At 40.4% G+C, this 204325-nt stretch overlaps 2 protein-coding genes across 3 annotated transcripts; one reads left to right on the forward strand and one right to left on the reverse strand.

Moving 5' to 3' along the window:
• The first annotated feature begins 29304 nt into the window (after positions 1-29304).
• Positions 29305-170677, forward strand: zmp:0000000755 (phosphofurin acidic cluster sorting protein 2). 2 transcript variants are annotated; one of them, XM_034184556.1, is made up of 25 exons: positions 29305-29622; positions 94218-94305; positions 109479-109568; positions 115737-115862; positions 120811-120973; positions 129594-129685; positions 130049-130129; positions 130476-130535; positions 133430-133581; positions 137982-138075; positions 139152-139235; positions 139903-140030; positions 140744-140876; positions 140974-141078; positions 143446-143552; positions 144772-144926; positions 145039-145149; positions 156013-156115; positions 159798-159830; positions 161240-161282; positions 163214-163256; positions 163362-163500; positions 164678-164901; positions 167010-167123; positions 167826-170677. In XM_034184556.1, exons 1-25 carry the CDS (start codon positions 29414-29416, stop codon positions 167939-167941), a joined length of 2793 nt encoding a protein of 930 aa, XP_034040447.1. In that variant the 5' UTR covers positions 29305-29413; the 3' UTR covers positions 167942-170677. The 2 variants fall into 2 exon arrangements, with proteins under 2 accessions (XP_034040447.1, XP_034040448.1); XM_034184557.1 differs by lacking the exon at positions 159798-159830 and having other exon boundaries at positions 29306-29622.
• Positions 170678-178589: 7912 nt separating this feature from the next.
• mrpl2 (mitochondrial ribosomal protein L2) lies at positions 178590-199014 on the reverse strand. The gene is made up of 8 exons (XM_034184563.1): positions 198939-199014; positions 196648-196740; positions 186042-186231; positions 185801-185942; positions 185580-185695; positions 182052-182162; positions 179769-179842; positions 178590-178977 (listed from the first exon to the last, which is right to left on the reverse strand). Exons 2-8 carry the CDS (start codon positions 196717-196719, stop codon positions 178765-178767), a joined length of 918 nt encoding a protein of 305 aa, XP_034040454.1. The 5' UTR covers positions 196720-196740; positions 198939-199014; the 3' UTR covers positions 178590-178764.
• Between the last annotated feature and the right edge of the window lie 5311 nt (positions 199015-204325).

A 204325-nucleotide genomic window follows, 5' to 3' on the forward strand; every position in this document is an offset into this window, starting at 1 on the left:
ATCCTTCTGTCTCTCTTGTCTTTCTCGGCCGCATTATTCTGAGTCAAAGCACAGTGAGTGTCAAGAGAATCCACTGGTACATTCTTGCCAGATGAATGAACCAAACTACTGCCAATGAATAGATGAGAATTCTGAATGTGTTTTAAGTAGAGTCCATGTACTGTGAGATCAGGATGACATTTTAAAGCCGAACATGATGTGTATTGTGTGTTCTAACAGACTTTCTTTTCGCTTTGAATTTATTTTCTTTCTGCTACCTCAGTGTGCTGATGTTATAGAGCAAATCCGCAGGTGTCTGGAGAGATGGGGTGACATTTTAACATACAAAAAACATGTATTACTAGCAGTAACCCAGTGCACAGGAAGAAATCTTCAGTAAGTCCAAGAAATCACTAATTGATATAATAAATCCAGTGGCAGCTGCTCGAACTATGACCAAGCAGTAAACTTCAATGGCATCATTTGAAACCTTCCTGGAAGTGAAAAATCTTGCAGTTCCTTCACTGGCCACTTGAGGCTTTCTCCAAAACAGAGTACATTTCCATAGGACACCATGTGAAAATGGCCAACTTTAGAGTACAAATAAATATGTGTACAGCCTCATACAAAAAATGGTTTTGCTGTCTATAGATAGTTTCCTCCTCCATGACAACTGTGTGGGGGTGAATACGAGGGCTGTCCGTAAAGTATAGGTCCTTTTTATTTTTTTCAAAAACTACATGGATTTCATTCATATGTTTTTACGTCAGACATGCTTGAACCCTCGTGCGCATGCGTGAGTTTTTCCATGCTTGTCGGTGACGTCATTCGCCTGTGAGCACTCCTTGTGGGAGGAGTCATCCAACCCCTCGTCGGAATTCCTTTGTCTGAGAAGTTGCTGAGAGACTGGCGCTTTGTTTGATCAAAATTTTTTCTAAACCTGTGAGACACATCGAAGTGGACACGGTTCGAAAAATTAAGCTGGTTTTCAGTGAAAATTTTAACAGCTGATGAGAGATTTTGAGGTGATTCTGTCGCTTTAAGGACTTTTCACGGTGCGAGACGTCGTGCAGCGCTCTCAGGCAGCGTCATCAGCCTGTTTCAAGCTTAAAACCTCCACATTTCAGGCTCTATTGATCCAGGACGTCGTGAGAGAACAGAGAAGTTTCAGAAGAAGTCGGTTTCAGCATTTTATCCGGATATTCCACTGTTAAAGGAGATTTTTTTAATGAAAGACGTGCGGACGGGTCCGCGCGTCGGGACGCAGCCGACGCGGCGCAGCGGCACAGGAAAAACACTTCCGTGTTGATAACCATTTGTTAAAATCCAGTTGGCTTTTGATGGCTTTCAGTGGAGTGAGTATATGAGAAATTGTTTATCAGCTGGAGATGTTCCAACTTGTCCTCAAGGCTTCCAACAGAGGTGTTTTTCCTGTGGCGGAGCATCGCGGCGGCTGCGAGCCGACGCTGTAATCCGCCCGCACGTCTTTCATTAAAAAAATCTCCTTTAACAGTGGAATATCCGGATAAAATGCTGAAACCGACTTCTTCTGAAACTTCTCTGTTCTCTCACGACGTCCTGGATCAACAGAGCCTGAAATGTGGAGGTTTTAAGCTTGAAACAGGCTGATGACGCTGCCTGAGAGCGCTGCGCAACATCTCGCACCGTGAAAACTCACGCATGCGCACGAGGGTTCAAGCATATCTGACGTAAAAACATATGAATGAAATCCATATAGTTTTTGAAAAAAATAAAAAGGACCTATACTTTACGGACAGCCCTCGTATTGTTATAACTTCTTAAGGCACCTTGACACTTATATGCATTTAACCCCTGCACTGCCACACAGTTCATTGTGCCAGTGTAACCCACTTTGTTCCACTGGATGCTGCATTTTATAAAATAATTATTTCATAGCAGATTAATCATTTCCTCTCAGAACTTAGCTGATGAAACCACCACTAATCGCTCCAGAATCACAGAGGAATTTTCTACAGCTGCAGCTGTTCTCGTGTGCTTCATGACATGGAGAACACATTTGGGATAGTCTCAAAGATAATTATTTGTAATATTTATATTGTCATGGCTTGGTAAAACAGTTGCATTTTCATTCCTTCTTATGAGTATCTGTCAAATGATGTTTATTATAGATTTAACATCTGGTCATAATCGTTCAGATGAGCTGTGCTGTGAGGCGCTGCACTGACGCATTAACTCGCAGTGACACAGTGTTTTGCTAATTGTTTGTGCAATGTTCACATGTAGTTTGCAAAATGAATGCGTACCAGAGATTTTGAACATTTCAAAATTTTCTTTGCACACTTGCACGCAGCCGCGTACAGTTTACAACGAGTTTACTCTCTGGTACGCCAGATTGTGTACCAATGCAGGAATCAGATTCATGCAAGGTACCTTTAGTTTAAAATGTTTGAAGTCATAAAGTTCTGTAAATATGGAGTTGTGGATTCTTTGTGTGATGAAGGCTGAGTCCAGCGACTCCACCTCTCATATTGTCCGACCTTAACCCTTCAGAAAACCTTAACCTTTTCTTCAGGGTGTATAAAGCCATATTCATTGTGAACAACTTGATAACTGATAATATTGGCTGTTCCAAGTCTCCATGTATACCTTATTACATGTCTGTTTATGTGTCACGCCCTGTATCATGCCCCGATGTATCTGTATCAGACCGAATCCAAAGGACAAGGGCTCATACAGATGCAGGGCTTGATACATAAACAGACAAATAATAAGATACTGAGCACATATTACAACAAAAATAAAGAACAATAATTATACACATGAATCATGTAGAATGAATAATGGAGGTAAATCATGAAAATATGTAAATTGTGGAATGTTCTTATGTGTCTCTATAAAGTTAGCTATGTGTGTCTTCTTCACTGATGTCTCACAACTTCAGTATGAGACTCAAGTTGTAGAATTCTCCCTGCTAGGGAAGCTAAAAATCTCTCACCTTGATCAGACATCTTGGTTGAATGAAATGATCTGGATCCTGCATCAGGATCCTGCACTTGTCACCAGGGTAACACAAAATGGGCATGTGTCATTGTTGGGGCAGAGAAATGGGGGCTCCTGATTGGATGAAAAGCAGGGCAATACAAAAAAAGACATTGAAAATACCAGACTTTGTTGCCACAGTCTCCAGTGAAGTAAGATTGATAGAAAAAGTGTATGATTTATCAGTCCTATTTTTTCTTGTATCTCATGAGGGCTGGTTTGCAAGTAGAGGGCAGATATTTATTGTAATATGTGATAAAGAAAAATTATAGGTATACTGTACCATTTGTACAGTATACGAGGGCTGTCAATAAAGTATAGGTCCTTTTTATTTTTTTCAAAAACTATATGGATTTCATTCATATGTTTTTACGTCAGACATGCTTGAACCCTGGTGCGCATGCGTGAGTTTTTCCACGCCTGTCGGTGACGTCATTCGCCTGTGAGCACTCCTTGTGGGAGGAGTCGTCCAGCCCCTCGTCGGAATTCCTTTGTCTGAGAAGTTGCTGAGAGACTGGCGCTTTGTTTGATCAAAATTTTTTCTAAACCTGTGAGACACGTCGAAGTGGACACGGTTCGAAAAATTAAGCTGGTTTTCAGTGAAAATTTTAACGGCTGATGAGAGATTTTGAGGTGATACTGTCGCTTTAAGGACTTCCCACGGAGCGAGACGTCGTGCAGCGCTCTCAGGCGCCGTCGTCAGCCTGTTCAAGCTGAAAACCTCCACATTTCAGGCTCTATTGATCCAGGACGTCGTGAGAGAACAGAGAAGTTTCAGAAGAAGTCGGTTTCAGCATTTTATCCGGATATTCCACTGTTAAAGGAGATTTTTTTAATGAAAGACGGGCGGCACAGGAAAAACACCTCCGTGTTGATAACCATTTGTAAAATCCAGGCGGCTTTTGATGGCTTTCAGTGGAGTGAGTATATGAGAAATTGTTTAACAGCTGGACATGTTCCAACTTGTCCTTAAGGCTTCCAACGGAGGTGTTTTTCCTGTGGCGGAGCGTTGCGGCGGCTGCGAGCCGACGCTGCAATCCGTCCGCACGTCTTTCATTAAAAAAATCTCCTTTAACAGTGGAATATCCGGATAAAATGCTGAAACTGACTTCTTCTGAAACTTCTCTGTTCTCTCACGACATCCTGGATCAACAGAGCCTGAAATGTGGAGGTTTTCAGCTTGAAACAGGCTGACGATGGCGCCTGGGAGCGCTGCACGACGTCCCGCTCCGTGAGAAGTCCTTAAAGCGACAGTATCACCTCAGAATCTCTCATCAGCCATTAAAATTTTCACGGAAAACCAGCTTAATTTTTCGAACCGTGTCCACTTCGATGTGTCTCACAGGTTTAGAAAAAATTTTGATCAAACAAAGCGCCAGTCTCTCAGCAACTTCTCAGACAAAGGAATTCCGACGAGGGGCTGGATGACTCCTCCCACAAGGAGTGCTCACAGGCGAATGACGTCACCGACAGGCGTGGAAAAACTCACGCATGCGCACGAGGGTTCAAGCATGTCTGACGTAAAAACATGAATGAAATCCATATAGTTTTTGAAAAAAATAAAAAGGACCTATACTTTATTGACAGCCCTCGTATATTCACCCTATTGAGGTTTCAAATCAAAATCTCAGAGAGGTCACTGCTCTGCAAGATGCCAGTAACATTGAGAAATGCATTGAAACACTCAGATAACAGTGCCATTTAACCGCTGCGCACAGACAACAGCATTAACATTGCAAGGTAAAACTCTTTGTATATTGTGCCTAAAACTCTTGTGAATATATTGCTTAGGTTTTTACAAATGAGTAATATTTTGCAGTTACAAAGTTTAAATAAATCAAAACACTGGTGCAGTGATGCATTTTACTTTTTTCCCAACCAAAAATGTTTTGCACTGGTTAGGGGGTACTTGGCTGACAATATTTCACGAGGGGCTACATCACTGAAAAAGGTTGAGAGCCACTGCTGTCGACCGTATGCCATAGGTCAACAAGATAGGGCCCACACATTCTAAAACACTACACCATTGCATGTGAAGTTTCATTTACATAAACATTTGCCCTAAATTTGCAGGCTGAAAGACATGAAATCAAAGGAGACAAAGACAAACAGATGTTGGATGCAGAAACAGAAGCTTTGATGAGCAAAGTCGAATCAAAGCAAGCTCTACTTTTAGGAAAACTCACCAATGGTTTAAAAAAACAAGAGGAAAAAATGTGTGGGAGTAGATTAGACCTGTGGTAAAAACCTGTCTGATTCAAATACAGAAGAGTTAATGAAATTAAAATGCAAAACACAAAATATGTCATTTGCACAAGGAAAAAAACCTTATGAAGCGATTAGTGCAACAGGAAGACAGAGTGACTCTTCACTGTCTGAAATGACAACAAGGCGAGACACCAGTGTTGCCTGTGTTAAACAATTTTTTCTACTATAAATTACTGTTTCTAAAACAACAACTGCTTCACTATATTATAACAATATATGTTACATATATAAAACTATTTATAACAATGCTGCACTATATTCCTCCTATCCATTCATCTGTTCTCCTCAGTGTTATGCCATGTCACTGGTGATCCAGTCTTGACTTGGGTTTCAGATTGTGTGCAAGATAGAAGTTTCTATCCTGCAATCGAGGCTCTAATGAAACACTCAGCGAAATTGAAGCATTAGCATAGTAACAGGCCAGAACCACTAAATTCAGCCACTACACATCCACTGAGACTAAACTGCACATATTGTGTTTAAATTACTCAGACACAGAATGTTTCTCTTCACTCAGATTGAACCATTTTCCTGCACAAGGCCAGAATTCTTGTTTTGACCTCTGATCCAAAGCAAATGACTTCTCACTGTATCTTAGTAACCACTGAGTCTAGAGAGATGATTATTTCTCAAAAAACCCCTAAGTTTCTATTTCATCCAACAAAACGTTACTCCTCAAAATGAGTGAAAATTCCAATTCTGATCTTCAGATGAAATGTGAAAAGCTGCATCTATTTGTCTCCTGATGGAATGTCTTTGAGACTGCTGGCTTCCATTATCTGCATCAGTGTGATGGGCAGGATAGAGGAATCTGGAGATATGAAAAATTGTCAACGATCACAAGTCAAAGATGGCATTTCAGAATAAACTTTCCTATGAGGGGACTTCACGGAATGCATTTACAGGAACCGTACCTCTTTGAGTTTCATGGCATAAACGAGTGGAGGTTTGAGGTAAATGACTGATGAGTGGAGTTCAAAGGATTGGGGGAAGAGCAATCAAACATGCCCTGGGGTCAACATTTTAGATATGTGGGTTAAAGCGAAGAAGTAAGTCCTCCATAGGTCCATTGGTGCCTGTGCTTATGCCCAGAATCTGTCGCATGAAGCAGGTCCATGTCTCCGTCTGGATGAGGGAGACACAGATGCCAGCCCATACAGTTTACAGCTGGGTGGACTAAGACAATGCAGATAAACAGGACTGAAACAATACAACACATTTCATGATAATCGTATTGTGGGGCCTGTATGTTCAAAAAGCTGATGCATTGGATGAACTCAGTTCACTTATGAGCAGGATTTCCAAATACATGTAGCCCCAACTCAAATAAAGTGCATCCATGCAAGATAATTTAATTTAGTTGGGACCACCTATATTTATTAAATGGAAATCCTGCCCATAATTGAATTGAGTTCATGCAATGAGTCATTAGTTCGTGATACACTCAAAAAACTGACTCATTGGATTATATTCCACCTAATAAATATATGTAGACCCAACCAAATTAAATTACATCATCTTGCATGGATGTGTTTTATTTGATTTGGGGCTACATATATTTATTAGATGGAGGTCCTGCACATAATTGAATTGAGTTCATCCAAAGAACCATTTTTGAGTGTATGGAATCATTTTGGGGTTTTGTGATACCACGAAACGTCAAGTACTGCATGGAAGAATTACAACCTTTTAATGAAATTATTTATAAAATGTACAAATAGGAAATGGACATCAAGGATTGCAATTTATACTTTAGAATAATTTGTTTCTTTAAGGTTAAACCATCATAGATTTTTTTCAACATAATTAGCGCTAACAGCGATGTAATTATGGCTCGAATCGCGATAGGTATCATATCATGGATAGGTAGATACCATGGAGCGCATGTATCATTCCATCCCTGCAGATGAGGTGTCTTGTCCAAGGGCAAGTACAGGTAGCATGATTGGGATTTGAACCCAGGTCTATATATTATCCCACTGATCTACCTACTCTGCTTAACAGGATCAAAAAACACATACAAATCCAGCGATAAGTACTGCTCACCTACCATAAGACTAAAATGGCTCGTTAGAAAGAGTTCTCTGTATGAGAAACATCACCAAACCCTGAGATTTGCCTTGCCTTTTATCTCTGGGAAATTTCAATGCAAAATTATTCTTTTCAACAAAGATTCCCATCTGGGCCACACTGAACAGGGAAGGGGAGTGCGAGTGGGCAAGTGCATTTAACATTGGCCCTGGTCCATAATTGTGCATTGTAAGGTATACAGGGCCTTTTTTCCATGCTGTCAGACAGTGATGAGACCTAATTCCTCCCCACAGGACGCACCCCAGGTATTTAGGACGACTGTGTCTGGCTTTTGTCTTGTCTGTTCGTCCCTCCTCGACAGGCATGCTAAAGGTTTTCATCCTTCTGTCTCTCTTGTCTTTCTCGGCCGCATTATTCTGAGTCAAAGCACAGTGAGTGTCAAGAGAATCCACTGGTACATTCTTGCCAGATGAATGAACCAAACTACTGCCAATGAATAGATGAGAATTCTGAATGTGTTTTAAGTAGAGTCCATGTACTGTGAGATCAGGATGACATTTTAAAGCCGAACATGATGTGTATTGTGTGTTCTAACAGACTTTCTTTTCGCTTTGAATTTATTTTCTTTCTGCTACCTCAGTGTGCTGATGTTATAGAGCAAATCCGCAGGTGTCTGGAGAGATGGGGTGACATTTTAACATACAAAAAACATGTATTACTAGCAGTAACCCAGTGCACAGGAAGAAATCTTCAGTAAGTCCAAGAAATCACTAATTGATATAATAAATCCAGTGGCAGCTGCTCGAACTATGACCAAGCAGTAAACTTCAATGGCATCATTTGAAACCTTCCTGGAAGTGAAAAATCTTGCAGTTCCTTGACTGGCCACTTGAGGCTTTCTCCAAAACAGAGCACATTTCCATAGGACACCATGTGAAAATGGCCAACTTTAGAGTACAAATAAACATGTGTACAGCCTCATACAAAAAATGGTTTTGCTGTCTATAGATAGTTTCCTCCTCCATGACAACTGTGTGGGGGTGAATACGAGGGCTGTCCGTAAAGTATAGGTCCTTTTTATTTTTTTCAAAAACTATATGGATTTCATTCATATGTTTTTACGTCAGACATGCTTGAACCCTCGTGCGCATGCGTGAGTTTTTCCATGCTTGTCGGTGACGTCATTCGCCTGTGAGCACTCCTTGTGGGAGGAGTCATCCAGCCCCTCGTCGGAATTCCTTTGTCTGAGAAGTTGCTGAGAGACTGGCGCTTTGTTTGATCAAAATTTTTTCTAAACCTGTGAGACACATCGAAGTGGACACGGTTCGAAAAATTAAGCTGGTTTTCAGTGAAAATTTTAACAGCTGATGAGAGATTTTGAGGTGATTCTGTCGCTTTAAGGACTTTTCACGGTGCGAGACGTCGTGCAGCGCTCTCAGGCAGCATCATCAGCCTGTTTCAAGCTTAAAACCTCCACATTTCAGGCTCTATTGATCCAGGACGTCGTGAGAGAACAGAGAAGTTTCAGAAGAAGTCGGTTTCAGCATTTTATCCGGATATTCCACTGTTAAAGGAGATTTTTTTAATGAAAGACGTGCGGACGGGTCCGCGCGTCGGGACGCAGCCGACGCGGCGCAGTGGCACAGGAAAAACACCTCCGTGTTGATAACCATGATGATGAGATGAGATGATGAGAAACCTGATTTACTTTTTGTATTTGAAATGGCATAAACAAATTAAAATGTGTGAAATACCAAGGGGCCAAATTCTTTTGCAAGCCACTGTATTTACACTTGACACCCATCTAATTTAATCATCTGCCTGTCTATTTATTCACTCACTGAATTTGATAGGATACACACCTAGTCTTTTCCAAACGCAGGCAATGAAAACAATAACAAGAGTCAATGTGATTTAACTTCACATCTTTCATGTATTTAATCAGTATCATATCCAAAACCATGCAATGACATAATATCTGAAACAAGAAACTGTACATTGATACTGCAGTTTTAAAAAAAGAGGATAATTCATGAGACATAATAGCTTTAATTTGCCAGGCTTGCAAATCCTTAATTAGATCAGCAGCCCTCAGTGTTTTGAAGTGTGATTACTAGTGAGAAGTGGATGAAGGATCTTATGAAGGCAAAAAGAGATGTTCCTTAGATTGAGCTGATCTACTGTGTCAGGGCATGTGGCAATTTTTCCAGCATAATACAAATAGACTGACTGACTGACTGCTCACCAGAGGATGTTCTCTCTAGGCTGAGCCTGGAGCCGGGTGTAATATGTGTGTGAAATGAGAAACATAACAGTGACGCTCTGCACACTTTGCCTGATGAATGAGACCGCCTTTAAACTCATGGTAAACCGACCGGCTTTATTGCATCGTGAAGCTAAGCCCTTCTCTACATCTCAGAAACTATTTACAGTTGTTTTCAGAAATATTTTCACACTTCTTTTTTTGTTTTTTTGCAAACAGAATATTGAATTTTAAAGTAAACAATGAATATGACAATAAGTGCAAATGTTTGTCCTTAATTTTAGGGAAATGACAACCAAATCAGATAAATTATGTAGAATTCTGAAAGGCTTGCATGTGTAAAAATGTGCAAACACTATAGCACTCTCAAAAAAAACCTGCATTGTGCTGCAGTGCACCATGGGAGTTCAGGGTTTTGAGGCTTTAATTGTTGTTATTGTGGTTCATGTTAGTTTATCAGTGTTGTTAGTGTTATTATTTTATTGTGTTTTTGTAGTTCAGTTGGTTTAGTCAGTTTAGTTAAGTGCAGGGTTGGGTAGGATTACTTTGAAATGTAATCCAAAAGTAATCAGATTACAAGTAATCCAAATGTATGTACATACATACATGTAATCCACATGTATTCTTTCAAAGTAATCCTACACAACCTTGGTTAAGTGTTATGTTGCTCTTACCACAATCCGGTGCCTGTGGACCAACTCCAGATGTAGTGACACTGCCTTGGTCAGGGGCAGACAAAGGAGCAGACCCTAAACAAGCATGTTTTTGATTGAGGGAGGAAACCGGAGTGCCCAGAGGAAAACCACACAGACACGGGGAGAAGATGCAAACTCCACACATAAAGGGAGGGAAGCAATCCCACGAACTTCTTGCTGTAAGGCATTGGTGCCAGTGGTGGGCACAGTTCCGCTAACCGCTAATTATCGAAGATAATGTTTTCATTATCGGATTAGCGTTTTAGATAACTTTGAAAACCATCATTGGACCAATTATCTTCTGATAAGTTTTGGTCCGATAATTTTTAGACCACTAACATTTTTGTGGACGTAGCTTTTTGTAGTAGATGCGTAGTTCTATCCTCTGCAAACAGAGAAGAGCTGGTTCTAGAAGAAACTGCTCTATCCTCTAGAGGCAAAGGAGAGCTGGTCACAGAAAAGAAAAAAGCTCATTTATTTTGACCCCATACTAACACACTGGCAATATCACCCAAGATTGTCGAGGCATCCTTATGATTGTCGGAAGGGGAAGATCAGGTCCGATATTAGCCTAATTATCTTGCCATGTGAACCAGACTTGATGTCATGATGCCTCACGGAGTGACTGATTGATCTGTTATAACACCGCACCGAGCCGCTAACTGATCAGATGTTATAACGCCTCACGGAGCGACTGATCTGTTATGACACCGCACCGAGCCGCTAACCGATCGGATGTTATAACGCCTCACGGAGCGACTGATCTGTTATGACACCGCACCGAGCCGCTAACCGATCGGATGTTATAACGCCTCACGGAGCGACTGATCTGTTATGACACCGCACCGAGCCGCTAACCGATCGGATGTTATAACGCCTCACGGAGCGACTGATCTGTTATGACACCGCACCGAGCCGCTAACCGATCGGATGTTATAACGCCTCACGGAGCGACTGATCTGTTATGACACCGCACCGAGCCGCTAACCGATCGGATGTTATAACGCCTCACGGAGCGACTGATCTGTTATGACACCGCACCGAGCCGCTAACCGATCGGATGTTATAACGCCTCACGGAGCGACTGATCTGTTATGACACCGCACCGAGCCGCTAACCGATCGGATGTTATAACGCCTCACGGAGCGACTGATCTGTTATGACACCGCACCGAGCCGCTAACCGATCGGATGTTATGACGCCTCACGGAGCGACTGATCTGTTATGACACCGCACCGAGCCGCTAACCGATCGGATGTTATGACGCCTCACGGAGCGACTGATCTGTTATGACACCGCACCGAGCCGCTAACTGATCGGATGTTATGACGCCGCACGCAGCGACTGATTGATCTGTTATAACACCGCACCGAGCGGCTAACCGATCGGATCTTTTGATGCCGCACAGAGCGACAGATTGATGCGTTATGACACCACACCGAACATTTCACTCTTATTTGATTTCTTTGTGCGACTGACATTGTTATTCAAGCATTCAAAAAGCGATTCCTATATTGCCACACAACTCCAACCACACATGAGAAAGTTTTTTGACAGTTCTTGTTATTGAAAGAAACCTTTCTCCCTAACCGTATAGAGTTGTGATGTCATCACACATGCGCTTAGGCGCTGTCTAGCGGGATCTTGAAAATTTCTTTCTTTTTTATATACAAATGAAAAAAATGGCATATTTTACAAAAGCACTTTTATTTGTAAACACCATCACATGTTACATTGATTCACTTGTGTTGGTTTTGACATACACTCAACAAAAATATACACGCAACACTTTTGGTTTTGCTCCCATTTTGTATGAGATCAACTCAAAGATGTAAAACTTTTCCACATACACAATATCACCATTTCCCTCAAATATTGTTCACAAACCAGTCTAAATCTGTGATAGTGAGCACTTCTGCTTTGCTGAGATAATCCATCCCACCTCACAGGTGTGCCATATCAAGATGCTGATTAGACACCATGATTAGTGCACAGGTGTGCCTTAGACTGCCCACAATATAAGGCCACTCTGAAAGGTACAGTTTTGTTTTATTGGGGGGGATACCAGTCAGTATCTGGTGTGACCACCATTTGCCTCATGCAGTGCAACACATCTCCTTCACATAAAGTTGATCAGGTTGTCAATTGTGGCCTGTGGAATGTTGGTCCACTCCTCTTCAATGGCTGTGCGAAGTTGCTGGATATTGGCAGGAACTGGTACACGCTGTTGTATACGCCGGTCCAGAGCATCCCAAACATGCTCAATGGGTGACATGTCCGGTGAGTATGCCAGCCATGCAAGAACTGGGACATTTTCAGCTTCCAAGAATTGTGTACAGATCCTTGCAACATGGGGCCGTGCATTATCCTGCTGCAACATGAGGTGATGTTCTTGGATGTATGGCACAACAATGGGCCTCAGGATCTCGTCACGGTATCTCTGTGCATTCAAAATGCCATCAATAAAATGCACCTGTGTTCTTCGTCCATAACAGACGCCTGCCCATACCATAACCCCACCGTCACCATGGGCCACTCGATCCACAACATTGACATCAGAAAACCGCTCACCCACACGACGCCACACACACTGTCTGCCATCTGCCCTGGACAGTGTGAACCGGGATTCATCCGTGAAGAGAACACCTCTCCAACATGCCAAATGCCAGCGAATGTGAGCATTTGCCCACTCAAGTCGGTTACGACGACGAACTGGAGTCAGCTCAAGACCCCCGATGAGGACAACGAGCATGCAGATGAGCTTCCCTGAGACAGTTTCTGACAGTTTGTGCAGAAATTCTTTGGTTATGCAAACCGATTGTTTCAGCAGCTGTCCGAATGGCTGGTCTCAGACAATCTTGGAGGTGAACATGCTGGATGTGGAGGTCCTGGTCTGGTGTGGTTACACGTGGTCTGCGGTTGTGAGGCTGGTTGGATGTACTGCCAAATTCTCTGAAACGCCTTTGGAGACGGCTTATGGTAGAGAAATGAACATTCAATACACGAGCAACAGCTCTGGTTGACATTCCTACTGTGAGCATGCCAATTGCACGCTCCCTCAAATCTTGCGACATCTGTGGCATTGTGCTGTGTGATAAAACTGCACCTTTCAGAGTGGCCTTTTATTGTGGGCAGTCTAAGGCACACCTGTGCACTAATCATGGTGTCTAATCAGCATCTTGATATGGCACACCTATGAGGTGGGATGGATTATCTCAGCAAAGGAGAAGTGCTCACTATCACAGATTTAGACTGGTTTGTGAACAATATTTGAGGGAAATGGTGATATTGTGAATGTGGAAAAAATTTTAGATCTTTGAGTTCACCTCATACAAAATGGGAGCAAAACCAAAAGTGTTGCGTTTATATTTTTGTTGAGTGTAGATTGAATGAATCAACCAATCAGTATGAGGCTTAGTTTACCCATAATCCCTTTGGGCTTCTGTGTGGTAATGTTCAAATCTTCAGAATTACAGCATTATTTTAAAATTAACAGATATGTGTTATATATCACTTTGTACTTTTTACATTAATGTAGTTATTCTATCCGGAATAATTTGATTTATAAAGCAAAACCATCACTCAAACCTGCTTTCCATTTCAAGACGTCTGCCTCATCGCTGGACCACTGTATCCTGTCAGGGTAAATGATGCTTTCCTATAGCAGGGGGCAGAGTGCACAAAGACATAAGCACTGGCTCATTGGCTGTTTGGGTTTGTGATCGCCGTTGGATCTATTAGAAGCTTTGGCGGTGTTTAAACTAAAAATCAGCTTCTTAGTAGCTGAGAGCGTATTTGAGGCAAAATTTAAACTTATTGGTTATCTGTCGCTTCCGACAACTTTTTAGGCAGTTTATTGGTTTAGCGTTAAAAAAGATAACTTTTCAGTTAGCTGATTACCAGTTATCGAAGCTAACTTTTTGGTTAGCTGTTCACGCCACTGATTGGTGCTAACCGCGAGACCACTGTGCCATCGAATAACAATACAAGTATAACAAGTAAACAGCAGCAGTGGAAGCCAAGAAGAACATCACCAGCAAAGAAACTCAGTGTGGGGTGATCTCTATATAAGTAAAAAATAAATACAACATCAATAAAGGATTTGTAACCACTGATTTAAAATGATTGTTGAATTTGTGATTGCACTAGTTTGTCCATTTATTTTCAAACCTTTGTAAATGGGGTATATAAAATGTGTCATAATTCCAGCACTCTTCAGTCGAGTTTGGTATTTAAGTCGTCATTATTACAGTATCTTCATTATTTGCTTTGAGCTCAGGCATGCTTTGACAGACAGCTACCGCAGTGTCATAAAAGCTCAAATAAACAAAAACTCTTTTTCCTGAACATGAACCAATGAAGCTTCATGCAGAGAGCACCCAACAGGACTGTCAAAGCTGAGCAAAGCACTGATAACAGATGGAAGATGAGTCATAATATAAAAAAACACACAGTGTTCTCTCACTTTCATTATTTTGTCCAGTTGTTATCATCAACGTGTGAATTCGGTGGGAAGGCAGATGTTGACACTGCCTCCAGAGGCAGCAACTCAGATAAGCACAGACTGTCTCATTTGTGCTGCAGGTATCATGTAACTCCCACACGTAATATTCACATTCATCTGCAGCACAATGCGGGGGTCCGCACGGAGCTGTACTTAATTTCTGCAGTGCCTCTGACGTGGTCCAGACAAATTTTAGTTAATGAGTCATACGGTACAAATATGGCTGCAAAATAGCACCTATTGCATTTTAATTCGGCAGATAAGAGGGACAAAATGGAATGGCTGTTTCTTGAATGCAGAATGATTAACATATTGTCAGATGTGATTCATTAGTGCTGTTTTGCGTGGAAAATTCTGAAGACACTTAACCTACTTTATTATTTTTCCTCCATTGCAGTGGTGGAAACACACAATTAATGCACATGAAAACACTGTGAGAGAGTTGCAAAGCCCAAATCTTCTCTGAAAATGTTAAAAAGGCCTGATGCCCTTGTACGAGGGCTGTCAATAAAGTTACGGTCCTTTTTATTTTTTTCAAAAACTATATGAATTTCATTCATATGTTTTTACGTCAGACATGTTTGAACCCTCGTGCGCATGCGTGAGTTTTTCCACGCCTGTCGGTGACGTCATTCGCCTGTGAGCACTCCTTGTGGGAGGAGTCGTCCAGCCCCTCGTCGGAATTCCTTTGTCTGAGAAGTTTCTGAGAGACTGGCGCGTTGTTTGATCAAAATTTTTTCTAAACCTGTGAGACACATCGAAGTGGACACGGTTCGAAAAATTAAGCTGGTTTTCAGTGAAAATTTTAACGGCTGATGAGAGATTTTGAGGTGATTCTGTCGCTTTAAGGACTTCCCACGGTGCGAGACGTCACGCAGCGCTCTCAGGCGCCGTCGTCAGCCTGTTCAAGCTGAAAACCTCCACATTTCAGGCTCTATTGATCCAGGACATCGTGAGAGAACAGAGAAGTTTCAGAAGAAGTCGGTTTCAGCATTTTATCCGGATATTCCACTGTTAAAGGAGATTTTTTTAATGAAAGACGTGCGGACGGGTCCGCGCGTCGGCTCGCAGCCGCCGCAACGCTCCGCCACAGGAAAAACACCTCTGCTGGAAGCCTTAAGGACAAGTTGGAACATGTCCTGCTGTTAAACAATTTCTCATATACTCACTCCACTGAAAGCCATCAAAAGCCGCCTGGATTTTACAAATGGTTATCAACACGGAGGTGTTTTTCCTGTGCCGCCGCACCGCGTCGGCTGCGTCCCGATGCGCGGACCCATCCGCACGTCTTTCATTAAAAAAATCTCCTTTAACAGTGGAATATCCGGATAAAATGCTGAAACCGACTTCTTCTGAAACTTCTCTGTTCTCTCACGACGTCCTGGATCAATAGAGCCTGAAATGTGGAGGTTTTCAACTTGAATAGGCTGACACCGTGGGAAGTCCTTAAAGCAACAGAATCACCTCAAAATCTCTCATCAGCCGTTAAAATTTTCACTGAAAACCAGCTTAATTTTTCGAACCGTGTCCACTTCGATGTGTCTCACAGGTTTAGAAAAAATTTTGATCAAACAACGCACCAGTCTCTCAGCAACTTCTCAGACAAAGGAATTCCGACGAGGGGCTGGACAACTCCTCCCACAAGGAGTGCTCACAGGCGAATGACGTCACCGACAGGCGTGGAAAAACTCACGCATGCGCACGAGGGTTCAAGCATGTCTGACGTAAAAACATATGAATGAAATCCATATAGTTTTTGAAAAAAATAAAAAGGACCATTACTTTATTGACAGCCCTCGTATGGCAAAATTAAACTAGACTGTGCCTGCAAACCTTGTGAAGTGTTTCAAAATCATAGGCTGTATGTATACTGGGCAAACCCTTTGTGATGTCACTCGGGTTTTTGAAGAGCTGGTTTGACACTAAAATGTGGCAGTTCCAAATTTGCAATGCTTGACTCCGTATGACACCCAGCCAACCCGTACCTGGGTAAAGAGGTGGCACATGTGAAAGATCAGCATGATCTGGGCAGGATGTATGACGCTAGCAGGCTAATCTTGGTTCGCATGTTTTATTAACGCATATTTTTGGCAGAATCTGGTTTTCATAATGGGTGGTTGGGGTGCATGTATTAAAATCTGTGATTGGAGTATTGCCTCAGTCATAGCGGTGTAACAGTGGTGATAAAATCACCAAGGTCTTGATTCCTGCTAATTAGTACTTATGGTGCCAATATACAAATTAAATAATTCTAAAATCTCACTCAACAGAAATACTGCAGCACAGACTTCTTAGATCATCCGTGGGTACAATTAACTGCACAGTAAGCCATATTATATGGCTGCAAAGCTACGCACACTCTGACTGGCTGATTACCGGTCGGATATTTTCCCATATCGGACCAGTTTCCATGACAATCAGTCCAAAACGCGTATTTTCTTTACAAACCTAAAATCACTAAAAACATGATTAGAAAAAGCAAGTCGGACATGAACGTACTCCATTAAAATCCAAACAGCATCTGAAAAAACACACACAATGAAAGCTTACCAGCTAACGACCGGACCATCTCTTAGCAAGTTCTTCATGGAGGTGAAGCGAACAGGTCTGACTACGAGCCATCAGCAACTTTCATAGTCGGTTAATAATCCTTAAATATCTCTGATTTTTTCTCAAAATGCTAGAAGGAACACTGTCGAGTCTAAAGCAGCTAGCAACCACTGCTAGCATATAGGATTTTCTGGAAAAATCTTTTTTTTTTTAATTCAGTTTGTCCAGTCTTCACAAAACCTGGAGCAACTAGTCTTGAGACTGAGCCATATAATTCGATCTATGTGACTGTCTGATTTTTTTCAAAACATTCATTGATCACAGACAAGTCATACTCATTACTCATCTTCAACCACTTATCTGGGATCGGGTTGCGGGGGCAACAGCTCCAGCAGGGGACCCCAGACTTCCTGTTCCCAGGCCACATTGACCACCTCTGACTGGGGGATCCAGAGGCATTCCCAGGCCAGTGCGGAGATATAATCTCTCCACCTAGTCATGGGTCTTCCCTGGGGTCTTCTCCCAGATGGATGTGCCTGGAACACCTCCCTAGGGAGGCACCTGAAGAAGCATCCTTACCAAATGCTTGAACCACCTCAGCTGGCTCCTTTCAACGTGAAGGAGCAGCAGCTCTACTCCGAGCTCCCCATGAATGACCAAACTTCTCACCCTATCTCTAAGGGAGACACCAGCCACCCTCCTAAGGAAGTCCATTTTGGCTGCTTGTACCCGTGATCGAGTTCTTTCAGTCAGGACCCAACCTTCATGACCATTGGTCAGAGTAGGAACGAAGATTGACCAGTAAATCGAGAGCTTCATCTTTTGGCTCAGCTCTCTTTTTGTTTCACAGACAAGTGAAGTGGTCAAAAAGGAAATGAGGCTGTATCTCTGCAGCACTTTGATGTCTCAAAACCAAACCTGGTATGTGGGCTCAGGGGCCCATTGTAGGGCAGCACAAAAACACTGCTTGCATTTGTTTTCATATTATTGCTTCAGCTCATGTGAAAGACAAGCCAAAGGCATTAATTCCCTGAACCTTCCTCATTAAAGAACAAATTTCACACATTCATTCATTAAGATTAAAAACTTTCGGCTTACATGAATCAGACACCCAAAGTTTCTACTCAATGCAAATAAATACTTTCCTGAAAATTCTACGAAAAAAAAATGTTTTCACCTTTGTCCCAAGTGACATCACCTCTCACTATATCTTAATAGCCACTGAAGCTAGTGAACAGATTTTGGGACTGAACTCCTCAGAAACCCCAAGTGCTGTTTAAACTTCTGACTGTGAGGTAATCGTCTTTCTGTGTATACCTCAGTGACCACGAGCTCGAAAGGAGAGTCAGAGAGATGAGATTTTGGTCTGAAATTGGTCAGCAACTCTTTTCTGTCTGCTCCCATTCATTATTTTTGTTGAAAATGAACAGAAATGCAAGTTTTTACCTTTGACACCAAGGAAATGACTCCTCTCTCTTTCAGCTTGTGCTGATTTAATGCAGAAGGGAAATTCTTTTGTGAGTTAGGAATAATTTGACACCAAAATCAAGACCACAAAACAGTATAAAATTGGCCGTGGTCCAACTGCTGTCATGCACACCCATTTCTACCACTGGACTCATCAGGTTTAACTAAATGATTTATTACATTGAAGAGTGTAGAGTTATTAATTTGGTTTGACCTCAGTCCCCATCACAGCAGTGGGATGAGCAGAGACTCTTGTATCCTGCAAATGGAGGAGGAAGTGGGGGCAGAGCCCATCCCTTGTAGCACACAGGGACCAACTGGTTGGCCGTGGGGCAGTAAAGGGAGCGTCAGGCGGAGAACCGATAAGCAACGAGAGGTCAGTGAGATATTGAAGCTTTTAAAGGATGTGCCTGCATCCTATTGGTTTGTGGTGATGATTAATAGTAACACCTGTTAGGATTATATTTGCGGTTTAAGTCAGTTAGCTGATTGTGAGACACTCTGAATCATGAGTCCCCTGGTAGAACTTGCGCTGCGCTGCATTTCTTGAAGTAGTACAACCAAAAGTACAGCAATAACAGCCCAAACTGTACATAACACTAAACTTAACCAAAGTGGAGCCGAGTTTCATTGTGACTCTGCCAAAGTGGGTCTTCCCTGTAGGAGATGTGTTATGTAGTACTGCAAGACTGCAGTTAAACCTAATTCCACTTGGAAGCTTGTATACTGCAGGAGAAATATTCTGTATACATGCTGTTATAAGGCCTGTTTTACCGTACACTTTGATTTTTCTGTTGTCTTTGCCGTCTGGCACTAAAGTCAAAAAATGCAATGCAGCCTTTATAAAACATCAGCACAGCCCAATGATCTGTCTTCATTCTAAACCTTTCTGGTCTTGATGTCAGGATGCAAACAGATTTGTTTTTTTGTTTTTTGTTTTTTTTAGTTTTGTGGGAGGATGCTTCCAACTGAACAGGTGTTGTGTGACAAATTTATGCTTGATGGTTTCTACAGAATTCAATAAAGGTGAGAGGCTGGCTTCGAAAGTGTCAGACCGCTGTGTTTTGAAATCAGCAATGATGTCACAGTTTCTCAGTGTCTGCAATCACCCACTCCCACTTACAGGACCAAGAGAAGGCTCACTGTAAAAGAGAGTGGGGGCTCTTCACAGAATTTTATCATATAGATGCACTCAGTCTGCCATCTATTGGCCAGATCACAGCATGGAAACATGACGTTTGATACCCCACATTTTAGGCTGGTGTCATATTCAAACACTAGGTGGCACTGTGCTCCACACATCCATTCATTAATCACTGTGGGGCTCAGTAGCTTTTCATTATTCCAAGTCAACATTTACTGAGGATTCATGCTGGAAATACTGATGGTTTCAGATTTTTTTTTTCTCCAAGCAGCTTAACAGTGAATAATCACAGTCAAATTCACAAAAAATGCATTCTCTCTCTCTCTGTATATATATATATATATATATATATATATATATATATATATATATATATATATATATATATATATATATATATACAGAGAGAGATATATATATATACGTGTATGAAGAGTTCAGATACAAAACCGAGTATCTCCAAAGTTGAGGCCAACATGTACTTGGCTGTCAAGGGGACCATCAGTCTGCAGAATATTAAAAAATTTGAACAAACTGTTTTCATTTTATTGATGAAGGTCTGTGCATTTCCGCATATGGTTTCATTTAAATCTCCATTTTCAATTGCATTTTTCTCCATTTAAAAAAAAAAGTGCTTACTGGGTTTTGCATCTGAACTCTTCATATATATATATATATATATATATATATATATATATATATATATATATATATATATATATATATATATATATATATATATATATATATATATATATATATATATATATATATATATATATATATATATATGCTATATACGGTATATAAAGGTGATCTTAGATCACTCTGTTGATTTCAAAACCCAATAATTGTCAAAGTAAAGAAAAACCCTCCCTGACAGTTTAATCATGCTATTACATGTTACTCAACCGGATTTGAAAACGTGGGAAATTCTGTAGTACTGTATTAAAATTCCAAATACAAAACATTTAAAATGACGTACAGGTCTGAGATCACTCTGTTGATTTCAAAACACAGTATCTGACAAAGTAATGAAATACCTACCTTACTGTTTGAACATGCTGTTACATGTTACCCACTCCCTCTGAGCTTATAAAGTCAGCAGTGTTGTAGGTCTTAGTCACAGCGACAGACTCAAAGGGTTTCACAACACCTGCTCTATGAGAACAATGAGGACACACTACAACAATTAACAGGTGTTGTTACTGGATGTACTCATAGTCTGATGACAAATAATGAATAAGATGGAGATTTTGTGAAAGCAGATTCCTTCCCAGGTCACGTCAGTGAAAGTATATTCTTGCATATTCTGAGTATCTACTGTTCACAGAGGCCAGAAAGAGATGTCAGATTGAATACCTGCTGCTTTAAGAACTCGCCACGTAAATAAAATGAGGTATCTTTTTGATATTATATGTACAAACCAGGCAATCAACACATTCCAGAAATACTAAGATAGTTTTGTTTCCTTAATTGGACTAGAACATTTTTAAATTCAAGTTAAGACCCCCGTCACACATAGGCCGACTGAGGCCGAATGGTGTCAGAACGACACATCCACCCACAGTCAGGGAGTGTGGAGGTGCGGTCTGAAGACAGATGGACAGCAGTCTCTGAGCAGTCTACATATTTGGTCCCATTTGCTCGGCTGTCACTAGTGTGTTGCACAGTTCAAAACAATCTTGGTGCCGTCGAGATGGGACCCCTATCTAACCGTGGTCTATGTGCAGTTTGTGCACCATCTGATCACAATCTAAATATTCTGACGGCGACATAACGGCATTTGAAACGATCTGATCGTGGTTGATTGAGCTCTGAGATAGATCGGCCACGGCAAAGCCTGCCAGCATGTCCTGCTTGTGCCACGTATATGTTTACCTCCACTGGACCCCGGCCAGGGAGCACAAAGTTAATGTTGATATGTAATAGCATATCCCATAATTCCCTGCATCAATAAAATAGTCAAATTCTGTACAGACTTTCAAGTCCAGACTTAAGATGCACTTATTTTCCTTTTCGTATGGCTAGCATACTGGCATAGTATGGTACTATGCTTTCTACCCTTTTAAATTCATTTTATTATTAAACTGAGTGTGCTGCGGCCTCAACTTTATCTAAGGGCCCTGTCCCACTGGTGTTTAGGAGGATTTGCGTATGGATTGCACACAAAATTGGCCCATATTCACCAAACATCCGCAATATCCGTATAACATGCCTGTATGAGTCGGCCGTCATCCGAACACACCTGTGATCATCCGCAGATGCACGCATGTCCGCAGTCAGGATTTTTGAGCTGTTCAAAAATCTGGATGTGGATAATATCCGCCTTACATACTCCATATATACTCAATTCATAAACAATACATACTCACTCTATGCGCTGTATTATCTGCCATTGACCGCTGATATCCGCAGCTGATGGGGATTTGCGGCTTGGCAGCGGACCGGGACAGTGTGTAAAACAGATATATTGCATGCCCATCATGTCCACATCACAAACTAAAATATGTTGTAGCGAATGCATACAAATTGGCCACGAATAAAGCGTTTTTATTACATCTGCTTTGCAGCTGATTTGCGGACTATCTGTGAATGCATAACAAACATGTCACTTAAACCCAAAGTACTATATGTGGCAGAAAGCGACATACCTGTCAGTCAGTGCGGGTCCAGGTGTGTAAATCCACAAAGACGTAGCTGCTGCAATCGGGTCTCCTCCAGGACTTTTATTTAACACCAACAAAAGGAAGAGTTGCTGTTTAGCCACAACTCACGCTGAAGTCTGTTTTCTGTGACACTTGTTGTGTGGGCCGCTGAAGAGGAGGTACTGCTGGCCCACTACCACCAGAGGGCGCCCTGCTTGGAGTGCGGGCTCCAAGCACGAGAGGGCGCCAGACCCAGAGGAAGTGACAGCTGTCACTCATTACTCCAGCTGTCACTCATCTACACCACCATATAAGCCGGACTGCAACTCCACCTCCCCGCCGAGAAATCGACTACCAGTACTAAGGTAATTTCTCTGCTGAATTTAAACTGTGACTTACGTCTGATCTGTTTGCAGCCGTTGTCCTGTGGTGCCCTTTCAACTGGGTTGGCGGTCAGTGAGAGAAGCGACGTCTTCGCCTCTCACTCCATCCAGATAAGTGGTTCCAGGAGCTGCTAGTGTGTTCCTAGGTTGGAGGTGGAGGTGCTTCCTCCCAACTGTGTTTGGACTGTTAATTACTGAGTGTGCGGACTCACACTCACACATCATCTTTCTGTTTTCTGCCAGCAGTACCAGGGTCGACAGCCGAAGACAGAGGCCACCTGGGGACTCGGGACTTGGCGGCTCCGGTGTTCTTCAGGCCGTTGGTGGTGGAGGCCGTGTGGGACGCGGCTTCTCTCTCGTCGGGCGTCTTCTATCTTCGAGCCTGCCCACACGTCACCTGGTGTTTATTGACTGTGAATATTAAGACACGTTTCGTTGTGTAATATCACAACATTAAATTGTTACCTTTTGGCTTACTCATTGTCCGTTCATTTGCGCCCCCTGTTGTGGGTCCGTGTTACGACACCTTCCCAACAACACTCAAAAAAACAAAAAACAAAAACAGTCTCACACCCTGAGCGGCTTCCCCCCTCCCGCTCCCCAAACTCATGAACAGTTAACCCTCGCATGACAACATGAACATTAACTCTGTGATCAACTTGTCAAAGTCCAGCAAATGCTCCAGAGCCTGTATTGTTGATGTTAATAGTGATGCCGACGGCCCGAGTGAGCTTATTTTATGACCGCAATGCAGATGCCGTGCACGTGCAAAACGTGCAACACGTGCGCGATGCATTCATAATACACCCGTAATACTGCCGTGATAATCTCAATGTGTCGGATCAGTTTCCTCACTACATGCGTTATATAACCGTGATTGTTCATCATATATTCGCTATATATTATTAATAAATCTCTAATTCATACTGGGACATCTGTCATTTTTGGCCATTTTTGTTGCGGACAACAACGAACGCCCGTAATTTGTGTACTCAATTCATGCGCAATTGATCCTCTCCCCAGTGGGACAGGGCCCTAAAGTCTGGGTCTTTTAGTGAAGCTTAGGGCCAGTGGCCAGCGATCACCTTTGTATTTCTTCTGTTTTTCTTGTTGCTAAATGCTGATAAATTATACTGTATTTGTATACTGTATTTGATCAGCTAGCACTTAGCTTAGGTTTGTGTGTTATACATCATACGGATAAAGTGAGGAACCTTGGAGTCATTTTTGATCCTACGTTGTCCTTTGATCTCCACATTAGAGACATTACGAGGACTGCTTTCTTCCATTTGCGAAATATAGCGAAGATTCATCCCATCCTGTCAATGGCTGATGCTGAGACTTTGATTCATGCATTTGTCTCTTCTAGATTGGACTACTGTAATGGTCTATTTTCTGGTTTACCGCAGTCCAGGATTAGGGGTCTTCAGCTGGTTCAAAATGCTGCTGCCAATCTTTTGACACAAAGCAGAAAGTTTGACCACATTACGCCCGTTTTGGTGTCCCTGCACTGGCTTCCAGTTGCTGCAAGATCGGATTTTAAAGTACTGTTATTAGTTTATAAAATTGTTCATGGACTTGCACCTCCCTATCTGGCTGACCTGGTAAGCCCCTGTGTACCGGCTCGGGCCCTGCGTTCTCAGGGTGCAGGACTTCTGTGTGTTCCCAGGGTGAATAAAAAGTCTACTGGTCACAGAGCTTTCTCCTACCGTGCTCCAGCTCTGTGGATAGATCTCCCGGGACACATTCGGCAGTCTGATACTGTGGAGACTTTTAAGTCACGTTTAAAGACTCATTTGTTTTCCCTGTTTTATCATTAGTGTTATCATGTGTTTTTATTCTTGTATTCTTTTATGGTCATCTTTTTATTGTGTTTTAAATTTTTAATTCAGTTTTTTTTTTTTTTATGTTGTGTGAAGCGCCTTGAGACGAGTTCGTCGTGAATTGGCGCTATATAAATTAATAAATTTGAATTTGAATTTTGTTGTGTTTCTGCCACCTGATTGTTTTTTCACTCTGTTTAAAGTGCAGCTCCATCCAGAGATGGGAGTGGGTGTTATGGTTCTGCAGGCCTCCCGTCTTGTGCACCAGCATGGAATCCCAAAATCTCCCAAAATTTCCTGTATAATTTCCTGGATTGTCTATTGTGTTAGTAGCATCATCCAAGAAGAAGGTCACCCATGAGTCTGGTCTGCTTGAGGTTTCTTCCTCAAATCATCAGAGGGAGATTTTCCTTACCACTGTTGCCTGTGTGCTTGCTCTGGAGGTTGGTAAGGTTTGACCTTACTTGTGTGAAGTGGCATGAGGCAACTTTGTTGTGATTTGGAGCTATGTAAATGAAAATAAGTTAAATTAAATCAAATTAACTGTTGTCTAAATACGCTTTGGCTGCGATCTTGCAGGTATGGACAAGGCAGTCTGGACAGGATCCACCCACAGTCTACACTGTGGGTGGTAACTCTGTTCCGTAGCATGACGCTGATAAGAATCTGGACTTAATGCAAGTCCAATGCAGGTTACTTCCTAAGCAAAGGCCAGTCTCGCAGACTGACTCTTTATCCACTGAGCTACCAGCTCTACATTCACAGTGACATAAAACCACAAGAAAAAGGTGAACAAAGTTGGCAATACTTCAAGAAAATTTTTTTAATACAATTTTACTCTAACTTTCTTTGGAAAAATGTTGGCATTTACCCTCTAGAATAGAGGAAATCAGTGAATGAGTCCATCCAACTGCTCATTGAAATTAATTTTTTATACCCACTGGCTCCAATCAAGTGACATGGCTGCTGAAGCCTACCAATCATAGGGTGAGAGGCAAGTACATCTTGGACAGGATACCAGGCTATCACAGCGCCACATGATGAAGGACAAAGTTGGTCACACCTATAGTCAATTTAAAGATTCCAATTCATCTAACCTGTGTGACTTTGTCTGCATGGGAGGAAGCCGAAGCACCCGGAGGGAATCCACGCGAACACGGGGAGAACATGTAAAATCCACACAGAAAGGACTAGGTGGGAGGTGATCCCATGACCTTCTTGCTGTGAGGCAACAGTGCTAACCACTAAGACACCATGCCAATTGACTTATTAACATAAGTCTAAAACAATCTGACCGCACCAGATTTAAAAATAAACACACTGCATTATAAGGACAAACCCTTTCACATCTGTGAACTTGATGCATCAAACCATTCATAAAATACACCTTTGTTTTGCCTATGCAATGTCCAAAAAATGTGTCTACCCCCTGCTGGATGTTTAGTGGATGCTGAAGTGATGATGGATTAGAAATAGGTGTGGCTGACGGTGAGAAAGACGGACACTCACAGAGTGCACCTTCAAGTTCTCTTATCTTGTCTTTCAGTAGTGGATACTTTAGATTTTAAGTCTTTCCTGTTTGAGTAATTGTTAAAATGTTGGTGTATTTTAGTTTATCTTGGATCAGTGTAACTCTAAAGTGATAAAGATATGGTGCTGAGGGCATTCTGGGTTTTGTGATTTAATGGGGCCCAGTAAGGGCGTTTTAGTTATAGCAGTTTGTAGTTGTACCACTACCACTCTCATACCGATCTGTTAGATCTCCTGTTGTTGCAGGTTCCATGAAAAATGAATTATATTGGACACGTTTAATTCCATCTCTTTTCTCTCAGTAAACGTAGACCCCCCAAAAAATAACACAATAGTGTATATGTATCACTGAAGTTGAACTCCGTTTACTTTGTACCAGTTATACCAGCTAATGTGAATGTGTTTGTCTGTCTATATGTGGCCCTGAAACAGACTGGCATCTTATCCAGGATGTACCCCGCCTCACGCCCTATGCCTGCTGGGATAGACTCCACGCTAGGCATGCTATGGTTGTTTTATTGCAAACGTCACTTGGTACCAGTCTGGTGCGTCACATCATCGTGGCCATCTGTGATGAATACACACCAGTTTGTCAAGGTTATAGATGGTAGTCTTCTGAGATGCATATCCATGAAAGCGAGGGCTTTAACTTCTGTAAAAGTACCACTGATGCCTACAGCCTGAGCTGTGCTAGTTAAATAGGATCTAAACAACATTGAAACCAATACATTTTAACTTCTACAACAAATGTTATTGATTGGTGATATGAAAAGCTTTTAGTAAGTATTGTATTACCATTCCACTATAATGACCACTGTCACCTTCCTATTTATTATAAAAAATAAATAAATAAACTGAACATGTATTTGAAAAAGCTGAACAAAAAAAAGATTGAAACTCATAAAACAGTTTATGGTTTCATAAATGTTCATTAACCCGTTTATAAGTGGAAAAAGTTGCATTAGTACCTTTGAGATTTTTTATTGTGAGTAGAAAATGACAGTGATACACTTCGGCAACAATAGTTGCCAGTGGGGCAAAATGGGTTAATTTGACTGTAAACTGCTTTTGCAAAATCCTGTACACACAATATTAAGAACAGAAACCAACAGAAACTGGTTTATAGCTGCTAGCAGTTGTTTTGCATATTTTTTAAACAGAATATGAACCCTGACCCTCCTTAAGCCATAACCATTATTGACAAATTGATAAGAAGGCACTCAGCATAGTTCCCCCAAAGCCAAATATTCCTCACCGCCAAAATACCCACTTTCACTTGCATTTATCATCAAGCAACAAGCCGTGTTTCCAATTTATCTACATACTGAGAAAATTGACTCAAACTTAAAAACCCTCATTTTGTGGGACATTATGTGTCTGCTCACCAAATTTCATGAACATCCTCTCACAAGTTTTAGAGCTGAATGTTGCTTGGTGCCAAACATTCTTCTGGATCTCAGATTCCACAGTATGTTCCAGATCACCTACAAAATGGAATCACTTATTTCCCAGAACATATCTATCTGCTCACCAGATTTCATTGATATCAGCTTGCTACTTTCTGAGTTATCCTGCCAACATGCAAACAAACAAACAAACAGAAAAACTCTGGTGCAAACATTACCTCCTTAGCTGAGGGAAAAAGCACGAGGCATGCTGGAATAATCTGTGAGCTGCCCTTTACCGTCCTTGTAATGTTTGATCCAGTTATCCAGAACAGTTTTTTTTTACCAATGTGATACTGAATAGAGGTTCTCTGTTACAGTTGGCGGTGGGGGACCCTGACCAAAGGTGTGATAAATTAAGGGGAAGGTCTCTTGCACGAACAAAGGTGGGTTGATGAACGCTGTTGCTAGTAGAGCAGATAACTGTAACAATCATTTATTTCTGGAAACGAGCACCAAAATTGGTACACATACCCCTTAGACATTACTCTTTTGGAAAAAGAAAAAAAAAAAAATTGGCCACTTGAAATTTCAGTAGGTGGCTTGGTTGGGGTCAATTGAAGAATTACACAGGGGTCAAAATTTTAAAAAGCTCCAATCATATTGAAAACTATACCATGCTATTTGACTGGTCATAAAGATTCCAAAAACGTATAGTTTGGACTATCTATGACTGCATGTTATGGAGTTATGGGGCAAAAACAGAAAGAATGGTGACAAAGGTCAATTTCAATTTGTACAGGGGTCAAAAGTTAAAGTTGCTCTAATTTTGGTAAAACGTTATTGGTTGAGTTAATAGGGTTTTAAAAAGGAATAGTTTACATCATGTGTCATGCTTAGTTATCACGTTACAGGGTAACGTGTCACCTAGAATCCAATGGACACCGACATTGTTTGACCTTTACTTTGCAGACCAAGCACTCAGCACAGTCAAAACTATTCAATTTATTAATCCTATTATCTTAACCTATAATTTGCACCGCTTTTGTCACCATTCTTGCTGTTTTACCCCATAACTCCATAGCATTCAGTCATAGATAGTCCAAACTATACCTTTTTGGAATATTTATGATCAGACTGGCTGCCTATTGACAATTCAAGTGGCCAGTTGTTTTTTTTTTTCAAACTGTCTAAAGAATATTTGTGCTGTATTTTGTGCTTTACTCACCATTTGAAATATCCCTCTGTAAATATTCTACTGCACTATGCAGAATTAGATTTACAGTTTTTAAAATAAAAATTATATATTAAAATAATGACTCAAGACTCAGTATTTAGGTTCCAAAGTGAACCCCCAACCAACACCAACATCAACACACACACACACACACACACACACACACACACACACACACACACACACACACACACACACACACACACACACACACACACACACACACACACACACACGTGTTGATTTCTGCAAAGAATAAAAATATAGACGTTCACTGTGACTCAATTCTTATGACATGGGTTCTGCCCTGGAAGCGGAGCTCTGCTGCCCCCTAGCAGTAATGACATGTGCCCCGCCCCGCCGATCAGCATCTCCAGTTCGCCCGTCAGTGGGAGCGAGTAGTCTGGAGGAGCACCAGTGGCGCACAGTTCGGCGGTGTCGCGTAGTCCCATACAGCTAGAGCTGCTCTCCAGGCAGTGGAGGTGATGATGGCGGCGGCTGTAGAGAGAGGAGGCGTCCGGGCCGCTTTCCTGAACCCGAGCGGTGGCGGACCAGCGCCTACAATCCTCCCGAGCGGGGTGCTAACCGGGGCTGTGGTGCTGGGCTCGGGCTCCGGCTCCGGCAGCATGCCCGTACCCATGAACCTCTTTGCGACCTGGGAGATAGACCGCTCGTCCCCCAGCTGCGTGCCGAGGTAACGTTAACGCTGCCCACAAAAAATGGGAGTGTTTGTGAGCCACCTTGTGCTTAAGAAAAGAAAAGAAACGAAATGTCTAATGTTGACAAACAACGCCCTGTTTGTGTGTAAGCGTTTGACACGGACGAGCTGCCACACATTTCCAAAACACTTAGCTAACCAGCAAGCTAGCTGAGTAGCATTGTGGCTAATGCTAAAGCTGCTCACAGAGCTGCTGCTGCTGTGCATCATGATCAAAACAAGTATTTACTCGCTTTACTGGCTTATTATTGAGAGTAAACACTTATCTAACTGTTACGTGTTAGTGCTGAAATCATATCTAAAAGGATGTTTACACCATGGATTCTATGCATTATGATAATTGGCTAACAAAAGTTCAGCTAGGTGAAGCACTTTGTCAGAGTGGTTGCTGCTCTTCATCTCCTGTTTTGTGGCTAAACCAGTGATCATAAAGCTTTGGGGACATTTAATGATGCCAGTCTGTGCTTGAACTGATTTACGGAATGCATGCCATCCAGTGGCAACTGAGCAGTCTCATATCAACAGCCATCCATTTCATCCTACTGTTATACTCTGCAACGAGCTGCTTCAGCAAGTGTGCAGCTCAACAGCTGAGCATGCTGGGCAGCTATATTTTTAACATGCATGTGGTTTAGGTGCTTTTTTTGTTGCTGTTCAGTCACCCGGTGTTCCTCATCTTTGACCAATACACACACACACACACATGGCTGTAAATCAACAGTAAGCACAACCACAAGTAAATGTTGGCACAGCAGCTGGCACAAGAACAGAGTAAACAGTTTTGTCATTTTTGTCTATGCAAATTTACTCACATCCCTTTGTGTTGTCATAGTGGCATTTTGATAGGGGGTGTTCATCATCAGAAAGCAGGCATTGCTGCCACCTGACCAGAAACCTCTCGGGAACTGTGGGCACATTAATCAGCTTTGACCTAGATCTGTTCCACTCACTGGGAGAGAAGTGGGCATGCAAAGGGAAGGTTTCCACCGCAGTCAAGTGTGTGTTTTCCCCCCCATTCCTTTTCAGTGCTGGCATCAGTATAGAAGTGTAAATAAAAATCATAGCATGATGAAAACTTGTATAAATACCAGTGAAGGTGGTCTTTCATATCACTAAGCATTATGGCATTTTGCAGAGGAGTGTTTTGCCGCCCAGGTTGGATAAATAGTGCTCATAGACAGCGTTCCTTTTTAGTTTGACAGCTGAATTTTTGCTTCTAAAAATATGATTCAGTTGTTTCATTTATTTTATTTATTGTTTTATGAGCCATTGAAAGGGCTTATTTTAGGCTGTTCTAAAACACTTTTCCACAAGACGCACCTTGATGTTTGGCTGTACCTGGCTTGATGATAACGGTCTTGGTCAAATGATAAAAGGTACTTACAGGCTGGCATTGTTTCATGTCAAGACAAGTGATTGAGCATGCTTTATTTATGTGTGTACTAAACGAGGGACCACTGTATATGATAATTGTTATCAAGTTGTTCACCAATGAATATGGCTTTTTACACCCTTCAGAAAACCATACAACATTTATCATTTATAGGTACATGATAAAATCATTATCAAGTTGTTTTACCAATGAATATGGCTTTTTACACCCTTCAGAAAACCATACGGTCTTCGGCCTCAGGGTGTATGGTTTTCTTCAGGGTGTATAAAGCCATATTCATTGGTGAACAACTTGATAACTGATAATATCCAGGTCTATTTTGTGGGGATGTCTCAATCAGTTTTTCTCCCACGATCATTTAATGTTGAGTATTTGCCAATACAGAGTTCTGATGCAAAACTCGTATTTTCCTAGATAATATACTTGTACAGGGCATACTTCAATCACATTAAAGTCAATTCAGTGTCTATTAGGGCTGAATGATTTTGCAATTTGATTTGCGATATAATTTTTTGAAAGTCAAGCTTCAGTTAACCATTCACTATGTACGTGTAAAACGTGATGGAACATTACCCCTTAAGCGAGCACTGAAATATTACTTGCTTATATTAATATTAATCACTTCTGATTGTGAGCATGCCTAGGACGTGAGGAGTGAACAGAACTATCTGTCACACAGTGATTCATGCTTCAAAAGTGTGATAGGGGCTAGTAGCCCAGTGCCGTGATGGGCCATTTTCTCCATATGATGGGCTCTTGTCAGACATCAGTGGGCCAATGCGAAGTAGAATAAAATAAATTATTCAAGATGTGTAATTTTTTATCTATTGTAACAACTGCAACAGAGATCACCGATGTTCATCTTAGGCTTGCGCCCTTACCCTTTAGGTACTGAAATTCCTCCGTATTTCTTGAATTGTTTAATGACATAATGGACTGTAGAGGGAGAAATAATAATAAGTTAAGACCTTTTGCCAAGTTCAAACATTTTGTAAGTCGTGAGGGCCATGAGAAATGGTGATTACAATTACCAAATTAAATGAAGTCACAGTAGTTAATGAACTGCTGAGAACACAGTGTAGTACAGATGTGCAGCTGTTTGTACACTGGCTTGGTTTTCTGAGTTTACAGAGCAGCTGGTGGAATCATTTTTTACTACTTGTTCACCTGCCTTCAATCATACAATAAAATAAAATTGAAGCAGGGTTTTCTAGGTCTGGCTACTGCTGCTTACTGTTTGTTTTTTGCCCTGGATGTATGTAGGGGAATCTGGGGCACAGTGAATCAGTAGCTATATCTACAAAACTATATTGCAGCAGTTATGCCATATTTTTATGCATAAAGACATCCCCCTTATAAATTAGTGGTTTTTTTTTTTTTGATACATTAAGGGTAAAACTAAGTGGCAGGTGAAGTCAGTTTTTCCTGTTAAAAGTAAATTTTGTGGATGTCAATGTCTTTGTATTTCTTTCACAACAGAGGAAAGGTGGACCAAAAAATTGTTATTAGTTAGACTACCCCGTTCAACTGATGAGCATGTGTTATGTCTTCTCCGGACTATCAGCTATTTGATAACATGACTCGTGTGTCACATGCACCCGGGGCACAGTGAATCAGTCTAGAAAGTGATTTACTAAGCCCCAGTATCAAGTGGATGACAAATATTACTTGTTGAAGCTTATACATTTATTTTTCCATGAAGTATGTCTAGAATTTGTGTATATAAACTGTTGTCAGGTTTGAACAGAAATTATGACAGTTGTATTTATAATAGTTTTTAAAGGACTTATATCACTGTATGACACTCACACAGAGCTGGTTTGCTGGATTGTAGTTTGTATATGCATCAGCATATATTTAATAATTTTGAAGAAGTCTTTATAATCATGTGTTTTTTCATTATATTCCAAGTTGATTCACTGTGCCCCGACACTAATTCACTGTGCCCTGTGAATTAGGGTCTGGGGCATAGTGAATCAAAAATTTTAAAATCGATTTTAAACACCTGTAAGTTACACTTGGGGAGACATAAATAACACAGCCTTATAAATAAGAACTTGCTGTATTAAATCCACAACAGAATCACCTAAATCTATGCATAATGTGTTTATGCTGCCACGAAACAACATGTCTGATCCACTGTGCCCCGGTTTCCCCTAACTATAAAATAATGTCAAACATGATGACATATTCTAAAATGTTATAATTTTGTTTTGGACATGCGCTTTACCTGTGGACCTCAGAGATGATGTCTAAGTCAATATTTAAAAAGGGTTGAATTTATTTTCTCAAGTATGGTGCCATCTCTTATTTTTCACTTTTATAATTCATGATTATTCTCTTAATGGCGTTACATATTATATTTCTATTGTATTTTTTGTTTGTTTGTTTGTTTTTTGAGGACCACAGTCTAAATTAGTCTTGACGTTCTTGTTATCCACTGTTTTATGTCACGTGTCAATATTTTGTTGGTTTTGTCAGCAATATTTTACTGTCTACCTTTTGAATGTGAGAGAAATCAAAAAGATGCAGTTCTTTAAAAAGCCTGTGTGTAGTATTTACAGTTGAAGACACTTTGATGTTGCACATCCCATCCCCATGGGCGCAGTTTGGTGGGGGATAGGGGGGACATGTCCTCCCCCACCTTTTCAACCGGGGTGACAGCATATATGTGTGTACTTGAAACATGCTATGCCAGACTTATGTGCAAACCATGTCAATCTTATTTGCAAACCATGTCAGAATAGTATCTTTGTTTCTGCAAGTTTGTATTTTTATCAGCATTGACTTGTTTACAACACCTATTTCTTGTTTGTCACAGTCAGAATTTTCTGGGACTGCATTTGCCCAGATTTGAAAGCAAAAATAGTTGCCTGTAGGGACTAGTGTCTACACATAAGTATCAATGGACTATATGCTGATTTAGTAAATTCTCAAAGTTAGAAAAGGAAATCAGAAAAGCTATCTGGGACCTCAGAAAGCTCATCTGCAATTACTGCTTGATCTCCAAAATCAGTCTATGCAAGTGAAATTATGTTCAGTATGAGTGTTGTCATTAGTGCCACTTTGAAAATTAAATTCATGATAAGTAATTTATCCTAAACTTATGATCTGTTGTTTTTTCAAACTTATGCAAAAACAAATCTTGAGGAAAAAAAATACAGTATGCGATAGTTAATAATTATTAAGAGCCTGTTCTTTCATATTTATGAATACATTTTACCACATTGCAGTTGTTTTTCTAATGAAAACTCAACCTATCATTCTTTTTGAGTTCTACACATGTGGTGATACCTTATTTACACCAGGATGTTAATAAAATCAATGCTGGCTATTCTCAGAATAAAGTACTTATAGCCACAGTTTCAAATTGCATAAGTCAAATGGTGTCCACTTTATGGTCTTCTCAAAACATTAAAATTACTGTTCTGGATGCTCAGAATGCATCTGAGCTTATCCAGAAACCGTTGGCTTCTGGGGGCCTAAAGCAACCCCCAGACCCCCGGCCTATGAGCTTCGGCCCTGCGGGCCTCGCACTTTGTCCCCCCCAATTTCTAGTTCTAAATTGCGCCCTTGCCCATCCCTGATTTGTCTTGTCAGTTATTGCACTGTTCAGTAGTTTATTGGTTATTGAAAATGTTCTCTAAAACTGCGGGATGTATTGCTTCATCATCATCGTGAGGTGCACATGTGCAATAGTCACATAACGACATGTGCAATATTGGGGGGTTTAATTAAATGTGTCACCCAACAACTTTTTTTTCTTGCTTGACTTAAAATAACCATATGGTTCTTATCTTCTGTGACTCATCTAAAAGTGAAGTCCATGTGAGATCACATGATTTACTCCTATTTAAGGATTCTTGGAGTCATGTAGGGTTTTTGTTGTAAGAGGCGTGAATTGTAGGGAAGGAGGTTCCTGTATATGTCACCTTGTATTTTGAACTTATATTGAGAAATGTCACAAGACAGCTCTGTGTTTCTTCTGTGTTGTATTTGACTGACAGAAGCACAGGTTTGGCCAAGCTGAGCTTTTTCTTCTTCTGTGCATTCACCTAGGAAATCACTCAAGTCATTCTGCTTTTCCAAATAAAATTATATGTATGAAAATCCCTGTAATATATGTGTGTGTGTGTGTGTGTGTGTGTATATATGTATATATATATATATATATATATATATATATATATATATATATATATATATATATATATATATATACACACACACACACTCAACAAAAATATAAATGCAACACTTTTGGTTTTGCTCCCATTTTGTATGAGATGAACTCAAAGATCTAAAACTTTTTCCACATACACAATATCACCATTTCCCTCAAATATTGTTCACAAACCAGTCTAAATCTGTGATAGTGAGCACTTCTCCTTTGCTGAGATAATCCATCCCACCTCACAGGTGTGCCATATCAAGATGCTGATTAGACACCATGATTAGTGCACAGGTGTGCCTTGGACTGCCCACAATAAAAGGCCACTTTGAAAGGTGCAGTTTTGTTTTACTGGGGGGGGGATACCAGTCAGTATCTGGTGTGACCACCATTTGCCTCATGCAGTGCAACACATCTCCTTCGCATAGAGTTGATCAGGTTGTCAATTGTGGCCTGTGGAATGTTGGTCCACTCCTCTTCAATGGCTGTGCGAAGTTGCTGGATATTGGCAGGAACTGGTACACGCTGTCGTATACGCCGGTCCAGAGCATCCCAAACATGCTCAATGGGTGACATGTCCGGGTAGTATGCCAGCCATGCAAGAACTGGGACATTTTCAGCTTCCAAGAATTGTGTACAGATCCTTGCATCATGGGGCCGTGCATTATCCTGCTGCAACATGAGGTGATGTTCTTGGATGTATGGCACAACAATGGGCCTCAGGATATCGTCACGGTATCTCTGTGCATTCAAAATGCCATCAATAAAATGCACCTGTGTTCTTCGTCCATAACAGATGCCTGCCCATACCATAACCCCACTGCCACCATGGGCCACTCGAGCCACAACATTGACATCAGAAAACCGCTCACCCACACGACGCCACACACGCTGTCTGCCATCTGCCCTGAAAAGTGTGAACCGGGATTCATCCGTGAAGAGAACACCTCTCCAACGTGCCAAACGCCAGCGAATGTGAGCATTTGCCCACTCAAGTCGGTTACGACAACGAACTGGAGTCAGGTCGAGACCCCGATGAGGACAACGAGCATGCAGATGAGCTTCTCTGAGACGGTTTCTGACAGTTTGTGCAGAAATTCTTTGGTTATGCAAACCGATTGTTTCAGCAGCTGTCCGAGTGGCTGGTCTCAGATGATCTTGGAGGTGAACATGCTGGATGTGGAGGTCCTGGGCTGGTGTGGTTACACGTGGTCTGCGGTTGTGAGGCTGGTTGGATGTACTGCCAAATTCTCTGAAACGCCTTTGGAGACGGCTTATGGTAGAGAAATGAACATTCAATACACGAGCAACAGCTCTGGTTGACATTCCTGCTGTCAGCATGCCAATTGCACGCTCCCTCAAATCTTGCGACATCTGTGGCATTGTGCTGTGTGATAAAACTGCACCTTTCAGAGTGGCCTTTTATTGTGGGCAGTCTAAGGCACACCTGTGCACTAATCATGGTGTCTAATCAGCATCTTGATATGGCACACCTGTGAGGTGGGATGGATTATCTCAGCAAAGGAGAAGTGCTCACTATCACAGATTTAGACTGGTTTGTGAACAATATTTGAGGGAAATGGTGATATTCTGTATGTGGAAAAAGTTTTAGATCTTTGAGTTCATCTCATACAAAATGGGAGCAAAACCAAAAGTGTTGCGTTTATATTTTTGTTGAGTGTATGTATGTGTGTGTGTATGTATTGCAGTATAGCAATTTTATACATTTTTTTTATTTAGGTTTATTTGAATAGGGACAAGTATGTTCCATGAGTCATGTAACATACTACAACATTTTAGCAAGCGCTAATTCACAATGTCCGTCCCCAGATGGGTCTTGCATAAAAAAAAAAAACAAACACAATAAAAGACATTACAACATAAAGTTAATAAGTGGTCAGTGATGGTCACACTTATGACCTCTGATTAAAAAGTCCTGGAGTTTATGTTTGAAGAGGACCCAGTTCGTCTCTCCCTTCAGATCAGTGGGTAGAGAGTTCCAGGTTTTAGCAGCCGGCACACTGAAAGCAGACTGACCAAATGATGTTTTCCGTCTTGGTATTTGACAGTTCCCGCTCTGCGCTCCTCTGGTCCTAGAGCCCACAGACCTCAGAGGAACTATACAGTCACTGAGGACCACTGGGGCCTGTTGGTGCACACATTTAAACATTAATTTTAACTGACCATATTTCATAAAATTTTCAAACGTTAACATTTTTACATTCTTAATACTAACACAATGATGCGATCTGATGGGCTTTTTATCCAAGATTTTCACAGCTCTGTTGTACTATTGCAAAGGCCTGACTGTAGTGAGTGTGGCCTGTGACCATGAGCTGATGCAGTAACTATGTGGGAAAGAATCATGCAATGCATAAAAGTGCGTGCAGCAGAGAATGGCAGGTGGTCCCTGATCATTCTAAATGTAAAAAGGTTTGCTTTGACAACTCTGCAGACTTTTTTGATGTGACTCTCAAATTTAAGCTGAGAGTCTAAAACCAGGCCCAGATACGTGGTGTGTCCATAAAGTAACGGTCCTTTTTATTTTTTTAAAAACTATATGGATTTCATTCATATGTTTTTACATCAGACATGCTTGAACCCTCGTGCGCATGCGTGAGTTTTTCCACACCTGTCGGTGACGTCATTCGCCTGTGAGCACGCCTTGTGGAAGGAGTGGTCCCGCCCCCTCGTCGGATTTTCATTGTCTGGAAATGGCGGAATGAAAAGGACTTTTTTTCCATCAGAATTTTTTCAGAAGCTGTTAGAGACTGGCACCTGGAAACCATTTGAAAAAGTTATCTGGCTTTTGGTGAAAATTTTACGGGCTTCACAGAGAATAAGGACTTTATCTACAGCTTTAAGGACCCCTTTAAGGACGGTCGGTGCGCCGCGCTCCGAGCTCCGACATCGCGGCACAAACCACTGGATCATTTCTAAGCTGATGGCTCTGTGGATACGAGACCGTCGTGTGCTCTTTCTCTGGTTATCACAAGAGCTGGACATCAGCCATTTTCCGGCAGATTTCACTTTTAACAAGAGATTTTGTCATGGAAAGCTGCGCGGAGGCTTCGCGCGTCACGACCGATTCGCTGATGAAGCGAGACAAAGGAACACCTCCGTTTCGGAGTGTTAGAGGACAAGTTTGGACATGCCTATCTCGGCTTTCAGTGCTTACCAGTCAAGTGAGTATAAGAGAACTTGTGGAGAGCTGTACATGTCCAAACTTGTCCTCTAACACGCCGAAACGGAGGTGTTCCTTATCTCTTGTCATGAATCAGTCTATGTATGTTTATTGTAACCCTGTGATAATCACTTAAATCAGGTAATAAAAATAACCAAGGCCAGCATACCAGGTAATTTGTTTTTACTTTACCATTTCAACTTGTAGATGCTCCATCTGCCTCAAGGCTAGGGTATTGTTTGTTCTGACAGGAGCGCTGCAGTAATCTGATTTCATAACAGGAAAAGATGAGGTAGTAAACTAATGCTGTGGAAAGACACTGTCTACTTAATCTGCTGCTTCCTGTTACAGTCATAAACATGGTATCAGCAGTCACAGCCAGTGCCCTTCATGATTGTGGGGTATTACTCTGTGCTAGTCTATGCCACATTTAAAGCTCTGATTCAACACAGTTGGTGCAGAATGTTTATGCTATTGAACAGTGGTACTACAACCCCTGGCAAAAATTATGGAATCACCGGCCTCAGAGGATGTTCATTCAGTTGTTTAATTTTGTAGAAAAAAAGCAGATCACAGACATGACACAAAACTAAAGTCATTTCAAATGGCAACTTTCTGGCTTTAAGAAACACTATAAGAAATCAAGAAAAAAAGATTGTGGCAGTCAGTAACGGTTACTTTTTTAGACCAAGCAGAGGAAAAAAAATATGGAATCACTCAATTCTGAGGAAAAAATTATGGAATCACCCTATAAATTTTCATCCCCCAAATTAACACCTGCATCAAATCAGATCTGCTCATTGACATTGACCCTATGCCATGACATTGACCCTATGTGTCTTTTTGCAAGAAATGTTTTTGCAGTTTTTGCTCTATGGCAAGATGCATTATCATCTTGAAAAATGATTTCGTCATCCCCAAACATCCTTTCAGTTGTCCAAAATATCAACATAAACTTGTGCATTTATTGATTATGTAATGACAGCCATCTCCCCAGTGCCTTTACCTGACATGCAGCCCCATATCATCAATGACTGTGAAAATTTACATGTTCTCTTCAGGCAGTCATCTTTATAAATCTCATTGGAAAGGCACCAAACAAAAGTTCCAGCATCATCACCTTGCCCAATGCAGATTCGAGATTCATCACTGAATATGACTTTCATCTAGTCATCCACAGTCCACAATTGTTTTTCCTTAGCCCATTGTAACCTTGGTTTTTTTTCTGTTTAGGTGTTAATGATGCCTTTTGTTTAGCTTTTCTGTATGTAAATCCCATTTCCTTTAGACGGTTTCTTACAGTTCTGTCACAGACGTTGACTCCAGTTTCCTCCCATTCGTTCCTCATTTGTTTTGTTGTACATTTTTCGATTTTTGAGACATATTGCTTTAAGTTTTCTGTCTTGACGCTTTGTCTTCCTTGGTCTACCAGTATGTTTGCCTTTAACAACCTTCCCATGTTGTTTGTATTTGGTCCAGAGTTTAGACACAGCTGACTGTGAACAACCAACATCTTTTGCAACATTGCGTGATGATTTACTCTCTTTTAAGAGTTTGATAATCCTCTCCTTTGTTTCAATTGACATCTCTCGTGTTGGAGCCATGATTCATGTCAGTCCACTTGGTGCAACAGCTCTCCAAGGTGTGTTCACTCCTTTTTAGATGCAGACTAACGAGCAGATCTGATATGATGCAGGTGTTAGTTTTGGGGATGAAAATTTACAGGGTGATTCCATAATTTTTTCCTCAGAATTGAGTGATTCCATATTTTTTTCCTCTGCTTGGTCTAAAAAAGTAACCGTTACTGACTGCCACAATCTTTTTTTCTTGATTTCTTATAGTGTTTCTTAAAGCCAGAAAGTTGCCATTTGAAATGACTTTAGTTTTGTGTCATGTCTGTGATCTGCTTTTTTTCTACAAAATTAAACAACTGAATGAACATCCTCCGAGGCCGGTGATTCCATAATTTTTGCCAGGGGTTGTAAAAATGGCTTAATTCGCTTTATTGTACTTTATTGCATGACACTTGGGCATACTTAAGATCAACCTAGTGTTAAATTTGAAGTTTAAAATGTAATCTATTAGGGATGTAGTCTTTTAAATAATGGTTAAAATTAGGAAAGAAGTCGGTGGCATGTGACAAAGTCATAGAAATGCAATGATGTCGATTGATGATGCTTTGCAAGATTGTATTGTAAAAAAAGGGGCAGAATATATAAGACTTGTTCTTCCAAACTCCTCCTTTTCATTCAATGGTTTGTAACGTTTTGTTAATTTTTCTTTTGCTTTTCTGTTTTTTCTTTTAAATGAATGAAATAAATCCTCAAAAAAAAAAAAAAAATTATCCAGCCCCTGAAATTTGATCATAGGAGTAATTTCTAGTCCCATTTGAAGACACTTTTTTGGTTTTGGTTAGTTTAATTTTTGTTATCAACAAAAAAGCAGTTTTTTTTGTTTTTGTTTTTTTTTGTTTTTTTGTAGCCAACACAGGTCATTCAAGTCAGATTTGAGCCTACACAGTTGCAGACAGTAACATTTGTTGAAATTCTGGTTAAAAGTGCACATATCTTCACCATGGACATGAATGTAGCTATATTGCCTTTCAAATTCTTCAAACTATCTGCCTTTTTTTTATGATGATGATGATGGTTGTACATCCCCCCCCCCCCCCCCCCCCCGTGAACCTAGATTGGAGTAAGCAGGCATAGGAAATGAATGAATGAATAAATGTACACCACAGAAATCAACACAGGGTCATAGGGTCAGCTGCAAACATTTGTTGAGCTTGAAAAGGTCAACTCTGTAATCTTTCTCAGATGGGAGCCTCTCAGTCAATGGCACTGGGCTGCAGTTCTGCCGTCCTTTTCCACATGATTCACTCAAACATAAAGCAGTGATCTCTCATATTTACCCATTCACACTCATGCATTCACAAACCACTGTCAGGGTGCTGCCATGAATTTGCTCAAGTGCACGCTAAGACCAACTTGGGGATTTAGGGCCATGTGCAAGCAGCACCCGCGATATGGAAAACTCGCTTGACTGCAAATTCATGGCTGACGTGTGCCTGCCATGAATTAGTTTCTTGATTGTTCCTCACCATGTGAACCAGTTTACAAAATAATCTAAGTGGTTGAATGCATACTTTTGTTCCTGTGTGTATGAAGTTGAGTCCTGTGTTCATGTCAGAAAGCCAAAAACAAGTTAAGAATTTGTTCACCAAATTCTTGGTGACATTGATGTCCATGATGAGTCAGTGATGGGAGTTTTCGAGGAATTCACAGAAATCCAGGTATTTATTTCCGTGGTGAATGTTTCCAGTTTATTTTTATTTTCCTGGTGCACATTTGATTTAGTCTGTGGTCCGATTTGTAAAATAGTTTGGAAAGGTCTCTGAGATGCCACAGCGGGTATTAAGTCTCACGTTTTCACGTCGTCCTCAGAGACTGAAGGACAATACGGCATCGCAGTCTCGTTTGAACCCTGCGTGATATTGCGTCATTTGATCACTTAGGACCTCTGCCCCCATTGTGTAGTGTATATACACAGAATAACTTCACATGGAAAAATGCTGTACTGTTTTGTTTTTGGCTGCAATCACCGAAACAGTTTTTTTTTCAGTTCCCAGTGGAGGAGGGAAAAAGAGGCGAATGAGAGACGTTGTGTCGGTAAGTGTAAAGGGGCTGTCACACCGGAAGTGCCAGCCACAGCGGAAGTGTCAGCCGCGGCAGAAGCGTTGCGGATCCGTATAAAAAGCATTATTTTCAATGAGACACTTTGCTTTTTTTTGTCAACTGAGCTAAAAGCAACGCTTCACCGGGAGCATGCGTTGCCGCTTGTCGTCAAGCTGCCGTGGTCGACGTTCAACCCAACCCAACTTTCGCTGTTGTGACCTGTGACGTAGCTGTGTGTGTGTGTGTGTGTGTGTGTCTGCGTGTGTGTGTGTCTGCGTGTGTGTGTGTGTGTGTGTGTCTGCGTGTGTGTGTGTGTGTGTGTGTGTCTGCGTGTGTGTGTGTGTGTGTATGCGTGTGTGTGTGTATGCGTGTGTGTGTATGCGTGTGTGTGTGTGTATGCGTGTGTGTGTCTGCGTGTGTGTGTGTGTATGCGTGTGTGTGTCTGCGTGTGTGTGTGTGTCTGCGTGTGTGTGTGTGTGTGTGTGTGTATGCGTGTGTGTGTGTATGCGTGTGTGTGTGTGTGTATGTGTGTGTGTGTGTGTGTATGTGTGTGTGTGTGTGTGTATGCGTGTGTGTGTGTGTGTGCGTGTGTGTGTGTGTGTGTGTGTATGCGTGTGTGTATGCGTGTGTGTGTATGCGTGTATGCGTGTGTATGCGCGCGTGTGTATGCGCGCGTGTGTATGCGCGCGTGTGTGTATGCGCGTGTGTGTATGCGCGCGTGTGTGTATGCGCGTGTGTGTGTATGTGTGTGCGCGCGTGTGTGTGTATGCGTGTGCGCGCGTGTGTGTGTATGCGTGTGCGCGCGTGTGTGTATGCGTGTGTGTGTGTATGCGTATGCGTGTGTGTGTGTGTGTATGCGTATGCGTGTGTGTGTGTGTGTAGAGGTGGGGCAGTGTTAGAGCTGTGATTTGCCCACTATTGAAATAGTTTTGCTGAGCTGACTTGGAGCTTTTTAGGGAATGGACATTACTGAATACTCTGGATGAATTCCCCAGAAAGGAAATAAAACCCCCTCCTTCCCCAGCCTGGACCTCCTAAATGGGAGAAAAGCCAGATTCTTGAGTGGGTGGGTGATTGTTTCTTCTGAAGAACTGCAACTTCCCAAGCTAACAAGTGAGGCAAACTGTTCTGCGGCACGGGGAGGATCCTGTGAAAATTAGCACAGCTCATTCTCTTCTCTCTTGTTCTTGCTTTCCTTATTTCCCACCTCTCCCATTCAGGCATTTCCTGAACTGCATGTGCCAGCAGCAACACAGAGACAGTTATTCAGACACCAAACATTGTAGTGCAAAATAAGATTTAATGTGACAGACAGTTTAAAACCTACTGATCTCGTGCAGTCCTGTAACCCTTTAGTGACAGCATTGCCATTTTGTAAAGCAAGAGACGCCGGATGTCACTCAGTGCATAACTAGGCCTATCAGTAAATGACTGCAAAGCACACACACAAATCTGCCCCTCTTTAAATACGTTGAATTGTTGAGTTGATAAGGCTCAGGAACAATATTTGGCAAAATGTTGGCCAGTTGTGCTACAGGATCCATACGTTCCATCTGAATTATTTAATATGCTGCTTTTTCTTCCACAAACTACTCAACAACCAAGTACAGCTGGTTCAACTGTTTAGCAGATAACACTTGATAACGGAATCAAGAATCCATGGAATTGACACTGGCTTGAATTTAAAGTCAGCAATGAATATCTTCATGAACACATCCAAAAGATAAAAGAACCAGGAAAAGCATACTGCATCTTGTGCCATCAGGATGTTAAGCACGGTAAGACTTTTCTCTCACTGGAAAATAGTCATTGTGGCTATTTAAACAGGAAACACACACACAAATATAAATGACTTTTTATTAATGTAGACTTTCTTTCATTGGAAAACAAGACATTGTGGCTTTTAATGGGTTTACAGAATATATGTGACTTTTACTATAAAGTATGTTATATAATGGTCTCATTTGATTGGTGGCTTGTTTGTCATGTGACATGGATTATTCATACAGTTGTTTCATTTACCATGCAATAGTTCTTTTTAGCATGCAATTTTGGTACTACATGAAATGTGCTATTGCACGCTCCGACCACTGTGCATGCTCACACTAGTGGGGGTGGCGTTTAGGTAAACATGGTGGAGTTTGTTTTCCTGGCGGATGATGATTTGAAGGAGCTAATTGACAGTGATAATTCTTCTTTCACAAAAAACAAAACCACCACGCCGTAAGCCATCTGGGGGCATGAAGAGCTGCTAGGATGAAGAGGATGACATTAGAATGAAAAGCTGAACAAATTTCTGACGCGATTTTTCACTGGAGTGAGGAAAGCAGACGACAGTCTGTATACGAAGTCAGTGCACAGCATCATGGACTATGTCATCAGAATTGTTTTTTGCAAGTTGACTGAGAACAATTTTGGACTCCTATTTAAAGTTTGTGTGAGACTGTTGACGTCAAAGCACCATTGATGAACACCAAAATGTAAGTCCCTTTTCTGTTTGTAAATTAATAAAATATCAAATGACAAGGATCCATTTTCGCTGTTATATAAAACAAATAAATGTTTTTTAATTCGTTGAATGGTACGTTCCATCCTTCACAGAAAGTACCATTCAACTCGGCTTTGCCTTGTTGAATGGTACTTTCCATCTTTCACCTCATGAAATATTTGTAACATTGAACCCATAAACATTCATTATTTGTATGCTATTGATATTTTACCTTGATTTTCAAAATATTCTACAAGCTTTAGCTGTGGTTTTTGAAATGCCTCAACAGTCTTTTCAGTCGTCATGAATTTTATGTAGTTTAACTGTTCTGAGTTAATGCACAATTTGGTTTACAGTTAAAAGGAGAATCATTCCAGGTCCTACTTCCATGTCATATTCTGTTATTTCAACATTATCATTGATAGTTCAAATGAAAGGTTGACTCTGGTCTCATTTAAATATGTGCTTTTGAGAATTTTTTCCTTCCAGGATATGCAGAAAATGTATCATTGGATACAAAATTAATTTGGCTTCTGGGGCCCATGGGGCCCCCGATCCCCAGCTCCTTGAGAGCTGTGCTCACCAAATCCCCCTGCAAATTTTCCTTGGATTTTGCAGTTGTCACTTCACAGCCCTGTCAGATAAATGTAGTGATAGAACAGTAACAGTCCAATGCAAATATGTGGTTTTCTGAAAAGTAATAACACTGTGTTCTAGTCCATGTGACAGACTGTGGATTATCCTTCTGTCATCTTGACAATATGGGAAATATTCTTGTTATGACTAAAATGGACACGAAAATGGGACTGACAAATAGCTCTCATTTAGTTTATTAATTGCACCAGATTACATCAAATTGCATATAATATTTTAAAATTTTCAGGGGTAGATCTCCAGTCCCCCCACTAGGTGCAGCAGCCCTGACGTTATGAAAAGAAAATTTCAGGGTTTTTTCCAAGGCCAACTCACATCACAGCAGTTATCACTTTAAAAACAATTCACCATGACACAAAATCACACTAATGTAAACTTTGCAATTATCTATGGATCAGCCATGATTTGTTACAGCACTGTTAAATGGTAATACACATCTCTGGAGAAAATAAGCACATTTTCTTGTGCTGTCTTGTTAAACAAAATGACAGTCCGTGCATAATTAAACTGGATGCCCTTGTGCATTGTCTAATCAGATTCAGTAGTCTGAACTTTATGGGAGTCTCTCTCTATTCATGCAACACTCTTTGAAAAAACTCATAGGGGTTGTTGTATAGACGGGAACTGAGCCCAAACAGTTTCAAAGGACATATCCATTGGGAAAGCATCTTTTAGTTCAAAGCCAGGCTTAATGTCTATCCAAGAAACCAGGCTTAGTTGTACAGTAAAGACTTGAGTTAATTTATCAGCTTCATATGATATATAGGGCTGTCACGATTAGGAATTTCTGGAGACGATTAATTGTCAGGCAAATAATTGCGATTGACGATTATATTGTCTATTTTTTTCTTTTTTCCCTTCTTTATATTCTACTATCATAGTATGATTACACAACTCTGGAAGAACATTTGGCTTTTGTGAGTGGAGAAACTGGGAATAGTGCAACATTTTTATTTTTATCTTTATTTTACATACAGTCCCAACTTTTTATGATTTGTGGTTATGTTGGGAAAGTGTAAGTACACGGACCCACAACAGGGGGCGCAAATGAACGGACAATGGAATAGGTCAAATAACAACACTTTACTGTTGCGAACGTGCACAACGAATACAACAGATTACAACAATGGTCAAAATTCAATTCACAAAGGTGTCGTGTGGGCAGGCTCGAAGATAGGAGACGCCTCTCCGAAGTAGAACCGGAACCACACGGTTTCCACCGCCACAGGACCCCGGGAATACTGGAGCCGCCAAGTCCCGAACTCCCAGGTGGCCACTGCCTCCGCGTGTCGGACCTGGTACTGCTGGCGAGGAACAAAGTACAGTTAAATGAGGGCGCGTTTGCACCCAGCAATCCGCACGGCAGGAAAACTACCTCCACCTCTCGTTGGAAAAGGAGTCTGTTATATAACGCACAAAGTCACAAAAGATTACTGTCACACAGTGAGCTGAGAATATTACCTTCCAGGTAGAACGATATCTCGGCAAAGAGGTGGAGACGTCGTCCTGCTGATATACTCCTGCCATCAGATGATTGGTAACAGCTGTTGCAGGTGATGCGTGACAGCTGTCACCCTGGCTGCTCCTGTGAGGCGGCTGCGCCCTCTGGTGCCTGGAGCCCGCACTCCAGACAGGGCACCCTCTGGTGGTGGGCCAGCAGTACCTCCTCTTCTGGCGGCCCATACAACAGGTTATTTCTGTTGAATTTCTGAGATTACAGAACTGTTATAAAGAACAGTGTGAACATTTATTGTGTTTTAAAACTTTGTGGAACAAATGCAAACCCCAAACTCTTACAAAGAAGGAAAAACACCTGGACATGTTCAGGAAAACTGATATAAACTTAACAGAACATTGCAGGCTGATTACACTCCCCATGTTTTTTTTTTTTTTGTATAAATAAATCAGAATACAATAAGAGGCAACTCACTTTGAAATAATTAAAACATATAGCTACAGCTTAATAACTTTGAAAAATAACAGGAATCAGCAGCTTGCATTTTTATTCTGACTCCATTTTAGTGTGATGAAGTCATCCTTTTTTCCTCATCAGTCACGTTTTGTGCTTGAACACTACATTAAGCTCAAGATTGAGCAAATACATACCTTTGGAAAAATAAACAGCTGTTAAAGTTCAGCTTTTTGTGATCTGTGCCTCTGCACAGCTTCTCCACAGCAGGGTTTTTTTTAAACCCGTGTGTAATTTTTGCTCATTTCATTTATATATTCTCATTTTTTAAGGATGTTTTAAGGATATTTGACCGTTTATTTCATCTCGTGATCTCATAAATTCAGTGTACGACGCGAACATGGTACAGAGAGTAAAGGCAGCCCCAAGGTTTGTTTTTTTTGTTTGTTTTTTTTAAACATGTTCACTCGGGTTAAAATCCTCTCTCTGCTCCGCGCTTGCTGTCTTAAGTGCACTGATGGTTCACAGCAGAACGTAACGTCTTGTGCCTCCGTTCAGGAATCTCACTCCTTCACCTGCTCCCTCCCTCGCAGTCTGTAGCGAGTTGACTCCGCGCGTATGCACATACACACAGCTCCTTCGGTAAATTACCCATTTTAAACGGCTTTAAATGGCCGTCTTATTCAAAATTTGAACGTCCAAATGATGGCAGGACGGCTGCCTAAAACTATGAATTGAGAGGAAAAACAAAGACTTAAATAAAATAAATGGCCCGTCAACTACTAAATTAGTTGTTAATGATTTCAGTCGTCAACGTAGTCGTGACTAGTCGACTAGTTGTGGCAGCCCTACTTAAAACCGAAATGCATCCATAGTGGTGCCGTGGTACGTGGCTTTGGAACCAGAACCTCCTCACGCTCCGTGTTATTATCCGAGCCTCGCTAACCATCCGACCAAGATGAAAGGGAACCAGAGTGAATGACAGCGAGGCTGCATGTGGCTGCTGCAGCACGATGACATCAGATTCTGAGTCATTTTATGCAACTTTGTGGATGCCTGGACATGCCAGAACATGTCCCGTGAGGCTTCATCACGGCGTTGCTGTGCACCATGCGGCACTGCCGCGACGCGCGAAGCCTCTGCTCCTCTTTCCATGACAAAAACTCCTGTAACAGTGGAATATGCCGTTCATTTCCAAACTGGACGCTGTGTTTTATCCGGGACGTCATCTGACTAGCACAGGAATTGTGAAAAGATGTGGACATCAGCACTTTTTCGGCACATTGAGACAGACGTGCGGAGGAATTCCGCGCGTCACGGCGGTGCCGCATGGCGCAAAGCAACGGCGTGATGAAGCCTCACAGGACATGTTCTGGCATGTCCAGGCACATCCACAATTTCTCAGATAATCACGCGATGGAAAACCACCGACAGCTGTCTGAACGCCATCTCAAAGCCGTCCTGTGAGACCAAAACGGAGGTGTTCCTTTGTCTCGCTCCATCAGCAAATCGGTCGTGATGCGCGAAGCCTCCGCTCGGCTTTCCATGACAAAATCTCTTGTTAAAAGTGACATCTGCCGGAAAATGGTTGATGTCCAGCTCTTGTAATAACCAGAGAAAGTGCACACGACGGTCCGGCTCCACAGAGCCATCCATTTAGAAATGATCCAGTGGTTTGTGGCTCTTGATGGCGGCACGGAGCGCAGCGCGCTGAGTGTCCTTAAAGCCGTCCTTAAAGCTGTAGTAACAGTCCTTATTCTCTGTGAAGCCCGTAAAATTTTCACCGAAAGCCAGATAAATTTTTCTAATGGTTTCCAGCTGCCAGTCTCTAACAGTTTCTGAAAAAATTCTGATGGAAAAAAAGCCAAAATCATTCCGCCATTTCCTGACAGTGAAAATCCGCCGAGGGGGTGGACCACTCCTCACTCAAAGCCTGCTCACAGGCGAATGACGCAACCGACAGGCGTGGAAAAACTCACGTATGCGCACGAGGGTTCAAGCTTGTCTGACGTAATCACACGTGATTCAAATCCATATGGGTTTTGAAAAAAATAATAAGGTCGGATACTTTTCTAATAGACCTTGTAATTCACGGTAATCATGATTATGAAAAATATTCGCGAATATGAAAAATAATCGCGATTGGCAAATATTGTAATAATTGTGACTGCCCTAATGATATGTTTTGGTCTAATGTCTACAAGCACTGTACACTGTTGCTAAGGAATATTACATGGCAACTGGTCAGGAATCATGTTGTTGTAGAGGGTGGGGTCTATCTATCATTGAGACTAAGCACGGGAAACTGCAACCTTTTCTTTTTGGATGTATTGCACACCCCGACTTTTGCCTCTCCTAGTCACCACCTTCCTTTCTTCCTTTTCCTTTTTATCTAATAAGAAGAATAAGTAATTCCCGTGTTGTCCCTGAGCCCCATCAGCTGGGTGTTCATCCCTGGATACTGCAACGTGAAGTGGATGAGTCCCTGACTTCCTTTTGTATGTGATACCAGTTTATAGCACATTACGTCCTCAGCTGATGGTGCTACCCATGTACAGGTGGGTGAATGGGTACAATGCAGGAGAGCTGTCTTGTCCAAGACTCAGAGGGACAGCCTGGGGTATACATTCAGCCTCAAACCCCAGTCTATACACTGGTAGTCCATCTTCTATCCCACAGAGCCACCTGCTCTACCTTTATAGATACATTATTAAAAACGGATTCTGTGCAGGAGCCTTTGGCACACTTTTTATTCATGCAAATTTTTTTTTGGCTGTGGGGGGGTCAAGACTAGCTTTGCCATGCCTCTTGCGCGTGTACGTGTGTGTATGTGTCTGCATGTGTGTTTTCACAACATTGGTAGTAAGTTATTAAAGATATTCAGAAATGTTTGTGTAAAAAAAACTTTTGGGAGACTGTCTTTAGTTCATTTTAAGAAGGGTGTTAATGTTGTTGTGGTTGTTGTCATTCGGGGTCGCCACAGCGGATACAGCCAGATCCACATTGGTATTTGGCACAAGTTTTACACTGGATGCCCTTCCTGACGCAATTCCAGTTTTACCTGGAGAAACACAGCTGCTGGTGTTCCAAAGAGGTCTCCCATCCAAGTACTGACCAGGCCCCACACTGCTTGGCTTCTGAGATCTAATGGGATCAGGCTTACACAGAGCAGGTCAGCTGCTTAAGAAGGGTGTTAATGGATTGGTCAAAATGTTTTTGTGATATCTTGGTTCTTTTTAAAATTTTTAAATCTGTTGAACAGTTTTGGTCAAGGGGCTTTCACAGCGTTGTGTTTCGTTTAAATACGGCCGAAATACGCGCGTACTCAGCCTTTAACAGTGTTCGTTCATACTTGCAGCTGCGTGTGTTCGCATTTTAATGCGTGCACACAGTCGCGTGTGCCATGCTGCACCAGTTTCAGTGCTATTTTCTACCTCTGTGGAAGTGCGCTCTGTTCTCTACTGCATGGTGTGGTGCGGCTCAAAAACAGTCATTTAACATTATTATTATTTTATTTTATTTTTTTTTATGCAGCGAGTGTGCATTTATTTTACAGTCACAGCTCTTTTCAGCTTTGATCAGACTGATCGATCAGGGCGTTTGATGAGTGCACCGACATGTATGCGCGTGCGCGTTTATTTTAAAGAGTCGCAGCTCTGAACACAGAGAGAGAGAGGGAGAGCGCGCGCGCGAGAGAGCGGTTTTATTTTATTTTAAAGAGTCTGATAGAGGAGAGAGAGCGGGTTTAACTCCTCAAAATAAAACCGTTCTCTCTCTCTCTCTCGCTCTCTCTCTCACTGCGTGGACTCGCATGAAGGCTCCATGCTGTGCTGTACACCGAAAAAAATTAAACAGGTTTAATTTCTTCCGTCCTACACGCGTAGCCCTCAACATACTGCTGCGTATTGAGAAAAAAAACTCCTCATGAAGTGGGCGGAGAGCTGCTCATTACAGTACAGTCTATAATTCCAGGGCTCACTGAAACATTTTATAAACTGAGTCACTTGACTTAGTAATGTGTAATAATCACGTGTCAAATTAAAAAGTGGTTGAGTCAAAAAATGTGGCACAGCATATGGACCTAGTAGAGATTTGCTTGACCACACTGCCTATAGCTGCCTGTATCGTAGGCCATTGTAAAACATTTTTTTGCACCTACTGAGGTAAAATGCATGTGGATCTCCTTTAGGATCATCTCTGTACTACCAGATACTTGAAATGCCATTTTCAACATGAAGTGCTTTACTTAAGGTTTTTAGCTTTCGCAATGGATTTAAATTGCATGCTTATCGATGCGCCTTGCACCTGACTTTCTACCTCAATACTGGATTGATTGAAATCTTGTCTTCCCAAGTGAAAAGTTGCTACTCAGTACCACACTTGGAACCACTTTGGGTTGAAGGCCTTTTCCAGGGGACCTTTGCAATTTTCCTGTCTGACAGGAAATCAGACAGAGGATCCTCTGGTCACTCTCTGCTCTCTAACCTCCAGGCCAGTGGTTCTCAGAACCTGTCCTCAAGTACCACCACAATACAGACTTTCCATCTCTCCCTGCTTGTCCACAAGATGATTACCTTATTCAGATTTCTGTTAATACTTGTTTGGCTGCACACCTGAATGAGCTGATCATCTTGTGACAGAGCAGGGAGAGGTGGATAATCTGTAAATTATATGGTACTTGTGGGCCGGGTTGAGAACCATTGTTCTAGATTATTCTCCTATTTCCCCAACTTTACTGATAGTATTGGGGGAAAAAAGAAACTCCAAATGTACCCACTCCTACAAAAACCCTTTAAAATATGTATGTAAAAGTATGAAAATACCCCTTAAAATGACAAAATAAAGGTAAGCACACCCTTAAAATAATCAGAAAGAGGGCCTCCGTAATCCTGCCATGACATTGTGCCAAATGAGTAGTTACTTAAAGCAGACCCTCATGAGATGTACTGCTTGCATCTTGAAGGATTGTCAACATGATAGAGATGTTGCATGTTATCCTGAGCCTGCACATGCTCTCATTGCTGATGACCCCAAATTTACGCGTGAGGTTCTGGGAAGTCCTACATTATGCCCGCTCTTGTGGCATGTTCTTGGTCTGTAGTGGTCAGTACTTACCAAAACTGGTCAAAGGAAGGAAACCCGGTGAACCCAAAAATGGGAATCACTGTGCCAATAATGTGTCGACTGTGTCAACATAATATTGCATTACAGTGGCTTTACAACTGTTTATTTGAATCAATAGCATACGTTCTAACAATAGCCAAAGTTCTAACAGTCACAAAAAGTTTCAGTTTGTCTTTGACATTCACTCTCTTTTAGATTTATTTAGTTTCTTTGTCAGTACTTGAGAGAAATATTGTGCAGTTTTTCCCTTTAACTCGTTCTCAGCAATAGACCGCTGTACAAAAGCTCACTTGGGTCTGGCAATACATCAACTTTTTTTTTTTTTTTTTTTTACAGGACATGAAACCACAAACATATCCTTGAAGGAGGCTGTGGTTCTAAAGGGAGTTGCCTGTATTTGTAGGATTGTTTACTCCAAACTTATACTAATCTGTTGGAATGGGAGAGATGTAGTGTTGTAGGCCTACGTACAGTAAGTTGTGCAGGTACACTCTAGATAAACCAATGTTCTGATGTTGCTGTGCTACAACCCCAATTCCAGTGAAGTTGGGACGTTGTGTGAAATGTAAATAAAACAGAATACAATGATTTGCAAATCCTCTTCAACCTATATTCAATTGAATACACCACAAACACAAGATATTTAACGTTCAAACTGTAAACTTTATTGTTTTTGTGCGAATATTTGCTCATTTTGAAATGGATGCCTGCAACACGTTTCAAAAAAGCTGGGAGAGTGGTATGTTAATACTGTGTTACATCACCTTTCCTTCTAACAACATTCAGTAAGCATTTTGGAACTGAGGACACTAACTGTGAGTGTCATGATCGTGTATAAAAGGAGCATCCCGAAAAGGCTCATCCGTTCACAAGCAAAGATGGGGCGAGGATCACCACTTTGTGAACAACTCTGAAAAAAATAGTCCAACACTTTAAGAACAATGTTTCTCAACGTTCAATTGCAAGGAATTTAGGGATTCCATCATCTACAGTCCATAATATAATCAGAAGATTCAGAGAATCTGGAGAACTTTCTACACATAAGCAGCAAGGCAGAAAACCAACATTGAATGCCCATAACCTTGGATCCCTCAGGCAGCACTGCATTAAAAACCAACACCATTGTGTAAAGGATCTTACCGCGTGGGCTCAGGAACACTTCAGAAAACCATTGTCAGTTAACAGTCTGTCGCTATATCTACAAGTGCAAGTTAAAACTCTACCATGCAAGGCGAAAGCCATATATCAACAACATCCAGAAACACCGCCGCCATCTCTGGGCCCGAGCTCATTTGAAATTGACAGACGCAAAGTGGAAAAGTGTGCTGTGGTCTGATGAGTCCACATTTCATTTATTTTTAGAAATCATGGACATCGTGTCCTCTGGACAAAAGAGGAAAAAGACCATCCAGATTGTTACCAGTGCTAAGTTCAAAAGCCACCATCTGTGATGGTATGGGGGTGTGTTAGTGCCCATGGCATGGGCAACTTACACATCTGTGATGGCACCATCAATACTGAAAGGTACATCCAGGTTTTGGAGCAACACATGCTGCCATCCAAGCAACGTCTTTTTCAGGGACGTCCCTGCTTATTTCAGCAAGACCATGCAAAGCCACGTTCTGCACGTGTTACAACAGCATGGTTTTGTAGTAAAAGAGTGCAGGTACTAGACTGGCCTGCCTGCAGTCCAGACCTGTTGCCCATTGAAAATGTGTGACATGAAGCGCAAAATACGACAACGGAGACCCTAGACTGTTGAACAACTGGAGTCGTACATCAAGCAAGAATGGGAAAGAATTCCACCTACAAACCTTCAACAATTAGTGTCCTCAGTTCCCAAACATTTATTGAGTGTTGTTAAAAGGAAAGGTGATGTAACACAGTGGTAAACATACCACTCTCCCAGCTTTTTGATACGTGTTGCAGTCATCCATTTCAAAATTACCAAATATTTGCACAAAACAATAAAGTTTATCAGTTTGAACATTAAATATCTTGTCTTTGTGGTGTATTCAATTGAATATAGGTTGAAGAGGATTTGCAAATCATTGTATTCAGTTTTTATTTACATTTTGCACAACGTCCCAACTTCATTGCAATTGGGGTTGTACTTTCAGCATGTCACGGAGACGTGTGTGTGACCCCTGTTGTGACATACTGTTGCTCACCAGGTCAGTTTTGCCTGTCAACATGTTATGATTTGTAGCTCTGGCAAACAATGAGGAGAGGTAAATAAGGGAACTGATGATCACAGCAAAAAGTACGCATAACATCAGTGTATATCTTTCATGAAAATCAGATCTCTTTCCTTGAGAGAAGTTTTTGAAAGAGTCTACCAAGCTGTCATAGCCCATTTTGTTAAGTTTGTAGACTGGAATTTCATCCTTTTCCATGGTCCACTCATTAACTACATTGTTGATGCATTGTAATTCAAGCATAGCATTAAGTTGCCAAATGAAAATAATACCTGGCACTGGGCTCATATTTGCTATCCCTATCCAGAGTTGTATAGAATGTGCTGATAATCCTGATTAAAATACAGATTTGACCACAGTTCTGAGTTCCAAACCACGAGTTTACAAAAACTGCAGTAAAGCATATTACATTATTATTATTATTATTATTATAATATTATTATTATATTGCAGCTGTTACAGCTTTGGGCAGCATGGTGGCTTGGTGGGTAGCACTGTTGCCTCACAACAAGATGGTCCTGAGATCGCTTCCTACTTGTTCCTTTCTGTTTATGTTGGGGCTACAGCTATGGAATATTTTTGGAGTAGAGTATTCTATCGATTTTATTTTATAGATTAATTGGATAAACAGTACTTTTGTTTTTAATCAGTATCAATAGTGGCAGGGCTCTCCCTAAGGGCCCCTTCACACATAGTTCGAATTTGGCCGATTTACGCATAAAGTGTGCATGAAGCAGGAATCGTATGCAAAACATGTAGAATCGTAGCTGCTTCTAACGCCTCGTACACCTGTTGCTATAACTATTTGCGCACACCAGCAGCTGAAAGATAGAGTGTGCACTGTGCAAACCAATCTAACCCTCTTGCGGCAGGTGTCTGCCAAATTCCAACTGCCACGCATGAACATCATCATAAAAATGGTCTGCAGACAGTCACTGTCAAGGTGGATGTGAAATTTGTCTAAGTGCCCTACGACTGAAGTTGCCGAGTGCACATGTGGCGTGCCAGAGTGTTGGTCCCCTCACAACACGTGTGCGTGTGTTTTGTGCCCCCCCCCACACACACACACACACATCTGTACGTGTACTATCATGCAGATTTGTAAGTTTAGGGTCTTCCTTCACTCTGTTTTCCCCGGTAATTATTTATTTTTTCAGCCCTGATGTATGTTCTTACCATGTTTGCGTGGACTCCATCCTGGTGCTTGTACTTTCACTTCCAAAGACATACAGTTTAGTTGAATTGGAAACTTTAAATTGGCCATAGTTATGGATGTGTTTGTCTGTCTGTGTGTGTCCCGTCCAAGGTGCGCCATGCCTCATGCTCTGTGACCGCTAGGATAGCCTCCAGCTCCCCCGGGACCCTTAATTGGAATAAAGTGGGTTTAGAAAATCAGTGAATTACATCCTCTTCCCAGAAATAACTGGATTATCTGCTCCTGGTTCCGGGTGTCATTTCTTTTCGTCTGGGTGATGTAATAACTGAGGAATGACACTGTTGTATGAAATACTCCACTGCCATTATCATCTCTGTACCATTTGACCCAACAAACCTCAAATGCTTCCCAGAACAAATGCTTAACAAAACTCTACTGAAAATTAATTGGGTTTTTTTTTTTGTTTTTTTTCTTCTGTCTTGATTTAGTTCTGTGTGGCATTTACTTGTTCTCACTATTTTGCCTGCTATGAGCAAACGCCAGATGATAATAGTGTGGATGAGTGTGCAAGCAATCGAGCTAAAATTCAGCGCCCCTTAACCGATTTTCGCCAAGCAGCTTTCACCTGTAAGCATTCAGCACAAATTCTTCTCGAGAATGCACACTACTCAGAAAAGTAGGGGTGGCACAGATGGTACCTTCCACTTATGAAGGTCAAGGTTACAATGTTGGACTGAAAAACATTGTCTGTCAAAGAGGAGAAAAAAAATCGCCAAGTGAGGCACAAAGACATTGAAATAGTACAGATGAATGAAAGCAAAGACGATGTTTAAAAAAACAGACTATGGAAGAGAAGAGACTAATAAAACAATATCTAGGGATCGTCCACAGGTATGTAAAATTCTAACTCGAATAGTCAAAGAATTTTGGTACTATCTGTATTTGTAAAGATGTTTTGGAATTCAGTATCTGCCTCAATTTGCAGTATTGTACTGAGTGTGCTCCTTTGGAGGAAGGGTCAGCAAAGTGTTCACATTTCAGGCAACATTTAAATCAATTTAACATCATATATGGCCATATCTGCTATTTGTCTGCAGCATTTACTAAGGTTGACAAGTTGACTAGGCTTTATTTTTTAATTTTGATGCAGAGAATTGTTGCCCCATTTTCCTTTTTTTCCCAATAGTTCAAGGGGTGATGTACAAATAACCATGAGACAAACGTGACAATGACAATAATGGTGACAAATGCTGACAACAAGAAGGATGCCAACTAGGACAGGCAAGGAAGAGGAAAAAAAAAATATACAAAATGAGAACAAACCATATTTAGTAGAGGGTGGGTGTTACAGTGATACTACTAATGGTAGAAATATGCAGCCTTTTGCATGTGATACAGGATATAATGAGTTACATGAATGTACGTGTGCATTTGTGTTCAGGAAAGCTTTAAATCTGTATGCAGTGTGTGAAATGTTTGATAATGTGAATGATTGTGAAAAGCTGCATCAGTGCCACACAGCCCCCAAGCTGCTGGTACGGTCTCACACCCACATATTGGACCTGCAGCCATGGAAGACATTGACAGCAATACATCATGAGACACTGGACCAGATCTCTGTTTTTAAGGTTATTTACATGTCCAGGTTTTGATAACCGTTCCATGGGACTGCTTCAGCTCACCTCAAAACATTCAGACTCAGAAAGACCCCTGTACAACAATAAGTAGTCCGGTAAGGTGATACTTGTGCATCCCGGCAACCACATTTCTTTCTGAAAAATGTTTTTTGTGCAGTATCACTCAACACTATTCTCAAGATCACCTGTCCTTACTGTAAGCGTTTTACCTGTTTACTTGCCAATGGGGGAAAAAAAATGAGGGAGCAATGATTGGCTATGAAACAGCCAAATAGCCAATTGTCCATTTATTGCTGATGTGGAAATGAACACAGAAGGTACAGAGTTTGGCTTATTTGACTGTAATTACTCTTTCTTTAAAGGGATAAATCTGCACTAATTTGACTTTAAGCTAATTTGACTTTCTTTTGATATTCTATGGTTGACAGCTAAAATAACTCAACCTTGTCAGTATGCTAATGTTTATCAACTATAAATATTTGATTATGTCAAGTAGAGTGTTTGATATATCCTTCTGAATCAATATAAATAAAATATGGTAAATGATTTGCTTCTTGTTTTTTCTCTTTGTGTACTCTTGGGCCAACCTCTTCCTCCCCTTTCACTGTGGCTTTGAGAAGATTTCATTGAGGGAATTAAAGCCCACCTAGCATATGGCCATCTGGCACACAGAACCAGATATTTGGGAGCTAAAATAGCTTTTGCATGCAACCCTAAATGCAGACTAAGTTCTCAGGGTACATCCTGCTGTGTACACAAACTGACCCCTTTGCTATCCTGGATTCATTATTTGTAGAGTGAATTTCTAAATTAGTAGACCAGCTTCTAAACTGCCTTGGTTTTGCTACTACTAATTCAGTTCTGTGACCACAGAGCTTCAGAATTGGGCAGCGCAGTCTCGTTTGAGGGCAGGCCCTAAAGGGTTAAAATATGACGCAATTTTTTTTTTTACATCCGGGAACAAACAAGGGCAGAAACATGGCACTTTCTCTAAGTTTTTTAGTAAATTACATGCAAACAAAGTGAAAATGCAAAGAAAAAGTAATGATGTGATGGAAAGTGGACATGTGTTGCTGTTTGCTTATGACTCAGAGCTCAAATGTGTCAAGGCAGTTATGCAGATGAGAGAATGCAGCTACTCTGGCTAGCTGTGTCGTCCTCTTAGCAATGAAATTGAATATTATGTTTCTGAAATATATTACCGAGGGGGAGAAGATAGATAATGAAATGGATGGGACCAAGGACAGAGCCTTGGGGAACACCAGAGGAGAGGGGAGATGGCTGTGATGTGAATGTTTTTAACTGAATATACTGAGTGTGCAGCTAGAGAGATAAGATAAAAAACAGTCTAAAGGATTGCATGATAAACCAATAGCTGCCAGTCTATGAAGGAGGATGGAATGAGAAATGATATCAAAAGCTGCACTCAGGTCAAGGAGGATGAGGCTGGATAGGAGTCCAGAGTCTGCTGCCATCAGGAGGTCGATTATTTTAACTAGAGCCGTTTCTGCGCTGTGGTGTGGACAGAAACCAGACTGGAACTGATAGGCACTTGCATACTCTGACTCTGAGCAAACCATATACTTATTTATTGTTGTCTATTATGTTTCCTTTTCTCAATATTTTGAGGGGGTGGCACCCTCTAGTGATCAGCCATCCCTGTTTGTAAGTCTCCCAATTGTAAATCAGTCTCATCTTAAAGAATTTCACACAGAACTTAAGTCCCTTCTAGAGCCCGACCGATATATTGGCCGGCCGATGTTATCGGCCGATATAAGCCCTTTTCAAAGTACTCACTATCGGCCGAAATTTTGCCAATAGAATGCCAATAATTTCTCAAACAGAACAGTTACTGAAATAATGTTTGTCGGCAATGTAAAATGTCCTTGCACTGTTTGTCCAGTAGATGGAGCTCTGACTCCATTCAACTGAGAGCTGCTTATACCCCTGCTTAAATGTATCCATCACCGGCCCCCGTAGTTTGCCGTCACACTGCACTGATTGGCTGACAAAAGCATACAAGTAAGTTTATAAGGATGTTGTTTGTAATAACTTAGCAATTACATTCACCCCACATTTCTCCCGTTTCAGTTCAACTCAGTTTGATGAACTCGGTTTATGTAGTAATGTGTCAAATGTGCTTCATTGTGTCGGTCACGCTTTTTATTAAGCCCACGTTGTGTAGACCTTATTTCTAGCATGAAAAACTTTTGTTTACTGCTAAGAGGTTGAAACATTCAGATTCACTGGTTGTCCAGAAGGGTTCTGGGAATTACTGCCATTCGCCATTAACCCTCTGGGGCCAACGTCGTCGTATAAGACAGCTGGGACCAAGCTTACTAAAATGTAAATAACTTTTTAATAATATGAGATAGAAACATACTCTTTTTTTTTTTTTTTTTTTTTTTTTTTTTACTGAAAAGTTAACTCCACGGACTTTCAATCCACCGTCGGCCGCCTTGGTACTCCTGTGTGAAGATGTGTGATGACCACGACGGTCCGATACAGCGACCGCATCACTGCAGACGCTGCACCGATCCGTCTATCGATCTCACTCCATTAACCCTCTGGGGCCGACGCCGTAGTATACGACGGCTGGGATCAAGCTTTACAAAATTGTAAATAACTTTTTAATGATATGAGATAGAAACTTACTCTCTTTTTTTTTTGCTGAAAAATTAACTCCGTGGACTTTCGATCCACCATCGGCCATCTTGGTACTCCTCATAGAAGATGTGTGATGACGTGCGCAATGTGAGTGTCCAATCGGAATTGGTTCTCCATCACATGGTTTTCCAAAATCCAATCTTAGGGCAAATTTATCTCACGTGATACGGCAAAGATCGTTTTCAGGAGTGATATCTTACTAGTTGGCTGGTTTGAATAGCCCCCTAACTGCTCCACTTGCATTTTTGCATTTTTTGAACTTAAAAATTCTTCTCTGTTATAAAGTTAATCAATATGAGGACAAAGCTTCAGCTTTTAGCTCATACCTTTTTTGTTAAGGGTCCAAAAAAGAACATTTTATTCATTTAAAAAAAAAAAAATAATATCAGCCGATTTATCGATTATCGGCATGTTTTTCATCCAAATATTATCGGCATCGGTCTCAAAAAATCCATATCGGTCGGGCTCTAGTCCCTTCGGCTGCTCACTTGTTGTCACTCAGGGATGCCACAGCAAATCAGAGGTGGATCTGCATGTTAATTTGGCACAGGTTTTACACCGGATGTCCTTCCTGACACAACACATGGAGAAATGTGGTAGGGGTGGGGTTTGAACCGCGGACCTCCCGCACTGAAACAAAGTACACTAACCAACCATTATTCTTGAATAATTATATTCAATCATTATGATGTTTTTGTTAAGGGTTCATATCTTGAGTGAAAGCACTGAAGCATGACTATAGAAATCCTTTTTTCCCTCAGTCCATGCCAGACATAGGCAGTCTCATTTCATTCAGCTCTTAGTTACATCACTCTCCGTTCTCCATGTCCCTGTGCTTTGTTCCTCTGACAATTGCTGTGCAGTGATGCGAGGACATGGAACTGGCAAACATCAACCAGCATGCTGACCAGGGGAAAATCATTACAAAAGTGTGTTTTTGTTTAAGCAGCACCAGTGTTCAATTTAAATGGTTTTGCTGGCTTTTCTGTTGATGCAAAGCTTGCCATTGTGTAATGAACCAGAACCTTTATTGTACTGCAGTTTCAGGAACTCAGTTTTATTGTGAATAGAAAACTGTGCAACAGTTTCAGGTGCCAAGATTTAAGATTTGTGTATCAGTGGAAAAAAAAAATCTTCATTAAAGAAACTGCTCAGTTATCAGTTCTGATTTTTTATTTTTTTTTGTGGGTGCACTGTTTAGGACATGACATCACACAAATAGCTGCCTATGATTCATTAATGGGTCTACATAAAAACCTGCTTTGTTTATATGAATTGTGGGACGGATAAAAAAAAAAGCAGATATTTTTATTACCTAAAAGAAATGGCATATTTTTGAAATGAAGTGTGACTCGATTTACTTGTTTATATTTGTAAGTCACTGATAATAACAGCTTATTTTAAAAAGCGCTAAGCACATACTGAATGACTTAATTTATTATGAAAAGTTTTTGAATATTTACTGTGCTTAGAACCTGTGCAAACTACTATATTTTATTAATGTGTTGCCTTCATTGAATTGGATATTGGCAATTGACAGAAAATCCATGAGAACAATGATTGGGATCTGAGATGACATGCTTTGAAGGTCTATGACAGGTCCTGTGTCATTGTAATTACATGTTCTGATTTGTTAAAACTCCTAGTCCACGAGGATGCCATGGCCCTTATTGATATAATATTTTGACTCTAGGACCGTTTCACTTCTTTTAACAACTACAAAATGACCATATTGTAATTCTTACAAATTCAGTGTTATCCTTACTGACAAATGCAAATGAACAACAACTTGGTCACACATGACTGACATTCACTGTGCATGAATATAAGGTGTTTTTCGTTCTTTGGTGGATGTTGTCTTTGGTCAAGAAAATGCTGTTGCTTTTGTAGGATCAAAACTCTAAAATGTGTTTATCACCAGGTCATCTGAGGTTGTGCCTTCACTGAAGCTATCCAGAAATAGCTTTGCTATATGAATTACATGTGCTGCTGCACACCAACATAGCTTGTACTAATGGATTTTAAGAATAGTTTATATAAAGAGGATTTTTCTTTCCTTTTTTGCATCATTCATTCCCTCTGGCCATACAAGAAATATTCTTGAGTGTTTTTGTGGTGTCCTTGTGATGAGTGAAGCATAGTGAGCTATATTTTTCAAATCCAACCCAATATTTTTGACACTTGCTCTTCAGTGCAGGTATAAATGTTATAATAATAATAATATTAATACTGTTCAGACTTACAGTTATAATTAAAGCATTACTTTGATTGGAAGAGCTATGTTTCACCTGCCTGTTGCACTTTTTTAAATTCCTCCAATAACGAGAAAACCATAGTATCAACACTGTATTTTGTCAAGGGTTACGTCTTCAACATATTCTAATCAGGGTGATGGACCCAAGTTGGGTCCTGAGGGATGTAATCTGTAAAATGCAGTGCATGAATAAGTGGATGGGTGAGTCTGTATACTACTAGACAAAGGTTTGGACACACTTTTTCATTCAGTTTAAGCAGGTGTGGTTGTCATTGAAAGAGACAGACTGTTTCTACAAACAAAGTACCAAATTGAGAAATAAGGCGTCACCGGTAAAACTCAATTTGTGACTGTAAAATCCAGCAAATCATTAGACACAACAGGGTTATTCCCATTCTAATCCAGTTCCATCATTTTCACGGTTTATGTTTCTGTAAGTAATTCGGTCGGCGAATTGTTGTGAAAGGGTGTGGTCAGCTCGTCAAAGCTTACCGTAGCAACAGCGTGTTGATGCCAAACTGGAAATTCTGTCAGCAGACCCACAGATTTCTCCGTCTCGTCAGCTGAATTGAGTTAAATCCATGAATCAGTCCAGTTAAAGCCATTAAATCCACGCAGTTCTGCATCATCGTTCCTGCACTAGTTTCTGTTGCTCTCAGCTGACAGCGCCATTAGTGACACCTACACAGCAACGCGGGCAGGGGCCAGAGTAACACATCAAATGTGAAACTGTTTTAGTATTTTGCCACTGTCCACGCGATATTTTATGATCTGAAATCTCACATGATTAATGATTATATCTCACATTTATTTACAACATAAATACACAGTGCTGCATAATATTAAAATCAATAAAAGAACAGAAAATAAAGAAACATTAGCACAGTAATTAAAACAAAAGCAAAACTCCACAAGGGGAGGTGATGGTCTAGTTGAGCTTCAGACCAGAGGATCCTCAGTTCAAATCCCAGACTGACTGGAAAATCACTAAGGGCCCTTGCGCAAGGTCCTTAATCCCCTAGTTGCTCCTGGTGTGCAGTGGGCGCCTTGTATGGCAGCAGCCTGATATCGGGTTGAATGTGAGGCATTTGTTGTGTAAAGCACTTTGAGCATCTGATGCAGATGGAAAAGCGCTATATAAATGCAGTCCATTTACCATTTATTTAACATTCACAGAAATAGAAAAAAAAAGGTAAGATACAAATTACATACTCATGCCATTCAAAACTTGATTGCTTGGTTCATTGTAACACAGAGAGGTGTAGGCAGTAAACAAGTATGGCATATGGGCATATGTGTGGAGAGGGTGTCAGGCCATGTTCAGCAGTTCGATAGCTTTGGGGATGAAGCTGTTTTTCAGTCTTGTTGTGCATGAATGAATTGTCCTGTGCGGGCTGCTAAAGGTGAGTAGTTAGAAGAGGGTGGTAGGGTGGGTGGGTTGAGTCTTACATGATGCTGGAAGTTCTGCTTCAATAACGTGACAGGTAGATGTCTGCAACTGTGCTCTAGTGATTTTATTTTAAACCCCCCAGCCCCACCCTCCCAATCTGCAGAGCTTTGTGGTCCTTCTGGTGCAACTGACATACCACATTGTGATGCAAAATGTCAGGATAAACTGCACTCTCACTCTGCACTGGTAGAAGTTCACAAGGAGGCTGTGTGGCAGCCTGACTCTCGACAACTTCCTTAAAAAGCAGAAGTGGTGTTGTGCTTTACTGATGACATCAGAGGTGTTTGCGGCTCAGGAGAAATTCTCAGTGATGTGCACAACCCAAGAATTTAAAACTGGAGATGGTCTTCACTGCTTTGCTGTTAAATAAACACTGGATCAGGATCAGTTCTCTTTGTCTTCCATAATCTCTTTGATTTTTGTGTGTATGTTTAGAATTAATTTGTTGGCAGAACACCAGGCTTTCAGGTTTTACACCTTGTGTCTGCATAAGACATAAGACTGTGGAATTTTTCCAAGTTTAGTGGAGAGAAGTTAGTGAGGTTTGTTGCAGCTTTAGCAGTATCGGCTGCTTTACCTTTGAAACATGGATCCTGTCGCTCACCAGAGCAGCTCCTTCAAAGATGTGTAACGAGATAGACAATACTCTACACTGGCGATTACAGACAGAGAGGGGGGACTGCATTACAGCCAATGTAGTACATTTTTCAATTAATCTGCAATTTGATGTTTTAAGTTACCAATAAACATGAAAATGTTGAATCTCTGATCCTATAGTCAACATGGGTGAAATAGTCGACCCTGAGCCTCAGTTTAAAACAAATGAGCTTCTGTTGTCAAGCGCTTTGGCAACTAAAACATGCAAAAAGGAATCCTGATGTTAAAGACGGCTGAGTCTGAAAAAGACACCAGTGTCTTTTTGTGCTATTAGGGTCTTTGATTAAACAAACAAACAAGAAAATATAAAGGAGTGAATGAAGTCAGGCCTGAATTGTTTTTTTTGTGACTTGCTCCGCAAGGGTGGTGGCCAAGTGGTTAATGCGCTTGGTTTCAGTGCAGAAGGTTCCGGGTTCAAATCCCACCCCTGCCACATTTCTCCATGTAATGTGGAGTTGCGTCAGGAAGGGCATCTGGTGTAAAACCTGTGCCAATTCAACATGCAGATCCACCTCGGATTTGCTGTGGAAGGGACTTACTTTTTACTTGTGAGAAATCTATGTGAGGCCCCATATGAGTTATCTTTAGTCAGAGTGGGGAGAGTTCAGGAAGAGGCTAATGTAATGGATTATTTGATGTGTGCCCTTCTGGACATTTGTATCTGACTGCCACAGTGATCTTCACCTTTTGTCTGAAAAACCACAATTCATTTTGTTTCCTTTGAGGTTGAAGCATCATTTTTCTACAGGTTGGTCAAGTTATTCACACGGCACTGGCAGAGAAAGAAGTCTAGTGTAGTTGAGACATGCCAACCTGTCTGACTCCACGTTATGTTGGCAGTTTTTTAAAACGCCATGATAGGTTTATTAATTGCAGTTAATCAATTAAAGTTTCTCTCCCCCCCTTTGTCCCAAATAGTTTAGTTGTGATTCAGTTGTGAGAAATCTTGAAAATCTCCTTATCGACAGTGATAAAATGTTACATTTGTGCATCTCTGACTAACCAGGACTTTGATTCATACATTTTTATATGAAGTCTTGTTATTGTTATTGAGTGAATGTTTGAAGACCATGAAGATAAGATAAAGTACTACGATGCCATGCTCCCTGCAGTTACAGGTCTCTTATCTAAAACCAAATATTTGCCCATGGCTGTTTGAGTACACTACTTGATAAGCCATTTTGTTTGTCCAGCACAGATAAACGTGAAATGATTTGAGTGTAGCTGACGACAGGCAATCTTTTATAAGAACAAATTCGAAGTAGCTCTGTGGTCCATTTTCCCCCAGTATAGCGGTTTGGATGTGGATGACTGCGGAGGAAAAATATAAAGTCAATTCCAATTATGGTGATATTTTTGTTAATCCCATGAATTAAAGCTAAACATCTACATCACAAGCACATGTCCATTGTAGGGCTGCAGCAAACGATTATTTGGATCATCGATGAATCTGATGGGGTTTCGACACGATTAATCGGATTAGCGGGGAATTTTTTAAAAATGTGCCAGGGAAACAATTTTTCTCTCCTTCCATCACTTTATTTAACAATAGAACATTATTTGAAAACTTAAAATACTTGAAAATCAACAAATCGTCAGATGTCCCTTGGCTGTTGAAATATAAAATAATAAAGAATAAAACAGTTTATAATAAAGAACAAAAATAATTATTTCAAATGACATTGCTTTATCAAAGTGCTGAGTTGCCATAAAACAACATTGAAACATATAAATGTTATAAAATAGATGGTGAAAAAAGAGGTATTTTTGTTGCTGCAAATGAGCAATTAGCATAACCAGTTAACCATAAAACCTAAATCAAAAACTGTAGCCTGACTCATTGTATGTCCAACATTCTCTGTATAACTTGTAAACTGTGGTCATTTCACAATTACACTTTTGACTCATGTCTCTTTTTCTAAAATTGTATTGTAGCATTATTAGTTATTATTACTATTATTGTTGCTATTATTATTAATATATAAATAAAAATAAATTAAAAAATATTTTAATTTGTAATACATTTGACTCTTTTACGACAACAAACGCTGAGTCATTAATTATTATACATAAAACAAATGCACAAACATGCTGAAATGCCAGCAGCTTAATGCTATTTTTAATATTGAAAACGCCATAGACATGCTAACGCATTTGCATTTGCATTAGCATAAAATACATCTATCAACTGTTTCAGAAGACCATAACAGGCCAGTTTAACATAAAAAAAGGTAAATATTCCTCACAGACGTATGCTCTTTAAGGTTTTAGTGGGGGAAAATTAAGATGAACTGAAATAGAACAAATTAAACCAACAAAGCAGCAGCTCGAAGCACTTCTTCATTAGTTCAAGATTCAAAGCAAAGCTCGGTTGATTATGTGGAAGAAACGAAACATTTGCGGTAAAACAAAGTTATTTAGCAACTAATCGATGACTAGATTAGTTGACAACTATTTTAATAATCAATTTTAATCGATTAAATCAATTAGTTGTTTCAGCTCTAATCCATTGTTTCATTTTAACTTTGTGGTGAAGTACAGAAACAGAATTCAAGGATTGTGTCCAATCCAGTTATGTTGGCCCAAATACTTATGGACCTGACTGCATTGTTGCAGGATCATATATTTACTATATTGCAATTACAATGTTTCACACAATAATCGTAGTATGATCTTAAAATCATGCAACCCTAACCTGAACTGGTTTTATTTTTAAATCTTCTTAACAGTTACACCTGAATGTTTTGAATAGTAGTGTTTCACACAGGTTTGTATAATAAACATGGCTGTGTGTTGAAGCTTGTTTACCTAAGTTTGATAAGGTGGTCTGTGATTAAACAAGTGTTTCATGCAAAGGTCCACTGTTCACACATGACTCACCTTTTAGATAATATTTCCTTGAAAACTAATTTCATATAAACATTTGTTTATACTCTGTTACAAGGGGTGATTGAGGGGTTTTAAGCCTGAACCAGAAAAAGTAGGGTGTGGTTCTCTGTTTTTTGCACCCTGAGAATCCAACATTTCTCAACATTGTACTCATGAGAAATGTTGATTTCTCAGAATGTAGATGGAGAAACACTCCCTACTTTTTCTGCATCATTTAATGTTTGCAGATAAGGGGGGGACAAAAAGCAGAAAAGTGAGTGATCTCTGCACTGAGACATTTACCATTCCAGACCACAGTGTGACACATACTCTGTAGTGTGCAAAGGTGACTTATTTATTTAAATTGCACCTTTTTAACAATTATATAATCACAAGCCAATGTTGCAGTTACAATTGTGATGCAATTAAACAATATCATTTATGACTGTATTATATTAATAAGTATGTATTCTACCAGCCTTCAGCAGTGACCCATCTACAGACATTTGTTAGTGAAATGTGACACTGTGTTGACATCATGGACAGTATTGACAGCGGTGGTGTTGCACTTGCCCATTCCTGGATGAACCTTCAGGCTTTCCTTGCACACCTGGTGCAACAAAATGCATCCAAGGGCTTCATCGTGATTCACCACTTTCATTAGCCATTTCTACCTTTATCAAATAGGAATCGATGCTGGATTTTATTTATTTTTTTTAAATTGTAGCTTTTGCCTAGAGTCAGTCTGCATGGCACTAGTTTATATGCTGTGGCAGCTTGTGAGCATTTTACAGTATTGCGTTTCTACTACTACTTCTGTTGTGACCATATCAATTTACAGATTTATATCAAATTAATCAGCCCTACATTGTGCTCTGTCCTATACGTATACGTTGATGTATGTATGCATTTTCTGTATAGGATTTTGCTTGTTTTTTTCTTGGTGTTCTAAGAACACTTGTACTCCTGTTTCAGTCATGAAGTATGAACATATCTCATCTCCATACTTTTGATTTCTTTGGTAATACTGGTATATTACTTGACGCAGTCTGCATGATCTAGAACAGGGAGGTAGCTTTGTAAATTAATGAACTTGCTTCACTTTAGAGGGGAAAAAAGGTCAACAGGATGCACTGATGGGTTTAGATAGAGCTGCACCACTTGTGGTGGTGATGTGAGCAATGCTAGATAAACCAAAGCCATTGCCTCTATCTATAGTGTTCAGGACCTGAGTGATGACCATCCACTTGTTGTTCTGAATGTCTCAGTAACAAGATGTGTGGATCATGATGTGTAGGGCTGAAACGATGAATCGAGTAATCTGATTACAAAAAATGTTTGAGCAAATTCTTTGCCCCATGCTTTGTTTAAAGCTGTAGTACATATGCCAGGCCTGTAGGTGGCATTGTAACGCTCCCACAAAAACAGAGAAGAAGACAGTAAAGCATGCCCATAACTAAGTGCTAATCGTCAAAGCAGGCGACACTACAAGTTTACAAAGCCACACATTGAGTAAAAGTAAAATAAAGCCTTTTACGCTGATTGTCTGAAATTGACTTATTATGCGTTTAAAGTTAAGCAGTGTGGTTTTTTTTTTTTTTTTTTTTTTTTTTACGCAGTTTGTTCCACTGGCTGCTCTCCACCTCCGCAAATGAAGCGAAATGATGCACACTTTAAATGAATCATGTTTAACTATTCCAAAAATAAATAAATAAATAAATAAATGCCCAAATATTCAGATTTGATAAGAGTTTTTATCAACAGGCTGTACAGTTAATTTATCAGTCCAGCTGTTGTGGAAATGCTGAACTCCATAGCCGTTTTTCAAAGGCTTTGTTATTCTCCAAGTATCCACAGAAAACAAGGAATTTGACTTTGGTTTGAGCTGCACTCTCTCTGTACGGTATGTATAAATATACACTAAACACTGAATAAATCACAGTAATAAAAAGTGCAAATGAAATGTGCAATAAGGGAGAAAAAAAGAAGAATGTCCTGTCCACAGACTGAAGATTTCATAGACCGCTTGGTCTTATGGTTTGGCAAAGCTCCAGAGCTCTTAATAATGCAAAGAAGTAAATAATTACCTGGGAAAACAGAGAAAGAGAGAAAGAACACTCTGAACTTAAAAATATACATGATGGCACAGCAGCATTGTGCCACTGCATAGGTAGAGCCCTGCCACTACTAATATTGTTTAAAAACACAAAAGTACTTTTTATCTGATTACCCGATTAATCGATAAAATATTTGATAGAATACTCGATTCCAAAAATATTCGATAGCTGCAGCCCTAATGATGTGTTTATGGTAAACGTTTGGTTAATTTGAGGAAGTGCGAGCAATGAGACTGCTTTCAAACTGGTGAAGATTATGGTCTACGTTATAAGGTGGGACTCTGTCTGGTTACAGATGGACCACCATGTGTCTCACATATGGTGAGAACACAAACCAAACTAACCAATATCTGACTTAACAATGAATTACACATGTTGTATAGTTAACTTTGCTGTGAAAATGTACTACAATGAGTTGTTTATGGGGAGTACAAATGAGGTGTAGCACCTCCATTTAAATTCGTTCAGATGCTCACAACTCTACACCCCTTTAAAAAACAATGATGTATAAAAAGTCCAATGAACTACTTACAGAAATTTTTTTTCTTCCAGTTTATAGAGGATTTACATCACTCGTTGCACTCTTGCTTAATTGCCATTTAAATTTATGGCATACTTGTGCATCTGACTGGACGTGTACATGTGTTTACATATGTTATTCAAACGAATCGGATTGGCTATTTTTGCATGCGTACAAAGCAGTTCCAGTTGGCCACACCAATCTGATTTATAAAACAAAATAGTCCCACATTGCTCTATTTTTGCTGCTAAAACTGAGAGCTTTCCCCCTGAATAAAGAAAGACTGAACCAGAATCATACATCATTGTAGTGCACTTTTAATTCCTCAGTATTACCACTATGACCAGACTCCATAACAGCATTTGGTGATTCATGCGCATTTCAGCAACTCATGCAGTTTTTTGTTTGTCACTCCCCACTGGCCATTAAAATAAGTAGACAATTTTTTTTTTATCTCATTTAAAATCTGCGTAGTTACATCTCTTGTCCCTTCATGGTAATATCTCAGTTCTTTTTTTTGCATGTTTAATTTTCACAGTATGTCATCGTGCTTAATTAGAATGCACAGAAAGTTAAGCCTGTGGAGAACAATTTCATCAGGTATTTACATGGCTAAAATTTTCTAATCTAAAAGATTGCAAAATGATTGAACCACCGTCATCGATCTGATTGATTTCTGATCAGATTAACCCATTTCGTTCTGATTGAAAAGTTTGAGATATTTCCATTCAAATTAAAAATGGAGTATTAGGATCCATGTAAACAGAGCTACTGTAAAATGAACTGTCATAGCAACATGCAGCATTTTCAGCCTCTCTCTGCTGATTCCACACTTCCACAAAGATTAGCTTATTTATATGTGTTCAAAGTGCCCTTGTCGTTTGCACCAGTATTTCCTGTCACTTAAATAGCACTGTACATGCCTCAGATGGATTTGTGCCCTCTGTATCACTCATTTTTGCACCCGCTGTCAAGACAGAACCTTTTAACAGAGTTGTAAACCTGACAGATGTTTGAATTACTTGAACAGGAACATTAATAAGTTGCCCTCTAAATAACCTGTGTGTGTGTGTGTGTGTGTGTGTGTGTGTGTGTGTGTGTGTGTGTGTGTGTGTGTGTGTGTGTGTGTGTGTGCGTGCGTGCGTGCGTGCGTGCGTGTGTGTGCGTGTGTGTGTGTTGTAAAGGATATAGTAACATTCTCTGAACATTTGCTCTTGAGCAAGCATAGAATGGTAATGAGTCTCCAGCAGGTCAGTACAAGTACAGCTTGTGGGGAGGAACTTGAGATGTGTCTCCATTTTTTTTTTTTTTTGGGCCAGTGTCCAGCATGCGGTACACTGAGGCAGAGGTTTTTGGGTTTCTTTATCTTGGAACCCGACCAGATTAGGAAACTGAAGATAAGAAACCTGGCATCCTTTATCAAACCAAAAGGTTCCAGAAAGAAGGTTTATTTTGGGGGGGGATTGTGGCTTCTGCTCTGCTGGACTGATAGTTCACCCCCACTTTCCTAACCTAACCTAACGTTCTCTGAAAGGATCAGTGGACTTCATCTTTATCAGTGATATAATAACCCGATCCAAAGCGCACGGCAAGTGATCTGTTGTCCCAACCAGCACAAGCACTGATGCTGAAAGAGGGATTTCTCCTGTTAACTTTTGTCAACTGGGGAACAGATAGAAAATGTACTTATCTTTTTGTGTGTGGTCAGAGAAATATTTAACTAGTGACTGCTCTATAGATTCCCCACCTACTCAGTCTTCTCTGTGGGTTGGGACTAGTGTTTTGTGTTTGTCTTGTTTGGCACAGAAGTACAATGATCTTACCTCACTCTCTCTCTCTCTGGGAATATGGTAGCTTCATGCCAGAATGAAGGATTATTACTGGTTTTGATTGCCTGCTGGCTGCAAGCCACCATTTTAATCTCAAGTGTGTGCCAGTGTGTGGTTAGTTGAGGAACCACACAAAAACATGGCGTATTTGTGCCGTCATTGCTTTGTAAACGTTTATTGGATTATTCTTGACCTGTGGTGTTGCTGCCAGATACTTAAACAGTATTAGTATTTTTATGTGTCACCTGGTTTGTCACCATACTGAACATTTAGCAAAGTGAGCTGGCACTGGCCAGGAACACAGGGGCAGACTGGCACCAGGCCAGAACAGATGGCTGAGTTTCACTTACAGCACAACATAGTGGCAGGCAGGAGTGGAGATAGCACCTCTATCTAATAATAAAAGTCCCTCCTTCCCTTGGTGACCTCTTCTGTGCCTGTAGTCTTTTTAATTACATGTGAATCCTCACACACACACACACACACACACACACACACACACACACACACACACACACACACACACACACACACACACACACACACACACACACACACACACACACACACACAGAGAAAGAGAGAGAGAGAAACCATCACGCCTGCTTTTTCTCAGTCTCTCCTGACAGAGCTGTCTGTGGCTGAGTGATGAGTCATCCTCACCATAAGGCATGAGAGCCATGCTTTACCTCCAGTACATGTTTTAAAATGTAGTTGCTTTAGCCTCAAAACATTTGCATTTGATATTTTAATATATGCAAGGTAATATGAATAATCATATTGTGGATTGGATACTTCCCTTACTTCTGTGACTGACCTGGCATTGATTGCCGGCTTGCCATTTGTGGTCTGTTTGCTCAGATTCTACAACCCCTGGCAAAAATTATGGAATCACCGGCCTCAGAGGATGTTCATTCAGTTGTTTAATTTTGTAGAAAAAAAGCAGATCACAGACATAACACAAAACTAAAGTCATTTCAAATGGCAACTTTCTGGCTTTAAGAAACACTATAAGAAATCAAGAAAAAAAGATTGTGGCAGTCAGTAACGGTTACTTTTTTAGACCAAGCAGAGGAAAAAAATATGGAATCACTCAATTCTGAGGAAAAAAATATGGAATCACCCTGTAAATTTTCATCCCCGAAATTAACACCTGCATCAAATCAGATCTGCTCATTGACATTGACCCTATGCCATGACATTGACCCTATGTGTCTTTTTGCAAGGAATGTTTTTGCAGTTTTTGCTCTATGGCAAGATGCATTATCATCTTGAAAAATGATTTCATCATTCCCAAACATCCTTTCAATTGTCCAAAATATCAACATAAACTTGTGCATTTATTGATGATGTAATGACAGCCATCTCCCCAGTGCCTTTACCTGACATGCAGCCCCATATCATCAATGACTGTGAAAATTTACATGTTCTCTTCAGGCAGTCATCTTTATAAATCTCATTGGAAAGGCACCAAACAAAAGTTCCAGCATCATCACCTTGCCCAATGCAGATTCGAGATTCATCACTGAATATGACTTTCATCCAGTCATCCACAGTCCACAATTGGTTTTCCTTAGCCCATTGTAACCTTGTTTTTTTCTGTTTAGGTGTTAATGATGCCTTTCGTTTAGCTTTTCTGTATGTAAATCCCATTTCCTTTAGCCGGTTTCTTACAGTTCGGTCACAGACGTTGACTCCAGTTTCCTCCCATTCGTTCATTTGTTTTGTTGTACATTTTTCGATTTTTGAGACATATTGCTTTAAGTTTTCTGTCTTGACGCTTTGATGTCTTCCTTGGTCTACCAGTATGTTTGCCTTTAACAACCTTCCCATGTTGTTTGTATTTGGTCCAGAGTTTAGACACAGCTGACTGTGAACAACCAACATCTTTTGCAACATTGCGTGATGATTTACTCTCTTTTAAGAGTTTGATAATCCTTTCCTTTGTTTCAATTGACATCTCTCATGTTGGAGCCATGATTCATGTCAGTCCACTTGGTGCAACAGCTCTCCAAGGTGTGTTCACTCCTTTTTAGATGCAGACTAACGAGCAGATCTGATATGATGCAGGTGTTAGTTTTGGGGATGAAAATTTACAGGGTGATTCCATAATTTTTTCCTCAGAATTGAGTGATTCCATATTTTTTTCCTCTGCTTGGTCTAAAAAAGTAACCGTTACTGACTGCCACAATCTTTTTTTCTTGATTTCTTATAGTGTTTCTTAAAGCCAGAAAGTTGCCATTTGAAATGACTTTAGTTTTGTGTCATGTCTGTGATCTGCTTTTTTTCTACAAAATTAAACAACTGAACATCCTCCAAGGCCGGTGATTCCATAATTTTTGCCAGGGGTTGTATTCTTCACCATTTGGATGTCTTATAAGCTGTCGGTCCTTTGGACCACTGGACACGTTTTTTTTTTAAACACCTTTTTATTGATTTTACAAATAGCCGTCTCATGAAGAGTCGGCGTGGTGTGTCCAGTGCACAGTGTTCCGCTGGTGACCGCGTTGTAAATGTGATATGTGTTTCAGTTATTACAATATGGGGAAAAATCCCCCAGTGACACACACCTCACAGTGATTCTCAGCATTGCATGATATTCACCAGTGTTGGCAGGTGCCATATGTCCACAGAAAAGCGTATGAGCAATGTGATTACACATCATTGAGTTCATGCCTTTACCCTTATTTGTTTTATTTAATCTCCACTCTTTCTGTCTGTCATGTAAACTACAATTTTACCCACCCACCAATTTTAAAAACAAAAAAAGAAATTGTACATAAATAGGCCGCACTTATCTATAAGCTGTGGGTCTCCACGTTGTAACGAGATATTTACACAGAAAGATGTTGGAGAGATTTTTAACTTTTAATTAAATATGTAAAGTAAATGATTTTTCCCTGAAGTGTTACACGTAAATATTGGCGCACATCATCCAGCACGTGTAATTTATCTTTTTCTTGATATTTCATCGCATGCAGCCATGATTGGATGGAGTCTGTGGTAAATGATACGTTAATTAGGGGCTGTGAGTTTTCAAGTTGTTGCGCCAAGACAGAGAACCGGTGGGGAAGAGTGGGGGAGAAGACTCCATTCCGCTGACTGATCTGATGGCTCAACTCTGATGCAAAGTGCCGGAGAGGGACTTTTCTTCACAAAAACGAATACGTAAGACCCTATAATTTACAGTGTGTGAATTTACACCGCATGAGGAGCGCAGCTTTCAGGAAATCAGTTGACATCATCACGTATTTTGACTTATGAAAAAGCCTGTAAAAATCCATAAATTAGCTCCATCATAAAAGCCGCAGAGTTCAAAGCCTATGAAAAAAGTAGCGGCATATAGTCCGAAAATTATGGTGTGGATATATATATTAAATTGCTGCAAAAAAGTTTGTATCCATGTGAGCGTTTACATGTTTAATTTATATATATATATATATATATATATATATATATATATATATATATATATATATATATATATATATAATATAGGCTGCCACAAATGATGACTTTGAATTGAATAGTCACAGATTATTTTTGCGATTAGTTGACCAATTGGATCATACGTAAATTGCGGCTTATCTCTCCAGCATGCAGCTGCTTTTATATAACCATCATGAGCTTCAAGGTTGAAGTGTTTAAGGTATGTGATAACAAAAAAATAAAGACAATTGAAACCTTGATCGCCAACCATGGACAGGGGTCTCGTGTCAGTCACCATCATGTTCAAGATTGCTTCAGTCACAATATTTGCTGGCCGAGGTGTGCATGTTGTTTGCTTGGTAACAAAGTCGTCCATTGAAGAGGAACGTATTTTTTAGCACTGTAACATAGCGTTATAAAACATTAGTGATATCACTTTTCTTATTCAAACATGACAGTGCTGTTAGAACATTACAGCAAACACATAACATATGTGTACTAAGGCTAATGAAATCGTCATTCTTAATGTTACTGTTTACAGCTATCAATATAAGTAAGTAGCTCACTATAGATGTTCATGTTAGCGCCCAACTAGCCAATTAGCTTACCAAGATGACTGTCCCTGTTTGTCAGCATCTGAATCAGAGCTAGTATGCTTCCTTCTCAGATGCTCCTGCATTGCCGTTGTACTGCCATGGAAGGGAAGTTCTGCCTTGCAGATTTTGTATTGAATATTTTTCTCTTTGATTTGATTAAAATGCTCCCAAACGTTTGAGCTGCATTGCCAGCTAGCCATGATATTGTTTGGGCAACACTGATTACCACTACTGCGGATGTGCGTCAAGGACAGAGAAGGAGTGGAAGGTAGAGCGGCAGTTTTGAGAGAAAAATAATGTAAAAAAAATTAGAGCCCAACCGATATATCGGCTGATATAAGCCCTTTTCAAATTACTCACTATCGGCCGAAATTTTGCAGATAGAACGCCGATAATTTCTCATAAACAGAACAGATACTGAAATAATGTTTGTGTCGGCAATGTAAAATGTCCTTGCACCATTTGTCCAGTAGATGGAGCTCTGACTCCATTCAACTGAGAGCTGCTTACACCCCTGCTTAAATGTGTCCATCACCGGCTCCCGTAGTTTGCCGTCACACTGCACTGATCGGCTGACAAAAGCATGCAAGTAAGTTTATAAGGATGTTGTTTATAATTACTTTGCGATTCCATTCACCCCACATTTCTCCCGTTTCAGTTCAACTCAGTTTGATTAACTCAGTTTATGTAGTAATGTGTCAAATGTGCTTCATTGCGTCGGTCACGCTTTTTATTAAGTCCACGTTGTGTAGACCTTATTTCTAGCATGAAAAACTTTCGTTTACTACTAAGAGGTTGAAACATTCAGATTCATTGGTTACCCGGAAGGGTTCTGGGAATTACTGCCATTCGCCATTAAACCTCTGGGGCCAACGTCGTCGTATAAGACAGCTGGGACCAAGCTTACTAAAATGTAAATAACTTTTTAATAATATGAGATAGAAACATACTCTTTTTTTTTTTTTTTTTTTTTTTTTTTACTGAAAAGTTAACTCCACGGACTTTCAATCCACCGTCGGCCGCCTTGGTACTCCTGTGTGAAGATGTGTGATGACCACGACGGTCCGATACAGCGACCGCATCACTGCAGACGCTGCACCGATCCGTCTATCGATCTCACGCTCCATCCGTCCCTCACTCGTCAGTAAGACCCCGAGATACTTAAACTCTTCCACTTGAGGCAAGGACACTCCACCGACCTGAAGAGGGCAAAGCACCTTTTTCCGGTCGAGAACCATGGCCTCGGATTTGGAGGTGCTGATTTTCATCCCGGACACCTCACACTCGGCTGCAAACCGCCCCAGTGCACGCTGAAGGTCCTGATTTGACGAAGCGAACAGAACCACATCGTCCGCAAACAGCAGAGACGAGATTCTGTGGTTCCCAAACCAGACCCCCTCTACACCCTGGCTGCGCCTAGAAATTCTGTCCATAAAAATAATGAACAGAACCGGTGACAAAGGGCAGCCCTGGCGGAGGCCAACGTGCACTGGAAACAGGTTTGACTTACTACCGGCAGTGTGAACCAAGCTCCTGCTGCAGTCGTACAGGGACCGGATAGCCCTTAGCAAAGGACCCCGGACCCCGTACTCCCGAAGCACTCCCCACAGGGTGCCCCGAGGGACACGGTCGAACGCCTTCTCCAGATCCACAAAACACATGTGGACTGGTTGGGTGAACTCCCATGAACCCTCGAGCACCCGATGGAGCATGTAGAGCTGGTCCAGTGTGCTGCAACCAGTATGTCGCCGCCCGGTATGGCGGAGCCGGGGTCCCACCCTGGGGCCAGGCCTGGGGTTGGGGCTCGCTCGCGCGCGAGCGCCTGGTGGTCGGGCCTTAGCCCATGGGGCCCGGCCGGGCTCAGCCCGAAGGAGCAACGTGGGCCCGCCCTCCTGTGGGTTCACCACCTGCAGAGGGGGCCATGGGTGTCGGGTGCAGAGAGGATTGGGTGGCGGTCGAGGGCAGGTGGCCCGACGGGCCGGTCCATGCTCACAGCCCCTGGCTGTTGGGACGTGGAATGTCAACAATAATTCAGACTTCTTCATATTAAAATTTTGAAAATGGTGCTCTTTAAACTGTGAAAACTAAACTCTGCTACATCATGTTGTGGAGATACATTTTGGTCACTGCACTGTAACACTGTGGCGCTGCCTGTGCTTTCCTTTTGTTCACCCCTGGAGTAGCAATCAAATACAGTAGAAAGTGCACTGTACAAGCCAGCTGTTGTTAGCATAGCATAACTTTGTCATTCTGAAACGGTATGATAGTATTAACAAATTGTTAATCAAATGTAAAGTTCAAATAGGTTCATTTAACTGTTATACTGCTTGGTTTTGTTTTTTTGTTTTTTTTTAAACATGTTGCAAAATTAAAGCTCATTTTCACAAAGAGGACATATTTTTCTGGAGGGAATTCCTTGGCGAATACTGTCTCTTCCTTCAAACACTATCATGCAGAAAAACTGCAGGTGGAAGTGCCACGGCACATGCCTGATATTTTGCCTCCAAATATCAACTGATCAACACAACTCACACAGTCTGTAATTTCTAGTAAAACCGGCATTTTATTGTCAACAAAACTGATGGACCTAGAGGTAAGTTTGATATTTAATCTTACATGTTGCATGGTATATGTTTCTCGCCTAAACCGTCATCATGCAAACCAGATATTCGCACTCACCGGATAAAAGTAAAAGTCCGAATGAATTTGAATGGTTATCCATGTAATAAACACAGTATATAACAGATTTTATAAAATGGATTTTCGTCCACATCAGACAAAATGTCCTGTCCAATTGCAATGCATTTTCATTAAAAACTCCTCACATGGAGTTTTGTAGCTTCTACTGGGCACTGCTTTTTTCTGAACGTGCTCAGTAACTGAGATACTGCAAGGGCTGTGATTTGTCACTTTTATGTTTTCAGTCCTTCCTCTCCTGTGATTTTTTAAAAATACATTTTGCAGTGCATCCGCCGACTACATTTTAATCATGGATCACATGCGTTTGGCAGAAAAGTCCGCAAATATGACCAACTTTACAACAAGGAGTCAGAAAATGACACTCAAATGACCCGTAATTCGTGGAGGAAAATTGTACGTACCATATCTTTCGTTTGGAGGTTGACGATTGTATAAAGAAGTGGAACTTGTTGAGGGGCAAATTAATCCAGACAAAACCACTGTTCCTGTGATAAATTGCATAAAGACGTGACAGAGAACTTTAAAAGGGTCACGTGCATGTCAACCACGTTGTATGGCCATGGAATTACAGAGTCCATTATATTGAGTTTAACTGTAAACTGTAAATCTTTGTTCTCTGCTAACAGATACTACTTATTAGGTGACAATTTTATCATATCCATATTGCCAATATAATATTATAAATCCCTTATTTAAATACTAAGGAATAAAACTGTAGTGGTGCCAAAGAAAATTCTTTTTATGACTTAAATCTAAAAAAAAAACCCACAACAACAAAGAAAAAAGGCTATACAGCCTTAATTTGTTTATAATAGAAAATTTATGACCATGGTCAAAAATGGGATATAGTTGGCAACTTGACATTCTTTAACATGCCAACAATCTTCAGTGTTTTTATAGCTTCATAAATCATATATCTTAGAATTTTTAATTATTAGTCAGCCCAAAATAGTTTGTAATGGGCATTTCTAAATTCTTTTTCTGCACGTTACAAGATATTACACTATTAGATTACAGTTGATCCATTAATCATTAAAAAATGTCAGTTGATAAAAAAGAGTTATAATTTTGGGCAGCCTTTTTTGCATTTGCAAAAACAGTTTTTTACTCCACATACCCTGATTCACAATATTCAGTTCTGAACCGAAGACTTGTTCTCTGATATTTATGTCATGCTTGAATTTCAGCTGTTATGAATCATTTCTCAGGGAATGGCTGAGTCAAGTCAGTGTTGTACAGGAAACTGACTTAAACAGCATCTGTTTGTTTTGTTTCCCTATCTTTGAATTCTAATTTAATGCAAAGGGATTTGTGAGGAAAAATTATTCCAACTGAAGTGCTGCAACCTCAGTGTGTGAACTGCAGACACAGACCCAGTCCTAATACAACCCCTGGCAAAAATTATGGAATCACCAGCCTCGGAGGATGTTCATTCAGTTGTTTAATTTTGTAGAAAAAAAGCAGATCACAGACATGACACAAAACTAAAGTCATTTCAAATGATAACTTCCTGGCTTTAAGAAACACTAAGAAATCAGGAAAAATAATTGTGGCAGTCAGTAACGGTTACTTTTTTAGACCAAGCAGAGGGAAAAAAATATGGACTCACTCAATTCTGAGGAATAAATTATGGAATCACCCTGTAAATTTTCATCCCCAAAACTAACACCTGCATCAAATCAGATCTGCTCATTAGTCTGCATCTAAAAAGGAATGATCACACCTTGGAGAGCTGTTGCACCAAGTGGACTGACATGAATCATGGCTCCAACACGAGAAATGTCAATTGAAACAAAGGAGAGGATTATCAAACTCTTAAAAGAGGGTAAATCATCACGCAATGTTGCAAAAGATGTTGGTTGTTCACAGTCAGCTGTGTCTAAACTCTGGACCAAATACAAACAACATGGGAAGGTTGTTAAAGGCAAACATACTGGTAGACCAAGGAAGACATCAAAGCGTCAAGACAGAAAACTTAAAGCAATATGTCTCAAAAATTGAAATGCACAACAAAACAAATGAGGAACGAATGGGAGGAAACTGGAGTCAACGTCTGTGACCGAACTGTAAGAAACCGCCTAAAGGAAATGTGATTTACATACAGAAAAGCTAAACGAAAGCCATCATTAACACCTAAACAGAAAAAACAAGGTTACAGTGGGCTAAGGAAAAGCAATCGTGGACTGTGGATGACTGGATGAAAGTCATATTCAGCGATGAATCTCGAATCTGCATTGGGCAAGGTGATGATGCTGGAACTTTTGTTTGGTGCCGTTCCAGTGAGATTTATAAAGATGACTGCCTGAAGACAACATGTAAATGCCCACAGTCATTGATGATATGGGGCTGTATGTCAGGTAAAGGCACTGGGGAGATGGCTATCATTACATCATCAATAAATGCACAAGTTTATGTTGATATTTTGGACAATTGAAAGGATGTTTGGGGATGATGAAATCATTTTTCAAGATGATAATGCATCTTGCCATAGAGCAAAAACTCTGAAAACATTCCTTGCAAAAAGACACATAGGGTCAATGTCATGGCCTGCAAATAGTCCAGATCTTAATCCAATTGAAAATCTTTGGTGGAAGTTGAAGAAAATGGTCCATGACAAGGCTCCAACCTGCAAAGCTGATCTGGCAACAGCAATCAGAGAAAGTTGGAGCCAGATTGACGAAGAGTACTGTTTGTCACTCATTAAGTCCATGCCTCAGAGACTGCAAGCTGTTATAAAAGCCAGATGTGGTGCAACAAAATACTAGTGATGTGTTGGAGCGTTCTTTTGTTTTTCATGATTCCATAATTTTTCCCTCAGAATTGAGTGATTCCATATTTTTTTCCCCTCTGCTTGGTCTAAAAAAGTAACTGTGTCTGACTGCCACAATTTTTTTCCTGATTTCTTATAGTGTTTCTTAAAGCCAGAAAGTTGCCATTTGAAATGACTTTAGTTTTGTGTCATGTCTGTGATCTGCTTTTTTTCTACAAAATTAAACAACTGAATGAACATCCTCCGAGGCCGGTGATTCCACAATTTTTGCCAGGGGTTGTAAATGTGCTTTTGTAAAATATGCCATTTTTTTATTTGTAAAAAAAAAAAAAAAAGCAAGCAAAACAGGCATTGACATTAAGCTTTTTAGTGTACTTGTCCATACGACAAGTAACCCTGGCAGTTTACTTGTTCTATAGGAAAAGTGGTTGTCTGGACAAGCGAGCGCCGTAGGCGTGAGCCGCGTGAAGCGTCCAAAGGCACGCGATAGGGGTGTCTGGGGGCATGCTACTGTGGAAGTACTGAAATTACACTTTCATAAATTGTTTCTGTCCTGTGTGGGTGGTAAAATTCAAATTTCAATGGTTTTAGATGCATTGAAAGCAAGAATAATAGATAAAAAATTACACTTATGTTGTAATGTCAAAGTTCTTTTTTGTATTTTTCTGTCTATGTTAAGAAAATAAATAACATTGAAAAGTTTAAAAACACATTAATATTTGATGGATATAGCATTTGCTCTCTTCTTTAAAAATGACACACTGTACCTTTTAGTCCAGTAAGAGTCCAGGCAGAGTTTTTCTGTCATGTTGACAGTTAGTTGTTTTTTTTCTCAACAGTTTTGAATGGAATTGCATACTTATTTTAAAAAACATAACTGTCTTGTTTGAACAAGAGCTAAGTCTGGACTGATTTGATTGTCAAATCAGAATCAAATTTATTGCTAAGTAAGTTCTCACATACAAGTAATTTGATCGGGTGTCATTAGTGCATAAACAACAATAATAAAAAGAAAATGAAAAAAATAATTCTGGAAGAAGTAAAAGAGTAAATTTGCTCTTTTAATGATGAAATCATGGATGAAAAACTTTCTGAATCAGTTTTTTTCACACTTTACTGTTTCACTGAGGCTGTGTGGTGAAGATGATCATTTATTATAATTGGTTCGCTGCTTTTTACAGCGTGTAGCGTCTAGTGGTGGGCACAGATAACCAAAAAATTAACTTCGATAACAGATAGATAACTGAAAAGTTATCTTTGATAAAGATAAAACGATAAACCACCCAAAAATGTATTGGAAGTTACAGATAACCGATAAATTCCAGTATTGTCTCCGGTACACTTGCAAGCACTAACAAGCTGATTTTGAGTTTTAACCCCACAATCGCTTCAGGAAGCATCAAAAGCGACGACAGACCCAAACAATGAGTCAGCACTTCTGTCTTTGAGCATCCTGCCCCCTGCTGGAAGCTTCAGTTTACTACAACCCCTGGCAAAAAGTATGGAATCACCGGCCTCGGAGGATGTTCATTCAGTTGTTTAATTTTGTAGAAAAAAAGCAGATCACAGACATGACACAAAACTAAAGTCATTTCAAATGGCAACTTTCTGGCTTTAAGAAACACTATAAGAAATCAGGAAAAAAATTGTGGCAGTCAGACACAGTTACTTTTTTAGACCAAGCAGAGGGGAAAAAAATATGGAATCACTCAATTCTGAGGGAAAAATTATGGAATCATGAAAAACAAAAGAACGCTCCAACACATCACTAGTATTTTGTTGCACCACATCTGGCTTTTATAACAGCTTGCAGTCTCTGAGGCATGGACTTAATGAGTGACAAACAGTACTCTTCGTCAATCTGGCTCCAACTTTCTCTGATTGCTGTTGCCAGATCAGCTTTGCAGGTTGGAGCCTTGTCATGGACCATTTTCTTCAACTTCCACCAAAGATTTTCAATTGGATTAAGATCTGGACTATTTGCAGGCCATGACATTGACCCTATGTGTCTTTTTGCAAGGAATGTTTTCAGAGTTTTTGCTCTATGGCAAGATGCATTATCATCTTGAAAAATGATTTCATCATCCCCAAACATCCTTTCAATTGTCCAAAATATCAACATAAACTTGTGCATTTATTGATGATGTAATGACAGCCATCTCCCCAGTGCCTTTACCTGACATGCAGCCCCATATCATCAATGACTGTGGAAATTTGCATGTTCTCTTCAGGCAGTCATCTTTATAAATCTCATTGGAACGGCACCAAACAAAAGTTCCAGCATCATTACCTTGCCCAATGCAGATTCGAGATTCATCACTGAATATGACATTCATCCAGTCATTCACAGTCCACTATTGCTTTTCCTTAGCCCATTGTAACCTTGTTTTTTTCTGTTTAGGTGTTAATGATGGCTTTCGTTTAGCTTTTCTGTATGTAAATCCCATTTCCTTTAGCCGGTTTCTTACAGTTCGGTCACAGACGTTGACTCCAGTTTCCTCCCATTCGTTCCTCATTTGTTTCGTTGTGCATTTTCGATTTTTGAGACATATTGCTTTAAGTTTTCTGTCTTGACGCTTTGATGTCTTCCTTGGTCTACCAGTATGTTTGCCTTTAACAACCTTCCCATGTTGTTTGTATTTGGTCCAGAGTTTAGACACAGCTGACTGTGAACAACCAACATCTTTTGCAACATTGCGTGATGATTTACCCTCTTTTAAGAGTTTGATAATCCTCTCCTTTGTTTCAATTGACATCTCTCATGTTGGAGCCATGATTCATGTCAGTCCACTTGGTGCAACAGCTCTCCAAGGTGTGATCACTCCTTTTTAGATGCAGACTAACGAGCAGATCTGATTTGATGCAGGTGTTAGTTTTGGGGATGAAAATTTACAGGGTGATTCCATAATTTATTCCTCAGAATTGAGTGATTCCATTTTTTTCCCCTCTGCTTGGTCTAAAAAAGTAACCGTTACTGACTGCCACAATTTTTTTTCCTGATTTCTTATCGTGTTTGTTAAAGCCAGAAAGTTGCCATTTGAAATGACTTTAGTTTTGTGTCATGTCTGTGATCTGCTTTTTTTCTACAAAATTAAACAACTGAATGAACATCCTCCGAGGCCGGTGATTCCATAATTATTGCCAGGGGTTGTACATGGCTTCCAGCACAAATGCAGCTGAGAGGAGCCATGAAGCTCAACTCTGTACTCAGTCACAATGCTGCCGTCAGGGGGTGGTCTTGGAAAATAAAGCAATGCTGACTTATGGTTTGGTGTAAATAAAATTAATATTGTTTTGTAACAAACACAGACAGATGGCATTCTGGGTAAAATGTGCCTCTGCTAACACTGACTACATTTACATGCAGCCAATAACCCTTTTATAACCGGAATATTAGCAATAACCCAGTTGCACACGGCCATGTAAACACCTGCAAAAAAACGAATATGCTCATATTCCGTTTTTTAAAAACCCGAATAAGACCCCTGGGTTACTCCTTTTCTAACCTGAATATCAGGTCATATAAACGCGCATCGGGATATCCCCATAGAAAGGAACATTATTTTGTGTTCTGCGCATGTCCTATCCGCAAGGAATCTTGGTCTTTTGGGTACAGCAACTACTTGTATGCGGCGTGCGCAACCCACCGGACACCACAGAAGCAGATCTAAACAGTGCATTGTGTTCTGCGTCCTTATCAGGTGGGCCGGTCGCGGCACCGGTCGGCATAACCGCGATTGCTCTGCCTCCGATGCGCTTACTGAGTCTGCGGGCTCGGTAAATGCCGCAGCGGGCCACTCACACCGCTCCCCTCTCTGCTGTGCAGAGCTGTGCAAACTCTGGCAACAGGTCCAGAGACTACGCTCGCATTTGATGCAGAAAAATCCACAACGCCCGCTACATGGTCTTGATAACCGCAGCCGCAGAGCTCCATGGCCATGTGCATTCTCTGCAGGTCCTGCATCCGTACCCCCGGAGGCAGTGAGTGAAGGGAGAGCATGCGCATTGTGTTCTGTGTGTAATTGTAAAAACTAACGCTGACTACTTCCCGGATTTCACCTATTGCAGGTTATTTTTAGAACGTAACTCCCGCAATAAACAAGGGATTACTGTACTTCATTGGTATCATGAAAGACATGAATATAATGTTTTTGTTGACGGTAGAAAGTACCAAGATAGCGACATTTACAAGAAGGTGGCCGAAAAGTTACTCGAAGCAGGATTTGCACGAACGCCAGACCAAATCAAGCATGGGTGGAAGACATTGTCGCTGTTTAGATGGGGATATTCCAAATGATACCAATGACCATGTATACAGGAGTAGCTCTGTCTGCTTAAGCATGTAAATGGGTTATTCCTAATGATTCAGAAACCGGAATATTGACCTTAACCCGAATATTAACGGCATGTAAACGTAGTTACTGATTGGTTGACTGTAAACCATCATGTTAATGTGAGGTGTGTCGTGTCTTGGTGTTTACAGATAAATGTGCTTTTGTAAAATATGCCATTTTTTTATTTGTAAAAAAAAGAAGCCATTTTTCAAAAAAAAAAAAAAAAATTAAATAGGGCTGGGCAACTTTAACACGCTAACGTTGCGTTAATTATTGAGGTCATTATCGCCGACAATTTTGTTCCTCCCCTTAACGCTGCGGGTTAACGACAGGAGGATCGAGAAAAGTACAGGCTATGCAATGCACAACAAAACAAAATGCAGAAAGACGCTGAACTTTTGAATAGACATTTTCGGTACAAAGTTCTACAGGATCAGGCCTGGATCCAGACCGGTTTGGACTGATGCACCTGCATTGGTCCAATTTTTTTTTACGCATCGTTCGTCATTGGTAAAAAAAAAAAAAAAAAATCTTGAATAATCTCGAATAGCCGAACGTGTCCCCGCGGTGAACACAGCTTTTTGGTGGTTTTCTTGTCAACCTATAGTCCGTAAATTATACGGATTTTTCGAGGTTCAGTCATACGGACGTACAAATAAAGTCCGATATTCAGTGTTTGGTCTATAATAAACTGTTTCTGCAGCGCGGCTCCACTTTGAAACCATGAACCATTGAAGCAATGCTTCGATCCAGTAGCTCGTTGGTTCTTTGATTCACTGCTCTTCAGAAACGGCAAGCCGCTTCTTAACCCCTCGCAAAGCCATTAAAATATCGTCAGTCACTTTTGTGTGGATTAAAGTCACTAACTGGGACTCTTGTCTTGTTGCTGTCAAGAAACGAGAATCGTCCTCTGTTCCGTTCACACAGCTCGAAACGCTGCACGGCTGAGACAGAGTCCGGTCGGAATTAATAACTTCAAAATGAATCGCCGCTTTAAAAAAAATGACACGTCTTTCCAAATGTAATACAGACAAGAAACTACAATCGACTAAAAGGTTTTTTTTTCCTCCCAAAATGAAACATGCTGTATTTTCTTTTCAAATTACATCCTGAAGTGAAGCACAGCAGCTGTAAGCTCAGCTCAGATATATGGAAACACATTCATGCCAATGTCTGAAAGGAAATGCTTTTGACAAAAACTACAGATTTTGTTTATTCCTATTTATGTCCAGAGATCAAGGATTCACCATGTAGAGTTCATTATGTACAAAGTTTAAGGATCCAGTGACCAAATTCATATTTATTTACTTTAAGACTCAATAAAATGTTCAATTTCAATTCAGTTTAATCGGCTTATAAAGTGCCAAATCACAACAAAATCTAAATATACTAAAACAAAAACATCACAATTGTACACATATCAAATTGTGGTATGTGTACAATTGTGATGTATTTGTTTTAGTACATTTAGTCATGGACATGAATATTGTTATTTTGATATGAAACAGGATAACAGATGACCTGCCAGTGGTTTTATATTTGATTTCATTAGTGTGTTTCAGTTGAAATTTACATTTTCAAATTTATGCAGTGTTTATTTACATTTTCAAATAAAACTGTGCTTTTAAGCAGCTTTTGAATTCATTTTTGGGTTTCACATATACCATGCAATTAATCATGATTAATCACAGAAAGTCATTGAGTTAATGTGATTAAGATTTTTTTATGTTTGCCCACCCCTAATATTAAAAAAACCCAAGTTGTAATTAGATAACCGTCTGATATAACCAGTGTCAAAATAAATAGAACACTGCCATGATCTACTGGTGCCAGTGCGAGTTTTGCCCCTTTTTCAGCTGATTTTTCATTCGTGCATGAATTTTTTGGATCACACTGAGTTTCAGGTTAATCGCACGTCCTGCATCATTTAGTATACATGGAATAATGAGCTGCGTTTAACATCACACGACCACCTCCTGATCGCCGATCGTATGGTCAGATGAAAATCAAACCTGTTTGATATTCTGGTCGGCCTTCGTGAGGGTATCCTGCTGCTGAAGCGCTACAAGCATCCAACCTCTCACACTGTGCATGTGCAAACACCACAGACCTGTCTTGTAATTTTTTTTGTTTTGCTGCTGTTGTTTTTTTTTTTTTAACTTTGATGTCTCCCATCGAGAGTTTTTGTAAATTAAATTTGAAAACAAACTTCTGTTTATGTTTTGCTTCTGGAAACACAAGTCCGACCTGTGGTTTTTGAACATACAATGTGTGTGAGAACGTAAATTGTGCGCTCTGAACTTTAACACCGTGCGGTTCTGTGATACAGTTTGAGCTGGAACTGAGTACAGTGATTGAAAATATCAGCCCAGCTTCAGGGCCAATACTGCCATGAACACTACTGGCCAGTAGATGGCAGTAGAGACCTTGAAAACTTGCCAAAACAAAATTCCAGATAATCTGTGTCTGCTACATTTAAGATGTGTGGAATTTAATAAACGCAAACACAATAACAATGTCTATAAACCCAGAGAATATATTCACGAGAGTTGTAGGCACTAGAGTTTAATGCTGTTGTCCGTGGAGCCTGATCAGAGTGTCTGAAATGCATTTCTCATGTCGTGAATGTACTCAGATACCCATAATGCACCTGGACACAGCATGTCCACACTAAAACCTTAAAAATTAGCGCATTACTTTAAAACTAAAACATATATCTGATATTTTCACTTTATAAAACTTCAGACGTGACGCTAATTTAAATAACTTGTCCAAAATTAGTTTGGTTAAAATTTGAACCATAAGTTAATATGCCTCTGGATGACTTGGGTGATATTGCCCACGTATTAGTATGGGGTTAAAAGAAATTAGGGTTTTTTTTTTTTTTGGCCAGTTCTCCTTTGCCTGCAGAGGATAGGGCGGTTTCTTCTAGAAGCAGCTCTCGTCTGTTTTTGCAGAGGATAGAACTACACATCTGCCACAAAACATTTAACAGGTAGGTGCTCAACTGATTTAAAATTTTATACATAAGTGTTTGTAGCTGTTCAGCTTTGTTTACCACGTTAACGGTTTAAACATTATCGGACAAAAATTTATCGGAAGATAATTAGTCTGATAATGGTTTTCAAAGTTATCTGAAATGATTGGAACTGTGCCCACCACTGGTAGCGTCTGATGTTCACACTTTTTCCTCCTCTCTCTCTCTCTCTCTCTCTCTCTCTCTCTCTCTCTCTCTCTCTCTCTCTCTCTCTCTCTCTCTCTCTCTCTCTCTCTCTCTCTCTCTCTCTCTCTCTCTCTCTCTCTCTGGCTTCTCCTCTGTGAGGGAACAAGAGACTTCACTCTCACACCGAATTTGAGCAAACTTTGGAAACATTAAGGCTTTCAGCTGTAAAATAAAGCGTATAAATGAATTTCAGGAGCTGTGCAAGCAGAAGGAGCTCTTTTTATCTGAAGACTTTGACTGAGGGAAATCATGTTTTTTGATTGTCCGCTGCGTGGAGAGTGGCGGGAAAAACCGAAGACGCTTTCTTGCGAGGTGCGAGACAAGACGTGATGTAAATAAGAAAACAAAAAGGCAGCGGTCAGGTATTTTGGTTCCAAGCGATGAAAATAAAGAATTTGAACGTTTTAAAACCCAAAAAAAATGCCACTTGTCCGGTCGGACAACAATTTAGAGCTATTGCTTGTCCGATCACATTTTACACTTGTTCCAGACAATCGGACAAGTGTTAACGTCGATGGTAGCAAACAACAAAACCAAGTTGTGATTATATTACCGGTGTCAAAATAAATAGAACACTGCCATCTACTGGTGCCCAGAAGCTTAGTACTTAGGGCGAATACTGCCATGAACACTACTGGCCATTAGATGGCAGTGGAGACCGTGAAAACTTTCCAAAACAAAATTTCAGACAATCCGTGTCTGCTACAGATGCGTGGAATTTAATAAACGCAAACTAAATTTCAGACATCTTATATACGAGGTCTGTCCATAAAGTAAGACCTTTTTATTTTTTTCAAAAACTATATGGATTTGAAGCACGTGTGATTGCATGAGCCAAGCTTGAACCTTCGTGCACATGCGTGAGTTTTTTCACGCCTGTCGGTTGCGTCATTCGCTTGTGGGCAGGCTTTGAGTGAGCACTGGTCCACCCCTCCCGTTGGATTTCTTTTGTCTGAGAACTTGCTGAGAGACTGCCGCTTTGCTCCCTGAAATTGTTTTCAGAAACTGTTAAAGACAGGCAGTTGGAAACCATTCGATAGATTCAGTTGGATATCGGTGAAGATTCTGTCGGTGTCACGCGGATTATGGACTGTTAAAACCTTTTTAAAAACGGCCCACAGCGGCGGAGGGCGCGCCGAGCGGCCATCGACAGACTGGATCGACCAGATCATTTCTAAACTGAACGCTGTGTTGATCCGGGACATCATGTGACTACCACAGAAATGGCAGGAGAGCTGGACATAGCACTTTTGCGGCACATTCCACTGTTACAGGAGATTTTGTAATGAAAGACATGCGGAGGATTTCGCGCGTCAGCACGAAGCAGCTCAGAACGCGCAGCAAAAAAACACCTCCGTGTTGGAAGTCTCACAGGACATGTTGGGGCATGTCCAGCTGTTACACAATTTCTCGGATACTCACTCGACTGAAAGCCATCGAAAGCTGTCTGAATCTTCTGAATGGTTTCCAACACGGAGGTGTTTTTTTTTTTTTGCTGCGCGTCCTGAGCTTCTTCGTGCCGACACGCAAAATCCTCCGCACGTCTTTCATTACAAAATCTCCTGTAACAGTGGAATGTGCCGCAAAAGTGCTATGTCCAGCTCTCCTGCCATTTCTGTGGTAGTCACATGATGTCCCTCATCATCACAGCGTTCAGTTTAGAAATTATCTGGTCGATCCAGCCTGTCGATGGCCGCTCGGCGCGCCGCGCGCCCTCCGCCGCTGTAGGGCTTCTTTAAAAAGGTTTCAACAGTCCATAATCCGCGTGACGCCGACAGAATCTTCACCGACATCTAACTGAATCTATCCAATGGTTTCCAACTGCCTGTCTCTAACAGTTTCTGAAAAAAAATTCATGGAGCAAAGCGGCAGTCTCTCAGCAAGTTCTCAGACAAAAGAAATCTGACGGGAGGGGTGGACCAGTGCTCACTCAAAGCCTGCCCACAGGCGAATGACGCAACCGACAGCCGTGGAAAAACTCACGCATGCGCACGAAGGTTCAAGCTTGGCTCATGCAGTCACACGTGATTCAAATCCATATAGTTTTTGAAAAAAATAAAAAGGTCCGTTACTTTATGGACAGACCTCGTATATATTACTCCGGAACAAAGACGATAGACAGTGTTTGACATAAGCAGGATTCTAAAGCGCAAACAGGCCTCAATTGCAATGATTCCAATTGAAAATAATGGAGAAGCACCCTGGGCTTCTTTTGGCATTTTTACATAAAACAAGCACAGTAACAGTCTATATAAACCCAGAGAATATATTCATGAGAGTTTTAGGCACAATATACAAAGAGTTTAATGCTGTTGTCCATGTAGAGCCTGATCAGAGCATCTCAGATGCATTTCTTCTGTCGTGAATGTACTGAGATATCCATAATGCTTCTGGACACAGCATGTCCACGCTAAAACCTTCAAAATTAGTGCATTACTTTAAAACTAAAACATATATTTGATATTTTCACTTTCTAAAACTTCGGCTGTGACGTTAATTTAAATGTCATCTCATCTTCAACTGCTTTTCCGGGTTGGGGTCGCAGGGGCAACAGCTCCAGCAGGGGACCCCAGACTTCCCTTTCCCATGCCACATTGACCACCTCTGACTGGGGCATCCTGAGGCGTTCCCAGGCCAGTGTGGAGATATAATCTCTCCACCTAGTCCTGGGTCTTCCCCGGGGTCTCCTCCCAGATGGACGTGCCTGGAACACCTCCCTTGGGAGGCACCCAGGAGGCATCCTTACCAGATGCCCGAACCACCTCAGCTGGCTCCTTTCAACGCGAAGGAGTAGTGACTCTACTCCGAGCCTCCCACGGATGACCGAACGTCTCACCCTATCTCTAAGGGAGACACCAGCCACCCTCCTGAGGAAGCCCATTTCGGCCGCTTGTACCCGCGATCTAGTTTTTTTGGTCATGACCATAGGTGAGAGTAGGAATGAAGACTGACCAGTAGATCGAGAGCTTCGGGAGAGCGAATGCAGTACTGCCCCTGCTGCGCCAGTTCTCCGGCCAATCTCACACTCCATCGTCCCCTCACTCGTGAACAAGACCCCGGGGTACTTGAACTCCTTCACTTGAGGCAAGGCCGTATTCCCTACCCGGAGTAGGCAATCCATTGGTTTCCTGCTGAGAACCATGGCGTCAGATTGAGAGGTGCTGATCCTCATCCCAGCCACTTCACACTTGGCTGCGAACCGATCCAGTGAGTCTTGGAGGTCAAGACTCACTGGATCCACTCACTGGTGATGGGTCCCCTCTCCAGGAACCATCACCTTATCTTGGTGGTAAGGTTTGTGTGCCGCTATGAACCTGAGAGCTGTGTTGTCTGGAGCCTTGTGCTCCTGGACGAGTCTCCCATGGCAAATTTGTCTCAGGCGAGAGGCCAGATTAAGAATGGTCCACAAGACACCATGAAAGAACGAGGCAGAGGAAACGTGACCCGGCCTGGAGAAACGTGGCCCTCATCTGGAGCCAGGCCTGGATGTAGGGCCCGTCAGCGAGTGCCTGGTGGCTGGACTTGCCACGGAGCCCAGTCGGGCACAGCCCGAAAAAGCAACATGGACTTTCCATCTCCACCCTGTGGGCTCACCACCTGCAGAGGGAACCGCAGGTGTCGGGTGCACTGTCCTTTGGGAGCATTGGAAGTCGAGGGCCTCGACGGACCAGACCCGGGCGGCAGGGACTAGCTCTGGGGGTGTGGAACGTCACCTTGCTGTGGGGGAAGGAGCTGGAGCTTGTGCGGGAGGTGGAGCGTTACCAGTTAGATCTAGTGGGTCTCGCCTCCACGCACAGCCTCGGCTCCAGAACCACTCTCCTTGATAAGGGGTTAATTTAAATAACGTTTGAAATTACTTTGGTTACAGTTTTAACCATAAGTTAAAACTGTATGCCTCTGGATGACTTGGGTGATATTGCCAGCGTATCAGTATGGGGTCAAAAGAAGTGAGTTTTTTTTTTTTTTTTTCTTTTTTGTGACCAGTTCTCCTTTGCCTGCAGAGGACAGAGCGGTTTCTTCAGGAACCAGCTCTCCTGTGTTTGTAGAGGATAGAACTGCGCATCTACTATAAAACATTTAACAGGTAGGTACTCAATTAATTTTAGACTTAATAAATGTTTGTAACTGTTAAACTTTGTTCACCATGCCTGCAAAACTACATTAACCGTCTGAAAATTATCAGACCAAAACTTTTTGGAAGATAATTGGTCCGATGACGGTTTTCAAAGTTCTAATCCGATAATGAAAACATTAGCTTCGATAATTGGCGGTTAGCGGATTAGCGGAACTGTGCCCACCACTGATATTGTGACATATATAACTTGTTAAAGGCTTATCATTTTAATTTTCAAAGAGAAATGAATGGACATTACATGTGTTTCTTTAGCATTTTGTGAAAATATCAAGCTGCAGATTCTGATAAATGTATATTTGCATAATATTCCTATCTTTCAAAACGGCCACTTGCTGAATATTTTACGTGTAGCTCTTTTTGTGAGTTTAAAGCTGTTCAAATATGATTTGTCTGTTTGTCTGATGAATAGCCAGTTGATGATTGTCACACAAGTAGATTCATGCAGATGTATAGGGGAAATGACTTGATAACACCAAACATTTACAGACATTAACATGATAATCATAATTAGTTATGTTTATCACCACACAGATGATCTTATTCTATTCCAGCATATTATTATTGGCAGTAACACCTTTTTTGTTACTTCTTTTAAGCGTGCTTAGCATACAAATGTAACAAATGACCAAACGTAAATTTTGGTTATTGATGCCATTGCATATGATTTGCCATTGCATATGATTATATAAAATTTGTTCAGTTTTTACTGTTACAATTGCCTGCCACGCCTATTTAATTTGCATATTTCAGTGGTGTCCACCTCTTACATTGTTAATTATAACATAAAGATTGAGTGAGAGAAGTTTCAACATTTTTCAGAATGTGAACAATTGGTCCATTTGTGGCACCGTAAAACCCATGCTAGTCTGTCTCTGTGGTCACCATAAGTCCAGTCCTATTACTGCCAGGGTCTACAAATTCACAGGGAGCATTCTTGGGACACAGACCTTGGACAAGTTCAAAGATGACTAAACGTGACCTATTTTAAGAGGTCAAAAGGTCGCATTCTGTTTTCTGTTTTGATGCTCATATGGCTGAGGGCATTTTAGCATTGTGTTATATTTAATTGTAGCAACCCTACTCAGCTCTTACAAAAGTCAAACCACAAACTGATGTGTGCTTTTTCCCCACACTTACAATTAACTTCGGTTCACAAGTTGAGTTGCCACACATTCATTCACCAAAATCAAGATTTTGTTCAGGGAACAGTACCACTCATATACCAAGAGAAATATAATTACTCATTTTGCTGCTTGATGATTCTTAGCTCTGACTTAAAATTATGTAAACTACAGTTCACAGGAAGACTATTGTAGAAGCAAGCATTACGCTTTATATCCCCAGTTGTGCAGGTGTGCTCCCATTGTTAGTTTTAGCACAAATTTGTTATTCCTTCCTAATTTTTCTTTTGTATCTTATTTCTCTCTCATACAGACTGTGTAGCCTCACTTTGAAAAAGCTGGTTGTCCTTAAAGAACTGGATAAAGAACTGAACTCTCTGTCCATAGCTGTCAAAATACAGGTAGGTGGTCATCTTTCATAGGAGCTAATAATATTTGGTTTCTTATCGTTTGCTGAAGATGTTCCGTGTTACATGTAATCATAATAAGAATACATAGAGTCCTCATCTTGTGGATTGATTAAAAACCTTCCATAACTATACTGGAGACTCTCATGAGTCACATCCAACCCAGTGCTTTAAATGGCACCCTATCCTTATGCCTCAAAGTAGGGAGATTGGCACTTAAAAATAGATTGAGCATCTTGCATTGAATACTAAAGAATGTTTTGACTATGGATGCATAGTGCTCATGTGTTAGTTGATCTTCTGTGCCTGTAATTTTTCAAAATATTTCTTTATAGCTTATACACCCACCTACAACTCAATGAGTTTGTTTCCAAATTTAGAATATGACACACCTAATGCTGGTTCGTCCACTGAGAGTAGTGACCAAGAAGAAACATCAATTTGCCATATTTTTCTCAAGCAAGTGGGAAAACATAATGGGGATGTGTTGAACACCGTGAATGGACCAAAAAATTAAAAAAAACTTTGCTTGGGTGCAGTGTATGCTGTTCGTTGTAGGGTAGTCTGCTCATCTGCAATAATGATAATGGGGCCGTGTCTTGACAGTGAGCGTGTAACATGTGGTGGAAATGTTTTGGGGGTATTGCCATCATATTGTTACTATGTAGCACTAAATCTCACCACAATCTGGGACAGGGTACACAAAGGGGCTGTATTATATGTCCCCATTCATAGGACTGTTGTGCCCATGTTATGGATATGTCAGAAATTCAACAATCAGAATGACACCTGTTGTCATTGCCTTTCAGCCAAAGTATTCCAAGTTCTAGTTTATTGTTATTAAGAGGGTGCACTGAGAAGTGCAGGTTTTCTGGTGGGGGAACAATATTGCTTGCAAAAGGCAAAATTCCAACCCTCCCTTCCCCCCCCAAAAATCTAGCAAGAACTGTGACTGTTTCGACAGTTGTATCAATTGTAGCATCCACTGTTATGTATTAAAATTGTTTTTGGCCAAGGTGTGGCTTTGCTGTGTGCTGGATGAAAGCTAGAGCTCTGAGGTTGACACTTTTGCCTATCCTCTCTGGACATTGTTAGATCTCTGCCTTTAATCTGCAGTCACCACATTTTTTTTAGCACAGCATCAGCTGTCGGCCTAGTGGTTTTAAATGTGATGTTCTGTTGCGTCTTTTAAGAAGAAAAAATAATTGGCTGCTGGGAAAGAAGTAGGCCAGTGATATGTTCATGTACAAAAGTAAAATGACTGAAGATTAATTTAAGCTTTCCAGAAAAACTAAGCAGAGATTGCTGGATGCGTAGGCGCGTCCAACTCTGTTTTTCATCACGTTTCTATTAATAGATCAGCGAGGGAATGTCACAGAAATTTTATGTGGCCACTTCCTGAAACTTCAGAGGGTCACCTCACATTTCAGTCTCTGTTGTAAACTATCTTTGCCTCACAGCCAAGCCTAGAGGCTGCAGAAGGTAACATGGCTCTCTCACTCTCACTTCAACTGGCTCATTGAGAGCGCACCATCGCTCTGTGCAAGAATCATTGATTCATGCTGCCACTAAAACCTCATAAATGAAAAATCTCCCAAATCTTATCACCAGCATATTTAAGTTTTGTACACTTTCAACAGCTGAAAAGTATAATGAAGCCAAGGAGGAGTGTCAGGTTGCAAAGTTTCATTGATTCATTCATTTTCTGTTGCTCATCTGTGTCCCAGTCGCAATGGTAGTAGACCAAGCAGCTCATCCCACACTTACCTGTCCTCTGTCAAGTTCTTTTACTCTTCCTGGGGGATCCTGAGGCATTCCCAAACCAGCTGGAAGATATTATCCCTCCCAAGTGTTGTGGGTCTTCCCAGTGCCTCCTCTCAGTTGGACGTGCCTGGAAAACTGTCCGATACAGCGTCTGAAAAATAGTCGATTAATCTTGCGCTTCACTGTACCCCCACTCGTGAACCAGACCCTGAGATACTTAAACTCCTCCCCTTGGGGCAGTAACTCTCCTCTGATCCATCAGGGACAATCTACCCTTTTTGACAGAGGACCATTGTCTTGCATTTGGAAGTGCTGATCTTCATTCCAATTACTTCAGTCTCTGCTGCAGACTGTGACCTCCGATGTACATTTGGCAGGCTTGAGGCCAACAACTATATCATCTGCAAAAAGCATAGATCTAATTCTGATGTCACGAAACTGGATGCCCTTTAGTCTTGGAGTCCAACACCCACTGGGAACAGGTGTGATGTGATACAGAAAATGCGGACACACCTCCTCTTTAGTACCTTGACGTAGGGTTTCCCATGGAGGCTGAGAAGTGTGATTCCTCTATAATCGGGACACCCTGTCCGGCTCCCTTTTTTAATGTTGGGGACCACCAAACCAGTTTGCCAATCCAGAAGTACTGCTCCAGTCTTCTACACAACATTGTTCAGCCATGACAGCCAAAGAACATCCAGAGACTGCAGCATCTCGAGGTCGAATCTCGTCTGCTCCCGGGGACTTGCCATTGAGGATTTTTTTTTTTTTTTACTACCTCAGTGACGCACACTAGAGAGATGGCACCAAATCTGCATAAGTCTTCCCTTCCTGCCTCCTCAAAGGAGGACATGTCAGTGGGGTTGAAGAGATCATCGACGTGTTCTTTCCACTGCCTGACTAAATCCTCAGTCCAGGTTAGCAGCTCTCCACCTTTACTGAACACAGCCTGGGCTAGGAACTGCTTCTTTTTCCTGAGTCACCTCACAGTTTGCCAGAACCATTTTGAGGCTGACCAAAAGTTATTCTCCATAGCGTTTCCAAACTCCTCCCATGCCTGCATTTTTGCCTCAGCAACCACTGAGGCTGCAGTCCCTCTGGCCTGGTTGCAAAGATGTCATTTTGAATATAGAGCCGTTCATAATTTCCCTCTCAAGTCATCTTTGCTTGCATTCACCGTGACATTCCCAGTGGAACGTTGCCTCTTGCTGCTACATCCTGCTTAGTCTGCATTTTTGGTTCCGTTTATGCCAGCTCTTAATTTCTTTTACCAATAATGGTGAAACTAGGCTTTTTCCACACCCATCACATTGGCACTGATGCTGATACCAAAGTCCTATTTACTTTTACTGAGCATTGCTACAGAAACAAGTAAAGAGAACCTCGAAGGCAGATGAAATGCAAACAAAATTTTCATTGGGAGGTAGAAAACATTTTCAGGGTTCCCACAAAGATTTGTAATGAACAGGTTTAAGTAAAGGTGAGCGTGAGCCGCCTACCAAGCACGAAGTGTGAAGCATTAAGTAATGTAGCATAATGAATGATGTATTCATACAGGAACTCTTGACTGCGGAGAGAAAAATAAAACTACTGGTAGACAAACAAAATTTGTCTTAAGGTGATTTCATTCTGTAAAAATACTGAGGGTCCTCAGTGAATACTGCCGATGTCACTGACCAAACGGTCCCCCTTAAAAATAGGTCCGGCCTGCCTTCATTGCGCATGTGGCATTTCAGAGCTCATTGGCGTCAGTTCTGAGTGTCACTAGCGATTCACTGATTATCACCTCGTTTCTGCTTAAAACTGCACTCCAGTCATCATCTATCTCAGTGACAGACATCTGAAGCTTTTGTACATAAAGCATTATTTCATCATAAAAGATGTCTGATCTATCAGGGCACGCAGCAGCTGCTGCTGCGCCTACGTCATTTCAGAACAACAGTAACGGCTCGCCAATTATTGCCTCGTTTCTGCTTAAAACTGACTTTAAATGATTTAAGAGGTTTTACCTTGTCATCTGTTGGTTAATAATCCCATTAATCCATTTGATGGCAAATGACACATGCACAGTGAACGCAGGGTGGACCAATTTTTTTGGGGGGGTGGGGTTTGGTCTGCGACAACGGAGCAACAAAGATTAGATGATGTTATTTAGCAGTAACAAGACACGGGCACTAATCAGGGCAACCACAGTGACAAGAAGGACATGTCCTCTTGTGGATTTTTAGAGACAACCCTGCAGTCAGTCCAGAAATCCAATATTCTTTTTTCTGTGGTTCTGTCAATTGACACTTTGGCTTCACATGCTCAAGACTTCAATCCCATAATTAGGAAATATAATTAAAATGATGTCCAATAATGGCCAATTTTGTTTTATGGTAAACTAACCATTCCCTTTCATTAATACCATGAATGGGTATGCAGCTGAAGAAGTATATGCTTATTGCTTAAACGATAAACTGTTTTCTCCAGTGCATGAAATCTCCATTTATGCTGAACAACTTGGAGAGCTGTGTTCACCATAGATTTGAGACTGTAGCATTAAATACACTTTGTTCTATGTTTACTTATGGTGAACAGAGATACTGAGGAAGACAGAAGAATAATACAGCTCTTTGACACATGCTCTGCAACCATGAGCTTATAGACATTACCTGGAGCAGCTGTATGTGGGAACACAGATGTCTTAACTTTAGCCTCACAGTTCCTTTATTACAATGTCTGTGTGATGTCAAATTCAGCCCGTGTGTATGAAGATCGTTGTAAGGAGGATTCACAGCGAGACAGTAGCTGTGTTTGTATCCTGTGACTTGTGCAAAACCAGAAGAGTACAAATATCTGAGGGTGAAGAAGTGCCATTTACACAAAGATGCCAATGAAAATAATTTCAAGGAATAGCAAGAACATTTTCCAAAGCTTACTTTTTGTCTCATCACATGTCACATGAATGCCACACCTGCCCAGGAACCACCCCTCACCTAATCCAAAATAAGTATTTCACGTTTGTAAGTATGTGTTTGACAAGGACAATCTCCTGATGTGTGCTACATGTGTGAAAGGGTTTAGGTTCCAGATAGTGAATGGCAAAGCCTCATGACCGCATGTCATCCATTCTTTCAGTATACACTGGCCATCTTTTTCTATCTGGGTCTCATCAGGTTAAGTGGCTTGCTTGCACTCACAATGACTAACCATTTGGATAGTCTTCCAAAGCCACAGCGGTAGGGTTGATGAGATTGCAGTTTGATGTCCAGGACGCTCTGTGCTCCCTGAGAGCTTTTCTTCTATCTCACAATGAAGCCACCAAGCAGCTTAGCCCTTCTCAAAAACCAGTCCTACATTTTTTTTCTTTTTTTTTTTTTTTTTGCACATTGGATTATAAAGGGAATTGGTGCTTGGGAGAACATGCCTATGCATTTAATGTTCTGGTTTCCTTTCTCAGCCATTGCTTGGGGCTGTAGTCAGATATTGTCAGATGGATTATGATCAGAAATGCTTACAGTCCTCAATTATGTTCAACATGCTGTGCAATGTATTTACATTTTCAGAACATGTGGACCCACATGCACAACCCCTTGACCAGCCTGTTGCCTAGCAACTATAACCGCGGCATCCCCCTCCTACACACACACAAATAACACACACACACACGCTTGAAGAGCAACACTCTGCACACCCAGTACTGCTGCTGTGCATTATAAAAATGTACACATGCCACATACTCCATTAACCCTCATCAGTACATGTTGGGAAATGCATTCATCTATGCACTTGAGGTCCATCTGGACTAGGGCTGCAGCTATAGAATACTTTTGAAATCGAGTATTCTAGCAATTATTCAATCGATTAATCAACTAATTGGATAAAAAGCACTTTTGCGTTTTAAAACAACATCAACAGTCCAGGGCTCTTCTTAAGCAGTGGCACAATGTCACTGTGCCACTACGCAAATTGTCAAATTTATTGTATCCCTTTATGTTTTCCTGGGTAATTATTTATTTTCACGTCTTTACAAGTTTTGGATCTTTCCCAGTGTCAGGAGCTCAGCACTCCCCTGACACTGGACTGTAAGCGCAGGTGGTCGGTGTAATCTAGTCAGTCAGGGTGAACGTGAGCACATACTGTAAAAAACTGGGCTCTGGAGTGCAGCTTTTCCACAAAAGTCGCATTGATAAAGCCACTCTGAACCCTGTCAATGAAAACTCTGATCAAATCCAAATAAAGGCAAGTTTTTGAATAAACTTGATTGACTTAAAGCATGGGTTAAAGTTCTCCGTCACCATGACGGATTTCTGTCATTTGGCAAATTTAATCACACATACGTGTGCTTACGTGGTGTCATGCGTGTTTTGGGGCCGGAATATGATACTCTCACTGTCAAAACATCATCTCATTCTGTGCTAATCAAAGCAGCAGCAATGTCAGCGTGGATGGCACTGCGGAGGAAGGGACTGTGTGAATTTTCACTCCTCTCCGCTCTGTTTACTGCTTGCCATGATCCATGGTCCTTCTCCTCCCTGTCTTCATGGGAACATTAGAGTGGTGTGTGGCTTTGCTTTGAACCAATGAAGCAGTGCTTTGTTGGTTCTTTGTTTTATTTCGCTTTATCTTAATTTTTCCCCACTAAAACCCTAAAGTGCATATGTCTGTGAGTAATATTTACCTTTTTTATGTTAAAGTGACCTGTTATGGTCTTCTGGAACAGTTGATAGATATATTTTATAACTTAAAAACGGGACTGATGCTAACGCGTTAGCATGTTTATGGTGCTTTCAATGTTAAAGTTAGCATTAAGCTATTCACGTCTCAGCACGTTTGTGTGCATTTGTTTTCTGTATAATTAATGGCTCAGCGTTTGCTGTCGGAAAAGTCAAATGTATTACAAATTGTAATTTTTTTTTATTTTTTTTTTATTTATGTATTAATAATAACAATAGCAACAACAACAATAATAGTAATAGCTATTAATGCTACAATACAGTTTTAAAGAAACAGACAAAAAGAACCTGATAAAACAAAACAACAGAAAAGATCAAACCAACTAACAATGAACAAAATAAATTATTATAGAAATAAATAACTGTTTCCTGTGAACACCTAGTGACTCTTACACCTCCACTTCATCCCTGTTTTATTTAAGTTTAATGACAATTTGTTTCGGTCAAACCACATCTAAGCTGTGTTTTTATACAAGAAAAAAAATAAAATGCAGTAAACTGCACATTTGAGTCTTTTTCTCATAAAAATATCTTATTAAAGATCACATATTACACTTTAGTCGAGCCTTAAAGCCCCTTTCACACCGGGGCTGTTCCCAGTTGCTTCCTGTGGTGGCATGACTGCGTTAGGTACGCACAGCAGGGGGCAGAGAGGAGGTGAGAACACAGCCTGTGGGTTCTCTGCACAGAGAAGTCAGAGGGCACAGTTGGACTGCAGACAGACTGTGCACTCTGACTTCTCTTCTACTTTATATTTGTTCTTGTGCAGAGCTGCAGGGCTGCGCTCTGAGCTCTGTTATAGTTTATCTTTCCTCCTTTGACCGCGAGATGCGTGCACGAGTGAACCATCCTTAAGCAAATGTGGAGATGTCTGGAGTTCTACTTGATGTTGACATGTCCTGTCTCAGGACCTATATCCTTTTTTGTCTTTTTTTTTAACTGTGATGTGAGAGTTTGAGCAGAGAACAAGGAACTAATGCCTGCAGCCAGTTTTTTTTTTTTTTTTTTTCCATTTAATTGTTCACATGTGCGTGCGTGAACGAACGTCCATGAGTGGACTAGAGATGTCCGGACTTTTTACTGGATATTTCTGGCAATCTGTCTGTGAGGAGGACTTTTATGGATTTTATTTAAACACATTTGTGAGAGAAGAAGCTGCAGCTGCTTCTCAGTGCCTCTCTTCACCAGACAGCTCCACACAGAGAGGAGCTGAGCTGCAATCAGCATTTTTTTTCTGTGGTCTTTTTTCTTCAGCGTGTAGTTTTTACTGCATTAAGTACACAGTATAAAACAATCCTGCGTGATTTATACTGCAGGAACAATGGAACACACCAGGAATCATAAATTGGCTTCCGAGTCACGCCGGGTAACACGCCGGATGTATGTGTGTGCAAAATAAAACAAAACACTACTCCAGGTATGTTTTTGACAAGAATATAACATCAAAACTTTGTTACAAGGTCAAACGATGTTGCGTGATAAAGGCCTTTTAATAATAACTCACTTAAAGAATTAATGGAAAAACCCACATGTAAGTAAAAACAAAAACGATTAATCAAAAAAATAATTGACCAATTTATCGATTACTAAAATAATGGTTAGTTGCAGCCCTAGTTTGTCTTACGAGTGAGAGCATTTTACTGATTAAATGTGAATAAGCCAGTTTTGAGTTTCTCAGTGCGCATGCGTTTTCAAAACGGTGACAGTGTTACTTTGTGCACAGCAGAACAACGTTGGCAATGGCTTTAGGCCCTAATTTTGTATTTTATTAACTGTACAGCCAGCGACACAGCACCCTTTTGGCACATTTACCGGATTAGAACCAATCAAAATACTGCAGAAGACAAAGAATTTTTACTTGACAGTTTGAAGTGAGTTTTCTTTGTTTCAGAAGGCTTCATACCCATTAAAATTCACCACAATACACAAAATTTGACTTGCTCTTTTAAAAATGTTCTGGGGAGCACCCCCAGACCCCCAGAATCAAGACTACATGCCGCCCCCCACTACCCTTTTATGTACCTTTATGTTCAGGTTTTGCATTCTTTTTATGCTTTCTCTGTCTCTCCTTAGAGGCTATTTAGAATAGATTTGTATACTGTATAATGTGTTTATTGTATTTATTGAGAAAAAAGAGTGTGTGCCCCCACTACACCACATGATGATCAGTGTGGACCCTCTTTCTTAAAAGGATTTATTTTACTCTGTCACGTTGGAAACTTGTAGCTTCTGGTGCTAAATGATTAGCTCTTACATGGCTTATCTGCATGCTCTAGTCTTCTGTTTTTTTTCTAGGGACATTGCAGCGCCACCACATTTTGTGTAATTGAATTATTCAAGTAACTTGACTAATCGTTTCAGCTCTAATCTGGACCCCACCAGTACTTATTGTTTTTAATTCAGATTACATTTTTAGAGCTTTAATTTCAATAGATAGGGTTACTTTGCAAATGTTTTGGAAAAAAAACCTGTGTATATGGCTAATATGTATGGTTTATCACATGTCTGTTTATGTATCACACTCCAATGTATCTGTCAATGTATCCTTTGGATTCGGGCTGATACAGATACGAGGGCCATGATACAGGGCGTGATACATAAACAGACATGTAGTAAGATAGTTATCACATATTACAACAAAAATAAAGAACAACAAACAGACAGTATAAACATAGCCAGATATTTGTCAAGTTTCACCGGAGAAAGAACAAGGAGCCCTCTCTTCTCCTTCTTGGTTCCAATCAGCCATTCAGTGAACAAGTTCACATCACTCTGCATTTTCTTTGTGGTGTTCGTGTTCTTATGTCTCTCTATAAAGTTAGGAGTGTCCTCTTCACTTACTTCTTGATGTCTCACAACTTCAGTATGAGACTCAAGTTGTAGAATTCTCCCTGCTAGGGAGACTAAAACTCTCTCACCTTAATCAGACATCTTGGTTGAATAAAATGATCTGGATTCTGTATCAGGATCCTGCACTTGTCACCAGGGTAACACAAAATAGGCGTGTGTCATTGGTGGGGCTGAGAAATGGGTGCTTCTGATTGTATGAAAAGCAGGGTGATACAAAGTCTGGTATTTTCAATGTCTTTTTTGTATCGCCCAATTTTAAGATTTGTATTGCCTTGATTTTACTGCCACAGTTTCCAGGGCAGTAAAATTGACAGGACAAGTATATGATTTATCATCCCTATTTTTTTTTCTTGTATCTCATGAGGCCTGGTTTATGAGTATAGGGCAGATTTTTGTTGTAATATGTGATAAACCAAATTTAATTTTGAAAGAACTTTGAGAATTTTGTCTTTTTTCAAACACAACTTAATCCACAGTTAACATGATTACATTTATTCTAACTACAAAAACAATTTAAAGGTTTTCATTAAGTGATTAAACGAAGATTTGCGTTAAAGTTGTAACTTTCAAGAAACCAATTTGGAATTGAAAATATATTTTTTAAAAACCTTGATCAAAACTAACCTGTCAGGATGTTTAATTAAGTTGCCCTTAAATATGAACGGCACCCTTGCATGTAAGATTGTAGTCTCACTAGGATCTAGTCCCTGCATTGGAAAAGGACCTTGTAATATTTGCAGTGTAGAGAGAGGAAGACAAACTGGGGCCAAAGGACATTCAGTCTAAGCCTGCCTTGCCAAAGCTTTGTGCTATTAATGCATGTCAGACAGTTTGAGTGGCTCACATTTGTGTCTTGATTTATTGTACCAGCCAATGAGGATCCCGAAGAAGTACATACAAGGCCTCTTTGTGGGTTTCAGGAAAAAGACAAGGACAGGCTAAAATAACTGCGATCCTCCCCCCCCCCCCCCCCCCCCCATTTGAGGTAAAACAACTTCTGTAGTTACTGTGAAGACACTGCCAGCATGTCCATTGTGACATAGTGAATCATGATTTTGGCAAGAAATCTGCAAATGTCATTTGAATAATTTGGAAATTTTGTTGTTTGTTTTAGTCTAGATGTTATTACCTGAGGAACCATCGCCTCATTCATGCAAATAGCGTGAACAGATGTGTAATTAATCTGGATTTGAATGTTTCCAGAGAATCAGACTCTTTTATCTCAGCAGGCAGATTGTTTCATAGAACAAACGCATGGTAAAACCCCCATTACACAGGGACGTAGTCTGTTCAGCTGTTTTTCTGCAGTCATGAAATTGTAGAGAATGCTGTAGGATGTCGAAGATCGGTACATGTGCCACCAGGACCTTACAAGGCCCAGCTGGTATCTGCTCACATCCCACCATGGTTGCCACGGCTGCCATGAAATATGAAGCTTCAAGGCCGCACTGCATCGACCACTCCATGACTGCCCAACTGTGTTCCATGATTTTTATGAATAAAGTTAAATATATAAAGTAGTTAAACACACAGTAATCCTGCCACTTAAGAATGCAGAATACAGGCTGGTACATAAGGTTTAATTATCATCCATATAGGTAGGCAGTAATCCCTGGAGGATTTTGTATGTTTGTAACAATACCATAACATCTGCCCTCACACAGAAAGGAAACCAGTGAAGGGAGGCCAAAGTAGGGTAATATGGTCAAACTTTCTTCTCCTAATCAGATCTCTAGCAGCAGTATTCTGAACCAATTGGAGAATTCTGATGCTGGACTGCAGTAAGCCAAAAAGTACGATATTGCAGTAATCCAATCTGGAAGAGATAGAGATGTGCATCAGTGTCTCTCTGTCAGCCATAGATGGAACAAGTTACATCTTTACAGTGTAACGGGGGTGATAGAAAGCATTCTGAGTTACTTTTCAAATGTGTAGACCAAAGGATAGTGTGGGATCAAAGGTCACCCTGAGATTTTTTTACTTTATTACTGTGATGATTAACACACCAGTCTAAGGTTAGATGGTCAGACTGATGCCTGTCTCTCACAGGACCAGTAATCCATATTCTCGGTCTTGTCAGAGTTTAAAAGAAGTTGTTTGGCATGCATCTAGTTTTTCACTGAAGCCAGGCAGTCCTCTAAAGTCCTTGTATGGGTGAAATTATTTGCAGTTATTAACATGTACAACTGGTGTCATAGCAAATAAAAGTAAGTCCAAATTGTCACAATATCTGACCCAAACATGCTATATAGAGAGATATTAGCAGAGGGCCTAATGCAGACCTCTGCAGTACCCCATATTTTACTGGAATGAGATTTGATGTAACACTGTTATACAAGACACACTGAGAGTGACTAGATAAGTGAGAGATCATTTAAATGACAACAGTATACGATGATCGACTGTCAAATGCAGCACAGTGGTGGTATCAGAGTCCATTGCAAGCAAAAGATCATTAACCACTTTAGTAAGTGCTGTCTCTGTGGAGAGATGCATTCTAAATGTCTCAAAGAGGCTATTTTCAGCAAGATAATCCCCAAGTTGCTTTGAAACCACATTTTCAAGCGTTTCAGAGCAAAAGGGGAGCAATATCTGTAATTTTTCAATGAACAAATATCTAATTATGTTTAAGAATAAGTTTGATCACAGCAGATTTCAAACTTGAACCTGAGGTTAGTGACAGGTTAATAATTGTCAGCATAGTGGGCCCAAGTGTTGCCCCCAAGACCTTAAACAGTTTAATTGATATTGGGCCAAAAACACAGCTCATGCTTTTAGCAGAGGTCAGGAGTTGCAACCGCATACCAAGTGAAATAGGATCTAATTTGGTAGGTATTGGCATACTAGTAGAGATGGCACATACATCAACAATAGGATCTAGTAGTGAGACGAGAGCATGCTGAGGTGTTCTTTACCTAATGTCCTCTGTTTCTCTTCAAAATAATGTAAGAATTCCTGAGCAGTAAATGGTGAGTGACTTACAGGTCATGGAAATCAGCCTTTGAATAACTGTAGCTACAGTGTCAAACAAGAACTTTGTATTATGCTTAACCCCCCCCCCCCCAGTATAGGCTTTGCCATAAAATATTCACACCTTGTCACAGTTTGACATATAACCATGAGCCCAGAGACTTTCCAACCTGTTTCTCTTCACGTTCTCGCCCTGCTGGGATGTTCCAGAATTACAAGAGGTAGAAAAAGAAGGTTGGCGAAAGGCTGTAACATGATAAGGAACGTAACAATCTTTAATCCAGAGGCATGCAAGAGAAACATGCTTGCAGCTGAGGAGAGGTTTCCTGAGGACATGCTGTATGTTGTACATGGAACAACACTGCCAGAAGTCTTGGTGTTTAAAACCTTTGCTTGTTTGCTTGTTTTTGCAATGTGTTTAATTCACAGGACACCCACCAAGTTGCTGGACATAAGAATAAGATGAACTTTAGTATCCTGAAGGAAATTGTTTTGCCAGAGTACCGAACAGTAAACGGTGAACATTTTTTTATACAATAGGTATAATAAATTTATGCAAAATGACTGAAGACATTTTCACAATATGTTCGCCAATATTGCTCATAACGTAGTAACACTTACTCAGTTGTGTGTTCCTAGAGTGGAAGTAGAAAAAAGAAAGAAGTAAGTCCTTATAGGCCCTTAGTCCCATCAAGCCAGTGCTTATCTCCAGTTTCCATGGTGTGAAAGGCAGAAGAGTCCACCACACACCGTGGACAGAATGGTAGTCCACTGCAGATTGCTTCCCAGCCAAGGCTGGTACCCATTTTACAGCTGGTGAACTGAGAAAGTACAGATTAAATGGCTTGTTCAAGGACACAGATGAGTAGTACAAGTGGGATTCAAACCCAGCTCTACATATTGGCAGGGCAGCTCTTTATCCACTGAGCTATCTACTCTGCAGAGTGGGAAGCAGAGTCTTTGACTTTTTCCCCTGTGAATTCTTTGGTCCATTTTGAATGTCAGTGCTTGGTAAGGTTGTGGTGTCTAATGGCTTGAGTGCATATACTGTTGAGGAAAGGTTCACTGACCTTTAAACACTAACGAACGGTGTGATCTTTGTTGAATCAATAGTTAATTTGATTGCAGCACATGAAAAACTGAGTGAGGAGCCTGAGTGTCTTGGTTTCTTTTTCTTGAGAGAGACAAATACCTTGTTGATGACAGTCATATCTCTGGAAATATTTCTAGAGACATCTCTCAACAGCTTATGGTGTCAGAAGGTCACTGGACCTATGTGGCCTTATTTAGCAATCATTCACACACAGAGATTTGTCCTTAAACCCTGCATGCAGACATTTCTATGCAAAGTATGGAATTTACCTACTTGTATTTGGAAACACAGCTCTGATCATGTGTGCGCACAGCATCTAGTGGTGGAATAGGGAAAATGCAATTAGAACACATTGCTGCTGTCACAGCATGTTTAGTTCCTCAAATTAATAAATACGCAATTACAGGTGGTTAGAAACAGACATGTAGCCTCATTGTGTCAAAACCTACAAAAGACACATGTGAACTAAACAGTAGCTTTTGACATCACCAACAAGCACATCAGTCTCAGCCTGTGACTTCTGTAACTGTTAGAATGGCCTAAACAGTGGGTCACCCCTTTGAGTCTGGTCTGCTTGAGGTTTCTTCCTCAATATCATCGCAGGGAGTTTTTCCTTACCAGTCGCCTGTATGCTTGCTCTAGGGCAGGTGTATTCAACTCCAGTCCAGAAATTTACAGTGTCGCTTGGCGCATTCCAATACAGGGACGCTCTACGGAGACACAAGTGACCTGAGGTGATGTCACCAAAATTCATATTTCTTACAGCTTGAGGTTTCTGAGCATTTATCAGGCAGGTGAATTGTTTATCAGGCAGCCATGTTTATGACTTAATTTCTCTGGGCATATAGCACCAAAAATAAAACAAAATATGTCAATATTTACATAATTCTTTATTTATTCTTTATTTTCTTTATCAGATCATTTAACATTTTATTTACTAGTGATATGTACTTTGAGTTTAACCCAAGTAAATCATCACTTTTACAGTTGGTTTTCTTTAGACAAGTCAGGTTGATGGATACATTAACATTTTCAAGTCACTGAATATTTGCTGAACTTCATTTACATCAGTCTTTAAGAAATACAAACAGTATGGTACTGTAAGGTAAATCTGTCTGGAGATAGCCATTCTCCAAAACTACAAGAAGGAGATCAATGATGAAAGCCAACAAGACACCCGTGACAACCCTGTAGGACTTATCAGCTTCTGTTGCTGTGATTGGAGAAATTGTGCACAATGTAGCTTTGTCTGTTGCATCGTCACTCACAGGTTCATACCGTAGTGGAGCAGAGATGGATTTTCATACAACAGAATGGATCGAATCTAGGCTTCACCTCCCTTGCAATATCTGGTAAACAGTAGCTGAAATTTCACATCTTTTTGCTTGCTTTTTTTTTTTAAATAAAGAAAATCCTTCCCTGGGCCAGTTCACCGTGAAGCGATTTAACTGGTGATGCAACAGTTAAGCTCCAGTTTTTTGTCTTACCTCACTTTCATCAGTGGTTTTGTATTCCCTTGATCTGTGTTGACTTCTCACAGTCACAGTTATCTCATAAGAATTAAAAAATTCTAAGACAAGATCATGATTGATAATCACTTGTCAAATTAATGACAGCACTTAATATTCTAGATTGGAAAGTTTAAGGTGATCTGTGGATCACCTGTTTTTTTCCTTAACAGCACAAATTCCAACAAACATCTTCTGTCCTCTTGACCAAAACTGAAAGAACCTTTTTTGTCCTTAAAAATGAAAACTTCCTTGGTCTTCCAGGGTTCGAAGCGTCTTCTGAGATCGAATGAATACCTCCTCCCACCCAGTGGCCTGATGGAGACAGATTTGGAGCTCACATTCTCACTGCAGGCAAGAGTTCTGTGATTACGCTGTGAAATATCACACTGTTATGGCAGGTACTTGACAGGCAGGGTTGTGTTAAAGTCATGTGAAATGCATTTGTACTCCCTCTTAAGGTACTGTGGTTTTTGGAATTTTAATGAGTGAAAAAAGAAAAAAAAAACAGAAAATGTTCAGAATATTATGCATTTGAACAATTTTTTGTGGTTATCTTTTCAGAAGATGCAATTGCCTGACAAAGTTAATTAAATAATGCACACTCCAGATACTTTCTGTGATGAGAAGAATGAATGATTTGGATCTGACATAAGGCATACAGTAGTGTTCAGAATAATAGTAGTGCTATGTGACTAAAAAGATTAATCCAGGTTTTGAGTATATTTGTTATTGTTACATGGGAAACAAGGTACCAGTAGATTCTCATAAATCCAACAAGACCAAGCATTCATGATATGCACACTCTTATGCCGCGTTCACACCGGGCGCGATCAGACGCTACAAATTCGCGGGGGTCGTGTGGCGACGGACGCGCCTCCTTTGCCCGGTGTGTCGCTCTGCTTGGGTGGACTTTTGCTGCGAAAATTCGCCCCGGTGCGTCATCAAATAGGAGGAGCTTCCATTCCGCTCGGCGTCAAGTCATCATGACGGACCTTGATCACACGGAGCGAGTTGTTGTGAAAAGCTCCCAATACAGAGAGTATCATTATTTGCTGCAGGAGCTGCGTCTGGATGACGGCCGCTTTCAGTGGTCCTTCCGCCTCTGCAGGACCCAATTTGAGGACCAACTGTCCCGTTCACACGCGCACATGTAAACAATAAAAAAAAGAAACTCTGCTGCTTGCTGCAGCTCGCTCTTCCCCCCAAAAAACTGTCATAACTGTGTTTAGAAACCAGTCACCATTTGTTTTATTATACATCTGTGTAGTTAATTAATAAAATATTCTCTACACACACGATTCGCTCCCGCGCGCATGTAGAAAAAAAAAAGAAAGAAAGAACGAAACTCCACTGCTTGCTATGGGGCTGCTCCTCGCTCTTTCCCAAAAAAAACTGTCATAATTGTCTTTAGAAACCAGTCACCATTTGCTTTATTATACATCTGTGTAGTTAATAAGTAAAATAATCTCCATGGACGATTCCCTTGCGCACGCACGTAAAAAAAAAGAAAAAAGAAAAAGAAACTCCGCTTCCGCTGCTGTGGGGCTGCTGCTCGCTCCAAAATCTGTCATGATTGTGAAATAAAGGACAAAAGAGAGATAAGTCCTGCTCACAGGCTGCTACCAGATACAGGACATGTTCACATCCTCAGTCAAACTCCAGACATCTCCACGTCACTACATATTCAGTCCCTGATTGGTCATTGTGGCGCGTCGAGACGAAAAAGTTCAGATTTTTCAACTTGGGGAGGAGGGCAACACGACGTGAGGCGACGCAATATTGCGCCACAAACGCGCAAAACGCTCAAAATCACTTCACTCGCGACACGCTGCGCGGTTTGGCGCCAAAACGCATCCTTACATAGGGATTACATGGAAACCTGTGGCTGCAGTCACTCGCGTCGCGCCCAGTGTGAACGCGGCATTAAGGCTATGAAATTGGGCTATTAGTAAAAAAAAAAAAAAAAAAAAAAGTAGAAAAGGGGGTGTTCACAATAATAGTAGCATCTGCTGTTGGTGCTACAAACTCAAAACTATTATGTTCAAACTGCTTTTTTAGCAATCCTGTGAATCACTAAACTTATATTTAGTTGTATAACCACAGTTTTTCATGATTTCTTCACATCTGCGAGGCATTCATTTTGTGATTTGGAACCAAGATTTTGCTCGTTTACTAGTGTGCTTGGGGTCATTGTCTTGTTGAAACACCCATTTCAAGGGCATGTCCTCTTCAGCATAAGGCAACATGACCTCTTCAAGTATTGTGACATATCCAAACTGATCCATGATACCTGGTATGCAATATATAGGCCCAACACCATAGTAGGAGAAACATGCTCATATCATGATGCTTGCACCACCATGCTTCACTGTCTTCACTGTGAACTGTGGCTTGAATTCAGAGTTTGGGTGTTGTCTCACAAACCTTCTGCGGCCCTTGGACCCAAAAAGAACAATTTTACTCTCATCAGACCACAAAATATTCCTCCATTTCTCTTTAGGCCAGTTGATGTGTTCTTTGGCAGATTGTAACCTCTTCTGCACATGTCTTTTATTTAACAGAGGGACTTTGCGGGGGATTCTTGCAAATCAATTAGCTTCACACAGGCGTCTTCTAACTGTCACAGCACTTACAGGTAACTCCAGACTGTCTTTGATCATCCTGGAGCTAATCAATGGGTGAGCCTTTGCCATTCTGGTTATTCTTCTATCCATTTTGATGGTTGGTTTCCGTTTTCTTCCACGCGTCTTTTGTTTTTTTTTTTTTCTGTCCATTTTAAAGCATTGGAGATCATTGTAGATGGACAGCCCGTAATTTTTTGCACCTGCATATAAGTTTTTCCCTCTCCAATCAACTTTTTAATCAAACTACGCTGTTCTTCTGAACAATGTCTTGAATGTCCCATTTTCCTCAGGTTTTCAAAGAGAAAAGCATGTTCAACAGGTGCTGGCTTCAGCCTTAAATAGGGGACACCTGATTCACACCTGTTTGTTCCACAAAATTGACACACTCACTGACTGAATGCCACACTACTATTATTGTGAACACCCCCTTTTCTACTTTTTTTTACTAAAAGCCCAATTTCATAGCCTTAAGAGTGTGCATATCATGAATGCTTGGTCTTGTTGGATTTGTAAGAATCTACTGAATCTACTGGTACCTTGTATCCCATGTAACAATAAGAAATATCCTCAAAACCTGGATTAATGTTTTTAGTCACATAGCACTAGTATTTTTCTGAACACTACTGTATGTGTGCACTTAGTTTGTGAGAGCTACAGAGCCAAAACATTATATTTTCTCAAAGAAATCCAAAATCGAACAGTTTTGCCATCTGTTACCTTGTATGCAAGTGACAGTAGAGTTTTGAACTACTTTGGTATGATAAGCAACAGAAGAGGGATATTCAACCAACCTGTGACACATGATCTTGCCAGTTCTAGCTATTATGGTGTGAACATTGTAGGGCTTTTTCCAACATAAAAGTCTGAAACAAGGTTCATGTTTGTACGAGGTCTGTCCATAAAGTATTGTACCTTTTTATTTTTTTTTAAACTATATGGATTTGATTCATATGTTTTCGCGTCAGACAAGCTTGAACCCTTGTGCGCATGCATGAGTTTTTCCACGCCTGTCGGTGACGTCATTCGCCTGTGAGCACGCCTTGTGGAAGGAGTGGTCCCGCCCCGTCGTCGGATTTTCATTGTCTGGAAATGGCGGAATGATTTGGGGTTTTTTCCATCAGAATTTTTTCAGAAGCTGTTAGAGACTGGCACCTGGAAACCATTCGAAAAATTTATCTGGCTTTCGGTGAAAATTTTACAGGCTTCACAGAGAATAAGGTCTGGTAGTACAGCTTTAAGGACCCCTTTAAGGGCCCCTTTAAGGACGCTCAGCGCGCCGCGCTCCGAGCTGCGACGACACAGCACAAGCCACCGTACCATGGAGAGCTGGACATGTCCAGCTCTCCACAATTTCACTGATACTTACTGGACTGGTAAGCATTGAAAGCCGAGATAGACATGTCCAAACTTGTCCTCTGACACGCCGAAACGGAGGTGTTCCTTTGTCTCGCTTCCAAAGCGAATTGGTCGTGACGCGCGAAGCCTCCACGCAGCTTTCCATGACAAAATCTCTTGTTAAAAGTGAAATCTGCTGGAAATGGCTGATGTCCAGCTCTTGTGATAAAGAAAGAGCACACGACGGTCTCGTATCCACAGAGCCATCAGCTCAGAAATGGTCCGGTGGCTTGTGCCGTGTCGTCGCAGCTCGGAGCGCGGCACGCTGAGCGTCCTTAAAGGGGTCCATAAAGCTGTACTGACAGACCTTATTCTCTGTGAAGCCCGTAAAATTTTCACCGAAAGCCAGATAAATTTTTCGAATAGTTTCCAGGTGCCAGTCTCTAACAGCTTCTAAAAAACATTCTGATGGGAAAAAAAAACAAATTATTCCGCCATTTCCAGACAATGAAAATCCGACGACGGGGCGGGAGCACTCCTTCCACAAGGCGTGCTCACAGGCGAATGACGTCACCGACAGGCGTGGAAAAACTCACGCATGTGCACAAGGGTTCAAGCTTGTCTGACGTGAAAACATATGAATCAAATCCATATAGTTTAAAAAAAAAATAAATAAAAAGGTACGATGCTTTATGGACAGACCTCGTATAAGTTTGGTCCGATTGGTTTCATGTTGCAATATTGCACTCAAACTAAAGAAATTTCCATGACGTACTTTCATCCTGACATTTTAATCTGTGTAGACTGCGTCTCTCCAAACTTGATTAACGTTGACTGGCTTGTAGTCCTGTGTGCATCTGACGTTTGCTTGTTAGTTTGGTGTGTAGTTCCATTTGAGAAAAAAAATGAACGAAGAGTTTCTTTCATTGCAGCTACACTGTTATTGTTAAGGTATTTTTTTTGACCAGCACCACTTCAGTGGCACTTGCTGTCAACAGAAAAGACAGTGCAGACAGTCACCCAGTTTTAATTAGCAAATTAATACAGTTATTAATAGTTTCTTTTTCTACTGTTTGTTGAGTGGGGTTGACCTGCGCCAACTTCCTGTAATTTTTCAGAATCATACAAAAAGTGTTTTCTTAATGCAGATACACCCAACTATGGTTCAGTTTAGTTAGACCAAATTCTGGTCCTTTAGGCTGGACCGTGGTACGAACCAGTTTTCACTTCTGCCTTTATTTATTCATATATTTTTTTTCCCCTCGGACCAAAGTGAAAAGTCCGAAGGTCCGGACCAAAAGAGGTACACTAAAACTCACAAATAAAAAAAAAAAAAAAAAATGGATTGAGGTGGCCCAGCACATTTTGCCAATTATAATTTAAATCCATTATATGTGTAAAATGGATAAAATCTGTTACATGTGTAAAACGAACAAAATCCATTATATGTCTAAAATGGACAAAATCCATTATATTTATGTAATAGGATTATTTACAGTCAGGAGGTGCCAAACATTCTATGGGGAATCCTGAATCGGTACCTGCTTAATTTAATGACTGGGTCAAAAATTCCTCTGAAAAAAATAAAGGCCTGCCTTAATGGCAGGCATTATGTACCTTAAAATCCTGTGCAGCTCTGTAACTCTGTGCCATGCGATGACGTTGACATGTGTGACAGTTTTAAAGTTCTCCGTCGTGTCTTTATGCAATTTTTCTGGATTGTGCTTTTTCTGGATTTGTCCCTCAATGAGCTCTTTGCTCTACAATCATCTACTCTGCCGCCAAATCAAAGGTAAGGTGTACAATTTCCTCCATTTATTGCAGGTCATTTGTGCGTCATTTCTTGACTTCATGTTGTCTTATTTGCGGACTTTTTCAAATGTGTTTGATCCAAACCGTCGTACTGCGCACTGCACAACCTTTTAAAATATGACTGGAGATGAGGGAGTAAAAAGTGACAAATCACTGCCTTTGCGTCTCTAATTTAGCTGGTGCCCATCAGGCTGCGGGTCCCAGGTCTTAACACGGTTTGAAAAAAAATAAGCAGCCGGTCTTTTAATCACGGAAATACGGTACCCACTTTCCTCTATTCGGTGAATGTCAGTGTTGAACTTAATTTCGTACCTCTGTTACTAGGCAATCCAGATGGCTTTGTCTGTTACATGTGAGGGGTTTTCATTGAAAATGCATTCTGGTCAGACAGGATGTGTTTATTACATGAAAAACCATACAAAACATTTTGTCCAGTGAGTGGGGTTTAGAGGATGACAGTTTAGATGAGTTTTACTGTATATGTAAAACCACCCATTTAACTACACAGGTGTGAAAATGATATAGAGTTGCAAACTATGAAGTATTTGTGGCACATTAAGTAATTCAAGTGCTTGCAGTTTTTCTTTCTGTCTTTGTTTATTTGACAGGTACCTATCTTGCCACTTTCTGTTGTTTGTAAATGCAGTTTGTTTTCCCTGAATGCTGTTAGTCTGTGTTTTTTCAGTGAAGCGTGAATGCCTAATGTTGAATCTGCATTATTTGTATAACATAGTCTTTTATCTTTTAGTACCCCCATTTTCTGAAGAGGGATGCCAACAGACTCCAGATTATGCTACAAAGGAGGAAACGCTACAAGAATCGAACCATTCTGGGATATAAAACTTTGGCTGTTGGAGTTATTAATATGGCCGAGGTGAAGTATAGTGCCTCAGTATTTTTTTTATTTTTTTTTTTTATTTTTTATAATTTATTGTGTTGTTGTATTTTAGTGTTCCGCCATCTCATTTTTCGAACATTATTTTGCCATAAGCCCATGATTGTAATGGGTTCTTCTGACAGTGATTGACCTGTTTATTAGTGTCTGTATATCAAAATTGTCTTGCTAGAAAGAGGCTCCCCTGTGCCTCTCCATTTTAGATGATTCATATTCATCACATACTGTGCTGGAGCTAGTTTGTATTGTCTCTGAAAAATGTACATTAAGCAATACTACACAAATGGATTACAGGCTGATATAATTCCCATTTTGGATGTTTGAATGTAGAAATGTGCACTCTAGTTTTGTTTTTTGTTCTTTTTTTTGGGGGGGGGGGGGGGGGGGGCATTGATCCTGATAGATTTAATATTGAATATCTGTCAGTGGAGATATGATGCAATGTGAATATGTGTGTACATACAGTATTGCAGCTGCACAATAGAAACAGTGACATGTAAAACAGAATGGAAAAACACCCCACATAAATTTCTAAATAAGCAGCTCTGCTTAATGACAGATGCTGTCAGTGTGGGTATCACTGCTTGAAATTGTAGGCTGGTGTAATTGTGCCGCGTGTGGTTTATTTGCTCACAGTGCTGTGCAGAACAAATGGATTCCACTGTTGAAATGTAGTGTAATGATTTAGTTATATGTAGTGTCAGGCAGGGAAGGCCGGTCACCAGACTGTGCCAAGGTGCTGCCCCCTCAAAATATTGAAAAAGGAAAATATACTATAACATAATTAAGAAGTATGATTTGCTCAGTCAGAGTATGCAAGTGTCTGTCAGTGTCAGCATGCATTTAAATGTGCTCCAATACTTCATTTCAGTATTTTCATTTTATTTAATTTCATTCTGGGTAGTGAGAGTAAAGGTCACTTCCTGGTTAGGTCACTGGTCATAGGAAAGTCTCTGGAAGGTTGTAAGCATTTTACCATCATATGAGCTGAGGCTGTTTTAATTTGATCATCAAACTTTCCCCAGTGGACACAGCTCAGTTTATTCATCTTATTTAATTGGACAATGGACAAATCACTCACACTCAGTGCAGGAGTTTCACTCACCTGCTGTCACTCTGGCCGTAATACCCTAAAACATTATTGGTATGCCAACAACTCCCATGGTCTTTGTGTTCCAAGTTTAGGGCCCTGTCCCACTGGCGTTTAGGAGGATTTGCGCATGAAATGAGGAGACAAAAGCTGAGCGTCCGCAACAAAGGTGGGCGGAAATGACAAATGTCCCCGGGGTGGATCAGCGAATACATGAGAAAGAAAAGCGGATACAACCCCTGGCAAAAATTATGGAATCACCGGCCTCAGAGGATGTTCATTCAGTTGTTTAATTTTGTGGAAAAAAAGCAGATCACAGACATGACACAAAACTAAAGTCATTTCAAATGGCAACTTTCTGGCTTTAAGAAACACTATAAGAAATCAAGAAAAAAGATTGTGACAGTCAGTAACGGTTACTTTTTTAGACCAAGCAGAGGAAAAAAATATGGAATCACTCAATTCTGAGGAATAAGTTATGGAATTACCCTGTAAATTTCCATCCCCCAAACTAAAACCTGCATCAAATCAGATCTGCTAGTTGACATTGACCCTATGCCATGACATTGATCCTATGTGTCTTTTTGCAAGGAACGTTTTCACAGTTTTTGCTCTATGGCAAGATGCATTATCATCTTGAAAAATGATTTCATCATCCCCAAACATCCTTTCAATTGTCCAAAATATCAACGTAAACTTGTGCATTTATTGATGATGTAATGACAGCCATCTCCCCAGTGCCTTTACCTGACATGCAGCCCCATATCATCAATGACTGTGGAAATTTACATGTTCTCTTCAGGCAGTCATCTTTATAAATCTCATTGGAATGGCACCAAACAAAACTTCCAGCATCATCACCTTCCCCAATGCAGATTTGAGATTCATCACTGAATATCACTTTCATCCAGTCATCCACAGTCCACGATTGCTTTTCCTTAGCCCATTGTAACCTTGTTTATTCTGTTTAGGTGTTAATGATGGCTTTCGTTTAGCTTTTCTGTATGTAAATCCCATTTCCTTTAGGCGGTTTCTTACAGTTCAGTCATAGACGTTGACTCCAGTTTCCTCCCATTCGTTCCTCATTTGTTTTGTTGTGCATTTTTGGATTTTTGAGACATATTGCTTTAAGTTTTCTGTCTTGACGCTTTGATGTCTTCCTTGGTCTACCAGTATGTTTGCCTTTAACAACCTTCCCATGTTTTTTGTATTTGGTCCTGAGTTTAGACACAGCTGACTGTGAACAACCAACATCTTTTGCAACATTGCATGATGATTTACTCTCTTTTAAGAGTTTGATAATCCTCTCCTTTGTTTCAACTGACATCTCTTGTGTTGGAGCCATGATTCATGTCAGTCCACTTGGTGCAACAGCTCTCCAAGGTGTGATCACTCCTTTTTAGATGCAGACTAATGAGCAGATCTGATATGATGCAGGTGTTAGTTTTGGGAATGAAAATTTACAGGGTGATTCCATAATTTCTTCCTCAGAATTGAGTGATTCCATATTTTTTTCCTCTGCTTGGTCTAAAAAAGTAACCGTTACTGACTGCCACAATCTTTTTTTCTTGATTTCTTATAGTGTTTCTTAAAGCCAGAAAGTTGCCATTTGAAATGACTTTAGTTTTGTGTCATGTGTGTGATCTGCTTTTTTTCTACAAAATTAAACAACTGAATGAACATCCTCCGAGGCCGGTGATTCCATAATTTTTGCCAGGGGTTGTATAACAGGGAACAGAAGCGAAGGCGACCGCGGAGGCGCCCCCATGAGGGGCACAGCGGCCGTGATGCACTTGCTTCATCCGTGCCCACTCTGTCTGCATTAGAGGATGACATTTTTTGGGAATTCCCGTGGGTCACGTGATTCCTGCGGGATGGGAGTCAAAATTTAATCAATCCTGTGATTGGGATGGGACGGGAATAAAAATGAACGGGAGCGGGCAGGAGCGGGAATGCCACAAATCGATGATGATTTTCATCTATTTAATGCCGCGTTCACACCGGGTGCGATCAGACGCTACAAATTTGCGGGGGTCGCGTGGCGACGAACGCGCCTTCTTCGCCCCCGGTGTGTCGCTCTGCTTTTGCTGCGAAAATTCACCCCAGTGCGTCATCGAATAGGAGGAGCTTCCATTCCGCTCGCTGGCTCTGGTTGTCAGTCAAGTTAACATGACGGACCTTGATCACACAGAGCGAGTTGTTATGAAAAGCTCCCAATACAGAGTATCATTATTTGCTGCAGGAGCTGAGTCTGGATGACGGCTGCTTTCAGCGGTCCTTCCGCCTCTGCAGGACCCAGTTTGAGGACCAACTGTCCCGTTCACGCGCGCACATGTAAACAATTAAAAAAAAAAAAAAAAAGAAAGAAACTCCGCTGCTTGCTGCAGCTCGCTCTTCCACCAAAAACTCTGTCATAATTGTGTTTAGAAACCAGTCACCATTTGTTCTGTTATACATCTGTGTAGTTAATAAGTAAAATAATCTCCATTCGCTTGCGCGCGCACGTAACATAAAAAGAAACTCCGCTCCTGCTGCTGCGGGGCTGCTGCTTGCTCCAAAAACTCTGTCATAATTGTGAAATAAAGGACAAAAGAGACATAAGTCCTGCTCACAGGCTGCTACCAGCGACAGGACATGTTCACATCTTCAGTCAAACTCCAGACATCTCCACGTCACTACATGTTCAGTCCCTGATTGATCATCACGGCGCGAGACATACGGGAGTGGGATGGGAGAGGGACTGATTTTGAGTGGGAGCGGGATGGGGTTGGGAGTCATCTTTACAGGAGTGGTACAGGATGGGATTTATTTTTTTACTCCAGTCCAGGATTGGGACAGGATGGGATTTTTTTTTCTGGGAGCGGGATGGGACGGGAGTGAAAATCCACTCCCGTGTCATGCTCTAGTCTGCATGCGCGACATACCATTTACGACCGTGATGTGGCCGTGCTGGGCACGCGTCATATCGGTTTTGCACGCTGTCCCGGTCCGCCGCCAAGCCGCACCAACCCGTCGGTTGCGGATATCAGCGGATGACAGAGGATATGCGGCGCATTGGTTGTGTGTGTCCTGCGTATGTCTTCAGTATGTGTTCAGGCAGTGATGCGGATCTCATCCGCAGCAGTATTTATGAGCCACTCAAAAATCCTGGCTGCGGACATGCGTGCCTCTGAGGATGATCACGTCTGTTTTAGTCTTGTATGTTTTTCTCTTTTATTTGTGACATTATGTCTAAGAAAAGTACTGTACTATATAAGTGAACTTTATTTACTTTAATACTTCATTACATTCAAGTACCCCCTTACCAGTGTTTAGGAAAAATGAGCCCTTTCCCTTTGTAACTGTTCATCAAGTACATCGAAGATATCCCCAAATGGGGCTTACATTGATCTTTTCTCATCAGATTCGGAACCGTTTAGTATATTGTTGGACTTGATGGGCACATTGTTGTGGCTCTTGACATTCAGAATGGAAAACGGCATTGAGCTGATGATTTATTTGCAAATAAAAAGCAGGGAGTCTCTGCTGCATTTGTATCTTTTGATGTGTTTTTCCCCCCTATTGAAAGAAATTTGTGCTCTGTTCTGCTTTAGCATGTCTGCTCAACGACTGATAAACACAAGAATGGCCGACAACCTGACAAATTCTATGTTCTAAATAGCCTGTTGATAAAACACATTCAGTTTGTGTATAAAAGCATGGGGTGTATTTATTCAAGAAGGTTAGTGTTGTTGACTTTTTGCAGAAGAATGTTGCAATAAAACAAAATCTGATTTTTATTTGAATTAACTCATTAAATCTTTAGTGAGCTTTAAATGCTGATCTTTCTATGACCAGGTGATGCAACACCCAACAGACGGAGGACAGATTCTAGGTCTCCATAGCAACGTGAAGGAGGCGCCAGTGCGTGTGGCGGAGATCACCGTGTACTCTCTGTCCAGTCAGCCCATTGACCACGAGGATGGTAGTGGTCAGGCTGGCCGCAAGACTAAAACCTCAGGTGGGCACAGCTTTCTCCTGTTGCCCTACATGGATCTGTTAGTCTGGCCGGTACCCATGTGGCCACCCACATTTTATCTGTAATTTCAGACTCTGACATTGAGCCAGCAGTGCCTACCCAGGCCCCTCTCTTCCCTGTTTTCATATGGCTCCTATTTCCCTACCACAGACCGAATAAACTCTATTAATCCCAGACCAGCTGATGGCCAAGGATATATTATTCTCTTCAGCTATGGGTGTAATGTGAGTTGAACAGATATAGCCCCTATTACCTTACACCACTCTAATTCTGGACACGGGAAATATTGGGCCCTGATCGGACCGACCCATTGCCTTCGTCAAGCTATGCTGATCCCTTGCTGTTCTGGATGTTATTAAGAAGGCCGCTCAAACATAACAGATGAGCTCATGCACCAAGTATTAAACTAGTGTCCCTCTGAGAAAACAGAAAATGTTTCTTTCTCCTCTGTGCAGCACTCCATAACATCCACCCCATCTACAACCCCTGGCAAAAATTATGGAATCACCGGGCTCAGAGGATGTTCATTCAGTTGTTTAATTTTGTAGAAAAAAAGCAGATCACAGACATGACACAAAACTAAAGTCATTTCAAATGGCAACTTTCTGGCTTTAAGAAACACTATAAGAAATCAAGAAAAAAAGATTGTGGCAGTCAGTAACAGTTACTTTTTTAGACCAAGCAGAGGAACAAAATATCGAATCACTCAATTCTGAGGAAAAAAATATGGTATCACCCTGTAAATTTTCATCCCCCAAATTAGCACCTGCATCAAATCAGATCTGCTCATTGACATTGACCCTATGCCATGACATTGACACTATGTGTCTTTTTGCAAGGAATGTTTTTGCAGTTTTTGCTCTATGGCACAATGCATTATCATCTTGAAAAATGATTTCATCATCCCCAAACATCCTTTCAATTGTCCAAAATATCAACATAAACTTGTGCATTTATTGATGATGTAATGACAGCCATCTCCCCAGTGCCTTTATCTGACATGCAGCCCCATATCATCAATGACTGTGGAAATTTACATGTTCTCTTCAGGCAGTCATCTTTATAAATCTCATTGGAAAGGCACCAAACAAAAGTTCCAGCATCATCACCTTGCCCAATGCAGATTCGAGATTCATCACTGAATATGACTTTCATCCAGTCATCCACAGTCCACAATTGCTTTTCCTTAGCCCATTGTAACCTTGTTTTTTTCTGTTTAGGTGTTAATGATGCCTTTCGTTTAGCTTTTCTGTATGTAAATCCCATTTCCTTTAGGCGGTTTCTTACAGTTCAGTCATAGACGTTGACTCCAGTTTCCTCCCATTCGTTCCTCATTTGTTTTGTTGTACATTTTTCGATTTTTGAGACATATTGCTTTAAGTTTTCTGTCTTGACGCTTTGTCTTCCTTGGTCTACCAGTATGTTTGCCTTTAACAACCTTCCCATGTTGTTTGTATTTGGTCCAGAGTTTAGACACAGCCAGTGGTGTCAAAAGTATACACATTTGTTACTTAAGTAGAAGTATAGATACTGCAGTTTAAAAACACTGGTAAAAGTTGAAGTATCAACTTGACTTCTTTACTCAAGTAAAAGTGAAAAAGTATGTGCTCCAAAACCTACTTAAAGTATAAAAATATAAAGTAACCTTTAAAAAAAAAAAAAAAATAGATGCCACTGTATGAATTGAAAGCTTAATTTAAAAACTGATTCGTTCTACATGTGGCCCAAGACCCAAAACCCAAAATTGCCCCCCAACACCACCCGCATGAAAATGTTTCAATTCTAGAAGCTCTGAAATGCAATCTGGGACTATTCCAGACGATAAACTGCAGTGAGTGCAGCATCCATTTAGTGAAGGAAAAAAAAAAACAAAAAAAAAACACAACTTTCCTTATTCAAATTCATTCCAGTAGTATTCTGCTCTTACTAGGATGCACCATTTGTCTAATTTGGCAGATAGTTCTGGAAGAAATCACTGAAGAAATTAACAAATTGAAAATATGGTTTGGTAACAAACTGTCATTAAATAAGACAAGGATGAAGTGGAGGTGTAAGAGTCACTAGGTGTTCACAGGAAACACTTATTTATTTATGTATGTATGTATTTATTTGTTTATGTTCATTGTTAGTTGCTTTTATATTTTCTGTTGTGTTTCTATTCAGGTTCTTTTTGCCTCTTTATCTAAAATTGTATATAATAATCATTAGATTATTAATATATAAACAAAAATAAATTTAAGAAATATTACAATTTGAAAACAAATGCACCCGAACGTGATGAGAGCTGCAATTGCTTAATGCTAAGTTTTAACATTGAAAATGCCATAGACATGCTATGTTAGCGTCGCTCCCGTTTTTAAGTTATAAAATACATCTATCAACTCTTTCAGAAGACCATAACAGGTCGGTTTAACATAGAAAAGGTAAATAATACTCACAGAAGTATGCTCTTTAGGGTTTTAGCGGGGGAAAATTAAGCGAAAGAAAGAAAATAAACAAAGCAATAGGTCGAAGCATTGCTTCAGTCTGCGAACCACTGCTTCGATTGGTTCACGGTTCAAAGCAAAGCCGTGCTGCAGAAAAGTTGATTACAGGCGCACATGACGTGAAATATATATATATATATGAACATTAAACTGAATCCAAGAGTAACGAGGCTGTTTGTTTTAAAAATGTAAGGAATAGAAAGTACAGATACTTGTGTGAAAATGTAATGAGTAGAAGTCAGAAGTAGGCAGAAAAATAAGTAATGGAGTAAAGTATAGATACCTAAAAAGTGTACTTAAGTACAGTAACGAAGTATTTGTACTTCGTTACTTGACACCTCTGGACACAGCTGACTGTGAACAACCAACACCTTTTGCAACATTGCGTGATGATTTACTCTCTTTTAAGAGTTTGATAATCCTTTCCTTTGTTTCAATTGACGTCTCTCGTGTTGGAGCCATGATTCATGTCAGTCCACTTGGTGCAACAGCTCTCCAAGGTGTGTTCACTCCTTTTTAGATGCAGACTAACGAGCAGATCTGATTTGATGCAGGTGTTAGTTTTGGGGATGAAAATTTACAGGGTGATTCCATAATTGTTTCCTCAGAATTGAGTGATTCCATATTTTTTTCCTCTGCTTGGTCTAAAAAAGTAACCGTTACTGACTGCCACAATCTTTTTTTTTCTTGATTTCCTATAGTGTTTCTTTTTTCCTTTTTTTTCTTTTTTTATACTTTATTTTTATTTTTGGATGTTGAACCATTTTCCTATATATTTAACAAATGCAAATGGAACAATGGTAATAACAAGCAGACCTCTTGGAAGAAAAAAAAAAAAAAGAAGAGAGAAAGAAAATAAAATTGGGCATCAACTATATGAACATATAGTGATAATGTATAACACACTATATAGTACGTCATCTTTTAAAGATTCAGTGAACGAGTGAATCGTTCCCATTTCTCCCAATATCTGTTACATTTCTCGACAGACAATCTCAGTGAAAAAGTCATCCTCTCCATTTCTTGAATTTCGTTAACCACATTAACCCAATCGTGGAGTGAAGGTACATCTTTACTCAGCCATTTCCTAGTAATCGCTTTTTTTGCTCCAGCCAGCAAGATAGACAAAAGATATTTTTGTGATTTAGGCAATTCACAAGAGATATATCCCAAAAATATTTCAATAAATCCATTTGACACAGTTAATCCAATAATGTTTTGAATTGTTGTTATCACCGTTGTCCAATAGGGCGCGATCTTCACACAGTCCCAGAGTATGTGAAAATGTCCTGCTTTGGTATGTCCACATTCTCTCCAACAATAGGCTTTTACGGGGTCGTTACACTGCTTACTTTTGATATGTGGTGTGACAAAAAAACGTGTTACAGTCTTCCATGCAAATTCCCTCCAAAAACCAGAACAGGTAGTAATCATAACAGTTTTGCATATACCAAGCCACTCTTTCTCTGTTATTATGATATTGGCTTCATTTTCCCATGCTTCTTTAATATACATAGTAGAAATATTCTTAAGTGCTTGTACACCTTTATATATTGTTGTTATTTGTTTCTTTGGTGCGTTACCTTTACAAGCCGCAAGGAAATGTTTCACCAAATACTCCTCTTCTCCTTCATATTTAATTTTCTTATTAAAGTAATGTCTTAGTTGAAAATATCTAAAAAGGTCATGTCTATTCAGATTATGTTTATCTAAAAGCTCCGAGAAACCTTTCAGTGTACCTTTTGTTGTTATGACCCAATAGCTCGTTATGCCCTCTTGTGGCCATTGTTGAAACCTGCTATCAATTTTGGCTGGCAAAAATTCGGAATCATAAGCTGGCCAGCGTAATATCTTAGCTTTGAATTCAACGTTCTTATTTTTAAGTATTTTAATCCATTCGTTCATTGGAGATTTTATCCAAGGAGGGATCAAACAAGATTTTGAATATGTTTTCAATAGTGGTTTGTCACCAACCATAGCTTGTAGTGGTATATCAAAATATATTTGATCTATCTTTTTCCATTTAGCTTCATATCTAAGGTCACACCAGTTCAACAATATTCGTATTTGCGCAGCTTTATTGTAACTTTCTAAACATGGTAAGGCTAAACCACCCTGTTCTTTCTGTAATTGTAAAGTCTGCAGTCGTATTCTTGGTTTTTTGTTTCCCCATATGAAGTTTGATAACATTTTGTTCCACTCCTTAAATTGTGTGAAAGTTATTTCAATTGGCAACGCTTGAAATAGGTAAAGGAACCTTGGTAATAAATTCATTTTAACTGTCTCAATCCTATCGTACATATTCATTGGTTTTAATGCCCATCGTTGTAGGTCTACTTTAATATTAGCTGTGTATTTTCTATAATTTTCATCATAAAGTGAAGATATATCCTTTGGTATCGATATTCCAAGGTATTTAATAATGTTGCCTTTCCAGTTGATATTTATCTCTTTAGAAATTTCTATGGGTGGTTGATAATTAAAGGTAATAATTTGTGTTTTCTGTAAATTTAATTTATACCCAGAGTATGAACCGTATTCAGACAATAGTGTCAACAGATTGGATAAACTAGTCGTCGGATTGGTTAATGTCAAGAGGATGTCATCTGCATATAAACAAATTTTGTATGTAGTGTCTCCTATTTTGATACCTGAGATGTCTTTATGTTCTCTGATAGCCTGAGCCAGGGGTTCAATAAAAAGTGCAAATAGACTAGCGCTAAGGGGGCAACCTTGACAACAGCCCCTTTCCAAATATACAGTATCTGAAAGGTCCCCATTTATCTTAATTCTGGCCGAAGGTAGTTCATATAATGATTTTAAACAGTTAATTATATTTGTATTGAAACCAAATCTGTTAAGGGTTAGGTAAAGATATTCCCAACTGACAGAGTCAAATGCTTTTTCAGCGTCGAAACTAACTGCAACAGATTCTAATCTTTTCATGTTATAAATGAGGTGAAGAGCCCGTCTAATATTATCGTGTGTTTGTCTGCCATGTACAAAACCACATTGATCAGCGTCTGTCAGTTCTGGAATCAGAACTTCAAGTCTTTTAGCCATTATTGTCGCAAATATGCGGTAATCAATGTTTAAAACGGATATTGGTCGATAAGAACCGCATTGTGTTTTGTCTTTACCAGGTTTGTGAATTACAGATATAACTGCTCTTCTCCAAGAAGGTGGAATCTTTCCACCTTTTAGAATATAATTAAAACATTTTTTGAGACAAGGGGTTATTTGATCTCTGAAGTATTTATACCATTCTGCTGGGTAACCATCTTCTCCAGCCATTTTATTTCCTTTTAATTTAGAAATAACTTTGTTGATTTCTTCCTCTGTTATTTCACTATTTAAAATGGCATTTTGTTCAGTTCCTATAGATGGTAAATCCAGCTGTGAAAGAAAACAATTTATAAGTTGTGGGTTCTGTAGATGTGGCTGAGCATTCAGCTGTCGGTAGTATGCTACAAAAGACTTTTGAATACTCTTCAAATCATAGCACATTTTATTATCAGTAGGGCTCCTCACCCCGTTCACAAATCTATCCATCTGTTGTTTACGTATTCTCCATGCAAGAAGTTTCTTTGATTTTGGGCCTCCTATAGTGTTTCTTAAAGCCAGAAAGTTGTCATTTGAAATGACTTTAGTTTTGTGTCATGTCTGTGATCTGCTTTTTTTCTACAAAATTAAACAACTGAATGAACATCCTCCGAGGCCGGTGATTCCATAATTTTTGCCAGGGGTTATAGCAGCAGAGAATACGATGTGTAAAACTGAAAACTGAAGTAGCTGTCAAAAAATAAAAGATCTTTCATCACCTGCTCTGACCAAAGCAATCACATGTAACAATAATAATGTATGTGGCTGTTTAAATCAGAAATATTTGCTTATAAATAAAAGAACAGCAAGCTGTTATAGCACCTGAAATGTGATTTAAAACATAATCAGAAACAGTCTTTGCAGTCTAAATAGTTATTTATTTGAACAAAATCCTATTTAATACATGTGCACAGAAAGAGTTTTTCATCATAGAATTGAATTACTTTTATTATTATGATGATAATATTCTAAAATGTCAAAGACTTCAGTGGTGATGAATAGGATGAGATATAATCTACGGTACTTTATCTGAACATGTTGAAAGATTGTGGTTCTCACCCAGACATTTGTGAATGTATCATTATACTGATAGATTTAATTATAAAGGAATTAATTATGCAGCACTCTGTATTTTGACTCTTTGTTTTCCAGTGTAAATACATTTATATAAGCAGACAGTAATCCATTTTAGGAAGTTTGGTTTATGTTTGGAAAAAAATTACTTTCTTCACTTTGTCATTCTTGTTTTGGCAGACAGAGAATTGTGCTGGCTTTTTATCAGTCACAAACCCCTTTTTTCTCTCTAAGTTTTCGACTGTTTTTGAAATGTAGTGATTTCAATATGTGCACATGTAATTTTGCATGATTGTACTATCAGACGTGCTGATAACTAGATTTACAGTGTATCCAGAAACTATTCACAGAGCTTCACTTTTTCCACATTATGTTAGTCTTATTCCAAAATGGATGAAATTTATTTATTTCCTCAAAATTCTCCTCGCAACACCCCATATTGACGATGTGAAAAAAGTTTTGAGACTTTTGCAAATTTATTAAAAACAAATATACTAAGAAATCACATGTACGTAAGTATTCACAGCCTTTGCCGTGAAGTTCAAAATTAAGCTCAGGTGCATCCTGTTTCCACTGATCATCCTTGAGATGTTTCTACAGCTTAATTGGAGTCCACCTGAGGTAAATTCAGTTGATTGGACATGATTTGGAAAGGCAAGCACCTGTCTACATAATGTTCCACAGTTGACAGTGCATGTCAGAGCGCAAACCAAGCATAAAGTCAAAGTTATTGTCCGTTGACCTCTGAGACAGGATTGTCTCAAGGCACAAATCTGGGGAAGGGTACAGAAACATTTCTGCTGCTTTGAAGGTCCCAATGAGCACAGTGGCCTCCATCATCTGTAAATGGAAGAAGTTCAGATCCGCTTGGACTCCTCCTAGAGATGGCCGCCCAACTAAATTTACTGATCGGGGGAGAAGGGCCTTAGTCAGGGAGGTGACCAAGAACCTGATGGTCACTCTGTCAGAGCTCCAGCATTCCTATTTGGAGAGAGGCGAATCTTCCGGAAGGACAACCATCAGTGCAGCAATCCACCAGTCAGGCCTGTGTGGTAGAGTGGCCAGGTGGAAGCCAGTCCTTGCCTGGAGTTTGCCAAAAGGCACCTAAAAGACTTTCAGACCATGAGAAACAAAATTCTCTGGTCTGATGTGACAAAGATTGAACTCTTTGGTGTGAATGCCAGATGTCATGTTTGGAGGAAACTAGGCACCATCCGTACAGTGAAGCATGGTGGTGGCAGTATTATGCTGTGGGGATGTTTTCAGCGGCGGGAACTGGGAGACTGGTCAGGATTGAGGGAAAGATGAATACAGCAATGTATAGAGACATCCTGGATGAAAATCTGCTCCAGAGCGCGCTTGATCTCAGACTGGAGCGATGGTTCATCTTTCAGCAGGACAATGACCCTAAGCACACAGCCAAGATATCAAAGGCGTGACTTCAGGACAACTCTGTGAATGTGCTTGAGTGGCCCAACCAGAGCCCAGACCTGAATCCGTTTGAACATCTCTGTAAAAAATCTGAAAATGGATGTGCCCTGACGCTCCTCATCCAACCTGATGGAGCTTGAGAGATGCTGCAGAGGAATAGACAAAACTTCCAAAAGATAGGTGCGCCAAGCTTGTGGCATCATATTCAAGACTTCAGGATGCACCTTTGTTGTTGCCAAGGTGCATCAACAAAGTATTGAGCAAATGTTGTGAATACTTATGTATATGTGATTTCTTAGTTTTTATTTTTAATAAATTTGCAAAAAATAAAAAAAAACTTTTCATGTTATCATTATAGGGTGTTGCAAGTAGAATTTTGAGGGGAAAAAAATTAATTTACTCCATTTTGGAATAAGGCTGTAACACAATGAAATGTGGAAAAAAGTGACGCGTTGTGAATACTTTCCGGAAGCACAGTATGTTATTTGTGTTTGGTTTGCCTACCCCAGACCGGTCTCCAGACATGGATAACTATTCTGAGGAGGATGATGACAGCTACTCATCAGAACAGGAAGCAAGTGATGACGCAGTTCATGGTCAGGTCAGTGCCATAAAGTACTTTAGTGTAGACTGTACAAATGGCAAAGGGAAATGGAGCGAAATGTAAACATATACAGTGTGGTGAGAGAGAAGGCGAGCCTTGGAGCAAAGGTTACCCAGCTTAACCCTGGGGATGCTACAGACTGCATGTAGTGGTGTTTAGTCAGCATCTTAACACTTTAGCCACCAGTGTTCCCCAAAAAAGAAGTGTGAAACTCGGAGTAAAACCTCTTGTAATGTAACAGTAAGACTGCGCTGATACATTACTACATTTAGCTTGAATATATGAGAAGGATTTTAGGATCACCTTGATATTGATGTTTTCGATATTTCTTTCACACTCAGCACTGTTTCTATATCTCAGGATCTTTACGATGAAGATGAAGAGGTCAGGAAGCCAAAGAAGGCCCGGCGGAAAATGATCCGAACCACATCTATGACCAGGGTTGGCTGCCTTCTCTTCTGCCACGTGACATTTATAGCAGTCATTCACTATGAGAACTACGTAGGACTTGTTTGCTGTTGTGCAAGCTTTTAAGGGAAAGGACACAGTGTTTTCCATTTGTTCAAGCCATTACAGTGTGGATGAGCATGTAAATGAACATTGTGGGTTCACTGGACTGTGTATAATGGTCTTTATATAGAGTAGCTGTGAATGAGTAATCCGGTGAGCAGTTAGTGAAAGAACTGATAAGCCCGAGCACAGCTGTCATGTTTATTTAATCATAGTCTTTTGGAGCTGCTTGTTTTATCTTAATTGTATATTTCTTGTTGCCTTCCCCCCTAAACAGCAACCTAACTTCAAGCAGAAGTTTGTGGCTTTGCTGAAGAGGTTCAAGGTAACAGATGAGGTGAGTTTTGAAAAAGTAGAAATTGCCTTGTTTTGATTGACACCTAGAATAACATGAGACAAAGTGAATGTGTGCTAGGTTGTCTTTGCAGTGCACCTGCATCAGTGTTGGTGTCATTAAGCATTAAATTAGTCAGCTGTGAAACGTATAATAAGTAAAACTGTCCCAGACGTCATTTCAGCATTGACTGTTTAACAGCACATTGCTGCATCACTGCTAATGTGTTCCCAGCTGAAGAATAGTTACCCCATAAAGAAATCATTTCCATGGCAGAGGTACCAGCCTCATTGTGATGCTAGTGTGTGACACTATGATTCATACATTACCATTACCAGTAATTTGCATGCTGAATCCCTTACTGGCCTTTATCAAATGATGGATCTCACCTCATGTGCTCCATTCAGAGTCAAGTTTTCTTCTCTGTATACAAAATTAGTTGTTTTCTGTGGAATTATTTATAGAATATAGACATGTAATGCTTAAGGCTCTATCGTTTCTCAAACCTGTATACAATATGTGTCATTGGATATCCAAGACATGGTACATATTATCATATTTTTACATTCATGTGCTTAATACTGCTCATATAAATTTTTGTTAAATGCCTACATAAATTGTAGTGTGCGGTGTTGGTGTGTAGCCCAGCTTTTTAATACTTTAGTTATACAGCTGAATGTGTGTTGTATTACTATTTTTATTTTGCACATTTTCACTTTTTCTTTGCCTTTATCTCAAATTGACGTCACAATGTACATGTTGTGTGATAAGATTATTAACCTCAAAGAGCCTTAATCATTTTCATATTTATGGCTTTCATAACCCTAACTGGCCTGATTTTGCTTTTTAAAACTAGATATTGCTTCACATCCCACCTTAGTTATGCAGAAAAATGTAATTACTTAAACATATAAAAATATGTTTATTTAACTTTATATGTTTATATAGCTCATCAGTTTTACTTAGTGCAGAATTGTAGTAAAACGTAGACAGAGTAATACTCATAAACATTGTAGTTGTTAAACTAACAACTAAACATTTTAGTTGTTATTATTAGGATTAGTAGTAGTAGTATTATATGCACAAAAAAGGGGTGTGCCTTGGGCTGCATTCCATCCTCTTTCCCTCTGGCTAAGCCCCTGCCTTGCACAGTCTGATTAGAAAGAATGGAGAACTCTGGTATTTATGTGAAAACTATTACCTGATTGATGGGTGAGAAGATTTTATCTGTGCTTTTATCTTGTGTCATCCTCAGAAAGAGACTTTGTGTGTATTTGGAGAGGAAAAACAAAGCGTTCATTAGTTTTACTTTTTTCTCACTGCGGGTGTGCTGTGTTCAGCTGCTGTTGGCTCTGTGATAACACAGCCAGATGACACACACAGACTTTGATAGAAGACAAAGTGTAAATATGCTTTTAAAACTCACCGCGGTTGTGCTGCTCTTGTTTGTTGCATTACCACCGTGCTGTGAGACATAGCAGGGCCACGCAAACTGTTTTAAAATACTCTGAGCTACTGCACAAGACTACAGATGAAGGCCTTGCCACATTCATCGCCGATATACTGTATTAAAAATAGGGGGATGGGATTACTGGTATGCGTACCGAACGTCTTATACCAGTGCTTCGATAATACTGTGACCCTGTATAGACACAAAGGAATTGTATAGTAACACTAATTTTCCATTTAATATGCACGCTTTGTTTGTCCCTTATTATGACAGTTACAGGACTATGTGTTCTGTAAAATCAGTTGGCATGCCTGTTGTTTTCATTTTTGTGTTATTATGATGTAGGTTTGCTTAAATGGCTTTTAGTTTAGGAGACTTGTTGACAGGATTAGACTCACGGTCATAATGATTAATACACATGGGAGGTTGGTGGAGGTTCTAGGCTCCAATAAATGGCCATGGTTTGTGTCTGAAATGCAATCTTGCTCTAAAACCTTTCCAAGGACTGTAAATGAGAAGTTCAGTTTTAGAGGCAGGGCTGACTTGCTCATCAGCAGTTGTTATGTGACATCACAACGATTATGTAATATCAGGAAAAGACTACATTCAGAAGGCAGTTGAGATCTCAGAAATGGCAATGTTCCCTGATATTTTGGGGAAACGGAGCATTGGTGTTTTGTTTTCTTCTTCTGATTTATTTTTGCTCCATTCACTGAATATTTGTGTTATCATTCATAACCATTTTCTGTTACCAAAATTAAAACCTGATCAAGGATTCTCATAAAAGCACAGCCTGACCTCAATCACTGAGCAGACCAAGACAACCTATCTTTTTATGTTTATGTTTAATTGCAGCAATTGGGAACACATGGCCTGTGCATTTCAACCTACTGGTGCTTATAAGAGCTTGTAGGCTACCTGAATTGCACTTTGCTAGATGGTTCTGGAAGCTCCAGGTGGCTTAATGATCTTTTATCACATTCTTGTCTCTAATCCCTTCCTTGTGGCTGGTCACTCGCTTTGCAGGGCTACAGCTCTATAAATACATCGCCATAAGGAGGAGCAGGGACAGACTGTGTTTATCTGCTCCCTGCCAGCTCCTGCACTTATGGTGTGGCATTAACCACCTGATTAGTCCACAAGCCTTCTCTGTGTAGTTCCTACAATATACATCCCCACTGTGCGACTGGCAGATCATAGCTGTGCACCTTAGCTCTCCTCTAGCATTCACTTAACTTTTAATTGGCCTGCTTAGGACCTAAGCCAGGATGTGTTTATCGCATGCCTTTTCTCATTTACTTATTCACTGTTCTCACTTGTTTTTTATGCTCTTTGAGCAGATCTGTGGAAGTGCTTGTCTTGTGCACAGCAACAGTCACTCCTCACACTTCATAATTACAAGCCTCTTCTTATGACATGGTGATAATGAACCGGCTTTGTGTGACAGGTCTTGGACTCTGACCCAGTGGACCAGACCCAAGAAGTGGAGGAGGATCTGGATTTACTCTACGACAGTTTAGAGGTTTACAACCAGAGTGACAGCGGTCCAGAGGTGGAGGACAATGAGAGTGTCCTGAGCACACCTAAACCAAAACTTAAGTATGTGCTTACTTGACCAATTTCTTCACAGGGGGAAGTTAGACAATATGGTTTGAAAATAAACATTTATCCATTCAGCCCATCTTGTCAAATATGGCATGATGTTTTTGTATAAAGACTGTGAAATCAAAGCAAGTAAATGTTATATTTCTGTGTGAAATTAAAATAATTTTAGCTTTAATGAATTTTTAAAATTCATGCATTCATACTTGATGCTTGAAATTATTTGGACATTTTAAATTTAACTACCTAAATGAAAAACATTAACATATTTATACCTCTTGTTATTAGAACCCTTAAGCTATTGTTGTGAAATGGTGGTGTCAGTGAATCAGTGTTACTGGCTCATCTTTTGAAAAAATGCTAGGATTTTCAAATTGCTTAACCTTGCTGGCAAAAGTTCAAAAGAGGCAGGGTGTGTGTGTGTGTATGTGTGTGTGTATATATATATATATATATATATATATATTAGGGCTGGGCAACGCTAACGTTGCGTTAATTATTGAGGTCATTATCGCCGACAATTTTGTTCCTCCCCTTAACGCTGCGGGGTTTTTTTTTTAAGCCTTTTTTGACTTTGTTGCCTTTTATTTTGAAAGCGTCAGTCGGGAGCGAGTTTATGCTGCTGCTTCCTGCTGATAGCTGAGTTCACACAGAAAACAACACGAGGATCGAGAAAAGTACAGGCTATGCAATGCACAACAAAACAAAATGCAGAAAGACGCCGAACTTTTGAATGGACATTTTCGGTACAAAGTTCTACAGGGTCAGGCCCGGATCCAGACTGGTTTGGACAGATGCAGCTGCATCGGTCAAATTTTATTTACGCATCGTTCGTCATTGGTAAAAAAAAAAAAATCATGAATAATCCTGAATAGTGCTGAACGTGTCCCTGCCGTGAACACAGCTTTTCGGTGGTTTTCATCTCAACCTATAGTCCGTAAATTATACGGATTTTTTCCGAGTTTCAGAGTCATACGATGTACAAATAAAGTCGGATATTCAGTGTTTGGTCAGTAATCAACCGTTTCTGCAGCGCGGCTCCACTTTGAAACCACGAGCCATTGAAGCATTGCTTCGATCCAGTAGCTCTTTGGTTCTTTGATTCACTGCTCTTCGGCAAGTCCGCTTCTTAACCCCTCTCAAAGCAATTAAAATATCGTCAGTCACTTTTGTGTGGATTAAAGACACTAACTGGGACTCTTGTTGCTGTTAAGAAAAGAGAATCGCCCTACGTTCCGTTCACACAACACGAAACGCTGCGCGGCTGAGACAGAGTCCGATCGGAATTAATAACGTCAAAATGAATCGCCGCTTTAAATAAAATGACACCTCTTTCCAAACGTTGTAATACAGACAAGAAACTACAATCGACTAAAACGTTTTTTTCCTCCCAAAATGAAACATGCTGTATTTTCTTTTCAAATTACATCCTGAAGTGAAGCACAGCAGCTGTTAAGAGCTCAGCTCAGATATATGGAAAGACATTTATGCCAATAATGTCTGAAAGGAAATGCTTTTGACAAAAACTACAGATTGTGTTTATTCCTATTTATGTCCAGAGATCAAGGATTCACCATGTAGAGTTTATTATGTCCAAAGTTTAAGGATCCAGTGACCAATTTCATATTTATTTACTTTAAGACTCAATAAAATGTTCAATTTCAGTTCGATTTAATTGGCTTATAAAGTGCCAAATCACAACAAAATGTAAATATACTAAAACAAATACATCACAATTGTACACATATCAAATTGTGGTATGTGTACAATTGTGATGTATTTGTTTTAGTATATTTAGTCATGGACATGAATATTGTTACCTGCTGGACTGTTTCTAATTTTGATTGTATCAATGGAAAATGTCTTCTGTGAACTGTCTGTATCTCAATATATTATTAAGAATATATGCAGTCAAATTTTTATTGATTTTATCAATTGAAAAAAAAAATCATATATAGATTCAGGTATAATTGAAAGATTTGTGCAATAAATTTGATCCTGTTTACAGTCAATTTTTGTTATACTCGTAGTGTTATTTTTTTTAGGACACTATGGTCCATGAAGTATAATAAATACATAAAAACAAGTGTGACAGTGTATGTTGCACACGAATAAAAGAATGAAGATTGAATAACAAGACGCGTATGATTTTTATTTTGTTATTGGGCAAAAATGCATCTGTCAGATTTTCACTCTGGATTCAGCCCTGAGGATGGCGCATTGGAGAAAAGCAAAGTTATCTGTAATCATTGCAATGCAGAATTTGCGTTTCACCAAAGCTATACAAGTCTCAGGTACCACCTCAGTGGTTACTGTTTTTTTATTTACAGATTCTCATTTTGATATGAAACAGGATAACAAATGACCTGCCAGTGGTTTTATATTTGATTTCATTAGAGTGTTTCAGTTGAAATTTACATTTTCAAATGCAACGTTCATTTACATTTTCAAATAAAACTGTGCTTTTAAGCGGCTTTTGAATTCATTTTTGCGCTTCACATATACCATGCGATTAATCATGATTAATCACAGAAAGTCATTGAGTTAATGCGATTAAGATTTTTTTATGTTTGCCCACCCCTTATATATATATATATATATATAGTGAGGAAAATAAGTATTAAAGTACCCTGCATAAGTAATAAGTACCCTGCAGTTTTGTGAGTTCTCCCACTTAGAAATCATGGAGGGGTCTGAAATTTTCACCTTAGGTGCAAGTCCACTGTGAGAGACATAATCTAAAACAAAAAAATCTGGAAATCACAATGTATGATTTTTTTTTAAATAATTTATTTGTATGTTACTGCTGCAAATAAGTATTTGAACACCTACCAACCAGCAAGAATTCTGGCTCTCACAGACCTGTTAATTTTTCTTTAAGAAACCCTCTTATTCTGCACTCTTTACCTGTATTAATTGCACCTGTTTGAACTTATATATATATATATATATATATATATACACGAGGGCTGTCCATAAAGTATAGGTCCTTTTTATTTTTTTCAAAAACTATATGGATTTCATTCATATGTTTTTACGTCAGACATGCTTGAACCCTCGTGCGCATGTGTGAGTTTTTCCACGCCTGTCGGTGACGTCATTCGCCTGTGAGCACTCCTTGTGGGAGGAGTCGTCCAGCCCCTCGTCGGAATTCCTTTGTCTGAGAAGTTGCTGAGAGACTGGCGCTTTGTTTGATCAAAATTTTTTCTAAACCTGTGAGACACATCGAAGTGGACACGGTTCGAAAAATTAAGCTGGTTTTCTGTGAAAATTTTAACGGCTGATGAGAGATTTTGAGGTGATACTGTCGCTTTAAGGACTTCCCACGGAGCGAGACGTCGTGCAGCACTCCCAGGCGCCGTCGTCAGCCTGTTTCAAGCTGAAAACCTCCACATTTCAAGCTCTATTGATCCAGGACATCGTGAGAGAACAGAGAAGTTTCAGAAGAAGTCGGTTTCAGCATTTTATCCGGATATTCCACTGTTAAAGGAGATTTTTTTAATGAAAGACGTGCGGGCGGATTGCAGCGTCGGCTCGCAGCCGCCGCGACGCTCCGCCACAGGAAAAACACCTCCGTTGGAAGCCTTAAGGACAAGTTGGAACATGTCCAGCTGTTAAACAATTTCTCATATACTCACTCCACTGAAAGCCATCAAAAGCCGCCTGGATTTTACAAATGGTTATCAACACGGAGGTGTTTTTCCTGTGCCGCAGCACCGCTGCGTGTGTATAAAATAAAATATTAGGAAGGCTGAACGGGGGTGTTTTCCCTGGGTGTCATACAAGCTAGAGCCGCCTCTGCATTTAGCTAGGTAAACATGCACACGTTTACCTCTATAGGGTCCTCTTCATGCTACCAGACACTTCAATTACATGATGTAACCATTTAGCCCATGACGGTGTTTGTGTTCCAAAACAATCCTGCGCTGAACAAAATTTTTTTGTCTTGAGTGAAAGCATGACACCAAAAAAATCTTAAAAGAAAAAAAATATGTAGCCTATGCTGAAAAATGTCAGTTTCCCTTTAACTGAGAAATAAGTATTCTGGTTTGAAATGGCTAGTGCCACAACTGAAAATGCATCAAATCATTGTCAGTCAGTGAGATGGCATCAAGGTATGAACTGAGATCTCAATTTTAGTAAAAGTAATAATGTATGGTTCAGCTTTTTTACATGCCACCTCACCAGCATATCCTGTTCTTTACTGTTTTATATAAAGTAATATAGCAGTACAAAACATGATAATATCCTCTTTCTGTGAATATAAAACGTATTTCCCCCACAACCTCAAAAGTGCCAAAAAAACCAGATAAAGAAACCTACAATTGGGAAATAAAGAGATATGTGTTCTGCAGTGTCTTTTTTCCTTACTTTCGAATCTTTTCTTCTGTTCTTAGGCCATTTTTTGAAGGGATGTCACACTCCAGCTCTCAGACAGAGATCGGAAGCATACACAGCCAAAAGAGCCAGCACAGGGAGCTGTCATGTCCTGTGAGTTGAACACTAGGCGCTCCGTTAACCAACTCCCCTGACATCTTTTAGCTCTACTGTTAACTCAAAAAAACATCTGCATGTTGTCACTGTGGAGGATCTTTTAATAAACAGTGTTATTGAAAAGAACTGACACATGGCAGTGATCAGATGTCTGATTATTCAGTGTTAGAATCAGAAGACTTTATTAATCCAAAATTCCCCTGCAATAGTTCAGGAATTCCCAAAACCATAATACTGCAGGTGAGAAGTTCTTATTGCTGGGCACATTGTAAGCCCATAATCCCACCCATAAGGAAAAGGAAGGGTTCCTGTAGTTCTTATCCTATCCATCCATACAGCTGTGTGATATTTATACAGAATAACACCGGTGATCCTACCACCATCATAACACACACACACACACACAAATGTACTCCTGGGCCCAGAGAAACGAGTGGATGGAGCAGTCCTTTAACTCCTACTCAGAAATCTATGGCCCATTGGAAACAAGGGCAGGGAACAAGACAAACATGTCGAGTCTGATGGTGAGAGAGAGAGAGAAAGCTCTGTTTATAAATATCTAGGAATCCATTTCAGACTAGAATAAAGCAGCCCAGAGCATTTCAAACTGCTGTGCCTTCCATTTTGTTTAATAAATGTCTGAGTTAAACTTCATAAACACGTCTCATAGGCAAAAGATAAAGTTTTTGATCTAATATTGAGAGCTGTGCCCACATTTTTGCTCAATAAACCTGAGCAGGTGTGTGCCAGACATTTGAATCAGCAGTTGTTTTCAGTGATACAGGTGTTTCCCGAGAGTTAGCAGTTATCTAATCATCATGTACAGGCTTTCAGCTTTCATTCTCAGAGATATTTATACTTAACATCTCTGACATTGCCATTGAGCTTTACTGCGGAGCTAATAAGGTGAAGCAGATCAGTTGAACATCCACAGAGTAGCCTTTCTTGGCCTGTGCAGTCATAAAATAGCAATTTGGAGCTGTAAAATGTCATTTCTAGATATGTGACCTACATGTTTAAAAGGTTTGAATAGCTGATTGTATATGTTTTTCTTTCTTTCTTTTGCTCTGCAGAGTGGAGATTTTCTGACCGTAGATAGATGTAAAGTACAAGGGGCGCGCTATCAAGATGACACCATCACAGACATAACTGTCGGGGTATGTGTTTGAAACAGCAGTGCTTTGTCCTTGTTTTAGCTTCTCTTGCTCAAACAGTGCTGCCACCACTTTGGTGCCTTTTCCTCTGAGGGAAGGAGTATGCAAGGGTAAACTAGCCCAACTCTGCCATCATCCGTTACGGCTCAGTAGACCATACATGGCAGCCCCACGCTGGATAAATGTTGTCTCGGGACTATTGGGGGAGAAGAGTACATGGGTGTGTTGTTATCTCGACTGTTGGATCAGTCTAACATTGTTCTTGAAACCATGCCTCCCCTCTGACCAACATGATGCCAGGTTGGGCCACTGCTCCACTAACCTATTTCAGATGCAATATCTAGATGGCCCAGCAGTATTTTCCCAGCCACCTGTTAAAAGGCTGGGACTTCTCACCATTTTTGTTGTTGTGGGCTTGCATCATTATCTCCCATCTCTACTGCAAGCTCAATTATCACCGCCAGCACCTCTGCCTCAGCTCTTTCCATTGTCACCCTGAAATGCTCTGTGTGATGAAATATTTAAAAAAAAAATACCAGTAGAAAACATGGTGTACCTGAAACCTGAGAAGTAAGCTGCTCCAGTTTGATAGCCAGGACAACACTAGTGTTGCATGAAGGATGTCATTATCATCTTCTACACCCCTCTGAGCTGAACTTTGTTTATTTAGGAGGCAGAGACTGATGACAGTTTGCAAGGTCAGGGGGATGTGTGCAACTGGGACGTGAATGCCGAACGACTGCCCAGCACTGTTGGCAAACTTTGCAAGACTGAGTCCCAAAACCACATGTCTCCCAGGTAAGCATCTTATCACCACATCTGGAGACATGCACATAAGTGTCAGTGTAACAATGTTTACACGCTTTTCGTACCACAGTGGATTTTTATCTCACTGGCTCTGAGGTCGGAAATGGGACGTAGAGAATGCCCCTCTGTCCATGTGTGCATTCTGTTTGTCAGTCTATCTTATCCACCTGATAACGTGAGCAAGATTTATCCCCAACTTTAAACCAAACATTTCAAATTAGCATGTCTTGGTTAAATTTGAATTTGAGCGTCATATCACCCATATCGTCGTATCACATTTTTTTAGAATCACCTGCATCTTTTTCATATCCTTACTTTAGGTATTAAGCCACAATAACACATCTTTGACCTGCAATAATTAGAAATCTTCTAGCTTTAAATTTGGAAATGTAACTGCCAATATTCTATTTACCCAAATTCCAATCTCATAATGTGGTTACATCAGCAACACAGCTGGTTGTTTTTATTTCCAAATGCAGGATAAGGCAGTAGCTATGCTTCAGTCAATATCTTCTAATTTATCAATCAGAGTTATCAAGTCAACACAAGGCCAGTTGAATAACATGGCACAAATTACTGGTGTTGGACACTCGGTGCACCAGTGTGACTTCTTTTTGTCTTTGAGTTGCTGGTTGTTACAACAGAGAGCATGTAGTGTTTTCTTAACTGTATTTTGACATTGTTGTGGTTTCTTACATTCACAGTAAAGGGGAGAACAGGCTGCAGCGGCGTCCTCGCAGCACCTCCATGAAAGACAGACAGAACTCCAAAGCCCAGACGGATAGAACCAGCAGCATGGAGAGCGAATGTTCTCCAGAGTCACGACTCATTGCACAGGTACACGACACATAAACTGCTCGGATGATATTTTCCTTAATAGAAATGTGCTGAATTTGATCATTCTCAGACTTGTTGTCTGTGACTTGTTCCTCAGGTTCCAAGAAAGTCTGTCTATGACCAGCTGAACCAGATCCTCATCTCTGATGAACGCTTACCGGAGAGCATCATCCTTATCAACACCATGGAATGGCAGGGACAAGTGGGTCTTTTTCTTCTGTCCTCATTTCCTCATGTTTAGGAGTGTAGTGCTTTTTTTTTCTTGCCCAGGTAGCGAGTTAAGTCTGGAAGCATGACGTGGTATCACACCTCACGGCATCCACAATAACATGGAACCACCTAAGCAGACAAACAGTCTCTCCCTATCTTTCAAACCTAACCATCTATCCCCTGCAGCCAAGTGAAACGTGGGTGCAAAATGTCGTAGCTGGCACTCCCTCAAGTTTTAACAACCATACAATAAGCCAGATAGCACCAGGACCCTAAAGTCTTGGTTTTCATTCTCCTGCAAAGATACCAGCATCATAAAACACCTCTGTTCAGTGAACTTGTGACTCCATCAGCTCTTTCTAGGCACCTATCGATCACTAAAGCCCAAGACCCAGAGGCATGAATGCCACTGCAGAGCTAAGTGAATGTCTTTACAAGTTCAACGCTTTTGATGTATACAGATAAACTTCTGATAACCAAGCCAGAGAAGTCATTAAAAGCCTGGATTTTAGTCTTGATTACAACCCCTGGCAAAAATTACGGAATCACCGGCCTCTGAGGATGTTCATTCAGTTGTTTAATTTTGTAGAAAAAAAAGCAGATCACAGACATGACACAAAACTAAAGTCATTTCAAATGGCAACTTTCTGGCTTTAAGAAACACTATAAGAAATCAGGAAAAAAAATTGTGGCAGTCAGTAATGGTTACTTTTTTAGACCAAGCAGAGGGAAAAAAATATGGAATCACTCAATTCTGAGGAAAAAATTATGGAATCATGAAAAACAAAAGAACGCTCTAACACATCACTAGTATTTTGTTGCACCACCTCTGGCTTTTATAACAGCTTGCAGTCTCTGAGGCATGGACTTAATGAGTGACAAACAGTACTCTTCATCAATCTGGCTCCAACTTTCTCTGATTGCTGTTGCCAGATCAGCTTTGCAGGTTGGAGCCTTGTCATGGACCATTTTCTTCAACTTCCACCAAAGATTTTCAATTGGATTAAGATCCGGACTATTTCATTACTATATCATCACCTTGCCCAATGCAGATTCGAGATTCATCACTGAATATGACTTTCATCCAGTCATCCACAGTCCACGATTGCTTTTCCTTAGCCCATTGTAACCTTGTTTTTTTCTGTTTAGGTGTTAATGATGGCTTTTGTTTAGCTTTTCTGTATGTAAATCCCATTTCCTTTAGGCGGTTTCTTACAGTTTGGTCACAGACGTTGACTCCAGTTTCCTCCCATTCGTTCCTCATTTGTTTTGTTGTGCATTTTCGATTTTTGAGACATATTGCTGTAAGTTTTCTGTCTTGACGCTTTGATGTCTTCCTTGGTCTACCAGTATGTTTGCCTTTAACAACCTTCCCATGTTGTTTGTAATTGGTCCAGAGTTTAGACACAGCTGACTGTGAACAACCAACATCTTTTGCAACATTGCGTGATGATTGCGTCACCCTCTTTTAAGAGTTTGATAATCCTCTCCTTTGTTTCAATTGACATCTCTCGTGTTGGAGCCATGATTCATGTCAGTCCACTTGGTGCAACAGCTCTCCAAGGTGTGATCACTCCTTTTTAGATGCAGACTAACGAGCAGATCTGATTTGATGCAGGTGTTAGTTTTGGGGATGAAAATTTACAGGGTGATTTCATAATTTATTCCTCAGAATTGAGTGAGTCCATATTTTTTTCCCTCTGCTTGGTCTAAAAAAGTAACCGTTACTGACTGCCAGAATTTTTTTTTCCTGATTTCTTATAGTGTTTAAGGCCAGAAAGTTGCCATTTGAAATGACTTTAGTTTTGTGTCATCTGTGATCTGCTTTTTTTCTACAAAATTAAACAACTGAATGAACATCCTCCGAGGCCGGTGATTCCATAATTATTGCCAGGGGTTGTAAAAACAATTGCAAATCCAGACACTCTGATTCCTCACTCAGCTTCTGAAGAGCTGGAATCACAGTATCCTTTGATTCTACAAAGATTACAGCACCCTCAGTAAACCTATTCTCACCAACAAAAGCACCTAAGCCGCTTGTTACCACAACCCAACCCAACACCCAGTCCATGCAAGCGTTGACCAGTGTAGGAGATAGAACACATCCCTAAAGACCACCAGTCTTCACTGGGAAGAACTCGGGGTCTCTGCTGGTGAAGATGTCCAGCACCTTTTGGGATTCCCAAGGAGTTGCTAGACATCAGGTAGCAACATTGCAGTTATTATTTGTTTTTGTTTGTTTTTTTTTTTAGTGAGTGGACACTGTAGCACCACAGTAGCACATCCTGCTTTTCCCAGAGTATTCAGCACCACCTCCTGGTGTATCTCTATGAACTCATCCTCATGTGTTTCTGTGCAGTATGTCGCAGAGTTGCTCCATAACCAGGGCCAGCCCATTGTGTCCACCTGCTCTACTGCTGATGTTCAGGCTGCATTCAACACCATCGTCACTCGCATCCAGAGATTGTGAGTCACTTCACAAATAAATACACAAACTCTTTCAACAGAAAATTTGATCTTGCATCTTGCTGTCTTAATGTATTCCTTACTAAGTATTTCTGTTTGTTGTGGCTTGTTGCCAGACAGTTTCAGAGCACTTTCTCACTTGGAGCTGATGTGCATTCTGTCTGTGAGCACATGTCCTTTTTGCCGTAAAAACAGAAGTTAAACTGCCTGCGCTCTTGTCCATCTGCTCTGCAGCCATTCCCTGTGGAAGTCATGTCAGTTGAAGATGAAAATGTGTCAATCCATTGTGCCATTTCTAATAAATGTTCATTTCGCTGAGCAATATGTTTGTCTCTCTTGATATCCCTCCAGGTTGGGCGATGTTATGTGCAGCTATACACACACCTCTGATATTGCAAAAATCCCTGTATCAGGGTTTTTTTGTTTGTTTGTTTTTGTTTCTTTTTCATGTTCTGAGTGAACATGATGAGGTCTTTCTTACCCCTAAATAATTGGTTTAATCCATTCCTTATTGAAACGTCTTAATTTTTTTTCCGGAATGGATTACCTACATTAATTTATTTTACATAATTTAAGGATTTCATGCATTTTTTTTTTTTTTTAGCTGTGACTTTTATAATTAATGCACAAGCTGTTTATGTTAGCTGCATTTGTGGTTAGTGGATAATGTTGTCTCTCCAAGTCATGGAGACAGTTTCTTCAGTCACATTTTGTAGTGGTATTGTGCTCCATGCAGCATGAAATGTTTTGCAGATCTTCTGATATTTATTTCTATATATATTTTATGTTATGGTTTAAAAACAAGTAGCCATCACATCTCATCATTTGTAGTAAATGTCTGTGCACTGTACAGTTGGATAGATTTATATGCTTACAGCAGAAAATTTTGTTTTTAGGTTTTTTTTGTTTGTTTGTTTTGTATTTACTCTAGTTTGATGAATTGTTCCAGCCTTACTGTTTGTATAAATTCATTCCGCTTGCACAGCTTTTCTATTTCATTTTTAATGCTGTCCACTCTCGAGTTGAGATTAAAGAGTTGCAGATATCTGCATTTACCTTTTATGACAAATTGTATTAATTTACACACATTAAAGTTGGGATGGGATCAATTTTAGGTATGGCCCTTTTAGACAAGATTTTTAATTTTTTCAAATCCTCAATGACACATATCTCACATAATTTAGAATATTTTTAACTCTTTATTCCTTCTTTTTTTCAGCTGTAATTGTAACGCACAGACCCCACCAACAATGAAGGTGGCAGTGGCAGGTGACCAGAGCTACCTCAGCACCGTCCTGAGGTTTTTTGTTGAACAGTTAGCTAACAAGACACCAGACTGGCTCAGCTACATACGCTTCTTGGTCATCCCAATTGGTAAGTAAACAAGTTTTCCAATAAAGTTTTAATTGAAATTCATTTCCAGCCTCCCTTGCCATATATGTTTAACTTTGTGTAATACATAAAATTTTTATGCTTTCATGTGCAGGTTCTCATCCTCTGGCCAAGTATGTGGCCTCATTTGACAGCAGATTCAACAGCATCTTTATGGACACTGCATGGAGGGAGCTGTTCTGCAGGACAGAACGGCCCACTTCAGGTATGTTGTCTTGCAGCTAATCAAGAATAGTTAAATGTGATATTAACTGGCTGAAATTCGGGTCAGAAACATGCACTGGAGTTGAGTCCTTACATTCATCACACTATGGAACCCCCATGGTCCCTGATTCTCACTGCCACATATACGAGGGCTGTCCGTAAAGTATAGGTCCTTTTTATTTTTTTCAAAAACTATATGGATTTCATTCATATGTTTTTACGTCAGACATGCTTGAACCCTCGTGCGCATGCGTGAGTTTTTCCACGCCTGTTGGTGACGTCATTCGCCTGTGAGCACTCCTTGTGGGAGGAGTCATCCAGCCCCTCGTCGGAATTCCTTTGTCTGAGAAGTTGCTGAGAGACTGGCGCTTTGTTTGATCAAAATTTTTTCTAAACCTGTGAGACACATCGAAGTGGACATGGTTCGAAAAATTAAGCTGGTTTTCAGTGAAAATTTTAACAGCTGATGCGAGATTTTGAGGTGATTCTGTCGCTTTAAGGACTTTTCACGGTGCGAGACGTCGCGCAGCACTCTCAGGCAGCGTCATCAGCCTGTTTCAAGCTTAAAACCTCCACATTTCAGGCTCTATTGATCCAGGACGTCGTGAGAGAACAGAGATGTTTCAGAAGAAGTCGGTTTCAGCATTTTATCCAGATATTCCACTGTTAAAGGAGATTTTTTTAATGAAAGACGTGCGGACGGGTCCGCGCGTCGGGACGCAGCCGACGTTGCGCGGCGGCACAGGAAAAACACCTCCATGTTGATAACCATTTGTTAAAATCCAGTTGGCTTTTGATGGCTTTCAGTGGAGTGAGTATATGAGAAATTGTTTATCAGCTGGAGATGTTCCAACTTGTCCTTAAGGCTTCCAGCAGAGGTGTTTTTCCTGTGACGGAGCATCGCGGCGGCTGCGAGCCGACGCTGCAATCCGCCTGCACGTCTTTCATTAAAAAAATCTCCTTTAACAGTGGAATATCCGGATAAAATGCTGAAACCGACTTCTTCTGAAACTTCTCTGTTCTCTCACGACGTCCTGGATCAACAGAGCCTGAAATGTGGAGGTTTTAAGCTTGAAACAGGCTGATGACGCTGCCTGAGAGCGCTGCGCAACGTCTCGCACCGTGAAAAGTCCTTAAAGCGACAGAATCACCTCAAAATCTCTCATCAGCTGTTAAAATTTTCACTGAAAACCAGCTTAATTTTTCGAACCATGTCCATTTCGATGTGTCTCACAGGTTTAGAAAAAATTTTGATCAAACAAAGCGCCAGTCTCTCAGCAACTTCTCAGACAAAGGAATTCCGACGAGGGGCTGGACGACTCCTCCCACAAGGAGTGCTCACAGGCGAATTACGTCACCGACAGGCGTGGAAAAACTCACGCATGCGCACGAGGGTTCAAGCATGTCTGACGTAAAAACATATGAATGAAATCCATATAGTTTTTGAAAAAAATAAAAAGGACCTATACTTTACGGACAGACCTCGTATGTACTTGCGTACCGCCATTGAGGGTGCACTACTTGTTTTTGCCTGAATTTTACAAGACTGGCCGGCAAATGCATTCATAATCTGTGACGTATTCAGACAAAAATACATCAAGCACGTCTAAATAAGATTGGACAAGCCTAAACAAAGTAGTTACTATGAATACAGTCCATCCGGAAAGTATTCAGAGCAGTTCACTTTTTCCACAATTTATATTACAGCCTTATTCCAAAATGAAGTAAATTCATTTTTTTTCCCTGTACAGTGCATACTTTCCGGATACACTTTATATACTCAACATTAAAGGCCTAATTGAATTGAATTGAATTGAATTGAAACACATCGGTGTCCTGCACATTTTAGTTCTCTCATGTTACCACACAGAGCCGTGTAGAATATCGTTCTGCTGTCCAGTGCTGCTCCAGGTTCCACATGGCTTTGTATGTAAACAAAGTCCTTATCTCCTTTTGAATAGTTCCAAATTCTGTGAGTTCCATGACGGTCAATAAACATCCGAAAGCCATCATCACGTTTGTGTTGCTTGATTCTTTCATTTGTAAATCCACTGTCAATAAGCAGGTAAGCATACACCGCACAGATGGCTAGTAGCCATTTCAAGTTCTGTGTCCACATCACAGCTGTCTGCCCTTCATCACCCACTGTTGCTTTTTCCCCCAACTTTTCGTGGTCAGACTTCTCCAAAATCGGATAAACTTGTGCGGCTTTCTCCATGGGACTCGCCACCTCCTGACGTAGTTTTCATCTGCAGGGAGCACTCCATACAGCGAGAGATTTTTGTTTTTTCCAACTGTGGGGCCATCATATTGCTGAGATTTTCATGCATCCCCATGACGACAGACTTGGAGATAACACAGGAAAGTAACAGGAAATACAACCCCAATTCCAGTGAAGTTGGGGCATTGTGTAAAATGTAAATTAAAAACAGAACACAATGATTTGCAAATCCTCTTCAACCTATATTCAATTGAATACACTACAAAGACAAGATATTTAATGTTCAAACTGATTAACTTTGTTTTTGTGCAAATATTTGCTCATTTTGAAATGGATGCCTGCAACACGTTTCAAAAAAGCTGGGACAGTGGAATGTTTACCACTGTGTTACATCACTTATCCTTCTAACAACAGTCAATAAGCATTTGGGAACTGAGGACACTAATTGTTGAATCTTGTAGGTGGAATTCTTTCCATTCTTGCTTGATGTACGACTTCAGTTGTTCAACAGTCCGGGGGTCTCTGTTGTATTTTGCACTACATAATGCACCAGACATTTTCAATGGGCGACAGGTCTGGACTGCAGGACAGTCTAGTACCCGCACTCTTACTACGAAGCCACGCTGTTGTAACACGTGCAGAATGTGGCTTGGCATTACCTTTCTGAAATAAGCAGGGACGTCCCAGAAAAAGACGTTGCTTGGATGGCAGCATGTGTTGCTCCAAAACCTGGATGTACCTTTCGTCATTGATGGTGCCATCACAGATGTGTAAGTTGCCCATGCCATGGGCACTAACACAACCCCATACCATCACAGATGCTGGCTTTTGAACTTTGCGCTGGTAACAATCTGGATGTTTTTTTTCCAGAGGACACAACGTCCATGATTTCCAAAAAATACTTTGAAATGTAGACTCATCTGACCACAGCGCGCTTTTCCACTTTGTTTCTGTCCATTTCAAATGAGCTCTGGCCCAGAGAAGGCGGTGGCGTTTCTGGATGCTGTTGATGTATAGCTTTCGCTTTGCATGGTACAGTTTTAACTTGCACTTGTACATGTAGCAACGAACTGTGTGAACTGACAATGGTTTTCTGATGTGTTCCTGAGTCCATGCTGTAAGATCCTTTACACAATGATGTCGGTTTTTAATGCAGTGCCACCTGAGGGATCGAAGGTCACGGGCATTCAATGTTGGTTTTTCGGCCTTGTCGCTTATGTGTAGAAAGTTCTCCAGATTCTCTGAATCTTCTGATTATATTATGGACTGTAGATGATGGAATCCCTAAAGTCCTTGCAATTGAATGTTGAGAAACCTTGTTCTTATACTGTTGGACTTTTTTTTTCACGCAGTTGTTCACAAAGTAGTGATCCTCACCCCATCTTTGCTTGTGAATGGTTGAGTTTTTGGGGGATGCTCCTTTTATACCCAGTCATGACATTCAGCTTTTTCCAATTAACCTGTTCACCTGTGGAATGTTCCAGACAGGTTTTCTTTGAGCATTCATCAACTTTCCCAGTCTTTTGTTGCCCCTGCCCCAGCTTTTTTGAAATGTGTTGCAGGCATCCATTTCAAAATGAGCAAATATTTGCACAAAAACAAAAAAAAACATATATCAGTTTGAACATTAAATATCTTGTCTTTGTATTCAGTTGAATATAGGCTGAAGAGGATTTGAAAATCTTTGTATTCTGTTTTTATTTACATTTCACAGAACATCCCAACTTCATTGGAATTGGGGTTGTAAACACTCTAATTGGTTGCAAAATAAAGAACCGCTGCACAGGCAGTGCTCAGTGAAAGTCATCATTATTACCGTAAGTGTGTTGATCAACAAAAAAATAACTAGTTGGTGATGAAGCAGTTAATTCTGGGTTTATTTTTCCTATATGTGGGAGGAAGAATTGACAACCACCCAAGCAGCTCACCACTTCAACCCCACTTCCCAAAATTAACATTTATCCACTGCAGCCAGGTGGTATGTGGGCATCTCCTTGGCTTGTTATCATTTCTGGGGTCCTTAGCACTGAAATAACTCCGTGTTGAAACCACTCAGTTGACACAAAGTCGTTGCAGTAGTACTCAATGATTCTCCAGAGATATCACTTACCAAAGACATCCAGTTGTTAACTTAGGTCACTTGTTAGTGTCCTTGTCTCACAATCATAAATTATGGAAGCATCAGGACTCTCAAGACTTGAACTTTCATTCTCCTGCAAACTGAGATATCAGCATCGCCAGCCATCTCTGTCCAGTGACTTCATGACTACATGAAGCTTTTCCCAGCCATCTGTCTGTGTCAGAGGCTGAGCACCCTCTCTGCTGAGACAAGTGAATCTCAAAACAAGTTCAAGACTTTAACTACAAATACACTTCTGATGGCTTAGTCCAGGAAGTAATTAAATGCTTTGTTTTTTGTCTTGATCAAGGCCAATCACAAACGCACACAGTCTGACTTCTAAACTGCCACAATCACTACATCCATCATCCACAATAGCTAAGCTAAGCTAAGGCTTGTTTTTTTAATAATCTGAGGTAAAATTTGAGGATTTGAGGGGGTGGGTTATTTCTGTTACGTATGTCACAAAGGTGTTAAAGTGTTCCTGCCACGCCATGACGTTTTTACATATTCTTGAAGAATAAAAAAAGCTGTTTCCACATGTTGTCTTTGCTTTTTTTTTACCATAAAATTACACTGAACAAGCATTTAGACGTTTGTTACCATCTGAGAATTTGAATTTACCGCCTCCGAGTTGACATACTTTTTCGCTGCGACGAATGTGACGTCATTCGAGTAAATGTGTCGCAGCTCGGCTGTGTTTACCAATACAGCAGACATGGACAGCGAAGGCATAGTGTGCGATTATAGCAAAGATTTAAGTGACATATCGATTGTTTTTGATGAAGATATTAACGGTGTAAATAATGAGTGGCTCCAAACCGTGTATGTTCCAGCCGAACGCGACAGAAAGAGGATGAAGCGCAGCTGTCAGCAGCAGCGTTGAGGAGGACGACACAATGGTTTGTTCAGTCACCACCTTTTCTTATAAATGATCATTTATTCCTGGCACGGTGTGTTTGTGTATGAAAAAATTATTTCAGCAGCCCAGCGTGCTTAAATTCAGGAGTTTGTTCTAAAATCACTGAAAATAAAGTTTCTGTACATTCTGTATATATTTAATCATTTAGAAGTCAGTTTCTTGTGATTGCTAATTCTTCACTTTTTATTCAAAGCAAATGATTGCAAATCTTTATCTGAAAAGCTGTACATGGGATGGGGGGAAAAGATTTCTAAATAAAAGAAAATTTTACTTCTATGTCTGTCAAATTTTATCAGGCATAATATTGTAGAAAAATGTTTATGCTAAATGGAGACTTACCTGTCTAAAATACACAGAACATCTGTAATCAAAAATTGTATCACATCTAATCTACTTTGAATGAACAAAAAAACAGGCTGTTCAGTTTACATGCATATGCATATTTGGAAAACACAAAAATGTCAATGTTCTGTTTTTTTTCAGGTGTTCATGGGAATACAGTCAGCTGATGCCACTCGTGATCGAGTCTCCTCATCAAATCAATCAATCAAACTTTATTTATAGAGCACTTTTCATACAATTAAATGCAACACAGAGTGGTTCACAAAGTAAAAACGGTACCGTTGAACTATCGACCCAAGTAAAAACATCAACCCACAAAAATCCACGTCATACACACCACCGCTCACCACACACACACACACACACGCACTTTAAAAGAATAAGAGAATAAAAGGCAATAACAGTTTAAACAAGATAATAAAAATAAACATTAATTAAAAGCTAAACTAAAAAGATAAGTCTTGAGCCTATTTTTAAAAACCTGAACATTCTCTGCAGCCCTGAGCCCCTCCGGCTGACTATTCCAAAGACGAGGACCGTAAAACTGAAAAGACGCCTCGCCATGAGTGTGTGTTCTAACTTTGGGAATGACTAACAGTCTGCTGCCAGAGGAGCGCAGAGTGCGTGAGGGTTCATATGGTAAAAGCAATTCTGAAAGATAAGAAGGGCCAAGACCATTAAGACATTTAAAAACCATTAAACGAACCTTAAAATCAATCCTAAAAGACACAGGGAGCCAATGCAGCGATTTTAAAACTGGTGTAATATGCTCCCGCTTTGTAGTCCTTGTCAGAACACGAGCTGCAGAATTTTGCAAGAGTTGGAGGCCAGATATATTCTTCTTAGGAAGACCAGAAAGCAGGGCATTACAATAGTCAATACAACTGGTGACAAAAGCATGCATCAGCATCTCCGTGTTGGCTCGAGAGAGAATGGGGCGGACTCTGGCAATGTTCTTAAGATGGTAAAAACCTATTTTAGTAATATGTTTAATGTGTGGAATAAAAGTCAGCTCAGAGTCTAAAATTACACCCACGTTTCTCACTTGTGGAGATGAATTAAAAGAAACTGACTGAAGTTTTGGTAAAAGTTTCATTCTCAGGGCCTCAGGACCAATAACTAAAACTTCGGTTTTGTCCTGGTTGAGATGGAGAAAGTTTTCTGCCATCCAGGATTCGATATCTAAGATACAGTTAAAAAGTGTGTCCACTGGTCTTGTGTCATCAGGAGACACAGAGACATACAGCTGTGTATCATCTGCATCATATCAGGGTCAGCTTTGCAGGTAAGTTGTCTATGTTATCTCAATAACACCCTAACTTTCAAACAGTATTTTGTTATGTATATAAGCTATATTTTTTTTTTTTTTTACTTCTGTTTTAGGAGTTTGGTGGCAACCCTTCATTTTAATGAAAATGCAGGGAAACAACAAAAGCAGACAAAGCAAGAGAGACCAAGGTTCAGAATATACTTTCCTTAGTGGAAAAGAGGAGGATTCACAGTGAGAAAGTTAGCCACAACAGAATATTTGTATATTTTTATATAGCATGATAAAATTAATAAAAATACAATTTCACATAAGTTTCGCATTGTTTCATTCAAATGAGAAGTGTTTTACAATTTGTTAAATAACAGTTTATTCGGTCTATATGAGTAACAGCAAAAGAGGTTCTTCAGATCTGCAAAACACCAAACCGACCAGAAATCCCCACCAATGATCCTCATCCACTGAGCAGCCAACGTGAACGGATGAAGCTGAGGCTGATGCTGCCAAGCGGACCAGGTACCACCGATGAGCCCGACCCCTCACTCCAGAGGAGGAAACTGGAAGCCAGTGTAGTCGGATGATGGTGATGGAAAAGTACTCCTTATTTTGAATAAGGACAAGCTGGTAGTGGCACCCTTTTGTGCCTTCCCAAGTGTCCCCAGCACAACCGCACAAATTGCCGATATGCGATATGATGATACTTTATGCAACAAAAAATAGCATGAATTTAATGTTCAAAACAGCAGTTCATTCTTTTTGTATTTGAATATTTTTTTTACTTTTTTCTATAAACCATGTAAATGAAACTTTCTATTTCATGTGCTGACTCGTACTGTGGAGCATCATGTAGGCATAGTGTGCCACTCTGAGGACATCTGCATCCAAACACAATCGAGAAACTAGCCAGCTGTGTGACACATTGAGGATTTTCACCACCACGTTGCATCTCTGTCAGGACTGCAGAAATTTCCCTGCAACAGCGAGACTCTATCACAAGTGGCATCAGCTGACTGTGTTCACATGAGCACCTGAAAAAAAACAAAACAAAACATTGACATTTTTGTGTTTTCCAAATATACATATGCATGTAAACTGAACAGCCTGTTTTTTGTTCAGATGTCTGTTCATTCAAAGTAGATTAGATGTGATACAATTTATGATTACAGATATTCTGTATGTATATTTTAGACAGGTAAGTCTCCATTTAGCATAAACATTTTTCTACAATATTATGCCTGATAAAATTTGACAACAGACATAGAAGTCAAATTTTCTTTTATTTAGAAATGTTTCCCCCCATCCCATGTGGGTCTACAGCTTTTCAGATAAAGATTTGCAATCACTTACTTTGAATAAAAAGTGAAGAATTAGCAATCACAAGAAACTGACTTATAAATGAATAAATATATACAGAAACTTTATTTTCAGTGATTTTAGAACAAACTCCTGAATTTAAGCACGCTGTGCTGCTAACTTTTTTCATACACAAACACGCCGTGCCGGGAATAAATGATCATTTATAAGAAAAGGTGGTGAGTGAACAAACCATTCTGTGTCGTCCTCCTCAACGCTGCTGCTGTCAGCTGCGCTTCATCCTCTTTCTGTCAAGTTCGACTGGAACATACACGGTTTGGAGCCGCTCATTATTTACACTGTTAATATCTTCATCGAAACTTCTGCATCTTCTTCAAAAACAATCGATATGTCACTTAATCTTTGCTATAATCATGCCCTATGCCTTCGCTGTCCGTGTCTGCTGTATTGGTAAACAAAGCCGCGCTGTGACACATTTACTCGAATGACGTCACATCCGTCGCAGCGAAAAAGTAGGTCGAGGCGGTAAATTTGAATTCTCAGATGGGTAACGAAACGTCTAAATCCTTGTTCAGTGTAATTTTATGGTAAATAAAGACAACATGTGGAAAAAGCTTTTTTTTTTTTCTTCAAGAATATGTAAAAATGTCATGGCGTGGCAGGGACACTTTAAACAAGCTGTGTCAGTCATAAATTCTGCTTAAATCAGGAGAATATCTGAAAACACTCATAGAATTGTGGGACTTTGGAGATGCTAAACATTAAATATCAAACATTTGAAAATGTAAGACATAAAAACTGATCTGGCACAATATGACCCCTTTAATAAGAATTTTACTGGATCTAAGACTATTTCATTTTTAAATCTGCTCATTGAATATTAAAGTCTGGATGAAAAACATAATGAATCAAGCATTTTGAGACAGTTTTAAACCCATAAGAGCTCTGTCTGGGTTTCAGTTAATGATCATTAAAGATGAACTGGCAGTTCACACACAAAACTTCCACATTTCAGACATAAGAATAACAGTTATTTAAAGCAATTTACTTTGGTATGAAAAGTATTTTACCTGCATGTGTTGCTAAGCAAGAGGAAACATTAAAGAAGTGCTTTTGGTCCTCATGTTGGAGAACAAGATGAAGTTAATCTGTGTGGTATGGATGTACTGATAGCCTTAGCACTATTTAAAAAAAAAAAAAAGTTTTTTTTTTTTTCCCGAGGCACACTGAACACACCAGTACAGCTTCGTGTTGTGTTTTGAATACGGACGAAAGCCTGAAAGTACATTTCTACCACAACAAACATGCAGGTCCACGAGAATTGCATCAGGCGGGTGGAAGACGTTTTTGCTGCACCTAAAACATTTAACTCAGGCGTTTGGAGATAATTTGGCTTTTTTTTTTTTCTTTTTTTTTTAAAGATGGGAAAGTTAACAAGATGGAGGTCATTTGTAAAGAATGCCGTGGCCGCTGCTGCTCTCCCTAACTTAGATTCCTCTGAGGTAAATTGTAAACAGGGCTCCAGCTAACTGGTGAGAAAAGTATGTCAAATTACGTTTGCCAAGGCAGTACTCTGTCAGAGTGACTCACTTTAAGTCACCCATTGAGAGTGATGATGTTTTTACTGTAATGTTTAAGTTCTGACAGTGATCAAACAGGTTCCAGATATGAGGGAACCGATTCCTGTTCCTTAATGTTTAATCTGGTAAATTTGCTGCTTATAAGGAGTAAAATCCTCTGCCTCTAGTAGAATCAGAAGAATACCATAGTACCATACTGAATTGCAGCTTCTTATTTTCTTTTTAAATTCTTGGTATAATTTCTTTGTATCATGTTGAATCGCATCATATAACACCAAATCGCATTGTATCACATTGTGAGGAATTGAATCACCATCAAATACGTATCAAATCCCATCAAATTGGGAACGGGGTGAATCGTATCACATCATATTGTCATGCATCGCTATATGTACTGTATCGCTGGTAGTGTATCAAGCTACGTATCAAATCGTTGTCAGTGATGAGATTCACGTGCCTGGTTTATATGATAAGAGCCTAAACAATTTAGAAATTCATTAACACAGTAAATTACCATAAAAAATACTTAACAGGAAATGAAAGGGTTGAGTGCTTCAAAAAAGTGTTGAGGTCTAAGGTTCTAAAAACATTTTGGACTCACGCCATTCCAACTCATTATAGAAACTTTGCACAATTTATTACCACCCTTCAAAAATGTCAGCTACCTATTTTATAAACACCTACCTCATCGAGAGCCATTGGATCCCCGCAGGGAGTGAGTGAGTGAGTGTGTGTGTGTGTGTGTGTGTGTGTGTTGAAAAATTGAAATTGAATTTAGTACTGAATAACAGCCATGGGTCAAAACGAATCAAAAATTAAAATGAGTCCATTTTGGTCAATGTTATGTATTTTGTATGGGCCGCATGCTGTGTGTTTCACACACTTTATCTTTTGTGTTATATGCCTGATTTCCACTCACATGATTAAAATAAATAAATAAATAAATAAAATAATTGAACCCTAATATAAAAGATTAATGCAGTGCCTTCTTGCAATCGACTGTGTGAAAATTGTTTGCATCCATTTTGTGTTGCATCTTGTTCACGAGACTTAGAGCAGGAGGGTGCAGATTGTTTACCACTGTCTCTGCTCCGTGCAGATAACATCGACGTAGCAGGACGAGTTGTTCAATATCTGGCTGGTGCTAGTGTTTCTCACCAGTTCCCCATCTCAGAGGCCATGCTCACCTACAAACAGAAGAGGTAAAGTAACTGTAATTGTCTCATTGTGAGCATGCTATGGATGTTTGTGCTTTTGTATGCCTGTATGCTTTATACTTCTGTTTTTGTTCATTTAACTATTTATTTATTTATGGTTCCCAGTTGAACTCATCTACAAGTTAGGACATAAATGTTGACTGAATTCATAAAATCATAGAATAATGTCATGCTCAGATGATCTTACAATACATCTTCCATTATGAATTAAGGCAATACCAGAATTAAATATACAGTCTACGTCAAAATTTAATGTTACAATTAAAATGTATTTGACAAAATACAGTTATAAATGACAGACTACTATCTTTGTGCATTCATGCACAAAGATAAATGTAGTTGAAGCGACAGGTTTCCATAGTTTGTTTAAAACACAATTTTTTTTTCCCCAACTGCACACATTTAATGCTGCCAAATAAATAGTTTGTCATTTGGAATACTTTATTACCATTGTTACTTTCTTATCATTTAAACTTCATTAAAACTTTATTTCAGTTTTTATTCACTGTTTCAGACTTTCAGTGGGCAAAAATGCACCAAGTTGACTCAATCTGTAAACGGTAACAAAAATTGCTAAAAAAAAGTCCACAAATATAAGTTCATCTTAGACCGTCCTGAATGGCTAATTTGCATAATTATGGATTCATTGGTGCAAAATAGGTGGTACTGTAGAAGTTGAACTACAAATACATGTCAGTTAGTGTCGATTCCATGTCAGTGCTTCATCCACCTATCTGGGTCCTTTAACAAGGCCTTTCATCTGCATTATATCAGTCCAGTTTCAGTTCACTTTATTTATATAGCGAGAATCACAAGGTAACCCTTCCCAGGGTGCTTCACAGCAGTAAGGTCCAGCAAAGCAGACAAGACTCCGGTGGGGGGGCATCAGCTTTGACCATATTAACAATAACAAAATTAGCAATATTAACAATAACATATTGTGGGATCCATATTAACAATAACAAAATTAACAAAGCACAACAAAGAATTGTCAAATATGCAAAACCAAAACAGAAACCTGTCCGTATAGTAAAATGTCCATTGGGCATTGTGACCCACAGTCCATCACAAATGGCTCTGTTCAGTTTCCAGAGATTTTGACACCACATGCTCACAGACCAACTGTAAATGGGTACCAGCCTTGGCTGAAGAAGTAACCTTAATGATCTGGCATCCCGTCCACTCTGTTGGGCCTCAAGGGTCTTTATAGGACATACTTTTTGATTCAGTGCACCTACCTGTATAATCAGGGCTGCCTTGTGTTTAACACCGCTGTTCCACAAGGCACCTTTCTATTACGATCGCCCATGATTCAAAAAAGTACAAAAACTGGATGAAATGGCTTACTCTGGCATGTGTCCTACAGTCTGGGTTATAAAGTGCAGACCTGACAACTCACCTGAAAACGAAAGTAAGGAGCTACCCCGGCTGCGCACCGCAACAAACGCTGCTTCTGCTTCACAGTTTTACCCTGATGTAGCTTAATCAAACACATTTCAAGCTGTAGTCATTAGGTCTACCCTGTTTAAAGACGTTCAAACAAGATTGAAGCGGTTAAGCTGACAATAAAGGTCCTCCTTCTTCTTAAGACAATGAACAATAAGTTACCATACACTAGCGACAGTTTGGCACATTGGGATGAAATTTTTGATCAGCTCAAAATTTTCACCCCAATTTCAAGTCAGGTGCCGACGATGGCTGTAACTACTCCGTATTAAAAGTTTGTTCAAGACTGATAAAGATGGATCAGGAAGTTACTATGATGCTTCAAAATGCACCCAATTTGCTAGTCTGGGTGACACTGGAAGGAATGACGCTCTGCGGAACAGTCTTATAGGTGACGGGGAAACTCAAAAGAATTAGTCTAAGGTATCAGGATTAAAACTGGATCTCTACAAGTAGGAGTCATTTCCAAAAGGTTTAAGATGCCACAAAAAATACCACAGTTTTTTCTACACAATTATAAGCATCTCTGGACCACACAGACTTTAAGGCCTCCTTCCTGAACTTTTGTTCAGGAAGGAGGCCCAAATTAAAACCTTGGGATGAATGAATGTTGATGTGATAAGTCCACTAGAACCCCATGATCACAATTAAGGAACTGGTGAAGGAGTTGTAAGAATCGGGTAGAAATGTGACATCATCCACTGAAAGAGAGTGTAAGTGGAGGAAGCAATTACACCAAAATTAACATTCAAAGCTGAATAGTAGTTTTCAGTTTATCACTAAGCCAAAAACCTTGGGCCATATCTTGACAGAAGATACAAAAGTGAGTTATGGAAAGAGTGCAAGTCCATTTAGGGCATGCCTAAGCAGACAAAGCTATTTAAGCTGTGGGATATACTGGCACAAATCTGGACACTGGGTGCCAAGGGTTTAAATTTACTCCATTCATTAAGTATGAGCATGTTGTAGCCCAAGTATAATTTCATCCAGTTAGACTGGCACCTGTCCTTCACTTTACACTGGCCTGCGCTGGGCGCACAGTGCTGTGGCTTCCAGAATGTGTATACAGGTGAAAGGATTTGTGGCATATTAGCAGGTTACTGCCAACCTACAATTGTATGTAAAAGTTTAGGCACCCCTGATGATTTCTATGATTTTCCCTTATAAATCATTCGTTGTTTGGATCAGCAGTTTTGGTTAAATATATCATATAGCAGACAAACACAGTGATATTGGAGAAGTGAAATGAAGTTTAGAGGATTTACAGAAAGTGTGCAATAATTCTTTAAACAAAATTAGGCAGGTGCATAAATTTGGGCAAATTTCACATCCAGCTCGAAAGTGATTGCCTTCTCACTATTTTCGTGCTGACAGCGCAAATGGCATCATATTTTCTAAGTGTCCAGCGAGCGGTGTTGGATGTTCATGTGTGTCACCTGGAATTTGGCTGATACCTATCGCGAGAGCGATTGAATGGGCTCTCACAGGGCACTCTGTCTTTCAGCCGCTGGTGTGTGCGAATAGGTGTAGCGACAGGTGTACGAGACCGTTAGAGGTGGCTCAGTTTTTTCACTAATGGGATGCAGTTCCTCCTTCGTATGCTAGTCGGCTTCAGTCGTGTTATGTGTGAATGGGCCTTTAAGAAACAGCACAGGCTGTTGTGTGGACATGTGCTACACTGAGGTTGTGTCTGTTGTTAAACTCACCCACAGGGAAATGGTGTTAGAAAGTGAGTTCCACATACATTAAAAAGGTGCAACTTATACTCTGGTGTGACGTATACACAATTTTTCCCTCCTCTTCACAATAAGTTTTTCAACAGAAGCAACTTGGACTTTGTAAAATATGGTACGAACAATGTCTGTAAACTTTTGACCCACTGAAAATCTGATACAGAAAATAAAAGTTAAATTAAATTTCTCATTATTTTGAATAACAACTCAACGCTTGTTCTTTTAAGGAGCTCAGTAAACATAGTATCAAGTTGAGCTTAATAGAGTGTGAGGTGACTATAAAGCTGAAGATTGTGTCTTAGATTGTTGCACACTTTGAGAATAAAATCTGTTGAATTGTATTTTCTTGTTTACGTCTTGAAATTTGACCAAATCGTTCCACTCTTGGTTAGCGTGACTTCTTACTTGTCAGGCACTGTTACATACAACCCAAAAATTAACAATGTTGCATTCCTTTTCCCCCCTTTTCTGTTTGGTTTGCATTCAAGGAAGAGAAGTTTGTATTTTGATTTTTACATCAGGTATCTGAGATTGATTTTCCCCCCCCTTCAGTTCTTCTTATTTTCTCTCCTCCATTTGCCTTGAGCTCCTTGCTGTGTCTCACATTTCCGTTTCACACTCAGTTATCACTGTAACTTCACGTTGCACTTTCCCAACTAGTGTCTTTGTTTTGGTGTGACTTTGTTTCTATCCTTTGTGTTGTTGCTGTGAAAATATGCCTAACAACCATTAAAACTAACCCAGATGTTTAAAAACTGGATTGTATGTTTGGTTTTCTGATCACACATCCAGGCCATGTTATAATGTTATTATTTATTAAGAGAGTTTTTCTGGCACTTTGATCTTTACATGATTTTATAGATGAGAGAGAGGGCAAGAGACATGCAGTATAGGTGTACCAGCTCTGGAGTCTAACTAGACACGTTGCAGACTACAGGTTCTGGTATATGGCATACACTTTGTCTACTATGACGAAGTCATAACATTGTCATAATCGTGCACCTAAATAGTACCAACTTCCAAATAGTACCAAGTGCATTTCTTAAGGTAATCATCAAACCAATTAATCTTTAGCAAGAATCTCATCTTCCTCAGGTGTGTTTTGTTTGGAAGTGTTTCTGGAGATGAACTGTGGTTGTGTCTAATAGTGAAGTGCCAGTGACGTTTGGATATGGTACATTGTGGTGGTCCTTGATCTGCTGTGTTGGGCTTGTAGGCCAAGGTAATTATTATGCAAGGCTTAATGGAAAAGGCAGCCAGGCACTACACAAGCAACTGCAATTAATACTCACGATCTAATCGTGATTGTGGACAAGTGCTTTTTAAATCTTAATAAAGCAGCAATGACACCCAAACTGATGAGGATATTGGAATTATGGTTCTGAGTCTTTTCTGCAATTGGAGCAGCAGCAGGCCCACTTCTGACATTCTTTCTTGTGGCAGAAACCTGATTTGCAGGTTCATTAAAGTATATAGAGTATATTTAGAGTATATTTGCTTCAAGATAGAATTGTTGGTTCCTGCCTGAAGTATATAGATACATTTACTTGACAAGTAACTGTTACTGATGCCTTTTCCGTTCTTTTAGGGACAAACAGTCGCCGTTGTAACAGCCAGACCCAAATGATCACAGTTAATCCCACATATGAACATGAGAGAGCTCCCTGACTTTCTTTTTTAAATGACCTGTTGTGTTTTTGGTTGTAAGGAGCAGTTCTTTCATTCATCTCATTGTAACGTGACCCTAAGATGGCACCATTCTGTTAAAGCAAGTCATGTGCCATTTCTGCTGCGATGGGACATGGTGCAGTCCATGCCAAAGCCATCAACTGTCCAGGACCATTTAGTCTTCACATGCACCAGTGGGATGTTTGTCATGCTAAATGCCAAGTTTGTGCTCAATTACAGCCTCCTCTCTCCATCTTTGCAGCCCTGATGAGGACTCGTGTCAGAAATTTGTGCCATTTGTTGGGGTAAGTCATTAATACCCACCCTCCTTAAAAAATAAAAAAATAAAAAACACAAAATTACAAAGATGCCAAACACCTTTATAAATAGTATTTGATTTTACATGTGTGGCACATTGGAAAAAAATGCTTTCAACAGGTTTCACACTCATTGAACACACTGGGAGATTTTTGGGCCAACTTATTAGACAGTGTTCTCTATGACAAATAAGGGAATGTCTTTAGGATAATGGTGTTTCGTTCTTCAGCAGAGTTCATGAGACTCTGACTTTGAGAATCAATGCCAAGGAAAATTGAAGATTTCCTGGTGGTAGATGGTGACCCAACACCTTATTTAAACACTCTGGGACTTATCGTGATGATCTGTAGCAAAGAGTCTAAAACACATAAGGCCTGATTTACGATGATCCCGTATAAGGAGTGCTAAGTTATGTGGGTATTCCAAACCTTTGCGCATTGGGTTGATGAACATTTTGTGGGTGACCTAGTAAGAATAGTTGCGCACATAACAGTGGGTGGTAACGTGAGCACAACATGAAATTCAATCAGCGACTTGCAGGCATGCGCATAATAAGACAAGCACACATTTTAACTGAAAATTTGATTTATTGAACATTTACCAAATCAAAAATGAATGTACCTTGAAAATGATTAGAAAGACACTTTCTTCAGGGTGCACTGTTGGTAAATCAGCATGCACATTTTTTGTGGGAGCTGTGGTGTTTGCACCCAGAAACCTTTCGTATATCAGGTCCATTGCTATTTACACTGTGCATTAGGGATGTGGAGATTAATCAATACAAATTGGTATCTAGATACAAACGTGAGAGGTGTGAGATGCGAGTGCATCGATTCATTTGATGGGTTGAATCGTGGGTGGATCGCTTGCTGCCTGCATGCATTGATTTTTTTTTTTTTTCAATGCACCTTGAATGCATCACGGACGGAAGCTTCAAAGTGCATTTCTAACAAACATGGAGCCCTGCGACAACAGCGACAAGCACTCAGGAAATTTTTGATGCACCGAAGACATTTAAATCAGGCATTTGGAAATACTTCGACTTTTTTTAAAAAGATGGGAAACATGACAAGACACAGGTCATTTGTAAGGAATGTCACGCTGCTAAACCTTACACTGGCAGAGAGAGCGAGAGAGCTAAGGAGGAAATAGCACAATACGGGCGGGGGGATAGTTTAGCTCTGAATGGCAGTGTGTTGCGGTGGTAGAAAGAACAAGTGGATCTTCCACACCTTTCAAAATTGTCCAGGAGCTACTTGTCCATCCCTGCAACAAGTGTTCCCTCTGAACGAGTGTTCAGCACATCAGGTATTATTGTGACAGCAGAGTGCAGTCTGCTTCTTCCTCAACATGTGGACCAACTAATATTCTTGAAAAAAAAAAACTGAAAAAAGCCACATGAAATAAACCACCAAAGTAGGTGTTAGCAGTGAGAATGGCGTTTACAGATAGATCTGTTTCAAAAGTATATTTTATTTGATTCTTTTGTTTTATGGACATTGAATATGACTCGGTGAGAGTCAGACACTCGGTGAGAGTGGGCCATCTACAGCAGCTATGACTGCCAAATAATAGTTTGCATCTTTCAAGCAATTGTAAAAGACTTAATTGTGAAAGGTTATTATTTGTATTATTCATATTAAAAATCTTAATGCTTTCTGCTTCTCAATATTTAATTAGCCTACCTGCTGAAGAGTTCATATTAGTATCTGTCTGGCAGACAGGAATATGGACATTGCACTATTGAGTAGTAGAATTTAAAGAATGTAGGAACTGAGCATTGCATCCATTTGAAACTGGGAATGACAGTTGTGTTCTGCAGCAATGCACTGTGTAAACGGACAATGGGGCTAATGATAGTTTTTCCTTTTATTTGTCACCCCTCTGTATTTATAATAGCTTTTTTTTAATCTTGCAGGTTGTCAAGGTTGGGATTGTGGAGCAGAGTTTGTCAACCTCAGGTAAAGTTTAAGACTTTTGTTTTTACTTCTAGTAGTACAAATGTTTTGTGTTGAAGTTTTGTGAGTGAGAGAGATTATTCTGCCACCACCCCCACAACTTTACAGTGGATTCAGATGATGCGATGGTGGGAAATACAAGCATCCTGGCCTCCCCAACGCCCCCATCGGCTGGTTCGTATGGGAAGGAGATTGGCGGAACACCTCCACAGTCTCCCTCCGTCTCCACCACCCTTTCCGGAGCTGGGTACCAGAAACTTTATATATTCTCACATGCATTTAAAAAGAAAAAAAACAACAATCTTGGCTCGCCAATAAGTACTGTATTTTCCGAACTATAAATCACAGTTTTGGTTTGTTTGTTTGTTTGTTTGTTTTAACTTGCTTTGCTGGTCCTATGACTTGTATTTCAAAGCAGTTTGTATGTTAAAAAATACTACATTATCATCTACGGTCACAAGAGGCACCGTCTACCTGCAATCGGGGGAGAAGGGCCTTAGTCAGGGAGGTGACCAAGAACCCGATGGTCATTCTGTTAGAGCTCCAGCATTTCTCTGTGGAGAAAGGAGAACCAATACACCATATAGCAATACACCAATCAGGCCTGTATGGTAGAGTAGCCAGATGGAAGCCACTGCTTAGTAAAAGGCACATGGCAGCCCACCTGGAGTTTGCCAAAAGGCACCTGCATTTTGTATCACCAGTTATACAGCTTCATGATGAAGTGGTATAGAGGAGGATTTTCTTAAAAAGAAGACCTGAAAGTTTAGTTACAAATTGCCAGAAGGTACATCTGAGATGCAAGCCTGGATTTGATCTGTTTTGGTGAAAGAATATCCTTCTAAAATCTAATCCACTATGAAGCTAAGAGTGGTGATGCAAAATTTGCACTGTGCACAATTTCTCCAATCACAACCACATAAGCATATAACTTCTTCAGGGTTGTCTTGGCGGCTTTCCTCGCTCTTCTCTTTCTTGCACAGTCACTCAGTATTTGAGAAATGTTTACTCCATGCAGATTTACCATAGAGTCCCATATTGTTTGTATTTCTTTGTAATTGATGTAAATAAAGTCCGAAGCATATTCAGTGGCAGCTTTACCATCAGAGAGCTTCGTCCGCAGTGACCACAAAAGACTCCAAGCTGTCATTGATGTTAAAGGGGGCAATACACAGTATTAAGATCAGGGGTATGTAAACGTTTGATCAGGGTCATTTGGGTAGTTTCTGTTTAGATGCAGTTAATTCTCCTGTGCAACATGTAGTCCGGAAAATACGTTACTCTGATACAAGCATTGCTTTTTTCCAATAGATTTTGTTCACGCTATTGTGTCATTTAAGTACTTTCTGCAAAAACAAAAGTAAAATAGACCCCTCAGCTCTGAGATGAGATGCTTTTTAAGACAGTTATGTTTGTTTTTGTAGTTCTCCGTGTTCAGGCAGTGAAGTGATGGGACTGCAGGTGGATTACTGGACATGGCAAGGCCCAGAGAAGAAGAAAGAGGGAGAGAAAAGAGACGTGGGACTGAAGAACACCTTAAAAAGTAATTTCCGTTCACTCCAGGTCAGCCGCCTGCCCTGCGGTGGGGAACTCACTGTTCCCCCCAGTATGGCAATGACTGTAGTCACCAAGGAGAAAAACAAGAAAGGTAGGCTTTCTAGAACATAATTAAGACATTTTACAAAATGTAAATTGTCCTATGTGGTGGTCAGTGTTGTGCAGAGTTGAGGTTTTCATCTTGTGTATGCGCTGTAATTGTTAATGGTGAGAGTAAAAACAAAAATAATTTCATGTGTGATCATAGATGAAAGGATTTTTCTTTCTGTCTGGCACTCAGATAAGCAGCAATAGTCACAAAAATTTTCACCATTTGAAAAAAGGAGAATAAAAATTACTCCTCGCTTGTTTGACAGCCATCAGTCCCCCATAAATGTTAGAATAAAAGACTTTAAAAAGATGTATTCAGTGTTTCACTTTTTCCACATTTTATGTTACAGCCTTATTCCAAAATGGATCAAATTCATTTGTTACTCAAAATTTAACACACAATACCCCATAATGACAATGTGAAAAAAGTTGTTTTGGTTTTTTGTTTTATTATCGCAAATGTATTAAAAAAAAAAACTAAGAAATCATTTGTACATAAGTATTCACAGCCTTTGCCATGAACCTCAAAATTGAGCTCAGGTCCATTGTGTTTCCACTGATCATCCTTGAGATGTTTCTACAGTTTAATTGGAGTCCACCTGGGGTACATTCAGTTGGCTGGACATGATTTGGAAACGCACACACCTGTCTACATATAAGGTCCCACAGTTGACAGTGTGTATTAGAGCACAAACCAAGCATGAAGTCAAAGTAATTGACTGTAGACCTCCAAGACAGAATTGTCCTGAGGCACAAATCTGGGGAAGGGTACAGAAACATTTCTGCTGTTTTGAAGGTCCCAGTGAACACAGTGGCCTCCATCATCTGTAAATGGAAGAAGTTCGGATCCACCAGGACTCTTCTTAGAGCTGACCGCCCATTTAATCTCAGCAACCGGGGTAGTCGGGGGGGCAGTTCCAGTTAGGTGGGCTCAGGGTGTCATCACTGCTTTTTGCAGATGATGTGGTCCTGTTGGCTTCTTCAGCCTGTGACCTCCAACACTCACTGGATCGGTTCACAGCTGAGTGTAAAGCGGCTGGGATGGGGATCAGCACCTCTAAATCTGAGGCCATGGTTCTCAGCAGGAAACCGATGGATTGCCAACTCTGGGTAGGGAATACGGTGTTGCCCCAAGTGAAGGAGTTCCAGTACCTAGGGGTCTTATTCACGAGCAGCATGTATCCAGGGAAAGAGCATTGATTATACACATTTAGTTTTTACTGTTTGCAGCTACAATTCTTCACCTTTCAACAGCTGGAGGAGCACTGATGTTATATTTATGTATTTTAATTTGAGTCTAAGGCAGGTTAATACACAACAGAGGACACCACCCAAATACCTGCTCAGGAAACCCTGGATTATGTTATATTTGGACTATTTACTTTCACTTCTTGATCAGTACGTGTTGTCCTTACTGACACAGATTTAACATTCACATACTATCCTATAAAACACCTGTATTTCAATAGTGGGGCCCATACGGAGACAATGTGTGTTACTCTGTTGATAAAATCCCCTGTAACAGATGGGGCATAACTCCTTTTGAGAATCCAATATTAACTGGGTGCGTCTGTGCACACAGCGATAGATTTGTCTCATCTGAAGCTGCAACTATACAAGTTTGTAGCTTCACGTGATGGTGAATCTGCCCCATGAAGAAGTCTTGGTGTTTGCACGTGTGTAGGAAACTAATGTTGTTATATTCAACAATTCACACTTGGATAAAATACACTGTTGTCATCTAAATGAATCATTGTGTTTAATTTCCTTAATTATTCTAGATTTCTCTATGACTTGATGGAAATAAATGCTTTCAAAATGTGCTTCAAAGTGCCTTACCAGTGACAGGTTGATAAAATTTGAATAAATAGAGGAACATTTACCAGCAATGTGGTACACATTTTCAGTAAAGGTTCCACATAAATAGAGGAACATTTACCAGCAGTGTGGTACACATTTTCAGTAAAGGTTCCACGTGCGTGTCCACATACAGTTTATGTGCTGTGTTGTGTATACAGTAAAGCACAGTGGACTGATGCAATGCAGATCAGAAGATTTGGCTAATAGGTGCCTTTTGATACTTAATACACATTGCTTCTCAATTTACAGTAATTTTTCTGAGCAAGAAGCCCAAGGAGAAAGAGCTGGACTCTAAGAGCCAAGTGATCGATGGCATCAGCAGGTTGATCTGCACAGCCAAGCATCAGCACACCATGCTGAGAGGTGAGGCACACCTGACGCTCTACTGGCACCTGCTGCTGAGCTCTACGACTGCAAGCAAAACTCTGGGCTGTTTACGTAAATGAAAAAATAAATAAATAAATAATGTTAACAGTTATATTCTGGAATCATAAAGTGAAAGCAAATTTGTGCAGGAATGTGGTTGAATATTTGTTCACTAACTCATCATTCAGTCTACTTAGGATGCAGAAGGCATCAGCTTCCCACATTCCAGTACCTAAAATTAAACAGAGATGAGGCATGTGTGTGTATACAAACACAGACGTACATGTGTAGCTTTCAGATGCACTTTGCATTACAGTATCATTATTACTAAACGTTTCCTCTGGAGTCTCCAGCTGAGATCAGATATTACTGGGCTCAGTGATGGATGGTTGTATCACTGATGACCATCTCCTGGCCTACATCCAGACCTTTTTTCCAATTTCCCATCTGAGCAATTTAAGAAGCCTGGCAGCACGCAGAAATGTGGCTGTGAGAAGTCACATGACCACAGTTCATCTTTATTGGATGTCATTAATTGTGCTGATTTGCTGGCTCAGATATAACCCAAATATTTTCTAACCTACAAAGAGGTTCCCAAACCACTTTGCATGTAACCATAATTGTTTGACAAAGTCCCCACAATGATGTGATGCTTAATATTTGTTGCATTTGATCGTCATCCTTTCTAATTTTCTTCAGTCACCATTGATGGCGTGGAGTGGAACGATGTCAAGTTTTTCCAACTCGCTGCCCAGTGGCCAACACATGTCAAGCACTTCCCAGTGGGAATCTTTGGTTACACAAAGCCAGTGTGACCCCAGCCAAAATCCACGGAACACCACCTGAGCCTCGGCTGCATTTGTCTCACCCAGTGGCTCCTGAGAAGTAGAAGAAAAGCCAACTCCCCCCAGCAGTAATAGTTTTCCTGTGGAAATCTTTACAGACTCACAACCACACGTTCAACACACAAATTTCATGTTGTCAATTTGATGTTGTTGGGTGTTTTTTTTTGTTTGTTTGTTTTGGGGTTTTTTTACACACTACAAAAAAGAACAAATGCTCTTTTCTAAGATTTGTGCTACCAACTGAGATATTTTGAGGTTTTTTGACAATTTGCCACATTTCAATATTGGCAGCTGTGTTTGCACTTTGTTTTTGTTAACATTTTATTATTTCTGTGAAATCCTACATTTATTGTTACTCTGTAGACTATGGAGGAGTGTGATGGTGATGTGCAGTGGTGTGTGTGAGATAGTTTGAGACTGTTGTTAAAAGTTGGACTATTGCTGTGAATCTAGATGGAATCCTTTCTCACTGCTAAGTTTTCTTACTCGTCCCTTTACTTTCTGAAAAGGTCAATTTTTATAGTAAAGAACATAAGGTTCTGTTTGCCTTGATGTGTTTAAGCACACTGTGTATCTGAAGCAAATCGGAAAACAACTCTAAGTATTTTTGAAGGTAGCTATTTTGAATGTAGCTATGATGTATTTGTAACACGTAAGTAGTTCAGCAAATTGACCCTTTTTTCAGTACGTTTTTGTATTGACGGTGCAAATACGGGCTGTTGGCCTGTTCAGAAACAACCACTTAAAAGCAGTGTAATGTGACATAAAACAATTCAACACCCAATGGCTGAATACCATATTTAATTGTGACTTCAAACTTAATGTTTTAAACTCCTGATTTTTCTCACGACTCCTTGGCTGTACTTTGCACCTGTGTTGTACTTAGGTCTTCGAAGATGAATTTCAAGTTTTAACACCATTTATTAGTTAAAAGTGGGCCACCTTACTGACTCACCTACTTGAAGTAAGTTGGTGAATATCATGTCACTGAATATGTGCCAAAGTCATGTTCTGTTTTGGATTAGCCAATCGTCAGATTTTACTAAACTAAGAACTAAACTCCTTTGTAACGTGGTCCTTGTGGAATCAGAGTGTCTATACACACCGATGCTTCCCATTTGTACATTCACCAGGGGTGTTCACACATCCTAATCAACAACAGCGTCCTTTAATACAGCTTCGCTGTGGCTGGACATGCAAAAAGTACCCAACCTAATACATTCTGATAGGTTGGTCACACAGTATTGTATGGGCCTGTTTTAGGAAACTTATATGAATGACTTGAAACATGCTTTGACAGTAATGTTGAGCGCAATGCGACTATTGAGTAGTTTCTGAAATGAAAAATGTATGGAGTCTTTCCAGCTCACTGCCTGTGTGTCTGTGTAGGTGTGCTAAATGTTTGATGGTACGCCCTGATTTGTGTTATGTGAAACTTTTGCAATAGGAAACCTTTGGACAAAGGGCCATCTGTATGAATTTGTTTTTTATATATATATATATATGTATAAAAAACTTACAAGCTTTGATAGGCTGGCTTTTTTTAGTATTATATACAAGTATATATGAGATGTACTGTTGTTGATCGCAAGTTCCCCTTCTGCTAAATCGAAAGCACAAACTGCTTACGTTTATTTCTTGACGTAAATGCCAAATGTATTCCAGAACTCATGTATGAAGTTGACTTGTACAGTCCAGACATTATTTGGTATGTAATTCCACATACATTTCCTACGTTACAATGCACTTTCATGTGATTTATACACGTTTTAGCTCAAATTGCTTTATTGAGGTGTTGAAAATGTAAACCACTACCTATAAAAGCAGTACCCTTTTCATATGGATTTGTTTATGTGAATGGGTTGGGGAAAAAAAACCCTTTGAGGTCTACAAAAAAAAAAACATGACTGTCTGTTACTTGTTTCGTCCATTGATGTTAAAAATCCTCTTCTGCAGCTACCAGCATATGTACATCTTCCTGTGACTGCTGAGTCAGCTTTTCTTGTCTTTAGGTCTTTGAAGGGTTTACCATCTTAGCTGAAAGACCAGCTGGCCTTCATTTATTTGGATCCAACAAAGAGCCCTAGGAGTTTAACTCAGTTCTGTCCTGCATTTCTGCCACTTCTGAAGAGTATACCAATAACGAAATGTAGTGTACCCTAGTGCTATAACAAGCTGAATGCTGTGCTGTCTGTTTCTTGACGGGGTTGGGGGCCCAGAAACCTAATTTGGCTCCAAATTCCTCCAGTCAAAATCTTCTTGAAGTTTCTGCAGGGGGTCTGAGTTGTTACTTTGATCAGATGTTAGAGGGCCTTTTTCTTATGTTAGCCAACACTGAACAGACAAGTATAATTCAAAGTATTTGACCTCAATTCCCCCCCCCCCCACCAAGAATTTAGAGATAGTGAGGGGTGTTTTACAAGACTGGAACAATGAGCAGGCATGTTCTCTCACATTTTATTCTAAAATGCAAAACAAAAATAAATTTTACATGTCATTTCATTGTTCCTACAACTGTAACCTCCACCCACTCTTTGCACAAAACCTATTTTAAATCATGTCAGTATTTTTAAATTTACCAATAAAAATATGGGTTACTCTGCATGTTTTACTATAGATGTACATATGTTTTGGATTTTTATATTGTTTCTTTCCATGCTCTCACAAGCAGTTGTGTTTAATAAAATTTTTAACCTTCTGTACAAATATGTCTTTTATTAGTGTTGTGGAGATGCTCACCATAAGGATGAACAGTGTACGTAGGACGGTGAATCTTATATCAGACTACACAATCCTGAGACTACCACTTTGATGCACACCACAGCCAGCCAACAGGTCAATGTCATTTACTCAAACTGTCCAATCATGGTACCAAATGGTGCACTAATGTATTTTAACACACTTCTCACCACAAGAACCAGCACTATGTATTCACAAATGACACCATAAGTCAGTTGTTTACTTCATTTCATACAATTATACAGTTCTCTTTGCTCTCTATTTCCTGTGTTACAGTGAACACCAACTGCAGGTCATTTTGCAGCCAGCAGAGATGGTCCATTTCAGATCCTCTAGTGATTTCAGGCTTAGTTGGGTCACAAACACAAAGTGCACCATTGTCCAGAGATCGTGCCCAAACATGACTGCTGATAGTGTACACTGGCTGGACTCCCATATGACCACAGTTACCAGGGGCATGTAGTGGTACTAGTCACATTAGTGCTGGCTCACTCCCCAACTGTTTGCACACCTCTCTGAAAACCTAGAACTTGACATTCTGTCCCTGATCAATATGGAGCTGTGTAGATACCCTAACAAGACTGTGTCTTCCACCAATCACTCTGTTATGATGGCAGCGCGCTGGGTTGGTACACCATATGCCTTGGACCATTTGAGAAAATAGCCCATGGTCACAAAGACATAGCAGTTACCAAACTTTAACAAAAGGGCCCAGTTGTCCACTCGATACCCTCTTCATCAGGACCCCTAACTGATGCTGCAAGGGTGTATTCTGACCAGTACAAGCATCACTGCAGTGTACAAAATGTTCCATAGCCTTCCGACTCCAGACCCACTGGAGTGCCTTGATAAGGATCATTCCAGAATTGGAGGACATTTGGGCTTCAAATTCTTGAAAAATAAACCTTCACTTTTCTGATTTTCTGCTACATATTCATCAATAATAGGCATTAAACTATCAAAAGCATGATTAGCTCAGATTACAGATCAATGGTACATTTTTTTTATCACGATATATTTAGTGTTTCCAATACTTGGCGCAACCCTGTTACCAATACAGAGCAACCTGATAAAGGTAGATTATCGATTTCTGAAATATAATTTGTTTTCCATTAAGTCAATAAAGTAATGTTCTCTCTGAATAATCATTTGATGTCACATATGACTTGATTTAAATTCATTTTAACTTACAAAATTTGCCTCACCAACTTTTCAATAATGGCATGTTTCACTTTACCAATTATAGTGTTTATTGTACAATATTTACTGTAAAACATTTTGCATATGATTGAATAAACTCTTTAAAGGAAAATGGACCAACCCCATTTGAGCTGAGAAACTAATTTAAGATTATTTTCAAGTAAAATTATATGGTAACAGGGTTGAAATTGGGGTAACAGGGTTTCATAAAGTAAGATGGATGACTAGCTACATTATTTTTGATAATAGATCATCATATAAAAGTGATAAATGCCCAAAACACCAAAGTGATATGTGAATAACTTTTAATAACTTCTGTCACACTTTTCCTCAAATAACACCCAAAAAAATAGAGGGAATAATAATTGCACAAACTGTTGAAACTTGCCCTTTAATTCAGAATATTGCTTTTAAACCTTTTGATGGCTGGTCTGCCCTAACCTATCAATGTATTCACTCACTGAGTTAAAAACATTTCACTCCAACATTGAGCTGAAAACTTGTCATCTACTTTAGAACATTGATCTTCTAATATTCTACTTTACTCTTCATGGCTGACCAGAGTGTTCCATTGGTCTTCTGCGATGGTGAGGTGGCGTGAGGTAACATTTTGTGGCAGTGGAACGATGGTCAGCATATCCTCAAAGGGATACCAATGGACATCCTCCCTCAACGGCCAGAAAAAGCAGTTTTTCCCCACTCTGTGCATACATTTCACCTGGCAGTGGTTCTCATTCACGTCTTGGATGATCCCCGGGTAGATGTGGCCTCATACAGCAGGGCACACCATTTACCCACAACCTCTGGAGTATGCCACTGCTCTTCTGGTATGCTGTTTGTTAGGTCTTCTATGTGGTCATCTGTGGAATTAAAGCTGAAGCTTTTGGTTTTCTGGCAATTCCATTCCAGATTCCCATTTGCAGAACACATGCAGCTGCAGAAATATGCACATGTAGAAATAAAAGGACACAATTCAGTATATACGAGGTCTGTTCGAAAACTATCCGACCTTTTTATTTTTTGCAAAAAGTATATGGATTTGAATCACGTGTGATTGCATCAGCCAAGCTTGAACCTTCGTGCGCATGCGTGAGTTTTTTCACGCCTGTCGGTTGCATCATTCGCCTGTGAGTAGGCTTTGTGTGAGCAGTGGTCCACCCCCCCTCGTTGGATTTTTATTGCGAGTAAAATGTCTGAACGATTTGGAGCTTTGCTGCATCAAATTTTTCCAGAAACTGTGAGAGACCTCCAGGTGGACACCATTTGGAAAATTCAGATGGCTTTCAGGGACGATTTTATGGGGATCACACAGATTAAGGAGTGTTACAGCCGGTTTAAAGAGGGCCCACAGCGGCTGAGAGCACGCCGCGCTCCGAGCGGCGATCAACAGGCTGAAACAACCAGATCATTTCCAAAGTGAAGGCTGTGCTGATCCAGGACATCGTCTGACTACCACAGAAATGGCAGAAGACGTGGACATCAGCACTTCTTCGGCACAATCCACTGTTACAGGAGTTTTTGTCATGGAAAGAGGAGCGGAGGGATGCGCCACAGAGCTGCGAATGGCGCGGGACAAAAGCACCTCCGTGTTGGTCTCACAGGACGGCTTTCAGACAGCTTTCGGTGGCTTTCGTGTGACTATCCGAGAAATTGTGGATGAGCTGGACATGCCAGAACATGTCCTGTGAGGCTTCATCACGATGTTGCTTTGCGCCATGCGGCTCCATCCCGACGCACGAATTCCTCCGCTCCTCTTTCCATGACAAAAACTCCTGTAACAGTGGAATGTGCCGTTCATTTCCAAACTGAACGCCGAACGTTGATCCGGGATGTCGTCTGACTACCAGAGAAATTGCAGAAGACGTGGACATCAGCACTTTTTCGGCACACTGAGACAGACGTGCGGAGGAATTCGCGCGTCAGGACGGAGCCGCATGGTGCAAAGCAACGTCGTGATGAAGCCTCATGTTCTGGCATGTCCAGCTCATCGACAATTTCTCGGATAGTCACACAACTGAAAAGCCACTGAAAGCCATCTAAAAGCCGTCCTGTGAGACCAACACGGAGGTGGTTTTGTCCCGCGCCATTCGCGACTCTGTGGCGCATCCCTCCGCTTCTCTTTTCATGACAAAAACTCCTGTAACAGTGGAATGTGCCGAAAAAGTGCTGATGTCCACGTCTTATGCCATTTCTGTGGTAGTCAGATGACGTCCCGGATCAACACAGCCTTCACTTTGGAAATGATCTGGTTGTTTCAGCCTGTCGATCGCCGCTCGGTGTGCAGCGCGCTCTCAGCGGCTGTGGGCGGTCTTTAAACCGGCTGTAACACTCCTTAATCTGTGTGATCCCCATAAAATCGTCGCTGAAAGCCATCTGAATTTTCCAAATGGTGTCCACCTGGAGGTCTCTCAGAGTTTCTGGAAAAATTTGATGTAGCAAAGCTCCAAATCGTTCAGACATTTATTTGCAATAAAAATCCGACGAGGGGGGTGGACAACTGCTCACACAAAGCCTGCTCACAGGAGAATGACGCAACCGACAGGCGTGAAAAAACTCACGCATGTGCACGAAGGTTCAAGCTTGGCTGATGCAATCACACGTGATTCAAATCCATATGGTTTTTGAAAAAATAAAAAGGTCGGATAATTTTCTGACAGACCTCGTAAAATTCAGAAGTATGTTTACAATATGTAGAGTAACTAAATCATATCTCAAATAATGTGTTGTTGAACTGAATTACAAATACTAGTTTCTAAACTGTAAGAAAGCTGGAGGAAGTGCAACCCTGTTACTCTAATCACAGCAACAGGGTTGCAGGTAACAGGGTTAAAAATCAGTACTAATGTTAGCTTTCTCTCAGGAGTGGAAGCTAGCTGTTTAGCTAGCTGTTACTGCTGACCAAGAGGTCAAACTTACTTATGTAAATAAAGAAAAAATAATTGTCTTACTTTGATCATACGAGGGCTGTCAATAAAGTATAGGTCCTTTTTATTTTTTTCAAAAACTATATGGATTTCATTCATGTTTTTACGTCAGACATGCTTGAACCCTCGTGCGCATGCGTGAGTTTTTCCACGCCTGGACATGTTCCAACTTGTCCTTAAGGCTTCCAACGGAGGTGTTTTTCCTGTGGTAGAGCGTCGCAGCGGCTACGAGCCGACGCTGCAATCCGTCCACACGTCTTTCATTAAAAAATCTTTAACAGTGAAATATCCGGATAAAATGCTGAAACTGACTTCTTCTGAAACTTCTCTACCCATTCTTTTGGAAAAATGTTGGCTGATGTCAAATCCAGCGTACCATGTGATTCACTGCTTTTTTCCTTCTACCATGCTAAAAAGGTTATGGTAACAAGGTTGCATGCATATTGTGGGACACACTTTCCATCAATAATAATTATTATTTGAAATATTATATTTGTTAAAACAAATGCTCCCACAGTTACAAGAGACAATGAAACAAATAATATCCCAAAAAATCACATTTAAATTTAATTTTAACTGTTTTATTTGAGATTCATTTTGGTCATTGGGGGGTGGGACAAGAGAGAAATGTCATTTTAGAGGGTACTCCAGACTTATTTGGTATTTTTAAAGCTGTTTTTAAGCAGTCTTTTCTCTTAGTCTTTTTAGATTTGGCCTCAGGACAAGTAAATTTATTCAGAAAGTACATGTTTTAGTATGTTGTATGTGGATTATAAAAAATTTGATGGGTGGGACGTAAAATGTCCTCCAATTCTGGAATGACCCATAACTGCCTGTCCCACAAACACACATCCAGATGGGGGACACTGTGGTATTGTACTAATTTTTGAACATTAATGCAAACTGCTAATAACAAATCTAAATGGAACTGGGATTATTCTTGTTGGACATCATCATTCCTAGCTTTAGTGGAGTAGAGCGGAGGACATTCTTTCACCAAAACAGATCAAATCTAGGCTTTCATCTCAGATGTACCTTCTAGCAATTTGTAGCTACATTTTCAGGTCTTTTTAAGAAAATCCTCCTCTGTACCACTTCATCATCAAGCTGTATGACTGGTGATACAAAATGCAGAATTTGCACGATGCACAAATCACAGGCACATAAGCCTATATAACTTCTGGGTTGTCTGGGTGTCTTGGTGGTTTTCTTCACTCTTCTCCTTGCACAGTCAGTTTTTGAGAACTGTCTATTCCACACAGATTGTTTGTATTTCTTCATAATTTATGTAAATGATGTCCAAGACACATTCAGTGGCAGCTTTACCATCAGAGAGCCTCGTCCACAACTAACAGAAAAGACCCCAAGCTGTCATTGATATTAAACGGGGCAATACACAGTATTGAGAACAGGGTACTTAAACTTTTGATTTCTGTTGTAGTTATGATTTAAAAAGAGTAAACAGTTGTTTGACAGTAAATGGCTTCACCCAACCACTAACCATGAGTGGAAAAACATTTTGCCGTCATTCATATTCTCTGCAAAATGGCCCAAAAAAAATCAGAAATTCTGCCAGGGTATGTAAACTTGAGCACAACTGTATGTGAATGGACGCTGTACAATTATTACAAGTGAAGCAACGTGCAGCGGGGTAAACCTTGTTCATGGTACAGGGAGTCCCAAACAGGAAGTGCCAAATTCTGAGTCCACAGTGAAACAGGAAATGTCGAACACTTCCTGGATTGACAGATGAGATCTCATGGAATCTCGCAGGAATACAGTGGCAAGTTCACGCTGAAACAGGAAGCGCCAAATAGAGTCCAAAGGCTGAACACTTCCTGGCATGGGTGGAGCTAGAGCATAGGCTGGGGTTGCAATGGACTTCCCTGAAATCTGATTGGACACAGATGATTGACATGTCACAGCACATCTGGTTGAAAAGAGCAACATTTTCAAATCAGTGTCACATATTGACTGCTCAGCCTCTCAAATCCACCTTAGTTGAAGAAGAAAAATGTTTGACTTAGATATGAACTGAACACGTCGTTTGGACCACAGACAAATGACACAAAATATATGTTGGTGAGTAAATTACCTTATTTTTTTTGGCAGAAATGAGGTCCAGGTTGTTAAAAGCGGCATTTCTCCTTTGAGTTGCCTTATGTATGCGTGTGTCTCAAGTAATTTTTGAGCAGGCAGCTGTTGATTCATGAGATATAAAGTGAAGGCACTCACACTGAAAGAAATACAGGTAATTTACTCCTCCTCTGTTCTATATAAAACCTGTGTAACCTCTTAATTTTGCTCTTTGAAGGACTTTTTAAATAAGCTTAATTTTGCTGTCTGAGTGACACACCAGTGATACAACTTTAGATAAATTCTTCAACTTGATTATAAATTAATTAAAAATAGAAAATCCAGCTTCCTGGTGAAGTGGTGTAGAGGAGGATTTTATTAAAAAGAAAACCCGACAGAACGTGTATCTGAGATGCAAGCCTAGATTTGATGTTTTGGTGAAAGACACGTTTGTATTTCTTCGTAACTGATGTAAATAAAGTCCAAGACATATTCAGTGACTTGGAAATGTTCATGTTTCCATCCCCTGATGTCTGTTTACTATTTACAGGTATTATCAAGTTTTATGTATTTCTTGAATTTGAAATGGCATAAACAAATTAAAATGTGAAATACCAAGTGTTCCAATACTTTTGGAGGGCACAGTATGATAACCTTATGAGTGCAGTGAGTCCACTGTTTTGTTTAAGAATGTTTAATTTTCACTGTTGCTGCACTTTGTGTGAAATCATAATCGTATCGTATATCATATTGATATGACAATATTGAGATATGATAATTTGGCCATATTGTACAGCCCTACTGTCAACTAGCAGAAAACTTTGAATATTAATTTACATCTTACATTACAAAATGCTTAACATGGCAGGGGGTTAAGAGGGCTGTAAGGGGGGGGGGGGGGGGGGCTCCCCCTTCCCCTTCCCCTTCCCCCAGAAGCTGAAAGGCAAAAACAGAAAAATGCTTAAAAAGGCAGGGGTCCCCCCCCTCCCCGAAGTTGAATGGTTTTAGCCATGCTAATGCTCCCCCATTTGCTCAAAAAAAAAGTCTGAAGGACCTAAATGGCATGGTGAGATGCTTAAGAGCTTTGCTCATTCATGTCTGCAACACATTATGAACAGTTTGAATCAGTGTTTCAGGGCTCTCGGGTCTTCAGAAAGTATTTCTATCAGCATAGATTGGTCTTAAAACTTAATACAGAACCAGGTTCCCGTAACCACACTTTTTCTGAGGTCCCACGCAAGTTTATCCATTGATTCCGAGTTGTAATGCTGTCTCACTGTAAGAGGGACGACAGTGCAATGCTGTACTACAATATAAACAGTCTAGGATCACATGCCGGTGCTGTATCCACACTACAGAACCACCGTGCTACAAGTGTCATACAAAATGGTGGGGGGGTCCCCACTTTGTGGTCATCCTCAGATGTAATTCAGTACAAAGTTGTAGCCCGTTAAAAACAGTGTGTGCACTTGTGACAGCTTGTCCCATTATTGGGTAGGTTATGTTGAGCCGAGAAGTTCTCACATTTGCTTAACAAACAAAAATACAACTTAAATGAGACATTGACATTTTTCAAGCTGGGCTTCATTTTTTGAAGTCGAGAGTCCATCACTTGGGACAAAATTTGATTTGATCGGCACATTGTTGATTTAGAACCCAAACACTAACCAGATACTAAACACGCTAACCAGATATTTAATGTAATGGCACGGGGTAAAATGAAAACCTCAATAAACCACTACTTGTCACCACTGAACAGGCAAAAACGTCTAACTGTTGTCTTTAATAGATTCTAAGCCTGATTAATGTCACACTTCAATAGTTCAGAAAAGCAATGTCCAGTCCAAACAACATTCATGACTGAGCTGTGACTGAGGGCAGGTTGACGTAGCTCTTCATGGGAGGCAGCGGTTTAATCTTGCGTCCTGCCCAGCCTCCTTTCCTCTTCCACAAGCCACTTGAAGGACGATAGCCAAGCCAACGATTGCGACCGGCTTTCCCGATGATCCGTTTATTGTGGTCAGTGTTGGATACACGTCCCACCGTTGCCATGCATGTCTCCAGTACCTGTGAGTCCATGTCAACATTGAGTGCAGAGCAGATTTTTTTTTTTCTTTCAGGTAGTAGTTTATAAAAATTTAAAAAAAAAAATACTCATTACAGTTACTGAAAATCCAAGGACACATCTTCATGTTAGTGATTACTTGATTTTGGGCAGCCAGTTAAAAAAAAAAAAAAAAAAAAAAAAAAAAAAAAACTTTAAACGTGTCTTAGTCATATATATATCAGCGGTCTTAAATCTTGTGATAAATACCCAAATTAAGAAACTGGTCACCCCCTGTAAATGTAATTACTAAATATGAAACACTAAAAACAAAAACAAAGATCCAATCACGTCCTCTTGAAGATGGACCAGAATAATTGTTCTTAGTTCAAGTTTCAATTTTGTATGCCATCATATCAAAATACATAAATAAGCATATACATAATAAGGCTTCTATACATTAAAATTTCGAAAACGATGCCCTTAAACTCACAGTGAAAACTACTCTCTACAACATGACAGAAATTAAATAAAAAATATACAAGTCAAAACAATGGTGAGCATAGATGAGAACACCCTTAAGTACAGCAAGTTGTGAAATTTCAGCTGCAGCTCAAAGGGGCACAAAGTGTACCCTAGCATGACTTTTAATTGAAAGCCACCAAACAGTTAAGGACAGGTTCGTCTGACAAGATTCATGGACAGACAGCAATTTCTATGAATTCAATATCTACTTGCAGGCAAAATAATTATCTTTGTCAGCGGACAAATCAATATTGATTCAAAATCAACATGTAAATCCAGAGAGACTCACCTGGACCTGCTGCTTTGATGGAAGCTGGACAATAGCAGTTCCACTTACTTTACGGAGCAACATGCCACATGTGCCTAAAAACAAAAGACTATCAACCATTTCAGTACAAACCTATTAATTTGAGGAGTGATTAATGGTCCAAATGCACTGACATTCCAAGGAAAAATGTAGTAATACAAATAATCTATTTAAGGAAATTGTCACAACAATATACAATAGCCAGGAGAAATTATAAAAGCATTTACAATCACTCGTGGCACAACGGCCTTTGATTATTTTTTTATTACAATGGCATAAATTCAGGTTGCTCAATTTGGGGCCTGCAGACCACGTTTTGCCCACCCTCCTTTTGATTTGGCCTGTCGCACTGCCCAGCATGACGTTTACTGCAAAAGAGGTAGTATTCTACTCTAACAGCTGTCTTTTCAGGCTTGCTGCAATTCATATCTGAGCAAAAGTTTACATGTTGAAACTCTGAGGCACGGTAGAGTTTCTGTGATGGTCGCCCCATATTTGGCCGAACAGTGCCATCTTGTGGGCTCAGAAAATAAACCCACTAGACTTTTAATGAAGTTTGCCATCACGGTGTCATTGAAAACTGTCATGCAAGGTCTGTCAAACATTTAATTTGCACATCACAAAATGCACATTAGACAGTCAGGGACATTTTTGATGTGTAATTTAAATGCTGTAAATATAATCTGTTACAATTTCATGTTGAAATGTCACCTTTTGTATACATTTTATTTTTTTAAACTGCCTTTTTACCTCTGTCTTTTGGAGTTGTAACAGTGAACTTTCCCCACTGTGGGATCAATAAAGTTTCTTTATTGTTACAGATCCCCCTCTGCACCTGTAACTGAATTAAACACTTTCTGATGAGCCACCCACAGTCTGTGAGACCCCCCCCCCCCACACACACTGCACTGGTTCCCCTCAAATCTCTGTTCTGAGCCCTCTACCGCACGTCCTGTACACCTACGACTGCTCTCCAACCCACGCAACCAACCACATTATAAAATATGCAGATGATACCACAGTGGTTGGAGTCATCTGCGACGGGGATGAGACAGTGTACAGCGCTGAGGTGGAGGAACGGTCACTCTGGTGTTCAGAGAACAACCTCACCTTGATTGTTCATAAGACAAAAGAACAGACAGGACCTGTTGCCCTTCGGGATATGCTACAGGTCAACAAAGTCTCACACCAGCAGGTTGACAACAGCTTCTTCCCCTGGGCCATACGTACTGCAAACGCCCACAGACCTACACCCATAAACACCCTCCCACAGACACCTAACAACCCAATTTACCCCCACCCACCCCCTACCCCGAACAAAAAAACAACCCAACCCACCTTTAGCGCCTTAATAGCACTGCCCTAAATGTATACAACCACTTTTTAAACTGTACTTTATTCAGATCCCACCCCTGCCATATTTCTCCATGTAATGTGGAGTTGCGTCAGGAAGGGCATCTGGCGTAAAACCTGTGCCAGTTGAACATGCAGATCCACCTTGGATTTGCTGTGGCGACGCTGAGTGCAAACAAGGGAGCAGCCGAAGGGACTTACTTACTATATATATATATATATATATATATATATATATAGTACATAGTTCACCTTTAAACAATTTTTTGTGGTGTATAAGATGGTTTTTTTGTTTTGTTTTTTATAGTGTACAGAAGGTCTGTGGGGGCACCCCAATTTCATTAATGACAATAAAGACTATTCTATTCCGTGTGTTGTCATTTTCGTTATTTTTTTCAATTAAGTGTAACTTTCACTTTTCATTACAAAAGGTACACAAAACAGCTGTTCATGTTCACAAAGACATCTTTCCTTTGAAATATGTTATCTCTGCCATGTTCACTTTAATAAAATACTGCAAGGAAATTGCAGAATCTTTTTATTATACTGGAATTTAGTCTAAGGTTTCAACTGTTAATCTTGTAAAATATATAATGTAATGTACTTTGACATAACATTAAAATTTATTTTGCCCTCTGCCCAGATTCATTTTTGGCCCTTCACAGAAAAGACTTTGGGGCCCTCTTAAAATAAATCATAATATTAGAATACTATATGAACAACATAAATGTTACGGAGACTTACACACTCAGATCCTAATGCTGTATGTCCTGAACAATATTTTGGCACCACTACAAAGTACTGTTCACAGGTAATAATATTACCTACTAATAATATAAAAAAAAACATTTGAGTCAAAAACAGAAACGTAACAATTCATTGTGTACAATTCTAAAAATAAATTGGCATTACCTGCAGCACGAATAAACTGTGATCCTTTTCCTGGCTGCAATTCCAGGTTGTGCACAACTGTCCCGACAGGAAGCGCTCCCAGGGGGTATGAGTCACCTTCATTGGCTGCGACTACAAAATTAAATAAAAAAATAATAATAATCATACCCACATGGTGTATACACAAGCCAGCATTGTCTAGTATCGACAGAAAATCATGTCATTGATGATAATCAATTGCACAAGTTATAGTTGTCACCCCAGCTTTTCAAATGAGACCGTTTCTCCACTTGATAACATTTAAACATTGTTGGTTGGATAAAACAATCTCACCTTAAGTTCTGGGAATCAGTGAAAGACTTTTTTAACCTCTGCCAAGGAGGTTAGTGTTTCTCTGAGGAATACTATTGAAAAAGAACAGAACTAATCTTCACAAAAGAACACTGTCGAATTGGGAAAACAAGCAAGTGCACTCCTCTGTAACCAAATCGTGCTCCACCTGTGTGTGTTCGCCCCTCATGGCTTTCTTTCAACACTATAACTTATCAAATTCATTCCAAAATTGATATGCATCATCCTACACAATGTTTCCTCAGCGTATGAACATTTGGGCCATCAGTGGATTTATATAACAGAGCCGCTTCAGACACTGTGGAATCTCTACATTAGTTCACTGTTGATAATAGTATGTCCCATTCCTTCCAACATTTAACATGTGCAGTTCTCCACCCTGTCTTTGTGTGCATTTATCCTTGTCTGCATTATACATGACTGCTTCAGTTACTCCTGGCAGGGGATGCTCAGCCCTGAGGTACCTCTGTGCTATTTACATGGTGCTAAATCTACAGTATGTGCAAACCAGGATGCTGTGCACAGAGGGGCAGGATTACATCTTCATATTAATCATGGGTGTGTTGCAGCCAGGGAGAGGGCTTCTAAATTCAACCAATCAGAGCAGTACCTGTCATCACCTTTTAAGACTGAGTAAACCACATTCTAGTTTGTTGGTATTAAGAGAGTGTACTGCAAAGTGACAGTTTTTAAGGAAAGCACACAATTTGGTATATGGCACATATGAGTACACAATTTTTTTTTTTCTTCCATTAGTCACTGGTTTGATTTCATTGTTAATTTTGAGCTAAATTCAGCTTCTCGGAGAGAGGTGATGGTCAAGGGGTTAAGCACTGGGCTTGAGACCAGAGGATCCTCGGTTCAAATCCCAGTCTGACCAGAAAAATCACTAAAGGCCTTTGGGCAAGGCGCTTAATCCCCAAGTTCCTCCCAGTGTGTTGTGAGCACCTTGTATGGCAGCACCCTGCCATCCGTGTGTGTGTTTGTGCGAATGGATGAATGTCAGGCATAATTGTGCTTTGAGCGTCTGATGCAGATGGAAAAGCGCTATATAAATGCAGTCCATTTACCATTCTCGTGCCTATGATGTGATATTGTACAGTTGTATGTAAAAGTTCGGGCAGCCCTGATTGATTTCCATGATTTTCCTTTATAAATCATTGGTTGTTTGGATCATCAATTTCAGTTAAATATATCATATAGCAGACAAACACGGTGATATTTGAGAAGTGAAATGAAGTTTATAGGCATTACATAAAGTGTGCAATAATTGTTTAAACAAAATTAGGCAGGTGCATAAATTTGGGCACCCCAACAGAAAAAATACATAAATATTTAGTAGATCCTCCTTTTGCAGAAATAACCTCCAAATACTTCCTGTTGCTTCCAATGAGAGTCTGGATTCTGGTTGAAGGTTTTTTGTACCATTCTTTTTTTACAAAACATCTCCAGTTCAGTCAGGTTTGTTAGTTTCCGAACATGGACAACCCCCTTAAAATCACACCACAGATTTTCAATAACATTCAAGTCTGGTGACTAAAATGGCCATTCCAGAACGCTGTACTTGTTCCTCTGCATGATTACCTTAGTAGATTTTGAGCAGTGTTTAGGGCTGTTGTCTTGTTGAAAGCTGCAGCCCCGGCACAACTTCAACTTTGTTACTGATTCATGAACATTGATCTCAAGAATCTGCTGATATTGACTGGAATCCATGTGACCCTCAACTTTAACAAGATTCCCAGTACCTGCACTGGCCACACAGCCACACAGCATGATGGAACCACCTCCAAATTTTACTGTAGGTAGCAAGTATTTTTCTTGGATTGCTGTGTTCTTTTTCTGCCATGAATACCGCCCCTTATTATGTCCAAATAATTTTAGTTTCATCAGTCCACAGCACCTTATTCCAAAATGAAGCTGGCTTGTCCAAATGTGCTTTAGCATATCTCAAGCAACTCTGTTTGCCAGAAATGAATTGTGCCTGACTTTAAACCAGGTATTTCTTTGGTTAAAAATGATTTCTGACACCAGATGATATGAAGTCGCCAACTCTGCGCCTGACCACACCTCAGTTTTAGAATAACAGTCCCACATGAGCACAAATAGGCTTTGAGTAGAAGCCCCTTTCAATTTTCTACCATTATAAAAAATATTTTCTTCACAACCACTAACATTTTATTCCCTGGGTTTTAAATAAAAGATTCAAAATAAGATCAAAAACTCTCCTTGTCTGAAAACAATTTTGACCCATGTGACTTAAAATAGTCAAGCAGTGACATGTTGGGAAACTGTTCGAGGGTCAAAAGGCACTCAGACGCTTCGTGTGCTAAGATGAAGAAACTCGCACACCTTCAAGTGAGACTGAATAAGCCAAATACAATGGAAAATAGGAGTGAGATTTTATTTTGATTAAGGACCCCAGGAAGATTAGCAACTGCTTAGACACAACCTTATGGGGATCCTAAAAAAAATAAACAAATAAAATGAGAACAGAAGACATTGGCAGACATAGTTAATAAACACAGCCTGCTGGATACAGGCCTCATCTCTGTTTGATTTTAAATCTCTTCTGAAAGCTCATCTCTTGTCCTTGGACTTTGACACCTTGTAAGATGTTGACTTCATTGATTTGATTTTATCTTATTGCTTTTTATTGTATGGTTATTTTTACTCATGTTTTGTGGCTTTTAATTATTTTATTTGTATTTTATTTACAATTTTATGTCTTAAGTGAACTGTTTTGTTTTGTTCATTTAGTATTTTCCATACCGACCCAGCATTGTCAGATTTGGGGTTGCAGAATATATCAAGTTGAAATTTAGTTAAAAACAGTTTTGGTCAAATTATCCTTTACAAAAGAGAGTCTGATGGATGTACATACAGGTGCGCACACTGACAGGGTGTAATTTTATATCCCCTTTCCAGGTTTTAGAGCCAGCAAGGAATCCTCTGAGAAGGAACCATTTTCGGTAACACTTGGTGAAAAGGTTGTCCGCAATAGAAACCACTGCAGTGTCCTGTCTCTGCAAAAAGGGGCAGAGCCAGAAATATTTCTGTGCCAGTTGGAGCATTTTGGATGTTGGCGTAAGTGTGATATTTTATTGAGAAAACTAACAATCACAGGTTATTTTTCTCTAGCTGCTACAATTCAAGCAGCTTCATATAACGTCAAACCAGGAAGGAGTCTGGATATCACACCTGCCATCCGTCCAATAACTCCAGATGTTTTGATGATGTCTCCAACCTTCATGTTCTCTGTTGCAATAATCCACCGTTTTCTGCTGCCTCCAGCTACCAGGGCAATGTCAGCACTCCTATACATGGAAGAGAACAAAAAGGTCACCTGTGTGCTCAACAATCTTTGGACACAAGCTGTGTTACGTGCAGCGGAAGTTGCATTTACAAGGGTCTGATCTCACCTGCATGGGTCATATCGGACAAGAAGCACCTTCTCATCAAAAGGCTTGTCCTCTCTGCCAGGTTCATATCGAAGGCGTTGGAAGTCTATCATACGGTATCTTTTTTTATGACCACCACCAAGGCCATGTGTCACTATCCTTCCTGTAAGGCAGACACAGGTTTGAACACTTACTGCCCACACACCAGTTATTGTCACTGCAGTTATCAAAACTAACACATCATGAAACATCTTCTCTTCACCTGTCTCATCTCGGCCTCCTGTCTTTTTCACTCCAATAGGTCTGATAGTATATTTTTCTCTTTTCTTCCCAATCGTCCACATGCGGTCCAAGGAGGCTGTGGTGAAGAAACCTCTGCACTGTTGTACTGACCTGAGCAGACCTGCAGGTGGCACACATGCTTGAGTACCCAGCTGAGTCTGAGCAACTGCCTGTAAACACAAACAGCATTATAACTTATTTGAAACGTGATCTATTATTAGACTCTATTGGCTTTGCTCAAAAAGTAAATGAGTCCACCCACCACTTTAATCATATCTTAGATCTAGTTCTGACTTATGGTATGGAAATAGAAGACTTAACAGTATTCCCTGAAAACTCCCTTCTGTCTGATCATTTCTTAATAACATTTACATTTACTCTGATGGACTACCCAGCAGTGGGGAATAAGTTTCATTACACTAGAAGTCTTTCAGAAAGCGCTGTAACTAGGTTTAAGGATATGATTCCTTCTTTATGTTCTCTAATGCCATATACCAACACAGTGCAGAGTAGCTACCTAAACTCTGTAAGTGAGATAGAGTATCTCGTCAATAGTTTTACATCCTCATTGAAGACAACTTTGGATGCTGTAGCTCCTCTGAAAAAGAGAGCTTTAAATCAGAAGTGTCTGACTCCGTGGTATAACTCACAAACTCGTAGCTTAAAGCAGATAACCCGTAAGTTGGAGAGGAAATGGGGTCTCACTAATTTAGAAGATCTTCACTTAGCCTGGAAAAAGAGTCTGTTGCTCTATAAAAAAAGCCCTCCGTAAAGCTAGGACATCTTTCTACTCATCACTAATTGAAGAAAATAAGAACAACCCCAGGTTTCTTTTCAGCACTGTAGCCAGGCTGACAAAGAGTCAGAGCTCTATTGAGCTGAGTATTCCATTAACTTTAACTAGTAATGACTTCATGACTTTCTTTGCTAACAAAATTTTAACTATTAGAGAAAAAATTACTCATAACCATCCCAAAGACGTATCGTTATCTTTGGCTGCTTTCAGTGATGCCGGTATTTGGTTAGACTCTTTCTCTCCGATTGTTCTGTCTGAGTTATTTTCATTAGTTACTTCATCCAAACCATCAACATGTTTATTAGACCCCATTCCTACCAGGCTGCTCAAGGAAGCCCTACCATTATTTAATGCTTCGATCTTAAATATGATCAATCTATCTTTGTTAGTTGGCTATGTACCACAGGCTTTTAAGGTGGCAGTAATTAAACCATTACTTAAAAAGCCATCACTTGACCCAGCTATCTTAGCTAATTATAGGCCAATCTCCAACCTTCCTTTTCTCTCAAAAATTCTTGAAAGGGTAGTTGTAAAACAGCTAACTGATCATCTGCAGAGGAATGGTCTATTTGAAGAGTTTGTCAGGTTTTAGAATTCATCATAGTACAGAAACAGCATTAGTGAATGTTACAAATGATCTTCTTATGGCCTCGGACAGTGGACTCATCTCTGTGCTTGTTCTGTTAGACCTCAGTGCTGCTTTTGATACTGTTGACCATAAAATTTTATTACAGAGATTAGAGCATGCCATAGGTATTAAAGGCACTGCGCTGCGGTGGTTTGAATCATATTTGTCTAATAGATTACAATTTGTTCATGTAAATGGGGAATCTTCTTCACAGACTAAAGTTAATTGTGGAGTTCCACAAGGTTCTGTGCTAGGACCAATTTTATTCACTTTATACATGCTTCCCTTAGGCAGTATTATTAGACGGTATTGCTTAAATTTTCATTGTTACGCAGATGATACCCAGCTTTATCTATCCATGAAGCCAGAGGACACACACCAATTAGCTAAACTGCAGGATTGTCTTACAGACATAAAGACATGGATGACCTCTAATTTCCTGCTTTTAAACTCAGATAAAACTGAAGTTATTGTACTTGGCCCCACAAATCTTAGAAACATGGTGTCTAACCAGATCCTTACTCTGGATGGCATTACCCTGACCTCTAGTAATACTGTGAGAAATCTTGGAGTCATTTTTGATCAGGATATGTCATTCAAAGCGCATATTAAACAAATATGTAGGACTGCTTTTTTGCATTTACGCAATATCTCTAAAATCAGAAAGGTCTTGTCTCAGAGTGATGCTGAAAAACTAATTCATGCATTTATTTCCTCTAGGCTGGACTATTGTAATTCATTATTATCAGGTTGTCCTAAAAGTTCCCTAAAAAGCCTTCAGTTAATTCAAAATGCTGCAGCTAGAGTACTGACGGGGACTAGAAGGAGAGAGCATATCTCACCCATATTGGCCTCTCTTCATTGGCTTCCTGTTAATTCTAGAATAGAATTTAAAATTCTTCTTCTTACTTATAAGGTTTTGAATAATCAGGTCCCATCTTATCTTAGGGACCTCGTAGTACCATATCACCCCAATAGAGCGCTTCGCTCTCAGACTGCAGGCTTACTTGTAGTTCCTAGGGTTTGTAAGAGTAGAATGGGAGGCAGAGCCTTCAGCTTTCAGGCTCCTCTCCTGTGGAACCAGCTCCCAATTCAGATCAGGGAGACAGACACCCTCTCTACTTTTAAGATTAGGCTTAAAACTTTCCTTTTTGCTAAAGCTTATAGTTAGGGCTGGATCAGGTGACCCTGAACCATCCCTTAGTTATGCTGCTATAGACGTAGACTGCTGGGGGGTTCCCATGATGCACTGTTTCTTTCTCTTTTTGCTCTGTATGCACCACTCTGCTTAGTGATCGATCTCTGCTCCCCTCCACAGCATGTCTTTTTCCTGGTTCTCTCCCTCAGCCCCAACCAGTCCCAGCAGAAGACTGCCCCTCCCTGAGCCTGGTTCTGCTGGAGGTTTCTTCCTGTTAAAAGGGAGTTTTTCCTTCCCACTGTAGCCAAGTGCTTGCTCACAGGGGGTCGTTTTGACCGTTGGGGTTTTACATAATTATTGTATGGCCTTGCCTTACAATATAAAGCGCCTTGGGGCAACTGTTTGTTGTGATTTGGCGCTATATAAAAAAAATTGATTGATTGATTGATCATGCAACTGAGTTTAACATTTTTCACTTCCAAATTCAAAATAAACATGATTCCCAGCAGACTCTCATTTGTGATGTCACAACTTACAATTAATTTGTATTGTTAATTATTGCATACTTACTAACAATTGTTGTGTGCCTCTGTACTGTATGTAGAATATTTACACTTCTATTCAAAGTGACTTATAATCGCATTCACACACCAAACAGATTCCATGTAAGGTGCAGACCTGCGCACTGGGAACAAGTTGGTGTCCAGCGTTTTGCTCAAGAACATGTCGACCCTTACCAAAAAGTAGTACATGCAAGTATGTTTCAAGTATACTTCCAGTTTACTTTTTATATACTTATCAGTACTATTTTTTGGTAAGGGGACACACAGAGGATAGCAGACAGGGATCAATCCCCCACTCCTTTCTTTAAATGAGCAGTCTACCAACTAAGCTACACCCACTCACATTTCTCAGCATTTGTCAATGACAGAAAGTTGAGGAGTTTCTCTGTAATGTTGCATATGAAAATATTTGTACCACAGAATGAACACTATATCAATAAATATCATCACGAGTTTGGGAATCTATGTCTTTTGTTTGTTTTCTGTATAGCATAAAAATCAAGCCACTTTGTATTTTTTAAAGAAAACATTTTTAATCAAAATTTCACAAACTCAGGTAGATTCACAATGTTAAGTGGATTAAAGGATAGGTAGACACTAAAATAATGTAACCACTGAAAAATTAAAACAGACAATTAGTTCTAGCAGCAGACAATAAAGTCAATAACGATGTTTTGTTTTTCTTTCCCCCTATGCCGATTCTAAGTCTTTGCTTGTCACAGAGAAGTCACTGGTGCTCCTCTTCTGAGGGCCCCTGTCTGCACTTAACAGCAGACCATGAGAGCACTTTTACTCCAAGGCAGGTGTGGTGACCAACCAGTTAATGCACTTAATTCCCAGTTCAAAACCACCCTTGCTCATTCTCCATGTAATGTGGAGCTGCAGCAGGAAGAGCATCCAGTGTAAAACTTTTACCAAATCAACATACAACATCTCATGTCTTTCTGTGGTGATCCCGAGTGGGAAAAAAAGGAGAAGCTGAATGGACTAACAAGTCCATAAGAGCTCTTACTGGCGCTGGAGCATCAGCAGAGTTACACAGTGTTCCTTTTGGACAGTGCTGCAAGATTACTTTGAGATGCTTTCTGTAAAGTGTAATACTAAAATGAAATGTATGGATTGATTGATTGATAAGAAATTAACGACTGTACCAACACAAAAGTGTCAAACAGTTTCTTAACATTCACCAGCTACATGCGAAATACCGTTCCTAAGCAACACAGAGGAACCCCCAACAGGTCTGCCGTCTGCCAAAGAAGCACTTGTTTCAGTAAACATAACATAACCACCAAACTAAACATTATCAGAGTCCCGTAAAAAAGGTGTCATGTAAACAAATGGCATATGGATTATGATCAATGAAAAGACACTTACGTCCTTCAAAATTAGTCTTAAGCCCTCAACAGTTCCCTTGTACAACAGCTTTTCTTTACCTGGATACAGTTAGGTATCACTTGATCTCGGAACAACCGGACTTTTCGAGGGAGGACGAGGAACAGGGGAAATATCCATATCCACACCTCCCTCAACTTGTAAAACATCAAATTTATTCTTGGGCAACAGTGATTCTGAAGATGTAAATTTTGATGCATGGGGTTGAGCTTTGCTTTTACCCATAACTGACTTTTTGGTCGGGTGACTACCACCAGAATAATATTGAACAGGTTCCCGTGTTAAACTTCGACTGCGGCGATCATCCTTAGTCGCAGTTTTCTGGTGGGCCCGTTTCTTATGCAGAAGTTTCGTTCCATCAGTAGTAGTCGATTTAATAGTTTCACGCAATGCAGGAGCACCGCCTCTTACCCAAGTTAAATCCGTTTGGATACTCACTGTCTTCTTCGGCTGTGTCAAAGTAGACTGTTGGCTAGCCACGTTTGGTTTAGTTACGTCAGTCGCCTTAGTTGCATACGAAGTATTTTGTACATGTTGGGCATCATACACTTACGTGCGTCAGGGGTAAGACAAGTTACCCAGAACTTTGAGTTCTTGGATTTGTTTTTCCTCAATCCATTTTGGGCACGTACGGGAATAGGCAGCCTGATCGCCAGAGCAATTTACACATCGCACAGGACCCTGACAGTTGGCATAATTCAGGGATGAAACTGGCAAATTCGATTTTCAGAGGAAAATAAGCCAGGGTCCATGGTGGAGCCAAAGCATTTTTGCTGTTTTAAAACATGTAAATTGCACTAAAATGATATTAAAAACTACTATAAATGCCAGGTGTTCATATCTATAATTCAAACTGTAAACCCTTACTAAGACCATCTACTGTACATGTGTATTTTTGTGACCAAAATATTTTTTCATAACTAGATTTACTTGATTTTCAGCATTCTCCACTTTCAGCATGGCACACTTGTCAACAAACATACATGTACATGTACGAGTATATCCTCAAATACATGTACATGTATAATCCAATGTTCTATGTCCATTGAACTGTCAGACCATACTGGACCGGACCATACTGGACTGAACTGACCTTACTGGACTAATTATATATGAGGACTGTTTCACTGTGTCGCATCGTTTCATAAAAGTGCTCTCTCGCGTGCTTGCTCTGAGTTTTTTATTTTCAGGAGTCTGAGTCTCCTTTAAAATAAACCCGCGCTCTCTCCTCTATCAGACTCCGTAAAATAAAATAAAATAAACCCGCTCTCTCTCCTCTATCAGACTCCTTAAAATAAAATAAACCCGCTCTCTCCCTGGCCATGGGGGTCGGGTGCAGAGAGGATTGGGTGGAGGTCGAGGGCGGGTGGCCCGGCGGCCCGGTCCATGCTCACAGCCCCTGGCTGTTGGAATATGGAATGTCACCTCGCTGGGGGGCAAGGAGCCTGAGCTTGTGCAGGAGGTTGAGAGATACCGACTAGAGATAGTCGGGCTCACCTCCACGCACAGCATAGGCTCTGGTACCCAAGTCCTGGAGAGGGGCTGGACACTTCATTTTTCTGGCGTTGCCCACGGGAAGAGGCGGAGAGCTGGGGTTGCATTGCTTATTGCTCCCCAGCTCAGTCGCCATGTGTTGGAGTTCACTTCGGTGAACGAGAGGGTCGCGTCCCTACGCCTTCGGGTCGGGGACAGGTCTCTCACCGTTGTCTCGGCCTATGGGCCGAGCGGCAGTGCAGAGTACCCGACCTTCCTGGAGTCCCTGGGATGGGTACTCGATAGCGCGCCGACTGGGGACTCCATTGTTCTCCTGGGGGATTCCAACGCCCACGTGGGTGGCGACAGTGAGACCTGGAGGGGGGTGATCGGGAAGCACGGCCTCCCCGATCTGAACCCGAGTGGTGTTCAGTTGTTGGACTTCTGTGCTAGTCACAGTTTGTCCATCACGAACACCATGTTCGAGCACAAGGGTGTCCATAAGTGCACGTGGCACCAGGACACCCTGAGCCGGAAGTCGATCGACTTTGTAGTCGTATCATCTGACCTTCGGCCACGTGTCTCGGACACTCGGGTAAAGAGAGGGGCAGAGCTGTCAACCGATCACCACCTGGTGGTGAGTTGGATCCGCTGGGAGGGGAGGAAGCCAGTCAGACCTGGCAGGCCCAAACGTATCGTGAGGGTCTGCTGGGAACGACTGGCGGAGCCCTCTGTCAGGGAGGTCTTCAACTCCCACCTCCGGGAGAGCTTCTCCCAGATCCCGGGGTAGGTTGGAGACATGGAGTCCGAGTGGACCATGTTCTCCACCTCCATTGTTGATGCGGCCGCTCGTAGCTGTGGTCGCAAGGTCTCTGGTGCCTGTCGCGGCGGCAATCCCCGAACCCGGTGGTGGACACCGGAAGTAAGGGATGCCGTCAAGCTGAAGAAGGAGTCCTACTTATCTTTGTTGGTATGTGGGAGCCCAGAGGCAGCTGACAGGTACCGGCAGGCCAAGCGTGCCGCAGCCCGTGTGGTCGCAGAGGCAAAAACTCGGGTCTGGGAGGAGTTCGGGGAGGCTATGGAGGAGGACTATCGGTCAGCCTCGAAGAGATTCTGGCAAACCGTCCGACGCCTCTGGAGGTGGAAGCAGCTCTCCACCGGCACTGTTTACGGTGCGGGTGGGGAGCTGTTGACCCTGACTGGGGATGTTGTTGGGCAGTGGAAGGAGTACTTCGAGGATCTCCTCAATCCCATCGTCACGTCTTCCGAAGAGGAAGCAGAGACTGGGGACCCAGAGGCGGGATCATCCATTACCCAGGCAGAAGTCACCGAGGTGGTTAGAAAGCTCCTCGGTGGCAAGGCTCCTGGGGTGGATGAAATCCGTCCTGAGTACCTTAAGTCTCTGGATGTTGTGGGACTATCTTGGCTGACACGACTCTGCAACATCGCGTGGCGATCAGGGACAGTGCCTCTGGATTGGCAGACCGGGGTGGTGGTCCCTCTGTTTAAGAAGGGGGACCGGAGGGTGTGTTCCAACTATAGGGGGATCACACTCCTCAGCCTCCCCGGTAAGGTCTATTCCAGAGTACTGGAGAGGAGAATTCGACCGATGGTCGAACCTCGGATTCAGGAGGAGCAGTGTGGTTTTCATCCTGGTCGCAGCACACTGGACTAGCTCTACACGCTCCATCGGGTGCTTGAGGGAGTTCGCCCAACCAGTCCACATGTGTTCTGTGGATCTGGAGAAGGCGTTCGACCGTGTCCCTCGGGGCACCCTGTGGGGAGTGCTCCGGGAGTACGGGGTCCGGGGTCCTTTGCTAAGGGCTATCCGGTCCCTGTACGACCGCAGCAGGAGCTTGGTTCGCATTGCCGGTAGTAAGTCAAACCTGTTTCCAGTGCACGTTGGCCTCCGCCAGGGCTGCCCTTTGTCACCGGTTCTGTTCATTATTTTTATGGACAGAATTTCTAGGCACAGCCAGGGTGTAGAGGGGGTCTGGTTTGGGAACCACAGAATCTCATCTCTGCTGTTTGCGGACGATGTGGTTCTGTTGGCTTCGTCAAATCAGGACCTTCAGCGTGCACTGGGGCGGTTTGCAGCCGAGTGTGAGGCGTCCGGGATGAAAATCAGCACCTCCAAATCCGAGGCCATGGTTCTCGACCGGAAAAAGGTGCTTTGCCCTCTTCAGGTCGGTGGAGTGTCCTTGCCTCAAGTGGAGGAGTTTAAGTATCTCGGGGTCTTGTTCACAAGTGAGGGACAGATGGAGCGTGAGATCGATAGATGGATCGGTGCAGCGTCTGCAGTGATGCGGTCGCTGTATCGGACCGTCGTGGTGAAGAGAGAGCTGAGTAGGGGGGCAAAGCTCTCGATTTACCGATCGATCTACGTTCCGATCCTTACCTATGGTCATGAGATTTGGCTCATGACAGAACGATATCGCGGGTACAAGCGGCCGAGATGAGTTTCCTCCGCAGGGTGGCTGGGCGCTCCCTTAGAGATAGGGTGAGGAGCTCGGTCACTCGGGAGGCTCTCTGAGTCGAGCCGCTGCTCCTCCACATCGAAAGGAGTCAGTTGAGGTGGCTCGGGCATCTTTTCCGGATGCCCCCTGGACGCCTCGCTGGAGAGGTGTTCCGGGCACGTCCCATTGGGAGGAGGCCCCGGGGAAGACCCAGGACACGCTGGAAGGATTACATCTCTCGGCTGGCTTGGGAACGCCTTGGGGTTCCCCCGGAGGAGCTGGGGGTGTGTGTGTGTGTGGATCGGGAGGTCTGGGCGGCTTTGCTTGAGCTGCTGCCCCCGTGACCCGACTCCGGATAAAGCGGAAGAAAATGGATGGATGGATTTGGACGTTTCACAAACTCGACCCCCAGGACTGTCAAAAATCTCATCCCTGAGAATTATGGTCACACTTGCCACAGGCATCGCAACACTCAGCGCTTTGACAAGAAGGTCTGAAATGGCCAAACTTCTGACATTTAAAACAGCGAACGGAGTTAGGGATATATGGGCTAACCCTGACACGCAAGTATCCAACATCAATAAATTGCGGGAGACTAGATCTGTGAAAGGTTAAAAACAAGGTATTTGTCAGTTTTTCAACACCATCCTGTTTGATCGCAACGTGATAGACATCAGTAACACCCTGGTCGGCCAACTCCTCGAGGATATCCTCGACACCACAATCCCTAAGCTCAGTGCAATGGATCACTCCTTTACACGAGTTCAGCATCCTGTGCGGAGTGACTTTGACAGTAAGATTGACAAACGTCCGAACCTTGAGGAGAGTTTTGGCCTGACCAGGTTGGTCAACCTCGATCAGAACATCTCCCGATCTAAGTCGTTTTACCGATTTGGCAGGACCAATTATCCCCTGTATGCCCTTGTTGATGGCAAAAGGGGACAATTTGAGTGGCAAATTCGGGTCACTACTTTGGATGACCAAAAAGTGCGGGAAATGCACAGAATCAGCGTTCTCATCATTTGAATCATTACAAAGTCTCTTGTTTGTCTTATGTGTATTAGCCATAGTAAAACAATCAAAATTCATCACCGGTGCTCCCCACCCACCATGGAGCCCAACAAGGGGACGTCATATATATGAGGCGCACCACTGACGACAGAGATACAGCAGTGATATACTCGGGGCAGACACAATCCACCCCGATTGACCTGATTAAGCAGTCACCTGCCAGGATACCACACAAAAGGGATTGATAAGATAGTGGCAACACTACCAACACCACACCAAAATTGAATTCCCTGCCAGAAAAAAAATTGGAAACCCCTGAATCCCCTACCGAACCCTACGTCTAAAGCCTAAGAAAAATTACCGGTAAAGTAAAACCCGCAATTAAAATCCCTGCTATGTTGGCTATACTGTTCCCCTGCACGATGTACAGGGTATGAACTCATAAGCATTCTAGCCAACACGGCTCCCACAATAACCCAAAAACGAAACTACTGATTCGAGGGCACCCAGGAGCACTCAAGCCCCGGCATCATACGTTAGAAAGCCAAGCGACAACATAAAAACCCCACAAAGACAAAAACATGCCAGACCGAGCATATAGGAAATTTAAATGGTATCCTAGGGCTAGACACCACCAGCCGATTGGTTTATACCAGGCCCATGTAAACCTCCCGACTAAGCGAATCCATGGCCAAAACGATGTGTTGCTTCAGGAGGCCCGCAGCCGCACCATCCACTCAATCATCAGGACCCCTTTCTCCACCGACACGGGTCACAGTCCACAGCAAACAAACCGTCCCTTTTAGTTGCCTCTTACGACACGCAGGGAATACAGTGGGCCTATTCTCCAGTCATCCCCGAACCCGCAGGGGGCATGAAATGTAAGAAATCATGACTATTTTTATACAGAGGCCATTTCTATTAAATTCCTCACTTAACATTAATGTAGAAAAATAACTGCACTGCATACAAAACAAACTTGGGTAAAACAATGTTGCATTCCCGATTGCTCTTTAGCTGGGTGGTATTCCTCACCCAGCATCCTTTATATACTTTATCAGTTCAAAATGAGCAAGTGTATAAATGTTGTTACAGGCTGCAGCAGCCCAGTGTGATGGCAGATGTGTACCTGTAGAGAAAGAGCAGCAGGCTGGGAGAGAGTGAGCGAGCGCAGAGCTCTAGCTAGGAATGACATCTCCATGACAGCGTCCTCCTGGCAGGGCTAGAAAGAGCAGAAGCAGACTTCAGCTCTTTATGTTGAAAACCTCTGTTGAAAATTATATTTCCTCCTGTATCAGTTCAATTGGTTTAATAAATATATTTATTCAATAACTTTACAATAACAATTGTTTACCATAAACTGCAAGTTATAATTAAATTTAAGTCCTGCATTAGGTTGGTTTAGATCAGAGAGCTGTCAGTCTCCACGAGAACGTCTGTCTCAAACAGACATGTGCCGGCTATCGTTGTCCATGGAGTCCAGACAGATATCAGATATGGGTGATACTGGACCTGAAACTAAACATTTTTATTGAGGTTTTTTTCTGAACTCGGTGATTAGCAGCAGAGCCGCGCAGGAAAGCATACACACTACACAAACAGAAGAAGAGAATTAACGTTTCATCCCAGCTGGGATGAGGATGAAGAGGACTCGGACAAGTGGAAGTTGCATTGTGTTTGTTTATGACCGAAATTGAAGAAGAAATGTTGAATTGCATATCTTTTTAATCTTGTGTGTAATAAAGTATTAACTTATATGAGTAATGATGTATTTCAATGTAGTGTAATTTAACATGATGAAGTGTCAAATGATGTTTCATCATCTGATTGTAATCTCACTGTCATTGTGAACTCATTGTAATCCCTTTACTTTTTCATTGTCACACTAGGGTAAGAAGGGACCCGTTCTTTTACTCCATTGCTGAATTGGCGAAAAGCAGCGGAGACGTTTGGCCTGTGTCTTGGCTCAGTGTCTTTGAGGTACATATTTATATAAATAGCGATACTGGTAAGATGTAACACATTATTATGTTAGCCTGGTGGAGTGGTGTTTATTTACCTTGGAGGTGTGTGTGTGTGTGTGTGTGTGTTTATTTACCTTGGAGGTGTGTGTGTGTGTGTGTGTGTGTGTTTGTGAGAGAGAGATAACTATAAAATGATGCAGAGAACCACTCTTTGATGTTTTTCTGTACTTTTATATGACTTTGTGTTTGCTTACCTCACTTTTGCATTGAACGATTCTTTTTTTTTTTTTTTTTTTTAACGGACTACATGCACTTATGTTAAATTGTTAACTTGGGTTTAATTACGTAATTAGCTTATGTTAATTGATTATTGTTTCTAGTGAATGTATTGGTAGTGGCAGTGTTGATCTCAATCAAAAAAGGAGGGGTCTGTAGGGAAGAAAAAAAAATTTATGTTTTCCTCATGTGTATAAAGCAGGATGTGCCCTGCTCAGGTTCATCCTCCTGTCTTTTGTTGATATACCACTTTGTGTTTTGATATACCAATTTCCGACTAAACATCAAATCATTGCCCTGACTAGCTAAAGACCGTATCTGTATTATGACTATTCTTCTATTATGGCTGAGGTGCTTAAAACAAGTCTCTGGGAGTCAGGGGGAGAAGACTCTTGGCAGGTACACTGCATGCTGTATCGCCGACTTTTCCAGGTGCAATAACTGCTGCATTCTTAAAAAAAAAAATTCCTAATATTGCCGTAAAAAAAAAATGCAGGCTCTCAACCCACTTCACCAGACTTAGTCTATCAGTATAGAACTAAAGCTTCATAAAACTGATTTGATTTTGAAATCAAAGTAACATGTCTGTAAAATATAAATGAAACAAAAACTGCCAACAACAGTGCAAGCAAGCATAAAACTTATTATCACTGTGTTCTGGGGACAGAAAAAAAGGAGTACAAAGAATCAATGGTTAACTAGAATCAAAATACCATTCTCCCCAGGAAAACTATGCAAAATAATACATTGAAAGTCTACTAAAATGACACTAAAAATGGTCCAGATCATCCTGATCCCTAGCGGGAAGTTGAGAGCTGTAAACGACTTTGTTGAAAGCACCTTTAGTCCTAACATGAGTTTACATCATGTAAACATGCATTCGTGCAGAGACACAACAAAATACGCGGCAGAAGTAACACGCTAAGCTTCTGAACAAACCTATAACAAGCCAAAAGCAGCCTGAATGGCAAACTAATAAACTATTTCTAACAAAACTGTTTCTATTTGTGCAACAATGCTAACTTTAGCATAGCCTTTAGCTGATAAATAAAGCTTCGAAATGGAGCTGAATAACTTCATTGAGCGTTTTCTGAAAATAAACTAACCGCTAATCTAGAAGCGAAAAGCGGCCAAAGACATAATAATAATAATAATAATAATAATAATGTCATAACTAAACCTTTATAGATGTTCCATTTCGGTCCTCTCAACAGCGTCCTTCAGGTATACACGATGCGTCGCACATTGATGATGTAAGAAAGCAGAAAAATATCCCAAAACTTGTTCTACTTTAAAAAAAAAAAAAAAAAAAAAAAAAAAAAAAAAAACTTGTTCTACTTTATGTACGAATGATATAATGAATAAATAATGCACTCATTAAATTTATTTAGGTTCTTGTTTTATATATGATCATCCATATAAGGGGAGGCAAATGTCGGAAATGTTTTGTGGCAGCATAAACATATGCACAGGGTCATTCTATTGTGGATTTACAGCAAGTTATTGTTTATAAGGCTGTGTTATTTATTTCTCCCCAAGCGTAATTTACAGGTGTTTAAAATCGATTATACAATTTTTGATTCACTCTGTCCCGGACACTAATTCACGGGGCAGAGTGAATCAACTTAGAATAATGAAAAAAACACATGATCATAAAGATTTCTTTAAAATGATTAAATATATGCTGATGCATGTGAAACGTGAAATGTGCAACGTGAAAACAGTTGTTTATATACACAAATTCTAGAAATAATTAATGGGAAAATAAATGTATAAGGTTCAACAAGTAATATTTGTCATCCACGTGATACTGGGGGTTAAGCGCCGGTCACAACCCACCGTGCGTTTTTTTTTTTTTTTTTTCGCCGTACGTTTTCTGTGGATGTCACGGCCACGACGTTTTTGTGAAAACGTACGGAGGCAGTAGCAAGAGGAGGGAGGGAGTACGTTCAACGCACGTCTCTAGGAGTGTAACGATAAAGAGAGTTGACAATAAGTGAAAAGTCACACAAGGTGTGAAACTGATAGAGGAATATATTCACTACACACTTGATTGCCAGCTTCTTAAATTTCAACTTAATTCTAATTTATATATGTGTATCACAAGCTTCAAGATCTGATACCTACAATTTAATTCCATAGTATGTGGTGAGTAGCCTACTGCCTCCGTACGGATTTGAATGAAAATGTGCTGCTTTGAATCCGTACGGAGGCAGTACTCACAACGTGCGTCATCTGTACTGCTGGTGAATCTGCAGCCTGACCGCAGCGCGAAAGTTCTGCATGCACTAAAACCTCTACGGCGTGTCTGCGTGCTCCTAAATTCGTACTGAGGCAGTACTTACGACGTAAGGATCTCCAAATTTAGCCCACGTTTTTGCAAGTAGACTGCACGCACGTGCAAGTACGGCGGGTTGTGACCACGGCTTTAGTAAATCACTTTCTAGACTGATTCACTGTGCCCCGGGTGCATGTGACACGCATGAGTCATCAAATACGAGTAGCTGATAGTCTGGAGAAGACATAACATGCTCATCAGTTGGACGGGATAGTCTTCTAACGAATAACAATTTTTTGGGCCTCCTTTCCTCTCTTGTGAGAAATAAATACAAAGACACTGACATCCACACAATTTATTTTTGATAGGAAAAAACTGACTTCACTTGCCACTTAGTTTTACCCTTAATGTATCCAAAAACAAAACAGTGATTTATAAGCAGGATGTCTTTATGCATAAAAATATGGCATAACTGCTGCAAATATATATGTAGTTTTGCAGATATAGCTACTGATTCACTGTGCCCCATCATTCACCATGCCCCGGTTTCCCCTATACATATATATACAACCCCAATTCCAATGAAGTTGGGACGTTGTGTAAAATGTAAATAAAAACAGAATAGAATGATCTGCAAATCCTCTTCAACCTATATTCAAATGAATACATCACAAAGACAAGATATTTAATGTACAAACTGATAAACATTGTTTTGTGCAAATATTTGCTCATTTTGAAATGGATGCCTGCAACACGTTTCAAAAAAGTTGGGACAGCGGCATGTTTACCACTGTGTTACATCACCTTTCCTTCTAACAACACTCAGTAAGCATTTGGGAACTGAGGACACTAATTGTTGAAGCTTTGTAGGTGGAATTTTTTTCTATTCTTGCTTAATGTATTACTTCAGTTGTTCAACAGTCCGGGGTCTCCCTTGTCATATTTTGCGCTTTGTAATGCGTAATGCGTCTGGACTGCAGGCAGGCCAGTCTAGTACCCGCACTCTTTTACTACAAAGTAACACTGTTGTAACACGTGCAGAATTTGGTTTGGCATTGTCTTGCTGAAATAAACAGCGACGTCCCTGAAAAAGACGTTGCTTGGATGGTAGCATGTGTTGCTCCAAAACCTGGATGTACCTTTCAGCTTTGATGGTGCCATCACAGAAGTGCAAGTTACCCATGCCATGGCCACTAACACACCCCCATACCATCACAGATGCTGGCTTTTGAACTTTGCACTGGTAACAGTCCAGATGGTCTTTTTCCTGTTTTGTCCGGAGGACACAGCGTCCATGATTTCCAAAAACAATTTGAGGCGTGGACTCATCAGACCACAGCACACTTTTCCACTTTGCGTCTGTTAATTTCAAATAAGCTCGGGTCCAGAGAAGGTGGCAGCATTTCTGGATGTTGTTGATGTTTGGCTTTCACTTTGCATGGTAGAGTTTTAACTTGCACTTGTAGATGTATTGACAAACTGTGTTAACTGACAATGGTTTTCTGAAGTGTTCCTGAGCCCACGTGGTAAGATCCTTTACACAATGATGTCGGTTTTTAATGCAGTGAGGGATCAAAGGTCACGGGCATTCAGTGTTAGTTTTCAGCCTTGCCGCTTACATATAAAAAGTTCTCCAGATTCTCTGAATCTTCTGATTATATTATGGACTGTGGATGATGGAATCACTAAATTCCTTGCAACTGAATATTGAGAAACATTGTTCTTAAACTGTTGCACTATTTTTTCAAGCAGTTGTTCACAAAAACAACTGCTTTGCTTTGCTTGTGAATGGCTGAGCTTTTGGGGATGTTCCTTTTATACCCAATCATGATAGTCACCTGTTTCCAATTAACCTGTTCACCTGTGGAATGTTCCAGACAGGTGTTCTTTGAGCATTCATCAACTTTTGTTGCCCCTGTCCAGGCTTTTTTGAAATGTGTTGCAGGCATCCATTTCAAAAGGAGCAAATATTTGCACAAAAACAAAAAAGTCTATCAGTTTGAACATCACCGAGCTCAGTACAAAGACATTTAATTTGGTCACTTTTCAAAGGGGACAGACTCGTCAATAAAGTCAATTTAATGTACAATGGTTCATTTCAGGTCAGCTTGGTGTATAAATTTCATTGTTCCAGGCAATGACAGCTATCAGCTGGCTGTTAGAAGCAAGTTAGAGACAAAACAAAACCAGCTGATTTCAGTATCAGTACAGCCCAAGCTTGTTTGCATCGGGCGACCAGTCATGTAAGTATGAATTCTTGCCTTCGGATTCGTCACTTTGCCAGAAGTGACGTGTCTCCACTTCAACCCATATACACTCACTAGTATGTTGCCTATGGGAATCCACTGGCTCTAGATTTGATAACTCTAACCCTAACCCTGCCATGAAATAATTATTTTTTATAACACAGCATCTAGCAGCACAAAGTGCAGCATCCAGCAGAACACAGCGGGTCGCATTGGTATAACGAATAGCGCGGCAGTGTGAGGGTTAAATGCATGCAAGTGTCAAGGCACCACTCTGTCCTGTCACCTATTACTCAGGATATAATGAATGCTTCTCAGATGACATGTATTAAGCCTTCTTTCCTCTCTGGCATATGTGGTCCATGTCTTGCTGTCATAAAACAGTGTGCAGATGATGCAAGCATTGTATACTGCCATCTTTGTTTTCACTGTCAGCTTGAGGTTTGTGCACACTTTAGTTGTGAGTTGTGCACGTGTTTTGTTGCCTTTCCAGTCGTCGTCTTCTTGTCTATTTCTGTGTCCAGAGAGGGATTGTTGTTGAGGACTGGACCTAGGTAGGTAAACTGATGAACAACATTGAGTTCATAGTCATCAATATGATTGGAGGTGCCTCTATATTCTGTCCATGGACATTTGTCTACTTTAGGCTGATGATGAGTCTAAAGTTCTTACAGGCCTTACAGAGAAGTAGTCCATCAGTGATTGCAGTTCCTGCTTCGAATGGGTTACAATAGCTGCATTATCAGCAAAAAAACAACAACAACAAAAAAAACAAGCCTCTGATGAAGACTTAAAGTACCTTTGTCTTGACTTTACGGCTGGCAAGATTGAACAACCTGTCTGATCTAGTCTGTAGGTAGATTCCCTCTTTTGCAGAGCCAAATGCATTTTTTCTAAGTAAAGCAAAGAAGATCTCAAAGAGTGCAAGGACACGACTGCAAATATTGAAGAACTCAGAGCCCTTCGTGTTAATGTGAAACAATACGATCAAGCACAGCAGTTTTGGTGGGCAGCCAATGTAAGGAATGATCTTGAACAGGCCATTTTTAGTGCCACTGTCTCTAAGACGTACAGCATAGCTGTTCTCACTACTATCTATCTAGCTATCTAGCTATCTAGCTATCTATCTGTTGAAGATATATTATTTTCATTTCATTCATTTCATTTATTCTTATTTTTTTTCCATGGTAATGAATAAAAAAAAACCACAAGAAAAATTGCACTTTACAGAGTACAAAATAATAAAACATTCCATGTAAAGAACAACAGGAGTAGGATGAAGAAAAACATCTTATCTCCTACCCCCATTCTTGTTTCAACACAAATTTAGATGGCCTCACCTTTGTGTTCCATGATAAGAATACATATTAATGAGCATTTTTTTCCTTTTTTTAAGCTGTATTCATTTGGATTTTCATACAGTTTTAGTATTTTCTGTTTGTACAGACATTTAAATAGAAATACATTTGAACAACATTTTAAATGATTTTCCATAGAGTTCCATTGTTTCACACCCGCCACTGGGACACACATTTGCTTCAGTGTAGTTCTAGCAAAAGGGGTTTTAAAATCATATCTTCTTCGGCTTGTCTCACTATTTACAGTGAAAAGTGTTTGCAAACTACTTGGTAACAAAAAAAGTTTGGCTTTATGAAGAACTAATAATGTTTTTAAAACAACCAAGTCCTTCAGTTTTAATAGTTGTGGGCTGTTGGAGCAGCTCTATTAATTATCCTTATAGCCCTCTTCTGTAAAATAAATAAAGGCATTAAGTTGGTAACATATGTATTGCCCCATACCTCCAAACAATACATCAAGTATGGCAAAATCAAAGAATAAAGGAGTTATTATGATTATACTTGCTTGTGCTAAGGCTAGCGGTTTATTTTCATGGTATGCTGTTTGAACTTGTTTTTTTTTATGTTTTTCTCATTTTCCCTGTAACCATTGTTGAAGTGCTGTGACCTGACGTGACATTTACTACTGTTCCCATGCTGTTGCTAAGTAGATATGCTGAGAGAACAGTTCATTGTGCAAAATGTT

The sequence above is a fragment of the Thalassophryne amazonica genome, chromosome 13 (assembly GCF_902500255.1).
Source record: "Thalassophryne amazonica chromosome 13, fThaAma1.1, whole genome shotgun sequence".
Lineage (NCBI taxonomy): Eukaryota > Metazoa > Chordata > Actinopteri > Batrachoidiformes > Batrachoididae > Thalassophryne > Thalassophryne amazonica.

Bases quoted from the DNA above. Each gene is read 5' to 3' on its own strand.
- zmp:0000000755 (XM_034184556.1), top strand. From the start codon at position 29,414: ATGATGGCGGCGGCTGTAGAGAGAGGAGGCGTCCGGGCCGCTTTCCTG. The intron at 130,536-133,429 runs GTGAGTTTTGAA...TTTGTGTGACAG, and splicing joins GGTTCAAGGTAACAGATGAG to GTCTTGGACTCTGACCCAGT. The intron at 163,257-163,361 runs GTAAAGTTTAAG...ACAACTTTACAG, and splicing joins GCAGAGTTTGTCAACCTCAG to TGGATTCAGATGATGCGATG.
- mrpl2 (XM_034184563.1), bottom strand. From the start codon at position 196,719: ATGGAGATGTCATTCCTAGCTAGAGCTCTGCGCTCGCTCACTCTCTCC. The intron at 185,943-186,041 runs GTGAAGAGAAGA...TCTGCCTTACAG, and splicing joins AGGAGGCCGAGATGAGACAG to GAAGGATAGTGACACATGGC. The intron at 179,843-182,051 runs GTAATGCCAATT...TTTTGTTTTTAG, and splicing joins ACAGTTTATTCGTGCTGCAG to GCACATGTGGCATGTTGCTC.